Source organism: Heloderma suspectum, chromosome 10, assembly GCF_057233095.1.
Source record: "Heloderma suspectum isolate Gila_16-S chromosome 10, 16-S_ref, whole genome shotgun sequence".
Classification (NCBI taxonomy): domain Eukaryota; kingdom Metazoa; phylum Chordata; class Lepidosauria; order Squamata; family Helodermatidae; genus Heloderma; species Heloderma suspectum.
The window spans coordinates 25,103,582-25,377,740 of NC_139467.1; the positions used below are offsets into that span (position 1 = coordinate 25,103,582).

Below are 274,159 nucleotides of genomic sequence, written 5' to 3' on the forward strand. Positions count from 1 at the left end.
AGAGCAGGCGGGAAGGAGGCTGTGCAGTGCATGGGCAACCTTGTAAAGAGGCTTCCATGGTCTCTTCACTGCCCTTGGGATCACCCCCTTTTGCCCTCTCCATGCTCTATTTCCAGGCGCGAATTTGGGGAAGAACTGCGTCAGCTACGAGGGGGCAGGAAGTGCAGTTTCTGAGAACTGAGGTCAGAGCCCTACGAGGCACCGTGGGGTGTGTGTGTGTGTGTGTGTGTGTGTGAAGGTCAGGAGCATGGGCTCTGAGGTCGGTTCCTGGGAACTGACCCACCCTATGGCCGTCTAGCTGCTGATGCGACCATAGGATTGCACCCTTGGTGTGATTTAAATCTTATGTAGAATTTTTTATTGGAATACTTGTAAACTTTTAAAGACAGTATCATATATTTCCCTTACATTATTTAAATGAAGGGGGGGGGAAGCAAAGGCGTGGAAAACTCTTGACACAAATTAAGCCTTCCCCAACCTGTTGCTCTCCAGCTGGGTTGGACTACAACTCCCAGCATCCTTACTGGAAATGCTGGAAATAGTAGTCCAACACATTGAGAAGGCAACAAGCTGGGAAAGGCTGCGCTAATTCTTTTTTATTTATAGTTATTTACAGTACTTTTAAATCGCCCAGTAACAGAAGTTCTCTGGGCAGTATACAATACATGAAAAGCATAAAATGCAAACAGTAAAACAAAGAAAAATAAAAATCCAAGCATAAAACTAAAAATAAATCCAGCAGCAAAGAATAAAACTCTCTGCCCATAAGACCAAATTAAAATCAGCAGTACAATAAAATATTAAAGGCACTAAAGACAGTTCTTAAAATGCCTGGGAGAATAAAGATGTCTTCATCAAAGAACTGGGCATTAAGTTCTGACAGCCACTCATCTACAACAGATTTCAGCTCTCTTCCAATGAGGCAGTTTGGGGCACCTTATTAGTTTCATCCCACACTGAGACACAGATGTAGTTCAATGACATACATGTACTCTCATGCACTTGCTAGGGATAATCACCTGAAAAGCATTAACTACAAATTTGTACCTCTCAAGCTTGCCCAATACTGTGTTTGCAATGGGAATCTATTCATTGCTACTAATGAACTTGTGAAATGGAAAACCTTCTGCGGAAATCTTCCAGCAATGGAACAATTTTCCATGGAAGATTTCCCACCCCACATCACTGCTAATCACACAGCCTGCCTCCCCCAACCTGGTAACCCTCCAGATGCATTGGTCTACGTGACGTTCCTGCCCTGGGTTTTACCTTCTTCAGCTTCCACCCCAGGAAACTGAGAAGAACCCCCCACCCCGCTGGACATCTGCCTCTGCTGTGTGTGTCAGTTGTCCTCACCGACACAGCTTCAGCCCCTTTTACTCTCTGGGTTAAAGAGACACCCAGTATGCCTAACTGGTTCTCCCTACCCAATACAGGAGAAGAAACACGGAAATCTGTTTTCTAATGGTAGCTCAAGAAGACAAACCAACATGTGGGATTTTATAGTTAAAAACAAACAAAAGTTTACTTAACACAGAGTTATATATTAAAATTAATTATGCTTGGCCCTAACCTACTCTACCTACCTACTCTACCCTTCTAAATCCTATTTCCCAAACCCAGCTTACTAGATGTAGCTTCCTCAGTCCCTAAGGTCACAATCCTATGGCCGCTAGACAGCATCTGGACAGCGATAGGATTTTTCAGTTTTTGGGAAATGAGTTCGGAGCCGGTGCTCTGAGGTCTGTTCCCAGAAACCCCACTCCCTGCCTCCTCCCCCGCCGCCCCATAGGCGGTGTAGTTCGTCCCTGGCTCTGCGCTTGGAAGAGCAGCGTGGAGTGGCTGAAAAGGGGGCATTCCTGGGGGTGGGGCGGGGACCTCGGAAGCACTGTTACAATGCTTCCTATGTGCCATCTGGCCTCCTCACCCCCTGCTTTGAGGTGCCCCGCTTAGCCAAAATTGGCTGTCTAGCTGCAAATGCAGGGCGGCCAGAGCATGGAGGAGAGGATCCCCTCTGTGTTCCAGCCGCCCTGCGTTGGATAGCCAGCAGCCTCCGAGTTTGGAGGTGGCCCACTATTCCCATAGGACTGTGGCTTAAGGCCCTATCCAGCTAACTCTCAGCTCATTCCTTTTAAAACCTCAGAATCTCATGCATGCGCGCACGCGCGCACACACACACGGCCCTCCCACTTTTCACTCACGCCCAAACATTCTTTTAACCCTAACTTACCTCAGTCACATTTAACAATGAAAACACATGCACTGATATAACAGGCATACGTTACAGTCTACAGGTCTCCTAATCCCCAGCCAGCCTTGCCATCTGAAGGGCACCAGGTTGCAGAAAGCTAGATCTATTGCAGCCCTAAGAAAGAGCATGTGCCAGGGGGCTGGTGGCTTTGATTTCGGCGGGGCTGTGAATCCATTCCGGGTTTCCGTCAGAACCGGCCAGAACTCTAAAGGAGCTATCCACAGTGCTGAACCCTGGCCCCACAGTGGCATGTGCTTTGGGGGGGGGTTGGGTTGAGGGGTTTTGGCAGGTGTGTTTGCCATAAAGGCGATCTGAGCTACACACCTGTCAGTCTATCTGGAGTGTTTCTTTAGGTTTTTGAAAATCTTGCCTTACAGTGCCAAGAATGTTCAATGCGGTTTGCAACAATAATTAATTAAAAACACAACGCAGTAAAATCAGCCTTGAAGGACTAAGAGTAATGCTGGGGTCTGTGGGCACTGATGTGCCTGCAGGCACCTCTTTTGGCACCCATCACGCTCCCTGCCCGTCCTGATTATAATTTTATTTTAAAAATATTTTTAAATGGTTTAACTGGGAGAGTGGCATGCATGCTGCAAAGCAAAGTGATGCCCTCCAGCACTACCTTTATTTGGGTTCAAAGGAGTGGTTTGGTGTTTGGGAGCTTGGAGCCCACCTCTGTCTTGTAATTAGGTTCTTGGGGAAGTTACATTTCTTTTAGCCTCACCAGTTTGCCTTCTGGGAAATGAGAATTTTGTGATTGGCCATGCCCACCAAGCAAGCCCCACCCCCGCCATGGCATCCATTTTGTAAGAGTGCCCACAACACTCTCAGAGCCCACCAACTCCAAAAAGGTTGAGGATCACTGGAGTAATGTTTTCCTCCACCACCACCACCTCACCCATGCAGTTTATGAAAACGGCAACTCTGCAATCCATCATTCCAGCTTGGACCACTTGAGGGAGCTGCACCCTATCTCATGCTTCCAGTGGGGGAGCATTTTCCTGTTGCAACAAAGCCCAGAAAAAGAGTCTTGTGGCTCTTTAAGGACTAACACATTTATAAGACCACAAGGTTACATAGGCTAGTGTCCACTTTCTCAGAAGCATGAAGTGACAGAGGGAGGAGATAGATAGACCGATGTCAACTGATCGATAGATAGATGGATATCAATAGAGATAGATAGATGATAGAGATAGACAGACAGACAGACACACAGACAGACAGATACACAGACAGACATCATAGATAGGTACATACATAGACAGATATCAATAGATGGATAGATAGATGGATATCAATAGATAGATTGACAGACAGACAGACAGACATCATAGATAGATAGATAGATACATAGATAGACAGACATATAGATAGATATATTGATGGATGGATGGACGGACGGACAGACGGAGACAGACAGCTTTCCTAAGTGCTGTACAGTGATTAAAATACCAGACAGTATTTGCTTACAGGCTCACAGTCTAACGAGCATGACAGGTGGAATTTCCACAAAATATTGCCGCAAGGAGTGTTCCTGTTGAGGATGCTCATTCCATTCCCCCTTTCTACCTGTTTTCCAGTGCTGCTCCCCCCCCCATAAACAGTCAGTCTGCATTCTGTTGCCACTGAGCACACTTACGTGAAATCCTATGTGACTGCAAATCCTATGTTGTGCCTCCCTTTCCTCCTCTTCAAAAAACAACCCGGCTAGACAGATCTCTGAGCCCATCTAGCTCACTTGCCAGTGGTGGGCAGAGACAGGTAATGGAGAGATCATCTGTGGATCCTGGCCTCTCCCCTCCCTTCCACATCCATCAACCCCCCCCCCCACACACACACACCTTTTCGACCTCTACAAGGTTGTGCAAAAGCAGCTGGCCTGGTTCCTTCTGCAACAGCTGCAAAGGGGCAAGGGAGGGGACGGGGAGGGATATGAAATATCCTATGGCCCCACAATACTCTCACAGGTACTATAGGAGTGATCTGTTATGTTTCCATCCCCTACTCCACAAAGGGTTTTTTTGTACTTCTGCAAACCTTGGATTTTGCCAGACCCAGCTGTTACCTCTTTCTTGAGTGTGAATGGAACGGTTTTCACTACATAAGCAACAGCACTCATCTCTGGACATCACATGGGGAGCCTATACCTGTAGAGAAGGCTCTCTTCTTCAGGCTCCCTCCACCCCCATACACTACTGACATTATGGGGCTAGCAGGGGGCAGACCTGCTCTCCCCTTCAAGTGACTGTAATAATGGAAACTGAGTGTTTCTACACGAAGCATCTGTTGTGCGCTCGTGGTTCCTCACTCACAGTAGTTTGCAGGTGCTTTAGACGATGTCATCATCCTCCAGGATCTCTGCCGTACTTTCCAAGCAGGGGTGGCTTTTTTTTATTAGGGAAAGTCCAATATTTGAGGGAATGGCAGAATGAAATGTTAGTGTAGTTGTGCAATTCTGCTACACCACAGTGCCACCTAGAGGTTATGTAGTGGAACATACAGAAAGGCAGAGAAGGGGAAAAATGGGGGAAAATGTGTGTAGGGATCTGATCTTCATCCCACAAAGAATCCAAAAGCAGAAGCCACAGTAAAGTGGAGGGTTAAACGCCTCATCTAGAAAAGCCCACAATCCCTGAATACAACGATAATTTCAGCAGTATCATCTGATCTGGCAGGCCTCCCTGCCTTCAACACACATGTAGAGATATACAGTCAGGGCCAGAAGTATTGGAACAAAGATAACTGTTTTGGCAGTTGGTCTCTGTACACCACCACATTGAAGTTGAAAGGAAACACACCCAGATGGGAGCGAAGTCAGGACTTTCAGCTATAATTCAAGGGGCTTGACAAAAGTGGGGCACTGACCATTCAGGAAGTACAGCCAGTGGCATACACCCCCCCCCCCATCGTTGGTGGCTCATAAGTAATGGAACAAACCAACATCATTTCAAACTTAAGGATCTTACTGGATGAAAATCCTTTGCAGTCAATGACTGCCTGAAGTCTGGAACCCATGGACATGACCCAATGTTGAGTTTCCTCCCTCGAGATGCTTTGCCAGGCCTTTACTGCAGCTGCCTTCAGCTGCTGCTTGTTTGTGGGTCATTCTGCCTTCAGTCTTGTCTTCAGTAAGTGAAAAGCATGCTCTACTGGGTTGAGATCAGGTGACTAACTTGGCCATTGAAGAACATCCCACTTCTTTGCCTTGAGAAACTCTTGGGTAGCTTTTGCTGTATGTTTTGAGTCATTATCCATCTGCAATATGAAGTGGCGTCCTATCAGTTTGGCAGCATTCGGCTGAATCTGAGCAGAAAGCATAGCCCTATACACTTCAGAATTCATCCTGCTGCTTTGATCAGCAGTCAGGTCATCAATTTGTTCTCATCCATGTGGGAACAAATGATACCGCCAAGCGGAGCTACGAAGAGATCACGTCAGACTTTGAAGCTTTGGGAAGGAAACTCAAGAACTTTGGGGCCCAGATAGTTTTCTCATCCATCCTTCCAGTAGTTAGAAGAGGGATAGAAAGGGAACGAAAAATACTCCGGGTGAATGACTGGCTACGAAGGTGGTGCCGACGAGAGAGATTTGGATTCTGGGTCCACGGGCTATACTTCCTGGAAGATGGGCTGTTGGCTAGGGATGGGTTGCACCTCACAAAGGCTGGGAAGAATGTGTTTGGCCACAGCATGAAGAACTTCATCAGGAGGGCTTTAAACTGAATCCTACGGGGAAGGGAGATGTAATGTTGGGGGTAACAATGGACGTAGGCGCATGCACTGCAGTGGAGAGAACAGCTCTGATAGCGCCCAATAATAGTCTTCAGACACATGTAGGAAGAAAGCCAGACTATGAAGCACATGGTCTTCGATGTCTATATACTAATGCCCAGAGTATGGGAAACAAACAGAACGAACTTGAACTCTTAATACAGGAGGGAAATTATGACTTGATAGGTATAACTGAGACTTGGTGGGATGACTCTCATGACTGGAATACAGCAGTTGAAGGATATAACTTGTTCAAAAAGAACAGGAGGAACAGAAAGGGAGGCGGGGTTGCACTGTATGTGAAAAATACGTATCTCTGCACAGAAATACAGGAGGAGGAGCTTGGTAGCCCCATCGAGAGCATCTGGGTTGAAATAAATGGAGCAAAGAATAAAAGGAACCTGGTGGTCGGAGTCTACTACCGGCCACCCAATCAAGGAGAAGACAAGGATGAAACTTTTGAAAAGCAAATAGCCAATGTTTTAAGGAAGCATGATGTAGTAGTAATGGGGGACTTCAATTTCCCCGATATTTGTTGGGAGACAAATTCTGCAAAACATGGCCCCTCCAGGAAATTCCTGACTTGTGTGGCGGATAACTTCCTCCTACAGAAAGTAGAGGAAGGAACTAGAGGATCGGCTATCCTTGACTTGATCCTAACCAACAGAGATGACTTAGTGGATAAAGTAGCAGTTACAGGAACTCTGGGGGAAAGCGACCATGTTGTACTTGAGTTCTTGGTTCTAAGGGAAGCAAAAGCCGAGTGTACTCAAACGCGTACCCTGGATTTTAGGAAAGCTGATTTTAATAAACTCAGAACAATGATCAGTAAGGTCCCATGGCAAGCAATGCTAGCGAGAAAAGGAGTCCAAGATGGGTGGGAACTTTTAAAAAAGGAAATTCTCAAGGCACAATCACAAACAATTCCAACAAGAAGAAAAGGTGGAAGACAACAGAAGAAGCCAATGTGGCTTCACAAAAAGCTTAGGGATGACCTGAAAACAAAAAAGGACACATATAGGAAGTGGAAAGAAGGCCAAGTAACAAAGGAAGAGTACAGGCAGGTAGCACAGAATTGCAGGGATGGCATCAGGAAGGCTAAAGCGGAGAACGAGCTGAGGTTAGCGAGGGATGCTAAAAACAACAAAAAGGCTTTCTTCAGCTACGTGCATAGTAAAAGGCAGAGGAAAGAAATGGTTGTTCAGCTATTAAATAAGGATGGCAAAATGATAACAGAGGACAAAGAAAAGGCAGAGGTGCTCAATTCCTACTTTGGCTCAGTCCTCTCCCAAAAGAGGGTCTATGACCCCCCTGGCAAAGGCGAAGTACAGGCTGAAGGGGCAGGATTGCAGCTTGAGATCGACAGGCATATGGTCAAGGAACACCTAATTACTTTGAATGAGTTCAAATCTCCAGGGCCAGATGAACTGCATCCTAGAGTCATAAAGGAACTGGCAGAAGAACTCTCAGAACCGCTGTCTATTCTCTTTGAGAAATCATGGAGGACCGGGGAAGTGCCAGATGACTGGAGGAGGGCTAACGTTGTCCCTATCTTCAAAAAGGGTAAAAAGGAGGAACCTGGGAACTACAGACCAGTCAGTCTGACATCAATCCCTGGGAAAATTCTGGAGCAGATCATAAAGCAATCCATCTGGAAGCACCTTGACAACAATGCCGTGATTACTCGAAGCCAACATGGATTTGTCAAAAACAAGTCCTGCCAGACAAATCTGATCTCATTTTTTGATCAAGTCACCTCCCTTGTAGGTGGGAATGCTGTAGACATCATATACCTCGACTTCAGCAAAGCTTTCGACAAAGTGCCCCATGATATCCTGATGAGCAAACTAGCTCGAAGTGGGCTAGATGAAAAAACGATCCGGTGGATCCACAGTTGGCTACAGAATCGGACTCAAAGAGTGCTTATCAATGGGACCTTCTCAAGCTGGGGAGAGGTAACGAGCAGGGTACCGCAGGGCTCAGTCCTGGGCCCAGTGCTCTTCAATATTTTTATTAATGACTTGGAGGAGGAGGTGCAGGGAATGCTGATCAAATTTGCAGATGACACAAAATTGGGAGGGATAGCTAATACTTTGGAAGACAGAAACAAAATTCAAAGTGATCTGGATAGACTGGAGTGCTGGGCAGAAAACAACAGAATGGCATTTAATAGGGACAAATGCCAAGTTCTGCACCTAGGAAAAAGAAACCAAATGCACAGTTACAAGATGGGGGATACGTGGCTCAACCACACTACGAGCGAGAAGGATCTTGGAATTGTCGTCGATCACAAGCTGAATATGAGCCAACAATGTGATGTGGCTGCAAAAAAGGCAAATGCTATTTTGGGCTGTATTCATAGAAGCATCGCTTCCAAATCCCGGGAAGTACTAGTTCCCCTCTACTCAGCACTGGTTAGGCCTCATCTGGAGTACTGTGTCCAGTTCTGGGCACCACACTTGAAGAAGGATGCAGACAAGCTGGAGAGGGTTCAGAGGAGGGCAATAAAGATGATCAGGGGACTGGAAACAAAGTCCTATGAAGAGAGACTGAAAGAACTGGGCATGTTTAGCCTTGAGAAGAGAAGACTGAGGGGAGATATGATAGCGCTCTTCAAGTACTTGAAAGGTTGTCACAGAGAAGAAGGCCAGGATCTCTTCTTGATCATCCCAGAGTGCAGGACACGGAATAATGGGCTCAAGTTACAGGAAGCCAGATTCCGACTGAACATCAGGAAAAACTTCCTGAGTGTCAGAGCAATACGGCAATGGAACCAATTACCTGGGGAGGTGGTGGGCTCTCCCACACTGGAGGCGTTCAAGACGAGGCTGGACAGCCATTTGTCAGGGATGCTCTGACTTGGATTCCTGCATTGAGCAGGGGGTTGGACTCGATGGCCTTGTAGGCCCCTTCCAACCCTACTATTCTATGATTCTATTCTATAAACACCAGTGACCCGGTTCCATTAGCAGCCATACATGCCCATGCCATAACACTGCCTCCACCATGTTTGACAGATGATGTGGCATGCTTTGGATCATGAGCTGTTCCTTTCCTTCTCCATACTTTTCTCTTCCCATCATTCTGGTACAAGTTAATCTTGGTTTCATCAGTCCAAAGAATCTTATTCCAGAACTGGGCAGGGTTTTTAGGTGTTTGCTGGCAAAGGCTAATCTGGCCTTTCAGTTCTTGAGCGTTACCAGTGGTTTGCACCTTGTTGCGAAGCCTCTGTATTTACATTCATGAAGCTGTCTCTTGACTGTAGATGTTGACAATGACATGCCTACCTCCTCAAGAGCATTCTTGACCTGGCGAGATGTTGTGAAAGGGTTCCTCTTCACCATGAGCAGCATTCTGTGGTCATCCACTTTAGTTGTCTTCTGTGGTCTTCCAGGCCTTTTGCTGTTGCTGAGCTTGCCAGTTAATTCCTTCTTGTTCAGGATGTTCCAAACCGTTGTGTTGGCCACTCCCACTGTTTTTGCTATCTCTCTGATGGGTTTATTTTGTTTCCTCAGCCTAATGATGGCCTCCTTCACTCACATGGACACCTCTTTGGACCTCATGTGGGGAGTTCCAGTGAACAGCTACCAAATGCAAATGTAACAATCAGAACCACCTCCAGGCCTTTTATCTGCTTGATTGGTCATGGGGCACCCAGGAAACAGGCCACACCTGGCCATGCAGCTGCTTGTCAGCCATTCATTCCATTACTTATGAGCCACTAATGATGGGTGTGTGTGTATGCCACTGGCCGCACTTTCTGAATGGTTAGTGCTCCAGTTTTGTCACACCCCTTGAATTACAGCTGAAAGTCCTGACTTCGCTCCCATCTGGGTGTGTTTCCTTTCAACTTCAGTGTGGTGGTGTACAGAGGCCAGCTGCCAAAACAGTTATCCTTGTTCCAATATTTCTGGCCCTGACTGTACAACCCAGCAGCCCTTATTCCCTGGGCCAGTGGCTATTAGTGGCAGTAAAGCAGCAATCCAGGCTGCATAGGGGTCACAGGGGGGCGGGGAGGAGGCTTACAGCTCCTTCCCTGCCCCAGCCTGCCCGACTCAATTGCTGATTCACCATCACTGCTATTAGCAGAAAAGCAGTTATCCTGCCAGGACACCATGCTGCCAGTTAGCTGATGTGTGTGTGAGTGTGTGTGTGTGTGTGTGAAAGGGCTACAACAGGCTTGGAGGGGGCTGCTAGACAGGTGTTGGGCAGGGGGGCTGCCTGCAGGCCACACGTTTTGCACCTGGCTCTAATGGGAGCCAGTGTGGTATAGTGGTTAGAGTGTTGGACTGGGACTCAGGAGATCCAGGTTCTAGTCTCCACTCGGCCATGAAGCTCACTGGGTGACTTTGGGCCAGTCACTGACTCTCAGCCTAACCTACGAATCTCACAGGGTTGTTGTGGGGTAAAAGGGATATGAGGAGGGCCATGTAAGGCACCTTGGGTTCCTTGCAAGAGGAAAAAACTTAGGATATAAATGTAATAATAAATGAATCAGTGTGTGTGTGTGTGTGTGTGTGTGTGTGTGTAATTAGGCCAAAAGGTCACAAAATGTAAGAGTTCCACTCTGTGGGGCCCATTTGATTCACCTTTCATTCATTGCAAAACAAATGCAATGCATGGGTACATCATTACTCACATTACTCGCAGCAGACATCATCCCAGGGGTTGCTCCAGAGAGCTACTATTTTATTTCCCCAGAAATAATGTGGCCTGGACACCTTGTCATTTCAGGGCTCTCTGGGAAGTGGGATGGGGGAAGGTGACCTCCAGGAGTAGGCACTCCATGAACTCCAGTCCACAGGAAGTGGCAAGAAAGGAAGGAAGGAAGGAAGGAAGGAAGGAAGGAAGGAAGGAAGGATGGAAGTTAAATGAAAGAAAAGAAAGAAAAGAGACAAATGCAAATAATAAAATGAAAAATGTAAATTAATAAATGATGAAATGCATGTGATTTTTACAGATGGCTAGTGAAACCAATGAGGTTTTTCATGATCAAATGGAGTGGCAAAATGGGGACAGAAAACAAAAAACAAAAAACGAGCATCTTGCACACTCCTACTGCTTGAATTTCGTCATGTTTTGGCCCCCAGTCTTTCCAGTTTTAGTTTTCCTCTGTAACTGAGGAGAACACTTTGTGCATCTGACAAAATAGGCTCCAGTCCATGAACGCTGCTGTCACAATAAATCTGTTAGTATTTAAGGTGCCACAAGACTCTTTCTTGTTTTCTAACCTCTGCTCATCTTCTCCACGGTGCTTGCAAGAAAGCTCTCTGCACAATATCCCCTCTCTGCAAACTAAGCTGAAAAGAATGACCTTGGGCTGAATCCAGACTTTGTCATGCTTGGAGAAGACCAAAGAAATCAACCAGACTTAATTTAGCTATGACTAATATAATACTATTGATTCTAATGGGTCTACTCCAGCCTTCCCCAACCTGGTGCCCTCGAGATGTATTGAACTACAACTCCCAGCACCCCCACATTGGGGAAGTGGATCCAACGTCTTGTCCATAACTGCACAACTAAATGCATACGTATTCTCTCTCTCTCTTCCGCTGCTCCACCTCTCTGGCCAGTGGCCACACTTTCCCCATTACTGATCTGAAGGGTGTATATTCTGCCTTTGAAAACAGTCCGGAAACTTCAAGTAGTCCCAAATAGGGCAGCAAGATTGTTAACAGCGACTGGCCAAAGAGATCACATTATGCCGGTACTTTTCCAGCTGCACTGGCTGCCAGTCCATTTCCAGGCCTGATTCCAAGTGCTGGTATTAACATTCAAAGCCCTAAACAGCTTGGGGCCAAGTAATCTGAAGGATTGCCTCCTTCCATATGTGCCTGCCTGTATCCTAAGATTATTCTCAGGGGTCCTTCTCCAAGAGCCCCCGCCAAAGGAAGTGAGGTGGGTGGCTACCAGGAAGAGGGCCTTTTCTGCTGTTGCCCCTGTGCTGTGGAATGAGCTCCCTAGAGGGGTTCGCCTGGTGCCTACGTTGTACTCCTTCTGGCAGCAGGTGAAGACCTTCTTATTCTCCCAGTATTTTAGCATTTTAGCTTTCTAAACTTTTAGTTCTGGTGTTTTAAATCGGTATTTTAAATCTCTGCATTGCTGCTAGGTTTTATTCTGGTTGTACTGTTATATTGTGGCTTTAAGCTTTCATATTTTATATTTTTTCATGCTGTGCTTTGTGGTTTTAGTTTTTGTGAACCGCCCAGACAGCTTTGGCTATTGGGTGGTATAGAAATAAATACATACATACATACATACATACATAAAATAACAAATCTACATTAAAAACCAGTACAGGAGAACAATCACCAAAGCAGACTAACTGCTGTTAAAAGTTTATGGAAACAGGATGGATTTGGGGGTATCCAAAATACAACAACAATGTCAGGGAACCATGCCTGGGAATAGAGCCCCAGAGTTGGCGTGCCACCACCAAGAAGGCCCTATGCCCAGTACTCATATATCTAATTTCTAAACGTGGGGGTACCTGGAGATGGGGCTCTAAGGAAGAGTTTAGTTGATGGTAGAGATGTACAGATTTTGTTAAATCCATTCCATCTGAGCTTCGCGATTCTCAGGTGTCTTTCATTCCATCATCTGCTCATTGATGGAACTGGGCTTTTTGTACAAGAATTTTGTTCATTTGCAAACGTACACTGGAACTAATGTGCATTAGCGCAAATGCACATTTGCAAACGAAGAAATGGTGCAAATCAGCCCCCAAAGTAAAAACAAACCAAAAAAACCCCTGGTCCACAAGGGTGTGAATCCCTGTGACTTGGAAAAAGCCAGTCTGCTGCAGAATCCATAGGTCAGATTCACAGAAATTCAAACTCATTTGAATCCATTGTAGATTTCTCTGACATCCCAAGCTGATGGACAGTTCATGTGAGAGAAGGCAGCATGGTAGTTATGCACAATGTTGTACATGGCTCAGAGTATACCACAGTGATACCATCAGCCATCAACTTAGATGAACTCTATTTTGTCATACTTGAGGTAGATCAGTGATCTGAGAGGAAACATGGATGATTCTCATCTGGGGGGGGGGCGGTCAAGTCTTGCATAGTGGTAAGTATGTCACCTATGCAACAAGGAATGCTATCCATTACCATGGGCCACAAATACCTCCCAGTGGTACAGGTAAGTGATTTTAGACCCTGGACTTGATAGTCTTGGGGAGGGGGAAGGTTTAGATGGCCTTGTGTATTACTTCAGTTGTGAAGCACACAAGTAACATTTCCTCTCCCCTCCCTGCCAACATCCATGATTTACAATGGCTTCTATATTATGTTCTGCAATAATCAGAACAACACAATTTGATGTTTGCCAACCCCGATTAAAAACAACCACCACCTCTGAGCATGTGCAATTTTACATTTTAAACTCTCTTAAATCATAGCATCATCACGACTACAGGAACAAAATGGATTTTGCTTCAGTTGCCCTCATGCTCTCTCATCAACTGCCACTCTCTGGGTGGTCATTTGGGGTGGGGGGAGCTGGGCTCCGAGGGCCTGGACTTTGGCCCCAAGAACCAGCCCTAGCTTTAACACCCAACACCCTCAACCACATGACATCACAAATAGCTTCAGGAACCCCATGTAGAGCAATAGTTACCAGAGCTCCCAACACAAGGGAGCCAGGGGAAATAGAGTTCATCTAGGCACCCTGGCATCCAAGTATTACCCATGCAAGCCATATGATTCCTGCTCATCATACCTGTTGCATCATAACCAAGCACTGCCTAACAGCCCTCCATCCCCCATGACAACGCATCTCCCCGTGCAACAATGACCAATGTCAACAAATCTATCCCATTCATCCAACACACTTGCACAACATCCCGATGTTGGCAGTCATCACAAAGCTTTCCTAGAGAACAGCGACAAACCCCAGGTCGGACTCCCATTAGTGGCTACTCCACCACACAGCTGTCAGAATGGAGAGGCGAACAGACAGGCCTTCTTCATGAGCCTGGCTCAGAGTAACTGTTGCTGGGCTCCTCCCACAAAGAACAGACACCCTCGATGGCCGCTCCCTATAACAGATATAAGAATGGAATGTACAGAGAGCCGGGCCCTCTCCATGAGCCTGTCTGGGAACAGCCTCCACTGGGCTCCTCCTCCATAGAACGGATTCCATCACTGATTGCTCCACCTCATGGCTACCAGATGGGGATGGACAGAGAACCAGGCCTCCTCCATGAGCCTCTCTGGAACCAACCGCCCCTGAACTCCTCCAAAATAGAACCGATTTCACCAGTGGTCGTTCCTCCGCCCAGGTGTCAGAAGTGGGTCGATAGACCTTTAGGCCCTCTCCATGAGCCTGCCTGGGAGCAACCGCCACTGGGCTCCTCCCTCCTATTGCAAATGCCCCCAGAGCCTATTGAATTTGGCAGCTATCAGAAGGGGAAAGAGAGATTGCAGGACCATCTCCGGTACCCTGGCTTGGACCGACAGCCATTCACTTCCACCTTTCCAGAAGAGAGTCCATCGGTAGCCATTGCACCTGGCAGCTCTAAGAAGGGGACGAAGAGACCGGTAGGCCCACTTCATGAACCTGTCTGGGACCAACCGCCACTTGGCTCCTCTCTCCTGCTGCAGACTCCGCCAGAACCCATTGAGTTTGGCGGCTATCAAAAGGTGAGGGAGAGACCGTTAGACCGTCTCCATGAGCCTGGCTTGGACCAAGAGCCATTAGGCCCAGAACAGACTCCATCTATGGCCACAGCACCCACCGTTGGTCAGAAAGGGAGAGGAAACCTAGGCCCCCTCCATGAGCCTGTCTGGTGCCGTCTGCCATTTATCTCCTACTTCCTGCAACGGGTTCCATCACCATTGGACATTCCACCTGGCAGTTGCCGGAAGGGCATGGAGAGACAGCCAGACCGTCTCCATGCACCTGGTTCTTCCCAACCAGAGCAGATCCAGTCAATGTCCACTGCTGCACCTGGCAACTATCAGAAGCCTCTTTCTGAGCAGTCACCATTGGGCTGCTCCCTCCCAGTGAAGACTCCACCCAAGCCCATTTGTTCTAACACTTATTACAGTGTGGCGAAGAGACGGTCAGAGCCTCTCTATGCACCTGGCTCCTCCCAACCAGAGCTGAACCAGTCAGTGTCCACTGCTGCACCTGACAGCTACCAGAAGCCTTTCTTGGACCAATCACGACTGGGCTCCTCCCCCTCACTGCAGTCTCCACCCAATCCTATACAGCCTAGCATTTATTACAGTGGAACCAAGAGACAGCAAGACCCTCTCTATGAGTCTGGCACCTCCCAACCAGAGCAGACCCAATCAGTGGCCACTGCTGTACCTGGCAGCTATCAGAAGACTCTCTTGGACCAGTCAACATTGGGTTCCACCCTCCCACAGCAGACTCCACCTGAGCCAATTCAGCCTGAGAGTTATTACAATGGGGGAAAGAGATGGCCAGAACCTCTCTATGCTCTTGGCTCTTCCCAACCCCGACAGACCCAATCAGCAGCTGTTTCACATCGGAGCTCTTCCCTAGGCCCTGCCCTTGAACCGGCCTGGTACCGACTCCCATTGGGCTCCTCCTGCCTAGAACGGGTGTCATCAATGGGCGTACTACCTGGCAAAGGTCAGGAGGTAGGGGGGAGAGATTTAGGCCCTCTCCACGAGCCTTTCTATGAGTGACGGCTATTGGGCTCCTCCTTCTTAGAATGGACGCCATCAATGGCCTTCCACTGGGCTCCTCCTTCCTAGAATGGATGCCATCAGTGGCCTTCCTCTGGGCTCCTCCTTCCTAGAGCGGAGTGGCCTTTCTATTGGACAGCTGTCAAAAGGGAGGGAGAGACAGAGAGACCTTCCCCATGAGCCTGGCTGGAACCATTTGCTGTGGGTCTCCTCCCTCCTAGAACCAACTCTGTCAGTGGCCTTTCCACCTGGTCTTTTAAAAAATGAACATACCTGAGCCCTGAATGTGCTGGTTTTCTTCTTTCCTCCATCATCCCTTCTTTTTGTATCATGTTTATTAGATTGTAAGTAACCCATCCCGGCAGAGACTTGTCTGTAATTTAAGCATTTAAAATTCCGTTAAGCGCTGCACAACAGATAGTAGGTTTTCTTAAGTGTAAGATTAACATCAGCAATGAATATTATGATCAGAACTGAACATGAGGCGCATCACCAATGCCTTCCCAAGACATAATGTAGTAGGGTATCATAGGATATTTATTGTCTCCAGCACCCAGGTGGTCTCCCTTACTGCAAACCCTAATGAGGGATGTTGCCCTGGGATCCCACTTGCGGTGCCAAATCCCCAGAGGCAGCCAACGCCTCCCCCCCCCCGCCCAAAGCACCTCAGATAGCTCCATGGTAGCACACCTGCTTTGCATGCAGAAGATCCCAGGTTCAACCCCTGGTATCTCCAAGTATCTCCAACCCCTCGTATCTCCAAGTATCTCCAAGACCCTGCCTGAATCCTTGGGGAAGCCATTGCTAGTTAGCGTAGAGTCTAGTGGAGGTAGTGACAGAGATGTGGGGAGCTGGGACTTGCCTGCATGTGGGGAAGTGCACCCACTCTCCCCAGCATAGGTGAGTCCCAATGCCCAGGCCACCCCACACCTTCGTTACTAACTCCGATCGGAGATAGGAGATAACAGCAGGAGTTTTGCTGCTGCCAGCAAGGGTTATCCCCACTGTCATCTCTGGACAGAGAACCAGGCCTCCTCCATGAGCCTTTCTGGAACCAACCACCCTTGGACTCCTCCAAAATAGAACCGATCCCACCAGTGGTCGTCCCACCCTTTAGGTGCCAGAAGTGGGCTGATAGACCTTTCGTCCCTCCCCATGAGCCTGCCTGGGAACAACCACCACTGGGCTCCTCCCTCCTATTGCAAACGCCCCCAGAACCTAGTGAATTTGGCAGCTATCAGAAGGGGAACTAGAGATCGCAGGACCGTCTCCGTTACCCTGGCTTGGACCGACAGCCATTTGCTTCCTCCTTTGGTCTCAGATCAGAGAGAGCAGCAGGGGATGCCCTCTGAGGGAATTCCTCCAAGGGGCAGGGCTTGGAGCCTAAGCCCCACCCCCAGGAGGAACCTCAGAAGGTTGATTGGGGTGCCCCACAGGCCTTAGGCCCAGGGACCAAAGGTTCTGCACCCCTGTGTAGACAGTACTTGAACTAGGTGGGACTCAGTATAAGGCAGAGCCTTATGTACCTTATCACCCAAGATGTGATTCCCAATAGTGGATTGCTGATGGAATCTGTCATCCTCTCCACCATCTGTCTGTCCTCCTTGCCCCTATTTCACCAAGGTTAATGCCAGGACCAAGCTGGACAAGCTCAAGGAGGACCCAAGGAGAATGAGGAAGGGGGGGACCCTGCAGTGGCCACCGGTACTGATGGACCCCCTGAGGAGCTTATGGTCCAACCCATGCTAGCCACCCTCGATGACACATTCACCTGAAAGGCGGAGGTATTTGTGGCCTTGCACCCTCCATCTGTATCCTTATGCTGGTTCTGAGCTCTCCTGCATCACCCCTCCCGGGATGCCAGGGGCAGAGGCAACGATGAAGGAAATCGGGAGCTGGTGATGCAGCACCCAATCACTTGCTCATGGCCCCACTTCCTATCGTCCTACTCCTGAGGGGGGGAATCAGGCACAGGCTTTTGCCTTGGCTTGAGACCCTCCTGAGAGCCAGGAAGGAGTGAAGCAAGCGGCAGACAGCTATATAAGGACCCTTCCATTTTCTGTCCAATCTCTGCTGGTGCAAAAGCTCCTTAGAGGTGTGCATGGTGCAATTCTTCATACCAAGTCTCCCCAGCCTCAGATGCAAGAGATCTTCCCCAGCTCTATCCTCGTGCAAAGCAGCTTCCCAAGTAATGACCTGGATCAGGGGAAAACAAGCTCAGTAACTGGCCTCAAGGGCAAGCAAACTATACCCCTGCCCCCTGCCCCCTCCTGCTCCCCAGTGTCCGGGTGTCAACCTCAAGCACAGGATAGGGCTGTATAAGCAATTCATTTTGGTTCATTTCCCACCAGAATGTACTCAGTTTGCACCTCCCAGCCCTGAACAGAATCTACAGCTGAAGTGTGTAAATTTCTGAGCTTGCAACGCAATTCATGGAACGAAAAGACAATTGTGTTCAACAAATGCGTGCATTTGGGGTTGGAGCCAGATTTAAGCTGGACCGGCCATGCTGGTGGACTTCCTCATCTCCACCTTCCCATGGCAGGCCCTCCAGCCCCCTGAAAATGCTACACAGTCAGTCAGGAAACCCTGCTGAATGGGGTGAGCTGTGAGGGAAGAGGGATCCCCCCAAATCAGGTGGAGGGACCTTCTGCAAACAGAGCCTTTCCTTTTGAGGAAGACCCCTTCCTTTTGTGGAAGGCAGATCCTGGATCCAGCCCTTGGAAAATGCACAAGAAAAATACATGCAAACACACTTTAATCAATGGGAGAAAAAGGAGTACATTTAGGGCGCAATCCTATGGGGATAGGCGGTCGCCTCCAAATTTGGAGGCAACCGCCTATCCAATGCAGGGCAGAAGAAGCACGGAGGGGATCATTCCCTCTGCGCGTGTCCTGCCCTGCATTTGCGGGAAGGCAGAGTGGGGGAGAAGGCTGCCGGACAACACATAGGATGTGTCATACCGGCATTTCTGCTTTCCCCACCCTGGAATGCCTCCCGGAATGCCCGGTTTTGGCCGCTTCATGCTCCTCTTCCGAACGCAGAGCTCGGGGCCATGCTGTGCTGCCTGAGAGGCAGCACAGAAGGGGGGGAAGGTCAGTTCTCTGGGAACTGACCTTGGAGTGTGGGCTCCAAGGTTGGTTCCTGGAAAAGCACATATCCTATGACCATCTAGCCACTGACTAGTGGACATAGGATTGCTCCCTTAAAAGATGTGCATACGTGATACATTCATCTGGAAAAATGTGCACAAAATACATATGAATTTTCATGTGAAAAGGGGCGTAAAGCTCACAATCTGCTCCAGGCATGAGTCAGCTTCGAGGTGGAATTCGGAGAACCTCAACAGCTTGAGTTTTGCTGATTCACACATCCCTAGCATAGGGCCCTTTGTTCAGACCATGCACTTCCTCCATCTCCTCTGGGGCAGGGATAACAGCTACATTTTATGCCCTTTTCTGTCCTCCTAAGAATATTGATGCATGCATTGTGTAGTGGCAGTCTGTAGGGTAATAGTTATGAACAGGAGCAAAGAAAATGCTCCTTTCCCCAAGCCCCAGCCAAAGGCTACCAGGAAGAGGGACTTTTCTGCTGTGGCTCCCCAGCAGTGGAATGAGCTCCCTAGAGAGGTTTGCCTGGTGCCTATGTTGTACTCTTTCAGGCACCAGGTGAAGACCTTTTTATTTTCCCAGCATTTTAGCATTATAATCTCTTACCTTTGCTGTTTTAAACCGGTTATTGTATTTTAAATCTCTGCATTGCTTCTAGGTTTTATTCTGCTTGTATTTTTATACTGTAGTTCTAAGCTTTTATATTTTATACTGTTTTTATTCTGTACTTTGTGGTTTTAATGTTTGTGAACTGCCCAGAGAGCTTCAGCTGTTGGGTGGTAGAGAAATGTCGTACATAAATAAATAAATGCGTGAACGAGTAGACAATGATCAGGTGTGGGGCTGTTTAACTTAGGGAAAAGGCGAGTGAGGGGAGACATGAGAGAGGCATACAAAATGATGCATAGTGTGGAGAAAGTGGACATTTCTCTCCCTCTCTCATAATACTAGAAGCCAATGGGGTCATCCCATGAAGCTGATTGGTGGGAGATGCATGGCAGACACAAGGAAGAACTCCACACAGTGCATAATTAAACTATGGAATTCACTCCCACAAGATGTAGTGATGGCCACCAATTTGGAAGACTTTAAATGGGGGTTAGACACATTTCTGGAGGAGAAGGCTATCAATGGCTACTAGTCCTGATGGCTATATGCTACCTCCAGTGTCAGATGCAGCATGCCAGTGTACACAAGTTGCTGGAGAACATGGGTGGGAGGGTGCTGTTGCACCATGTCCTGTTTGTGGGTTTCCTGTGGGCAGCTGGTTGGCCACTGTGTGAACAGAATTCTGGACTAGATGGACCCTTGGTCTGATCCAGCCTACCTCTTCTTATGTTCTTAGGTTTTCATATACCTTCTAATATCCTTGGAAGTGAGTATTTTTGCACTGGAAATCCAAATATCTACAAACATTTGACCCAGCACTAAAACTAGACTTCAGACTTAAAATGACCTGAGTTCTGTGACCAGAAACTATACCTCCAAGAAGGAAACAAAAAGGAATTTGTTGCTCCCAAACAAATGCATTCTACCATCTCTCGCTTTCAAGGCTGCTCACTTTGTTGTTGTTCAGTCGTTAAGTCATGTCTGACTCTTCGTGACCCCATGGACCATAGCACGCCAGGTCTTCCTCTCCTCCGATCTCTCCTGGAGTGTGCTCAAGTTCATATTCATTGCATCGGTGATGCTATCTAGCCATCTCATCCTCTGCCATCCCCTTCTCCGTTTGTCTCCGATCTTTCCCAGCATCAGGGTCTTTTCCAGGGAGTTTTCTCTTCGCATTAGGTGGCCAAAATATTTGAGCTTCAGCTTCAGTATCTGTCCTTCCAATGAGCAGTTAGGATCGACTGATTTGACCTCCTTGCAGTCCAGGGGACTTGTAAGAGTCTTCTCCAGCACCACAGTTTGAAGGCATCAATTCTTTGGTGCTCAGCCTTCCTTATAGTCCAGCTCTCACAGCCATATGTTGCTACTGGGAAAACCATAGCTTTGATTATATGAATCTTTGTTGGCAAGGTGATGTCTCTGCTTCTTACTATGCTGTCTAGGTTTGCCATAGCTTTCCTCCCAAGGAGCAAGTGTCTTTTAATTTCATGGCTACAGTCACCATCTGTGGTGATCTTGGAGCCCAAGAAAATAAAACCTGTCACTGCTGCCATTTCTTCCCCTTCTATATGCCAGGAAGTGATGGGGCCAGATGCCATGATCTTCGTTTTTTTAATGTTGAGTTTCAAACCAGCTTTTGCACTCTCCACTTTCACCCTCAACAAGAGGCTCTTGAGATCCTCTTCGCTTTCTGCCATTAGGGTGGTATCATCTGCGTATCTGAGGTTGTTGATAATTCTCCCGGCAATCTTATTTCCAACCTCTGATTCATCCAACCCAGCGTTTCTCATGATGTACTCTGCATATAAATTAAATAAGCAGGGCAGCAATATACAGCCTTGTCGTACTCCTTTCCCAATTTTGAACCAATCGGATGTTCCATGTCTGGTTCTTACTGTTGCTTCTTGTCCCTCGTACAGGTTTCTCAGGAGACAGGTAAGGTGGTCTGGTACTCCCATCACTTTAAGAATTTGCCACAATTTGTTGTGATCCACACAATCAAAGGCTTTAGTGTAGTCAATGAAGCAGAAATAGACGTTTTTCTGGAATTCTCTTGCTTTCTCCATGATGCAGCGAATGTTGGCGATTTGATCTCTAGTTCCTCTGCCTCTTTGAAACCCAGCTTGTACTTCTGGTAGTTCTCGATTCACATACTGCTGAAGCCTAGCTTGTAGGATTTTGAGCATCACCTTGCTGGCATGTGAAATGAGCGCAATTGTGCAGTAGTTTGAACACTCTTTGGCATTGCCCTTCTTTGGAACTGGAATGTAAACTGACCTTTTCCAGTCTTGTGGCCACTGTTGAGTGTTCCAAATGTGTTGGCATACTGAGTGCAGCATGTTAACAGCATCATCTTTTAGGATTTTAAATAGCTCAGCTGGAATACTGTCATCTCCGCTAGCTTTGTTGTTAATAATGCTTCCTAAGGCCCACTTGATTTCACTCCCTAGGATGTCCGGCTCAAGTTCAGTGACTGCACTATCATGGCTATCAGGTACATTAAGGTCTTTCCTGTATAATTCTTCTGTGTATTCTTTCCACCTCTTCTTAATCTCATCTGCTTCCATTCGGTCCCTGCCTTCTTTGTCCTTTATCATCCCCGTCTTTGCACAAAACGTTCCCTTGAGATCTCCCATTTTCTTGACAAGATCTCTAGTCTTTCCCATTCTATTGTTTTCCTCGATTTCTTTGCATTGTTCATTTAAGAAGGCCTTCTTGTCTCTCCTTGCTATTCTCTGGAAATCTGCATTCAGTTGGATATATCTTCCCCTTTCTCCCTTGCTTTTCGCTTCCCTTCTTTCCTCAGCTACTTGTAAAGCCTCATCAGACAGCCACTTGGCTTTCTTGCATTTCTTTTTCTTTGGGATGGATTGAGTTGCTGCCTCCTGAACAATGTTACGGACCTCTGTCCATAGTTCCTCAGGCACTCTGTCTATCAGGTCTAATCCCTTAAATCTATTCATCACCTCCACTGTATATTCATAAGGGATATGATTTAGGTAATACCTGGATGGTTTAGTGGTTTTCCCTACATTCTTCAATTTAAGCCAAAATTTTGTAAGAAGCAGCTCATGATCTGAGCCACAGTCAGCTCCAGGTCTTGTTTTTACTGACTGTGTGGAGCTTCTCCATCTTTGGCTGCAAAGTACATAATCAATCTGATTTCAATATTGACCATCTGGTGATGTCCATGTGTAGAGTCACCTCTTGTGCTGTTGGAAAAGCGTGTTTGCTATGATCAGCGTGTTCTCTTGGCAAAACTCTATTAGCCTTTGTCCTGCTTCATTTTGTACACCAAGGCCATGCCTGCCTGTTATCCCAGTTATTTCTTGACTTCCTACTTTAGCATTCTAATCCCCTATGATGAAGAGGACATCTTTTTTAGGTGTTAGTTCTAGAAGGTGTTGTAGGTCTTCATAGAACCGATCAACCTCAGCTTCTTCGGCATCAGTGGTTGGGGCATAAACTTGAATTACTGTGATGTCGAATGGTTAGCCTTGGATTTGTACTGAGATAATTCTGTCATTTTTGAGATTGTACCCCAGTACTGCTTTTCCCACCCTTTTGTTGACTATGAGTGCTACTCCATTTCTTCTAAGGGATTCTTGCCCACAGTAGTAGATATGATGGTGACCTGAATTAAATTTGCCCATGCTTGTCTATTTTAGTTCGCTGATTCCCAAGATGTCGATGTTCAGTCTTGCCATCTCATGTTTGACCACCTCCAGCTTACCTTGATTCATTGATCTTACATTCCAGGTTACTAAACAATATTGCTCTTTACAGCATCGGACTTTCTTTTCACCACCAGACACATCCACAGCTGAGTGTCCTTTCGGCTTTGGCCCAGCCGCTTCCCTCTTTCTGGCGCTACTTGGAAATTCCCTCTACTCTTCCCCAGTAGTATACTGGACACCTTCCAACCTGAGGGGCTCATCTTCCGGCATCATATCTTTTAGCCTTGTGATACGTTCCATGGGGTTTTCTTGGCAAGAATACTGGAGTGGGTTGCCATTTCCTTCTCCAGTGGACCACATTTTGTCAGAACTCTCCGCCATGACCTGTCCGTCTTGGGTGGCCCTGCACGGCATAGCTTATGGCTTCACTGAGTTATGCAAGCCCCTTCGCCACAACAAGGGAGTGATCCATGAAGGGGAGGCTGCTCACTACAATGGTTCAAAACAATATAAAATTCCACACTAGGAAAAATAACCTAAAATGCAAGACAAGCAGAGGAGTACAACTGCAAGAAGCAGTGTTACACGTTTGTGTGAACAGGATGGATTTCTAGGCACCTGAAAGAGGGCAACAGCAGTGCTGCCTGGCAAATGCATCTGGGAAGAGAGAGTTCCATAATTGGGGGTGCCACCACTGAAAAGGCCCTATGCCTGTTGCCCAACCACTTAAATTCTAAAGATGGGTGAACCTGGAGGACAGACTCTAACGAGGTGGTTAGTTAATGGGTGGGTTCATGTCGGAGAGGTAGCCCCATAGTTTTCCACAATGCTGTGCATAAATTGCGCAAGGTGGACATTGAGAAGCCATTGCTCCTGGCTGTATACATTAGCTGCATACTTGGCTCAGCATATAACACAGCAACATCAAGCAGCCTTCTCCCAACTTGGTGTCCTCAATAGGTTTTGGACTACAACCCCCATCATCCCTGTCCATTGGCCATGCTGGCTGGGGCTGATGGGAGCTGCAGACTAAAACATTTAGAGTGTATCAGGTTGGGGGAGACCTATAGCGGCTCTCTCTTTTGCCAAACCCTAGAGCCCTAATCATGCAGTACTCATATATAGGGCGCTCACCTGATGAAGCAGGAGTGATGCTGCATCCCTAGACTAGCCCTGCCTTCTTACAGCCAGTGGAGGCTGGTGGCTCCGATTTCAGTGGGGCTGTGCATCTACTCTGGGTTTCGGTCAGAACCAGCCAGAACTCTAAAGATGCTATCCAAGGTTCTGAACCTATTTGGGGGCTGGGGTTCAGCTGGTTGGAGCCACCAGCAGCCACTGCTTAGAGCAGTGTGTCGAGTGTGGAAACCTGCAAAGGAACCCCTAGGAGCAATTAGCTGCTTATGCATCTGGGTTCCTTTGCAGATGCTCAGAGTGCAGACATTGTGGGTTGGGCTAGTCAGGTTCCTTGCTTCCCCACAGGAGTGCCCTACACATGAATCTTGGGTGAACAGGGCTTGTACAGACGGGTGATTTGAAGGGAAACACGGAGTACTCTCATCCAGTGTTGTGTTGTTGCATTGCACAGCGGGCCAATATGCCACCTATGCCACAAGACCATTACCACTATATCCATTTCTGCGGGCCACAAATATCCCTCAACCACATGACACCACAAATAGCTTCAGGAACCCCATGTAAAGCAATAGTTACCAGAGCTCTCAACACAAAGGAGCCAGGGGAAATGGAGATCATTCAGGTCCACCGGCATCCAGGCCATATGGCCCCTCTTCATCCTACATGTTGCATCATAACCAAGGGCTGCCCAACACCCTCCATCCACCATGGCGACACATCTCCCCATGCAACAATGACCAATGTCGACAACAAAAAATACCCTACTGATACCCAAGCGCAGCTGTCAGCAAGGGAGGGAGAGGCAGACAGAAGGGCCCTCCTTATGAGCCTAGTGTGTTGAGGGTCATTGGGCTCCTCCCTCCCAGAGTAGACACCCCCGGAGGCTGCTCCCCCTGACAGCTGTCAGAAGGGAATGAACAAAGTGCTGGGCCCTCTCCATGAGCCTGTCTGGGAACAGTCGTCACTGGGCTCCTCCCTGCTACAATGTGTTCCATCAGTGATCGTCCCACCTCACGGTTCTCCACTGGTGGTGGATCGACACCCAGGAGCTCTCCATGAGGCTGCCTGGGAACAACCACCAGTGGACCCCTCCAGGCCAGCACAGAGTCCGCCGGTGGTCACTGCGCAGCACAGGTGTCAGAAGTGGATGGATCGACAGATAAGCCCTCTCCATGAACTTCAGTGGGAGCAACCAACCTTGGGCTCCTTCCCTCCAGAACCAATAATGCCAGTGGTTATTCCACCGTGCAGCTGTCAGAAGGGGTGGGAGAAACAGCGGGATGTTCTCCATGAGCCTGCCTCGGACCAACAGCCCTCGATTTCCTCCCACCGAGGACAGACACTATCCGTGGCCACTGCACCTGGAGACTGTCAGAAGGGGAAGGAGTTAGATCCAGGCCCTCTCCATGAACCAAACTGGGAGCAGCCACCATTGGGCTCCTCTCTCCTCTGGGTGGAGACTCCATTGGTGGCCATGCCACCTGTTGGCCATCAGAAGAACAGGGAGAGGCTGATATATCCTCAGCATGAGACTGGATTGTACCAGCGACCATTACATTCCTCCCAACCAGCACAGACTCCACCCGTGGCCGCTGCACCTGCCAGCTGTCAGGAGGCGAAACTGTTAGGCCCGCTTCATAAGACTGTCTGGGAGGAAATACCAGTGGGCTCGACCCCTCTACTCCAGACGCCCTTGGCGACCATGCCGCCTGGCAGCTGTCAGAAGAGGACGGAGAGGCGGGTCAACCCTCCCCGTGCGACAGGCTCCTCTCAAGCTGAGAATACTCCCTCAGTGATGGCCGTTGTACCTGGCAGCTGTCAGAAAGAGAAGGAGAAAAACCTCGGCCCTCTCCAGGCACCTGTCTGGTACCGACTGAACAGACAGCCAGGCCCTCTCCATGAGCCTGCCTGGGAATAAATGCCATTGGCTTCCTCCCGCCTAGAATGGGCTTCATCCATGGGCATACCACCTGGCAAAGGGCAGGAGGTATGTGGTAGGGAGAGATTTAGGCTCTCTCCATGAGCCTCTCAGTCAATGATGGCCTTTAGGCTCCTCCTTCCTAGAATGGATGCCATCAGTGGCCATTCCATGACACAACTGTCAAAAAGGGAGGGAGAGAGAGAAGGCTTCTTCACACGGAGCTTTGATCCTGCTGTTGAGATTGCTCACTCATGGAAGTTTGTGGGCCCTTTAGATGACGTCGTCAACCTCCAGGGCGTCTCCCGCACTAAATGACCTTTATACCATTTTTAAATAGATCGGCGATAACGAGGTATCAAATTACCCCATGTATGTTCTGCTCAAGTTCACTCCATGAAAAAGGAAAAGGTGCAAGAAGAGAAGTGAGATCCATGAAACATCGGGAAGACTCAGAGAAGGGGGCAAAGGATGAGGAAAGGGGAGGGGGGAAGGGAAGCGTGTGTAAAGGGAGCCCATTGTGATCTTGCATTTGAAACGGAAGCAGAAAGCCCCTTGTTAAATGCGGGATTTTAGCCTGGTGTATTGATGCTCAGGGAGACCTTCCCCATGGGCAAATGGGACCATTTGCTGTGGGTTTCCTCCCTCCATCAGTGGCCTTTCCATCTGGCCTCTCAAAAAATGAACATACCTGAGCCCTGAATGGCTTGTTTTCTTCTTTCCTCCACGGCCCCTTCTTTTTGTGTCATGCAGTGTCGGTTCCAAGCTTTTGTGGGCCCTTTGGCAAGACACCCTCAATGGGACCCCTCCTTTGGTGAGTCAATTTTTCCACCACCATTATCACCAGCTGTTCTTGCTCCTCACCCTCTTTCTCATCCTTGCTACCACTTCTTTGCTTGACAGGCAAGAGAGCCAGTGAGCAAGTAGGCAGTGGCGTCTCCTGCTCCTTCTTCTCATCCCCACCATTATCCAGGCTAGAAAGAGAGGAAGTTGAACAAGAAGATTGCAATAGTGAAGAGAAGGAAAAGCTCCAGGGAGCTCTGGTCAATGGGCCCTGCTGGGGTGTGGGCCCTTGGCAGCTGCCCAGACCTGCCTACCTTTGACGCCATCCCTGGTGTCATGTTCATTAGATTGCAAGTAACCCATTCTGGCAGGCCTTTTTAAAAATTTAAAACATGTTCATACATTTATTTTAAACATGTTTATATCTTCCCTTATCAAAGTTGTCCCAGGAGTTTGGAATATTAACATTCTGCTTAGTACTGTGCAACAGCTAGTAGAACCCTAAATGTTTCCTTAAAAATTGATTTTAATTGTGAAATTTCAACAACAACAATTATAAAACGAAAGAAGAAAATGACAAGAACTCATCATCGGAACCCAACTGTTGTTCCAAAGTGAAAATGGTCTTATCTATCCATGTTCGCCACAAAAACAGTTTCCTACCCATTTTTAGATCTAGATTGCTCCATAAAGTCAATTTAGCATGAGAGAAGGGATCAAAGTGTAACTGACCTGACATTCACTGCACACCTCTAAGTGTAGAATTGTAAATGTAAGGACAAGAATGGATACAGCCTTTAATATTATGACCAGAACAAAGCATGAGTAGCATCATCAGCACCCTCCCAAGACATAATATAGTAAGTCACTGAAGGATGTTTATAGTCTCCAGCACCCAGGTGGGCATATCCAGTGCCCTCACTGGAAAGCCCAATAAGGAATGTTGCCCTTGGATCCCATTTGCAGTGCCAACAAAAGTCTCTCCCAAAGCTACCCCTGGTAGCTCAGTGGTGGAATGCAAGAAATATTTGCATACATAAGATTCCAGGTTCAATCCCTGAGTTAAACTCTCAGCATTCCCGAGCATTAAGAACGTAAGAACTTAAGAAGCACCATGCTGGATTAGACCAAGGATCAGCTAGTCCAGTGTTCTGTTCACACAGTGGCCAACTAGCTGCCCACTGGAAACCCCCAAGCAGGACATGAGTGCAACAGCACCCTCCCACCCATGATCCCCAGCAATTGCCTCTGATACTGGAGGTAGCATAGAGACATCAGGACTAGTAGCCATTGATAGCCTTATCCTCAATTAATTTCTACAGTCCCCTTTTAAAGCCATCCAAACTGGGGGCCATCACTATGTCTAGTGGCGGTGAACTCCATAGTTCAACGATGCTGTGTGTGAAGAAGTCCTTCCTTTGAACTGTCCTGAATCTCCCACCCATCAGCCTCAGGGGATAACCCCCACCGGGTTCTAGGATTATGAGAACGGGGGAGAAAAAATGTCTCCCTATCCACGTTCTCCACACCCTGCAGAATTCTGTACACTTCTCTCATGTCTCCCCTCACTCGCCTTTTTTCTAAGCTAAACAGTCCCAGACCTGATCGTCTTCTACTCGTTCATCCACGGTCTTTTCTCCTGGCAGCGCCAGCTGTGTCAAGCAGCTCCTTCCCACCCCACTGGGGGTTGTAGGGCTTCCCCCCCCCGTCTAAACACGGATAGGATTGCGCCCGAAGTGTGTCTGCGCCTAGGCGCGCTTGCGCCCAGATGTTACCTCTTCTTTCTTTCTTTCTTTCTTTCTTTCTTTCTTTCTTTCTTTCTTTCTTTCTTTCTTTCTTTCTTTCTTTCCTCTGGAGGCCCCTCGGGATCGGAGAAGCCCCCTCCCCACGCGGGACCGGATCCGCGCGCGCTCGCGCCTCCCGGCCCCGGCGCCTCCCTGCTCCGCCGAGCGCACGCTAGAGGGCGTCGCAGCCTCTCCCCGCCCGCTTCTTCCCCCAGGCGCCTCTCGCCCTCCGCCGCCGCCGCCTCCTCGCAGCCATTGCGCGCATGGAAGCGGCTCCAGAGCGCACGTTTCCTGCCCGCGGGAAGGAGCCGAGCGCGCGCCGAGCCTGAGCGTGGCAGTCCGGCGCCGGCGTGCGGTGCGGGGCGGGGGGGAGGAGGAGGAGGAGGAGGCGCTGGGCCGGAGCCGAGGAGGAGGCGCCGCCGCCGCCAGGACGGGCCGAAGGACTCGCGCTGCCCGCAGCCCTGGCCTGGCCTCCGCCCTCGCTGCGCACAGCATCTCTCCGGCCCCGAAGAGGCGTCGTGAGCCGCGCGCGCGGGGGGCGCTCGCTCGCTCGCTCGCTCGCATCCGCCGCCGCCTCCTGCCGCCCAGAAACCGGGCTGGGCTTCTGGCCGCGTCGGGAACAAAGGCAGATCGCCCCGCTCCTTCCTCCCTTCGCCCCCCCTCCCCGTCCCTGTGGACTCCCGACGGGCGTTGCAGCCGCCGCCGCGGCGGGCGCCCCGATCCGCCTCCCCTGCCCAGCCCGGAGACCATGCCCTGGCTGCTGCCGTCGAGGCCCCGCGGCCAGGCGGGGCTGCTGCCGCTCGGGCTGCTCCTGCTGCTGGCTGGCCACGTCGCCCGGGTGAGTAACGTCTGTTCCTCGACAGCGCCCGGACCGCCGTCCCCTGGGCGCGCTGCGCCGCCCGCCTCCAGGCCAGGGCGACGCCGCCCGCCTCCTCCGCCCCGCGGCTCGGCGCGTGGGGTGGAAGCCGGATCGCCTCCCCTCCGCCGCCCGGCCCTCCCGGGGCTCAGACCTGCAGGCTTCCGGGGCCTTCCCGGCCAAGTCCTTGCCTCTGCTTTCGGCCTTCTGTCCTGGGGGGATGCTTAGGGCGGCGCACGCCCCCTTCCTTCCCCGAGCGGCGGTGTGCGCGTTGGGGGTGCGCGCGCGCGCGCGTGTCAGTTAGCAGCTACCGCGGGTTGCATGCATGGGGAACAAGCGGCTTCTCCGATGGGCTTGAAGGATTCGCCTCCCCTCCCCTTTTTTTTTTCCTGGTTTGCCTCAGTCTCCTGCTCCCGAGAGGAGGACGGCTTGCCAGTTGACCAGTCCGATCCTAGGCGGCTTGACTCAGAAGTAAGCCCTCTGTTCCATAGGGCTTGATCCCAGGGAGACATGCCTACGGATTTGCTCGCCTTGCAGCCCGACCCTAGGCGAGGTCCGTTGGAAATCGGGCCCGGTGTGCTCAGTGAGGGGTTTTATTCCCAGGAAAGCGTGTTTAGGATTGCAGCCTTAGTTGGAAACACGCCCATTCGGGCCCACTGTATTCAGCTTTAGGATTGCAGCTTTAGCTGCGAAAGACTGAGGGGGGGGGAGAAGGAGGTGTGATCCCCCCTTCTTTCTATTAATCTTTGCTTTGGTTGCAAAGCTTCAGTCTCAATCGTTCAGCCTCACCGCGATCGCAGTAATGGACAGTTCTTGCGCTCTTACTGGCTACAGATTCCCCTTCTGGGGGGTGGGGGATTTCCGTGCAGCTGAGGCTGGGTGGGTCGGTGGGCGAAAGATGTATTTGGATGTCATTTGAAGGTCGGTGGGGAAGTGGAAGTTGCAAACACTGAGGGTATGTACTCTCCTCTGGCTTTGCAATTCCATGTTCGTGCTGCGTTTTATTTTTTTGAGGGGGGCAGGGAAGGGTTCATTGTTTGGCTCCGCTGTCTGACTTGTTGGCTGGAACCGCAGCGAAATGCCTGGAGGAGGCTGATTCTGTGGGGGTCCCTGCCGCGGCTGCCTTTCCTCCCTTAAGCGGAGTCCCTGCCTTTTTGCATTCTGTGTAGGCTTCTGTGTAGGAGGTCCAAGAGGCGGGGGGGGGGGGAATGCCTTGTGGATAGCATATGAATGCCCCCAAGGGTGAGTTCTCTTCCAGTGCATCCCCCGGATTGCCTGGGGGGAATGGGCGCTGTGTCATGACGGCGAAATGATGGAGATGATGGTTGCTGATTGCTGAAATGGGGGAAAGAAGAGATCTGCCCACTGAGATTCTGCTCATGCGATTAGGTCCTGCGAAGCTAAGGATCCCTCCTGCAAAGCATCGATCTGTCTTTACCAGCAGGGCCTGCTTAATCACCCACAGTATAGGCCGGTTCCCACACACCATTGGGTGTGGGTGAAGATAGGTTAAGAGTGGTTCTCGGTGTCTGATTTCCCCACAATGTATCGCACAGCGTGGAATATTTACAGTATAAAAGAGGTGTCTGCCAACAAGGGGTTTAGGAGCTTCCGTGTCTGGGTTTGTATGATGGTTAGCCTCTGTCCCTGCTCTCCACCCCGACCCCAATTGTTGCCCTGCCCCTATTGATCTGGGAATCAGCGAGGACGACGTCTCAGGTGTTGGTGTGTTGCAGGCGTGGTAACGAAAAGGTTAGGATGTCCAAAGCGGAAAATGATGCCTTACATCTGGACCAGTGCAATGTAACATCATCTCAGCTGTGTGCATTGCCCCCCTGGGAGGGAGCATGATTCAGCGGCTGAGCACATGTTTCCTATGCGCAGAAAAGTCCCAGGTTCGATCTTGGGCATCTCCACTGAAAACGTTCAGGTACTGGCACTAATGTAGTGGTGAATGTTAACATGCAGGAACTCAGAGTGACAATCCCTCTTGCCAGGTCCCCAAGGAGAGTCAGAAAAGGCAGGCAGATGTGTTTCTCTCTCTCTCTCTCTCTCTCTCTCTCTCTCTGTATTATATATGTCTATGTATAGGCCTTTTGTAAAGGTAATGGGTCTTCATTACCCATCCAAGACCAAGCCACCCCAAAGTGCTTTGCATGACAACAGGGAACAATGTATTGTTGCTGGGAAAATTCATTTCCCGCCAGCTACTGTGAGGATTGTAGCTCAGCTCAGAGGGACACAGGGCATCTGGGGGTGGGGAGCGATGAAGCCATCACCCCTGCTAAGCAAAAAGTCCTACTGCTGTGATCCTCTGAGCCCTGGCTCCACGACAGCACTAGACATCAGAGGATGTGAAAGATCTTTTTCTGCCTGTGAACCTGGAAAGCCACTGCCAGTAAGAGCACACACAGTACAGAACAAGATGGGCACAATAGACTCACCTGGTATAAGGCGGCTTCTTAAGTAGCCAGACCCCGCCCCGCCTCACGTCATTGGCTGTTGGTCAAGGCTGTGGGCTGGCATGCTGCCTGGATGACATCATGTCACATGTTGACTTTATGGAGATGCTATGAGGGTTCATGTCGTGGCAGGTGCTCTGTGTCTCCCCTCGCCTCTGTTGAAGCCCTGCCACTTTTAAAAGTCTGATTTGTGCAAGTTGTTAAAAGGTCAGTGAGGTCACCCTGAGAAACTCTGAGGCTTAGGGTGTGAGATCTGATGGCCGGAAGTGCCCCAATTATTTGCACCCAAAATAATGTTTAAAAAATCACCTATGCATTTGGCGGCTCCTCCAAACTTTGTGTTTTCCTTTGAAATCCATCAGTGATGGGAACGTTGCACAAGGTGAGCGGGCTGTATGCCAGCCTTCCCCAACCTGGGGCCCTCCAGATGTGTTTGGATGACAGCCCCATCATGCCTATCCTGGATGATGGGAGTTTTAGTCCAAACACAGCTGGAGGGTGCCAGGTTGGGGGAAGTTGGTGTACATTCTAAAACTCAGTTAGACCTTGCAACATTTCATGGTGGTGATTATTCTTGTGCTAAGTCATTTGCCTGTCAAAATCACAGGTGTGATATGGGAATATTCGGTTGGAGGGGAAGGGGAGACTCTTTTCTCTTATACCCCCTGCCTCTAGCTGAATCCCCCTTTCCCTTCAGTCTTCTTCCTCCAGTTCCTTCCCTTCTGTTGAGGAGAGAAAGCATTGTTTCCACTTCCACTACCTCTTCGTTATCTTCCCATGCCAGTGTTCTCAAACATGGCCGGGAATCATAGACCTGGTTCACATGACACGGCAGCCCATGGGTTAAAGAAACCATGGGCTGTCCGGGATGAGTGGGGAGAGTCCGCCATTTCCACTTTTCATCAGCAACTCACGAGCAGCTCCTTTGTAGGTTGCTGAACATGTCATCTGAACCCACACCACTGGGTTGTTTAGGGGTTAAACAACCCAGCGGTTAACCTATGGTTTGTTGTTGGGTTCGTAGAATTGGACACGGCCTTGTAGGCCAGGGGTGGGCAGAAAGTAGATCTTCAGATATTTTGTACCTCAACTCCCATAAGTCCCTGCCAGCATGGCCAATGGGCAGGAATGCTTGGAATTGAAGTCCCAAACTTCTGGAGATCTACTTTCTGCCCACCCCTGTTGTAGGCTATCTAGTCCACCCCCCTGCTCGATGTAGGAAAGTAGAGCATGTCCAATGTATCCATGCATCCAGTGCATGGCATGGAGGCAATGCCTTTCCCATGCATTGCCCCGCCCCAGGCTAATACCTGAGTTTCTTCACCTACAACTCCTGTCAGCCCGAGCCAAAATGATCAGTGGTCAGGGATGATGGGAGTGGTAGTCCAACAACATCTGGGGACCCTAGGTTTGGAAAGGCTGTGACGAAGAAATCATCAGTTCCCAACATACTATCATAGATCTATATGCCAACTGCCAGGGACCGAAATGATAATCCCATGATACCTTTCCTTTGGGTGAAGGCAGTTTTATGGACTTGATACAGAGATCCTGCCCCAAAGACCTCTGGGAAAATATATTGAGTGAAGAAAATACCCATTTACAGGAAAGAAAAAGCCCCCAGACTAGAGCAGTGCACAAATCAATGTTGTAAGCTGCTCTTTTATTATTTATTTATTTATTTATTATTTATTTATTATTATTATTTATTTATTTCATTTCTATACTGCCCAATAGCCGAAGCTGTCTGGGCGGTTCACAAAAATATGCTCCCCATTAGTTGTGGCAGAAGTACAGCTTCTTTCTTTTTTCCTAAGAGTTTTGATTTGTTGTGCTTTTCTACTTCTGCAAGGGGCAGTGCTGTTTCGCATCCTCTGCAGTGCCTCGGAGCTAGAGTTATTCCAGGCCATTGTGGTATAGTGGCAGGACATGGCAGCCACCACAAAAGGAGGTGGCAAATATTTGGAGAAAATTCTGCAAAGTGGCTTTTTTTCTAGGGGGGTGAGAAAAAGAAAAATGTCAGATTTTTACACACACACACCCTTCCAAAATGTCTTCAGTGAAAGTTGGGCTCAGTTCTACAGTCCCAAACTTAAGACCTGGGCTTCAACAAGAAGCAAGTAGCATTGGTTCCCGGAGAACACTGAGGGTGGTGGTTGGACCTGCAGTTTTCAGAGCCTGCATGGCAACAAAACAGGGGAATTACTGGAAATAAAATTGGTGGAGCAGTGGAAAAAAAAATAAGGTATTTTTAGAGCGGGAATAACCTGTTTACCCCAATGTGGCACCAATATCTAAAAATTCCATTGGATCCACAATCCACTTTAGCTGAGTTAGATTCATATATATATATATATATATGTAGGTATGTGTGTGTGTGTATATATATATATGAGAAAGATAGAAAAACAAACAACAGAGTATTAAAATATATATTTTAAGCTAATGGACTTGTCAGTTCTTGGAGGGGAACCACCTGGGAACCATTTGTAGTCATCTTGAGTTCCACAATGGAAGAAAGGTGGGATAGAAAAGTAATAAATAAAACTAAAACTGGGTGTCAGGAGTGGCAGTTGTGCCACTTTACACCAGCCTCTGTCTCTCTGTCTCTGTCTGTCTCTTTCTCTCTCTCAACACCCTCATAATGTCTACAGGATTTAATCTGCTCAATTTGTTGACCATCAGTATTCCAGGCATGTGTGTGTGTTTTTTTTTATGTTTTCTGCAAAGCAACTATTTTGGTTTTATCATAATGTATAGATTTAAAACAATGTCTTGCGATCGCTTCCCAAAGCTGCTCATCAATTGACTACGCCAGAGTGTATGATGAGAACAAAAGCCACATCATGGGTGTAGAGAAGCGATGACAAGTGTTGAGCAACTGGAAACTGATTCTGAGACAGCCTGGTCTCAGTTTAAGAAGGGCCACTGTGCCCCCCCCCCCACGAGCCTGGCAGCTGTGGAATGACTGGTCCTGATGAATGGAAGGCTTCTCAGAAAGACCGGCAGCTGTGAAAAGTGGGCTTAGTTTAACCAGAAAGATGGGGATAAATTGTCTGCTGTGCAGTGGGTGAGGGGGCTGTGTGTGTGTGTGTGAGAAGTAGTGAGAGTAGGAAATAAGTGAGAGCAGTGGAGGCTGGTGGCTCCGATGTCAGTGAGGTGGTGAATGTGCTCCGGGATTCAGTCAGAACCAGTCAGAACTCTAAAGGAGCTATCCAAAGTGTGGAAGCACCGCCCCACTGACATTGGACTCACCAGCCTCCACAGAGTGAAGGGGAGAAGTAATGGTTCCGTTTGCCTTGAAACAGCCTGATGTTACACTCTTTCTCATGCCCCGACTGCCCCACAACTCTGGGGGGAGAGTGGAGCATTTCTTTTGACTGGGGAAGGGAAAAAGGATGTCTGTCTGTCCGTCCATCTACCTGTCTACCTACCTACCTATACCAGGGGTGGTGAACCTTAAGCCCGTGGGCCAAATCTGCCCCTCTTGGGATCCCAATCTATCCCTGGAGGGTTCCCCAGAAGGCCACGCCCCTTTCTCCTGGCCCCATCTTCTTTTCCCTGACCACCGATGATTTGGTGGTTTCCTGGCTTTTGTGTACAACCCCCCCCCCCACACACACACATTTTAAAAGGTTGGGATGACTCTCCTAGGGATAGTTATGGGCAAGAAGAGCTGTAAACTTAAATATTCTGTTGTTTTTGGCCTCGCACCCTTTGCCTTTGGCCCTGCTGTCTACCACAGGAATGCGGCCCCCGAGAACTTCTCTGCAACTGCATTCAGTTCTCGGGTTGGGAGAGGTTTGACACCTCTGATCTGCATAGACACATGCCAGGACACTGTAGCCATAGGGAAGATGGGAAAGATCATGGGTATTTCTGGCAAGAGGTGTGTGTGTGTGTGTGTGTGTGTGTTAGCAGAAAGCGTCATTTCTTTTAGCACATGCATGTAGTACACATAGAGATGCCCCCATACAAACACAGGATTATTGTCAGTAGTGTCTTGGCCCTCTCCAGTGTGAGCCATACATAGGATGGTTAGTGGGCAGCAACAGCGGGCTGAGCTGCAAGAGGTTAGGAACAGAGGAAGCTGCCTTATACTAGGTTGGACTATTAGTCTGTCTAGCTTGGTTGGTACTTCTATGCTAAGAGTAGCTCTCCAGAGTCTCAGGTGGAGCTTCTATATGATGATGATGATGGAAGCTCTACCTGAGACTCCACCTTTTTTCTTCTTGCAAGGAACCCAAGGGGGCTCACATGGTCCTCCTTCCTCTCCATTTTATCTTCCCAACAACCCTGTGAGGTAGGTTCAGCTGAGAGTCAGTGACTGGCCCAAAGTCACCTAGTGAGCTTCATGGCTGAGTGGGGACTAGAACCTGGATCTCCCGAGTCCCAGCCCAGCACTCTAACCACTACACCACATTGTCTGTGATCCTTTTGAATGAGATCCCAATAATTGAACCTGGGACCTTCTGCATGGAAAACATGTATTCTACCTCTCAGCTACAACCCCTCTGAGATGGTGAGTGGTAGCCGTTAAATGGGAGAAAATAGAGAGACGCCCTTCAGGACATCCCTGCATTGAGGCTAAACCTGCGCCCTGTCCTTGCCAAGTTTCTGGATTGAGAGGGGCAGGCTGAGCACACTTTTGGCGGTGTCCTGGATTGCTGCCCATTGACTTTGTCCCAAAGAACTTTGTGGGTACCACTGAGAAGCAGACCCACTGTTGTGCATAGGAGCCCCACCCTGGGTGGGGTGTCGGGGTGGAGTGAGATAGAACATTGACATATCTCTCTCTACCAAGAGAGTCTAATTGTCCTCTTCTCTCTCAAAGTTTGGAGAGGCCATCCCATTATGAGAAATGCAGGAAGCCCCAGAGAGGCTTGTGATAGGTGTATCTTTCCCCCCACCCTTCTCAGTTAGGGGCTGTGGGGGAACCCTCAGTATTCCCCCCCCCCAAATCAGAAACTTTGGGGAAAATTGGAAGATCTGCAAGAATTAATTAGACAATAGTAATAATTAACAACAACACAACCAAACTGTGGTTTGAAAGCTGTCTTTTTGACCTGATAATCATGGTCCTTCTTTGACTGGTATTTCATCATTTGGGAAGATACGAAACAACAGGGTTACCCAGTAGTTGTTAATGATTATTTCAAAAGAGCAAGATAGAACTCTTTTTCTCTTAATGAGGCTGGAAAGCCAGATATTGAGAAAGCAATTAGGTGTGTAATTTTATTCTCAAGAACAAAAAACACACTCTGCTATATATGCCTAGTGTTTCTGAATGTAATGGATACCTAAATAGCGCTGTTCACTTCTGTCTTGTATTAGGATGTAGTACACTGAGCAAAATATTGTATTTCTCCATTCAACCAAAGGAGATACTGTTAAGCAAAAAACAGGAGTCAAACATTTTGCCTGGAGGCAAGTAGCAAGCATGTTCAGTCTGGCTGCATACATTTTAAGCTAGGGGTTCATTACTACCTCACTTTCTATCCCTGTTACATCTGAATGGCCTTACTTGAAGCGAGTACCTCGTCCAGTCAGTTGGGTGGAAACAATGCACTATCTTCCACAATGTTTCAGAGCCCAAGTTGAACAGGTGAATCATGTGGACCAGTTCCTACTGGGCTGTACTACTTCAGGTGGCCCATGAAGTTGCATATAAATAAAGGCCTGGTAGAGATGTAATCCTTAGTGCTGTGCCAAAAACTTCTCCCATATTTTTTTGGACTGTTCTCATTCAATCTGGTAGAAAAGAAATTTCTTTTGAAAAGAAATTCAGTACTGAAGACATTTCGGAGAAATTCTCAAGGGCTGGGTTTGGGTTTCTTGGGCTTATCTTACTTAGGAGGTGGCCGAGGAACGAGCACAAGTGTCCTGTCTTTCATTGTACAATAGTCTCTTTGGCAGCCTGCAGCCTCCTCAGCTTCCTACACTTCAATTACAGCCCAGTTTAAGGCACTATGAGGTAATAACTCCCATGGGCCTTTTTCAGATCAGGAAGTGCAGGCAGCCCGGGAAGCTAGCAGTGATTAGGTAAGCTCAAAAACACCACCAAAAGAAATTCAACATAAATTATAGACTGTCCCGAGAATGAGGCAGAACAATGGAAGCCCTTTTCATGGGGAAGAAAACTTTCTGGAAATTGGAGGACAGATTTTGACCAAGGGGGCCAGCTTGCCAACACAGTTGATACTGTTGCAGCACGAACCCCCCCCCCCAACCCTTACCCAAAATGAAAGAAGCTGTGCTACAAGCCCTGCTGGTGGGGAGCCCTACCTGGGAATAGGGATGTACGAAATGACTTACCTGTTTTGTTTTGTGACATCTGCAGTGGGGGGGAGGCGCTCCGTACCTCCCCCCGAAATCCTCACTGGCCGGCTCCGCTCCGCAGCGACTCTGCAGAGCCGCTGGCCAGGGCCGCCTGCAGTGACATCTGGCCGCTGCTGGGCTGTGCAGGGACACAAATGGCGGCCACAGTAGCCACCGCCTTTTGCATCCCTTTTTTTTGCCATGATAGGCTACGTAAATATTTACATAGCCTATCACGGCGAAAAAAAGGGAACGCAAATGGCGGTGACTACGGCGGCTGCCATTTGCGTTCCCTTTTTTCCCGTGATAGACTACGTAAATATTTATGTAGCCTATCACGGCCTCCGCAGGGACACAAATGGCATCCCTGCGTTAGCCATTATAGGCTACATAAGTATTTACATAGCCTATCACGGGAAAAATCGTGAAGCGAATGGGGGCCGCAGACACGGCCGCCATTTGCAAAGCAGCGCGAATGGTACGAGGTAGGTGCTCCGTTTCGCGCGCCTTTTGTGGGGTGTTCTGCCATGGATTTCAGGGGGCTGAATGCACTGGCATTCGGCCTCACTGAGATCCATGGCGGAATTCTCCGCCATCCCTACCTGGGAGAGACTGTTGAGAATTTCTCCTTCCCCTGGAGGAATTTGGTGACATGTCCCAAATTTCTCTGCCCACAAATAAGGTGGAGAATTTTTGAGAGGCCATCTGTGCACAGCTCTAGTCATTCTACCAACCTCTTATCCAAAGATATGAGATTGGGAGTGGGGTGTGGGCTCATATTCTTTCTCTTCCTTGGAAGCAGATGCCTTCCTCTTTTCCCTTGTCGGCCATAACTTATAGTTCAGCATTGTGTCTTCCCCAATGCTAGTCATAGCTTCTATCTTGACCTGAGTTTGAAGCTGGTTTGCAAATCTTGATTAAGAGGAAACCTGGTCAGCGCAGATGTAACACTAAATCAAGGTTAAGACCCAAAAGGGAATAGAGGGGGGATTTGTTCGACAGTGTTAGGTAGTGCATGAACTCCTCCCACTCTCTTAACCATGGATAAGAGGACGGCAGTTATGTCTTCGCTGAGCCAGAAAATGACTATTTTGGGAATATATATGGGGGTAGCATTCAGGCAAATGCTCCCCCATCTGCATTGGTACTGTTCAGTGGGAGTTGTAACACTTGATTCTGCCAGCTCTAAGCAGGATGAGAACAGATGCTCTCCATCCATGGTACAGATGCAAGCAACATGACAAGTGTGACACAGTCGATGAAACCCCCCACATACACATAGAGTCTGGGATCTAAAGAACCATGCAAGTAGTTCTGCATACCCAAGGGGCACACCCCTGCCCCCTGCCCGCATGCCAAATAGCAGAGCACTTTTGAAATGTGGGGTTTTCCGACCAATTATTATTTTAATGGTATGGAAGTTTAGATTGTTGTTTGAGGGAGGAATAAAGAAGTTAAACAAAAACTCTTCTGCTCCAATCTCTGGGGCAGGATTTAAGGAGCTCTTTGGATCCCAGCCAAAGTTCTGCAGTTCAGGCTGCAATCCTGTGCACACTTCTTGGGAGTAATCGCCACTGAATTTAATGCACTTCGCTTGTTTCTAAATAAATGTGCGTAGTGTCAAGCTGCACATTACCCAGTGATTATCTAAGAATGTAAGACAAGCCCTACTAGATGACCAAGGCTCCATCCAGTCCAGCTTCTTGTTTCCCAAAGTGGGTAGTTCAAAAGAGCTGTCTGCTACTAGTGATGTGCTTTTTCAGGTCTTGCTGATAGCGCTATGTTTGTGTACCTTTTGGGCGAGAAACAGTTAAGCTCAGAAGCCTAATTGATGCATAAAAGAAAATGTGTAAGACCATGCATGCAGTACTTGGGGCCCCTTTACGTGTTATTTATACCCATGAAAGCTGTTGTGAGTTAGCCTTGGAGGAACCCTTCAGTTGCACAGAATTCTGTCCTGAGGGAGGGGGCTGTGCATCATTTGGAGCAGTCACGAGCTCTGTTAAACTGCTGGTTGAGTCACTTGTCTGTGGGCTTCAGTGTTTGGACTCCTGGGATGCTGAAGAGGTAGCTTTTCTGAGGAAATGACCTCTTTGCCTGTGGCGGAACTAAGTGATAGTTTGTTCCCAGAGTCACAGCCAGGAATCTCAAGCTGGATACTGTTTCACATTTTCTGAGGATCTTGCAGTGTACAGTTTTGGTTTATTGAAACTTACCTTCTAAAGCGCCTCTTGGACAGATATAGGTATACTGGATTAGAATCCCTTATGCTGGATTATCTTCAGATTACCTTTCTCGATTACTAGTTGGAGTACGTGCTAACTCACAGTTGCTCTGCTACAGTGACACAGGCTTGTGTGCAGCCTGGGGAATTGAGTTTGTGAGAATAATACCCATACCATTTAGTAACTTTGACCAGGTTCACACGATCAGTGGGGGAAAAGAAGCCCCCATGGCTTCTTCCCCAGCCCCTGTGCATGCCACTTGCATGTTCGCCATTTGCCTAATTACCTGTGATGAGGCACAGGTTATTGTGTAGTCTGAACTCGGCACAGTGTGCGGTGGGGGTGGCTTCTAAGCCACCCGCACAACCCATGGGTTGTTGTAGGAGTTGTGAGGTAATTTAGAAGCCATGTGTGATTGTGCAAACCTGGTCTTTATTTAGAGCAGGGGTGGGCAACCTATGGCTCTCCAGATGTTTAGGCCTTCAACTCCCATCAGCCTGAGCCGGCACAGCCAATGGTGAGGGATCATGGGAGCTGTAGGCCAAAATATCTGGAGGGCCACAAGTTGCCCACCGCTGGTTTAGAGCCAAGAGTAGTGCTAATCTAAATGATGATTCCAGTTGATAGTTTCTAATTTGTGCTTAAAGTAGTCATACATGTCAATCGGAACTTTAGACCAGGTCAAACTCAGCCCATATATGGAAAACCATCTTCTGGCATAAAGGGTTGCATGTGTGGGGGGAAAAGTATATGTGACATTATAAGTGAATTACAGGGTGTTTTTATTTTATTCACTCTAGCCAGTTCCTCCTCTTCTGGTCCATTCTTCATTTTATACCTCCCTCAGCCTACTATTCTGTCACATTGTAATGCTCCCTCCTTGACTCTATTCCCCACTCCAGCATCTGGTTGCTGGTCCCCCTGGCATCACCCCTTCTCTCTACTACATAATAGGAGTGGGCATCTGATGAGTCAAAAAAAGAAAAGAAGAGAAGAAAGAATAGGTCAGTCAACCAATCAAATGTAATCAAATAATGGCTGAGTATTAAAACATTAACTTTATTAGAACAGCAATAGCAAAAAGATGTTTTATGCATCAGCAGGTTTGATACTTACGCTAATTGTAAAAACAAGTTAACTGTTTCTGTGAAACAATGAAATTAGGGGAAGGGACAGAGGTCAGTGGTAGAGCACATACTTGGCATGCAGAAGGTCCCAGATTCAATCTTCGGCATCTCCAGGTAGGTCTGAAAAAATACTCCCATCTGAAATCCTGGATTGCTGCTGCCAATCGGTGTAGACAACACTGAGTTAGCTGGATCAATGATCTGACTCTGTATAAGGCAGCTTCCTATGTAAAAAATGTAATGAATTATAGCAACTTAGCAACTAATTGGAAGCCCCCAAACTTGGAAGCTTCTGAGATTCCTGTGCCCTGCTGGGCCAAAGCCAGCAGGGCGGGAGGAGCAGGAGAGGTGATCTTTGCCTCCCTATCTCCCAATCTTTGAGTTTTTCACTACATGGGCAGTTTGGAGTGGGAGGGAGGGAGGCTGGAGGAGGCTCAGGATAAATCATATCCTGGCCTCTCTGTCTCCTTCCTTCTCCACCCACCAGAACACCCCTTTCCCCCTCTCTAATGCCAATTTCTCGACTCGGCGAGGCAGCGAACATGTTCTCTCCATGCTGGCTATAAAGAATGGGGGGGGGGGTGGATCTTCAACTCCCCCTTCCAAGCTCAGAGCACTGTATCTGACCTCAGAGGGGGGAATTCAAGCCATCCTATGAACCCTGGTACACTCACCCTGGGACCATAGGATCGCTCTCTTAACAATGTTAGAATTTTTTTTTTTTAATATGCACGAAGTTTTCTATACATGTGAATCATTGGTCAGTTCTTTTTGGCATTTATCATGGGACACCAGGGTCAGGCTACAGTTACACTGAAAAAGGAAAAGGAAAAAAAAAAGGAAACCAAGAGGGAGAAGTAACAGCAACAATTACAAAACAAAAGCCAATTTTTAAAAACATCTGCTCTAGTAGGCAGCAAGCCAATTCTTCAAGCATCATCAGCTTCATGGAATATTTAACTATATTTGATTGTGTTCCAATAATAGATGCTCAATTGACTGATGTACAAAAACAACGGAGAAATGAATTTTCAAAAAGTGCCACATTTTTATTAAAGCCCAATGAGGTTTTAGAAAATTACTTTTCTTCTTCAGAGGCCATCTGGATGCATATGAGCTCTAAGGGGCTTTCTGAGTCAAAATGGCACCATCCATGCAGAAGGCAGGAGATATCAGCAAGCTTGGGGGAACCTTGAGTTTTGCAGAAATACAACAGATATTTGGAGGAGGGGAATCCTCAACAGTCCAGTGAAGACTGAGCATGCTCACCAGTCATGGGATGCTCACTGTCAGGGGGAGAGGAAAACTGGGGTGAGAGTGCAGTGGAATTGGGCATGGCTGGCTGGAACCCTGAACAGGGGCACTCAGTGTTGTGACACTTTGTTGCAGGTCTCATTCTGTAGTCTCTGATTTTTTCTTGTCTTTTTTCTTCGGACTTCTCCAATGTGCCACTTATTCAACGGCCTTAGTTTTCTTTCCTCCAGCTCATCTCTTAATCCCTTACTCATCTGGCTTCTACCCTCTCCACTCCACTGTACCATTTCACTTTTTGGCCCTTAGAAAGGGTGTAAAGGCACATCTTTTCAATTTTGAAAAGTTTTGAATGTTTTAATGTTTTACAGTTTTTAATGTGTGTTTTTTTTTTAATTGTTGCAAGGCTTTATTGTTTTAAATGGTTGTACACCTCCTTGATGACTTATTAGTAGAGAAGGCCGTATATAATGTTAAACATAAATAAATACATTTAAATTACTATAGGTTTTTACTTTATCCTCATGTATCTGCAGCCTTTGGCAGCAATGGAAGCTCCCCAGCCATTTTCCCAGTACCCTTAAGTGATTGGCATGTTTCATTGATGCATATTTAGTAAACAAAATGAAAGAAAATGCCATGTTGACTTTATATTCTATATAAATATCTCAAAAGCCCCCCCCCCCAATAACCCTCAGTAACCAAATATATTTGGACTGAAATATCTGATAAGAAGCAACATTCAGTAAAACACACTAAGATTGCAATCTTATGCACTTTTGCTTGGGAGTATATCATATTGAGCTCAGTGGGACTTACTTCTCAGTAAACATGCATAGGACTGGGCAGGGCTGGCCCTACGCACTTTGCTGCCTGAGGCACAGCAACAAAAGGCACCCCACCCACGTCAAGGTGCACAGTATTCAAAGATGGCCAATTTATTTTGGCATCTGAGACACAGGAACTTCTCATCCCCTCCCTAACAGTAAAGATACGATAATCATAAATTAAAGGCACAATCCTATGGCTGCTAGACAGCGGCTAGATGGCCATAGGATTGGTTGGTTGCTGGGAACTGACCTTGGACCCTGGGCTCTGAGGTCAGTTCCCGGAGAACCACCTCCCCTCCCCCTCCCCCACCTCTTTGTAGGTGGGGAGGATCGTCCCTGGGCTCCATGCTTGGATGAGCAGCGCAGAGCAGGGCAAAAGAGGCTGTTTCTGGGACAGGGAGTGCGGAAGTGCCAGTATGATGCTTCTTATGTATCGTCCAGCCTCCCCACCCTGCACTCCGACATCCCATGCCTAGACAGCTGAAATTGGCCATCTAGCCATGAATGCAGGGTGGCTGGAGTGTGGAGGAGAGGTTCCCCTCTGCGCTCCTTCTTCCGAGCATTGGATAGGCAGTTGCCTCCAAGTTTGGAGGTGGCTGCCTATCCCAATAAGATTGCTCCCTAAATAACTTTGCTGCCCTTCCAAGACAGCCACATTCTGCCGCCTGATGCAGCTGCTTCACTCTGCCTAATGATACGGCTGGCCCTGGGATTGGGCTTTATGTGTGGGTTTAACTGTTACATTCAGACAAATTCAAAGCTTTACTTGGGGATTAATTTTATTGGAATACTTGTAAATCGGGTTAGGCAGTGCAAAAAGCAACTGCGTTGTTGTCTAAACTCCAGCGTGCTACCTCCAGGCACGTGATATCATCTGCCCCTTACAGCTGGGGTGCAGAACCACAGGCCCAGGGGTCAAAGCTGACCCTCTGATATTTCCAATCTGCCTCTCAGGGGTTTCCTAGAAGGCCATGCCCTGTTCCCCTGACTGCTGATCATTTGGTGGCTTCCCAGCTTTTGCACAGTTTCTTCCCCATTCTAAAAGCTTAAAATGCCTCTCCTAAGCCTTAGTTGCTGGCAGTAAGAACTTTAAGCGGAAATATGGTGGTATTTGGGGGTATTTTTTTTAGCCCTGTCCCTTTTGCCTTTGGTCCTGCCCCCTTTGCCTTTGGCCCCACCCACTACTGGAATGCGGCCCCTGAGAGCTTTTCTGAAATGGAATTCGGCCCTCCGGCTGAAAGTGGTTCTGTCCTTCTACACTACAGACTCGGTTCTCTCCTGGGCAGAATGTCCTTTGGTCAGCCTGTCCTCAGCTACTAAGGACAGAAGAACCAGTGTCTTTCTGAGGGACTAACATCAGCAGAAAGGGCTTCTGGGAGCCCTAGTGAGCCACCATTCCCATTGCTCTCAGTCCTGTCTGGCTGAAAACATTTGATCTAGTGCAAGTGTAACACTTTTTTTTTTCAGTGTCTCTAAAGGGACTCACAACAAAACCTTGTACAGAGACAATTAACACATGGTTTTAATTTCTTACTTTAAAACCCCCCAATTATAGTGTACATGTAATAATGCATAACCATACACTTATCACCAAAACAATAAAACAGAGCACAGCCCTCCCAAAGTTCTGTCTTTCAGCTTGAGTCCACAACAAAAATATAAGTAAAACTTCTCTTTGAAGCTTGATTTTTCTGCTGGCCAAAAAAAAGAAACAGTCTCTACTCCATTCACTCCAGCTCTGCAGCAATCTTCTCAAAATGGACCAGGATCCAGCAACACAGGAACAACATAAACAGCTCTTCATTCAATATAAAAGAACATAAAGAAGGAACTCATAGCGTTTGTAAAAAAAAAAATTATGACTCTTTGAAAACATTTCAAAAGGAAATCTCCCTACTAACCTGTCTCAAGGGTTCAGGGTCTTACAGGGAGGAGAAAGCAAGCTTCTTCCACACTGCATTTTGGTACCTGCCTAAAATGGTGGCCACTCCCTATCTCGCTCCTTTACTGAACATGTGCAGGAATATTCCCTCAGAATTCTTAAAGAAAAATATTCCAGTGGGTTACACAAGCAACCATACATCACCCTGGAAGCCAGCCCTGGTTAGGAGGGCCGGCCCAATATATTTTGCTGCCTGAGGTGACGAACAAGGTGGCTTCCCTCCCGTTCCATGTAAAAAAAGCCAATTGGGTTGGCAGATTAATCTGACTTTGATACTGATGATGAGAGAGCATCCTCTACTGCACCTGAAGACAGCAGGCTGACCGGGGGTGGGGGGGGTGGGGGGTACAAAGCAGGCTGTGTGGCGCACTGGTCTTTCCTTCGACACGTTGCTGCTACCTCCCAGCATTTGCTGCCTGAGATGACTGCCTCACTTTGCCTAATGGTAGGGCTGGCCCTGCGGGTTAGGTTTCTGGGCAGTTTCTGGACTTCTTTGTGCATTGGTAGCATAACACAAGCTTTCCTAGGCACACAAAATGAGGAAGGGAAGTAGGTCTTCTAAATATATTTTTCCTAATTCTTATGTTTATTGGAAGTGCAGGCAAAGATTTAGTGAACTGTGATAGGCGCCTCTGCGGGCACTGGTGATAGGGGAACTTCCATAATTTAGCTGCTGAGTACAGTGTATTTGAGTGTCCTGACCTGATGCAACAAAATAAATATGTAGCCTTGCAGTCCAGGACGTGGGTAAATGACCTGTAAAGACTTCCAGCGGTGGGCTGTACATTTTAAGTTTCTCTTTTTTGAGGGGAAGCCTTTGCTGGTAGTTCTCTTTTGCTTAGAATCATGTTGTCCTTCCTTCTTAGCTTAACGGCTGTGGGAAGCAAAAGAAAACTAAATGGATTCTGGCTGCTGCTGTGTTGAGTACTGTGAATGTTTTTAATTTGATTCTATTTCTGAGATACAATGAGGTTGTGACACCATTTAGGGCTACAGGTTGGGCACATGGTTTAATTCCCTGGGCTGTGGTCAAATTTGACCTGCTTAAAAAGAGAGCGAGAGAGCAGACCATGGTTATCCATGCTCTGGTAACAACCCATTTGGATATACTGAAATACATTCCACATGGGGCACCCCTGAGGAAGACTGTTTGGAAATGGCAGCTGTTCCAGCACAGACAAGCTTGATTACTAAGTGGATCATAGTGAAAGGAAAATACTGTACCAATTTTGAGACAGCCATACTGGCTCCTGGCCCTTTTTTGGTCATGACAACAGTGCTGGAATGGGCCTTTAAAGGTCTTAACAGAACCTTCTCCAACTTGGTGCCCTCCAGATAGATTGAACTTCAATTGGCTGGAGACTATGAGTTGTAGTCTTAGGGTATAGTCCCAGGGCATAGACTATGCCCAGGTTCCAGGTCATAGTCTGAAGGCACATGAGGCAGCCACCTTGCTGAAGCTAAGCGGGTTTGGGTCTGGTCATGCTTGGAGGGGAGACTACCTGTAAACCACATGTAGCCACCTTGAGTTCCATGATGGAAGAAAGGTGGGATGTAAATGTAATAAATATAATAAATGTAATAAATAAATAAATGTCTAACACATCTGGAGGGTGCCATCTTGGGGAAGGGCGGCATAACAGGTTAGGACCTAGGTACCTCTGAAACCACCTTCTCCCAAGTTATCCTTCCCTAACCTGGTGATGACTCCCAACATTCCTGGTCACTGGGCATGCTGGTTGTGGCTGATGGGAGTTGAAGTCCAAAATGTCTAGAGGGCACCAGGTTGGGGAAGGCAGTCCCATGTGAACATGCCTAGGTATAAAGATCCATCTTGGAGGCCCTTCTCCAAGTCTCACTGTTGATGGGGCTATCGTTTGTCCACCTACAGTGCAATCTTGTGAATGTTTACTCAGATGCAGTTTCACTAAATTCAGTGGAGCACACTCCAAGGTAAGTGAGTATAGGATTGCACCCTTAGGCTGTAAACATACCTGCTTACTTGGGTGTAAGCTGCACTGAATTCGATGGAACTTACTTCTGACTAAACATTCGTAGAATTGCACTGTTAGATCTCAGCATCTCCAACATGTGTTCTTGGTTTAAAAAAAATGGTCGAGGGAAAGTTTCAGCATCAGTAAACCCAAAACGTGTGGGCTTCAATGAATAAGTGTCTTTGAGCGTTGTGTAAGGTGATTATAGTCATTTCTTTCAGCTGTGAAACCTATGACTCATCTGTTTAACCAGAACCTGGAATTCCTCTTCCATCTTGTTGTGATCTGTAGCTCCACAGTTTAACAGGTGGTTAATGTATTATTTCAAACATTGTTCACCCCACCTTTTCAATGTTATAGATTTCCAAGGTGGCTTTCAATTCAAATACATTACATTAAAAAAAATCAAATCAATGATAAAGCAGCCGAGCATATTAAAATAATAAAGGCAGCAGACAGCATCATCACCATTATCATCATCAAACATTTAAGAAGGCCTGGGTCAGCCTTTCCCAACCTGGTGCCCTCCAGATTTTTTGGACTTCAACTCCCATAAGGCCCAGCCAGCATAGCCAATGGGCAGCGATGCTGGGAGTTGTAGTCCAACACATCTGGAGGGCACCAGGTTAGGGAAGACTGACCTAGGGAAATAAAAAGGTCTTTGCCCAGTGCCTAACGTTCAGTTTTGAGTGCAATCCCATGAATGTTTAGGCAGAAAAAAGACCTGCAGTGTTGTAGGACTTTTTTTTGTCTAAACATGCATAGGGCTGGACCCTTTATTGTTTATAACTCTAGGTCATCACAGTATAACAGAGAGACAATATCCAAAATATTACAAAAATAAAAGTGGTCAAATTAAACTTAGATAAAAATAAATGACTAAAAAATTCAGAGCTAACAGACTGAAGTTAATGCTAAAATTCCATAATACTAATTTCCAACTTTTATAAAAGTGTCTGTTAACAAACCAAGAATGAAACATATGAGGCAAAAAGTAAACATTTTAAGTGATCAAATTTCTCCGGTGCAACTTTTTCCATTTGCTTTATTAAATCTGGCACACACCTTAGCTAATGCCGTTAAGAAAGTGGCAACTATTCTCAGAGGGTTTATGTCCTTATTGTAAATCAAGAAGTCTATCTTCTGGCAAACTGAGCAGTTCGTTCCAAATTTTTGCAAGCCAATGAGATATTTTTCTCTAATATCTTGCATCAAAGAACAATTAAACAAGTAATCGCAGATGAGTTAGATGGTATCCTAAAGGTCATTACGTTTGGCGCCAGGCAAGCCTTCCTGGGAAAAGGGTTCCATAACATATGTCCAGAGGAGGACAAGCAGGAATCGTCGGAAGTCCCAAGTATCTTTAGCTTGGAGAAGAAAAGATTAAGGGCAGACATGATAGCTGTCTTCAAATATTCGAAAGGCTGTCAGACAGAAGTTGGAGCAGACTTGTTCTCTGTTGTTCTAGGGGACAGGACTAGAACCAATTGCAAGGAAGCCGACTTCAGCAAAATATTGGGAGAAACTTTTATATAGTAAGTACTGTTCAACCACAGAGGTGCTTGGCTCTTTCTCACTGGGTTTTTTTTTTTTAGCAGAGGCTTTACAGCCATTTGTCAGGAATGCTGTAGTTGCAAGATTCATGCATTGAGCAGGAGGCCTCAAAGGTCCCTTCCAGCTCTGAAGTTCCATGATTCTATAAATGGCCACAGTTGAAAAGGCTGTTTTCCCATTTACAACCAGCCCAATCTCCAGCAGCAAGACAACCCAGAAGAAAGGCCTCTGAGAATGATCTTAATAATCACATGAGTTTGTGTGGGAGAAGGCAGTTCTTGCGATACCCCAGCTCCAAGCCATATCAGCCTTCACAAAGGTGAATCAACCAGCATTTTGAATTGTGCTCAGAAAATGGACAGAGACTTAGTTTTGGGATGTGTCTCGCCAGTCCTAAGCAATGGCCTAGCAGTTGCATTTTGGACCAAGCATAATTTCTCCATTCTCTTCCAAGGCAGCCCTACTTATAACACACTGGGATTGTCTCATGATGGCATTAGTGATATTGATGCTACAGATGCATGGATTTTGTTACATCCATTCTGTCTGTGTTTTGCAGGTTGTCAGGCATCTTTCGTTCCATTTTCTGCTCACTGATGGAATCAGAATGTTTTTAACCAGAATTTAATTCTACTTAGTGCTAATTAGCCCCAATGTGAATTCACTGGCTTTTTCTCTGGCAGCGGGGGTGTATTTGCACTAATCCGCATTAGCGCTAATGCACATTTGCACAGGTGTGCATTAGCGCTAATGCGAATTAGTGCAAATACCCCCCCCCCCCCAAGAGAAAAGGCCGGTCCACTGTGGAATCCATAAGTCAGGTTCATAAACATCCACACTCATTTGCATCTGTTGCAGATTTCTCCAGCATCCTTAGTTGATGCCATGGGGAGTATGACAGATCCTATTTGGGAGGGTAGGTGTAGCCAGAGTTGGCATCAACAGGCACCTGCCCAGTAAAGGGGCATGCCACCTTCCCCTAGACCCGCTGGCCCTGTTGCTTCTCATCCTTCCTCTAACTGGCTGTTCACCTGCTCTGAGTGAAGCAGCAGGGATACAAAGGAGGTGAAGAAGCTTCAGTTTCTGCTTGCCCTGCCCACTCCCTCTGTGTGGATGAGAGTCCAGAGGAAGAGAGCTTGTGAATGGGCCAGAGAGACATGAGGAAGGGGCCTCACTGGGGGCAACTTGCCCAAGCCCCCTTTAGAACCTAGAACCAGCACTGCTTGTCGCCTCTGGGGTGGGCAGTTCCATGTGGCCTGTGGCCAATTTTGTGCTGGTGGCAAGGAGGGGAATGCTGCCCCTGGCGGCAAAAAAGGTTGCCCACTCCTGCTCTAGCTGGAGTCAGGAAACAGGCTTGGATGAATATCTGAAAACGGGGGTCCCCAATGACTTGGCTGGTTAGAATTGGAAGCAAATTGGGAGACTCTGCTGGTGATGCAGAAGCTACCTGCTGCCTTTACCCGGGGATAGCGGGAACCAGGCATAACAAACCCCTCTCTGTCTCTTTGAGTGATTTTTAAACCAACCTTCCTCAATCACATCCTCCAGATGTGCCGGGCTACAACGTCACATCATCCCCAACCAGCTTGGCCCATGCTGTCTGGGGGTTATGGGAGTTGTAGTTCAACGCATCTGGAGGGCATCAGGTTGGGAAAGGCTGATTTAAATAAAAAATGCTGGACCCAAAGCCTTGGAGTGGCAGCCTCCCCCCTCCCCCCAATCATTTAACAAAGTTTTAAAAGGTACCTTTTTAGAACACACACGCCACACGCGCGTGCGCGCACACACACACACACACACACACGTGCACACAATGCTTATGGAAGGATAGCACTGACTACACATGCTGATAAATTCAATTGAGTGGCCCCTTTTAAAACAAAGAAATGCTAATGCCTTAGAGTCCTTCCCTCCAAGGGGGGCAGAAAAACCCAGACAATTTGGGAACATGGTGCTGTCTTCGAATGCTGACAATTAAATCTGGATCCTTTAAACAAACAAGAGATGCGCAGTCACTCTGTTCTCTCTCTCTCTCTCCCCTCCCCCCCCCGCTCCTGCAAAATAAAATAAAATGGACCATATGGACCAAAACTGTTTTTGGTAACATGACCAGTGTGTGCAAAGAATGGCAGTTTACTGCATGATTTAAACAAACCCAAACTGCTGTTGCTAGCAGTGGCTTAGAGACATGGCATCTATGTGCCATGTACCCCACCAGAAACATTGTGCGGATGGCTGCCTCTCCCTCCCCCAACTCTGAAGATGAAATGAAGATGAAATGACTTCTTGGCGGGGTTTCCTCCCCTTATTTATTTATTTATTTTTAAAATATTTCTTGGCTGCCTTTCAGGGCAGGAGCCCTCCCAAGGCAGCTTACAACAATAAAATACATGAAAACAATTAAAATATTAAAAGGAATGAAATATAAAAGCAACAAAAACAACAATAAAAGCCAACCATAAAACCAACAACAATGTAATCAGCAGCAACAGCAACAATAGCCATCATATCAAGAGAAGGCCAAGGTAAAATAATATTTATTTATTTATTTATTTATTTTCCATGCCACCCAATAGCCGAAGCTCTCTGGGTGGTTCACAAAAATTAAAACCAAACAGCACACAATAAAACAATTTAAAATATATAGAACATTAAAACCACAATATAACAATACAACCACAATAAAACCTAGCAGCGGTGCAGGAGTTTAAAATACAGATTTAAAACAGCAAAGCTAAAAGACTAGAAAGCTAAAATGCTAAAAAGCCTGGGAAAATAAAAAGGTCTTCACCTGGCACTGAAAGGAATACAATGTAGGTGCCAGCGAACCTCACTAGGGAGCTCATTCCAGAGCCGGGGTGCCACAGCAGAAAAAGCCCTCCTCCTAGTAGCCACCCGCCTCACTTCCTTTGGCAGGGGCTCACGGAGAAGGGCTGCGGAGGATGATCTTAAGGTCTGGGCAGGCACATACGGGAGAAGGCGATCCTTCAGGTAACCTGGCCCCAAGCTGTTAAGGGCTTTGAATGTTAACACCAGCACTTTGAATCGGGCCTGGAAATGGACTGGCAGCCAGTGCAGCTGAAAAAGTACTGGTGTAATATGAGCTCGCTGGCCAGTCCCTGTTAACAATCTTGCTGCCCTATTTTGGACCAGCTGAAGTTTCCGGACCGTTTTCAAAGGCAGCCCCATGTGTAACGCATTGCAGTAATCCAGACGAGAAGTTATCAGAGCATGGGTAACTGTAGCTAGGCTATCTCTGTCCAGATAAGGGCGTAGTTGGTATACCAGCCTAAGCTGATAAAAAGTGCTCCATGCCACTGAGTTCCCCTGTGCCTCAAGTGACAGTTCTGGATCCAAGAGCACCCCCAAACTACGAACATGATCCTTTAGGGGGAGTGCAACCCCCTCCAGAACAGGTTGAATATCACCTAGCTGGGCAGACGAACCACCCACTAACAGCACCTCCGTCTTGTCTGGATTGAGTTTCAGTTTATTGGCCCTCATCCAGTCCATTACCATGCCCAGGCACTGATTCAGAACAGACACTGCCTCACCTGGGTTTGATGAGGGAGGTAGAGCTGGGTGTCATCCGCATATTGATGGCACCTCAGCCCACACCTCCGGATAACTTCCCCCAGCGGTTTCACGTAGATGTTAAACAGCATGGGGGATAAAACAGAGCCCTGTGGAACCCCATGGCACAATTGCCATGGCACAGAGCAATAATCCCCCAGCACCACCTTCTGGAATCAGCCATCCAAGCAGGAGTGGAACCACTGCAGTGCAGTGCCTCCAACTCCCAACCCAGACAACCTATCCAGAAGGATACTATGGTCAATGGTATCGAAAGCCGCTGAGAGGTCCAGGAGAATCAACAGGGTCGCGCTCCCCCTGTCCCTCTCCCAGCAGAGGTCATCCCACAGGGCGACCAAGGCAGTTTCCATTCCAAAACGGAACGTTCCAAAATATGTTTTCAAGGCTTTCTTAAAAGTCTGCAATGACGGAGCATGGTGAACCTCCGATTGCAGCTTGCTCCAAAGGTGTGGGGCCACTTGCATATGCACCTTGATTGTCCTCCTGATCCTGTGCATATTTACCCAGAAGTAATTGGATATTTGAAACTGACTCATCACTGGGTGAGACCATTGCTCCATTTGGCTGGATGCTGTCTCCTCAGGCAGTGGCACCCCAATATCTCAAATGGGGGCCTTTTCTGCTCTTGCTCCCTGATATCTTTTAACTAGAGATGCCAGGTATTGAACCTGTGACTTTCTACCTTCAAAGTGTGTGCTGTACTCAATCAGCTGTGCCCTCCCCTTGTCATATGCTTTTGGGGTTGGACTCGATGGTCGTATAGGCCCCTCCCAACCCTACTATTCTATGATTCTGTGATTCTCTTTCAAGTGTTCTGTGTGAAGCAGCCCAGAGCCGCTTGACAGTCTCTGAGGGCAGGGAAAGGGGGGGCAACGGAATATAGGTGCCAGGCATGCCACTCCATTATGGAAAGGGCCGTTCCTGTCCAGCGGTGAGAGTGTTGGTATTTTGCGTCTTGTCTTGTTGCCAGCCAGCCAGCTGAGTGTTCCTGCAATTTCCAAAAGCATTACTCTTTGTAGGCAGCTTTTGAAGCCTCCTCTCCTTAAATGGTTATTTAGAATTAAAATAAACCTGCAGGCTTCAAATGGAGCTAGAAACGAAAGAAAAGCACACGCACACGCTCACCTCTTTCAGTGAGTAGGACTTTGCTCAGTGATGTTATAGAGCAGGCTCATACAACCTGTATCCCACCAGGCCTGTCTGGGGCTGCATAAATTCTGTGTGTGCACGCATGTGCGTGGAGGCTGGTGGCTCCGATGTCAGTGGGGCAGTGAATCCGCTCCGGGTTTCAGTCAGAACTCTAAAGAAGCTATCCAAGGTGCTTCTGCACCTTTTAGAGTTCTGACTGCAACCCGGAATGGATTCACTACTCACTGACATCAGAGTCACCAGCCTCTACTTGTTCGTGGACAGTGAGAGAGAGAGATACATCCATGTTACAGAGCACTGAACACAGGGCTTACTCCTTGATAAGGCCTCTAACCATCACTATATGTCAGAATGTGTGGCAAAAATAAAAATAGAATTCACACTGTGTTTTCGTTTATACAGGCGTCCGAGCAAAGACACGGTAGGAAAAAAAGTAGTTGGTAAACTGGCCATCTGTACTGGGCCTGTGTGTGTGTGTGTGTGTAAGTAATACTTGGCAGGCCTTCTGGAACATTTAACGCTGAATGTGAGGAAACGTAACTGGCTCCCAGTAGATTTCTAAGCCCAATTCAAAGTTTTTTTTTAAAAAAATATTTACTTTAGATATTTATACCTCACCTTTCCACCCCCCCCCCGCAACAACCCACTTTCCCAGGGTAACTTTAAAATAAAGATGGAGTAGAGCAAATGTACTACAAATTTATACAATCAACAGGCATAGAGACAGAGGGATGTGGCTTACACCCACTGTCTGAAACCCTGGAGAGCAGCTTCCAGTCAGCAGGCGTGGTGAACCTTTAGACCTCCAGATGTTGTTGGAGGTCTACAACTCCTATCATCCCTGACCATTGGCCATGCTGGCTGGGGCTGATGGGAGTTGGATTCCAACAACACCTAGAGGGCCACAAGATCCCCACACATTGTTATGGGGGATTCCTTGTGAAAGAAAAATGAGCCCTCTGAGCCAGAGGTTTCCATGGAACAGCCCTCTTCAGGTGCCTCTGGGCAGCTCAAGATGGGCCTGGGACCTCAGAGGAGATGGCTTCAGTTCTTCCCTCTTTAGAGGCAGAGAGCTCACCTTCTGTGGTAGAGGGGGACACTCGGAGCTATCACGTAGTCTCCGAGAATGTTAGTGCCTAAAGATACAGTCTAGGATGGTGGCCTGGCTAAGGAGTGCCCACTTGCAGAGGAGGACTCCTCATGAGTAAGGTCCTTATAAGTAAGACTTCTTCCAGAAGGCCTATAATGATCTGCAGCTGATCCTTAGGTGGAACATTGGGAGTTCAGGCGTATAAGCCTCAGTCTCAGGCAGGGAGAGTTGCTGGAATAATTTCTGCATGCCTTCTTTGTATTCTCCCTGATTCTTTCACCCTTGAGCCACCAGAACGCAAGAGCCCTGCTGGATCAGACCAAGGGTCCATCTAGTCCAGCATTCTGTTCACACAGTGGGCAGCCAGCTGCCCATGGGAAACCCACAAGCAGGACATGAGTGCAACAGCATCCTCCTGCCCATGTTCCCCAGCAACTGGTATACATAAGCATACTGCCTCTGATACTGGAGGTAGCGTATAGCCATCAGGACTAGTGACAAGGACACGGACTCCTTTTGTTGGACATTGTACTGCCTTGTGACTCTCTGTGTGGACTTGGGTTTGCCTGGCTGTTAGCTCTCTGATTGAATCCTGGTGGCTTAGATTGCCTTGTGACACTGCCTGCATTGCCCTTCCTTGGATTGCCTTGTGACAGTGCCGGTGGATTGCCCTTACCTGGATTCTTGCTCTTTGCCTGCACCCAGCTGCCCTAACCTTGGACGGCCTTGTAAACCTGCTTTTGGAACTTACCCCACCTTGGCCTTGCCTGAAGCAGGACCCCCGTGGTATAGGCAATAATGAGCTAGGTGGCCTGACTCGGTATAAGGCACATATTCCTATCACATGGAGAGAGCATGTGCGACTCCACATGCAGCGGAGGCTGGTGGCTCCGATGTCAGTGGGGCGGTGAATCCGCTCCAGGTTTCAGTCAGAACTCTAAAGGAGCTATGCAGGGTACCAAAGCACGTTGGACAGCTTCTTTAGAGTTCTGACTGAAACCCAGAGCAGATTCATCACCCCACTGACATCAGAGCCACCAGCCTCCACTGTGTACATGGGTAGGTTTTTTTTAAAAGTTTAGTCCAATTTTATTTCCATATTATATCATTGGCCATAATGATACATCTTTTTATATCGTACCTTCTAATAATAAATTCACGTGGTTGAGTGCCACTTGGATTGTAAGTAAAACAGGAACACTGAGAAACAAGAGGGAAGTACCAGCATACTCAGGGGAACTGAACCTAAATAAATAAATAAATAAATAAATAAAGGGAGGGAGGGAGGGAGGGAGGGAGGGAGGGGAGGGAAATGGATAAGGGGGCAATTTTTGTTGTTGTTGTTGCCAAAAACAGCTTAGTGATGATGGAGCGTGTTTAGTAGTCATGGAATGTAGAGTGACAATTGGAGAAGAAAAACAGAACACAGCTAGATGGGGGAAGGAGTGTAATGCCCTGTTTGGAGGGAAGAGCTGGCAGGAAGCCTGAACCTAATAGAAAGGAGAATACACCACAACATTTAGTTGCAGATCCTGCTTGTCATATATGATCAAAGCCAGTTTCTCCCTAAGTCCCTGAACCAGTTTCTCCCTACGTTTCTCCCTGCTTTAGCCTATCAGTCTTTTTGTAAAGACACACTTGACTAAATGCATTTTTGTGTTCTTAAACCTTACTGGTTATAAGTTACCAGAATTAACTTTTGTTTCCATTAATCACAGCATACATTTTAATCTCAAAACTGGATGTGACCTCTTCCTGTTAGTTTTACATTGCTCTTTGTTTTTTTTTTGTTTTTTTTTGATAATCGTTTTACCCTGGCATCCCGCTGGGAAAAAATCAGTAAAAAAGCATTCTTATAAAAGGGAATGATTTGTCATTCTAACGGTCATCATAGCAGTTGGTTCTTTTTAGACATTCTGATGAATGTGTAGAAGTTGGGAGAGGGGGCAGACTGAGTCACAAGTTTGGAAATTAGCTTTTTATGGAGACAGGGCTGAAATAGAGGTGGTGTTAGTTGCGTGTAAACAAGTTGAGTTGTATCCCGTTAATGCCTCCTGCTGAAGGAATGGCTTCTGTCCGTGGAATGGTATCTGTGGCAATTCTCCCTGCCCATTCAGCCACCCCACACTCTGTGCCAGAGGGTCAGGGCCCCCTCCAGAACAGATTGTAGGGGTCGGTGCAGGATAGAGCTGTATGGGAATTTCATTTTTGCTTGCAAAACTTGTGAGCATGCCTTGTTCGAAGCTCTGAGCACAAGCGCGAGGACACGTCCACCAAAAATATTTGTAATTTTCTGAGCATGCGCTCACATTTGTCTCATTCCCGATTCCTGGTTCAATTTGCACAAAGTTCCTCTGTAGACTGAATCAGCCTCATTTTAGTCTATGGAAGCAATTTGCACAGCTTAGGAAATTTGTGCAAATTTGGGGAAAGTTGCACAGATCTCCTGTTTGATCGCTGATCAGTTTGTGCAAGTTTCCCGTTTGTGCAGAGTGAGCAGGTGATGTTTGGAGAATCCTGGCAGTACTGAACATTGCTTGTTTGCTCATCCCTAGGGCAGGGCACTGTGCGGAGGAGGAGAGGGAAAAGTCCTGTGGTGCAAGGAAAAGTCTGCTAGGGCAACATTGGATTTCACCCTTAATGTGCACAGTTCTTATTTAAATTGCCACCATGGAGAGGGAACTAAACAGGATTGAGATCATAGTGTGTATGGAGGGGAGGTCATACCAATGGAATGTTCTGTCCCAGGCTTGCTAGCAGCTTCAGGGAGGGGGATGTTGCACCATTTCAGGCTTTGGATCCTGTTGAGTACAGGGGTTAGTCTAGCTGAGGATACCACTCCATCTAGGTTCACAGGGGTGTGATCAAGAAACAAGGGCTCAACTCTAATAGACAAGGTCAGGTGCAGCAGGGGTTGAGTTCCAGGATGGTCGACACAGGGGGGAGTCCAGAAGAAGGTCAAACAAAGCCAAAGTTAGAAGCCAGTTGAGAGAAATTAAAGAATGGGTAGCACCACGGAGAGCTCCAAGTGGGCCTGAGTTGGGGGCTAGACAAGTTCAGGTTGTCTATTGCTCCAACAACTGGCAGACTCAGACCCTACCTTAAATAGAACTTGGGCTTCCTCGAAACTGATAGCTCCTCCCACACACGGCATGAAACCTTGTCTCTTAAAGGGTCATGCTTGCTTTTGAAGCCTTTGGCTGCAACGGCATGGAGGCAACTGGGGTGTGGTGAGGGCTTCAGAACCAGAGTCCACAGAATCTGAGGATGGCAACATGACCTCCTCTGTAAGCAGGGGGGCTGGCCCCAGAGGCTCTTCTGGGCATGAGGGACACTGATGTGTGTTTCCATGGTCACATCTCTGGGTCTGAGAGGTCTGTATCTGATGCTTCTCCTGAGGAGGGAGAATTGAACCCTGGATCATGACAGCTGTGAATTTTGTCAGGACTCCAGCATGGGTTTGACTCTTTCCCTGCTCCCCACACACGGTGGTCCAAATCCTGCTCAGTCTCCACCCACAGTGACTATCTTAAATGTGTAAAACTCCTTGTGCATGTTAATCATTTACATGCAATGAATGTCACGTCCTACAGGCAATTAGATAGTGGCATGTTTCTGTAGAGCTGTGAGACTAAGCCATAGCCACCCTGGGTGATGAGCCTACTGGAGATACATAGCATCATTTACACTAGGTTGGGCTGGAGGGAGTTTCCATTCAATACGCTCGGTGGGAGGTCGGCCTGCCATTTCTCAGATCTTTGCCCAGGAGGCACAGTTTGTGCAGCCTTTTAAATTTGCAGATTGCCCATTATGAAACGTAATGCTTCCTGTCAGATGAGCCTTCCATGAATTTAACAAGAAAGGTCACCGCTTTGCAACCCAGCTGCCCTTGGCTGGTGCAGTCACCAGGACTCTGTCCCCTTGGGGCATATTACCCGGGAATGGTTATCTCGTTAATAGCTTTCCGTCATAGCATGCTTATTCTCTAGGAGAAAATTTAATTAAACCCATCAAATTAGAGCTTCCCTTGAACAAGCTAGCCCAGCTGAGTTTCAAGTAATGCTGTGAAGGATCCAAAGTTGATTGCAAAGCTATCTTAGTTAAATCTAAAGCAGCGGTGGCTGGTGACTCCAATATCAGTGGGGCGGTGGATCTGCTCCGGGTTTCAGTCAGAATCCATTTGGATTCTGGATTCGAAGCACCTTGGATAGCTCCTTCAGAGTTCTGACTGGCTCTGACTGAAAGCCGGAGTGGATTCACTGGCCCCACTGACATCGGCGCCACCAGCCTCCACTGAGGTGATTATCACTACCCGGCATACTTCTTCGACACAAATTTATTGTTCCTGATCCTTTTGATTTTTTTTTTTTTAATTTAATTGAATGGTCACAGAAGTGCCCCTTTAGTTAGGGCAAGCAACATCAAAAGATTTGGCCATTATAACCTTCAAAATTCTTTTGCTCACAACAGTGACCTGGTTCACATGACACGACAGCCCACCATGGGCTAATTTACCTGTGGTGGCTGTTGCATTGTGCTGCAGTGCCTGCAGGTGCCATTTTTGCCATGTGCCCCAGGAGCACTCAGCTTGCCATGGCTTGATGTGTTGTGCAAATCCAGGTGGCAGGGGATGTTTGTGGGTTAGACAATGTTTAAATAACCATAAAACAAGCCATGGGTTATTTGAGGGTTCTCTTGCCCTCAAAGACTCCCTGCTGCCTGGGTTCACATGATACGATAGGCCATGCTGAACTGGGCGCCCACAGGCAGCATGCAAAAATGGTGCCCATGAGTGCCTGGCGCAATGCGGCAGCCCCCATGGGTAAATTAAGCCACAGAGGGCTGTCGTGTCACGCAAACCAGGCCATTGACACATGTTGAGGAAATAACTTGACGCTTGGCTTCTGTGATGATGGATAATGAGTCTACGATTGTGCCAAATAGAGGCATGGGTCAACTTGCAGGAGGATTTGTTAGTAATAGTGTAAGACTCAGATGCCTCATAAGGCAATACAAGACCAGGACGAAATGGGGCATCTTTGCTGGTCCCAGGGAGTTCATCCTCACCATCTGGATTTGGGCCGGAAAGACCCAGGAAAAGTGTCGGTACACGGAGGATAAGTTGTAAGCAAGCACGGTTTTGTAAGCACAACATAATCACTGATCACGGGACTCATCAGTGAAGGTGAGCTTTCAATTTCCTGACTTTGGGCACATGCGCAGATTTGCAGTTGCAAAGATGCACAAATGCCCCCCCCCCCCATGTACATTCTCACACTTCAGCCTATGGGGGAAATTTTTGGCTTGATCCAGCATGAGATAGCCTTAACTCTGGTCTTAAACTGGTGGGTTTTTTTAATCACTGAATGAGAGAATCTATTATTATTATTATTATTATTATTATTATTATTATTTCTACAGTTGTTTGGCTGTAATGAGTTATGTACACCTGTAAAAATCAAAAAGCAACAGTAGCATGATATCTTTATTAGCACCAACTGGAATGTGACGAAGTGGTGAGCAAGCATTCAAGTTTACCAGAACAGGCTGAATGCTAACGATACAAAAGCCCTGTTTATGCCAACATGGGGTAGTGGAGCTGCACAGTTCTCTCCACCCTGACAATGAGTGGCTTCCCCTGATCTTGTCTGATCTCGGAAGCTAAGCCGGGTCAGCCCTGGTTAGTACTTGGATGGGAGACTGCCTGGGAATCAGGCTTCCTGCACTGAGTAGGGGATTGGACTCGATGGCCTTTTAGGCCCCTTCCAGTCCTGTGATTCTATGATACCCCTCCAGTAATTCTGCTTGTCTGATCTTGAAGCTAAGCAGGGTCAGCCCTGGTTAGTACTTGGATGGGAGACCACCTGGGAATCAGGCTTCCTGCACTGAGCAGGGAGTTGGACTCGATGGTCTTGTAGGCCCCTTCCAATGCTATGATTCTATGAGGTTGAGCAAAGGGCTGGATGCACCCAATCTTGTCTGATCTCTGAAACTAAGCAGGGTCAGCCCTGGTTAGTACTTGGATGGGAGACTGCCTGGGAATCAGGCTTCCTGCATTGAGCAGGGGTTGGACTCGGTGGTCTTGTAGGCCCCTTCCAACCCTATGATTCTATGATCTATGCTTAAGAGAGTCATTGAGTAGATGAATCGATTAAAGACACTTTTAATGAACCAAAAATCACGCCTTAATTCAAGCACTTATAAAAGCTGCAGGAGACAAGCAGCATCTTCAAGGAGGCTGAACATCAGGAAAAACTTCCTGACTGTTAAAGCAATACGACAATGGAACCAATGACCTAGGGAGGTGGTGGGCTCTCCCACACTGGAGGCATCCAAGAATAGGCTGGACAGCCATCTGTCAGGGATGCTCTGACTTGGATTCCTGCATTGAGCAGGGGGTTGGAGCAAGGTCTTGTAGGCTCCTTCCAACCCTATGATTCTATGATACTGGACTTTGGGGGTGGGGCAGCTAGGGATGTACCGATTGTGTAAAATGTGTTCCTTCAGTGTTTCACGGATTGTCAGGTGCCTTTCATTCCGTCATCTGCTCATCAGTGGAATCAGATTTTCTTGCGTTTTCAAATTTGCAGAAATTTGCATTTGCAGAAATTTGTGCTTGCGAAAATGCCCAAATCCCCTTAAAATGCGCTTTTCACACTTCAATCTATGGGGGAAATGCACATTTTAGGCTATTAAAAATGTATATTTTTCTATTACTAAATTTGCACAAAATTCCAGAAGGTTAGAAAAATGTTCTGCAATTCCATGGAATCCACCCAATTGGGGAAAAGCCGGTCGGATTCATAAAAATCCAAAGTCATTTGATTCTGTTGTGGATTTCTCCAACATCCCTAGGTCTAGCCTTCCCAAACATCATGCCCTCCAGATGTGTTGGACTATAACTTCCAGCTTTCCTGACCATTGGCCATGTTGGCTGGGGCTAATGGGAGTTGGAGTCCAACAACATCTGGAGGGTCAAAGGCTCCTCACCCCTGCTTTAACAGAACACACTGAGCAAAACAGGGTAGATTGTTTAAAACTGATATTTTTAAAGATTGAATTGTTATGGGATTTTTCATTTAAAGAACCCAATTACATTAAAAGTGTTCTTTAAAAATAAAAATATCTTGTTTTAAAATATAATCCAAATTTCATACAAGCCTGTTAAATTCTCTGTTTTCATCTCTTAAAGCTCGGGTTGTGATTCACTGAATTCACACTTGTCTTTGTAAAAGGCATGTCTGAAGTCAGACATTATGGCCTCCCTCACTTTGAGCAGATCCATCTTTGCATGCAAAAGTCATATGATCTGCAGAGGTTTGGGGGTTATGCTCCTAGGTAGCATAACAGCTTTATTTCATTGCAAACCAATATGCTGAAACTCTTACAGCAACCCATCTGTATGCACCCTCATTCAGGAAAATTATGAATTGCAAAGTGGGGGAACTTGATTTAAATCAATAGTCTTAAATTGGCTTTTTGTGATAGAAATCAATCCACCCATCAGCAAAACAAGCCAGTCTTGGAGCTCACCAATCCGTGTTCCATAGTTCCTGGCTAGGTAAATATATGTTGGCAAAAAGTGAAGATTCCGTCTCCCCTCCCCACTGCATGAGGGATGGGCAGAATTCAGGCTTCCAAGACTGACGTTGTTTGTTCGCTAGCATCCCCATGTCTGCCAAGTGGAGTCAGTTGCAAAATAGTGGCTCAGGACAGACATACTCCTAGGAGGATTAAGGAATGTGGTGCCTCCGAGTATATGGCTTAGGCCAGGGGTGTTGAACGTCAGGTCCAGTGTCCCAGTCTGACCCTCCAAGGGCCCCTTACCTGGATTCTTGCTTTTTGTCTGCACCTAGCTGGCTTAACCTTGGATTGCCTTGTAAACCTGCTTTTGATACTTACCCTGCCTTGGCGTTGTCTGGAGCAGGACACCTGCGGAATAGGCAATAATCAGCTCAGTGGACTGACTCGGTATAAGACACATATTCCTATCGCATGGGGAAAGCATGTGCATGTGAGACATATGCGTGTTCCACCCCTTTTGCCTTTCACCCCACCACACTAGAGTGCAGCCCCTGAAAGCTTTTCCAAAATGGAATTCAGCCCTCAGGCTGCAGAAGGTTCAACACCCCTGATCTAACCTCAGTGTCATCTGATCGGCAGGAGCTCTCCAGGGTCTTGGGCAGAGGTCTTTGGATTTGGCCCCTTGGGCCTGACGTTCTACACCCCTGGTATAGATGGATAAATATAGTGCTGTGCCAAACATTTCTCCCACATTTTTTTCAACCATTCTCATTCAGTTTGATAGAAGAGAAATTGCTTTCGAAAAGAAATCCAAGGAGGAGAAATTTCGGAAAAACTCTCATGGGTTGGATTTGGGGTTCTTGTGCTTACCTTAAGGAGTGTGCGTGAGTGTCCTGTCTGTCATTGTACAGTAATCTCTATGGAAGCCTGTAGCTTCCTGGGCTTCCTGCACTTCCGGTAAAGCCATCATGAGGAAGACCTCGTGAGGCAATTCCTCTCATGGGGCTTTTCCAGTTGAGAAAGTGCAGGTGGCCTGGGAGGCTGCAGAGCAACGAAAAGGTGTGAAATAGAGAGAGGAAACACACACACATCCCCCTTGGCCACCTCACAGTGATTAGGTAAGCTCAAAAATACCACCAAAAGAAATTCAAAATTCTGCCTCAGAGAAGTGGAAACTTCAGCGCAATTGATGCTGTTGCTATCTACAGAAGCAGTGCAATAAACTAAAAACCCTTAGGAAAAAAGAGAGAAGCTGTGCTACAACCCCTGCCTGTGAGAAACTGTTGGAGAATTTCTCCTCTCCTAGGAGAAATTCGGTGAAATTGTCCCCCCTCCAATTTCTGTGCTCACAAATAGGCTGGAGAATTTTGAGAGGCCGTTTGTGCACAGCTCTAGATAAACATAGCACCTTCCTACATTCCTCCCAATGATGGGTAACAAGCCATACAGCCATCAATCAGACATATTGATTGTGTGACCCTAACTCAGAGAGCTAAAGAGGATGTCCCATTTGGGGGGAGGGGTCCTTACTTTCTTCTTGTCATGCAGATCGATTGGTTGTGTCTTGTTAGTTTCTCGGGCCCAAAGCACTTCTTTTTCCTTGTTCTCTGTCATGTCTTCCGGTTTCCCCTTGCGAATGTATTCTTGCTTTTCTTGAAATGTACATATCTTGTTCATGCTCAAGGTGACTGGGTTACCTCCTCCTCCGAAGGACTTTTTCAGGAATAGACTTGAATTAGTAATGAGGAGGCTGAGGGCCTTTGGCGAGACGCGGAATGAGAAGCGACGGACGCGCTTGTACTCGTTTCCCTCCCCACCAAAATGTGCTCACTTACCCTATGTCTTCTTCACGCCCGGTTGGATTTTCCTAGAAACTTTCCCTTGCACTCAGATGGAGAGAGAACCGTTAATAGGGGTCAGTCAGAAACAACCACCCAAAAGATTTTTGTCGTGTTTCTCAAACAGTTCATTGTATCTGATAATCAAGTAGGAGGGTGTTGAGCTTTGTTTTAGTCTGTTCTTGCAGGGGGAAAAATTCTCCTGATCAGCAGAGAAGTAAATGCCAGACGGTTGCAGTACTGTTCTCCCCCTCCCCCATATATTGCTACAGAACTGTGGGCACCTAGCCCCCAGATGAGAAGGCCTTCAGGGGCACGTTTCCCAACAATCTGAAAAAAACACCCCAAGGTCACAGAAGTTCTGTACCCTTCACATCCCAGCCCCGTGATGGAGCCAGATGATCGAACCCTTTGCAGCCTTGATGGATGAATAGGTGACTGCCATACTTCCACTGGTATACGCCTCTGTCCCAGGCCTAAGGCTGAGGTCTTCACTGCTGCTTGCTCTCCGATTCTTTTCAGTGGAGATGCTAGGGATTGAACTGGGGACCTTTTGCATGCAACGCATGTACTCTACCACCCAGCCATGATCTCTCCCCTAAGTAACAGGAAGACATTAGGTTGTTTATATGCCAACAGCTGTGATAGCATTTTGGAGACTGTTAGGAGGGCAGAGCCAAAGGGCTAATACAGCGTGGTGGCTGAGGAGTGAAGAACATTCCAGCAAGTCTAGTGGCTGCTTTTTGGTAGGGATATCAGAGAAATCTGCAACAAAATCAAATGCATTCGGATTTCTCTGAATCTGACCCATGAGTTCTGCAGTGGACTGGCTTTTCCCAAGTCACATTAATTCTGCGGACTTGTGGACCAGGTTTTTTTGTTTGTTTCTGGGACTTGATGCAGATTTAGTCACAGAAAAATATGTAAAATAAAAAATAAAACACCAGCCAAAAATGTGCATTTCCTCTATAGGCTACAGCATGAAAATGCACATTTGGGGGAGGATTTCCACATTGGGGGGGGGGAATCTCCACATGGGGGGGAAATCTATGAATTTGTGCAAATATGAATTTGCCCAAATGTGAATTTGTGCAAATTTGGGAAACTGGAAAAAATCCAATTTCATCCATGAGCAGAAGACAGAATGAAAGGCACCTGACAATCCGCAAAACACAGACGGAAGAGATTTCACTAAATCTGTACATCCCTACTTTTAGGGGAGTGATCGTAATCCAGCCTTCCCCAGCCTGTACCCTTGAAATGCTTTGGACTCCAACTCCCAGGATTCCTGACCCCATGGGGCTGATGGGAGTTGGAGTCCAAAACATCTGGAAGGTACCAGGTCAGGGAAGCCTGGTTTATGGAAACAAACCAACTTCAAACCATGCTTTATGAAGTTGGCTTGCTTCTATAAACTGGGCCTTGGCAACCTCCAGATGTTTTGGGCCACAACTCCCATCAGCCCCAGCCAGCAAGGACAGTGGTCAGGGATTATGGAAGTAGCTGTCCCAAACATCTGGAGGGCACTCTTCCAGATTGCCTGCCACTGCTATAAACTATACACACACCATTAAACGTCCTATAAGTGAAGTGTTCTCAGGTTCTGGATTGGTCTTGCCCACCAAGGATGCCTATTGGGTCAACCCTAGACAGGAAGGGTTATAAAAGGCTTCCTGTTTGGCTGGAAACAGCTCACCATCACAGATTCAATCCTGGACATCTCCAATTTTACAAAAATATCAGGGGACAAGGCTGGGAAAGACCATTTTCTTCCTGAGAGCTTAGGGAGCCACTGCCAGTCTGGGTCAGATGGACCAGTGATCCGACCTAGCGGAAGGCAGCTTTCCTGTGCTCTACGCAGTGGAGCCTGTTGGCTCTGATTTTGGTGGGGCCTCTAATCCATTTTGGATTTCAGTCAGAACCAGCCAGAACACTAAAGGAGCTATCCAAGGTGCTGGACCTAGTTTGGAGATAGGGTTCAGCACCTTGGATAGCTCCTTTAGAGTTCTGGCTGGTTCTGACGGAAAACCAGAATGCATTCACAGCCCCACTGAAATCGGAACCACCAGCCTCCACTATTCCTACCTGCTGGTTGTTCCAGATGAGACCAGTCAGGAGCTTAAGGATCACCTGGTCGCTTTAACCATTAAGACAGATTAGCTGTAACCATTCTGAGCCTCCCTGAAATTTGCTTACACGTGCCCTTTAGACTATTCTGTCGAGGTTGAACAAGTCTGTGCACACCCCGCTGTGACAGATTCAATTACCGTTGGGGCACAGGGCAGAAATGAAGGATTGTGTGTGCACAATGGACTTCCACGATCACTGATGTGATTGATCCCCATTTTCATAGGTGTCTGACCCAGTCTGTCTTAAATCCAGCAGTGATGGATGGGGACAGTTTCTTGTCGTGTATGAGCTATAGCTTCTGAGCGGAGACTGCTGCTCACTCATTTCCCATCCCCACCCCAATAAGTCCTTCAGCTGGTCTGGCATGCCATGTAAGCATGGCCAGCCCTCTCTGCAACAGGAGCAGCTGCCCTAAAGCCAGGGACGAGTATGTTTTGTTCCACTGAAAGAGCTTGCCTTTTGCAGGGAGCAGCTCTTTGCTTCATACGACTCTGCCCAGACGCAAATGAAGCGCACGTCTTTCAGATTGTGCGTTGTTTAGTCACAGGCTTGATTTGGACTCCTTAGCTGCTACTTGCATCTCATGATGTCACCCAAGCTCCCAGTAATCTGGCTCGAGTATGGCCCATTAGGGATGCTTGGATGCAGGGCTAGTGCTAGCAACTTGGATTTCTCAGGCAGTTGCTGGGATTGCTTGTCCAGGCAGGCCACGTCAACAATGGCCTTCCCATCTGTGCATTCCCTGGATGTGGAGTTATCTCAGGGGTGGGGAAGCTCTTACAGCCTGGGGCCTACATTCAATTTTGGGGAAGCTCTCGGGGGGCCATATTCCACTGGTGTGTGGGGCAAAAGGGATGGTGCCAGCGTAGTATAGCTTAAAGCTTTCACTTACCGGCCTCTAAGCCTTAGGAGAGGCAATTCAACCTTTTAAAATGGGGAGAGAACGGGTGCAATCGCGGGGAAAACACCAAACAATTGGCAGATGGTCAGCAGTCATGGGAAAGGGGGAGAGGCTATCTGAGGGACCCCAGAGGGCCAAATTCAGACCTGAAGAAGACCGGATTTGACCCATGGGTCTGAGGTTCCCCATCCCTAGCTTATCTGGTGGCAGCAGCTGTGTCTAGGTTGCCGCCCGTCATGTTAAATTTCCCCAAATGTCCCAGAGCTCCTGAATAAGAGGGTGGCTTCCTTGCCCCAGACACTGTCACCACAAAAGGCCATGTCCGGGGTGGGGGGGACTCTCCTACCACCCTCCTCCTCTCTCAGACCTGGAGCCGGCCTTGCTCAGATGTGTTTCAATTTTGCTATCATTTCCCCAACAACTTCTTCTCTGGCTTAGAATGTAAAATGAGATTCTAGACATGAAAGACAAACAAACAAACAAACAAACAAACAAACAGACTTTTGGCTCAGCTCTGCTCTTTGGGTCATGTGAGCCAGGAGAGCACTCTCAGGAAACACATGCCCTTTTCCAGAGAATTGTCTGTGCTCATAAATAACACATGGAGAGCACACATGGTTCTCACGCAGAAGATCCCTGGATTGAGCCTCATGGCATCTCCAGATAGGGCGGGAAAAAAGTCCCATCTGAAATCCTGAAGAGCCACTGCCAGTCACTGTTGGCAATACTGGACCAATGAATGGGGAAAATATTATGCAAAGGCTGGGGGATCACCAGATGATTGGTGGTTGGGGAAAGGGGGTGGAGCCAGGGGAAGGTGTGTGGCCAACTGGAAAACCCTGGACAGCCAGACTGAGAGCCCCAAAAGGCCAGATTTGGCCCCCAGGCTTGAGGTTCTACACCCCTGGCCTAATCATGGGGGGGGGCAAGGTGAAAATTAGGTATGTGTGTTATTACATTACCTGAAGGACCACCTTCCCCAGTACCGAACAACCCAGGATTTAAGCGTGGCCAGGGAGGCTTTGTTGGTAGTGTCCTTGAGGAATGCATCCTCTGGGTCTCCCACGTGTGGCAGAGCCTTCTTTGTGGTGGCAACCCAACAGTGCATTTCCTTGTGTATTTGCAATTTTCGAGTTCTGATTTTAACAGTGCACCTGCGTTGTGTTGTTTTTATATGGGCTGTTAGCTGTTCTGGGCTCCTTGCGAGGAACAGAGGGGTGTAAATATAAATAAATACATTTGAGAAGCATAGTTCATTTCCACAGCAGAAAAACAAAGCAAAACACCCACCCTGGCCCCTGGCACTGCAGGCAGATATGTCTGCATGTATCTATAGATGCCTGAGCTGCAGAGGCCAGTAGGCCCTGTAGGTGGTGCTGTGTGCACGTAAGGCCTCCCCAAGTTACCACTGTTGGTGCTGGCAAAGAGTGGGAGGAGCTAAATGCTGTCAGTCTGTGGCTGCTAAAAAGGTAAGGGTGTCCCCAACCGGTCGTGTCCAACTCTAGGGTGTGGTGCTCATCTCCATTTCTAAGCCGAAGAGCCAGCGCTGTCTGAAGACGCTTCCATGGTCATGTGGCCGGCATGACTGTACACCGAGGTGCACGGAACGCTGTTACCTTTCCTGCCGAAGCGGTGCATGTTTATCTACTTGCAATTTCTTGCTTTCGAACTGCTAGGTTGGCAGGAGCTGGGACTGAAAACGGGAGCTCACTCCGTCACGCGGCACTCGGGTCTCGAACTGCTGTCCTGCCGACCTTCCGGTCTGCAGTTCAGCGTCTTAACCGCTAAGCCACCATAAACAGTACCTTAAAATTACCACCCCATTAGGAGGCTTTGGATCTGGGAGGGCATTTCAGTGATTTTTGTGGGTGGGATGGGCTTCTTTGTGAGTTTCAGGGTTGGGGCTTTATTCAGTAGTGGTGACATTGCCCTTTCCTTTTCCTTTTTTAAAAGTTGCCCGTGGAATGACACTGGGTCATAGAATCATAGAATAGTAGGGTTGGAAGGGGCCTACAAGACCATCGAGTCCACCCCTCTGCTCAGTGCATGAATCCAAGTCAGAGCATCCCTGACAGATGGCTGTCCAGCCTCCTCTTGAATGCCTCCAGTGTGGGAGAGCCCACTACCTCCCAAGGTCATTGGTTCCATTGTCGTATTGCTCTAACAGTCAGGACATTTCTCTTGATGTTCAGCCAGAATCTGGCTTCCTGTAACTTGAGCCCATTATTCTGTGTCCTGCACTCTGGGATGATGGAGAAGAGATCCTGGCCTTCCTCCCTGTGACAACTTTTCAAGTACTTGAAGAGCGTTATCATATCTCCCCTCAGCCTTTTCTTCTCAGGGCTAAACATGCCCAGTTCTTTCAGTCTTTCTTCATAGGGCTTTGTTTCCAGTCCCCTGATCATATTTGTTGCCCTCCTCTGAACTCTCTCCAGCTTGTCTGCATTCTTCTTAAAGTGTGGGTCATGGATGTAGCATTGCTTTAAAGGGGGGGCATTGTGGTGGCAGGGGGCATGGTAACTTTTCTCATTCTGTACTGTGCTAAGAAAATGTCAGCACTTCATGAGAGTTAAATCTAAAATAGAGGATGCATCTCTGTCTATCCATCTGTCAGCACCATAGCACCAAGACCACAAAAGACCTGAAACTTGGCATGCATACTAAGGGGATGTGCACCTCAGGGTTATTTTGTGTTTAAAACACAATACCTGACAGCATGCCTCTCCTGAAATGAACCGACCCGTACTCTACTTTCAGCATCTAAGGTCCTCCTCCAGGTGCCTCCTCCAAGGGAAGCTCGGAAGGCGGCAACGAGGGAGAGGGCGTTCTCACTGGTGGCACCCCATCTGTGGAATGAGCTCCCCGATGAGGTCCACCTGGTGCCAACATTGTTATCTTTTCGGCGCCAGGTTAAGACCTATCCCTTTTCCCAGGCATTTGGCAGCCCATGATGAGTTTTAATCAGTCCTGGATGTGTCTTTAGTTATGACTGACTGTTTGAAGTTCATTTTAGTTATATGTTGTTTGTGTATATTGTCTCTGGGCTGTTATATAAATGGCTTTTAAATTTTGTATATTGTATTTTAATGTTTTAACTTCTGTAAACCGCCCAGAGAGCTTTGGCTATGGGGTGGTATAGAAATGTAAAATAATAATATTTTTTAAATAATAATAATAATTTTTGAAATGGGCCCATGTGGTTGAATCCTGCAGTAACATCTTTAGCCACTAGGGGCAGACTTCCCTAACCAGCACATAGCTTTGCAGACTTTAGGGATGTCAGAGGATTCTGCCACGGATCTCGGTGAGGCCGAATGCCAGTGCATTTGGCCCCCTGAAATCTGTGGCGGAACAAAGCCCCCCCGCCCCCCCCCCCGAGAAAGGCACGCGAAACAGAGCACTTACCTGGTGCTGTTCGTGCTGCTTTGCAAATGGCGGCTGCATCTGCGGCCGCCATTCGCTTCCCCATTTTTGCCGTGATAGGCTCCGCATGCCTGCGAATGCACCCAGCCGGTGGCTCCGTGGAGTTGCTGCGGAGCGGAGCCGGCTGGGTTAGGATTTTGGGGGGAGGTGTGGAGCGCCTCCCCCCCCACCGCGAATCACCCCTTCGAAAAGGTAAGTGACTTTCGCACATCCCTATTTGCAGTCCAAACAGTTTGAAGCCAGGGGGAGATTAGTAGGTTGAGGAACAGAGTAATATGCCTGTTCTCTCCCCACTGCTGTGGGGCAGCTCCTCTTAGGGGAATGGGGTGGACAGACCCCTCCCTCAGGGGGCTATAAGGCTGCACCATTGCAGGGGTTGTGCCTAGGGGTGTCAGCAGGCATGGCTTTACTCAGATGGGGCAGCTCAATGTGTCCAGCTCGGACAGCTGCCTAAGTTGCTTGAAGACTTTACTGTATCAGACTAAAGGCTATTGCAACCCATGCAAAGACAGATCTATTTGCTAGTAAATAAAATGCCAGTGTCTCCATCTTGATAGCCCCTGCAACTTATTAATAACTTCACCTTCACCCCCAGATTTGCAATATAGGTAGGGGAGGCTCTTTCACCCCAGTGTTTGACTTCAAGTTGGAAGTATTTGTACATGAACCTTTGGTTCGGCATGAATGCCGTCTCCCGTTGCTGCTTAAATTTCTCTTGCAATCATGAGTGGAGGAGGGATAGCCGGCCCCTTTCCTTAGTTTTACAGATGTTTGCTATAAAACAGGAGGGAACCCATGTCACGAAAGATGAGATTGGCTAGCACAAGAGACAGATTCCTTGGCACTGTGCCTTGGCATTTGGAGCAAAAGGAGGCAGACAACGGGTTTCCAGTCACTTCTGTATTACAGCAATTACAGTTCATATTGGAGGAGGTCCAAAATGCGGGACTGGATAAAATGCTGCTATATGTATACATATTCTGTGTGTGTGTGTGTGTGTGTGTGTGTGTTCCAGAGCCTGACACATCTAATGATGCAGAGCACCAGCTTATTGTGTCTAAAGGTTTGGAGGGAAGAGGTTACCCCCAAAAAGAAAACAGAAACTGTCGTTCCACTGAAGTTCTCAGTGATATTGAACCAAATGGAAAGAGCACATATTCCCAATGCAGCATTTCTCTTGGTTAAAGAGAGGGTCCGTCTGTTTCAAATAAAAATGAGCTGTGTGGGCCACCCTGCATTTGTTATTGTGTGGCCAATGGGACTCCTAGGTGGCTGGTAGAGTATAGAAAGTGCAATCCAAGTATTCTTCATCCCAGTTTTCCTGTAATGTACAGAGAGGCTGACAGTGAAACAGTTGGGCTGTGGACTTTTTCACTGTGGAGGGGTCCCCCCCCCTCCACAATTCCCAGTTCAAGAGCAGGGAATTGGTATATTCTGAATGCAAAACGATTCCAGTCTTGGAGAGTAATAGCCAAAGGACGGATCTCTACATCAGCGGCGGGCAGGAGATAGATGGTGATTTCCTGGTATATGGTAGATTACTGGATGGTTTGCAGTAGATTGGGAAGGGTTTTTGATTCCCGTTTGTTTAACAAGAGCAACAACGAACACACTTCTCCTCCCCTTAAATTAGGCTGTTAGAATCCCTGATCGAAGAATGCACGAGCATTAAATGTGGAGACGGGTACAGGATCCCCAACATCCCTGTGTGCACCAGGCCAGCCCCTGCTGCCACTTTTAGCCCTCAAGCATTCTTTGGAACATCTGAAGAGGTCTAGTTAGATCAGGGATTCTCACTGCCTAATTAGAAGGGAAGGGCCTGTGGCTCAGTGGTAGAATACTTGCTTTGCATGCAGAAGGTGTCCGGTTCAATTCCCGGCATCTGTAGGTAGGACTAGGACAGAATCTTGCCAGTCAGTGTCAATACCGGGCTAGATGGATCAGTGTCTGACTCAGTAGAAGGCAGGTTCTTATTCTCCCATAATTCCCCGACCTCACTGAGTGGAGCTGCGATTCTACTCATTCTACCAGGGTGCTAGTTATGTTCAGCTGAACACAAGTAGAATGCTCTGTGTGAGTGAGAACTCTGTTTTATCAGGGTTCCCAATCACCTGGAGTGCTCTACGTACATTCAGCTGGACATGAGTAGCACCAGACCCCCATGCTGAACACAGGGAGGTTGAGAAATGAAGGGATGGAGTCTGGCACACACAGGGACACTGGGGCAGGACCAGTGTGTGAGGCCCCATCCTTGTTCCCAGTTTTTGGTCCTCATGGATTTTGAAGAGGGCTGGTAAGTTAGCTGCAGATTTGTACTACTATATGCAATACGTCCCATTGGGTAGGTAGTGGGAAATTGGCTCCACCCCTGAGCCACTATTTTGCATGTGGCGCCACCCCTCCCAGGCCTGGTTGGTGGACCAGCAAGCCTGAAGTCTGCTCACCCCTGCTCTATATCAGGCACTGGAAGACTTCAGGCTTGATGGGATCTACTGTGTTTTTTACTAATCCACTAGCCAAAGCCAGATGCAAAATGGTGGCTCAGGGGATGACTCCACCCCATGAGCCATACAACGGGATGGCCTGCGTATAAAAGTACAAAGCTACACCTGAGTTGGTTCAGGTCAAGGATTCTAGCAGCCTAATTTGGGGTGGGGTGGGGCATCCATTTTGTTCTTTTTGTTAAATCATCAGGAGTAAAGAAAAAAAATCCTGTTCATCTACTCCAAATCATCCAGAGAGCAGTAGATCTTGGCCTTTCTTCTGCCCAGCACCAGAGCATATCCAGTAAACCCCCGAAGCACCCTGAGCAATGCAACGAGGCTTCTTGTCTCATGCAGGACCAGTGATAATTGAGATATCCTTTGTTTGTCATTAGAAGTAGACCTGGAGATTTTCTTTGACTGGTTCTGTTAGTACCACTCCCTGGGCTGATCCAAGGTGTGGAGAGGAGTAAGAGTGCACCTCCCTGTCTCCAAAATCCCAGCATGTCTACTTGTGGGACATACCGTTTGAACATGGCCTGCATGTATAAAACCTGATACACATAGGTCAAAGTTACACGACCAATTTGTCCAAACTTTAGCTGGGAAGTATACTATACAATTTTGGCCCATGCATAGGATGTCCACTTAAAATAAAAAGTGACAAAAAAGAGGAAATCACCAAAAAAAGATAACACATATTTGCATAAGATTTGCATATTCGTGTGTTTGTGTGCATGCTAATTTAGAAATAATAACTGTAATTTAAATGGAAAAGAATAATATTTTAGAGGACTTCCTCAGGCAGCTCTTCAAAGAGAGTTCTGTCCTCTGTAAAGTAGGACACCTCACCACCCTCCCATGCAGCTTGGATTTTACATTCATTAGAATATATATGAATGTTATGCTCCTGTGGGGATGTTGGAGGTGGGGCAGGCACACAGGGTAGGTGGGGACGGAAGGCACTCTCCGTGCCCTTCATGTGATGGGCTGGATTGGGGGGGGCATATTGTCTGCCCTGGCCTTTTGCATATCCATCTTGTTTATTTTGCTTTCCTAAACTGTCCTTTCCTCCCAGCTATCCAGGTTCAGGAACCGCTGTATGCGACTGAATGTCATTTTGTTGCGCCAAGGAACAAATACATGGTGCATGTATTTCCCCAGACACTCCTCTACACCCCGTCTTCAGATTCCCGTGACGTCTTCATCTTGGCAGCCTCTGTCTTAAACAAAAGGGCTTAGCAAAGATTTCAAAGAACGCTTTCACAAGCAACGACCACCCCTTTTTGTTTGCCTGTTCCAAACGCATGTTTCGTTTGAAGTTAGGAAAGCGACGAACACTGCGCATAACATGGGAAACAGTCACCTTGAATGATAGTTTACAAGATCATCAGCTGGATCTCTGTGAACTAACATTTTCCTCTTCCTGTAAAAAACAAAAACAAAACCGCTGTGGTTGTGAAGATCCATAGTACCTGCAGGTGATCACATTTTGGGGGCTGGGTGGGCATAGATAAAGAGAGCATCTAGGCAGAGCCAGCATCAAGGGTAGGCATGGTCAAGGGAGCATCTAGGCAGAGATAAAGGGAGTATCTAGGAGCATCTAGGCAGAGATAAAGGGAGCATCTAGGCAGAGCCAGCATCAAGGGTAGGCATGGTCAAGCGCCTGCCAAGGGCCCACACCCCAGCAGACAAGAGCCCCCTGGACTTGTTCCTCCTCTTCACCACCACAACCTGCTTGTTCTCCTGCCTCTCGCTCTGTCCCAGACAACAGACATGGTAAGAAGGAGGAGTAGCAGATGCCACGGCCTGCTTGCTCCCTGACTCTCTGCCTGTCAAGCAAGCCAGTGGTAGCAGTGATGAGAAAGACGACAAGGAGCAATAGCAGCTGTTGGCAATGGTGTGAAGGTAGACTCATTTGGAGAGGGGACCCCAATGAGGGTGTCTGGCCCCAGGGCCATGAGAAACCTGCTGTTGGCACCGCATCCCTCCATGAGTCACCTGCCGCTTGATCTTTCATTTGGAGATGTCAAATGCATCTCCAAATGCAAAGCATGTGCTCTACCAGCGAACTCTCATCCCCACTCCTGTGGATAGGGCCTCCCCCCTCAGAAGGAAACAGCAGGGGAGAGTTGTCTGTAAGCATAAATATGTTACTGTTTGAACATGCACAGTGCTGGTCCGTGTGGCGAGCCTGCGGGGAAATTGGGAACGGTGACGTAAGGGTCCCATGTCAAATTGCCCGAAGACTCAAACTGATTTTAGCTGTCACATGTCTGTGCAAACGAACAAATTGGTAAATGGCGTGGGCTAGCTCTTGGCAGAATTAGGAGCAAATCGGCAGCCAAGACAAGCCAGTCTGTTGGGCGATTTCGGCAGCTTTTCAGTGTGGTTGCTACCTGCTGTTGGCAGATGGAGATCGTTTATGACGCTGAGATTATGAGTCTGATATTGTTCTGTAACGTCTTTCCTTTGTTTTGCTGAACCAATGTGGTGAGGTGGTAGGTAGAGCTGAAGGCGGCCTAGAAATGTTTTAAATCAATTAAATTAAATAAATAAAAGCTGAAGGGTGCACAGTGGCCGAGTGTCGGATTAAACTGCAGCCATGAGACCAACAAGATGGCTTTTGCTGATTTATTCAGTCTCACTTGTAGTGGTTGGTGCCACGATGCCCAGCAACCAGATGAATGCAGGAGCCTCCATTTGGTGCAAGCCAGCCTGTCACGTCCCATCCTGTAGTCCCCAGATACACCAGGCAGGGCTGGCAGGCAGGGCTGGCCCCACTATTAGGCAGAGTGAGGCAATTGCCTCAGGAGGCAGATTGTGAGAGGTGGCAGCAAGGTATTGGAGGAGGAAGACAGAAACACAATTCAAAGTGATCTGGATAGACTGGAGCGCTGGTCAGAAAACATCACAGTGACATTTAATAGGGATAAATGCCAAGTTCTGCCCCTAGGAAAAAGAAACCAAATGCCCAGTTACAAGATGGGGGATACTTGGCTCAACGATACTACAAGCAAAAAGGATCTTGGAATTGTTGTTGATCACAAGCTGAATATGAGCCAACAATGTGATGTGGCTGCAAAAAAGGCCAATGCTGTTTTGGGCTGCATTCATAGAAGCATAGCTTCCAAATCCCGGGAACTACTAGTTCCCGTCTACTCAGCACTGGTTAGGCCTCATCTGGAGTACTGTGTCCAGTTCTGGGCACCACACTTGAAGAAGGATGCAGACAAACTGGAGAGGGTTCAGAGGAGGGCAACAAGGATGATCAGGGGACTGGAAACAAAGCCCTATGAAGAGAGACTGAAAGAACTGGGCATGTTTAGCCCTGAGAAGAGAAGACTGAGTAGAGATATGATAGCGCTCTTCAAGTACTTGAAAGGTTGTCACAGAGAGGAAGGCCAGGATCTCTTCTTGATCATCCCAGAATGCAGGACACGGAATAATGGGCTCAAGTTACAGGAAGCCTGATTTCAGCTGAACATCAAGAAAAACTTCCTGACTGTTAGAGCAATACGACAATGGAACCAATGACCTAGGGAGGTAGCGGGCAGTCCCATACTGGAGGCATTCAAGATGAGGCTGGACAGCCATCTGTCAGGGATGCTCTGACTTGGATTCCTGCATTGAGCAGGGGGTTGGACTCGATGGTCTTATAGGCCCCTTCCAACCCTACTGTTCTATGAGTCTATGATTCTATGGTTCAACTACCAGTAGAGTCAACTTTTGTACATGGAATGGGAGGGGGTGTCATCTTGTCTTTTGCCTCAGGAAGCAAAATGACTTGGGCAGGCCCCGCTGGCAGGATGGGATTCGCCTCTTCCTTACCCACTTCTCACCTTCCCAAGCAAAATGCTGGCACTAATGGGCCTCTTCCTTGGACATCTTCTGCCTACATGACTTGATGACCATTGGCAAGTTCAATGGCAGATGTCCATCAAAGTCACCTCCAGCCAAACAGCATAAAACAGGGCCAAAAGTCCATTCTGAGTTGCCCCTTCCTGGCCCGTCTCCATCCACATTGACCAATTCAAGGTGCTCTGAAGCAGGGGTGTAGAACCGCTGGCCTGTAGGCCAAATCCAGCCCACCTGAAGTTCCAATCTGGCCCTCCAGGAGTCCCCAGATGGCCACGCCTCTTCCCCCTGCCCCACTGCCCTTCCCTCCAACCACCAATCATTTGGTGGTTTCCCAAGTTTTACATAGTTTTTCCCCAATTCTAAAAGGTTGAAATGCCTCTCCCAAGACTTAGTTACTGTCAGGAGGAGCTTTATGTTACAATATGCTGGTGTCTTTGGCATTTTGACCACACCCCTTTTGCCTTCTGCCTCAGGCACGTCTGCATTTTAATAGGTGAGTTAATGACTTTTAATGCTATTTTGGAATCTCAGTTATTTGCTTTTAGTGCTATTTTGGAAACTGTTGTTTGCTTTTTTTTTTAACCTGCTGCATTTTAAATTTAATTTGGAGAGCTGCTAGTTTTATTGACTGCGCGTGTTTCATCTGCTGCATTTTGCTCTGTCTGTCGTTACTTTATTGGTGCTTTTTTATTGTACTTTTTATTGGAAAATGCCTTACAGCCTTTGTGAAAAAGGCAGGATAGGAAAAATGCAAGAAAAATAAGCAAATATAAACCACCAACGAAGAATTACAGGTATCAGCAATAAAGGCTTCTCCACACAGAGCTTTTATCCTGCTATTGAGAATGGTTACTCGTGGAAGTTTGCGGGTCCTTTAGATGACATTGTCAACCCCCAGGTCGTCTCTCGCACTCCATTTATTCCATTTTTTTAAAAGATCAGAGATGATGAGCTATCAAGTTACAGTGCTTGAGTTCTGCTTGAGTTCCCTCCATGAAAAGAGGAAAACTCGCAATAAGAGGAGCTGGACCACAGTGCCATCTAGCGGCTGTATAATGAAACATATGGAAGATTCGGATAACGGGGAAAAGGAGGGGGGCAGGGGCAGGGAAGGATGCATGCATAAATTGTTCTGCATTTAAAACGGAAGCAGAAAGCCCTGTTTTAAATGCGGGATTTTAGGTTGGGGTAGAGATGCTCTAAGTTGCACCAGAACAGCTTTTAAAAAAGGCAAGGGTTTAACAGCAGCTAAAAGCAGATCAACATTAATTGCTATTAAAAGCTTGGGTGAACAGGACGGACTTAGCCAGCATAAAACAGGGCCAGAAAGGCAATAGTGATGGTGCCAGGCAAATATTATTGTCCAGAAAGGCAATAGTGATGGTGCCAGGCAAATATGCCGAGGGAAGGAGCAACTACAGAAAAGTCCGTGTCACTGGTACCCAGCTGCCTAATCTCTGAAGGCAGGGGCTCCAGTGAAGATGTTGGCTGGCAAGTGGCTTCGTATGGCTGAAGGCAATCTCCAGCCATTTGTTGACTGAGGAAGCGTAAGGGAATTGCTTCAGCCCTCTGATCATTTTCGTTGCCCTTTTCTGGCAGCTTTTCCAGCTCTGCCAATGTCCTTTTAGAGACGTGGTGACCAGAAAGGATGTTAGGTTTTTGGTCTGATCCTGCCTTCCTCAACCTGTTGTTGGGGAAAGCTGGATCACATATTTGGAACAACATCTGATGTTTGGAACTACAGCTCCCCTGAACCCCACCCTGCATGGCCAAAGGTCAGGGATTATGGGAGTTATAGTCCAAAACATCCAGAGGGCACCAGGCTGGGAAAGGTTAGTCTGATCCAGTTGGGCTTTCCTTGCGTTTCAATACGTGGGCCTCTTCTCACATCACAGGGAAGTGTGAAAGGAAGGACAGGTCTTTTCCGCAGCTTCCTTCATTGCTTCTGCTGGAACATCAAGAAATCAACAGCAAGGAAGATCCACTTACTTGTTCTGTTGTAATTTCTATAAAGGACCTAGGTAACGATTGCTGTGTCCTCTTTTAGGGTGCAGTCCTATGCCTGTTTAGACAGAAAAAAGGACTACAACTCCCAGCATGCCCAGCCAGCCTCCAAAATTGTAAAACAGAAAAAATAATAACCAAATGGCATCCAAAGCAGAAATTTAAAGCCTTAAAAAAAACTTTTTAGTGCTTGAAAACAGATAGCTTGAAAACAAGCTAATTTTGACCATTTTGACATTCAGCGGCTGTCCAGCTCTGTGTGTGTGTGTGTGTGTGTGTGTGTGTGGACATTTTGCCTTCAAGCAGGGTCCAGGGGGTGAAAATGGCCCCCAAACCTCCCGAGGTTGACCACCCTACTTTAAAATAAGTCTCACGGCAATACAAGTCTGCTTCCCAAGAAGGTACGTGCTCCCTGGGTGCTTTGTTTTAAAGGAAACCCATGGCTTTTTTCACTGCCTCTGCAGCAACAACAAATTTGGCAAAAGCAGGGGATGGCAGTGGCTTCAAGAATGGCCGAGGTGGGAGGCATGTGGCCTACAGGCCATGTGTTGCACACCCCTGGCCTAGAGGGACATTGTTGACTTTGTGCTGAAAATAAAGCAAGATTTCCCCTTTAACTCCCCCCATTCACCCAAGCCTGTTTTTTTCTACGTCAATGCAGGATGAAATGTTTAAAGCTCGATTAAAAATCTAAAGTCCACTTTTGCCTAGAGCTTGCAACCACGGACATTTAAATGAATCCAGTGACTGAATAACTAAGTTACTCTTAATCCACGTAGCAAGCAGATGTCGAGATGGGATGATATTATTAATGCAAATGGGTTGTCATAAAAAAGGGGGTGGTGAGAGCCAGCCTATTTCAGTGGGGTTTAGACTGGATGGTCTTATAGGCCCTTCCAACCCTACTATTCTATGATTCTCTGGATAATTCTGCCACGAAGTCTGTTGATGATGATGATGAGTAGGAGGAAATTCCAGTCCTAGGGCTATCCTTCATTCCTCTTTGATGGCATCTATGATTTAAGGGATCAACAAAAAGGCTGCAGACACCTCCCTCTTCATAGAATCATAGAATAGTAGGGTTGGAAGGGGCCTATAAGACCATCCAGTCCAACCCCTTGTGCATGGGTGGTGCTGTTTTGGCTAAATAAGCAATGGTACTCACCGTCTGAACACTGGAACGAGAAGGAATAATGTTGGCTCTTTAATTCCAGAGACAGGTGTTTGAAGGGGAGATCTCCATGAAAAGTCTGGCTCTGGAACCATAAAGAGGCTGAGAGCCAGTTTGTATATTATGAGAGATAGGGAATTAAAGATGGTGCCTTCTGTGAGAGAAAAGAGACCAGATGAGCCAGGTTACAAAGGATGCAAGGGGAGTAGTGCAGTAACTGATGTGTCTGCCTTCCCTGCCATGACAGCCAGTGTGGTGTAGGGCTTAAAGTGTCCGTCTAGGACTGCAGAAACTCTGCTTCAACCCCTACTCAGCCATGAAGCTCTGTCGGTTGCCTTGGGCCAGTAATTATCCCCTTTACCTGCCTCACAGGGTTGTTCTGAGGATAAGACAGGGGAGAAACAAGTACACTTGAGCTCCTTGGAGGAATAAAAATGGAATAATAAATAATTTCTCCAATGTACTAAAACATTTCTTTTTCAGCAGTCATTTTGCCTGCTGAGTGGTTAAATTCAGTCTCCCTGACATGTTAATTGAAATGTTTTATTACCTTCTGTCTCTTCTCTCTTTTATTGTTGGTTATTTTGTATTTTATTGTGGGTTTTCACAGGTCCAAATGCCTTGTGTGTGTGTGCTGGCATGGAGAAGACAAAAGGACAATCTGTATGAGCAGAAAAGCACATCGTATAATCCTCCTGGGACGTGACCATTTCAGAATGTAGGTAGGGATTTATGTGCTTAAGAGGGCAATCCTATGTCCCCTAGACAGTGTCTGGGGGAGATAGGATTTTTTGGTTTCCCAGCTCCAAGCTCATAGACAGTGCTCCAAGCTCGGAGCTGGGAAACTGTGCTCCCCGCCCCCTCCACCTTGTAGCCAGGGTGGAGAGAACCGTGATGGCCGCCCCTCTGTGCCTGTCTGTGCTCATAACATGGAACATGGACAGAGCAAAAGGGGGGCGTTCCCAGGGGCGGGGAGGGGAGAAGACTGTGGAAGCTGCTCTAGACAGCTTCCTGTGCGATCTCCAGCCCTGTTCCTGCCCCCTCCCCAAAGCTGTGCTTGGATGCCTGGAATTATGTGTCTAAGCACTGAGGGCAGCCAGAGCATGGAAAGAATCCTCAGTGCTTCAGCCACCCTGCATTGGATAGGCGGTTGCCTCCGACTTCAGAGGAAGTTGGAGGCAACCGTCTATCTCAATAGGATTGTGCCTTAAATGCTTCTTCGTGTCAAATCCCTCTGCTTGCAGAGATCTAGCCTGTCAGGCAGAAGGGTTCTAGCTTTGACTTTTATTTACATGCACTAAGAACCCAAACAGACATTGTGCCTAGCAGCTTCGCCTTATTTCATTTTTACTCTAGAGTGGGTGAAGGGTTCCTGCTCGAGATCTTAAAAGCCCCTCTGACCTCCTCCCCACTTGGGTTCCAATCCAGATGGAGTCCCTTACACCTACTCTAGAGTAAAAATGAAAGCAAGGAAGGAAGGAAGAAAGGAAGAAAGAAAAGAAAAGACATGGCTGCTAGACACAGATCTAAAGCAATGTCTGTTTTGGTCCTCAAACAGACTGCCCTTTATCTGCATTCTGAAGGATGACCTTATTGATGTTGGCATCAACATCTCAAGTTGAACATGGGAAAACTCTTCCCTTTCCACATTTCCCTTACCATTGGATTTACTGGCTGTGTTCGGATGATCGTATTTTGCTTCAGTAAGTTCTTTTGCTTGTGTGCATGGCCCCTTCACTGCTCCCTTTGCAGCAAGCTGCAATTTAACCAGGAAGCCTTGAATTAACCATAGTTTCCTGTCCTGTCTGAACTGGGAAACCATGGTTCCTAGCTTTGGAGCAAACCAGGATAGTAAGGTAACTTTAAACCTTGGTTTAATATTCTGGCTTGTTCCCAAGCTTCTAACCATAGTTTCCAGGTTTGGGTAACATTGGGACATGATAATTAATTGCAGACTTGAAGGGAGAAGCAGATATGTTGTATGTGAGGGCAAAAGGCTCAGCACAATCATCTGAATGTCTCCATTGTCACACATCCCCAATCCCATTTCTGAAGTTCACAAACTCAGAGTCAACTTTTTGGCTCCTTCTTATTCTCATTCCAAACAAAAGTGTTTGCTGCTTTTCCTTTCCTTTCCTCTCTCGCCCCAACATCTCCAAGAAGTGACCTTTTGTGTCTGCACTGAAAATTTTAGAACATTTTTCTACACTCCAATCACCTCTGAGAGTATGGCAACCTCCTTTCCTGTCATGCTTCTCTTCCCTTCTGCCATATTCTCCAGCCCTGCTCCCGTTGATCCATAATGCATTTTAAAAAACCTCTCCCTCCCACCATGCCACCCTTCTGCAACACCTGTCACCATTCTCCTTCAGGATGGTATCCCCAGTAAGGTGTCTCTGGGCTCTAGTGTGCAGGGACTGGGCCCACAGACACCTCTCTTGGAATCCCCCCCCCCCCGGCTCCCTGCCCCTCCTGATCTTTATTTTATTTCTTAGATATTTTAATTTTAAAAATTAAGTTGGTGACATGCCACTAAATGAAAGGCTGCCCTCCAGCACCATCTTTATTTGGCTTCAAAAGAGTGGTTTTGTGTTTTGGAGCTCAGCCTCGCCCCTCCCCCCTGCCCCCTGCCCCATCTTGTACTTAGATTCTGGGAAAATTACTTTTCTTTTAGTCTCACCAGTTAGCCTTCTAGGAAATGAGTGCTTTTCGACTGTCTGGCTTTGCCCTCCTTGGCAGACATTGTATGAATGGGCGAGCCCCACTTCCCATGACACCCATTTTGTGAGAGTGCCCACAGCCCTCTCACAAAATTACAACTATGCCCACGGATCCTCAGAAGGTTGGCCGTTCCTGCCTCGACGGATCTGTCCTGCTTCTTGTTCCCACTTTAACTCAGTTCCAAGACAAATGTTTTAGTAAGCTGTCTCCAGCTTTGGAGGGGCTTCAGAACTGAACTGAAGCAGAATGTGTACTGTTTGCAAGCGTACTGCTCAGGACTGCACATAGGTTGATCTCTGTGTTTCTGTGGGGGTGGGGGGGGCTGGCGGGTAGACGGTGCTGTTTTCAGGCAAAGGTTTATTCTAGATGACCGTATTTATTTTTTATTTTATTTATTTGTGATATTTAGATACCGCTAATATAATAAAATCCCTAAGTGGCTCACATAGAAGGACCTTCTGGTCCTTTCCCAGTTGTACGGCTTCATGCACTTTGCCACTTTCGTCCAACAACTAAGAATCCCATTTTGCTCCTCCCGCTCTCCTCCGAAGCCACGGCCGGGGGGAAACAGCGATGTGGTTTTGCCAGTGCCAATAACTGCTTGGCAGTGTGCAGGTAATTGAAGGAATGTTAGCAGACTCCCAACGGTGCTGCAAGGGGTATCTGTCCTCTGGCTATAATGAGTTCGCAACTGGAAACCTGCCCCAGTTCCTTTCAGTGACGATTAATCTGAACTGAACAGAACAGAGAGGAAAGGAGGGGATTGGTGACGAATTTGGCAACAATGAATCCTTTGACTCGGGTAGGATTTCAAACAGCCTGTTCATAACCAAAGCAAGAAACAATTAAAAGCAATGAATATCATATGGAGGCTTGGCATGTGCTTGAGATAGAATGTCTGAGAGAGAGGGAGAATGAACCTTTGCCAGCTCATTGAAAGGGATAACCTGCCGTAAGATTCTTTAAATGTAGAGCTTTTTAAAATGTTGAGCTGTGAGCATATAGTATCTTTTAAGACAACTTCTTTCCCCGATCTAGAGGCTCACATACATACCTTAATGTGTGTGCATGGATTTTTTTTCATTCATTAAAAATCAATCAGTCAATCAATAATGTATTTGTGTGCCACTTTTTAGGTGGGTAAAATCCTCCCTTACAGAAATGAATAAGTATCTCAAGCAACGAAACATTAAAAACAAAACTAGTAAACTAACAAAGCAACAGTTAACTAAAACATAGAAACAAACCCATCGATAAAAAGCTGATGGGTTAAAAATAAAAATAAAGATTTTCTGAAATCCACTGAAAAGCTACCAATGAAGCAGGGGCTCTATGCATCTCCTGGGGGAGGAAATTCCAAAGATGTGGGGGCCACCACTGAAAAGGTGCTGTCCCTTAGCAGGGGGCCACAGAGTACAGCTTTTGAGGCTGATTTCAAGGCCATGGCAGGTTCATGTGGGTATAGGTGGACCTGCAAGTAACCTGTCCCAAACCATTTAAAGCAGGGGTGGGCAACTTGTTCAGGTTGGAGGGCTGCATTGGCTCCTGTGGAACCCTACAGATACCTCCCTCTTGTGCACGGGTGGTGCTGTTTTGCTAAATAACCAATGGCACTCACCGCCTGAACATTGGAACTAGAAGGAATGAAGTGACCTCTTTAATTCCACTGGGAAACAGGGTGTGCGTGTAAAGGGAGGAGCAAAGTAGGAGGGAGCAGGCTGCATGTACACTGCTTGTTCACTGTAAGCCTGGATAAGCCAGGAATTATCCACAGTTGCTAGTAAAGAGCAATGGGAGAGTGTTATTGTCCTCATGTCCTGCTTGTGGGCTTTCCAGAAACATCTGGCTGGCCCCTATGGGAACTAGGGTGCTGGACTGAGTGGATTTTGGTCTGATCCAGCAAGGCTGTTCTTGTATTTTGCAGAATAACATAGAATAAAATCTTACGTCGACGTTCCAATGTACCTGGACATTGTTCCAATGTACCTGGACCATATACCTCGACTTCAGCAAAGCTTTCGACAAAGTGCCCCATGATATCCTGATGAGCAAACTAGCTCAAAGTGGGCTAGATGAAACAATGATCCGGTGGATCCACAGTTGGCTACAGAATCGGACTCAAAGAGTGCTTCTCAATGGGACCTTCTCAAACTGGGGAGAGGTAACGAGTGGGGTACCGCAGGGCTCAGTCCTGAGCCCAGTGCTCTTCAAGATTTTTATTAATGACTTGGAGGAGGAGGTGCAGGGAATGCTGATCAGATTTGCAGATGACACAAAATTGGGCGGGATAGCTAATGCTTTGGAAGACAGAAACAAAATTCAAAGTGATCTGGATAGACTGGAGCGCTGGGCAGAAAACAACAGAATGACATTTAATAGGGATAAATGCCAAGTTCTGCACCTAGGAAAAAGAAACCAAATGCACAGTTACAAGATGGGGGATACGTGGCTCAACCACACTACAAGCGAGAAGGATCTTGGAATTGTTGTCGATCACAAGCTGAATATGAGCCAACAATGTGATGTGGCTGCAAAAAAGGCAAACGCTCTTTTGGGCTGCATTCATAGAAGCATCGCTTCCAAATCCCGGGAAGTACTAGTTCCCGTCTACTCAGCACTGGTTAGGCCTCATCTGGAGTACTGTGTCCAGTTCTGGGCACCACACTTGAAGAAGGATGCAGACAAACTGGAGAGGGTTCAGAGGAGGGCAGCAAAGATGATCAGGGGACTGGAAACAAAGCCCTATGAAGAGAGACTGAAAGAACTGGGCATGTTTAGCCTTGAGAAGAGAAGACTGAGGGGAGATATGATAGCACTCTTCAAGTACTTGAAAGGTTGTCACAGAGAAGAAGGCCAGGATCTCTTCTTGATCATCCCAGAGTGCAGGACACGGAATCATGGGCTCAAGTTACAGGAAGCCAGATTCCAGCTGAACATCAGGAAAAAGGTCCTGACTGTTAGAGCAATACGACAATGGAACCAATTACCTGGGGAGGTGGTGGGCTCTCCCACACTGGAGGCCTTCAAGACGAGGCTGGACAGCCATTTGTCAGGGATGCTCTGACTTGGATTCCTGCATTGAGCAGGGGGTTGGACTCGATGGCCTTGTAGGCCCCTTCCAACCCTACTATTCTATGATTCTATGATTCTATGAATGTGAGAAGCATTAAAAATGAAATTTTACCTGCCCATTTGGAAAAAAACAACAACAGAGTCACAGTATGCTCCAACGTTATTTAGTCAAAAAGCCTTGGAAAATCAGAAATCAGGATAAAAACACGACCACCATTGACATATGGTTGCATTGGCACGATGCTACATGAGGAATATGCAATGAATTCAGATAACAGAGGGTTATGTAATGGAGACTTCACAGCATTTAATGCCAGCCAAAGTAGAGATTTTCATCTAGCAAAATAGAATGGTCTCCGGGCTTGAGTTTCATTCATGTCAGACAAGCACAAATGAAGCAGCGAAGCAACTTCTCATCTAAAAACAAAGTATTTTAATAATATAAAGACATAATAATATAAAAATGAAAATGAAAATAAAGCAACATTTAAAATAAAATAAAATAAAATGAGGAACAGACCTGCAACAGTCTTGTGGCTTCAAAGAGTTGATTAAATATAAGATTGTGTTAACTTCTAAAAGCCACGCAAACACAAAGGAGATACAGATCCCAACTGCACAACAAACAATGAATTGGGATGCACCACCAATTAGTGCAATTAAAAACTCTAAAGAATGTTTTTGTTGTTGGTATCTTTATACTAAAATTATTTTCTAGAAAAACACAGATTAAAATGATCAATACAGCCACAATATGAAATAATATAAAATCAAATAAAAGGACCAAACGCGTTTTGACACAGGTCTTCCTCAGTGGTCAAACTAGACTGCAAATGCAGGGAGGGCATACAGGAGAAGGCATTGTTACTGTTAGGGCTGTGCAGGGGCCCCCTGACCCACCTCGGAAGCCTTGGGGCTTCTGAGACAGGCCCAACCTGCTTTGGGCCGCTTTGGATCCAACCTGACTTGCTTCGGATTCTGGGACTGAAGCAGGATTCCGATGGCCGAAGAGGGCTCTCCTCCCACCGCACAAACCCCCTGCTCCTCACCTTGACCCTCAGGACATGCACTGTCAGCCTCTTCAAGGGAGTTGCCACTTTGGCAACTTCCTCTCTTTCTGGAAATTGAATCCTGCACAAATGGTGGCCATAAGGCCATCATATAGGCAACCTTACAGGTGTTTAGGCCTGCAAAGTTGTGTACAGGATGGCTTTCCAGCCGCCACTTGCACAGGATTCAATTTCCAGAAACAGAGGAAGTCGCAATGGCAACTCCTTCAAAGAGGCCGAGGGCTGCTGATGTGCACCCTGAGGGTCCAGGTACGGAGCAGGGGGCTTGCATGGTGTGGTGGCTGGGCGGCTGAGCTTTCGGATCACTCTGAAGCGTGCTGAAGCACTTTGGAGCTACCCAACCCGCTTTGGGTTGCTTCGGGCCAATCCTGACCCACTTCAGGTATGGCCCAAAGCTGCCCAAAGCACCCCATTTTGGCCTGGGATTTGGCTCTGGAGCCGAAGCGGTGCACAGCCCTAGTTAGTATATCAACTGGCAGACATATGAGTTGGAGCCAGTTCTTCTACAACCAAGAATGGTGCTCTTGTTTTTAACCCTTGTTGTGTTTTAAGTGGCTTTAATATTTGTCTTGAACACCACCTTGAGGGCCTTAGGGCTGAAAGATGGTCCATAAATATCTGAATAATAATAATACTATTTACCAATGATTAAGAAAGCTCCATGGAGCCCAAATGAGCAAGAAGTCCTATAAATTTAGGTAACCCATCCTGTGTGCTATCAAGTTCAATCGAGCTTTTGTATGCAGATTATCTTGTTGCCTTCAGGGCTACTTCTTTGCCTGTGGTGCAAACACCATCACCGTCAAAAGCATCTTCTTGCTGGTTGGTGAAGGAATGCGCAGTCCAACGGCACTGCACCCCTGTTTTCAGCCTGAGCAGCTGCCTCTCTCTTCCAAACTGTGAGCAGCAGTCGACCACATGGGACCTCTGCTGAGCTCATCTACCCCGTTGGGGGATAAGCCATCCACTTGCTAACCCTTAGAGATCCTCCTAACCTGGAATTCCCTTTATGGTGCTCAGGAGACTCTTAGCCTAGTTTTTCATTTCCTGGATTCTCCTCCCCCCGCCCCCTTCCCCGGCATTGCATTATCTAGTCTGCTGCACTAGAATACAGGTAATTGACATTCCTCCGCCTCTTTCCCCTCCTTCCACTCCTTTTTCTACCTTACACTTGAGTGCAGTGTGCCAGCCGTTCCCAGCTCTTCTGATGTTGAACCACTGAAGCAGGAGAGATTGGGATTGCACTGGTTTGGAGAGATGAGTCTATTTTCCTGCTGTTGTATTAGAATTACAGAAATTGGGTTAGTAGAGCATCTGCAGCCAGCTCTCTGGAGAATCCATCAAAGAGATTAGTGTTAACCGGCAGTGGCATTTCCCTACCATAGTAGAAGCCCAATTACTTACGACTTGCGGCTTCTAGCTGCAGGTTCCCCTGCATGTGTTTCTCTCTGACCTGCTACTCACTTGCTTTGTTGCCTTTGCCAGATCCCACATGGAGCAGCTGTGCCTCTTGTATTTCTGGTCTGATCATCAGTGGTGTAGAAGTGGGGCTCATTATTGTCCCCACAGATACACCTCCAAGGAGGGCCCAAAAAACAGGCAGTTGTGTTGATCCCCCTGTGTGTGTATTATATGTGTCTCTTGTAGTTTTTTTGTAAAATGAATGGGTCTTAATTACCCATTCAAGACTAAGCCACCCCAAAATAGTTTGCATTACAACAGGGATAGCTAACAATAATACATTGTTGCTGAGAGAATCCATTTCCCTCCAAGCGACTGTGAAGATTGCAGAGGGAACAGGGATGCTGATCCTACCCTGCTGGAAGGATAAATGTTCACCTCCTAGAATGCAATGGATTGAAGATCTAACAGCACTAGCACCATTCAAAAGGGTGATATATAGGTGCCACTCGCAAATGGATACATACATACATACATACATGTATGTATGTATGTGGATATTTGGTCTGCTTTTATTGAAGTTTATGTGTAATCCACTTTTTCTAGAATGCTGTAATAATTGAAACTGAGACTTTTTTAATGCATGTAGTTATACTATACATGTTCCTTTCTTTTGTTCCTTGGGGTGGGGTGGGGGGCTTTTGTTTTGCTTTTGTTGAAATTTACAAGAAAAATAATAAAAAGAGGGAACAAGGATGCTTGAGGTAGGTGGTAGAGGATGCCATTGTTCCTGTTCATCAAAAGGTCCTGGTACATCAACTCTACAGCCCTGGCTCCATTGCACCTCTGCCGATTGTTGCTTGGAAATTAATCCCCCCCAACCCCTGTCCAGTCGTTTTGCAGATAGCCAAGTATCATCAACATCATCTTCTTTTTGGAAACTGGAATACCTCAGGAGCCCCTGTGTCCTGCAAGGTGAATGGATGTTTGTGGCCCCCTGGGGCAGCAGTGAGCTGGGGTACAGCAGTTGGACCCCCTCCTCCTGTTTACCGTAGGGCCAATGTGGAGCAGTCACAGGCCGCCACAGCTGTGTGTGACATCAGCGGGTGAGAGTGGACCAGTCAGGGAGCCAGCAAGAGGGCAAGGTCAGCTGGCAGGAATGGAGTGTGGCAGGTGTGTGTGTGTGTGTGTGTGTGTATGTGTTTAAGACAAGGTTGAGCAGGAGAAGGAGCCTGGGAAAGACCAGGGAGAGACCAGAGAAAGAGAAGGAAAGACAGAGAGGTGGTGGCTGTCAAGGCCCAGCTAGGTGGAAAGAGGAGATGGGAAGCAGAGAGAGGCCAGGGGATAGGGCAGAAAGCCAAGAGGGAAAGAAGCCAGAATGCTTGAAGGAGAAGAGAGGGGTGGGGGTGGGATGGGGGAGATTGGACTTGCAGCTAAGGCAGTTATGCAGTTTCCCTCTTTCCCTGCTGTCCCTCCACAGATGCTACCTCAAACAAAGATCTCCAAGGACAGAGCAACATCCTAAGTCATGGTTTGTTGGTTCAGATGTGACATTTTGCAAACCATGGTCTGTTGATTCAGGCATGTTATATTTTGCTAGTTTGCAAACCTACCCATCTGCTGGGTACTCATAACCCACAGTTTGTGAGCTGGGCTGCACTGAGATGATTCTCCAAGCCATGGTTTGGATTACTGGGAACAAGCCATGAGCTCATGTTCTCCCTCTTCCCCATCCCTCCTTCTGTGGTTCCTGCTGTAATCGAAATATAGTTTGTGCTTACATCCAAACTGGGAAACGATGGCTTGAGCCAGGATTCCAAACTGGGATCAAACTGGATGGCAATCCTAATTACTGCCCAAAATATAATTTCCCAGTTTGAATGTAAGCGCAAAGTATGGTTTGATTAGTACAGGAAGGGATGTATTAAGCTGCAGACATAACGGGTGGGGGGAGGAAGAGGAAGTACTCAAACCCATGAGTTGTTCACAATTCTCCAAACCATTGGTTAGGAAATCGTCTCAATGCAGCCACAGAGTTGGTTTGGACAGGATGTCATACCATGAGCTGGCTTTGCAAACCATACCGTAGCATTTCATCTGAACTGTCTCGCAGATGCCTTCCTTCCTGAAAGGATACTGTGACATTGAGCCTCCTGGGCTAGGAGCTGCACCTTTAATTGTAGGAATAGTCTTGTTCCCCAGCAGAGCGCTTATCACGCCCTGCAGGTAATCTAGCTAGGTAGGGTTAAAGCCAAGCCTCTTGCTTTGCCATGTGGCAGCCAAACCAGCTGCAGACGAAGATGGGATTTGTTTCCAGGGATGCAGAGGCACCGTTCTATCATTCTTCGTTGGCCAGAGTTTGGTGGTTTGGAATCATCGCAGTGCTGCGTTCAGGGTGGATGTGGTTGATGGGATGGTTGTGGGTGGATACATTTGGGCTGTGCCTTTGAGAAAGCTAGAAGGACTCTGCCTCTCTTTTTCTCCCCTTTTTGTGTCTGTGCGTGCTTCCCCTGGATTTTATGCCCACTGAAGTTCCTGATCTTCTTGCGCTTTCAATAGCACGCTGCATCGGTGCCCGATCTCTTTAATTGGTTGTTTTTGTTTTTTGGCGTAGAGCTGAAAGGAGCCCCTGCTTTCCGTTTATCTGAAGATAATTGTTTTGGGTTCAAAGTAGTAATTCAGTTGCTTGCTAAGCAGCAATTAGGAGGCTGGGAGAGGGCTGCACAGAGGCTGGCGATGCAGTCATTATCAGTCGCGCTGACTGCTTAGCATCTCCAGTTAGACTGGCTGCAAGCCAGCCACTCCCCCCACCCCATGCTTAAATTCACCATTACTTGTCAGCAGTGGTGTTACTCAGCCTGGGCTGTTGTTGTTCAGTCGTTCAGTCGTGTCCGACTCTTCGTGACCCCATGGACCATAGCTCGCCAGGCCTTCCTGTCCTGCGCTCTCTCCCGGAGTGTGCTCAAGTTCATATTCATTGCATCGGTGATGCTATCTAGCCATCTCATCCTCTGCCGTCCCCTTCTCCTTTTGCCTTCAGTCTTTCCCAGCATCAGGGTCTTTTCCAGAGAGTTTTCTCTTCGCATTAGGTGGCCAAAATATTGGAGCTTCAGCTTCAGTATCTATCCTTCCAATGAGCAGTCAGGGTTGATTTCCTTTAGGATGGACTGATTTGACCTCCTTGCAGTCCAGGGGACTCGTAAGAGTCTTCTCCAGCACCACAGTTCGAAAGCATCAATTCTTCGGCGCTTGGCCTTCCATATAGTCCAGCTCTCACAGCCATACATTACTACTGGGAAAACCATAGCTTTGATTAGACGGACCTTTGTCAGCAAGGTGATGTCTCTGCTTCTTACTACGCTGTCTAGGTTTGCCATAGCTTTCCTCCCAACGAGCAAGCGTCTTTTAATTTCATGGCTACAGTCACCGTCTGTGGTGATCTTGGAGCCCAAGAAAGTAAAATCTGTCACTGCTTCCATTTCTTCCCCTTCTATATGCCAGGAAGTGATGGGGCCAGATGCCATGATGTTCGTTTTTTTAATGTTGTGAATCTGAAAAAAGTCAGAGGCGGGGATGTGTCTGCATGGAAGGAATTTTGGCTGTTGAGTGCAGAATTCAGTATTTGGAGTGTGTCAGCATCATACTTGCCCCTTCCCATGCAGAACAGATGATAATCCTTTGCCTGAAGGGTTTTACAGAGGACAGTTGCTAGAAGAATGTCTTCTGTTTGAGGGTGTCCTCTATTTGAAGGGCCATCCAGTCCAATTCTGGTTTAAAGATGAAGAAATATCAGAACTGTTGCCCAACAACAATTTGCACCCAAGCAGCAGATTGAACAGGCAGGCACACCGGTCACCTGGACACAGTCTTCTACACTATGAGAAGATGCAGAGTATTTCTACTTGAATAATAATAATAATAATAAACATGCTGAGATTTGCATCTGTACATATACATTAGCATATGCAAAGTTTATGCACATTGCTTTTCTCTTTTGTTCTCTTTTCTGGTGATGCGTTTCCTCTTTTTTGATGACCCATAAATGGCCACCTAGTCACCTCTTTTTCTCTCTCTCCCTGATCCTTCCTGCCCAGTTGGCTGCCAGTGAAGGGATAGATAGTTCTTGGCAGAGATCTGAGACATGTGGAGGGCTGCAGGTCTCCCACCTCTGCCTTAAAGTATTAGTTTCAGAATGGATATAAGATTTTTTTCTTCTTCCCCTTACTGGGCAAGAGCAACCTCTGGACTTCTCTTCCTTAGAGCCAGCCTGTCATTCTGAGTGTCCATTTGCCACGGAGGTGACGGCTTCTTTTGTCCTCCGCTTCCCTTTCTGATCCCGCTTTCTTAGAATGCAGTCCATGGGTTGCCACGGCAACCATTTCCTTGATAACGGGCAATGCTCCGTTGATGCGCTCTGCGTTGCCGCATGAAGCTGGCGTCTCGACATGGGTTGTGAAAGCTGGGTGTTAGCAGGAGCGCATGGGGAGGGGATGAACCTCACCCCTGCTGAGTTAGCTGGCTGGGAACACTCACTTGACTGGTAACTGGAACACGTCAAATGAACGCCATCGTGGGGTTGGGCAAGGCTGTTGTCAGGTGTCCCACTTTCAGAGTGTCTGAGTATCTTGGGAAGGGAGGGCAGGTTGTGGGATGATGGAGATGAGTTAAACGTTTGAATGGCTTTGCATTTGCGTATGCCATATAGTAATGGGACACGGCTGTCCCTGGCTTTGTGGGGACCCTCACTGTACACCGTGTGTAGTTTCATTTTCGGGATTACTGAATTAAGGACCTAGGAAGATGGCTTACTGTAGACTGAGCTGGACTAGTGGCCTATTGAATTCAATATTGTCTACAGCACTGACTTGCAATGGCTCTCCAGGCTTTCAGACAAGAGTCATTCCCTGTCAGGGTGGACACTGAGCCCATAGAATCCCAGAGTAGTTCTGATTCTGAGGAAGAGCAGTCGCTCCTGGGAGAGGAGTGTGCTCCTCTTTCCCAGGGCCCACAGCTGACGGAGATTCCTCCCACCAGCATTCCTAGTTTAGAAAGCAGTCCAGGGAGTGACCGAGCAGAGATAGCAGACTTGGTGGATGTGCGACGCAGACGCAGAGAGCGGCGCCAGATGGAGGGCGCGGAAAGGAGGCGCAGTGCCCGGTTGGCGTGCAAACAACGGCTATGCCCCGAGGATCCAAGGGAAAAGGGGAGGGACTCTCCCTAGTCCTTAAGTTCAGGGGTCTGCCAGTAATTCCCTTTCAAATGGGGACCAACTGTTTCAACTTAGGGCATAGGTACTCTGCTGCTCAGATCTAGTTGCTACCTGTAGAGTTGTTAAGTTGTAAAAGAAGAATAAAGCTTTGAAAGGAATCCCTTTGTCTGTGTCTGGACTTGGCTACTGGATTAGACTGAGAGAGGCCTCCAAGGAGCCCTTGACATTCCCAGCCCTAACTGGAAATGCCCGGGATTGAACCTGAGATCTTCTACTTCCCAAGCATGTGCTCTACCATGCTTGCATACACATACACTTTTCCTTTTTCTTTTTTTAAAAAGCCCAATTTTACCATCAAATCACTTTATGCCTGTCTCTGTTGAATTCCAAAGTGAGACTATCATTAGAAGGCAGGGCTGCAAAATTGGAAGGGCTTGGTCACTCCAGGCCACTGTGTAATTATGCATGGCAAGCAGGAAGGACTGCTCTTTCCTCCCACTCTGGACAAGGAAGGAATAGCACAAAGGCGCTCAAACAGCCGAGCTTCATTGATCGGCTGGGCCTGAGAGTGGTGCTTCATGCAACCCAGCCCACTCCAGTTTGCCTTCGTCAGTGTTTTCACAGAGGGCAATGTCTCCTTACTAGAATCAAGGGGGGATTCAGGGCCAGCCCAAAACTTGGTGCCCCTCCCCTATTCTATGTACAAAAACTAACTGGTGTGGCAGTTGAATTTTTCTTCACTACTGGCTATGGGACAGCATCATCCACTGAACCTGGAGGCAGCTTAGGGGGTACAGGGTAGGCCACATGGGACACCACTCTCTCCTCCAACACCTTGCTGCAGTCACCTCCCAACATCTGCTGCCTGAGATGACTGCCTAATGGTAGGGCCGGCCCTGGAGACACTCCCTATACAGTGCACATTGGTGCTTCCAATGTAAAGTGGAACTGGCTTTCCCCTCCTAATGTCAGGGTGGAAACTGAGCCCATAGAGCCCCAGAGCAGTTCTGGTTCTGAGGAAGAGCAACAACCCGTGGGAGACGAGCTTGGTCATCTCTCACAGGCACAGCAGCAGGGAGAGATTCCTCCTGCCTGCATTCCTGAGAGAGATAATGACCCTGGCAATGAGAGAGTGGGGGATGGGATGCTCGACGCAGACCCAGGGAGTGGCGCCAGATGGAGGGCGCCGAGAGGAGGCGCTCTGCTCGCTTGGTGCTAAAACAACGGTCGCGTCATGAGGACCCAAGGGTAAGTGGGAGGACCTCTCCATAGCCCATAAGTTCAGAGTCTTCGTGCCCTCCTCCTTCAAACGGGGACCAACTGCCTTACCTGGAGCTTAGGCTACTCTGCTAACTACCCCAGTGCAGTTCCTTGCTTAGTCGCTGGTGATTCGCATCTGAAAGAGTCATTAAGTTGTAAAATGAATAAAGGCTTGGAAAGAATCCTTTTCGTCTGTGTCTTGAGTTGGCTATTGGAGGGGACTGTAAAAGGCAGCTAGGGTGCTCCTGACGCTTAATGTCCAATGCAAAGTATAGGAGGAGTTCACCATAGAGATGCCAAAGTCTACAGTGGCATCACTCTGCATCCATAAGGCATTATGTCCAGTGGTCATGTTTGGTTTATAATGAAATTACGGCAGGGGTGGGCTGGGGCGGTGCTAGGGGCTCAGGCCCATAGGACAAAAAACTGCACAAATTTGCATATGCTAATTTACATAAGCAAATATAGGTGCATAATTAGAATGCTATAATTTAAATGTTATAAAAGGGAAGCTAACTAACCTCTTACTTGCTTTCAGGATAGAACTGTGTAATGTCCCAAATTGTGCTTGCTTAAAATTTACCCTCCATGCACCCACACTTTACCTTGGTCTTTCAGACCCAAATCCAGATGGGGAGGATGGAGTGCCTGGGCCCAGCAAAGAGCTGGGTGGCACCTTAAACATTTACCAATTAAATGCAAACTGAATATGGCACACTGGCAAGGGAGAGTGTGGGAATGTGTTGTAGACTATAATAACCCATGTTCTTAGGGTGCAAGCTTACACAATTTTTAGGGAGCAACTGCCATTAAACATAGTGGGATTTACTTCCAAGCAGATCCTCACTCGCTCTGCTCTCCCCTTACTCCCAATCGCCAACAAGCACATCAGCACCAGGCAGGGTCCTCAGGACTGGAGGACATTGCTTTGCTGCTCCTGGTCACTCAGACCAGGTGAGGAGGCAGAAAGAGAGAGAGAGAGAGCTGTCACCAAAGGTGTCTCCTCCTGTTCTTTTAAATACTTTATTTTGGTAGTTTCTGGGATTCTATAACACTTTTTAAAAACTTCTTGGGTTCTAACTTCTTGAAATCCTAAAATCTACACCAAATGTCGCAATATTAAGTTTCTAGTAACCTCATGGTCTTGTGGACCATGGACTCGATGGTCTTGTAGGCCCCTTCCAACCCTACGATTCATCATCATATAACTTTTAAAGTAACAAAACGCATAGTTGGATCCCTTTATTAGGACCAACCAAAATTCCTAATAAAGGTATTGCCCAACTGTGGATTGGGGGGGGGGGGGGTTGTTTCTCATGGACCAGGATGGCTACCTTTGTTTTTCATTGTTCTTTAAATTACCAAAGTTACCAACCTCCAGGTTTCTCTCTGGATCCAGATATTGGAACTATCTTCAGGGTAGATAAGGCAGGTTGCATTTCTGAACATACTAAAGAATAAGACTCCAATCCTACACGCATTTACCTGGGAGTAAATCCCATTGAACTCAGTACAACTTACTTCTGAGTAAACATGTTTAGGATTATACAGTGCATTCTATGTAATCCTGAACATGTTCCCCCATCCACAGTTCTCTCTCTACCCCCAGTTGTTTCCCTCCTCCACATAATTTCCTGTACCATCTCAGCTACTGTTTTCCCACCTCACACGTATCTATAGCTATGTCCAGGGCTGGCCCCAAGATACTTTGCTGCCTGAGGCAGAGCAGCAATCCTACAAGCACTTCTCTCCATCCTGCTGGCAGTGAAAACATAATAATAATTAATAAATTAAATAATGAATAATTTGCTGCTTTTTCATGACATCCCAAATCAGCTGTCTGCGGCAGCTGCCTCAGGCTCTAGAGTAAGTGTGTGTGTGTGTGTGTGTGTGTAATTAAAGGACCCTGTCTCCTAAGGACACCCCTATTTGTAAAAAGGAATGTATGGACAGGGGAGAGGAGAGTGATTTCAGAAAAAAAAACTCAAGCAGAAAGATTCAAATGAGGCAGCAGATGTGGGCAAAAAGCCAGCTAGTCTAGGGGGATTAGATCACTGGGGCTCATGTACCTTTATTTCAGCTAGTGCTATTTTTCTCCACTTACGTGAAAAGCAACATCTTTTAAAATAATCTTCTGAACAATGGACTCCTGTCTGTGAAAGCTTATTATGCCACAGTAAATGTGTGTCTTTATGGTGCCACAAGGCATTGTGGCTTTTGAACACAAAAGAACGAGAAGCCCCTATCCTCCTCCCACATCTATTTACCTTTCTCTAGCGTAGTGCAAACCCTTGATGCCAGGGAGGACCACGCATCCACCAGACTCTGGCCACATAGATGGTGCAAAAAGCAAGTGCGCTCCAGAAAGATGACTACAGAGCCAAGGTGCTCCAGACACACTCAAGCAAGCCAGCAAGCCAGGGCAAGCTGTACACTCATACATTATCTTGCCCCCAGTTCAGACATCGCTGTTCATTCAAACCCTTTTTGCAAGCAAACCCACTTCTGTTTTCCCCAAGGTAAGGGGCCTGGGCCAGCTTGGAGGAAGCAACAGATGAGGAAGGCCTCTGGCACTCCATTTGATGTGTGAGCAGCCAATGCTCCTCTTGTTCCTCTTGCTGCCTACAGTGGCCCAGGGCACAAATGCCGTTGTCTAGTAGCAATTTTCTGGGCAGGTCTCTGCAAAGTCACATGTGCCAAGAAAGCCGGGTGATGGTGCTTTTAGGCAATTTTGGACTTAATGAAAATAATGAGCAGACTGTGGAAGGAAAGGTGGCAGTCTCCCCTCTAGTTTAAAAGGCTGCTGCCTTCATGCTACACTCCCTATTAGTCCGCTAAGGGAGTAAGTTGTAAGGTCTCCTAGTACCTGCAAGGCTACTGAGTTCAGAGGGAAGAAGCAGGCTTGTATTAAGGCAGATGATAACAACTGGAACAGCTCTAAAGATCTGAAGGCACAGCTCTGAAAACCCAGGGCCCATGCCCAGGTGGGTCCTCGTAACACCGCCCATGAGGGTGGGCAACTTGTGGCTCTCCAAATGTTTTGTCTTACAGCTCTCATCACTCCTACCCAGCACAGCCAATGGTGAGGGCTCATGTGAGTTGTAGGCCAAAAAATCTGGAGGGCCACAAGTTGCCCATGCCTGAACTACAGGCTGTATGTGAATCTAGTGTACAGGTACTGATGAGGCATGAGAGGCTCAGGTCTGAAAATAAGCTTTGGGGGCCTGCAGTGCTTGCCTCAGATAAGAGGTGAGCTTTACCAGGACCCCAGGTTCATCTGTGACTGAGTTAAAAACCCCTGCTGCTGGAAAAGAATTTCCGCTGGTGGGCAAAGGCATTTTTGTTCAGGCAGACCTTTGGCTGTTAAGCTGTGTTGTGTGCTGAACTACGTTTTAACTGGTATGTGCTGTTTATTTCTTATTTCCTTTTAACTGATGTGTTTTAGATGTGGGAAGTTTGATTTAGGTTTTATCTGTATTTCATTACTGTTAGCTGCCTGGAGAATTATTTTTAGTGGAAAGGTGGATAGAGATAGATGTATTTATTTCCAGCTTGCCACCCTCCTACCCACCTGTTGTGTGAAGCATGTTGTTGTTGTTTATTTGGTCAGTCGCTTCCGACTCTTCGTGACTTCATGGACCAGCCCACGCCAGAGCTTCCTGTCAGCTGTCGCCACCCCCAGCTCCCCCAAGGTCGAGTCCATCACCTCCAGAATATCATCCATCCATCTTGCCCTTGGTCAGCCCCTCTTCCTTTTGCCTTCCACTTTCCCTAGCATCAGCATCTTCTCCAGGGTATCCTGTCTTCTCATGATGTGGCCAAAGTACTTCAGTTTTGCCTTTAATATCCTTCCTTCAAGTGAGCAGTCTGGCTTTATTTCCTGGAGTATGGACTGGTTTGATCTTCTTGCAGTCCAAGGCACTCTCAGGATTTTCCTCCAGCACCACAGTTCAAAAACATCTATCTTCCTTCACTCAGCCTTCCTTATGGTCCAGCTCTTGCAGCCATAGTTTACTACGGGGAATACCATTGCTATAACTATGCGGACCTTTGTTGTCAGTGTGATGTCTCTGCTCTTCACTATTTTATCAAGATTTGTCATTGCTGTCCTCCCAAGAAGTAAACGTCTTCTGATTTCCTGGCGGCAGTCAGCATCTGCAGTAATCTATGCGCCCAGAAAGACAAAGTCTGTCACTGCCTCCACTTCCTCTGTTTGCCAGTTATCAATCAAGCTGGTTGCCATAATCTTGGTTTTTTTGCAGTTTAACTGCAACCCAGCTTTTGCACTTTCTTCTTTCACCTTCGTCATGAGGTTTCTCAGCTCCTCCTCGCTTTCAGCCATCAAAGTGGTATCATCTGCATATCGGAGATTGTTAATGTTTCTTCCAGCAATTTTAACTCCAGCCTTGGCTTCATCAAGCCCAGCACGTCGTATGATGTGTTCTGCATACAGGTTGAATAGGTAGGGTGAAAGTATACAACCCTGCCGTACTCCTTTCCCAATCTTAAACCAGTCCATTGATCCATGGTCTGTTCTTACCGGTGCTACTTGGTCGTTATACAGATTCCTCAGGAGGCAGACAAGATGACTTGGTATCCCCATACCACCAAGAACTTGCCACAGTTTGTTCTGATCCACACAGTCAAAGGCTTTAGAATAGTCAATAAAACAGAAATAGATGTTTCTCTGAAACTCCCTGGATTTCTCCATTATCCAGCAGATATTGGCAATTTGGTCTCTAGTTCCTCTGCCTTTTCTAAACCCAGCTTGTACATCTTGCAATTCTCGATCCATGAATTGCTGGAGTCTACCTTGCAAGATCTTGAGCATTACCTTACTGGCACGTGAAATAAGTGCCACTGTTCGATAGTTTGAACATTCTTTGGTACTTCCCTTTCTTGGTATGGGGATATAAGTTGATCTTTTCCAACCTGTTGGCCATTCCTGTGTTTTCCAAATTTGCTGGCATATGGCATGCATCACCTTCACAGCATCATCTTGCGAGATTTTAAACAGTTCATCTGGGATACCGTCATCTCCTGCTACCTTGTTATTAGCAATGCTTCTTAAGGCCCATTCAACTTCACTCTTCAGGATGTCTGGCTCTAGCTCACTGACCACACCATCAAATCTATCCCCGAATTTTCTGGAAGAGGTCTCTTGTCCTTCCTATTCTATTATCTTCTTCCACTTCCGCGCACTGCTTGTTTAAAAATAATTCCTTATCTCTTCTGGCTAACCTCTGGAATTTTGTATTTAATTGGGCATGTCCCCCCCTATCACTGTTGCCTTTTGCTTTCCTTCTTTCTCGGGCTGCTTCCAGTGTCTCAGCAGACAGCCATCTTGCCTTCTTGGTTTTCTTTTTCTTTGGGACGTTTTTTGTTGCCGCCTCCTGAACAATGTTGCGAACTTCTGTCCATAGTTCTTCCAGGACCCTATCTACTAAATCTAGTCCCTTAAATCTATTCTTCACCTCCACTGCATATTCATGAGGAATATTAGTGAGCTCATATCTAACTGATCTGTGGGTCTTCCCTATTCTCTTTAGTCTGATTCTAAATTGTGCAATAAGAAGTTCATGATCTGAACTACAATCAGTTCCAGGTCTTGTTTTTACCAACTGCATAGATGTCCACCACCTTTGGCTACAAAGGATGTAGTCAATCTGATTTCGGTGTCGACCGTCTGGTGAAGTCCATGTATAAAGTTGTCTCTAAGGTTGTTGGAAGAGAGTGTTTGTTATGCACAGTGAGTTGTCTTGGCAAAATTCTATCAGCCTATGTCCTGCTCCATTTTGTTCTCCCAGACCATGCTTGCCTGTAATTCCAGGTATTGTTTGACTACCCACCTTAGCATTCCAGTCTCCTGTAATGAAAATAACATCTTTTTTTGGCGTACTATCCAGTGGGTGCTGCAGATCCTCATAGAACTGACCTACTTCTGCTTCTTCAGCATCTGTGGTTGGGGCGTATATTTGGATCACTGTGATGTTAAATGGCTTACCCTGAATTCGAATTGAGATCATTCTGTCATTTTTTGGATTGTATCCAAGCACTGCTTTGAGGAGTACGACAAGGCTGCATATTGTCACCCTGCTTATTTAACTTATATGCAGAGTACATCATGAGAAATGCCGGGTTGGATGAATCAGGTCGGAATTAAGATTGCTGGGAGAATTATCAACAACCTCCGATATGCAGACGATACCACCCTAATGGCAGAAAGCGAAGAGGATCTCAAGAGCCTCTTGTTGAGGGTGAAAGAGGAGAGTGCAAAAGCTGGTTTGAAAGTCAACATTAAAAAAACTAAGATCATGGCATCTGGCCCTATCACTTCCTGGCATATAGAAGGGGAAGAAATGGAAGCAGTGACAGATTTTACTTTCTTGGGCTCCAAGATCACCGCAGACGGTGACTGTAGCCATGAAATTAAAAGACGCTTGCTCCTTGGGAGGAAAGCTATGGCAAACCTAGACAGCATAGTAAGAAGCAGAGACATCACCTTGCCGACAAAGGTCCATCTAATCAAAGCTATGGTTTTCCCAGTAGTAATGTATGGCTGTGAGAGCTGGACTATAAGGAAGGCTGAGCGCCGAAGAATTGATGCTTTCGAACTGTGGTGCTGGAGAAGACTCTTACGAGTCCCGTGGACTGCAAGGAGGTCCAATCAGTCCATCCTAAAGGAAATCAACCCTGACTGCTCATTCGAAGGATAGATACTGAAGCTGAAGTTCCAATATTTTGGCCACCTAATGAGAAGAGAAAACTCCCTGGAAAAGACCCTGATGCTGGGAAAGACTGAAGGCAAAAGCAGAAGGGGACGGCAGAGGATGAGATGGCTAGATAGCATCACGGATGCAATGAATATGAACTTGAGCACACTCCGGGAGAGAGCGCAGGACAGGAAGGCCTGGCGTGCTATGGTCCACGGGGTCACGAAGAGTCGGACACGACTGAACATCAACAACAACAACAACTGCTTTAGCCACTTTATTATTAATTATGAAGGCTACTCCATTTCTTCTGTGGTCCTCTTGTCCACAGTAGTAGATCTGGTGGTCATTTGATGTGAAGTGGCCCATTCCAGTCCATTTGAGTTCACTGACACCCAAAATGTCTATATTTAATCTTGACATCTCCCCAATAACCACATCCAATTTGCCCTGGCTCATAGATCTTACATTCCAGGTTCCTATGGTGTGTTGATCTTTAGAACATCTGATTCGTCGTTCACCACCAGCACCATCGGCTGCTAGCCGTCCTTTCGGTGAATATGTGAAGAAGCATATTTATGTGTGAACCATAGGGGCATGTTAACAGGCTGCCTGCCAAACCTTGGTTGGGGGTCCTGACTGAGTACATTTTTGCTTGTAAGGGTCATCAGCAGGGGGTTCATGGCTTCCCCCATTTAGAGGATCACCAGTGTGCAGCCTACCTTTATCTGCCTATTCAGTCTAATGGGGAATATGCTTTCTATTAGATTGAATGGGGAGAGGAGGCTGCAGCCTAGAGACCCCCCGATCGGTGGACACAAACACATACATCCCTGCTTTGGAGCCTTGGGGCAAGAGGGTCCTCAACAGGGGATGGGCATTCCCCCTACCCTTCCACCAGGGCGTTTCCAGGCTGCACCCTGTTGACTCCCTTCAGCAATATGGGGCATTGTAAAAAGCTTGTGTTTGTGGCCATATGCTAACAAAGTAGTCCTGTGCACCCTACGGAGTCCCTGGCAAGCCTCCACTTGGCTGTGTTGCATTGGTTGCCTTTTGCAGCCCGGGATTGTGAGTGCTTGCAAATGACTGCTCTCCAGCCAAGGAGAGGTTGGTAGTTAAACGCCTCCATAAGGTACCCTGGCTGTTTTGGGATTTAAAAATTGATACCAGCGACTACAAATTGTGCCCAGAAACTAACAGGGTGACAGTATGGTTCTCTCAGCATGGGTGCCATATTCTCCCTTTTGCCAACAGTTGAGTTGTTGCATTTTGGACCAATTGGAAGTTCCTAGTCTCCCCCACCCACCACTGTATACACAAGTAGAGAGCATGTTATAGTAATCCAGGGAGCTGGGCAACCTTTGTCAAGGGCCACTTTGCCTCATGGGTAATCTGTTGTCGGCTACACCTTCGCAGTGGGCAGGGTCAGAGCTAAATGTCGCTGGATCACCCCTTTTCTCTTTGTGGCACTTCCTTTTCCTCTCTCTTTCTGCCACTCTCCTTTCTAAGGGCTGGTTCTCATGATCGCCACAGGCCATTTTGAATATTCAAGCCACAGTGGGTAGGCGCCGTAGCTTATCTGCCATGCAAAGGTGAGGGTTAAACAACCCTCGCATAACCCATGGGCTGTGTAAAGGTTTGAGGCTTACAGGGGCAAGGAAGAAAAAAGGTCAGGCCTAGAGTCCTGGGGATTTTTTTGTTGGGAGGGGGTATCTCGGAGAAGAATAGTTTCATTTCCCTAGTTAAATTTCATTTTCCTGAGTTAGGTTTCATTTCTCCAAGTATGAAATAGTACTTTCGGTTTTGGGGAAGGAGGGGATAAAAAGGGAGAGAGAGCCAGTGAAGGAAAGAGAGAAAGGCTAGAGCAGGAAGAGAGAGCAAGGAAGAAGCAGTCTGGAGAAGTCTAAGGGCAGCTAGGGAAAAGGAACTTCAATTTTTGCAGCTTTTATTTTCTCTTAATGCTTTTTGTATCATTCAGCTCTACTGTGTAAATACCTTTAGTTGTAATGTGCTTGCTTTAATTTACCAGTAAACTGTTGTGGTTAACACCCAAGTGTCTGAAGTTCCAATCACCCCACGTCTACAGCCTGAACCCCAGGAAGGAGGTTCAGGAAGGAGAAGTTTAAAAGAAGGAAGGTGGGACTCTTAAGGAGGCAAGAGATCTAAGGAGAACCCTGACAGGCTGTTTTAGGGTTATGTGAGGGTTGTTTAACCCTCATATAAGCCACCCTCACCAGGTTGGCACAACACAAGAAGCCACAGCGCCCGCCTGCAGTGGCTTGGATAGTCGAAAGGGTGGGCGGCATGCACTGCAACCCACCGTAGCTTAAATAAGCCATGGTGGACAGCTGTGATCCTACAAACCTGGGCTGTGTCTCCTCTTTGTTCTCGCCCGGCAGGCTGCCAGAGAAGGGAAAGATTGCTCTTGCCAGAGGTTTGAACTGTTTGCATGCAGAATTAGTCAGGGCCACATGGGGCCCAAGGGCTGCATGTTGTCCACCTCTGCAGCAGTCTGATCTGGAGGTGATGTTCCACAGAGGCATGACTGCCAGAAGTGCATATTCTGCTGTGGTGTTAAGGCAGAGAGAGAGAGGAGAAAGAGAGGAACAAGAGAGAAGTAATAAGAGGGGGAGGGGGAGGTTGGAAGGAGAGGAAGAATATTGGAAAGTAAAAGAAGAAGAAAGATGAGAAGAACCAATAGAAAAAGAGAGAGAAGGGAGATTGTTAATTAATGATACATTAATGATAGCAAACTCATTCTCTACGTGCCAATCCTTAACGTGGCCAAAACAGCACCATCCACAAACAAGAGGGAGGCATCAGCAGGTTTGGGGGAACCTCAAGGTTTGCAGAAGTGGAAAATCGTATTTAGGGAGGAAAAAAACCCTAAATGTGGGAGGAACTTAAACAGCCTAATGAGGACTGAGCATCCTCAGTGGCCACAGGATGCCGAGTGTCTTTTGGGTTGGGCAGGAAAAGCCAGTGGGGAGAGGAAATGGAATGGAGTATCTTGGAAGAGGGCATGGCTGGCTGATTGGAGCCCTGGGCAGCAGTCTACACTGTAACATTTTGTTGCAGGTCCCATTTGTTATTCATTATGTTTTTATTCCGGCCTTCCTCCAAGGAGCTTATGGTGGAACATTTAGGCCCCTCTTTTATACATGGCCCACCTTTTATCCTTGCAGCAACCCTGTAAGATAGGCCGAAAGAGCGAGTGACTAGATCAAGGTCATTCAGTAAGCTTCATGGAAGATCAGGGATTTGAACCCAGTCCTAGTCCAACATTCTATCCCCTATACCACTTTGGGATAAGAGAGGAAGGAGGGGTCAAGGAAGCAAAATAATTGTATGTGTGTGTGTATGGGTGGGGTGGGTGGGGGTAGTTGAGGCAAGTCAATATAATAAATCTGTTTGGGCCAGGAAGATAGCTCAGTGATAGAGCATCTGCCAGCTTGCTCACTCACCTGCAGAGAATTCTTTGTCGCCTATGGTGATTAGGCAAATTATTAAATGCAAGGTAGTGTTAAAGGAGGAAGGATTGGGTCTAGTCAGTGAATGAATTACAGAGCCTTTGCCTTTCATGATGGCTCCCTTGGCTACTGTTTTTAGAAGAATATGGAGTCATAATAAGGCTAAATTTGGGACATGGTCTGAAAGCAGAGGAGGCAGCCATCTTGCTAAAGCTAAGCAGGTCTGGGTCTGGTCAGTGCTTGGAGGGGAGACCACTTGAGAGCCGCATGTAGCCACCTTGAGTTCCATGATGGAAGAAAGGTGGGATATAAGTGTAATAAATACATAAATACATTTGGATGGGGGATCAGATGATGGGGCTGTGGATTTCATTTAGACCCCCCCCCCCATCCCTCCCCCTGTCAGGAACGCCCTAGCTGCCTCTTTAAGTCCCCTCTATTAGCCAACTCAGACACAGACGAAAGGGATTCTTTCCAAGGCTTTATTCCTTTACAACTTAATGACTCTTTCAGATGTGAATCACCAGGGACTAAGCAAGGAAACATACTGGGGTAGTTAGCAGAGTAGCCTAAGCTCCGGGTAAGGCAGTTGGTCCCCGTTAGAAGGGGAAGAGCGGGAAAACTCTGAACTTATGTGCTATGGAGAGGTCCTCCCTCTTACCCAGGGATCCTTGGGATGCAACCGTTGTTTTAGCGCCAAGCGGGCAGAGCGCCGCATCTCGGCGCCCTCCATCAGGCGCCGCTCCTTCCGTCTCCGCCGAGCATCCGGCAAGATCCCATCCCCCGCTCTCTCACTGCTGGGGTCACTATCCCTCTCAGGAATGCAGGCAGGAGGAATCTCTCCCTGCCGCTGTGCCTGTGAGAGCGGAGTGAGCTCCTCTCCCACGGGTGGTTGGTCCTCCTCAGAATCAGAACTACTCTGGGGCTCTGTGGGCTCAGTATCCACCCTGACACCCCCCAACAATTCAAGCAGCGGGTCTATGGACCTCTCAGTTGTGGCTCCTGGCAACTGCAGCTGGCTTCTAAGGTTTCTGAAAATGTTTGCCAAAATCCAGGATAAATGGATGCAATTAAAAAAACCAACCAACACCTCTTTCAAATAACATTTTAAGAGCTACGTTCTTCTTTGGGCTGTCCTCTCTGTATCAACTCTGCATACAAGGACTTCAGTAGAAGCTCAGTTAGATGTGCTGGCAGACAGTAGCGTCATTTTAGAACATACTGGTTCTTGGTGAATCTCAGTGACCATATTGGTCGACATAGAGGGGTGTGTGACACCATGTTTATTTTTGTTTCCAAAGCTACATTCAGGGCAAGCTGTACAAATATTTATATGTTTGCATAAATTAAAAGAGGAAGACAAGACAGATCCTTTGAATTATGATTTGAATTATGATGTGTATGAAGGAAGAAGGACTGGATCTCAAAGGGGACAACTGTATGTCATGAAAGTGTAGAGTTGGAAGAGACCTTGGAGGTCACCTAATCAAACCTGCTGCTCAATTCAAGATCTGCAATGCAGGATGCAATTGGAGCTTCCCTGACAGATAGTGGTCCAACCTCTGCTTAAATACCTCCAGTGAAGGCTACCACCCCATGAGGCATTCTGTTCCACTGTCAAACAACTCTTACTTTAGGAAGTTTCTCCCAACATTTAGTTGAAATCTCCTTCCCTGCAATTTCCACCCATTGGCTCTAGTCCTGCCCTTGGAGCAACAGAGAGGAATCCTGCGCCATCTTCCACATGGCAGCCTTTCAGCTATCTGAAGACAACAGCTATCATGTCTCCCCTTGTTCTTCTCTTCTCCAGGCAGTGAAACCATGCAAAAGGCTTTACATGTTCCTAAATACCTCTTTGCAAAGCACCCAATCCTATTCTGCCTATTTTACAGCTATCCCATGATTTTGCAACTTAGGGGAGGATAGGAGACACCTCCAACTGGTGGTCATTGGCGTCCTCTGGCCTCTTAGGCAGACTTTATTCTAATGCGAAGCTGGATACGTCAGTTGTAATGAGGTTTTTGTGTAGTTTGATATATGGAGTTTAATAACCAGCTAGGTTGTTCCTTCAACAGAAATAGATGAGGAAGAAAGAAGATACAAAGAAATAGGAAATAAAGATGTATAGTGTTTCCTTTCAGTCTTCATAAATGAATATGTATACCAATATTAGGCTAATAGTATATTGAATGTAAACTAATAGTACATTAATGCCTTCCTTATTCTCCCATTCTTTGCAAAGCCTGCCTGCCTGCCTGCCTGCCTGCCTTCCTTCCATGTTTCTCTTTCTTTTTCTATTCAGAGATTGCTTGTAGGTTGGACAACTGGTGGTGTAATGGAGCCAGGGGCTCACAGGGACAAAGCACCAGGACTTTTTGATTAGCAGGGATGCTGACATCATATGCCACCTGCTCGGGCTTTCCCGTTCCTTTGAGCCTAGTGGCAGTCCTCACACGGCTGAGGGGGAAATGGGCAATTAAGTCCCATTCACTCTACAGAAAGATCTGCTCCTGGTGGGGATGAGGAAAGAGTACCTGTGTAACCCACTCATATATTTTCCCTTTAAGAATTTTGGAGGGGGAATATTCCTGCACATGCTCAGTAAGGGAGTGAGATGGAGAATGGCCACCATTTTAGGCAGTTACCAAAATGCAGCGTGGAAGAAGCTTGCTTTCTCCTCCCTGTAAGACCCTGAGCCCTTGAGACAAGTTAGTAGGGAGGTTTCCTTTTGAATTTTTTTTTTTTAAGGAGTGATGATTATTTTCAGACACTATGAGTTCCTCATTGTCTATGTCCTTTTATATTGCATAAAGGGCTGTTTGCAAAGTTTGTGCCTGAGTTATTGGACTCATCCACCTTGAGAAGATTGCTACGGAGCTGGAGTGAATTGAGTAGAGACTGTTTTCCTTCTTTGGCCAGCAGAAAAATCAAGCTTCGGAGAGAAGTTTTATTTATGTTTTTGTTGTTATGGACTCAAGCTAAAAGACAGAACTTTGGGAGGGCTGTGCTCCATTTTATTGTTTTGGTGATAAGTGTATTCTACATATAAAATTATTGCATGCGCATTATTGTTTTTAATTAAGAATTGTTTTTAATTAATGATATATGTTAATTGTCCCTGTACAAAGCCTTTGCTGTGAGTCCCTTTAGAGACCCTGAAGAAAAGTGTTCACTTCAAAATGTGCCATTACGCCACAGGTGCCAGTTACTTGTGCGGGGGTGAGGGGAGCAGGGCAAAGCTTAGATTAAATGCTGCTCTCAGATCTGCATCCATAGCTTTGCTTCTGGATTTGCAACTGCACACAGCCAGCCAGGCTGCAGCAGTAGGGTGATGCGTTTTTTATAAGCTCCATCTTGTGGGAGAGCTGTGGCCCTCCCCGTCTGATGAGGACCAGTGTGCCATTGTTCATGGTAATCTCACAATTTCATTGTTCCATGGTAATGGCCTTGGTAATCTCAAGGCTTGTCTGCTGTACGGAGCCTCCCCTCTAGTCCCCATGTGCGGAGTGGATATTGTTTGTTTCAGAAATAATCATGGGAAAACGTTCAAACATGGTGCAATCCAGTGTGATACAGTCATAGTTTTTGTCGGGAGGGCATGTTTGGTGCTCATTGCCGCGCTGCCATAGGACTAGCTCAGTTGAACTGTGCCAAGCCATGGTCTGTGTTTTGGCTGAAAGCCATGGTGGCCAGAGTGGAAGGGTTTCAAAGATGCATCCCAGGGAATCTTTCCTTTCTCATCTGCAGTAGTCCTCAAAGGAAAACAAGCAAGCAAGAACAAAAGTAAGGGGAAAAAATGTAGGTGTGATACATACTGCGGCGAGGGGGGAGGGGATAACAAAAGCTTTGTTAATGCCATTTAATATACTGCATGATTCCAGCAATGATGAGATTAAGTTGTCAGTGCTGGTGCTTTACTGCTGCTAATTGGATAAAGGGTGTTTTTTTTTGTTAAATATAGCGATGCTTGGAGAGTGGATGGTGTCAACACAAATAGACTTCTGAGAGGCCATTTGTGCACCGCTCTAAAATTTTTGTGTCATAGAATCATAGAATAGTAGGGTTGGAAGGGGCCTACAAGACCATCGAGTCCAACCCCCTGCTAAATGCAGGAATCCAAGTCAAAACATCCCTGACAGATGGCTGTCCAGCTTCATTTTGAATGCCTCCAGTGTGGGAGAGCCCACTACCTCCCAAGGTCATTGGTTCCATTGTCGTATTGCTCTAACAGTCAGGAAGGTTTTCCTGATGTTCAGCCGGAATCTGGCTTCCTGTCACTTGAGCTCATTATTCCGTGTCCTGCACTCTGGGATGATGGAGAAGAGATCCTGGCCTTCCTCTCTGTGACAACCTTTCAAGTACTTGGAGAGCGCTATCATATCTCCCCTCAGTCTTCTCAAGGCTAAACATGCCCAGTTCTTTCAGTCTCTCCTCACAGGGCTTTGTTTCCAGTCCCCTGATCATCTTCGCTGTATTGCTATGAGTATGTTTTGTGGAGGCAGGATATAAACTGAACACATAAATAATAGAAAGAGCTTCTTTAAGGGCTGTATTGAGGTAGAAGCTCTGCCCCTCTCCCACAAAGACATTAATATCAAAACGTGCTGAAGAGAAATGTATTCTTTATTTGTAAGTTAAGAATCTTAATGCTCTTCACGCCGCCACACTGCAAGTGTAATAAGTAGGACTTATTTTCAGAAGAAGCTCTTCATTCAGAAAACAAGAAGCTACTGCTGCCTTTGACAAAGAGTACAGTATACGCAAAACACTTGGTCTTTTTAGAACCACTGTGGAGATTATTTATTTATTTAAAGCATTTTCACCCCACGCTTCGGCCAAAAAGGCTTCTAGAGCAGGAAAAACGACAACGCTAGCCCTTGCCTTCAGGCTTATGATCTAAAAGACATGACACAAAAGGGAAAAGGGATGAGGAGGGAAGAGGAAAACCAGCAAACCCAGGCAGCAGTTCTTAAAATTACGAAGTTCTTCTAGCAACCAGCTTGAATGGAAACAGTTCAGGGAGAGGAAGAGGAAGCAGGAGCTGGTCTCTGAGTAGAGCTGATGCAGTCAGCCCCACTTCCCATCTCTCCCTCTGCTGCAGCCCAATGGAATGGCTACTGTTATGTTCTTACTCAGTGATAATTGAAGGAGAGCTCAAGGCCGGTCTCCCAGCAGAGCTGATGGAAAAGCTCTGGTTCTCATCTCTCCCTCTGCTGCAGCATGATAATTCAGAATGGAAAGACAGGAAGCACAACTAGCTAATGCTTCCTGTCCATGTATCCCCCCCCCCAGTTTTCATCCAAAGAAGGTCATCTATGGAGAGCTTGCCTTTTCAGATTCTGCATTGAAAATATAGTCCCCTTCTGCTAAAATCACACATGTGGGGTGGTGAAGAGCAAGTCAATGTGACTTCAAAAAAAGCATAGGGATGACCTGAAAACAAAAAAGGACACATATAGGAAGTGGAAAGAAGGCCAAGTAACAAAGGAAGAGTACAGGCAGGTGGCACAGAATTGCAGGGATGGCGTCAGGAAGGCTAAAGCTGAGAATGCGCTGAGGTTAGCGAGGGATGCTAAAAGCAACAAAAAGGCTTTCTTCAGCTACGTGCATAGTAAAAGGCAGAGGAAAGAAATGGTGGTTCAGCTGTTAAATAAGTATGGCAAAATGATAACAGATGACAAAAGAAAAGGCAGAGGTGCTCAATTCCTACTTTGGCTCATTCTTCTCCCAAAAGAGGGTCTATGACCCCCCTGGTAAAGGCGAAGTACAGGCTGAAGGGGCAGGATTGCAGCTTGAGACTGATAGGCATATGATCAAGGAACACCTAATTACTTTGAATGAGGTCAAATCTCCAGGGCCAGATAAACTGCATCCTAGAGTAATAAAGGAACTGGCAGAAGAACTCTCAGAACCGCTGTCTATTCTCTTTGAGAAATCATGGAGGATGGGGGAAGTGCCAGATGACTGGAGGAGGGCTAATGTTGTCCCTATCTTCAAAAAGGGTAAAAAGAAGGAACCTGGGAACTACAGACCAGGCAGTCTGACATCAATCCCTGGAAAAATTCTGGAGCAGATGATAAAGCAATCCATCTGGAAGCACCTTGACAACAATGCCGTGATTACTCGAAGCCAACATGGATTTGTCAACAACAAATCCTGCCAGACAAATCTGATCTCATTTTTTGATCAAATAACCTCCCTTGTAGACCGTGGGAATGCTGTAGACATCATATACCTTGACTTCAGCAAAGCTTTCGACAAAGTGCCCCATGATATCCTGATGAGCAAACTAGCTCAAAGTGGGCTAGATGAAACAACGATCCGGTGGATCCACAGTTGGCTACAGAATCGGACTCAAAGAGTGCTTCTCAATGGGACCTCCTCAAACTGGGGAGAGGTAACGAGTGGGGTACCACAGGGCTCAGTCCTGGACCCAGTGCTCTTCAACATTTTTATGAATGACTTGGAGGAGGAGGTTCAGGGAATGCTGATCAGATTTGCAGATGACACAAAATTGGGCGGGATAGCTAATGCTTTGGAAGACAGAAACAAAATTCAAAGTGATCTGGATAGACTGGAGTGCTGGGCAGAAAACAACAGAATGACATTTAATAGGGATAAATGCCACATTCTGCACCTAGGAAAAAGAAACCAAATGCACAGTTACAAGATGGGGGATACGTGGCTCAACCACGCTACAAGTGAGAAGGATCTCGGAATTGTTGTCGATCACAAGCTGAATATGAGCCAACAATGTGATGTGGCTGCAAAAAAGGCAAATGCTCTTTTGGGCTGCATTAAGAGAAGCATAGCTTCCAAATCCCGGGAAGTACTAGTTCCCGTCTACTCAGCACTGTTAGGCCTCATCTGGAGTACTGTGTGCAGTTCTGGGCACCACACTTTAAGAAGGATGCAGACTGGAGAGGGTTCAGAGGAGGGCAACAAAGATGATCAGGGGACTGGAAACAAAGCCCTATGAAGGGAGACTGAAAGAACTGGGCATGTTTAGCCTTGAGAAGAGAAGACTGAGGGGAGATATGATAGCACTCTTCAAGTACTTGAAAGGTTGTCACAGAGAAGAAGGCCAGGATCTCTTCTTGATCATCCCAGAGTGCAGGTCACGGAATCATGGGCTCAAGTGACAGGAAGCCAGATTCCGGCTGAACATCAGGAAAAACGTCCTGACTATAAGAGCAATACGACAATGGAACCAATGACCTGGGGAGGTGGTGGGCTCTCCCACACTGGAGGCCTTCAAGATGAGGCTGGACAGCCATTTGTCAGGGATGCTCTGACTTGGATTCCTGCATTCAGCAGGGGGTTGGACTCGATGGCCTTGTAGGCCCCTTCCAACCCTAATATTCTATAATTTTATGATTCTATGATTCTTCTATAGAAGCAGAGAGTCAATTTCAAACATGGGGGAGGAGCGCAAACACGTATTTTATTTCTTCGACTTGTGGCAGTGGTTGGTTTTCACCAGGCAGGGCTAAGGTTGGAAGATGGATGTTTTCACTCTTGCTAATTGGTGGAGACATTCAAAATCACAAGAGAATGTGTTCTAGTTTGAGATAAAGCAAATTTTGTTTAAAAAGGGTGTGTTGGAAGTTTTGTGAGGTGGCAGTGCAGAATGGCTCATAATACCCTGTTCCCAGGCTCAATTTGCCTGCTACTTTCTTCTCTGTAAAACCTTTGACTTCAGTTAGGCATACAATAAGACTATGTAAAAGCTGACTTTAGAAAGAAAGGAAGATAGTTTAAGGCTCAATCCTATGCAGGTGTAGACAGAAAAAAAACTCCTACAACTCCCAGCATGCCCCAGCCAGAATGGCTGGCTGGGGCATGCTGGGAGTTGTAGGACTTTTTCTGTCTAAACCTGCATAGGATTGAACCGTTAGTGTATTAGCAATCAGCCATCATACAATTCCAAAAAGAAACAACAGTCAATCTGTTAAATTCCATATGGCAAAATAAATTCAAATAACAATGAAAATACATTCATTTTAGAAAGAAAGAGTAGGATAATAGTATTATGATTCAAGTGTCTTACCGACAGAGGGTCAAAAAAGACATTACTTTAAATCCATATCTAGCAGCTATGTCTCTCCCCCCCCCATTTTTACCTACAGTAGGTGCAGGGTATGTGACCCAGATCTTCAACCTCCCCAGCCCCATGCTACGGTCACAATCCAGATCAGGGCTTTGTGCCTACTTTAGAATAAAAAAAAGTAGCTGCTAGATACAGATTTAAATTAATAGCTGTTTGGTCCAGAGACTGATCTGCAAACAGTGTCCATGCTAGGTGATGTAAACCCATCTTTATAACACACACATCCTTCACCCTAAATAGGATTTACAGTGTCGTAACAGAAGCAAAAATGTCAAGACTTGCTTAAGATCCCCCATGGGAGGAGTAGATGCCAGCTGTACTCCTGCCTGTCTAACCTCCAAATACCAAAATTGCTTTTGTCAGTGTTTGCAACACTCTCTGAGGATGAGTGTTGCGTGATCCGCACTTGCCGCAATGATTAAAAAGTAGAGATTCACCAAAGGGGAGGATGATTTCAAATCGTCCTTGTTGCACAAGACAAATGGAACCCGCTTTCCCCTACATCAGGGGTTTGCTAAAAATGTGGGCAGAACTACACATCACAAAGAAGTTGGGGGCTGCTGCTGAAAAACTGCGTTTCCATAACATGTCGTACAGCGTACCCCTCTGTCACTATAGTGTGCCTTCCCTTTCTCCATCTCCACATTATTGGGTGCCGCTGCCAATTGATGGGATTATTTGGTATTGCTGTCTCCTATTAAAAAGGCAGTTGGAGAAAAACAAAAGGAAGAACTGAATGAGTGTTTACCAGTCCCACATCATGCACACAAGGCAGAAAAAAAGGAGACCACACTCTTCTTTAGTGAAGAAAAGTTAAAGTGGTTTACTCATGGTTTCTTGCATAAACATGCAGGTACAGCATATCGTTTCAGACAAAGTTTGTTCAGTCCATTTCTTCGTGTTCTATAATACTGGCAGGAGAGAGAGCAAACGTGTGCGCTCAGCAATGGGGAAGGTCGGGAGAGCGGCTGGAAGAAGGGGAGGAGCAAAATCACAGGAAGCCACATTGTAGGCTATAGTGATCTTAAGGCTAGCTGTGGTCTACGTTCCCATGCATGAACTAACAGTGACACTTCCTGTGACTTGCAGACGAGCATGCAATATTCCCAACACCAATTCCCATTCGAATGACATCAAGTTACGGGGATTACCCTTTGTGCAATCTCTATCAACCCACTGCTTTTCAAACTTAAGGTGGGTGCACATGACCCCTCCTGGCACGGAAAGAATGCACAGAATGGGCCATTTTAGGATATCACCCCCCCTCTAGCCAACCCACCCCTGGGGCAAAGCCATGCACTGCCTCAAACCTCCCCTGTCATCCTCAGGGCAGGGTCCCTCCTCACTCAGGAGTTCTACACGTGGAGCAACGTACATGGATAAATCTTATTCTGATGTCTGTAGAACACGCAGAAGTTGGGGGAGGGCAGAGGTGCTGCGCAGCTCTGGAGGGGGCAAGAGCTAGTCCACACAGACCCTCAACCCCCTTTGTTTGTTCTTTCAATGCGTGAGCGCATGTGGAGTCATGTGCACCCCTTTCTTTATGTTTGCCTTTTGTTGTGGTGGTGTACATCGCCTTGTTTGGGCAATGTGCTTAAAAAAAAAACCCAGCCTAGAAATACTTTAGACAAGCCCCTATTTTATTTTATTATTCATTTATTTCACTTCTATACCGCCCAATAGCCGAAGCTCTCTGGGTGGCTCACAACAATTAAAACCATAAAATATAACATGACAAAATATGATAGAAAAGTTTAAAACTACAGTATAAAATAAAAACCAGTATAAAACCTAGCAGCAACGCAAAGATTTAAAATACGGCAACAGATTTAAAACAACAGAGACTGAATGATGAGATGTTGTTGTTGTTGTTATTTCCTATTTATTTAATCTCAGGTTTGCAATATCCCTTTCCAACCCCTCTTCCCCTTCTGTAAGATAGAAGACGCTACTTTATATATGATTACAGACGGTGGGCGGGAAGTGGGAGCAGGTTATTGCACAGTTTGCCCATTTCTTGAATGCTGCCTCCGATACATAACACACTATTTGCTGCCTGTGCTTGCTGGATTAATGTGTGCTGTTTTGATAAATTTCCATCCTATGTGGGCACTTGTAGACTTTTACATTCTTCCCTGTGTGGGCAGCTTAATTGTTTGGGACAAAATGGAACCTGATTTGTTTGTCCGAAATTTCAGCTTCCAGACCTGGCTTATTTCTTCAAACCCACCCGTGTATCTTTAAACTAATTTCTGTGCCTAGTAAAGAGATCTCCCTGTCCCCTCAACATGGTGTTGTGAACATTAGACTAGCAGGCTTGCCCTAAGGGGTTGGTTTAGCTATTGTAGTTTCTGGGTGTATGGAACATGGCAATTGGAACTGAGCCACTGACCTAAAAATGGAGTGGAATCTTTTTCTTCTCTTCTTCATGGTTTCTGTGGAGCCCCACATGCCTGCATATAACAGATTTTGGAATATTGCTGAGCTCTAGCCAGGGAACTGGATCTCAGTTGCCCCCTACCCCCAGGCAAACTTATATTCACTTACTGAGAGCCAGTATGGTGCAGTGGTTAGAGCATTGGAGATCTGGGTTCTAGTCCCCACTCAGTCATGAAGCTCCCTGGGTGACTTTGGGCCAGTCACTGACTCTCAGCCTAACCTACCTCACAGGGTTGTTGTGAAAATAAGATGAAGAGGAAGGAGGACCATGTAAGCCCCCTTAGGTTCCTTGCAAGAGGAAAAAAGCAAGGCTGTAGATGATGATGACGACGACGACGACGACGACGATGAAAATATTATATGGGTCAAGCCTGAAGGCATGGGGCATGCACCTTTCTGCTCAGTTTTCTTCCGATCCCAATCACCATTTGCTATCGCTTCCCACTCATGCGTGTGTAAATTAATACAAGCCCCTTTCATAGCACTCATACAACCCTGATGATGGGTGCTACTAATCACGGATGGTGCTATGTTGTAAAGACAAATAGGGAATACATACAGGGGTACCTAGAAACAGGAGTGGGTGCAGGTTTTCCAGCCGCAGGGCAAATTCTGCTACACACCACTTTCACCTTCAAAACCAATACACGAACAGAGTCTGAAATGAATGCCCATGAAGAGGGGCCATAGATCATGCATTTTCCATGCAGGAAGTCCCAGGTTCAATTCCTACCATCTCTAGTTTTTCCCCAAAAATGTATCAGGTAACAGGTCATGCAAAAGACTTCTGCCTGAAACCCTGGACTGACAGTCAGAGTAGACAACGCCGGACTAGATGGACACGTGGTCTGATCTAGTACAAGGTAATCTTCCTCTTTGCTCCTTCCCTGTGCTTCAGGATGGCTGTCTGCACTCCTCCTCCTTCCTCTCATGTACTTCTGCTTTGCTCATTCCCTCTATTTCCAGTGCTCTGGCTGCAAGTGCCAATTCATATGTAGCCAAAATGGCAACGTCTGCACACAAGAGGGGAGACATCAGAAGACTCCAGGGTGCCCCAAGGTTTGCGGAAATACCAAACATCTTTAGAAGAATAAACCCTAAGGGGGGGGGGTGTTCCCAGAACAGCCCAGTGAGGTCCAAGCATGCCCGGTGGGCACTGAATGCTCTCTGTTGAGTAGGGGAAAACCCAGAAAACTGAGTGGGAGGAGAAAGAATTCAGCATTGTGGAACAGGGCATGGATTGACTGAACAGTGAACACGAGCACTGCACACAACATTTGCTGAAGGTCTCACATGCTGCTGTTGTTTAGAAGCGGTAGTAGCATTTTTAACCCTCTTCCTTAAAATTGAAAATCTGTTCAGAGAAGGCGGGGGGGAATAGTAGCTTTCCAATAGACACAAGGACCAGCCAGCCCATACTGTTGCACAGCCCTTTCAAATAGCAACCAAAAGGGAAATCAGTCTCCTGGGGAAGAAGATTGCCATTTACTTACTTACTTACTTACTTATTTGAAGTATTTTTATACTGCTCTTCAGCCAAGGAGTCTTCCAGAGTGGCATACATAGAATCAATTAAACAAGACAATTCCCACCCACAGGCTCACAAGCCATCAAGACACAACACAAAAGGAATGAGGAGGGAAGAGGGGGAAATTTTATTTATTTATTTATTTATTTATTTATTTATATTACATTTCTACACTGTCCAATAGCCAAGTCTTTCTGGGTGGCTCACAGCAATTGAAACCATAAAAGACAAGATGTGAATACACAAAAATAAAAGTTTAAAATAAAAACCAAAATAAAACCTAGAAGCAATGCAAAGATTTAAAATACAGTACCAGATTTAAAACAGAAACTGAACGACTAAGATGTTTGGGAAAACCAAAAGGGTTAGGGTTCAAAAGGTCTTCACCTGGTGCCAAAAGAGCACACCATAGGTGCCAGGCGGGTTTCTCTGGGAAGCACATTCTACTTCCAGGGTGCCATAGCAGAAAAGGCCCTCTTCTTAGTAGCCACCACCTCACTCCCTTTCGCAGGGACACCCAGAGAAGGAGGGCTGAAGATGATCTTAGAGTCTGAGCAGGTGTATATGGGAAGAGATGGTCTTTTTAGGAGTGCTGGTGGAATGGCCCCATTCTCCCTCTTCTCTCCTTCCATACAGCCTGCTGGAATGGCTTCAGCAGGGGCTGGATATGTTTATCCACCAAGCAGCAATTTCACCTCCCCAGTAGGTTCACCACTAATGCTATGCACATTGATCTGTATGACCTTTATACACACGTATGTGCTGGAACCATTTAGTACTATTGCTTTAGGCAGCGATCCAAGGCAGAATGGTGTGGGAGCAAGCCTCATTGGACATAGTACGACTTCATTCTGAGTAAACATGAATAGAATCGCACTTTTAATCTCCCACAGATAAACCCTCTCTTTGCTAAATTCTAAAACTTCAATGGAAAGGGTGATGGGTGGGGAATTCAGAATTTTTTTTATCCCACCTACCTCGCTCCCTGCTCACGATCTGCTTATCTGTGTTGGTAGTGAGGCCAGAGTGTAATCTTTTCCACTACCGCACCGTTAATCCTTGTTCAGCCCTCTGTCTCTTTGGGCCTATAGTAGGCAAAGCAAGCAGAAGAAGGTTTATGTATATAGGCTGATGGTTGTACTTAAGTAATATTTGGTTTTTGAAGGTCAGTCCTTTGGAACAGAGCTTCCTGCACCCAAAACAAAACTCGGCTGTCGGTTTTGCTTGATGCTGGAAGCGTAGAGCTCAACGTGCACAGAATTGCATCCACCATGGTGACATCGGTGTTTGCTTTCTGGAGGTTTGAACTGTGACAGTGGTGGCAGTAACCAGAGGAGAACTGTATTGTGGCCTCTGGACTCAGACTGTTAGGGGAAATCCAAATTAAAAGCAAAGAATTTCACTGTCCCTGAAAGCCCTTAGCTCCTCACAGAACTGGGTCAGTCAAGTTGCTTCTGGTAACAGCTGACAAGGTGGTGTTGGGACATATCTCAGTATTCAGATTTTGCATTTGACCTCTCTCTTACCACTGGCTCGGGGTGATGATGAGTGATTGTCTCCCTCACCACAAATAAGCATTCAAGTGGCAAATAAAACCGCCCCCCACACACACCCATGGCATGCAGACTGCCCCTGGAGAAACACAAATGCTAACTTCCTATTCCTGTACTGTTGTGCAGTAGCACTTGAATGCATTTCTCTTGTTCACTTCTGAAAAGGTCCCAGAATTATGCTTGCCTCTTCCAGAATATTGGTATGAGCTCTCTGCTTCTCTGAACAAGTGACAAGTTCCAGAGGCAACGCTTGCTTACGTTTGGTTTCCTTTGGAAGGAGACATCAGCGGAGACTGATGGTGTTTTGCAATATTTGAGTTTATTTTCAAATACGCAACTTGAATGTTGGTGGAGACAAGCAGCTCAAACACTCCTACAAGCAGCAAAGCCATCGTTCCACATCAGATCCCCAGACAGCCCAATATCCCGATACGTTTTTGCCTTCAGCCCCCTCTTTCACCATCTTTTTCTGTCTCATACTCAGGGCTACACCACCAGCTATGTTAAATAAGTAGCGTGCAGCTGATCCTCAACATTTTGTTTACTTCACTGTAAGTGTGCAGGCCCCCAATCTTGACTGAGGGTTCAACATCCCCACAGAACCACTTCCCCCTTCATCAGATTCTCCCCCCCACCCCCACAATGGAGGGATCCAATAGATCCAATGGAGGGATCTAAACAAACCCTCCATTGACACCAATGGAGCTTTTCTTTCTTTTTAAAAGCCCCTCTCTGTGTGTGTGTCTCTCTGTGTGTGTGTGTATGGGTGGGACATTTTAGGGGGAAAAAGTGGCCTGGATGCGCCTGATCTTGTCTGATCTTGAAAGCTAAGCAGGGTCAGCCCTGGTTAGTACTTGGATGGGAGACCACCTGGGAATCAGGCTTCCTGCACTGAGCAGGGGGTTGGACTCGATGATCTTGTAGGCCCCTTCCAGCCCTATGATTCTATGATTCTACCCATGTACGGTGATCCAGATCTGTTGAGCATACACTTAGGCAAACAAAATGATGAGGATTGGTTTAGCCCCCAAACTGCAGTTTCTCTGTCGCACTGTCCCAAGCTCTCCTTCTCTTGTTCTTACCACATGTGGATCTAGCTTACATTTCATTAGCTGGAGGGTGGGAAGGCATGTCACCCCAGAAAGATCTTTGCATCTCTCCCTTTGAGAAAGCATCAAGCATCTATGCTGGGACATGGTGGGAGATTCAAGACGGATAAAAGGTAGTACCTCTTCACACAGCGCATAATCAGACTATGGAATTGGCTACCACAAGACGTGATGGCCGCCAATTTGGATGGCTTTAAAAGCGGGTTAGACACATTCATGGAGGAGAAAGGCCATCAGTGGCTACAAGTCATGATGGCTCTTTGTACCTCCAGTATCAGAGCCAGTAAGCCCGTGTACACCAATTGCTGGGGAACATAGGCGGGTGGGTGCTGTTGCACTCATGTCCTGCTTTGGGGCTTCTCATGGGCAGCTTATTGGCTGCTATGTGAACAGAATGCTGGACTAGATGGACCCTTGGTCTGATCCAGCAGGGCTCTTCTTACGTTCTTATTAGCCTCCTTTGCTCAAATCCCAGACACTGGCCAGGTATTGCCTGAAGGCAGAACCACAACAGCAGTGCCCTGCCCTGCCCTGCCCTGCCCTGCCCTGCCCTGCCCTGCCCTGCCCCCCGTCCCAGTAATCAGATAGCAAAATCACAAAAAAACTATACAGTAGTATTACCTCTTTCAGGTTGGAAGGGAAGCTGCCTTATACGGAGTCAGACCATTGACTCCGTAGTCAATGGACTAGTCAATGGACTAGTCCACTGTTGTTGACACTGATTGGCAGCAGCTGTCCAATGTAGCCTTTTTGCAGGGACTTGCTTCACACCCCTAGTGCCAGAAAAAAATCCTCCTATTCCAAGTGTTTCTTCTAAGAAAGGAAGCACACAAAGTATGTATGTATGTATGTATTGCGTTTATATCCTGACTTTTTTCCTCTTGCAAGGAATCGAAGCGGCTTTCATTATCCTCCTTCTCTCCATTTTATCCTCACAACAACAACCCTGTGAGGTAGGTTGGGCTCAGAGTCTGTGACGGGCCCAAAGTCACCCAGTGAGCTTCCATGGCCGAGTGGGGACTAGAACCCAGATCTCCCGGTTCCCAGTCCAACACTCGCGCCACTGCACCACACTGCCTCTTTGAATGGTGGAAGATATCTTTTCTCACAGTTCACAAATTGCTGTTAACAGAACAGGGGGAAATCATCGAGACCATGGTGTAAAACTATGTCTGAGAACTGCAGGTTAAGACATGGGATCCAGACTTTCACTCAGATTCCCAGCATTTAAGACACCATCGTAATTGTTCTACAGCACCTTTGTTTAAATGAACAGTCCACAAAATGGACGATACGTTGTTGCGATAGCCTTTGTTTAAATGAACTGGAGTAGGTACTGCTGTTCTACTTTTTAAGGACATTTGTACTGATGGAGCAGGTGTTGCCACTGAACTGAAGAAGCAGAAGAAGGGTGCAGTCACCCACTCACAGCTCCGTCCACCCACATTCTTTTCTTTTTTAACCTTAAAAAGAAGAGAGCGAGAGAACCAAGCCACAAGCCAAGCTGGCTCAGAACTGCTCTGCATTTAATACGGGGCCGGCTGCACGTACAGCTCTGTTGGGAAGAGGCTGTAACTCAAGTGGTAAAGCACATGCTTCGCATGCAGAAGGCCAAGGGTTCCGTTTTCCACATCTCCCCTTAAAACCATCTCTTTGCCAATGGTTTTTAACTTGTTTTTGAACCATTTTACAGTTTTGAATGTCAAAGGGTTTATATTATGTTTTATCATGCTGTGAATGGCCCAGAGAGGTTTGGCGACTGGCCAGTATAGAAATGTAATGAATGAGCAAATTAATGAATGAAGGTAGCATGAACATAAACGTAAGAAGAGCCCTGCTGGCAGCGGTGTAGTGGTCAGTTTCGAAGTGTCATTTCTTGTAATAATAACAAAAATGTCCCCAAAGAGTCTTGTGGCACTTTAATGACAAATAAATATATTATGGCATAAGCTGTCGTGGACTAGAGCCCACTTCATCAGTTGCGTGAACTGTTATCCTGAGCTGCAGGTCTATATACACTTGTTGTGGGGCGGGGGTAAACACTGGCCATTCACAATACTGCTGTTGCTGATAACACAAATAATGTGATGCAATGCACATGTTTTTGTGAATGCCCCTTGTTAATAATGTAATTGTCACTGTCTGTACTTTCTGCTTTTCATTTCCCACTGACCTCACTGTTCATTTCTCCCCACCATCACCACTTGCCTTAGATTGAGTCAGACCCTGGGTCCATCTAGCCCAGTATTGTTGACACTGACTGGCAGCAGTTCTCCAAGGGTTCAGGCAGGAGTTTTTCTAGCCCTACCTAGAGGTGCCAGGAATCGAACCGGAGCCTTTCTGCATGCATAACACGTGCTTTACCATTGAGCCATGCACCTTGGGGGAACATTTCATCCGTCTGAATACGTGAACTCTGGATCATGAAACCTTTGGGCCTAATAAATTTGTTAGTTTTTAGGGTGCCACAAGACTCTTTATTGCTTTTGCTGCAACAGAGTAACATGGTTAATCCTCTGGAAAAACTGTCCCAACATTGGGAGGGGAAAAGCAGACTGCTGTTTGCAAAACTAAGATGAGTGGTTAGAATCCAAAGGATCATCTTCTCCCCAGTGAACATGCCTGGACGTTGAGATATTCTGGAGAGACCCTTCTCTGTATTTCGCTTGCATCTCAAGTTAATTTGGCAGGAACTCAAGAAAGGGCCTTCTCAGTGGTTGCACCCAGATTTTGAAATTCCCTACCTAGAGATGTAAAATTTCTGGAATTTTGAGGCCATGGGGAAAAAAACCACATGGTTGTTTTGGGGGGTGGGGTATGTGTGTGTGGAAAAACTGGAAATCTTGGAAAAATTGAAAAATAAGCAATATTGGTTTTTTAGCATACTTTGCAGATCCAAAGTCACTTTGTTGCTTTAAGACAGCCTTCTCCAACCTGATGTCCTCCAAGTATTTTGGACTTCAGCTTCCATCAGCTTCAGGCAGCTTGGCCAATGGTCAGGAATGCTGGGCACTGCAGTCCAAAACATCTGGAGGGCACCAGGTTGGGGAGGGCTGCTTTAGGAGCATAAAGCAGCCTGTCTGTTCCTAAGGTTATTTTATGTATGACTTAGTTTACTCATAAACTTATCATTAGATTTTAAAACTTTAAAAAGTAAACTCAGTAAATTTGTAATTATTGTCTGACTAGATTAGAGCTACATCAAACGACTGCTACAGCATCCGAAACACAGGACTCTATAGAACAAAACCCAAGCTGTCAAGAATGCACATTTACTGTCAAGAATGCACAGTGGTGACTCTACTCACATGTTGGGAAACTGAGCATAAATGTCTATCAGTAAAATATATTTTAGATCAATAATTTTAATAAGGAATGAACGAACGAACTATGCTGGGAATCTTACAGAGAGGATTAAAAATGTATTTTACCCCATGGCTTCCTTATTCCCAGACATTTTACATCTCTAGTCTGTCTATAAAAGTGTTCTTATTACATAGTTTTTAGAAATCGTTTTGGGGGGGAATAAAGGCTGGTTAACAATATATAAATACTTTGACTTAAATTCTAAAAGAAAATATTTCATAATCCAAAGCTGTTCAATTTTTTGGTAAAAAAACAAAAACCGTCCTCAGAAAAAAATGGGAAAAAAGTCCCCCCCCCCCAATTTTTCCCGTTTTTTCCCCCAGGCCTTCACATCTCTGTCCCTACCAAGGGAGGCAAAACCCTTTTTATTTAAACAGGCATTTGACCTATAGAGCTAATCTGTTTTCCCTGCTGCTGTATGTTTTAACCTGTATTTTAATGTAGATGCTTAACTGGCTACTATTTTTATATGCTCTTGTTTGATTTTTAGATGGCTTTATCGTGTTTGTTATGTTACTTTTTAAATTGTGGGTTTTACTGTTAGTAGCCATCTTGAGCACATTTTAGGGAAAGGTGGGGTGCAAATGTCATCAGCCAACCACTCCATTCAATTTGGCATTCCCGAGGAAGCTTTGGACTCATGGTTCTGGAAAAAACAGTTCCCTCATACCAAATGGTGCGACATTTCAGAAATGGGGGGTTTCAAAAGTGGTTTGGGGATATGGCATGTGGGTCTGCAGTTCAAAGAACACAACAATTCAAAGACTGCGCTGGGCATGTCAGAGCCCTTAGGCATGTCTAAAGCTCTTTGAATCCGTGCCTTTGTCTAAATAGAAGGTTATTGAGCCTGGCAATAGCCTGTAATACTAAAGTCTCTGTTTACAATGGCTTAATTAAGCTGTGCTGCCTTAATTGGATTGCAGCTGTCAGCACCGTAGTGTTCATTTCTGAATCCATAATGTAGATTGATAACCGACAGCTCATATCCCCCTGTGGCTTCCAAGAATTCTTCACCGATAGGGGTGTTTTAAGAGTTAATATGCTGAGGTTCTGGATTTAATGCGCAGAAACTAACAAACTAGATTTGTTAGGAACCAGGGAAACCATGATCCACATTTACACACACGATTTTTAAAATACAACAAGGACAAATTCTGCTTTTAGCCTGGCTCATATCAAAAATGTCCCATGTAAAGTGGCCCTGTTGCTGCAGACTTGGGGAGGAAGTAATATATGAGCAGATGCAATGATGCCTGCTTCCTGGTCATTATTTATAGGAGTACAGCAATATATATTTTAACTTGCCACTAAAAAAAAAAAATGCAACTGGGAAGCAGTGTGATTTTTAAAATTTAAAAAATGCAATTTAAAACATGCAGTTTAAAATTTAAAAAATGCAATTTAAAAAATGCAACTGGGAAGCAGTGTGATTTTTAAAATTTAAAAAATGCAACTGGGAAGCAGTGTGATTTTTAAAATTTAAAAAATGCAATTTAAAAAATGCAACTGGGAAGCAGTGTGATTTTTACCAGCTCATACAGTACTTCCCCCACATGGCTGTGATGGATAGGACAGTTGTGCCTGGAGAAGAACCGGGCCTGAGCTCCGTAATCATCAATAGACATTTCTTTAATTGCAGATGGTATAGGCTACAAATGTAAAAAGTAGTGATCTGCAACAGAACATTGCAGTGTATTTCCAGCCCCCAATAAACCCAGGGGAGAGAGAGAAAAAATAGGGTCTAACAGCACAATTCTGTGCATATTTTTTGGGAATTCTGTCTCACTGTGTTCAGTGGCCCTTCCTCCTTTGTGTGTCGGACTGCATCCTAGAGGAACCGGGGAGTTCCATTTTCAGGCAGTGGGTTGAGGTATTCTAGTATGTCTTATCTCTATAGGCTCAACTGCAATCAACCTTCCATAAGTCCTGAAAACTCTTGGGTTCTTGTCACACCATTTTGTGGTCGAATTTTTTTGCATTTTTTTTAAGTCTTTCATTTTACAAATATACTTCTGCATGCCTAGGGAGTCACCTGAGTAGGTAGAACCCCTCCTCACTCTTATTTTTGCCTAGACGTTTATATCCTCATTTCATGGTGGGGGAAAGCGGCTCACCTCCTGTTCGCCATTTGCTCTTAGCGAAATGAGATCTCTTAGACTGCTGCTTCCTCTAATACCCAACTGATGGTGCTTAGTGATTCGGGTGAAGGGGAGGCCTCTCATGCAGATCCCCAAAGAGAATGCTCTTAGAAGGGGTCACAGCTCAGTGGCTGAGCCAGTGGAGGCTGGTGGCTCCGATTGCGGTCGGGCTGTGAATCCATTCTGGGTTTCAGACAGAACCAGCCAGAACTCCAAAGGAGCTATCCAAGGTGCCGAGCCATAGCCCTAAACTCGGTTCAGTACATTGGATAGCTCTTTTAGCATTCTGGCTGGTTCTGACTGAAACCCAGAATGGATTCACAGCCCCACCGAAATCAGAGCCACCAGGCTCCACTGGGCCAAGCACATGCAGAAAGTCCTGGGTTCAATCCCTGAAACTCCAGATGCAATACTGGGAAAGGCTTCACCCGGAGATCTTGGAGAACTGCTGGCAGTCACAGCAGAGAATACTAGGCTAAATGGAGCAGCAGTCCAACTCGGCCTAAGGCAGCTGTATATGTCTCTATATTTAAAGTCAAAACTTTAAATTAACAGAAGTAAAAAGATGTACGATCACCTACATAATTACAAGCAGACACAGGGGATATCAACTGCTTTGGCGTTTGTGAACCGCCCAGAGAGCTTTGGCTATTGGGTGGTATTGAAATGAAATAAATAAATAAAAATAAAATAAACTGCTACCTTTTTAATACATTAAAATATTTGCTTTAACGAAGTTATAGGAACAGTGCATAAAACTGCACGATGGTAGACCAGTAGCAGAGCTAGGAAAACTGTGTTATCACCAATTCCTGCTGTTGTAAATGGCCACTGTACCTACCTCATACATATTGGAGCTTTGCTTAGAAATGTCAGAGGCTGTAGCTCTTGCATTTCATGGCATGTTTACCCCACTGATTGCTTTCCCCCCCTCTATATACCCTTGTAAGAAAGAGATACATTTAGCGTCTGCAGCAAAATGTTGCAGTGTGGAGTGCTGCTGTTCAGTGTTCCAGCCGGCCCGTCAGTCATGCCTTCTTTCAGGGTACTCCATTCTCTCCCCCGATTTTCTGGGTAGTTCCACCAACAGTCACTCGGCATTCTGTGCCCACTGAGCCTGCTCAGTCCCCATTGAGAGCTTTTTTGTGTGGTCCCTCCCCTTGACCTTGAGGTTTTTTTTCCTAAATATTTTTGTTCTTCTGCAAACCCTTGGGTTCTTCCAAGCCTGTTGATACCTCCCTCCTGCATGTGGATGGTGCCATGTGGATGGCAGGGATGGGGGAGCCATATTGTCGTCCAGAGGCCTGGCCCTGCAGCCACTTCTTACCCATGTTGTCTCTTCACACTAGTAGCACATGACGGCGGCCTTTCTCTTCTCTCTGAAGTGTCCTTTTTTATTATTAAAAGGGGGCATTATTTTCATGCAGGGCCATTTCCAAGCAAACGCCCCTGTGAAAACCCAACCCAACTGGGTACCATCCTCTGAGAAGACTCTATCCCCGCCCCTCAGACAGAGAATGTTTTGAATGGTGTCCGTTTTTGAGACTTTAAAGCGAACTGCCATAAATGTTGTGTCTGGTGTCGTGCCAGCGGCTTTCTTGGTGCCTTAAAAAAAGAGAAAGAAAAACGGAAGGAATTGGGACACAAGGAACAGGGTAATAGATGGCTTAGTGTTCTTTGCTTGTGTCTCCTCACGACCCAGCACAATGGCACCAATGTTTCAGTGCAAATAAATCAAGGGAGGCCTTGCCAGTTTTCCTTTCCTTTCACATGTAATATCTGCCCCACGAAGCCCACCACAGAGAGGGGCCAGTTCCCTCGACTGTGCCCCGTTCTTTTTTTGTGCACAATGGTGGCTGTTTTTCCTGGCTGTTGCCAGCCTTGTTTCCTGGGTTTATCTTAACATTATGCACACGGAGAGAAATGTTTGAGGAGTGTTAGGCTGTGGAGATTAAAGGGCCGAGGCTCCGTGCAACTTGGAACATTGCCACTGTCTGTTTCTGGAGGGAAGCCTCTGATCCTGTCAGGCTCTGAACCACCAGCATAGAGCTTGAGTCTCTACAATTCAGGTCATCCGCACCTGGGGAAAAAAAGGCTGTCGTAAGAGCTGGAAAAGGTACAGGAAGGGACAACTAAAATGATCAAAGGAGTTGGGGCATGTCCCCCATGAAGAAAGGCTAAAGAGCTTGCCTGCCTGCCTGCCTGCCTGCCTGCCTGCCTGCCTGCCTGCCTGCCTGCCTTCCTTCCTTCCTTCCTTCCTTCCTTCCCTCCCTCCCTCCATTTCTATACCACCCAATAGCCAAACTTCTCTGAGCACTTCACAACAATTTCCAAGATAAAGTACAGCATAAAAAACTAAATATACCAAATTGAAAAATAATTTGAATTGCTAAAAGCAATTTCAGTAAAATATGAGACCTCGTCAGACAGCAGGCATAAATGCCCCATCATATGCCATTAAACGCCTTGGAGTTTTAGTTTTGAAAAAAGACAACTGAGGGACAAACTACACATTACGTAAATTGCGTAGTGTGTCATTGAGGCTTAAAGAGAGAGAGAGAATGGCCTCTACTGACACCAATGGAGAGTTTTTCTCTTTTTTCAACCCCCCCTGCACATTTTGGGGGGGATTTTTGGGAAGCAAACAGTGGTGGCATGGTTCCAATCTGAATTGGGGCTATGCACATTTACTCTAGAGTAAAAAAAAGAGAGCTAGAGATAAGCCTCAACTACACGCTACACAATTAATATAACATTTCTCCCTAAGAAGGTGGCATGATGGACATTTGTAAAACTATGCAAAGTATGGAGAAATTCAATAGCATTTTTCCCTTTTCTTGTCCCTTTCACATAACACTCAGGGCTACCTAATAAAACTGATCAGCAGTGGGCAGGCAAAAAGAGATAACTTATTTGTACAGCGACATAATTAATGGGCTGAATTCTCTGCCACAAGAATGTGGTAATGGACACTAGCTGATATAGTTTTAAGGTGTGTGGGGGTAAACAGATTAAGTAGAGGACTTGTCTACCAATGTCTAGCAGCCATGATGGCATGTTCAGAGGCACTATGCCACTGAGCACCAATTGCTAGGTGCCTTTATTTATTTGATTTTATTTATTTAGAATACTTCCATCCTGCTTTCTAGTCCAGAGATGGGGAACTTATTTATTTGTTTGTTTATCTGTTTGTTTATTACATTTCTATACTGCCCAATAGACAGAGCTCTCTGGGTGGTTCATAGCATTTAAAACCATAAAATACAAGATGATAAAATATAGTGTAAAAGTTTAGCAACTACAGTATAAAATAAAAATAAAAACCAAAATAAAACCTAGAAGCAATGCAAAGATTTAAAATACAGTGCTGATTTAAAACAGAAACTGAAAGATTAAAATGCCTGGGAAAATTAAAAAAGAAAAGAAAGGTCTTCACCTGGCTCCAAAAAGAGTACAACGTAGGCGCCAGGCGAGCCTGTCTGGGAAGCTCATTCCACAACTGGGGTGCCACAACAGAAAAGGCCCTGTTCTTAGCGGCTATCCACCTCGCTTCATTTGGCGGGGGCTCCTGGAGAAGGACTGCTGATCTTAGGGTCTGGGCAGATATATATGGCAGGAGATGATCCTTCAGGTAACCTGGCCCCAAGCCATTTGGGGCTTGAACTTTAATATCAGTGCTTTAAATTGGGCCTGGACATGGACTGGCAGCCAGTGCAGATCGAAAAGTACTGGCATAATCTGATCACATTAGCTAGCTCCCGTTAACCATGTTGCTGCCCTGTTTTGGAGCTGCTGAAGTTTCTGGACCGTTTTCAAAGGCAGCCCCCATGACGCATTGCAGCAATCCAGACACGAGGTTATCAAAGCATGGATCACCCTCCAGATGTTGTTGGATGGCAGCTCCCATCAGCCCTAGCCAGCACAGCCTAGATTGAAGAATGCTGGGAGTTAACAGTCCAGCAGCATCTGATGCACCTCACGTTCCTCATCCGTGTTCTAGCACCATGAGCCTCTGAAAGCAAATCACACTCAAATGTACAGGAATGAAGTACAGGAAGCAAAATTACACGAGTTTCTGTACAAGAACCAGGATTATTCAGGCAGCCTTACTTCCTTTCGTCGCTGGAACTCAGCCCATGAGGGAAGCACTTTTCCCTTGCTGATACTGGGCAGTTGCCAGGAAGTAGCTCCCACTGAGGTCCTCTGAGGCCTTTATAACCTGCTTGCAGCCCTCCCCCAAGCATTGGTTAGCCACTCTGGGAAGCAGGATGTTGGATTGCATGGTTCTTTGATCCGATCCAGCAGGGCTCTTTTTCTGTTCTTCTGCCCCAATGGAGACTGGATTCCCTTAGGTGTTGCACGAGCCCTGCACGATAATTGACTCGCGGTGTATCAAACAGTGTTTACATCTCCATTTATGGCTGCAAGAGAGGCCTGTGGAGATGGATTGAATTCTCAGGACTCTACGGCAGTGTCAGAATCTGAGATGGTGCATGGGAGCTCCAGGAGCTGAGGGGTCCAGTGGCGCTAGCTGTTCAGGGCCACAGGAGTGACTACACCTCTACTGGCCACAGACTTTTCCAGCTGAACATCAGGGAAAACTTCCTGACTGTAAGAGCAATACGACAATGGAACCAATTACCTGGGGAGGTGGTGGGCTCTCCCACACTGGAGGCATTCAAGATGAGGCTGGACAGCCACCTGTCAGGGATGCTCTGACTTGGATTTCTGCATTGAGCAGGGGGTTGGACTCGATGGCCTTGTAGGCCCCTTCCAACCCTACTGTTCTATGATTCTATGACTTATGCAACAAGAAGTGGCTGACTGGGTAATGAAGTCCTAGAAGAGGAACCATGCTGGATCAGACAAAGGGTCCATCTGATCCAGCATTCTGTTCACATAGTGGCTAACCAGCTGCCTGTGGGAAACTCACAAGTAGGACATGAGTGCAACAGCACTCTCCACCCATGTTCCCCAGCAACTGGTATACGTAGCCTTACTGCCTCTGATACTGGAGGTAGCACATAGCCATCAGAGCTAGTCACCCTGAATGTGGCCTATGAGTTCAGTTGTTAGGAGTTCAAACCATGGTTCACGATCCTGTTGTTAAACTACAACTCCATGTTACATAAGGTGATGTGTGAAGAAAGGTGGCAAGGGGAGAGGTGAGGTGGGAGCATGCTCTCCCGACTGTGATTCTGAGTTGCTAAACTGTGATTTAGAAAGCTGGGAAATGTACGTCCAAACTGGGACTGAAGCTTGGAAAGCATTGGTTGAGGGCAAGAAATGTTCCTAAGGAATGTCTTTTACCAGTTCATCCGAGAGAGTGTAGGCAGTCTGGTTCTGTCATGGGGATTAGTGATAACTTTAGGTTTTATTGACTCCCCTCCTCTCCCTGGATTTAAAATCATAACAAAACGAAGAGGTGATAACTCTCACCCTCATTGCTCTCTCTTTAAAGACCAAAATGTCTAGGTTTGTTAGTACATAGTAAGAGATTCATGTAAAACTTAATCTGAGCATTACTTTTTTATTTTGTTTGGCTTATCCCAGCTCACAAGGTTAGCTTATGTTTTGACCATCATGCTTACCTAGAAACAGGAATGAATGTGCCTGCACACTTCAGTCTTCAGAGGAGGCTCTGCTCCATGTTCCATTGTTGTCTGAGGTGTAGCTGGAAAGACATGGAAAAGAGCCTTTTCAGTGGTGGCACCCAGGCTGTAGAACTCTCTGCCCCAGGAGAGCAGCTTGACTTTCTCTCTCTCTGGCCACCTTTCTCTCGGTCTGTCCACTTCTCAGTAGCAGAACAACATCCATTTTGTTTAGATGCACACACCTTTCCATAGGGTGCTTTCTGTTTTGGTATGTGTTTGCTGATTTATTCTGCTGCTGTTTATTTGGTTTTGTTTTTATTGTACGTTTATGCTTTAAAAAAACATTGGAAGTGTTTTGTTGATGGTCAACCCCATTAAACTCTTTCCTGAAACTCTGGTGAGCTGGTGCCAGTCAATGTCAACAATACCGAGTTAGATGGTCCAGTGGTCTGAGTCAGTATAAGCTTCCTGTGTACTTAGCTCACAGTACAGTCCTGTACATGTCTACTCAGAAGTAAGTCCCATTGAGCTTACTGGGACCTTGCTTCTAAGAAAGTGGGTCCAGGACTGCAGCAACCATGACTTGACTCAGCCTCCCGCAACCTGTCACCCCCCTGTTGTGTTGGACTACAACTCTCCATCATTCCCAGCTAACATGGCAAATGGTAATGGCAGTTCGGGATGATGGGAGTTGAAGTCCAACACATATGGCGAGCCCCAGGTTGAGGAAGGCGGACTTAACTGATCTTCCCTTACTTATGTTTGCTGACCTTATTCCGCTTGAAATTGCTAGCACAGTGGGTTACTATTCCAATATTCGTGTTGAGGATGGGGCTCCTTTTTGGATAAGCAAGCCTGCCCCACAGATGAAGCCAGCAGGGAGAACTTTCCCAACTCCAGGACCTCTTTTTATTGTCTTGAAAATGCCTTCACTTTGCTGTGCGGTTTAAAAAAACCCAAAAAACGTAGAGGGGAAAAAAGGCTTTAGATTTCCTCTTGGTTGTATTTTTCTCTCATAGCAAAAGGCTGTGTTTGCCCTGGGAGAATACTAATGGACTGTGCTTTGAAAGGAACAGCATATGTTTAAAAGAATGGCAACTTTGTTGTCAAATGGAAAATGTTCCTATTCAAAGCATACGTGTGTGCGTGCAACCCCCCCCCCCCAACCATTCTTCAGTTCTAATGAGGATGGTGTTCCCACTGGCTAAAAACACCTCCCTTTATCGTCTGTTTTTCTTGGGGGGACAGTTTTATTTTGCTCTCTGTATATTATGTGTATCTTTTAACTGGAGACGTCGCATCACTCGGAACCGTCTAGACCAGGGTTTCAAATGGTTACGCATCTTCTCTTCACAAAACGTTTATTTTCACACTGGCATGTGTCTTGTTTTGTCCTGGAATAGAAGTGGCTGCATTTCCCTGAACCCAGAGAGGTCCAGTGTGCCTGAAATGGAAAGGACAGTGGGTGGGCCTGCTGCACAGGATATCTAGAGAACAGGAGGATGCTATTACACTCATGTCCTACTTGTTGGTTTCCGGCGGGTAGCTGGTTGGCCACTGTGTGAACAGAATGCTGGACTAGATGGACCTTTTTCTAATCCAGCATGGCTTGTCTTATGTTCTTATGACTATTTCCCCCAGGTCCGGCCCTACCATTAGGCAAAGTCTGATACAGCATGGCTCTTCTTATGTTACACTTGGTGGCGATTATTACATGGTGGAAATGTTTTCAAGGTTTTTATTTCTTTATATTGTTATTTATTTACCATATTTGTATACTGCTCCATATCTAAAACAGATTTTGGAGCAGTGAACACAAAGATAAAACAGTAAAAGAATAAAAAGATTAAAACGCCATATTACTATTATGGTTTTTTTTAGAAACAGAATGCTAGTAGAAGGCCTCCTGGAACAGTGCTGTTTTCAGGAGGTGCCGGAAACAACACACTGTTGGTGTCTGCCTGACCTCCAGGGACAGGGAGTTCCAAAGAAAGGGGGCTACCACACTGAAGGCTTGTCTCTGGGTGGACTCCAATCGGGCCAAAGGTCCACGTGGAACCACCAGGAGCAAGCCCTCAGTGACTAGGTGGGTTGGTAAGGGAGAAGGCGTTCTCTCAGGTATCCTGGTCCCAAGTTGTTTAGGACTTTGTGCACTAGTACTATAACCTTAAACCTGGCCCAGTAGCAAATAGGCAGCCAGTGTAGTTCCCTCAGCAAAGGAGTTACCTGCTGGAAAAGGGCAGCTCCCGAGAACAGCCGAGCTGCTGTATTCTGCACTAGCTGCAGCTTCTGGTGCAGCCTTAAGGGCAGCCCCACACAGAGCGCATTGCAGTAATCCAGACTTGAGGTTACTACTGCCTGTACCACTGTGGCCAAGCTATTCCTGTTCAGGAGAGGCCTTAGTTGGTGAACCAGCCAAAGCTGGTAAAAGGCACTCTGAGCCACCATGGCCCCTTGGGCCTCTAGCGACAGTGATGGATCTAGGAGTACCCTCAGGCTACGAACCTGATCTTTCAAAGGGAGTGCAACCCCATCCAGAACAGGCAATGATCCTATCTCCTGGACATGGGAACCACTCACCCACAGGGCTTCTGTCTTGCCAGGTTTCAGTTTCATTTTGCTTAGCATAGTTCGGGGCATAGAGTTGGATGGGCCTTTTGAGGCCATCTAATCCAACTTCTGGTCAGTGCAGAGCTAGAGTATCCCCAACAGATGGTTTCAGCCTCTGCTTGAAGACATCCATTGAGGGAGAGACCAACTACCTCTAAACAATTGGTTCCATTGTTGAACTGCTACTACTATCAAGAAGTCTCTCTCAATGTTCAACCAAAATCTACTTGTCTGTATCTTAAACCCATTGAATGCAGCCCTGCCGCTGGGGCAGCAGCTAACACATATTTACCCTCTCCTGTGTGACCGCTAGGGATGTGCGAAACACTTACCCTGTCCCAGCTAGCAGTCCACGGTGTGGGGGGGGAGGCAATCCATTCCTCCCCCCCCCGGAATCCTCCCCGGCTGGTTCCACTCCACAGCAAGGCCGTGGAGCTGCCAGCCAGGGCCGGCTGCAGCTGGACTTCCGGCGGCTGCCAGGCTGCAGCTGCAAATGGCGGCTGCTAACGCTGGCTGCCATTTGCGTCCCTGCCAAGCCGTGATGGGCTACATAAGTATCTACGTAGTCTATCATGGCAAAGAGCAGGGGCGCAAATGGCATAGCGGCCACTATTTGCATCCCTGCTCTTTGCCATAATAGGCTACGTAGACTTGGGGTGGACGCAGATGGTGTAGTGGCTGCCATTTGCGTCCCTGCCTTTTGCCATGATAAGCTACGTAGATACTTACGTAGCCTATCACGGCTTGGCAGGGATGCAAATGGCGGCTGGCGTAGCGGCCGCCATTTGCAGCTGCAGCCCAACAGTGGCCGGAAGACAACTCGGAGCTGCCGCTGGACTGCCGCCACTGCCAGGTAGGTCCATTCCAGGGGGGATTTCGGGGGGTGGCGGGGAGGTAGTCTGTTCCGCCATGGACTCCGGGGGGCCGGATTCTAAAGGATCCGGCCTCACTGGAGTCCATGGCGGAATTCTCCAACATCCCTAGTGACTGCCTTTCAGGTATTTGAAGAGTGCTATAATATTCCATTCCTGCCACCCCCGCAAGTCTTTTCTTTTCCAAGCCAAACATACACAGCTCCTTCAACCTCTCCTCATAGAACTTCTTTTCCATACTGTTCTCCATCTTTGTCATAAATCCTCATGATAATAAAACCTAAAAAGAGTTACAACAATAACCCTGTAAGGTAGATCAGTGCAATCTCTGTTTTGCAAATATGGGCTGAGAGATAGTGAGGCCATCAGGTAACTTCATGGCTGAGGTAAACAACTGAACTGAGGACTTGTAGCGTAGGGCGCAATCCTTTGCATGTTTAGACAGAAAAGAAGCCTACAACTTCCAACATGCCCCAGGTTGGGGAATGCTCAGATTTGTAGGTCTTTTTTTTCTGTCTAAACATGAATAGGATTGCGCCCTTTCTCTTTTAGCCATTGTATCTTAAGCATCCTCAAGTTAGAGAGTCGGGCAGTTCTATTTAATCATATTTATGTTGTGCATGTTGTGATTTTGAGATTCAGATTATTCAGGACTAGACTGCTGGCACTGAAGAGGTGGTAGGAAGGTTCTCTTCTGGGTTGGTAATTTAAATGGTCAAAACAAACTAAGAAAGTAATACTTAGATACTGTCAAACAGCACTTTAAATGAATGCATGTAGGCTGCCCTCTTATGGTCCTTGGGCCAGCATCAAATCTCAGGTCCCCTCTCCCTGCCCCTGTGGAAAGTTCAGCACCCTTCACCTCCCCAGCGTGGAAGCTCTGAGGTCAGACAGGGGATAAAGGGGGATGATTGAGGGCATGGTGTGAGTGGAGTCGGGGAGGCTCTGGATCCACAGGAGACATTTTTCTCCCTCTCTCAATATTAGAACTGAATGCAGGACAGATAAAAACAAAGCACTTCTTTACAAAGCGCATAGCTAGCCTATGGAATTCACTTCCAGGAGACATATTGATGGCCACCAGTTTGGATGGAGGAGAAGGCTTCAATTCCTGGAGGAGAAGGCTATCAGTGGCTACTAGTTCTGATGGCTACATGACACCTCCAGTATCAGAGGCAGAATGCCTGTGTACAGCAGCTGCTGGGGAACATGGGCAGGAGGGTGCTGTTGTGCTTATGCCCTGCTTGAGGGTTCCTGGTCGACAGCTGGTTGGCCACTGTGTGAACAGAATGCTGGACTAGATGGACCCTTGGTTTGATCCGGCAGGGCTCTTCTTATGTTCTTATGACTTACGATGATGTCTTCCAGGTCCGTCCCTACCATTAGCCAGTGAGGCAAGTGCCTCAGGTGGCAGATGGGGGCGGGGGTTAGCAGTGGCAGCCCTCTGGCCATTTCTCTCGAGCCCCGTTACTATTCCCTTCTGTTGGAGGACAGAGCTGTGTGTGCCTCGCGGAGCGCCCCACGCCTCCTCAACACCCCTCAAGTGCAGTGGTGGACACTGTCCTGTCACCAGCATTGAAGTAAAATTCAATTGCCAGTCTGGTTTGCAGAATGAGCGTGGGAACATCTTATCCTTTGCTTCAGGCAGCAAGATGTTGCCCCTAACTGGGTTGAAAATTTAGGCCAGCCCTGGAGCTGGTCTGCATCCATTCCCTCCTGTTGCACACGATGGAAGAGAAATTGCTTTGAAGAACAACCAGGCAATGGGAGGAAGAGCCTGCCAGGAGCCTGGCAGTTGCATCGGGCGGTTTGACCTTGGAGCACTCTGACGCCAGCAGGGTTGTCCTACCCGAATGCTATAATTTAGTAGAGCTATAACAATGAGAGCGCGACCTGTGTTAATTGCAAATCCCCGAGTTAGGGCCAAATCACACGTAGCGTTAAAAGTATGGTCTTTATCATATCTGTTTTAACATGTCAGATAAATATGACATGTAAATAGCCATAGGGGGATCATGATTGAGAATGTGACACATGGGGAGAGGGCATTTAACCCCCCCGCCGCACGACAGTCCTGATTCAAATCCCCCCCCTTTGCAACTGCTAAGCTGGTATTGGCATCAGTAGCAGCTCCCACCCAACTCCAAATAGCAAATCCAGTATGGCACTTTTTGTCAGAGCCATGACTAGGGATGTCAGAGAAATCGAACCCATGGATTCCACAGTAGACTAGCTTTTCCTGAGTTACATGGAATCAATGGACTTGCGGACCATTAAAAAAAAAAAAAATTCCGGAATTTGATGCGAATGTAATCGTAGAAAAATACGTAAAATTAAAAAAACAAACCACGAGTGGCTGAAAATGCACATTTCCCCATAGGCTAAAGCATGAAAGTGTGCCGGGGGGGGATTTTCACATTTTTGCATGTGCAAATTTGTGAAATGTGCATTTGCGCAACTGCAAATTTGGGAAATTGGGAAAAATCTGATTCCATCAATAAGTGGATGATAGAATGAAAGGTACCTAACAATCCGCAAAACGCAGCTGGAATGGATTTTACAAAATCGATACAGCCCTAGACATGACATGGGAGTGAAGCATTATACCCAGCCTACACATCATGGTGCTGATTCTGATTGGGACACACACACCTCCGCGCATGGCTGATATTTAAAAAATATACAGACAGCTAACGTGAAATGCAGGCATGCATGCAACATGTAGTTTGGCCCTTCCTTTAACAGCTGTGAAATTAAGTCCCATACTGTTGCAATCAATTACTTCTAGCAAATGGTGTTATAGCTAATAAATCGTGTAATCAAAAATAAATGTATGAACAGTATGCATAAGGCTGAGCAGTTCTGACTGGCTTTCATCCTGGAACCCCAGAGAGCATAACCCAAGGAGTTGCAACTGTTATTTAATATCAAATGTAAATAAATCATACACACACAAACTATAAAACAACTATCCGTTTTTAAGTATTGGGTTATAGGTGTATTATGTGTATAAATTACAGAACCAGTGGTATAGCAGTTAGAATGCTGGAATGAGCCCTCACTCGGCCTTGAAGCTTACTGGGTGATTTTGGGCAAGTCTCTCTCTCTCTCTCTCTCTCTCACACACACACACACAGCCTAACCTACCTCACAGGGTTGTTGTGAGTATAAAATGGAGGGTGCAGGGGAAGAGAACTTTGTAAGCCACCCTAAGCTCCTTGGAAAAAGGGCAGGATAACCATGTAATAAATTAATAAATAACAAGTAATAAATAATAAATGGAATAAATGAATAATTAATACAGTCATAAATAACAAGAAATAATAAATGAAGCCTGCAGTCTAATAATATACACATTTCTAGATGCTAGTGGAAGGACTGTAGCTCAGGGGCAGAGGACATACTTTGCATGGAGACGGTCCAAGGTTCAGTCCTGGCATCATCAGGTGTGGCTAAGAAAGATCCCTGGGGAGCTGCCGCCAATCGGCCTCGATAGTACTGAGCTGAATAGACCAGTGGCCTGATTTCATAGAATCATAGAATAGTAGGGCTAGAGGGGGCCTATAAGGCCATCAAGTCCAACCCCCTGCTCAATGCAGGAATCCAAGTCAGAGCATCCCCGACAGATGGCTGTCCAGCCTCGTCTTGAATGACTCGAGTGTGGGAGAGCCCACCACCTCCCTAGGTAATTGGTTCCATTGTCACACTGCTCTAACAGTCAGGAAGTTTTTCCTGATGTTCAGCTGGAATCTGGCTTCCTGTCACTTGAGCCCATTGTTCCGTGTCCTGCACTCTGGGATGATCGAGAAGAGATCCTGGCCTTCTTCTCTGTGACAACCTTTCAAGTACCTCAGTCTTCTCTTCTCAATGCTAAACATGCCCAATTCTTTCAGTCTCTCTTCATAGGGCTTTGTTTCTAGTCCCCTGATAATCTTTGTTGCCCTCCTCTGAACCCTCTCCAGTTTGTCTGCATCCTTCTTAAAGTGTGGTGCCCAGAACTGGACACAGTACTCCAGATGAGGCCTAACCAGTGCTGAGTAGAGGGGAACTTGTACTTCCCGGGATTTGGAAGCTATGCTTCTATTAATGCAGCCCAAAAGAGCATTTGCCTTTTTTGCAGCCACATCACATTGTTGGCTCATATTCAGCTTGTGATCGACAACAATTCCAAGATCCTTCTCGCTTGTAGTGTTGTTGAGCCACGTATCCCCCATCTTGTAACTGTGCATTTGGTTTCTTTTTCCTAGGTGCAGAATGTGGCATTTATCCCTGTTAAATGTCATTCTGTTGTTTTCTGCCCAGCACTCCAGTCTATCCAGATCACTTTGAATTTTGTTTCTGTCTTCCAAAGTATTAGCTATCCCGCCCAATTTTGTGTAATCTGCTAATTTGATCAGCATTCCCTGCACCTCCTCCTCCAAGTCATTAATAAAAATGTTGAAGAGCTCTGGGCCCAGGACTGAGCCCTGCGGTACCCCACTCGTTACTTCTCCCCAGTTTGAGAAGGTCCCATTGAGTCCGATTCTGTAGCCAACTGTGGATCCACCGGATTGTTGTTTCATCTAACCCACTTTCAGCTAGTTTGAAGGATATCATGGGGCACTTTGTCGAAAGGTTTGCTGAAGTCGAGGTATATGATGTCTACAGCATTCCCACAAGGAGGTTATTTGATCAAAAGGGTTATCAAAAGTAACCTCCCTTGTGATCAAAAGATCACAAGGGAGGTTACTTGATCAAAAAATGAGATCAGATTCGTCTGGCAGGACTTGTTTTTGACAAATCTATGTTGGCTTCGAGTAATCACGGCATTGTTTTCAAGGTGCTTCCAGATGGATTGCTTTATCATCTCCTCCAGAATTTTCCCAGGGACTGATGTCAGACTGACTGGTCTGTAGTTCCCAGGTTCCTCCTTTTTACCCTTTTTGAAGATAGGGACAACATTAGCCCTCCTCCAGTCATCTGGCACTTCACCCGTCCTCCATGATTTCTCAAAGAGAATGGACAGCGGTTCTGAAAGTTCTTCTGCCAGTTCCTTTATTACTCTAGGGTGCAGTTCATCTGGCCCTGGAGATTTGACCTCATTCAAAGTAATTAGGTGTTCCTTGACCATATGCCTATCGATCTCAAGCTGCAGTCCTGCCCCTTCAGCCTGTACTTCGCCTTTGCCAGGGGGGTCATAGACCCTCTTTTGGGAGAAGACTGAGCCAAAGTAGGAATGGAGCACTTCTGCCTTTTCTTTGTCATCTGTTATCATTTTGCCATCCTTATTTAATAGCTGAATCACCATTTCTTTCCTCTGCCTTTTACTATGCACGTAGCAGAAGAAAGCCTTTTTGTTGTTTTTAGCATCCCTCGCTAACCTCAGCTCGTTCTCAGCTTTAGCCTTCCTGACACCATCCCTGCAATTCTGTGCTACCTGCCTGTACTCTTCCTTTGTTACTTGGCCTTCTTTCCACTTCCTATATGTGTCCTTTTTTGTTTTCAGGTCATCCCTAAGCTTTTTGTGAAGCTACTTTGGCTTCTTCTGTTGTCTTCCACCTTTTCTTCTTGTTGGAATTGTTTGTCATTGTGCCTTGAGAATTTCCTTTTTTAAAAGCTCCCACCCATCTTGGACTCCTTTTCTCGTTAGCGTCGCCTGCCATGGGACCTTACTGGTCATTGTTCTGAGTTTATTAAAATCAGCTTTTCTAAAATCCAGGGTACGCATTTGACTACACTCGGCTTTTGCTTCCCTTAGAACCAAGAACTCAAGTACAACATGGTCGCTTTCCCCCAGAGTTCCTGTAACTGCTACTTTATCCACTAAGTCATCCCACCAAGATGAGAGTCATCCCACCAAGTCTCAGATTTGGTATTAGGTAGCTTCCCAAATCCATGTGTGAAATGCCACAGAATTTTCACAGTCCTGTCCCACATGCGGCTTCCCAGAATCCATCTGTTCTGGAATTCTAACCTCTGTTATGAGTAAGGATGTCGGCGAAATCCACAATGCAACCAAGTGAGTTCGGATTTTTATGAATCTGACCCGTGGGTTCTGTAGCAGACCCACTTTTCCCCTGTCAGGTGAATTCCATGGAGTTGTGGACCGTTTTTCTAACCTTTGGGAATTTTGCACCAATTTCAGCATAGAAAAATATGCAAAAATTTAAAGAACCCAGCCAAAAATGCACATTTTCCCCATAGGCTATAATGTGAAAATGCACATTTGGGGGGATTTGCGCATTTTTTGCATGTGCAAATCTGCGCAAACTCAGAAACTAAAAAAAATTCATTTGATGGGCAGACAACAGAATGAAAGGTGCCTGACAACTCCCAAAACACAGATGGAATGAATTTTACACAATCTGTACATCCATAGTAATGAGAGAGGATGTACAAATCAGCAAACCTCAAACTCGCCAAAGTTCCCTGAAGTCCATCTCAAAGCTCATTCTGACTCAGATCCATATCAGATTGTGAGCTTTGTTGGGTTTTTCCCCTATGAAAATCTGTGCGTATTTTCGTGCATATTTTCCCAAATGTACGCATCAATTGTACACATCTTTGAAATGTACACATTCTCCTCCCACTGATGAAAGAAAGTGTATTTGTGTGCATTTATCAAAAATATGGTTTTTCATGCGCACTTTTCAAATGTACACATACTGTTGAGCTCATTGAGGGGAGGGTCTGCGAATCACATTGCAAACTCAGAAATGTACAGACTTTGACACAGATTGCATCCAAATCTGTGTTACGTCCAGAAGGTACGAACCGTATAAAACCTTCTCAAAAATGAGCTGAAATAAATTTCTCAGGCGTCTCTAGTTGTGAGGGAACCATCGTGCCCCAGGTTAGGACTGCTGGATGTAAAACCTAAATAAAAGTTGCAGTAATCATTGTCCCTAGTCATTAGTGTGCCTTGTGCAACGTGTGTGCCAAAGTTTGGCTTTCTGAGCTGTCTGCAAGTAGGTATTGCCCATTTCCAGGGGGAGGCATAGAAAAGTCTGAAGGGAGACATTTGTAAATAATTGGGCCATGTGTGTATGCGTGTGCATGCGTGCCAATACTTCATCTCTCTTGCTCGCTTTGAATTGCCTGTTTTGAAAAGAGAGATGTGTAAATGTTCCTTTTCCAGCTTTCTTTATTTTTCCGAGTGGCTGTGGTGGTTTGAAATACACACATCTGCCAGTTTTCAGGACTTGAGGTTATGAGGAAGTCCTCTTAATTATTTTGATAATGTAAGTGTGATGGTCAGTTGGTGATTGAGGCATGAGCCTCTTTTATGTATATTCTACATTGGGTTTGCTTTCTGCAGGAACAGATATCGATACCAAAGGCCTGGTCTGAGGTCACGGGATGCAGAAGCCTTGCTGAAGCTAAGCAGATCTGTGTCTGCTCAGTGCCTGGATGGGAGAAGCCATGAGAAATCCCATGTACTTTGAGCACATGGTTAAATGCAATGGTCCAGGAATTTTAGCTGGCCTTGGTAGCTGGCCAGATTTGTAATCTGCCATGTCCCTGTTCACATCTGTGGAGGAAGGAGCAGATTGTTCTCTCTTGCTCCACAGAGGGTAGGACTATGCTGCAGTTGCATCCTGCATTGCAGATCCTCCACTGAGCAGGGGCTTAGAATCATAGAATAGTAGGGTTGGAAGGGACCTACAAGGCCATCGAGTCCAACCCCCTGTTCAATACAGGAATCCAGGTCAGATAGAATCATAGAATAGTAGGGTTGGAAGGGGCCTACAAGGTTGGAAGGGGCTTACAAGACTAGACTAGATAACCTCTAAGGTACCTCCCTGCTCTGTGATTCTTTGATGGGGAGCTTCTGCCCTCCTCTCCATCTCTGAGCTCTTGCTCTTGCCTGTTGAGCTCAGCCTCAGGGATACTGGCAAAGCAGTGAGATGTCTTGCTGCATTCTAAGCGTATCCAAGACACGCTGCTGGGGATGCGCCCCACGCTTTGTCAGGCTCAGGAGAAGTATGGAAATTCTCCCTGATGCTCCCCTCATTTAGTTAAAAGATGTGCTTCCTAGTGGCAAGCTGGTGAGAGTATTTGTGGAGCCTTGGTTAAATAAATTTAATATTGTGTACGTTGCGAACAGTAAATAATGAGACCGTACTGTTCACGCTTTGTAAAATATAATAATGGAAAAGCAATTTCTTTGTTGCTGCTAAGAAGATTGGTGTCATTCCGACACGCTGGGTATTACTCATATGCACATTAAAGAAATGGATCTCCAGTGTTTCTTTGTCTGAAACCTTTGATATATTTCACTGAAGTGTGGTGAAATCTATGGCATTGTGCTGTCGGTTCAAAGAGACTCTTTGTACACAAAGGTAGCAGTGTATGGTGGCAGAAGTAGCCTTTTCTCCTGGACAAGGATTCTGATTGTCTGAGACGAACATGCTCTGCCAAGGGCATCAGATGGCTGGCCTCAAGCAAACACATCATCCCTGAGGTCAATGCCTGCCCAGTTAAGTGCTTGCCCTTGCAAGTTTGTTAACAGTCACGGCATAGGCTAATTTCAAAAGCAGTTGGCAGCACAGGATCACAATACTTGATATGCCTGATTTAAATCTGAAACAAATGTGGTGGCAGTGTGTGTGTCAAAATCATGTCACTGTTGTTTTCCTCTGGAAGTCTTCCATCCATCAGGAAGTGATGGGTTGGATAGCTAATCCTCTTCAGTTTACCCATTTGGGTTCTCTATTAAAATGAAGATAGCTCCACTTTTCAATATAAGCAGAGAACATAAAGGCACAAAAGGAGCCCTGCTGGTTGAGAAAAGGGTCCATCTACAGCAGCCTCCTCCAACCTGGTGTCCTCCAGATGTTGCTGGACTACAACTTCCAGCATTCCTGACCATATGGCAAGCTGGCTTGGGCTGATGGGAGCTGGAATTCAAGATGTATGGCCTAGGGGTTGGGAACCTGTGGTCCTCCAGATGTTGCTGGACTACAACTTCCATCATCCCTGGCTGTTGGTCACATGGGCTGGGGCTGATGGAAGTTGGAATCCAAAATGTTTGATCTAGAGTGGGGAATCTGTGGCCTTCCAGATGTTGCTGGATTACAACTCCCATCATCCCTGAACTTTGGCCACACAGGCTGGGGCTGATGGGAGCTGGCTGCTTCTGGGGAGCTTACACCAGACCTTGAGGGCAATAGCCTCCCTACCCAGCAATTGGTATTGTGGGTTATACTGCCTTTGAACCTAGAGGTTCTATTTAGATACCATGATGGATAGCCACTGGTAGACCCATTCTCTATCCATTTGTCAAATCCAGTTCTAAAGAGGGTGGCCAAGAACTCCAGGCTTTACATCTTGTTTTCATCGAAGCAAATAAATAATAGGTGGCCAATTGGCAATAATTGACTGGTCAAATGGTGCACCAACTATATTCCCCCTCACTCCTGTTATAGAAAACCAGGCAGCTGGGTGACTGTTTAACTGTGTGAAAAATTATTTTGCTTTGCACATTGTGCCAGTAAGAGAAGCAAGCTTATTTTGGTACCTTTTAATTATTCAAGGAATTTCTGTCATCTGAAGGATTGCCTTCTCCTGTATGAGTCTGTCCTTGGACTAAGATTGCCAGCTGCCAGGACTTAGCTAGGCTCATTGAAAGGTCATGAGGTCCAGCGCTGTCTGATGTCAGGTTCTGGCACAGGCAGGCAAGGATCCAAGGATCCAAGGATCCTTGCCTGCTTGTGCCAGAACCTGACATCAGACAGCGCTGGACCTCATGACCTTTCAATGAGCTTAGCTAAGGCCTGGCAGCTGGCAATCTTAGTCCAAGGACAGACTCATACAGGAGAAGGCAATCCTGATATTACTGTAGGCAAGTGACGTTATTGTAGATGAGAGAAGAGGTCAGGTTCTGGAGTAAGCAGATAAGGAGGCAAAGCAAAGGGGGAGCCTGTTCAGCAGCTTCTCTCAGGGACGAATTGCTCAGACTGAGGAGCCAAGCCTCGAGCAACGCTTATATGGGGCCAGCTAGGCCCCTATTGGTTCGTCACATCACCTGGTTTGGCTGTGCTGAAAAGCTGCAGTACTCTCCCTGTCCATGACATGGGTGGTACTGCAGTGCAGCAGAGATCAGATTGGAAGCTTCTTCTGCCAGGCAGTAAGTCAGGGGTGAGCAACTTGTTGCCCTCTGGATACTTTGGCCTACAACTCCCATCGTCCCTCACTCATTGCCTATACTATGGCTGATGGGAGTTGTAGGGCAAAACATCTAGAGGGCCAGAAGTTGTCCACTTTTGGAATAAGGCATCTGGGTCTTGCTACAGTCTGTGGTTCAAGAGACCCATAGCACCTTATCTCAGTTGTCTCTACTCTGGGTGCTCCCTCTGTCAGAACCTACATGGATGGCTGTCAGAGAACAGGGCCTTTCTGTGGTGGCACCCTGACTGTGATCACTTTACTTTCTTTTAGATGCCAGGCAGGTAAAAACTGTTTTCTTTGCTCAAGCCTTTCACACAGGAGTGGGGAACCTGTGGCCCTCCAGATTTTGTTGGACTCCCACCAGCCCCAGCCAGCATGGCCAATGGTCAGGGATGATGGGAGTTGTAATCCAACAACATCTGGAGAGCCACAAGTTTCCCACCTCTGCTTTAACAGAACATAGTGTATTATACAGCTGTTGTCCTGCTACTGATCCCTCTTACCTTAATTGCTTTGCATTTTATTCTCAGATTGTATTCATCTGTTGTGATATGCCATGGGGATCACTTTGATTAAAAGAAACATCTTTAAGATAAAATAAATAACTCAGTTTTCCCATACAAGCACATACCTGAAAGTAGCACAACTGTGCATTTTAAAGCTGCATCCTTACTGTAAAGATGTGCAGGGAAATTTAAAAACACACGCAGAACACTGGATCCTTGGGGAAACGAATTGCTCATGGCAGTCTCACATTGCAGCCTCAGAGCTGAGAATAAATCTCAGAGATGGTCTGATGCAATTTGTGCCAACAGGCAGGTTGCTCATTTGTCATTCCTCATCAAGCTTTAACACCGGAGGTGTGGGGGGCAGTGGATGGCTTCTTCACATCTCTTCCCAGGAGAGGGAACAGAGCAGGTTTGGAAATAATGTGGTGTTAACAGCATGTGGCCAGCATTCTATAGTGTGTGTGTGTGTGTGTGTGTGTGTGTGTATCCTGACAGGTTTGGGACCGCGTAAGCCAATTTAGTCCATCTGTATCCATTTTATTTATATATCAATTTAGAGCTGCTTTTGTAACAAGTATTTATTCAAAACAATATATATCTCAACACTTATTGCACACATAATTTTTTACCATATAGGTGTGTGTTTTCCAGCTGATTTTCATGATTTGTACCTGAAAATACTTCTAATAGCTTGTACAGTCTACAGTCACCCAGTGTCCTGTCCCAATTAGCAATCTGCTTCTGGATCTCTTATTGTGTGAGTTAGAACCTCGCCAGGAAGGCATATTAGTTGTTGGTCCAAGTTTAATCTAACCGATTTCTCTATTCAGTATCAAAGCCATATATCGGGTCATCTCACTTACTCTATAATGACATCTATATTCTTTGATTTTAGTCCTGGCCTGTGTTCAATGGCCTTTCAGTAGAAGTGCAATGGGCAAGCTCCCTAGGGCACACTTTGACGACTCCATATTTACACATGTCTGTCCGTTAGACACACTTCTGTGTTGGGTGTAACGTGTGGTCAGGGAGGCCTGATTTCAATTCCCCTTTTCTCCAGATGTCTGGTAAGAAGTACAGGGAAAGACCTCTGCCTAAGAGCCAGGAGAAACGCTGCCATCAGAGTAGACCAGCCTTCCCCAACCTGGTGCTCTCCAAATGGTTTAGACGACAACTCCAAGCTTTCTGGACCATTGGTAATGCAGGCAGGGGCTGACAGGAGTTGAAATCCAAAACATCTGAAGGGCACCAGGTTGGGGGATGCTCGAGTAGACAATGCTGAGATAGGTGAACCAATGCTCCGACTCGGGGTTATATCCAGTGTTAGTCCTACATAGAGTAGACGCATTGAAATGAAGAGGACACAAGTTAGCCTTCCATTGCATACAACCCAATAGACACAATGCTCAGTATGAGTTAGCTTCATATAACTATGATACACATGGCCCAGATGAAGTAAAGCGCCAGTGTGGACAGATCCGGCTTTTTCTCTTATCTTGTTCGAAAGACAACAGTGACAGTCTCATGTATTGTGCCCAGTTCTGGGTGCCACACTTGAAGAAGGATGCAGACAAACTGGAGAGGGTCCAGAGGAGGGCAACAAAGATGATCAGGGGACTGGAAACAAAGCCCTATGAAGAGAGACTGAAAGAACTGGGCATGTTTACCCTTGAGAAGAGAAGACTGAGGGGAGATAGGATAGCGCTCTTCAAGTACTTGAAAGGCTGTCACAGAGAGGAAGGCCAGGATCTCTTCTTGATCATCCGAGAATGCAGGACACGGAATCATGGGCTCAAGTGACAGGAAGCCAGATTCCGGCTGAACATCAGGAAAAACTTCCTGACTGTTAGAGCAATACGACAATGGAACCAATGACCTGGGGAGGTGGGGGGCTCTCCCACACTGGAGGCCTTCAAGACGAGGCTGGACAGCCATCTGTCAGGGATGCTTTGACTGGGATTCCTGCATTGAACAGGGACTCAATGGTCTTGTAGGCCCATTCCAGCCCTACTATTCTACGATTCTCTGATTCTAACAAAGGTGATCAGGGAACTGGAAACAAAGCCCTATGAAGAGAGACTGAAAGAACTAGGCATGTTTAGCCTTGAGAAGAGAAGACTGAGGGTAGATAGGATAGCGCTCTTCAAGTACTTGAAAGGTTGTCACAGAGAGGAAGGCCAGGATCTCTCCCCAATCATCCCAGAATGCAGGACACGGAATCATGGGCTCAAGTTACAGGAAGCCAGATTCCAGCTGAACATCAGGAAAAACTTCCTGACTGTTAGAGCAGTACGACAATGGAACCAACTACCTAGGGAGGTGGTGGGCTGTCCCACACTAGAGTCATTCAAGACGAGGCTGGACAACCATCTGTCAGGGATGCTTTGACTGGGATTCCTGCATTGAGCAGGGAGTTAGACTTGATGGTCTTATAGGCCCCTTCCAACCCTACTGTTCTATGACTGTGATTCTGTGTAGCACTCAGCTGCCTGCGTCTCCCATTGTGTTACATCTCTCATGGTCTCTTATCTGTGAGATGTTTTGCTCAGAACGAAGCTGCCGGACTGATGGAAACGCTGTCCAAATGTTGATGGTTTCCATTCTGTTCTGAGTGCATAATGAGATGGTGTGAGATGCCCCCATTCTTCACAGTGTAAAGGTGTGGGCACCACTTGTGGCTGTCATGTTGAACCTATCTGTTTGCACTGGTATTTTTAGCCCCAGCCCTGCCAAGAACCGGAGTGCGCTTTGGAACTGGCAGTAACTTTGCATCGCAGAGCACCATCTGGTGCGGTGTTGAGGGGTTCTTTCTAATAAAACACTACCCAAATCCTTGCTCTACCCAGCCTAGTACCATACTAGGCTTGAGTTTTGCTGATTTGCACATCCCTAGCTGAGGGAGATGGGAAGGGAAGCAGGGCTGTTCCATCGGCCCTGCTGAAAGTCCATTTTTCCCCCCTTCTTCCCTCCTCATTCCTTTTTCCTTGTGTACCGTGTCTGTTAGATTGGAAGCCTGCGGGCAGGGACTATCTTCCTTCATTGATAATTTGAAGGCCGCCACAGGAACCTTTGTGGCTGAGGAGCAGGATACAAATACTCTAAATAAATAAATAGATAGATAGCTAGATAGACCTAAATCTGAATAGGACTTGTACATGGGCCAGTCCCAAAATTATCAAAATAATGGAGTACCACAAATGCACTGGCACCACTCTTGGAAACAATATCAGGTAAATCAGAACTCCAAATTCTGGGGGAAATTTCGGTGGGGGAAATTTCATGCACATCCCTAGTATATTTGTAGCAAAATAGACATTTGAACCATTTTTGCAAATGGTGCAGCCCCCTCTCCCCTTAAATGGAGATGGTTCCTCTGTAGGAAAGAAGTAACATATGTGAAGTAACCCTGAATCGGACCACAAAAATGGAATACTATGGCAGGGGGGTGCTTAGGTCAAAGAATGCTGTGAGTACAAGGGGGAAATGGCTACCAAAAATGACTGCAAATTAGGCCATCAACAATTCAGCTGGAAAGTCAGAGCATGCAGGATTCTCTGGATATTCATGCTAATGCTTCAGAAGTCAAGAATACCATTATTTTTTTTAACTTGCCAGAGGCTGGGAATGAATAACAAGGAACAGTTTGCACTCTTCATGAGTGCCTTCTGCTGTTAAAATGTTCCCAAGCATCTAGATCTGTTCTCAGTCAAGAATTAATTGTTAGGCTAGACGGACCACCAGACTTTGGTTGTTGTTTTTAATGTTAATTAGACTGTATTATCGCTATTAATACTCAGTCCACACTCCATCAGAGACATTTATGGGTTTGCTTTGCATTAAACAAAGTCAGCTTGAATTGACTACCCAGAGAAGCTATAAGCAGGATGGCCAAGGTCATATTGCTGACATGTGAACAAAGAGCCAGACATCAAAGTGCTCAAGAATATATCTTGACTTCAAAATGATATTCTTTCTCTTGGCTTTCTCTGAAGCCTGGAAAGGAGAGGAGAGCACAGCTATTAGGATGGAAGAAACAGTTACTATGGTTACTGTTGTCATGTCAGTGACTATTAGGTGAGTATCCCAGCAGGATGCCTCTGTCCATCTAGCTGTGTTTTTAAAGTCTGATTTTATTGATATGCGCTGATCAGGCTTCTGGTGCTGTGCTACCTCTGCACGCTTTTTATCCCTGCGAGGATGAGTTTTGTTTCTTATCACATTTGCAAGGGAGGCTTAGAGTAGAACCGTTGAAATCGATTCACGTAGTCATGACTGTTGATTTCAGCGGGTCTACTCTACGCGTGATAAGTCATATGACTTAAGTTTGGTTCCAACCACAGAGGAAATTATTGAGAACCACACCAGAACTTTTATGGTGATGAAGGGGAGAGTGTGGGAGAAATGTTAAGACGCCTCATATATTCTGAGACTGAAATATTCAGCGATCCTGCAGTGGTCCTGATTGTCTGTCCCTTATGCCTGCAATTTGGAATGGGAGGGAAGTTCTCATTGTGGGGGAGCAGCGGAGGGTGGGACAGATAATGATAGGGAGGGAAGACAGTGGGCAAATGCAGTTACATATATTTAGAGCTCGGTTGCGGTTGGGAAAAGACTGGCTGATGTTGCTGTAATAGAAAGTGTTGATCTTCCGTCCGGCTGCATGATATCATCAGGAAGCAGCAGCTTTCATGAGGTTCTGGCAGTAAAGCACTTGGAAAAGCCGGCTCTGTCTCAGTTGTGTTGATAATTCAGTTACAACCACTATGGTAGAGCCTCACTTAGCCAGCCTCATAGGTAAATGTTACTACAGTGTCGTTTGTAGTCCAGATTGGGCTTGCCTAATGAAGCTAGGGCTCCAGTGGAGTCCAGGCAGCACTGACCTAGTCATCCAAGTTCCCTGGCATCAGATGTTAGCTCAGGATGTCAAACCTCTTTCATCCAGAGGGCTAAATTCAATTTTGGAGAAGCTCTCAGGGGCCACATTCCAGTGGTGGATGGGGCCGAAGGCAAAAGGGGCAGGGCCTAAATACAGGGCAAGCCCTACCATTAGGCAGAGTGAGGCAGTTGTCTCAGGCGGCAGATGCTGAGAGGTGGCAGCAAGGTGTTGGAGGAGAGAGCTGAGTGCCACACAGCCTTCCCTGTGCCCCCTAAGCTAGTCTGCTGCCTTCAGGTGTTGTAGAGGATGTTGTCCCATCACCAGTGTTGAAGAAAGCTTTAATTGTCAGTGTGGTCAGTTTTCATACTTGGAATGGGAGAGGGCGCCATCTTGTTCTTTGTTTCAGGAAGCAAAATATCTTGGGCTGGCCTAGCCTAAATACCGCAAATACTGGCATATTTTTGCTTAAAGCCCTTAATGCCAGTAACTAGGTCTTAGGCGAGGCATTCGACATTTTGGAGTGGGGGAATACTACGCAAAAGTTAGGACATCACCAAACGATTGGTGTTTGGGAGGAAGTGTATGGTGCCAGGGGAGGGGTGTGTGGCCATCTGGGGAACTCGAGGGGGCTGGCTTTGGCCCATGGGCCTGATGTTCAACACCCCTGCATTAGGTGGTAAGATATAATTGTATAAACAGAAGCCCACATACAGACACATGGCGGGGACCAGTTGAGTCTTGTACAGGAAAGCAACTAGGTTGCCTTCCTCATGGAAAGATTGCAATGAAGCTGGATTAGCGGTGATCAAGAGGGAGTCAAAACACACAAAGAGTAAGAAGCTACTCTTGGTTATAAAAATTTGCATTTTGCCTGCATCCAGATGTTTGGAAGGGTAAAGCTTTAATGTCCCCTCCTAACAGCCACCATGTTAGAGAAGAGCAGACATGGAGCTTAGCAGGCTTTTTCCCCATCTTGGGGGAATGACTTGCTGCTGTCCCATCTTCTGCACATCTCAGGGGTGTGCAAATCAATAAAAAGAACAGTCAGTACGTTTTCACTTGGTGAGCTTGTAATCCACTAAATGGCATCTTGGTGCACCCAAGTGGAGCAGGAAACTGTGCATTGCACGCAGACTCAAGGGATTCTCTACAAAGAGCAAGTCCTCCCCTGTCCCAGAGAAGTCCCATGTCTTTCCTCATCTGCGAACAGTGCAAATGTTCCATCTTCCAGTTCACCTGTTTCCAGGCCATGAATATTTTAGCACGACTGCACTGCAGTGTCTGCCAGCTCTGCTGGTTTTCCTGGTTAGTGGCCAGGTTAGTATATTAGAAGGATGTGTAGTGGGCTGATCTCTTGGCACCGGTAGACTGTAGTTATTTATTTCCCCTTTTTTATTATTCAATGGCAACCCCCACAATACCATTAAAGTTTAAGTAAGGACAATTCAAATATCCAACTCTAGCAATTCTGGCATTGGATGGCTACCCTGGTAAACCAAAATTAATGTCTTTCTTGCCATTAAATTACTCTGTTTTTGAAAGGTGAGGTATTAATGAAAGACGCGCATGCTGCAGACGAGTAGTTCTAGGTGATGCACACCACACATTTACCCAGTTTTGTTCTACATAGCGGCAGGTTCTGTTTTTAAGGATACTCTTTCATTTGTGCACTCCCACCCTTTCTGCAGGGACCCTTTCCCTTCCCCTGCTACAGCTTTGTGCCTTGCGTTGTTTACTCCTCTCCTTTTTGTTTGAGGCCCTAGGGCAATGTGGCTCAGTGGTAAGGGCACATGCTTTGCTTGCAGAAGGTCCCAGGTCAGATCTGTGGCATCTCCAGGTATGGCTAGGAAAGCATTCTGCCTGAAACCCTGAAGAGCCGCTGCCAGTCAGTATCGACAGTACTGAACTGGATGGACGAACGGTCCGACTCAATATAACGCAGCTTCCTATGTTCCGTAATGAGATTCTTTCCAGATGGGTTGGACTGCTATTCTCAGCAGCCCTAGCTGGCATGGCCAGTGGTCACAGATGATGGGAGTTGTAGTCCATGCTGGCTGGGGGAAGCTGGGAGTTATTGTCCAACACATCTGGAGGGCACCAGGTTGGGGAAGGCTGCCCTATGCACACGTTTGCCCTGTGTAGATGGCTAGCATGTGGTTGGGGAGCAGGATTGCATCTCCTGGCCCTGCCCCCCAATGTTGCCACACCCACAATCCTGTCCAGCTCCGCCCCTGTGGCTCTGTGCATTCAGAAAACATGTGAAGGCCCAGCTGGCGGTATTTGCATAGGATTCTCCACGCAATTGGATCCCCTGCTTGTGCAGGGCTCCAATCGCATGTAGGAGCCTTTCCGAGCACATTCGGCTCCTCCTTCAGTCCTTCGCCAAGCACATAGAGGCCAGAGGGATGGAGCTGGCTGGGGTCGTGACACTGGGGGCCAGTGCCAGGAGACAAGGGCCTGTTCCCACACCACATGTTCGTCCTTTGGTGGAGGGCTAGCACGTGACTAGGGCTAGAATGAGGTGGTACCACACTGGACGGTGGGAGGAAAGATGCCACTGTTGGATGCCACCCTACATTTAAAAATCTCTAAGCAAGCAAAAAGCAAGCAAAGCAAGGAGGACAATTCTAGCCTAGCCCCCTAGCCTAGATTCTGGCCTAGCCCCCTTACCTAGCCCCCTTACGTAGCCCCCTTACCTAACCTCATTACTTAGCCCCCTTACCTAGCTCCCTTACCTAGCCCCCTTACCTAACCTCATTGCCTAGCCCCCTTACCTAGCCCCCTTACCTAATCTCTCACCTAGCCCCCTTACCTGACCCCCTTACCTAACCCTCTTTTCTAGCCTCCTTACCTAACTGCATTACCTAACCCCCTTTCCTAACCCCCTTACCTAGCCCCCTTACCTAACCACATTACCTAACCCCCTTTCCTAACCCCCTTTCCTAACCCCCTTACCTAGCCCCCTTACCTAACCACATTACCTAACCCCCTTTCCTAACCCCCTTACCTAGCCACCTTACCTAACCTCATTACCTAGCCCCCTTACCTAACCGCATTACCTAACCCCCTTTCCTAACCCCCTTACCTAGCCCCCTTACCTAACCGCATTACCTAACCCCCTTTCCTAACCCCCTTACCTAGCCCCCTTACCTAACCACATTACCTAACCCCCTTTCCTAGCCCCCTTACCTAGCCCCCTTACCTAGCCCCCTTACCTAACCTCATTACCTAGCCCCCTTACCTAACCCCTTACCTAGCCCCCTTACTGAACCTCATTACCTAGCCCCCTTTCCTACCCCCCTTACCTACCCCCCTTACCTAACCCCCTTTCCTAGCTCCCTTTCCTAGCCCCTTTACCTGCTATGCTGTTTTTTGTTTTTAATTTTGTTTGCAGGAAGGTTTTGATATAGGGACCCTTCAAAAAAGAGACTGAGCTTTCTTCCACTTGCAGTCTGAAGCAGTGCGGCCCATTCGACCACATCGTTCTGTTGTGTGCGTGTAGACCAGACATCAATTTGGGGCATGTAGAACTTGTGTGATTTCAGCATTTAAAAACAAAGCAAAACGAAGTTTAGTCCTCACAGGTGTGTGTGTACGTGTGTGTGTGTGTGTGTGTGTGTGCACGCGCGTGCATGCGCGCATCTGCAGGAACTTGTGCCCTTTTTAGTTGACTGTTGTCAGCCCCTGTTCCCACCAGTTTTCTATCTTTTAATGGCCATTCCACCCCACCTTTAGCTACGATTGTCCTTCAGATCAACAATAATACGTTTTGGATCGACTCAGAGTCATCTCTCTGTCTCTCTGTCTCTCTAGCCCTATTCAGTTGTTCCTCAACCAGGGAGGCTAAACACACAAAGAGAGAGGGAGCACGCTAGCCCCATTCCCTCCATCACCGCTTTTGTTGCCTGCTACTCATGAAAGGCAACTTTCTGAAGAGAAGACCCTCCGGTATCCCTGAGGCTCTGCACATGATCAGTACACTGAATTTCCAGCGTTCTCAATTGCATGGAGAGCTTCCATGGACAGAGAAGGCTCTCCCCTTCAGAAAGCCACCTTTCACAAGTAGAAAACAATGAAAAGGATGGCAGAGAGGGGCAGGACTATTGCCTTCTCTCTCTTCGTGTACTTAGACTTCCAGATTGAGGAATGACAGAACAGGGCTTCTCTCTCTCTCTGCCTGGGCCTATTCAGATGTCACACTAAGCCATGGTGGTTGGGGAATTTCTGGTAACCACCGTTGCTTACCATGTTGTGTGGGGGAGAAAATCACATTCCATGTGATTACGAAACCACCCTGGGTAACCACCCCCTGCAAAGGGGTTAAGGGCCCCCAGAGAGGCTTACTGTGTCATCTGGTGGGTTCCCTGGTGGCTTAAATGGGCTCCAGAGGACTTCCAGACTGTGACCATAGAGTCTGCTGGCTAGTGTGTCTGCCAGGAGCTTGTTCATGCCACAGGGGATGCCGGGATGTGCGCTAAGCACTAAGGTAAGCTCACCTGGTAGGGGTGTGTGTGTGTAGCGGAACCATGTGATGCCACGTGGTTCCTGGTCATGTGATGGACCTGCATGTCATGGATTTGCTACCCCCGCCTCGGTAGTTACCCTAACCACCCTCCCTGTGAAAAGCCCCCCACATACCCCTCTGCCATCTTCTTTTTAGGGCCCTTGGATTCTTTCCCCAAAAAGTCTAAGGGTTAAGATATGAGACCTTCTCTGCTAAAATATCAGAGAATAAAGGCACAATCCTATAAATTTTTAGACAGAAAAAGTCCATGCTGGCTGGGGAATGCTGGGAGTTGTAGGACTTGTTTCTATCCAAACATTCATAGGATTGTGCCCTAAACTGATATCAAATAGACACCCTTTCTTCTCTTACACCCTTTTCAAGGCTGAAGATGTATGATAGACCAGTCAAACCTGGACTCTTCTTTCTTCCTGCTCCTTTTGGACATGCTTCGTGCTCGCTTTCTTTGCTGACCCACTTTTTGTGCGTCCCTCCCTTTCCCGCAGCCACTGCCTCCATTGCCGCTCATTTTAAAGGTGTTTTAAAACAACAACAACAGTGTGTAGGCGGGAGAAGAGATACAAAATTGGAACAGTCAAATGTTTCACGCATCAGAGGATCTCATTCACAGGATTGTTGAGAATAATCATGGGACAAAGTCACAAAATGTCCATATGGAAAACTCTGGGGAATTTCATTCCTGTGAAGTCAGAATTAGGTCTGAGGGTCCAGAAAATGTCTTGCGGACCAAGCCAATGGGTGGCTGCTCTGTGGATGGTTAGAGCTGCTCCTTGTAGGTCCAATGGTTATTTGGCAGGAACCACATTCAGGGTGCAATCCTATGCATGTTTAGACAGAAAAAATCCATGCTGGCTGGGGAATGCTGGGAGTTGTAGGGGTTTTTTTTCTGACTAAACATGTGTAGGATTGCACCCTTAACCAGGGATTCTTCATATGGACATTTAAGATTAAAACAAACAAAACACTCCGTATCATGATTATTCTCAACACCCCTGTGTGGTCCATCTGTACTGTAAGCCTTTTCATAGAATCCTAGAATAGTAGCATTGGAAGGGGCCTACAAGACCATTGAGTCCAACCCCCTGCTCAATGCAGGAATCCAAGTCAGAGTACCCCTGACAGGTGGCTGTCCAGCCTCGTTTTGAATGCTTCCAGTGTGGGAGAACCCACTACCTCCCTAGGTACTTGGTTCCATTGTCATATTGCTCTAACAGTCAGGACCTTTTTCCTGATGTTCAGCTGGAAGCTGGCTTCCTGTCACTTGAGCCCATTATTCCGTGTCCTGCACTCTGGGGTGATCGAGAAGAGATCCCGGCCTTCTTCTCTGTGACAACCTTTCAAGTACTTGAGGAGCGCTATCATATCTCCTCTCAGTCTTCTCAAGGCTAAACATGCCTAGTTCTTTCAGTCTCTCTTCATAGGGCTTTGTTTCCAGTCCCCTGATCATCTTTGTTGCCCTCCTCTGAACCCTCTCCAGCTTGTCTGCATCCTTCTTAGAGCATGGTGCCCAGAACTGGACACAGTAGTCCAGATGAGGCCTAACCAGTGCTGAGTAGATGGGAACTAGTACTTCCTGGGATTTGGAAGCTATGCTTCTATTAATGCAGCCCAAAAGAGCATTGGCCTTTTTTGCAGCCACATCACATTGTTGGCTCATATTCAGTTTGTGATCTCCAACAATTCCAAGATCCCTCTCGCTTGTAGTGTTATTGAGCCATGGATCCCCCATCTTGTAACTGTGCATTTGGTTTCTTTTTCTTAGATGCAGAATGTGGCATTTATCCCTATTAAATTTCATTCTGTTGTTTTCTGCCCAGTGCTCCAGTCTATCCAGATCACTTTGAATTTTGTTTCTGTCTTCCAAAGTATTAGCTATCCTGCCCAATTTGGTGTCATTTGCAGATTTGATCAGCATTCCCTGTACCTCCTCCTCCAAGTCATTAATAAAAATGTTGAAGAGCACTTGGCCCAGGACTGTGCCCTGTGGTACCCCGTTGGTTACCTCTCCCCAGTTGGAGAAGATCCCACTGATAAGCACTCTTTGAGTCCGATTCTGTAGCCAACTGTGGATCCACCGGATCGTTGTTTCATTTAACCCACTTTGAGCTATTTTGCTCATTGGGAGATCATGGGGCACTTTGTTGAAAGCTTTGCTGAAGTCGAGCTAACCTCAGCTTGTTCTCAGCTTTAGCCTTCCTGACGCCATCCCTGCAATTCTGTGCTACCTGCCTGTACTCTTCCTTTGTAGCTTGGCCTTCCTTCCACTTCCTGTATGTGTCCTTTTTTGTTTTCAGGTTATCTCTGAGCTTTTTGTGAGGCCACTTTGGCTTCGTCTGTTGTCTTCTACCTTTTTTCCTTGTTGGAATTGTTTGTAATTGTGCCTTTAGAATTTCCTTTTTTAAAAACTCCCACCCATCTTGGACCTTTTCTCATTAGAGTCGCTTGCCGAGTTTATTAAAATTGGCTTTCCTAAAATCCAGGGTACGTGTTTGGCTACACTCGGCTTCTGCTTCCCTTAGAACCAAGAACTGAAGTATAACATGGTCACTTTCCACCAGTGTTCCCGTGACTGCTACTTTATCCACTAAGTCATCTCTGTTGGTAAGGATCAAGTCAAGGATAGCCGACCCTCTAGTTTCTTCCTCTACTTTCTGTAGGAAATTATCAGCAACACAAGTCAGGAATCTCTTGGATGGCCATGCTTTTCAGAATTTGTCTCCCAACAAATATCAGGGAAATTAAAGCCTTTTACTGTCCCAGTTGTGTATCTCACAAATATATTTTAATTCCAAAAATACCCTTCCCTTTTCGGTGAGATTTAGTTCTTGTGAAACAGCCGTCTTCTTTTTTCATGTTATGTTCATCCCCTTTTATGAGGGAGAAGAATACCAGAGGGCATGCCCAGGACTATTATCCCTGCTATTTTATTTTATTTCATTTTATTTTGTGATATTTTATTTTAAATAATTAAAATTCTTTATATCCCGCTTTTCAAACAGTTTTCAGAAAGGATTACAGGAAAGGAAAGGAAAGGAAAGGAAAGGAAAGGAAAGGAAAGAAAACATAATAGGTATGGGTTGTATCCAGTGGTCACTGTGCACTGGCAGAGAGTACTTCTCCATTCACAGAATGGGGCACCTGATTTTCACCAATGTTCCTTATGTATATATGCATTTGATTTATCTCCCACCCTTCCTCACAGAGGGCTCAGATCCACCCTATCCACCCTGATCCATCCTATCTAGGTTGCTGGGCTCCCCAAAATGGTTTGTGATGGCTGGGGGCCCCCTCTGTACAATTTAGGATATGGCAAGGAGGACTGCAATAAGTAGAGGGAGAATCGGCAAACATTGGGTGCCTTGGCTTTCATGAGCAGAAGCAGTTTTCAGTAACACAAAGCCATCATTGGATACAACCCAATAAAAACAGTTTTAAAAATATCACGTCTAAGAACATCAGAAGAGCCATGCTGGATCAAACCAAAGACTTATCTAGTCTAGCATTCTGCTCCCACAGTGACAAACCAGATGCCTATGGGAAGCCCACAAGCCAGACATGAGTGCAATGACACCGTCCTTCTCATATTCCCCAGCAAGTGGTATGGGGAGGCATTGATAGCCTAATTTTCCATGAATTTGCTTGATCCCCTTGTAAGGCTGTCCATGTTGGCAGCCATCGCTATATCCTGTGATAGTGAACTGCATAGTCTTGCAGATCTACTTTATCTTTTACTAGAATGCTGAGATCTACGGGGGGGTGGGTGGGTGGGTGGGTTACAAGACATCCATCAACCTGCAAAATGGGCAAACAGACATTAAGGAACAGGGTGCCTCTGAGCACATGCTTGGCCAGGAAGTGTGTGATTAGTACCAAAACTGAGTACACCAATCCTTTCACACAAAAATCCACTCCTGGTGTTCCCCCAGTCATCCTTTTTCAGCAACCTGATTTAGAGGGGAAAGGCCTTTTTAGTTGCTGCTGTTGTTGAATAACTGGGAATTAGAAATCCTGTTCTGAAACACAGTGGCATTAATCCAGCAACACACAATTTAAAACAGCAAAAATCAGTTCTAAAAGGCCTTTCAAAATTTAAACAAACACAAAATTTCAACACAGGCCTAAGAACAGGAAGGGAGGAAGGCTGACACATCTAAACTGCCAATATCTTCCCCATTTTCCCCATTTAGTTTTCTCCCAAGTGCAAAATCCAAATATACTTTCTGTAGAAGCTGAGAAACAGAGCAGATCCTCTTTAAATGTTTTTTTCACTTGGAGGAAGTGTTAGTTCCTGGTTTCATGAAATTCGCACTCAAGATAAAGTTATCCTGCCTGGCCTTGCAGAGCTGCTTGAAACATTCAGCGGGGTGGTGACAACTGAGGCCAGAACATTTGGAGGGGACCGAAGCTCAGTGACAGAACACATGCTTTGCATGCGGAAGGTCCTAGGTTCAATCCCAAGTGATTGAAGTCTCAGGGAGACTTGAGAGTACCCCTGCCAGTTCGGGTAAATATTGGGCTTTGTGATCAAATAGTCTCACGTAGGGCAAATAGCGTTGCCCTTATTTTCGCCGTAGTCTACGTAAACATTTACATAGACTACAGCGACCAAATAAGGAACGAGAGTGGCGGCTCCCTATGGGGGCCGCCATTATCCGTACGCGCTTTTTTTTTTTAAAGTCACCCGTGATAGGCTACGTGACGATTGACGTAGCCTATCACGGCTGACTTTGCAAATCTAGCCGTGATAGGCTACGTTAATCGTCACGTAGCCTATCAGGGGGCGTTTTTTTTCTTTCTTTTATTGCAATGGCGGCGGCGGCAGCCGGTCGAAAGACCGGCTGCCGCTCCCGCCCTGTTCGAACACCCGCCGAACCGCCGGCCGGACCCGCCGCTGGGAGGGACATTCGGCGAAGGTAAGTCCCGTCCCGGGGGGGGGGGTGCGGGGGGCGGGGGGGGTTCGGAGGATTTCTCCCTGAAACTTGTTTGGGGGGCCGAACACGTTGGTGCTCGGCCCCCCGAAGTTTCGGGGAGAAATTCTCCGCCATCCCTACATATAATGTTGCAGCTTCCTTAACCCAACCTCCTGCCATTCTGGTGTTTCATTCTGCCATGGCAGACTTCTTTCTTGCAATTATTTTACTGTTTTGCTGTTGTGCTTGTGTTGTGGCTAGGGGTGCAGGAGAAATCTGCCATGGACTCAAACAAGGCTGGATTCCAAAGAAGCTGCCCTCCAGAGTCTGCAGTGGACCAGCTGCACTCACCTCCAGGTCTGGAGGAGTTCCCACGAGGCAGCTCTCTGGCTTCCTATAAAACACAATACTCTAATGGCAGCTGGTGTTACCTTATTGCAGGAAAGTTACAGCTGTAAATGGCATATTGTACTCCATTTGCAGCTGTAAAGCACTTTTACTTAAATGCAGCCATAAAAAGCTGCAATTTAGGTAAAAGTAAGTGCTTTACGGCTGCAAATGGTGTAAAAAAAACCCATTTGCAGCTGTAATTTTCTTGTGATAGGCTAATGGCAGTCACCATTAGCGTATCATGGCTACCCAGGGTTTCTGGATGCGCCTGATCTCAGAAGCTAAGCAGGGTCAGCCCTGGTTAGTACTTGAATGGGAGACCGCCTGGGAATCAGGCTTCCTGCACTGAGTAGGGGGTTGGACTTGATGGTCTTGTAGGCCCCTTCCAACCCTATGATTCTATGTTTTATAGGCAGCCAGAGAACCATTCCGCCAACTCTGGCAGATGCTGCAGGGCTCTGGAGGACTCCGCAGGGCCCCAAGCAGCCCAGATTGCCCTGCAACGCCCCCTCCCAGATCAGACAGCGGCGGGTTCATACATCCCTAGGCGTGGCATTCTTTTTTTATACCTCAGTGGTTTTTCAACTCCTTCATATTTTTTAATGTGCTGATGTTGCATTCATGAGCCATCTTGAACACTGGCTAGGGATGGATGGAGTCACTTGCTCCGTCCCTGCTTGCCGGGTGCTCTCTGAACCTTTGCTGTTGCCCATCCCCGCTTGCTGCACTGCGCGAACCCCTGGGCAGCCCAGGGAGAGCCCGGCAACCTCTGTGCGCCATTCTCAGGTTTAAATTCTCAGAATTCTCAGGTTTAATGTTTTTCTTTCACAAAATACACACTTTCATACGAATGTTATTCTGAAATACCTTTTTAAGTATGCATTTTATCCTAAAATATAATTTATGTTTGCATTTTAACCTAAAATATGCATTTTATACACACACAAACATTTGGCTGATAACTATATCTCAAAATTCGACATGTAAATACTGAAGGATCACACTGCGTTCAGTCTGTGAGAAGTTGTGAATCAGATCAGTGTGCTTAAAAATGCAGACCAAGCAAAATCCTCATACGTCCATAGTAAAGAGCCAGTCTTATGTTGTGGTTAGAGTGTCAGACTAATGCCATGGATTTGTTGTTGTTCAGTCGTTCAGTCGTGTCCGACTCTTCGTGACCCCATGGACCATAGCACGCCAGGCCTTCCTGTCCTGCGCTCTCTCCCGGAGCGTGCTCAAGTTCATATTCATTGCATCCGTGATGCTATCTAGCCATCTCATCCTCTGCCGTCCCCTTCTCCTTTTGCCTTCAGTCTTTCCCAGCATCAGGGTCTTTTCCAGAGAGTTTTCTCTTCGCATTAGGTGGCCAAAATATTTGAGGTCCAGTTTCAGTATCTGTCCTTCCAATGAGCAGTCAGGGTTGATTTCCTTTAGGATGGACTGATTTGACCTCCTTGCAGTCCAGGGGACTCGTAAGAGTCTTCTCCAGCACCACAGTTCGAAAGCATCAGTTCTTCGGCGTTCAGCCTTCCTTATAGTCCAGCTCTCACAGCCATACATTACTACTGGGAAAACCATAGCTTTGATTAGATGGACCTTTGTCAGCAAGGTGATGTCTCTGCTTCTTACTATGCTGTCTAGGTTTGCCATAGCTTTCCTACCAAGGAGCAAGCGTCTTTTAATTTCATGGCTACAGTCACCGTCTGCGGTGATCTTGGAGCCCAAGAAAGTAAAATCTGTCACTGCTTCCATTTCTTCCCCTTCTATATGCCAGGAAGTGATAGGGCCAGATGCCATGATCTTAGTTTTTTTAATGTTGAGTTTCAAACCAGCTTTCGCACTCTCCTCTTTCACCCTCAACAAGAGGCTCTTGAGATCCTCTTCGCTTTTTGCCATTAGGGTGGTATCGTCTGCATATCGGAGGTTGTTGATAATTCTCCCAGCAATCTTAATTCCGACCTCTGATTCATCCAACCCGGCATTTCTCATGATGTACTCTGCATATAAGTTAAATAAGCAGGGTGACAATATGCAGCCTTGTCGTACTCCTCAAAGCAGTGCTTGGATACAATCCAAAAAATGACAGAATGATCTCAATTCGAATTCAGGGTAAGCCATTTAACATCACAGTGATCCAAATATACGCCCCAACTACAGATGCTGAAGAAGCAGAAGTAGGTCAGTTCTATGAGGATCTGCATATGAGGATCAATCATATTGATCCTCATATGAGGATCAATCTTAATTCTGACCTGTGATTCATCCAACCGGGCGTTTCTCATGATGTACTCTGCATATAAATTAAATAAGCAGGGCAGCAATATACAGCCTTGTCGTACTCCTTTCCCAATTTTGAACCACTCGGTTGTTCCATGTCTGGTTCTTACTGTTGCTTCTTGACCCTCGTACAGGTTTCTCAGGAGACAGGTAAGGTGGTCTGGTACTCCCATCACTTTAAGAATTTGCCACAGTTTGTTGTGATCCACACAATCACAGGCTTTTGCGTAGTCAATGAAGCAGAAATATACATTTTTCTGGAATTCTCTTGCTTTCTCCATGATGCAGCGAATGTTGGCGATTTGATCTCTAGTTCCTCTGCCTCTTTGAAACCCAGCTTGTACTTCCGGTAGTTCTCGGTTCGCATACTGCTGAAGCCTAGCTTGTAGGATTTTGAGCATCACCTTGCTGGCATGTGAAATGAGCGCAATTGTGCGGTAGTTTGAACACTCTTTGGCGTTGCCCTTCTTTGGAATTGGAATGTAAACTGACCTTTTCCAGTCTTGCGGCCATTGTTGAGTGTTCCAAATTTGTTGGCATATTGAATGCAGCACTTTAACAGCATCATCTTTTAGGATTTTAAATAGCTCAGCTGGAATACTGTCATCTCCGCTAGCTTTGTTGTCATGCCATGGAGACCTGGGTTCAAATGCCTACTCAGCCATGAAGCTTACCGGGTGACCTTGGGCTAGTCACTGTTGCTCACTCTAAACCACCTCACAGGTTTGTTGTGAGGATAAAATGACAGGGGGATCTTGTATGCCTCCCTGAGGTCCTTGTAGAACAAGGGGCATAAAAATTGGTAGTGTGATACCATATATGTTTGAAATGTCCCTCATGTTAACATCTCCTTGCATATATGAAGCTAAACTAGTCTTTGGTCCAGATTTGCTAGATTTACACACACCAAGAGATTTTATTTATTTATTGCATTTATATCCTGCTTTTCCTCCAAGGAGGTCAAGGTATCATACATGATTTCCCCCCCTCCATTTTATCCTCAGGACAGCCCTGAGATTGATGGGCCCTACATCAACCACTGAGCTTCATGTCTGAGTGGGGATTTGAACCTGGGTCTCTCCGGTCCCAGTCTGAAACTCCAGCCATTACACTTCACCTGCTCTCATTGCGACATGAGGTGCTTTCAGCTGAATGCTTCTGTAGTTGAGGTGCAGTTGGGAAGGCATGATAGCAGCCCCCTTGAAATTTTCCTCCTTGCTTGCAGAAATGTAAGTTGCTGACTTTTTGCCTGTGTCTTGGGGTCTGACGTTTGCTCTGTGCACAAAGTGCCACTCTGATGTCCACAGAAATAGTAAGCCTGTTTCTCTGAATGTTTGATCCTAGGCTCAACACTGGCGAAATGAAAATTTTGAGCGGCCCATTGACCTGGAAGGCTCTGGAGACGATGACCCCTTCGAAGATGAAGAGATTGAAGAAACCGAGGAACTCTTCTCGGGCTCAGGATCAGGGGGTGAGTATATATCTAAGACCCTAAAATAGAAGGGGTTCATTGTACTGAATGTGGCTGGATAGGAAACATCCCTCTGGATCCTACGTTCCTAATAGTTGTGCTGTTATTCCAGCTAATGAAATTGTGTGTGGGGGGGAGGGGGCTTTTGGATGGCCCAAAGGTAGGGTGTAAGTAACGTAGTAATTTAGAAGCTTGTGGCTAGGGATGGACAACTCCGTCAATTTCAGTTTATCACAGTTTCTCATTATTCCAACTTCATTTTGTCCTTTTTCCGTATAGGTTGCAGGGTTGTTGTTTTTTTAAAAGTATGTCTGACGTACTTCTTGGGGACACACATCTTGGGGTGCATGTTTGTACGCATGTTTTCCTAATGTACACATTGTAAGTGAGCAGTTTCCCCTGATGGGAATGCTCTGTCGCATGTTATTTTCGCGACATATGCATTTGGGTGTGCACTTTTCGCTAACATATGCATTTTTGTACGCTTTTTTAAATTGGAGAACTGCATTGCAAAATTTGGAGAAGTGTGTATAGCGAAGGATAGCTGTGTCTCAGTTCACATTTTGGTTTGCGGAATGCAAACGTTTGCATTAAAATGTGAACCGAAGAATTTTGCCCTACTCGGGGGACACAGACAGAGCTTAATGCTACTGGAATCTTGTAGGTCCCCTCCCCATCTTGGGGCAGAGGAGATGTTAAGGGCGCTTTGTTAGGGGAGTGTGTGCTTTAAAAAAAGAATTGCAGCAACCAGGGTTTATGGCTGAAAGATTTACTTGGACCCACTTCTGGGAGAATTAGAGATTAGGCCTACAGCAGGATGTACAATGCCACAAGCAGCTGGAGACTTCTAGCTCCCTAAAATACCCTCCAAATTCCCCCCAAAAGACAATGCTGTTGCTAGAACCAGAATCGTACAAATTAAAGAATATTGACTAGTGCCTTATGATTTGCACATTTTGGATGTCTTCAGAGAATTTTTGAGATTCCAGTCCTATACCTGTTTACCCAGAGTTCAGCCCTATTGAACCCTATAGGATTTACATCTGAGTAAACATATAGAGAAGTGCACTGTAACAAGATCGTACTGTGCAGACTGTAACATGCAAGGATGGAAGTTGGCACTTGGACACAAAATGTTAGTATTCTGAGAACCTGAGTTCTCATATTGTGGGATGTGGGGGGGAATAAATGTGGATTTCTAGTTCTACATTTCTAAGTAAGGTAGAAGGGAACACCATCAACCACCTGAAAGAGCAGAACTCAAGCTTCAAATTGATATGTCAGATGTGGAATTTCCATTTGATTCAAGAGGCACCATTTCTATTCATTCTTACGCTGTAATTATTTCAAGAGAGATTGAGTTTTCTACAGAAGCAAATCCCAATGCAAAAGCAAAAACCTGTGCCATCAAAAGGGGTCGAAGACATTTCTTACAGAAAAAGATTTTGGGAGATATTTTTTGCACCTGAGTAGAGCACATCTCCAGTGCACTTTGCTGTGAGGAAGCCGTCACCAATCAGGTGCCCCCAGATGTGGCCATGCTGTCTGGAGACAATGGGAGTTGGAGTCTGCACATCTGGAGAGCACTTGGTTGAGGATGGCCCATGTAAGAGATGCTTCTGTTGCAGTGTGTTTGAGGGAGGCAGATTAGCTAGTGTAGCGTGCTGAGGATGACCTTCAGATCATCCTCAGCAGCCCTTCTCCGTGAGCCCCTGCCAAAGGAAGTGAGGCGGGTGGCTACTAGGAGGAGGGCCTTTCCGGCTGTGGAATGAGCTCCCTAGTGAGGTTCGCCTGGCACCTACATTGTATTCCTTCCGGCACCAGGTGAAGACCTTTTTATTTTCCCAGGCATTTTAGCTTTCTAGACCTTTAGTTTTGCTGTTTTAAATCTGTATTTTAAATTCCTGCACTGCTGCTAGGTTTTATTGTGGTTGCATTGTTATATTGTGGTTTTAACGTTCTACATATTTTCTATTGTTTTATTGTGTGCTCTTTGGTTTTAATTTTTGTGAACCGCCCAGAGAGCTTCGGCTATTGGACGGTATAGAAATGAAATAGATAGATAGATAGATAGATAGATAGATAGATAGATAGATAGCGTTCCTGGTCATTTCCCCTGCAATAGAGTAACACTGAGTACAGTCACTTCACGATTGGTGCCCTTGCTTCTCTTGCAGATCTTGAGCAGGAGCCTGCGATCCAGACGGTGGTGCGGCTCACCACAGATACCCCCGTCGTCCTGGCTACAACTTCAGCCATGTTGCCCGTCACATCAGTGCAGCCCGTAGCCACCCCCTTCGCACCATTCCCAACAGAGGAAGCCACCTCCAATCTGGTGACAGGCAGCCCCTACATCTCCAGAATGTCTGAGGCACTGACGGTCACTGTCCGGAAAGCAGTCGGCCCCGCCGCTGCCGTCACCATCCATGACGTCTCTGCTACCGCCATGACCGTCACTGCTGCCGCCACCGCCTCCGCTGCCACTGCCACTGCCACGTCCAAGCCAACGATGCCCCTGAGAGCTTTGCCTCCCTTTATTACCACTGTAGCCACGACTCAGTCCGTCACCCTTGAACCGCCAGCTGCTGCCACCGTAGCCAGAACGGAAGTGACTGCATCTCCCCTGGTGACCACCAGCATGGCAAAAACCAGAGCTGTGCCAAAGCCCAGCACTTCGCAGGAGCCGGACCTCTGTGAGGGAAGCACCGTGCTGCTCCAGCCTGCAAGCCCCACGGCACCCACCCAATCAGCCCAGGTATGGGAATGTATTTATTTATTATTACATTTCTACCCTGCCTTATTTTCCTTTTGCAAGGAACCCAAGGCGGCTTACATGATCCTCCTCCTCTCCATTGTATCCTCACAACAACCCTGTGAGGTAGGTTAGGCTGAGAGTCAGTGACTGGCCCAGAGTCACCCTGTGAGTTTAATGGCCGAGTGGGGACTAGAACTGGTCGCCTGAGTCCCAGTCTAGCACTCTACCTACTATACCACACTGGCTGTCTCTGGTATTGAGGGAGAAGCTTTATTTAGCCATTCCAAAAAGCCCCTGGCAGGCGGCAGCAAGCCCCCTCCCCCAGTGAGCTGTCTCAGTGGTGAAGTTAGGTATTCTTTTACTCTGGACCTAATGGTCTTAACCTGCCCCCCACCCGCACCCCCTTCTTAAGACGGCACAACGTATGTCTTCCATCCCAAATATGTCAAGCCAGTCTTTCTGCATTTGGGGGCCCTCCTACCCATCCTGTTGAGTGGGGCCCTGTACACCTGCCCCAAATTCAGGCCCTGATAGCACCACTGGCCTGCATGGGGGGAGAAGGTGATCCTTCTTGAATCAACTAAGCGTTTGGGACTGTAGCACACTTACTGGAGGAAGAGAGAGGAAAAAATACTACCCCACCCCCCGCCCCATGGATGTGGCTGATTCTCATATGAACTGTCTGGATCAAAGCCATCCCTACATGAAGTGTGTTGGCTTTTTAACAATCTGGTGGTTGAAGACAGAACAGGTGCTGCCAAGAAACCTGATCCCTCTCTCTGTCTCTGTTCCTCATTTGTAAAATAGGGATGACGCCATTTCTTTGCCATTGTTAAGTATGAAAAAGAGGTTATTGCATGGGGGTGGGTGGAGTATACTGTAGTGAAAGGGATAACAGGGCCTGGATAGAAAAGTGATGGATCAGCCGGACTATGAGTCATTCATTGTTCTTTCATGTGTTATATTTTTATCTTACCTTTCCTCCAAGTTGCTCAAGGGGGTGTACATTTCTCTTCCTGCCCCCATTTTATCCTCATGACAACCCTGTGAGGTAGGTTAGGCTGAAAAAGAGGGACTGGACCCAGATCATCCAGTGAACCTTGTGGTTGAGTGAGGATTTGAACTCGGGCCTCTCCAGACCTAACCCAACCCTTCTGTAACACCATTTTGGCTCTCCAGTCTTGACACCAACCTGACTCTCCCGTCCACCTGGCTCTGATTCCAGGGGGGGATTTTTTTCCTTCCACCCATGTACCCAACATGCTTATGCATTTAAGGGTGCGATCCTATGCATGTTTAGGCAGAAAAAAAGTCCTACAACTCCCAGCATTCCCCAGCAAGCTTTTTTTCCCCCCTGATCTGGAAAAATTAGTATTTTTCAAACAAGAAAAAATGTGCATTTTAAAAAATGCTCACTTTTTCCCAACTGAAAAAAAATGTGCATTTTTAAAAATGTGCATGTTTCCTGACCAAAAATGTAGACTTCCCCCCATAGGCTAAAGTGTGAAAATGCAGATTTGGGGGATTTGCACACATGTGCATATGTGTATTTTTGGAAGTGCACACTTGCAAAGTGTGCACTTTTGAACATGAACACAAGTTTGGGAAATTGTGAACATTTCCTGCGAATTGTGTTCCTACTTACATTTCCGTTTGGGGCATGTTCGCATGATTTCTGAACAGGAACAAAATTCTAGTGCATCCTTAGGGTTTTTCTATCCCTAGTTTGGAAGTTTGATTTACAGCAGTCTCAGCATACCAATTCTGTCTGTCTGTCTGCCTGCCTGCCTGCCTGCCTTCACGTGCATACCCCTACCGCTCCCTTAACCATATCCTGTGCTTTTTCACCAACTGCTCATATTGATGCCTGCATCGGTACTGTGCTGAAGCCGTGATACATCTCAGCTCATGGCTGATGCTAGGAAAGTGGGCAGATGCTAGGACATTTTGCAGCATGATATCATCTGAAAACAGCTTATTACACCATATATTTTCACTCCCCCTTGCACTCAGAACACAGTTTTTTCAGCAAGTTTTGAGACGGTATATGGCAAAATTTCACTCTTTGTGTATAATATCCCTTCTCTTGCGCCTCTCTTTCCAGCTGCTTTCTTCAGAATAAAATTTCCCCAGGGTGTATAGTATGTTCCTCTTCTGGACTTCTCAGTCTGCCGATGTTGGGGTCCTCCCCTGTGCTCCCACACAAACTCCCAGGCTGACTTCCTTTCGCATCTGGAGCCTCGGACTCCTGACAGGCAAGGCCTGATTTGGAATTGGTGGCAGCTGGTGTTCAACAGTGATTAGTCTCTACCTCCCCCTCCTGGTCACTGTGCCTAACAGGCAGCAGAACGATGCAATTCAGGAAACGTTCCGTGTAGATGATGGTCACCTCCACAGCCACACATCTCCTTACTTGCTCAGGAGAAGGAACCAGAAGAGAAGGAGAGAGGCCATGAAAGAGGAACCCAACCGGTTTTCTCAGCAAGTCTGACCCAGAAAAAGCAATGTTGATGTGCAATCATCTTACATGAGAGAGCCATGGACAGAGCAGTCTTATGGGGAGCGGGGCCGGGGAGGCAGAATCTCTGATGGAAGAACCACCAAATCCAAAGTAGAAGGTGGTGGAGTGCTTTTTCTCTTTTAACCCTTTTTGTCACCCATGGCCAACCTTTTCCATTCTCCTTCCTTTTCATTGCTTCCTTTTCATTGCTTCCAATAAGGGGGAAAATAACCAGGGGAGCTCCAGGGCAGGCATAATTCCCAGCCTGCTTGTCAAAGGGTCATTGGGGGAATGGGAAGGCCTACCATACACCTTTTTAGTCCCTATCGCTATATGAGCCCTAATGGCAGAGGAGCTTTCTGCTGCCTGAACAAGATGGCTTCCAGCAGGGTAGCACCTCTGCCCACCTCATATGGCTTGCTTATTAATGTATTATTTGTTTATTTACTTATATCCTGCATTTTGGATTCCTCACCAAGGATGACAAAATGCTAATGCCATCATTTGATTTAGAGAAATCATGCAGTAGTAGTATGAGTTTTAATCGATCAGTTGATTCCAGGGCATGGTCCCAGGGCATAGTCTGAAGTCACATGAGGCAGCCACCATGCTGAAGCTAAGCAGGTCTGGGTCTGGTCAGTGCTTGGAGGGGAGACCACCTGGGAACCACATGTAGCCACCTTGAGTTCATTGATGGAAGAAAGGTGGGATATAAACGTAATAAAATAAAAATAAAAAATGATGACATCTGTATAAATTTTCATCGAGCTGTCCACCACAACACCAAGATCTCTTTCTTGGTCGGTCACCACTAGCTCAGATCCCATTGGGTTATATTTAAAGCTGGGATTTTTTGCCCCAACATGCATCACTTTACACTTGCTTACACTGAACTGCATTTGCCAGAGAGATTATGCTGATACCAACTAACTGAAATAAGGACATGTGACCAGGGCATGGTCTGAAGGTACATGTGGCAGCCATCTTGCTGAAGCTAAGCATTCTTAGTCTGGTTGGTGAGTGGAGAACCACATATAGCCACCTTGAGTTCCATGATGGAAGAAAGGTAGGATATAAATGTAATAATAAAAAAATTAAATCTGTATAAATTTGAAGGGATGTCATGAAAGCTGGAGGAGCAAATCTATTTTCTGTTGCTCCAGAGGACATGAAAAATGGGTTCAAATGACAAGAAAGGGGATTCAACTGAACATGAGGAAGAACTTCCTGATGGTATAAGCTGTAGTGCTTTGGAAGGTGGTGGAATCTCCTTCGTTAGACGCTTTTAAGTCGAGGCTGGGCGGCCAGCTATCCGGGATGCTGTGGAGAACGAGGCTATCAATGCCTACTAGTCGTGATAGTTACACGCTAACTCCAGCACCAGAGGCAATAAGCCTCTGTGTACCAGTTGTTGGGGAACACAAGTGGGAAGATGCTATTGCACTCTTGTCCTACTTGTGGGTTTTTCCACTGGCAGTTGACTGGCCACTGTGTGAACAGAATGCTGGTCTAGATGGACTTTTATTCGATCCAGCATTTTTAGCTTGAAACTCTTAATGCCAGCAATTAAGCCTTAGGAGAGGCATTTTAGTCTTTTAGAATGGGGAAAAACTGCACAAAACCCAGGAAACCACCAAATGATTGGTGATTCAGAGAAAGGCATTGGGACCAGGGATAGGGATCATGGTCACCTGGGGAACCCTGGAGGGCTGGATTGGGACCCTAAGCCAGGTAGATTTGGCTCCTGGGCCTGAGATTCTGCACCTTTGTTTTAGAGCTTCCTGTGTGCTTGAATCACAGCAGTTATGTAGATTGCTGCCTTGGGTAGGTGGGTGGGTGCCATGATTCACACAGACTCATGTGAATCTGCTGCATAATATGCTTTTTTCAGATGGGATGAACAGAACATCTCATGGTGTTTTAAAGCTCATGGTGTGGGATGTCCCCACATCTGTGGGGACATCCCCACAGATATTTAGGTGGCTCTCTGCTGGGACCAAAGCAAAATCAGGCCTGAGAATCGATGTTCAGAGTCCAGCAACATTCTGGCAATGCTGGGGAAGTGAGATCAGGACTGGGTTAATGTATTGGCCCCAGGAGCATAACCAAGTCACCTGTAGTGTTAGAGGGGCCTAGAGATCCATAATGCTTGCTTAAGTTTATTATTGGCGCAATTCCTTTGGTAGTAGGCCTCTGAGCATGTTGAGATGAGTCAAAGGCCAATATCAAGATGTGCCTGGGAAGCGAAATTTGTTTGTCTTAAAGCTGCAGGTGGCTGTGCTGAGAACTAAACATTTCTGGTCTATGTTGGGAATGAACATTAGGTGGCGCTTGCTGCTGTTATGCTGCCTCACTGCTAACATGTATGGTATAAGACCCATTGTACTCCGTGGCTCTGGGTTCAGAGAAGCTGGGTACACCTATTGAGTACTTTATTGAGTAAGTTACTCAATAAAGTACTCCTTGTAAGTAGACCTGGATCTGATCTATCACTATCCTGGCACCTCTAAATTAAGAGTTCGAAGCCTACTGCAGGGGCAACACAGTTGGGACAGCAGCAAGGGAGGGGACGGATGGGCAGACATTCATTTAGTTTGCATTTCAATGAGAACATTAATTTCGCAGTTTTGAAGTGATATGCAAACCGAAATTCAGTTATTCTGAAAAATACGCATTCCCATCAAAAAAAATGCAGGCAAAAATGCATCTATTCAGGGAAAGTGCACACCCAAAATGTCTATATTAGTGAGAATAACTTTCACAAATGTACTGCAAGAAAACTGGTTGCAAATATGGATGTCAGAGGAATCCAGTTGCGGGGTGGAGCTCGATGAGCTTTTGTTGGCTCAGCCCCCCAGACTTGGACTCATCTTCCACTAGCTGGCCTGACTTGGTCTACAGCAAGTTGGACCAGCAAGCAGATTTTCCATTTTTGATTTGCACAAATACAGATTTACGCAAATTTTGTCCAAAACTTGCATATTCTGTACAAATCATGCAAATTGTGGCCAAATTTGTGCAAATTATAGCTGCAATTTTCGCCAATCGCTATTTGCACAAATTTTAAAACAAACAAATACGTTCCTGGATTTTGGGAAAAGACCTGTGGCTTGGCCCACAAATGTGAGTCGAGTCGGGCGTGCCGTGGAACTCTGGTTGGCCCCAAAAGGGCTGGATTTTCCCATGATGGACATCCCTAGTTGCAAAACAAATGTGTGCTTCCAGTAAAATTGTGCACAAAAATGCATGCATTAGGACAAATGCACATCAAAATGCTTAGGAATTTTCATGTGGACGTAAAAAAAAAAAAGCAGGATGAACTGAATGTAAGGTTGGAAAAAGGAGAAACGGAGAGAAACTGAAAGTGACAGATTCTTCCATCCCTAGCTGAGAGGGTAGGGAACAATATAAAATAGGTCAAGTCCCAGGGAGAAGCACTATGAAGGGAAAAGAACATTCTTCCTTCCTCCCACTCTCTCTGAGTTCTTCTTGTTCTCTCTCCCAGGCAGAGCCTGTGAACGTGACCCTTTCCACGACAACCAACAACGAACTGGAAGTCCCCATCAGTGGGGACTTTGAAATCCGTGAGGAGGACGACACGACTCGGACAGAGCTCGGTAATGAAGTCGTAGCCCTGGTCACCCCGGCAGCTGGGCCAGTGCTGAGGAAGAATGCCGAGCCCGGGCTCATAGATAATACGATAGAGTCTGGAAACTCAGCTGCGCAGCTTCCCCAGAAAAATATCCTGGAAAGAAAAGAAGTGCTCATAGGTAAGACATGTGCAGGGCGTGTGTGCATGTCTGTGTGTGGATGTGCAGTTGATAGAAAAATTGTGTGTGTGTGTGTGTGTATGTGTGTGTGTGTATTTATTAGAGCTGTGCACAAATGGCCTTTTGAAATTCACCTTACTTTTGGGCAGAGAAATTTGGGAGACAATTTCACTGAATTTCTCCAAGGGGAGAACAGTTTCTCCCAGGTCGGGCTCTCCATTGGCAGGGTTTGTAGCACAGCTTCTTTCTTTTTTGGTAAGTTGTTGGGGGGGGGGGTTGTGCTGCAGCAGCATCAACTGTCACTCTGTCAAAATTTGTCCTCCAATTTTCTGAAAGTTTTCTCTTCCCATGAAAGAGGCCTTCATTGTTCTGCCTCATTCAGGATGTTTTATAATTTATTTTTGTGGTGTTTTTGAGCTTACCTAATCACAGCTAGCCCCCTGGGCTGCCTGCACGTCCTGATCTGAAAAAGCCCCATGGGAGGAATTACCTCATGGTGTCTTAAACTGGGCTTTAATTGACGTGTAGGAAGCTGAGGAGGCCTCAGGCTTCTGGAGAGATGATTGTACAATGAAAAATAGGACACTTGTGCTCACACCTCAGCCACCTCCTAAGTAAGGTAATCCCAAGAAACCCAAACCCAACCCATGAGAATTTCCCCAAAATTTCTTCAGTATTGAATTTCTTTTCAAAAGCAATTTCTCATCTATCAAATTGAATGAGAAGGGTCGAAAAACATGTGGCAGAAAGTTCCGGCACAAGATATATAGATATAGATATAGATATAGACATACATCTGAAAATATCAATAGAAATATAATGCAGTGTTTGCGTGCAACCTCTATATATTAAATACATCATTTTGCAGTAATCCCATAATGTGAATGTAGAAAGCTGCAGATTACAATCGAAAACCAGTGATTCAAGAAGACGTCTTTTAGATGTGTATCCAGTATGCTCCTGTTTTGAATACATGAACCCCACCTTTCATCTGAAGTTGTGCCACACACTGTTACAAGCTGAGAAGGAGAAGGAACTGGGTAGCCCAGTGATAGAGAATATGCTTGGCACGTACAATGTCCTAGGTTCAATCCCTGCCAGCTTTATGTTCAAAAGAATCAGGGCTAAGCTACATGCTGTGTTAAATGCATAGCGTGTGGCTGATCCCACCTACTTCTTTTTAAAAACTTTAATGTAAGCATGTTGATCAGGGAGACCACGTGCAGGTAGGAGGATTTAAACCTACCCACTCAGCCACTCCACACCCTGCCTAAATTTCCCTAAAGAAAAGGGAAACAACCCTCTGTTTCTGCTAATTGAGAGGTGGGGCTGTAGAACCTTAGGCCCAGGGGCCAAATCCAGCTCTTGGGAGATTACAATATGGCCCTCTGGGGTTTCCCATATGGCCAGACTCCCTCCCCCTGACCACCGATTGATTGATCGTTTCCTGGGTTTTGTGCAGCTTTTGTGCAAATGTTGAAATGCCTCTCCTATAGCTTAGTTTTTGGCAGGCAGAGCTTTAAAGTAAAATATGCTCAGGGTGGGGGTTGTATTTTTGATCCCATCCCTTTTGCCTTTGGCCCCTCCCACTACTGGAATGTGGCCCCTGAGAGGGAGGGTGGCATCTGTGTGTGGGGAAGCGGCTGGGTGGGAAAACTTAATTCCCCACTGCCACAATACCTCAGACGGTGGTCCCAATCCAAATTGGTGACCCGCTCACTTACATTATTTTTTTTAAAAAAGTTAGGATTGGGTACACACTATGCCAGGCATTTCCAACGGACCTGTGATCACATTTGGGAATTTGAGAAAGTGCCGTGGGCACCACCACAAAATGGTGGATCAATGGATCACCACTTTGGCATCTACCTGTAGCATCTGTGGATCTCAGGCTGCATCTTATTCGGCAAAAACTTTTGTTTCATGTCTATTAGACAACACAATGTCTCTTTAATAAGGGATTGTCTAATTCAGCTAATTGCTGGTGGTGCAATACAGCTGATGCTCCTTTTAAACATATGTTTTGGCAATGTCCAGTAGTTGCAGCGCTTTTGAGGAGAAGGTTCTTACACAGATAAATATTCCCTGATATACACGCTCTTTTAAAGTATTTATCCACTTCATGGAAATTAACAAATGGTCAGCGTAAATGGATTCTCTGTGCCCTTTTGACAGCTATACGACTGATATTACAACATTGGAAGGATAAACACACATTTCCTATAATGCAGTGGATTGGGGACCTTACAACACTTTCAATATTTGAACGGGTGGCATATGGACAGTGCCTTCAAATGGATACTTATTTGGATATTTGGTCCGCTTTTGTTGAAGCCTATGTATAATTGCTAGAAAGTTGTATGCATTTCATATATATTCATTGCTATGGAGATATACAAATCCATGTACGTATATTTTTAAAAAATGGGTGTGGGGAGGAGTTTTGCAGATGCCCGTGGTGCCACATTGGGGACCCCCTTCATGGGTGCCATTGGAGGTGCCCATGGGCATCATGGCACCTATTGGCCCTGCTTTGGGGACGCTGCGCTGTGCATTTAGTGTAGTGTGTGGTGTAGCTCTCAAATGGGAGGTGATGGGAAAGACGTCTGTCCAAGCCCGAGGAGAGCTACTGCCAGTCAAAGTAGATAACACTGGGCTAGTTTGACCCCACTGGGCTAGTTGGACTACTGTCAGTCAGAGTAGGGAACAGTAGGCTATTCTTTATTTATTTAAAGTATCTTTATCATCCCCCTCAGCCAAAAAGGCTTCCAGAGCAGCTTACAAATGATCAGTCAAACAAGAGGGTTCCTGCCTACAGGCTTATAATTTAAAAAGACATGTTGCCTAAGGAAAAAAGGGATGGGTAGGGAAAAGGAAAAAAAAAAGTGGTCTTTCAGCAGGGCTGGCGGAATGGCCCTGCTTCCCTTCTCATCTCCCTCAACTCGGCCTGCTGGAATGGCTGCCTAGGTGACAGTTGTGGGAGAAGGAGCCTTCAGGAGGGAGATCTTCAGCACAGCTGGCAGAACCGCCTTACTTCCCCTGCTCATCTCCCTCTGTTACTGCCAGCTGAAATGGCTGCTGGTTGGACCCATCATCTACTGTTGTATAAGGCAGCTTCCAAAGTTCCTGGGATCAAACCATCTCCTCCTCCTCCATGTGTAGCCTAGGCCAAACCCCCTTTGAAAGCCATCTAAAGTAGCATCCATCCCCATGTCCTGCAGTGGTGGAGCCTCCTTTCAACACACCCCTAACTCTTTTCCTTTTGCTGTCTGTTTCCAGCTGTGATTGTGGGCGGAGTCGTCGGGGCTCTGTTTGCGGCCTTTCTGGTGATGCTGCTGATCTACCGGATGAAAAAGAAAGACGAGGGGAGCTACACATTGGAGGAGCCCAAACAGGCGAGTGTCACGTACCAAAAACCCGACAAGCAGGAGGAATTCTATGCATAAAACAACCGCAAGTGCCTCGCGATCTCTTCCTGTCCTGATGCTGTCCCTTTTTTTAAAGAAACAAAACAACTCTCTGTTATTCACCTGGCCTCTTTCTCTCTTTCTAACCGAGTCTGTGAATTTTAACAAGAAGGATTGAAGAAACCGACAGTTCTACAAAGTACCGCACGTTTTTTTAAAAAGGAAAATAAGATAAGAAAAAGAAAAGTCGAACCTGGTCCCAGCGCAGAGAGCATTTAACGGAACACTGCTGCGTGGAGCAAACAGGTAGCAATTTCAGCACCCTCGTGGCTGTCTCTTTTGGACGAATGCTTGAGTTAGCAGCTTTGCCAGGAATGTCCTGGATTCACACCTCCCTCAGGACTAGAGCCTTGACTTAAGAAGAATGAGGTGGACAGTTTGGGTCTCTGGCACTTTGCAATACACTTCAAGACAAGGGACTGGCTACACTGACTTCAGGCGCCAGGAGATGCAACATCTGATCATCCTGTCTGCTCACAGCCAAATCCATCAATTGCGCTAGAGCAGGCCTTGTGGATTGCTTCACTGGAGATCTCCCGTGGTCTGCGGAGAGCACCTTTCACGACTGTGCATCGCTTCCTTTCTGAGAGCACCTCCCTTCATCCCATTACCATTCACAACCAGACACTTTAATGCTATGTGCCTGCAGCAGGATAATTCTAAGCTTGCAGAGGTTTCCGGTTTAGCCTTTTTCCCAGATTTCTTCAGCTGGGTTTCACTGTGACATTAAAAACTCGACTTGCACAGTATTGCAAGCTTAGGCAGATGACCGAGGAACACTTTTAAGGGTGTTATTCATGGGGAAATGGAGATATGTGTGTGCGTGTCTGGAGGGGTGGGGGGAAGGCAAGCTATCTTCTAAGTCTGTAGGAAATAGATCATGTTTCACACATCTCAACAAGCGGTGTGGTCATTTCCTTCTTTGACAGGCTGATGGGGGAATATGGGGGAAGGGAAGAACAGAACAATATGAGTCCATTATGCACTAAAGCAAATCTTTGGTCCTCTATGACTCTGTAAATAAGTAGAAGTGCAGGAAAAAAGATCATAAAAGTACTTATATAATTGATGGGGGGTGGGGGAATCCCCCAAAGCAGTAATTCCTAGGTCATGCCAAGCAGGCAAGAATAACATTTCACACAAATCTTCCCTGTTAATCAAATTAACATTTTTCACTGACAACTTGGGTGAAGGAAGGGCACCTCCTCACAGATTTGCAGACGATACACATCTGAATGTTGCAGAGGGCCAGGAGGAAAAGTTCTGGTTGGCCCAGATACATTGGAGCACTGGATTGTATGCAATAAAATAAAGCAAAGCAAAGACAAAAGTTAACTATTACTGATCAGAAAATAAAGCCCAGTGTACAGAGAAAAAAAATGCAGTGTGGGTGGGAAAAAAAATACTGTTGAAAATCTATGAATGCGAAGCGTGGTTTAATTATGCGCCACTAACAGGATGCTGTCACAAGATGCCAATTGCTACTGGCAAATGCCAATTCATGTTGCATTAAGTGAGCACTGTATGCGCACGTCTTGACTTGAGCACTGTGACCGGATTTGGTCAAATTTAAGAGGTCCAAAAACAAATGGGAGAAGATTGAAAGCTGAACAACAAAGGTGATAATGAACTTGGCACATGAAGAAAAGCTGGGCACTCTGTTTCACTTTGAAAAAGAAAATAAAAAAGATAAAGGGTGCAGACTGGGTGCAGGTCAGATCTACTTTGTTTTTTTAATTAGAACCCCGAGATCCACCAACCAGAGCCAGGTACAAAAGACAGAATTAAAGAACAGGGAGCCTGAGCACATTCTGAGCACAGGAATTTGTTTTTAGCATCAGAACTGAACTGAGCTCACAGTCCTTTCACACAAATGTACGTTCCTGATTACCCCATGCTTTCTGCATCTCAGCAACCTACTTTAGGTCGGGGGGAGGGGGAACACATTGTTGCTGTTCTTAAAACAGTTGAGAAGCAGACGCTCTTGCCGATCTAGTGCAAATCACCCAGAGGTCTACCGGTAGATCTGTGCCTACCCCAGATTTAAGAGACTGGCAAAGACACTGAAGGAAGAAGGAGAATGAGCTTGTAGCAATGAAATTAGCCCCCACTGTCTCTGCATCCTTGTTGCCTGTCTCCACAGCTCTCCACATACTGGGGTTTGAATATCTGCAGTGGGAAGCCATCTCTGCTAGGGATGTACAGTTTTTGTTAAATCCATTCCAACTGTGTTTTGCAGATTGTCAGGCGTCTTTTATTCCATCATTTGCTCATTGACAGAATTGGATTCTTTTGACGAGAATTTCATCCTACTTTTGCTAATGCACATTAGTGTGAATTCAGACTGGCACTAATGCGCATTTGCACAAATACACTGATGTGAATTAGCGCTAATCCCCCCAAAAGTAAAAAATGCATATGACTTGGAGAAATCCAGTCCACTGCAGAATCTGCAAGTCAGATTCATAGAAATCCAAACTCATCTGGATCCATTGCATCCCTAGTCTCTACTCATGTAGCGCCCCCCCCCCGCATGCGATTGAGATGTGGAAAATCAGGGTTCTAAACTGTGCAAGGACCTTCCATGAGTACAGAATGTGCCCCACTGTGGAAGTTACCTCTCCAACCCAAAGAGGCCTGTGGGGACAGGTGACCAGGACACAACAGAAGGGAGCAGGTCCAACAGGCTCATCCCTCCCCTCCCCCTCATATGCAGCAAAAGGGCTATGGCTCAGTGGTAAGAGCACCGATCCCAACTTTCGTCCCCGGTGTCTCCAGGTTAGGGCTGGAAAAATTCCTGCCTGCAACCCTAGAGAACTGCTGCCAATTAGTGTCAACAATACTGGGCTAAATGGACCCATGGTCTGACTCAGCGTGGGTTGGGGGGTGAACGTCTGAACAGGGCTTTGCAGTGTCTTGTGCTACGCTTGTTTGCTTCAGTCAATAGGACTTACTCTTAATGAGTTCAATGGGACGTACTCCCAAGTAAGTGTGCCTGCGATCACAGCCATAAATGCTAGGAAGTAACAGTCGTAGTTGTAAAAACAGTTAGCATCAGGGCATGAGTAGCCATGGGGATTTCAGGCAGGAATTCATGGGAAAGCGTGCCTGAAACTGCGGGAGAGTCATTGGTGCCAGTCAGGGCCAACAATACTGGACTAGGTGGACCAGTGTGTGACTCAGTATAAGGCTGCTTCTGATGTTCCTATGTTGAGCCCCTTATGTGCATCTGTTAACAATGGATTAACACAGAAGCCACACAATTTTGTCATAACAATCACGGTGAGAGCAGATTTAACTTAATATTTGTATTCTCAATATGAAAGTGAGCTTATCTGTTGGGGATGGGGGGAGCAGAAAGCAAGAATAATGTGAGCCCTTCCTGCCCAATTATGTAGTTAAAAGTAACCAAAGGAGGTGACCCTAAAAAAGGACAGAGACATCAACACAACCCACCCTAAATCAAACCAGCTATTGCTGTTATGCGAATCGACAATGGGAGGGAGTATGAGGTTGCCAGTTTGTTTTCTGACTCGTTTACAACTAATGGAATTGGTTTGAAGAAGCAGATTTGCTTCTGTTATGGAGCAATGCTGCCATACTTTCTTGATGGGAGAGCAGGGGTGTCTGGACTCGCTTTGACAACTTTGAAAAGGTTGCCCGTGAGCTGTAGGAACTGGTGTCATGCTAGATTAGCCTTTCCAAATCCAGTAACTCCAGATGTGTTGGACTACAGCTCCAATCATCCCCAGCCAACCCACCCATGCTGGGGGTGATGGGGCTTGTAGCTCTACACAGCTGGAGGGCACTAGTTTGTGGAAGACTGTGCTACATTTCCAAGTGGTGCTCTGAATAACTGTGATTGTTGGCTGAGATCAGCTAAGACCTAGCCGGTCCTGGAAATAACCTTCCAATACTGCTGTTGAGAATGCTGTTGAGGGGAACGTGGGTCAGGGTGTGCTGTTAGGGATGCTGGAGAAATTCAAGATAGACTAAAATGAGCTTGGATTTCTAAGAATCCGACCTGCAGAATCTAGTGTGGAGCGACTCCCGCAGGCCACGCAGAGTCCATGGACTTTCGGATGTTTTCTTTACTTTGCCTAAATTTACGCATATTTATTCATAGGAAAATATGCAAGTTTCTGCTGAGGAAACGAATGAAATGCGGGACAATACGCTAAATGTTATGTATTAAGGTAAATTATGCACATTGTTACAAAACCTCTTATGTCATTATTTGCATATTTTTCCTCATGACGGAAAAAAAAATCGCATTCATCTGTGAATGGACGACGGAACAAAAGGTGCCTGACAATCCTCAAAACACCGATGGAGCGGATTTTACACAGTCTGTACATCCCTAGGTGCCGTTGCACTCATGTCCTGCTTGTGGGTTTCTCGTGTGCAGCTGGTTGGACACTGTGTGAACAGAATGCTGGACTAGATGGACCCATGGTCAGATCCACCATGGATCTTCTTATGAGACAAACCCATTTTTTCCCCCTTCACTGTTTTCAGTTGGGTTATTGGATGTTTCTTCATTAGAAATTCAAGCAGAGTCACTGAGCACTGTGATAGAAACTACCTGCTCAGCTTAGTTCCAAAACACAATGAAATCCATCCATTCCCCCCACCTTCCATAATTCTGTAGCTATTGATCTTGTGGCTTTTCTTTTGGACTCCTGGGTATCTATTAATTTATTCCAGTTCTACACAAATCATCCTTGTGCATGCAAACTAGAAACTCGTGAGAAGTAGCCGTGTGTCTGGTTTATTTGTTTTTAATCATCTACAGACAGTGACTTCCCCTGCAATACTGTGCATATTTACTCAGACATATGCCCCGCTACATTCAGTGGGACTTCCTCCTAGACAGGGATGCATAGGACTGCTGCCTCAGGAACATATCCGAAGCCCAGCGGAAGTATCTTTGGATCTTGCTCACACTAGTGCAGAAAAATGAAGCAATAGCTTATGTATTTGGTAGGAATAAAACTGAACTCTTATGAACATGAGTGAAAAAATGGGGGTGCTAATTATAGCCACACCTCCAAGAGTTCTCTTTAAGATCTTTTCTTTTTATAAATGCAGAAGACTGTTGTGGCACCCACAGTGACACTGTGAAATTAAGGATCAGCAACTGATCTGAGTTTAATTTTTTTTAAATGTGAGTTTGGATTATTGGTATTCACATCCATGAAAATACCTCCTACCAAGTCTGGAGTAGCTATTCTCAGTGGTGACCACTCTCAGTCTGATGTGGCTTCTCCGTGTGGTTGCTTGTTGGTATGAAATAAATCCAGTCAGGTCTCTCAGAACTGAAGAGGTTTGTCGTGTCCTAACCTCCAATGAAGCAGCAGCTGTTTTCAAGGTATTTCTCTTCATCCTAAGAGCGAATGTTTGCATCCTGCTATTAAGGCTCCTCTATAGTGCTGTTTTCCTAAGAAGTGATGGCCAATGCCAAGCCAACTATAGCAAGTCCTAGTGACAGAATGCAAGCATTAACAAGCACAGCATACAATCTGAAAAGGACAGGAGAGTTGCGCCTAAGGGGTTTGTTCCAGAGATGATGCATGTTTAAAAAGAATGCTACCCCAGGTAATAATTGTAGACTATGATACACTTCAATCATGGTCACCAGCCCTTGCTCTGTCATCCTAGTCTGGCAACATGGTGGCCCTCTTTGATTTGACATAGTTAAATGGTCCAGTACGAGGTTTGAAATGCAGTCCTTTGCAGGTGTTAATTTCTTTGTGTGTGTGTGTGCATGCATGGGGTGGGGGGCATCTCTGTGAATGTAGAATCAGGGCTGAACAGCTTGGAGGAAATATATAATGCTCTGTAAGTCTTGGTGGTGGTGGTAGTGTGTGTGTGTGTGGGGGGGGGGAAGGGGCTTCTTCACATGGAGCTTTTATCCTGCTATTGAGATTGGTTACTCACGGAAGTTTGCTGGTCCTTTAGATGACGTTGTCAACCCCCAGGGTATCTCCTGCACTAAATGACCTTTACTTCATTTTTTTAAAGATCGGATATGAGCTATCAAATTACCACTCTTGAGTTCCACTTGAGTTCCCTCATGAAAAAGGAAAAGCTGTAATAACAGGAGCTAGACCACAGTGCCACCTAGTGGATATATAATGAAACATATGGTTGACTCATATTAGGGGGGAAAGGAGTGGAGAAAGTGGGGGGAGAAGCACGTGTAAAAGGAGTTCATTGCGATCCTGCATTTAAAACGGAAGCAGAAAGCCCCATTTTAAATACTGGAGTTTAGGCTGGTGTAGAGATGCTCAGAGAGAGGATTCTGTGTTTTCTCCACAGCACAGTGAATGTTCAGCTAAGGGAACCAGGAAAGAATGGAAACAAAAGTGGGAAAAGTGCCATTTTGTGTGAGCTTCATCCTCTAACCTGTGGCTGATTTGAGAGCGTGGGGTTGTATAGTTGAATCAGTTACTTGAGTGAGGAGAACAGGCTCAGCAAACTGATATGGTCCAGATGTGTGCTGTAAAAACCCCATGGTCATGCTGGCTGGGAATGGTCAGAGTTGTAGTCTGACACATCTGGAGGGCATCAGGCAGGACAAAGGTGAGCTATGATTTGTGCTCCCCTTCCTGTCAAAGTTTGTTTCCATGTGAGGAAATGTCTTCCTAACAAACATTCTATGGTGACCGTTCCTGAAATGGGTACTATGAGACATTGGAATGAGATAAATCCCAGTTAGTGAGCAGAAACAGGCATCGGAGCTATTCCTCAAAAACTGTTTATACAATGTATATCCAGTTTTCATGCCCAAGTATACACAGTAGATCAAACTCCTCTCTAAACCCTGGTCTGTCTTGGGGCTTCCAAAAATTTTTGGTAGCTTTTAAAAAAAAATTTGAGGGCTGAATATTCAAAAGGAAATGGGAATTAAACCAACATTTTGAATTGAGAGCTTCTTCTGGATTTGAAATCATGGGCGGCAGCATTTGGGTGAGTGTGCAAAAAGTGGAGATAACTTTCTTTTCAAAGTGTTGAAGTTTGGTATTTCACTTCCCTCTTAGACACCAGGTAAACGTTAAATTCCAACATTTGTTTATATCCTTTACTGAGAATCTGCCATGAGCTGGAAGGCTTTGCCTTTCAGTGTCGGCACAGATGTTCCTGCACTATCACCGCCTATAGGGTAAGAAGTGAAGGAGTTATAATTCTGTGACTCTGGAAAGACTTTATGTAAGTGTGGTAGGCAAGAAGGAACAGTCATATATAGTAGCCCCCAAGACTTCAGCATTCATCTAAAACCCCTCTAGAGGCTGACAGCACACAGCCCTATGCATGTCTAGTTGGAGGTAAGTCCCACTGAGTTCAGTGGGGCTGACTCCCAGGTGAATGTGTATAGGGTTGCAGCTTGAAAGACTTTTCCTGATGAAGTCACAGTTGCTGTTTTGTCTCACTACTGTTTCTCAAACCATGGTTGCATTTTCCCAGCAATCAACTTCTAAATCAGGCTTTCTTCAGCTTGGTGCCCTCCAGATGTATTGTACTACAATCCCCACAGTCCTCAGCCAGAACACTGATTGAGGCTGATGGGAGTTTTAGTCCAAAGCATCTGAAGGGCACCAGGTTGGGGATGGCTGCTCTAAATCTTTTGTTGCTGGGAATATACTATGTATTCTTTCTCTGCAAATCCATTGCAGCTCTGTGAAGAGATTTGATGCCGTGTGACCATTGTGTTGTCAACTCTTGATGGCACACTTTTCATTTTCCTCTTCCCCTGCAGGATTCTTGATCCCACAGATACTGGCATAAGTTGCTCCATTCAAATCTGACCTCTGCAACGAAGCGTGGTCCCCTTTCATCCCACCAGCAAAACTTAACTGGCAGTTTTGCCCCATTGAAAGATTAATGTGATTCTCTTTTCTCCTAGCTTTGAGACTTCAAAGAGCTTTGGGTTTTGAGAGAGGATTGCTTGAGTTTCTGTTATGTCACATTTTGCTAGAGACCCATCAAGTGGCTAGCCGCAGCCTACTGAAGGAAGGAAGGAAGGAAGGAAGGAAGGAAGGAAGGAAAACTAGCTCCAGTGGGCGGAATTCCGATCACACAGATTGTATACGTGATGGGGTGTGTGTGTGTGTGTGTGTGTGTGTGTGTAGTTAATGGGTTGGATCCAGATTTAGTCAGACTTAAAAATGACTAACGTAAGTCCCATTGATTTCAGTGGGTCTGCGCCAAGTATGATTACGTCTGGCGCCAACCTAATGTGTATATATGCCTATATATGTGTACGTGTTATCAGACGTATGTCTGTCATACAAGATTAATTTAAAACATGTACATAAGTAATGGAGAAGGTCTTCATTGGGGGGCATCATGAAATCTAAACTTTTCAGAGTCCTCGGGCTGAGAATATGGCTGAAGCTTGAGTTTCCGCTCATTATCTGCCTCGCTTGCCCTAAGACTGAAGCCACCGTTAAGATCTACAAGTGGGACCAGCAACAACATGTTGCAGTGTGAAGTGCTCCTGTTCAGGGTGCCAGCTAGCCAGCCAGCCATACCCTCTTCCAAAATATTCCATTCCCCCCGATTCACCCCCCGCCCTCAACAGTCAGTAATTCTGTGGTGGCTGAGCATGTTCGGTCCTCTTTGGGCTGTTCTGCTTTTCTGTCCCTCCAAATAATTCTTGTACTTCTGCAAACTTTGGGCCGCCTCCAAGCCTGCTGCTACCTCCCTCTTGTGTGTGAATGGTGCCATTTTGGCTACATAAGGATCGACACTTGGAGAATGAGTTTGCTATTGGCATATAGGATTTATAATGACATCCCAGCTTCCCCTTCTCCTCTAGATTTCCTCAAATACAGATGGAAAAGAAAAACAAGCCTGGGTAAGAACGCTTAGAAATAAAGCATCTCCTCTTTGCCACTGGCTTCTGAGAAGGGACCATAGAGCCATCTGGGAGCATTTGCCATGCATACAGACAGTTGCAGTTTCTACCTCTGGTATCTCCAGCTAAAGGGGTCCCAGAAAAAAGGGTCAGGAAAGTCCTCTGCCCCAGAAAGTCCTCTGCCTCGGAGTAGCAGTGGTTCCTCTGGAACCACTGCTACTCAGAGTAGACCTGCCTTCACCAGTCAGGCACCCTCCAGATGATATTGGCTATGATTCCCAACACTGCTGCTCCTGTTAGCTGTGGCTGATGGGAGTTGTAGTCCAAACATCTGGAGGATGCCACATTGGGAGAGGCTAGACAGACCAATGATCTGACTCAGTTAATGCTCTTCTTGGGTCCCCAGGGCTAAGCCAAGATATTTTGGAACCTGAAACAAAACACCCAAATAAAACATAGGAAGATGCCTTATACTGAGTTGGACTGTTGCCCCATCTAGCCCAGTATTGTCTCCACTGACTGGCAGCAGCTCTCCAGGGTTTCAGGCAGGATTCTTTCCTCGTCCTACCTGGAGAAGCTGGGGATTGAACCTGGGACTTCCTGCATGCCAAGCATGTGCTCTATCACACTGAGCTATGGCCACTCCCAGGAAAGGAGTGGCCATAGCACCTCATTGGTACCCCTGTGCAGAAAACCTGGCCTTTAATGTTGTATAAATCTCAGTGATGTGGTTAGGTAATTTTAGACACAAGACTTAATGGTCTTATGGGGTAGACAGTTACATGTGTGCAAGTGGTTGTGCAAGCAATTGTGCAACCACTTACAGGAGTGTGGGCCATCAGATACCAATGTATTCCACTAGTGCAGTGCATAAGTGCTTGCACAACTGAATGATTCGGTGGAGCTCTGGAAGTGCCATTTGAGTTCGTGGAACGACACTGTTGGATACTGCCCCATGTGTAAGTCCCATTGAGTTCAGTGGAACTTACTTCCAGGTGAATAGCTCTACGGTTGCAGCCTAAATCTGCCTCGTGACAGGACCAGCACAATGAACATGCCGTCGATCTGGAGACATTCACCTGGAGATGAACCCTTGTTAGGTTTGAACTGGGAACGAATAGCCACTGGCTCATTTTTGCATTGCCCTCAAGTTTCATGAGTTCTGTGACTTTGCTCAATTCTTCCTTTTTCAGGGCCTCCACCATGCTAGTGCCATCGATGCCGTAGGTGCATATCTGGGATCAAAAACCATATATTTACAACTGACAATCAAATGAGACAAAAAGCAAAAAAAAACAAACCAATCCCGCCCCACAATCTATATACACTGTTTTATATAAATCTTTTTTTAAACACTTGCCAACAATCAGTCTGCTTGATAGAATCACTGTTATTTGTATCTCCAAGACAAAATCCATCCCGCTTATTGTTTTGTAAATAGGAATACGTGTATAGAATTTCAGACATAAAGCATTGCTATCGATCTCGAAAACTGCCTCCCAGAATATTTGGGGAAACAAAAGTACCGCTACACATTTGCTGTGGAAGCTATTGGAAGAACCAACAGGATAATGGAAAATTGCAATATTGGATACCACATCAAGTGGTGTATTATTCTACTAACACTGGGAAGCAATGCATGTAAATATTTTAATAGTAAACATGTCTTAAAACAAGTTTCTTTTTGTATGTACATAACTCTTCTAGAGATTAGTGCTGAAATTGCTATTTAGTGTCTGTTTAAAACTCAAGGGCAAAACAAGCACCACATGCTTAATTGTTTTTGTCCAGAATCAATGGCCAAAACCTTTAAAAATTATATATATATATATATAATATTTGCCAATGTAGCGCTGTAATGGTAATGTCTATTTTTTTTATTACTCCTGTGTTGTGCTCATTTATAAAATGAACAAAAAATAAACACCAACGTTGACATCGGAGCCTTTGCTTGAGTATTTGTGTAACCCTTGAGGGAGCGGTAAAAATGAGTTCTTTCTCCACTAGGCTCCCCCACCTTGTTGAGTAGTTGGCTATTCCAGCTCCACCCCTCTGAAATCAGATTGTTCCAACAGCTACATCTGGAAAGACCAGAAACAAATGGCACCCTGCAACAAAAGCCCTATTTGAGTGCTTACCCTCATGCAAGTACAATTGCTTGAGGAGGAGAATGGGCTGTGTTCACTGCCCCCACCATCCTGTCCTCACTCCCCCTGCCCCCATCTGCCATCCCATGCATTGAGTGAAATATAAGAAGACCAAAGGCCAATCCAGTTCAGCTTTCTGTTCACACAGTGGCCCAACCAGATGCCTATGGGAAGCCCACAAGTAAGACATGAGTGCAGTAGCACTTCTCCTGTTTATGTTCCCCAGCAGTTGGTGTACATAGGCATACTGCCTCTGATACTGGAGATAGCATATCTCAGGATCAGGATCTCAGGATCAGGGCAAAGCTTAGAGTCAGAAATAGGAAAAGTGCAGCTCGGGTTCATGGGTTCATATGCAGCTCGCTGAATATGAAACAGCAGTGCAATGCAGATGCTAAAAAATCTAATGCCATTTTGAGCTGCATTAACAGAAACATAGTGTCCAGGTCATGGGAAGTAATAGTTCAGCTTTATTCTGCACTGATGAGGCCACATTTGGAGTACGGTGCCCCATTCTGGGTCTCACACTGGAAGAAGGACATTGACAAATTGAAGCATGTCCAAAGACAGATGACCAGGATGGTGAGAGGTCTGGAGACCAAGTCCTATGAGGAATAGTTGGAACCAGAGCTGGGTATGTTTATCTTGAAGAAAAGAAGATGAAGAGACATGACGATGCTCTTAGAATACCTGAAGGGCTGCCATGCAGAAGATGGACCGTGCATGTTTTCTGTTGTGGTCAGGGAATTTCAAGAAAATGGATTTGGATAGTTTTGAAGGGGATTGGACAAATTCGTAAGGCTATCAGTGGCTACTAGTTATGATTAGGGATGTTGGAGAAATCCACAAAGGATTAAAATGAGTTCAGTTTTCTATGAATCTGACTTGCAGATTCCGCAGCAGACCAGCTTTTTCTGAGTAACATAGATTCTGTGGACTCATGAACCAGTGTTTCACCGGGGTGGGGGGATTTGCACTAATGTGCATTATTGCTAATGTTCGTTAGTGCATTTGCACATTTGCTCAAGTATGCATTTGTGCATTTGCTCAAGTGCGCATTTGCACAAATGCAAATGAGTCCTTATGTGAATCAGTGCAAGTAGAATGAAATTCTGGTTAAAAAAATCCAATTCTGTCAATGAGCGGATGACAGAACAAAAGATGCCTGACAATTTGCAAAATAAAGATGGAATGGATTTTAACATACTCCTTTCATCCCTGGTTATGATAGGTATACATTACATCCAATGTCAGAGATGGTGGATTCTCACCAGTTTCTGGGGAACATGTGTGGGAGGGTGCTATTGCACATCCGAATTGTGGGGTTCCCACTGGTATCTAGTTGGCTGCTGTGGGAATAAAATGTTGGATTGGAGAGGCCTTTGATCTGATGTAGCATAGCTCTTTTTATGTCCAGCTAAATGTTAGGAGTAACGTCCTAATGGCCAGAGCTGTTTGACAGTGGAGTAGACTGCCTCAAGAAGCAGTTGGCCTTCCTTCAGTGGAAGTATTTAAGCAGAGGCTGAGTGGTCATCTGTCAGAGATGCTGTGGTTTGAAGATCCTGCAGTGAACAAGGGTTGGACTAGATGACCTCCAAGAATCCTTCCCAGAGCTTAGAAAAAAGCTTGGGAAAAAGACAAGTAAGGGAAGACATGATAGAGGTGTACAAAATTATGCATGGTGTGGAGAAAGTGGATAGGGAGATGTTTTTCTCCCTCTCTCAAAATACTAGAACCCATTGGGGTCATCCCATGAAGCTGATTGGTGGGAGATTCAGGATGGATAAAAGGAAGGTCTTCTTCACCCAGCACAGAGTTAAACTATGGAATCCACTACCACAGGATGTAGTGATGGTCACCACTTTGGATGGCTTTAAAAGAGGTTTAGACAAATCCTTGGAGGAAAAGGCTATCAGTGGCTACCAGTGCTGATGGCTATATGCTGCCTGCAGTAGCAGAGGCAGTGAGCCTAGGTAAACCAGTTGCTGGGGAACATGGGTGGGAGGGTGCAGTTGCACTCATATCCTGCTTGTGGGGTTCCTGTGGGCAGCTGGTTGGCCACTGTGTGAACAGAGTGCTGGACTAGGTGGTCCGTGGTCTGATCTTCTTACCTTCTTATGCTGCAACTCTAGAATTCTCTGAATTGAATGGAATAAATGTGAAATGTGACTGTCTTTATGATCTCTACTTTGACCCTAAGTAAATATCTACAGACATTCCAGACAGGAAACATGAAATGAGAGAATCCTCTCCCTTCTTTTTGCATCAAATTTCCCTTGTTTTGTATCAAGTACAAATGTGAAGTATTTGCTCGCTGCTTCCACCATACGAGCTTTTCAAAGAGCACTGGTCCCTGGGATAGATCCATCTGAAACACCTTGTATCACTTCTCCCAAATCCATAGCTGTAGCTCAGTGGTAGAGCACCTCCTTTGCATGAAGAAGGTCTCAGGTTCAATCCCTGACATCTCCAGGTAGGGTCGGAAAACTTCCTGCCTGAAACCCCGGAGAGCTGCTGCCAGTCAGTATCGACAATACTGGGCTAGATGGAACAAGAGTACGACTCCGTCTAAGGCAGCATCCTATTTTCCTATGTAAGCTCAGCCATTATTCTTTGGGGGCTGATCAGCTGTTGCTTGGTTCAGTCAGCAGAGGGAACAGTTTAGCCAGCTATAGTAAGCAATGGACAGACAAACCTTTGAAAGGAAAGTTTACAAAGGCTGGTGAAGAAGAAGAAGAAGAAGAAGAAGAAGAAGAAGAAGAAGAAGAAGAAGAAGAAGAAGAAGAAGAAGAGGGGGGGAGAAGAATAAAAAGCTGGCAAAAACAAGCATGGTGTGGGGAAAATTAGGGCTGATATGTTCAGGATTCCTACTGAATTTCTGAAGCCTCTCCTACTAAATTTTCCATTGCATTCTAGAGCAAAGCTAAAATTTCTCAGAAGGCCTAACATTTCCCAGAACCAGCCAGAACTCTGAAGGAGCTATCTAAGGTGCTTCACACCTTATTCTGCTGACTGGGTCCCTGGACTTCTGCCTAAGGTCAGTGGGAGATGAACGAGGGAGGTGAAAGCAAAAGTAGGGCCATTCTACCAACCTTGCTGAAAAGGCTACTTGACTTTCTCCTCCTCCATGCCCATAGTCCACACATACTCCTTTTATGCATCTTTTTGTAGGATTAGGGATGTATAGATTTTGTTAAATCCATTCTGTCTGTGTTTCCTGGTTGCCCGGTATCTCTCTTTCCATCATCCGTTCATTAATGGAATTGGGGCTTTTTAAAACTAGAATCTCAGTCTACTTAGCGCTAATTCATATTAGCTCTAATTTTCATTAGTGCAAGTGTGCATTAGGGCTAATGCTCACTTGCACAAGTGCAAATTAGTTAATGTGCATTAATACTAATGTGCATTAGTGCAAATCCCCTCCAAAAGTGAAAAACTGGCCTGCAAGTCTGCAGAGTTTGCATGACTTAGAAAAAGCTGGCCTGCCACGGAATCTGCAGGTTGGAGTCATAGAAACCTGAACTCATTTGCATCTGTTGCAGATGTCTCCGACGTCCCTAGATAGGACTATGACCTTTGCCTGGATTGGAGCAAATACTTTTAAGCTTGTACAGACACACCCAATCCCAAATCCACTAATTCTAAAAGCCTCCATCACTGTGAAGGAAACTATGAATTTTTGCAAACAAATTCCACCAAAACAATTTTTGTGAGGAATTTTCCTGAAATTAATTTGGGCCTGAACTAGAGCTGAGGTGGCAAATTTGCAGGGGGATTTCTCAGAGTTGATTGGGGATGGGGGGGGGGATCAGTTAGGCTGAAACCAGACTTAGTCATATTGATTTAATTGATTAATTTCTATCCTGCCTTTCTGCCAAAGAGTGGCACTCAAGGCACCTAACAGTAAAAAGCGAATTAAAACAAAATCTTAATTAAAAAGCAGCATAAAAAACAAATAAATGAAAACACAATTAAAACAAATCAAAGACATAAGCAGCACCAGTCAATTAAAAAAAAAAACCTTCAAAAGTAGAACACCTTATATGCTTGCCTGAATTAAAAAAAAAATAAAATTGTGTGCTGGCAGAAAGAAAACAGAGAGGGAGCCAACCCAGTTTCCCTTGGCAAAGCCTGGGAGCAGCCACAGAGAAGGCCCTCTCTCATGTCCCGACTAAATGTACCTCGAGAGTGGTGGTACTGAGAGAAGGGCCTCCCCTGATGATCTGAATACCTGGGCATGTTCATATGGGAGAAGGTAGGCTTTCAGGTAGCCTGGTCCCAAGCCATAGAGGGCTTTGTCGGTCATAACCAGCTGTGAAGGTTACAGAAGCAAAGGGGGAAAAGGGGTCAGGCTTAGGAGTCTGGAGTTTTCTGTTGGGAGGGGGTAACCCTGAGAGGAATCGTTTCGTTTTTCCAGCTAAATGTCAGTTTCATTTCTCCACAGGTTTGAAGCAGGTTTGATCCCCCCCCCATCCCCAATCAACTCTGAGAAATCCCCCTGCAAATTTGCCACCTCAGCTCTAGTTCAGGCCCAAATTAATTTCAGGAAAATTCCTCACAAAAATTGTTTTGGTGGAATTTGTTTGCAAAAATTCATAGTTTCCTTCACAGTGATGGAGGCTTTTAGAATTAGTGGATTTGGGATTGGGTGTGTCTGTACAAGCTTAAAAGTATTTGCTCCAATCCAGGCAAAGGTCATAGTCCTATCTAGGGACGTCGGAGACATCTGCAACAGATGCAAATGAGTTCAGGTTTCTATGACTCCAACCTGCAGATTCCGTGGCAGGCCAGCTTTTTCTAAGTCATGCAAACTCTGCAGACTTGCAGGCCAGTTTTTCACTTTTGGAGGGGATTTGCACTAATGCACATTAGTATTAATGCACATTAACTAATTTGCACTTGTGCAAGTGAGCATTAGCCCTAATGCACACTTGCACTAATGAAAATTAGAGCTAATATGAATTAGCGCTAAGTAGACTGAGATTCTAGTTTTAAAAAGCCCCAATTCCATTAATGAGCGGATGATGGAAAGAGAGATACCGGGCAACCAGGAAACACAGACACAATGGATTTAACAAAATCTATACATCCCTAATCCTACAAAAAGATGCATAAAAGGAGTATGTGTGGACTATGGGCATGGAGGAGGAGAAAGTCAAGTAGCCTTTTCAGCAAGGTTGGTAGAATGGCCCTACTTTTGCTTTCACCTCCCTCGTTCATCTCCCACTGACCTTAGGCAGAAGTCCAGGGACCCAGTCAGCAGAATAAGGTGTGAAGCACCTTAGATAGCTCCTTCAGAGTTCTGGCTGGTTCTGGGAAATGTTAGGCCTTCTGAGAAATTTTAGCTTTGTTCTAGAATGCAATGGAAAATTTAGTAGGAGAGGCTTCAGAAATTCAGTAGGAATCCTGAACATATCAGCCCTAATTTTCCCCACACCATGCTTGTTTTTGCCAGCTTTTCATTCTTCTCAGCTGTGCAAATGCACTCCTGGCCACTGTTGAAACCTGGCCATCCAGGTTCAGTGGGTCCACTTAGAGGTAGACCTAATGAAATGAATGGGATTTGAGTCACAACTAACTGAAGTCCCATTGAACTTAATGGGTCTACTCTAAGTATGACAGACTCAACCCATTGTCTTCTCCTCCAGTCCCTGATCACAGTCAGGGACAGAGACTACAGTATCCCATTTGTCCCTGATCCAAATCTTCCATCCCCACACACAGCTGCTTCTTGCCAAAATGTCAAGAGACATGAGATCTGATCACGAATTGTTGTTATCTTGTCCAGCTGGGTCTTCTGTTTCAATGGGGATTGTGCCAAAGGCTTCATGGAAAAGGTGACTTTTTATACATTCTGTGTTGAGAACAACCTCCCCTCCTTTGTTTCACACCTTTTTGCCCCATACCCCATCTTAATGAAAGCATCCTGTGAGAGAGACCCACACCTTGAGGTGTCCTGCCACAATTCTGCCTCCCTAACATGCTGTTTTATTCATGAAAAATCCAGATTACTGTTTACTCTCTTGATTAGAATCCAGGTGCCCTTATTTACATTTTGTCTGAAATTAATTCAGTCGATTCTTTGAAATGCAAATGCTTGGGAGCACTATCACTGAAGGAAAAGTGGAGATGTTGTCCTTTAAGGAATGGCGCATCTATTTATACATAAGCGGCAGTTCATTTACTTGTGAGGTTTCACATTTAGAATTGCTTTAAAGTCTTCAAGAGAGAGAGAGAAAAGAACAGTATGGTGTCAACCATGGGTCCAAATGTTCCCATTACAAACTAGAAATTGCCAGTAGTGGTGGGTTCTTTCTCCTCTCCTCCTACTCCCAGATCCAATTTGCTGAAATAAACAAGCATAGGGAAATGTATGTTTGAATCTCCCGACACGCCATCATCAGTGGGCTGTCATACATTCTCAAAATAGAACACTCCACCTGAATAATATTTGCTCCCTATAACCTCCTGCTACCTCTTTCCGTTTTGCTTCTGTCTTGCAGTCTAAATGTAGAAGGGTCAGATTCCAGAGGACTGAAGAACATACGAAGAGCTCAGCTTCTCTGAGATTGACGGTCCAATCTTGTCCAGCATCCAGTTTTCCACAGGGGCCTTTGGGAAGTTCACAAGGAGAGCATAAAGACAATAGTTCTCTTGCATTGTTGCAACTGGAATTCAGAGGCATACTGCCTCTGAATCAGGATGTTGTGTTTAGCCTCCATTCTCTCCATTTCCAATGTTCAGGCAGTGAGTGTCGTTGCTTATGTTCCCAAAATGGCATCACTCCCACACAAGGGGTATCAACTAGGGTGCTGGAGAAATTCAGGACGGACTAAAACAGCTCAGATTTCTATGAATGCAACCTGTGGAATCCTCTGAGGACTGACCTCCTCAGGCCATGTGGAATCCGTGGTCTTCCAGATCTTTTAAAAAAACTTTCCCAACATTTATGGAAATTTATTTGTAGGGAAATATGCATGTTTCTTCATCCCAGAGTGCAGGACACAGAATAATGGGCTCAAGTTACAGGAAGCAAGATTCTGGCTGAACATCAGGAAAAGCTTCCTGACTGTTAGAGCAATACGACAATGGAACCAATGACCTCGGGAGGTGGTGGGCTCTCCCACACTGGAGGCACTCAAGATGAGGTTGGACAGCCATCTGTCAGGGATGCTCTGACTTGGATTCCTGCATTGAATGGGGGTTGGACTCAATGGCCTTGTAGGCCCCTTCCAACCCTACTATTCTATGATTCTATGGTTCTATGATTCTATATAAATTTTTGCGTACCCTCTTATGGAATTATTTGCGTATTTTTCTGCATAATGAAAAAAATTTGAATCCATCTGTGAACGGTTGATGGAGCAAAAGGCACCAGACAGTCCATGCTGGAAAAGATTTTACACAATCCATACATCCCTAATATGATCAGGCTTGGAGTGAATGGAGGCTTTTTTTTCTCTCCTCCCCCCCCCCTCACTCTGTGTGTGGGTGTGTGTGTGTAATTTTGGGGGAAAATGGGTGTGGGTGGGGGAAGCTGTAATCCTCCCCTCTGGAGTGCGCTGCTCCTGATCTGAATTGGGACAGCATGCAGTTACACTGAGATAAAACCATCCAGAGACCTGTGTGTGCAACTAAGTAGTCCCTGGATCTCTGGGGCATGTTGACTTGCCCATTCATTTCAATTTTCCTCAAATTGATAGGGTACTGGTGTAGGCAGGGAAGCTGCTTCTGATGCAGTATGTATGTATGTATGCATGTATGTATGTATTTGATTTATTAGCCGCCCATCTGGCCAGCTACCCAGCCACTCTAGGTGGCGTACAATACTTATAACAAATTTGCATAATCAGCTGAACAACAACAACAACAAAAACCAACACTGCTCTAAAAAATCCCTAACCCACCCCAAATGCCCACCTGAACAGCCACATTTTTAAAGCCTGGCGGAAGCTCATCAAAGAGGGGGAATGGCAGAGGTCACTAGGGAGGGAATTCCACAGAGTCGGGGCCACCACAGATAAGGCTGTCTCCCTAGTCCTCACCAGCCTAGCTGTCCTGGCTGATGGGACAGACAGAAGGCCTACTGAGGCCGATCTCGTTGAGCAGTGTCCCTGGTGTATTGGAGGCACTCCTTAAGATAGACTGGGCCAGGACCATATAGAGTTTTAAAGGTCAATGCCAACACCTTGAATTGGGCCCGAAAAACAACCAGTGCAACTCCTTCAGCACTGGAGTGATGTGGTCTCACCTATGGCTGCCTTTAATCAGGTGGGCCGCAACATTCTGCACCAGCTGCAACTTCCGAACTGTCTTCAAGGGTAACCCCACATACAGCGCATTACAGTAGTCTAGGCGAGAGGAGACCAGGGCATGAACTATAGATGGGAACAGATGGTTAGGGAGATAGGGGCACAGCCGCCGTCTCAGATGGAGTTGGTACAGTGCTGCCTGGCTCACAGCTGACACCTGAGCCTCCATGGACAGCTAGGAGTGTAAAATGACCCCCAGAGTGCGGACCTGGTCCTTCAGGAGTAGCCGCACCCCATTAAACACCAGGTCAACATCACCCAACCTCCTCTTGTCCCACAAAAAGTACTTCAGTTTTGTCGGGGTTCAGTTTCAGCTTAGTCCTTTCTATCCAGCCACTCACTGACTCCAGACACTTGGACAAGGTTCCTACAGCCAACCTTGGCGAGGATTTAAATGAGAAGTAGAGTTGAGTGCGATCCGCATATTGGTGACATTGCACCCCAAACCTCCTGATGATAGCAGCTGAGAAGTTCAAGCCATCCCTTCAAAGTCTGATCTTTCAAGTTGTGGGTTTGTACATGCCACCCTGAAGCCCTATAAAATAGTAGTATCAGCTACTGCAATTTGAGCACTGGATCTCATTCTTTTTTCTGAGGGCTAAACTACATGCTACATAAAAAAGTTAGTGTGCCATTGATCCTCACAATTTCCTCTACCTTAGTGGAAGCATGGGGGTGGGGGATCTGGAGTGGGATCCCCCCCCCCAGTTTGCATCATCCCACCATCACAGGGACAAAAAAAGGGAAAGAAACTCCATTGGAGCCAATGGAAGATTCTCCCCTTTTTAGTCTCCACAAGGAGGAATTGGGTGGTGGTGGTAAAATGGCTGGATGAGAAGGTTTAAACATTCCCAACCCATGTGCAGGGGTTCTGATCCAGGTTGTGGCTCCAACATCAGGGCTGACGTCAAGGCTAGGCATGGTTGGGCTCTCGCAGAGGGCCCACATAGAATCATAGAGTTGGAAGGGGCCTACAAGACTATCAAGTCCAACCCCCTGCTCATTGCAGGAAGCCTGATTCTCAGGTGGTCTCCCATCCAAGTACTAACCAGGGCTGACCCGGCTTAGCTCAGACGAGATCAGACGAGATCAGGGGCATCTAGCCCTTTGCTCAGCCCCCTGGAGTTGTTGCTCCTCTTCACCACTCCAAGCTGATTGTTCTGTCTCTTACTCTGGCCCAGACAATGGTGGTGGTGAGGAGGGGAAGCAACAGATTCCACTGCTCACTGGCTGTCTGATTATGAAGCAAGCAAGTGGTAGCAATGATTAGAAAGAGGAGAGGGGCAACAGAAACGGATAACAATGGTGAGAAGTTAGACTCATTGAAGGAGGGGGCCCACTGAAGGTGTTTTGCCCATGGGTGCTCAAGAACCCAGAGCTGGTATAACCTCTACTTGTGTGGGTCCTGTGGGGATGAATCAGAATAAAACTTGAAAAAGATATAACTGAACAAACGTGTCTTTTGTTGTTGTTCAGTCGTTCAGTCGTGTTCGACTCTTCGTGACCCCATGGACCATAGCACGCCAGGACTTCCTGTCCTCTGCTCTCTCTCAGAGTGTGCTCTAGTCCATATTCATTGCATTGGTGATGCTATCTAGCCCTCTCATACTCTGCCGTCCCCTTCTCCTTTTGCATTCAATCTTTCCCAGCATCAGGGTCTTTTCCAGGGAGTTTTCTCTTCGCATTAGGTGGCCAAAATATTGGAGCTTCAGCTTCAAGATCTGTCCTTCCAGTGAGCAGTCAGGGTTGATTTCCTTTAGGATTGACTGATTTGACCTCCTTGCAGTCCAGGGGACTCGTAAGAGTCTTCTTCAGCACCACAGTTTGAAAGCATCAATTCTTCAGCGCTCAGCCTTCCTTATAGTCCAGCTCCCACAGCCATACGTTGCTACTGGGAAAACCATAGCTTTGATTAGATGGACCTTTGTTGGCAAGGTGATGTCTCTGCTTCTTACTATGCTGTCTAGGTTTGCCATAGCTTTCCTCCCAAGGAGCAAGCGTCTTTTAATTTCATGGCTACAGTCACCGTCTGCGGTGATCTTGGAGCCGAAGAAAATAAAATCTGTCACTGCTTCCATTTCTTCCCCTTCTATATGCCAGGAAGTGATGGGGCCAGATGCCACAATCTTCATTTTTTTAATGTTGAGTTTCAAACCAGCTTTCGCACTCTCCACTTTCACCCTCAACAAGAGGCTCTTTAGATCCTCTTTGCTTTCTGCCATTAGGGTGGTATCGTCTGTGTATCTGAGGTCGTTTCTCCCGGCAATCTTAATTCCGACCCGTGATTCATCCAACCCAGCATTTCTCATGATGTACTCTGCATATAAGTTAAATAAGCAGGGTGACAATACGCAGCCTTGTCGTACTCCTTTCCCAATTTTGAACCAATCGGTTGTTCCATGTCCGGTTCTTACTTTTGCTTCTTGACCCTCGTACAGGTTTCTCAGGAGACAGGTAAGGTGGTCTGGTACTCCCATCTCTTTAAGAATTTGCCACAGTTTGTTGTTGTGATCCACACAATCAAAGGCTTTAGTGTAGTCAATGAAGCAGAAATAGACGTTTTTCTGGAATTCTCTTGCTTTCTCCATGATCCAGTGAATGTTGGTGGTTTGATTTCTAGTTCCTCTGCCTCTTCGCAACCCAGCTTGTACTTCCGGTAGTTCTCGGTTCACATGCTGCTGAAGCCTAGCTTGTAGGATTTTGAGCATCACCTTGCTGGCATGTGAAATAAGCGCAATTGTACGGTAGTTTGAACACTCTTTGGCATTGCCCTTCTTTGGAATTGGAATGTAAATTGACCTTTTCCAGACTTGTGGCCATTGTTGAATGTTCCAAATTTGTTGGCATATTGAGTGCAGCACTTTAACAGCATCATCTTTTAGGATCTTAAATAGCTCAGCTGGAATACTGTCATCTCCGCTAGCTTTGTTGTTAGTAATGCTTCCTAAGGCCCACTTGACTTCACTCTCAAGGATGTCTGGCTCAAGTTCAGCGACCGCACTATCATGGCTATCAGGGACATTCAGATCTTTCCTGTATAGTTCTTCTGTGTATTCTTTCCACCTCTTCTTAATCTCATCTGCTTCTGTGAGGTCCCTGCCTTCTTTGTCCTTTATCATGCCCGTCTTTGCACAAAACATTCCCTTGATATCTCCGATTTTCTTGAAGAGATCTCTAGTCTTTCCCATTCTATTGTTTTCTTCAATTTCTTTGCATTGTTCATTTAAGAAGGCCTTCTTGTCTCTCCTTGCTATTCTCTGGAAATCTGCATTCAGTTGGGTATAACTTCCCCTTTCTCCCTTGCTTTTCGCTTCCCTTCTTTCCTCAGCTATTTGGAAAGCCTCATCAGACAGCCACTTGGCTTTCTTGCATTTCTTTTTCTTTGGGATGGATTGAGTTGCTGCCTCCTGAACAATGTTACGGACCTCCGACCATAGTTCCTCAGGCACTCTGTCTATCAGGTCTAATCCCTTAAATCTATTCCTCACCTCCACTGTATATTCATAAGGGATATGATTTAGGTCATACCTGAATGGTTTAGTGGTTTTCCCTACGTTCTTCAATTTAAGCTGAAATTTTGTGATAAGAAGCTCATGATCTGAGCCACAGTCAGCTCCAGGTCTTGTTTTGACTGACTGTATGGAGCTTCTCCATCTTTGGCTGCAAAGGACATAATCAATCCAATTTCGATATTGACCATCTGGTGATGTCCATGTGTAGAGTCGTCTCTTGTGCTGTTGGAAAAGAGTGTTTGCTATGATCAGCGTGTTCTCTTGGCAAAACTCTATTAGCCTTTGTCCTGCTTCATTTTGTACACCAAGGCCATGCTTGCCTGTTATCCCGGTGATTTCTTGACTTCTGGCTTCACTGAGTTATGCAAGCCCCTTCGCCACAACAAGGCAGTGATCCATGAAGGGGAAAAGTGTCTTTAGTAAGAAGCAAATTATGCAAACACATGCATCTTTTCCCCAGTACAAATAAATGCACAATTAATCTCTGGATTTCTTACTTGCAACTTTGCCGAAGGCCAGTCTCAAAGTGTTTGGTTTCTCAAGGTGCTGGATACTTCACTAGTCCCTTCTGTAGATTCCTTAACTTTAGTCCACAGGACAATCCGCAATTAGTAACTCAAACATCGTAGTTTGCAGTATTAACCCTGCAGTAATAATGCAATGATAACAAATATCAAAGATACAAAAATGATTCCCCATCCTCTTGCAATTCTGCTTTATACAATATCAGTTGAGTTGACCTTATACAAGGTGATAAGAGCCCATAATCATAAATCTACGATTTATGGAACTCTACCATTCCGCTTCCCAGCAAAACCAACTGGCTCTTTTTTGTTGTTTCTTCTCTTAGCCCTTCCTCTGAGTGAGGACTGTGCAAGGGACTAAACCAACTAATCTATACAGGTTACATTGGCACTGCCCTGCATGCTTACAATAAAGTAAAGAAACAGATTAACATAGCTTGTAGTTTAGCCCTAAGGATACAAAGGGTTGGGAGTTCTCTGAGCTTGCCACATATTAGTCCCTGGTCAAAAATGGCAGCTACTTTTTTGTTTGTTTGTTTTTGTTTTGGTAGCTACTTTGAAAGATCCCAAATCATGCTTTGCCACAGGAGAAGGCACAGATTAGGTTTTGCCTTTGGGGCAAACACATGGCTTGGTTGGGCATCAACACGGCATTATTATCAGTCTTGCAAAGTAGCAGGTACAGGCTGACCTTGTACCAGGGATGTCTTACAATTTGTTTTACGTAATGTTGTGCAATGTATTTATTTAGCTGCATTGGGGAGAGGAAAGCAGCCTCTGACAGCTGTTGCATTGAGACATCCCCCAAATTTATTATATGCTGAGAAAAAAAAAGTGGGGGCACTTCCTATGGAACACTTGGCAGAACACACTGTATGAATACCTGACTGAGCTTTCAAATATTTATATGTGTATGAAGTCTTGTCTAATGGCTACTCTCTGGCTGTTTTGCTCAGATGCAAACGTCCAAGCCAGAAGTGATATATTCCTGTAAAGACAGTACCCACCCCTCTCTTTTTCAATAGGTTTGGCACTGCCAAGAACAATATGAGGGTAAAAAGATGCAAGAACATTCGTGCTCAAGTGTAGCATGATGTACTCAGTAGATGTTGGCCAGGGAGCTTGGTTCACTGTTTACAATGGTGGCATGGTTGTGGGAAGATAGGGGACTCAGACTGGACCACTTGCTAAAACCTGCTTATGGCCAGGTTGGTGGTGTTTGAAGGGGAGCGAAGAGATCACTGTAGCACAAAGCTGTAGTCATTCTATCATTTATTTATTTATTTATTTATTTATTTATTTATTTATTTATTTGAATTGCCCTTCAACCTTGCGGAAAACAGGCTGGTACAGAAGAATATGATTAAAGTCACACAAATTGCAGTAAAAGCATGAAACAAACAGAGGGCAGTATCCAATTTGGCATGAGTGCTAATGTAAATAATGTTGCATTAAAGTAAGCAACCTCTAGCACAATGCCAATAGCATTTGCTGGTGTCACGGGGAAGCTCATCATGCCAACAAACATGACTGGCATTGCACTAGATGCTGCGTATGCTAGCAGAACTTAATTTACATTAGCAGTAGTGCCGAACTGGATACTGCCCATATCCTAATCCAACAAAAGAAGGCATCAAATTCAACTGAACAGATATATCCTATCAACCAAGTAACATTAAAATGCCTGGGCGAACAAATGCAAATTTGAGCTGGTGGCCTTTCCATTCAACCTTTGGATGAGCTGTAATTTTCATTTCCATCCTGATGTACCTGCTTCTGCTCACCACAAATGTCTTCCTGTTTATTCAGTGTTTAGTATTTAAGCGTTTAATGTCTCATCATGGAATTTGGTACCAAATTCTGCATCCTCCATTATTCTTAAAAAAAAATTAAAACAAGTTTCTAGTCCTTAAGGCTACAAGTATGTAATAAAGCTGGAGGAAGGCTTGGGCAATATTTCCAATGGTCAAATGACTAGTAAACTATCCAGGCTTCATTTATGCACTGATCTCTCTCTGTCTCTCTGTGTCTCTGTCTCTGTGTGTGTGTGTGTGTCTCTCTCTCTCAGGGTGCATGTGTGTGATTTGGGTCACCTAATCTAGGGCTAAACCATATACCATGTATGAGATCCATGATCCAATTTCCTGATGCTCTGATGTTGCTGTGTTTAAAAAAAATGTAAAGCTAGCATGTAGTGGAGGGGAGGAGCTCTGATTTTGCTTGGAGCTTCAGTGCTGGAAAGAGGCTTTGTTCAACTGCTACCCTCTGTCTGTTTCCCAGATCTAAATTGCTCCTTCCCACTGCTATTAGCCCTTTAGCAGGAAAAGTACCTGTGATATGCCTAGGCTTCCTGCACTGCGCAGGGGTTGGACCTGATGGTCTTGTAGGCCCCTTCCAACCCTATGAGTCTATGAGATCTATATTTTTCCACTTCGGGGGTGGGGTGGGGATTCGGATGCAGAAAATGGCACAGGGGAAAGGATTAAACACCCCAACTGCTTGCCCCGCTACTCTGATTAAAATTAGAGCACCCCACAGCTGCTTTAAAGGAAAACAGGGTGTTGAATTCAGCCTGAGGGCTAAATTCAGTTTCAGATAAGGTCTTGGGGGCTACCTTCCAGTGGTGTGTGGGGCCAAAGGCAAAATGGGGTGGAGCAAATCTACCAAAACTACCAGCATATGTTAGCTTAAAGCTCTTACTGCCGGTAACCAAGCCTTCGGAGGGGCATTTTGGACCTTTCAGAACGGGGAAAGAAACTGTGCAAAAGCTGGGAAACCACCAAACAATTGGCGATTGGGGGAAAGGGGGTGGGCCAGGGGAAGGGCGTGGCCTTCTGGGGAACCTCAGAGTGCCAGATTGGGGACCCAGCTGGGCTAGATTTGGTCTGAAAGACTGTGGCTGCCTTTACATTAAAGGAAGAACCCACAGTTCTTCCGTTGTGGAGCCTTGCCTTGTTTACAGCAGGCGCCCAGACAGTGACCACATGATTGCTGAGAGGGGAAGCTTTTAAATTTCAAGGTTCCACAGAGATCAATGAAACAAAGCCATCTAGTGACTGTTTTAATAGCGTAACAATCTGACTTAAATAGATAGTTCATTATTTCTGGATCTTTTTGAGAGGGAATAACCAGGAAAATACCTCCGGATGTGCCCTGGAGGTCGATGATGTCATGAAAAGGACCCACAAACTTCCATGAGTGAGCAAGCTCAATAGCAGGATAAAAGCTCCGTGTGAAGAAGCCCTGAAAGTTCAACACCCTTGATGTAAAAGAACAACAAAAAATAACAACAACAGTACATAGTTAAAAGTATGGAATTTGCTGCCACAAGATGGAGTGATGGCTGCCAACTTGGAAGACTTTAAAAGGAGATTAGGCATACTCATGAAGGATGAGGCTGTCAGTTGCTACTAGTCGTGATGGCTATGTATCTTACCTCTGAATACCAGTTGCTGGGAAACATGAGCAGGGGGGTATGGCTGCATTTGTGTCCTGCTTGTGAGCTTCCCATTGAGGGCATTTGGTTGGGCATGGTGGGAACAGAATGCTGGACTAGACAGACCTTGGTCTGATCCAACCCAACATTTCTTATGTTCTTATAGGGATGTCCAATCACAAATCTGTTTCCTTTGTGGTTCAGCCCCTGGCATAACATTTTCATTGCTCTCTCTTTTCAGTAGAGTACACACAATGTCCTCAGTTCAGCTCTTAGGCTGAGGGCCAACTCTGGTTATGGAACAACAGTCAACCTCTGCCCCTGACCTGAGCCTGTGGGCATTGTCTTCTCCAGAATCTTTAAAAACAACAACTCCAAAATCCCGCCCTCTGCCCTCCGCTTCTATTCATGTGTGAGCATCCAACAAATGAGTAGGACAGTTTCCGCCCCCCCCCAACTCGAATACAACTGCCTAAAGCTAGCTTCCAGTCCTAGAACCTGGAATGGTAATAGCTTTGGAGATGGCAGTATTTCATCATAAAACAGAGAGAAAATATTCTCAGGTGCCCAGACAAACATTTATTATGCCCAACATGTTTCGGAAAGGACATTCCTTCCTCGGGGACCGCTTATCTTGCCATATTTCCAGTGCTTCTTCCAATGCTTGAGCATTTTGAGACAGAAGAAGCATTGGGAAGACTTTTTGCAATACATTTGAAGAAAGAGGAGTGGCTCCCGAAGAAGGAAAGTCCTCTCCAAAAAGCACTGGGCATAATAAAGGGCTTTTTTTTCAGGTACCAGAGAATATTTTATCTTCTGCTTTGGGACACATACGTGCCTCCCCGTCTTTCTGTTTCCATTATTCCATTATTCTGTCATAGCCTCATATGCAAATCAGAGAGCTTTGGTTATTGGGCAGTATAGAAATGAAATAAATATATAAATAAATAAAATCATACCCCCTTGCCTGTGTTGGCCCAAATAAACCATCTCATGGAAATGGTCATGTGAAATAAGATTCTGACCTGGTGACCAGCATGGAAAGTCCACAGGAGTCTAATGAGAAGGGTTTGTGATAGTCTCTAATTGATATTCTTGCTAGTTTGTAAAGTTTCTGTGGGACTCTAGAACCCACTTGAGGAGATTGCACCATCTGCACCACCAGCTGTGATGGACCATTTCTCAGTGGCAGTTTCAAGGTCTCAGATGCAATCACTGGCATCTCCAAGTAGGGCTGAGAAAGGCTGCCTGTCCGCAGGCTTGGCATTAGCACTAGGGATAGGAAAGGAAGTCAGATAAATCTGCAACGGATTCAAATGAATTTGGATTTCTGTGAATACGACCTGTGCATTTATGGATAGCTTTTTCTGAGTCAAGCAGATTTTGCAGACTTGCAGACTAGGGATTTTTGTTTTTGTTTAACTTCAGTGGGGGATTTGCACAAATGCACAGCCATGCTAATGAATTAGCACTACTTCTCATTAATGTGCATTAGAACATTTGTGTTAGTGTGCATTAGCACCAATATGAATTAGTATAAGTAGAAGGAAATGCTTAGAAAAAATCTGATTCTGCCAATGAGCAGATGACAGAATGAAAGACACCTGACAATCTGTGAAACACAGATAGAATGGATTTAACAAAACCTGTCCATCCATGGGGAGAGGGGGAGAAATGTGTTTGTTTCATGTTTTTATGTGAATGTGCCTAATTCCACACTTTTGAACCAATACTGTATGCTAATGTTGGATAAAAAGTTCTTGCTTTCGGTTTAGAAGAAAAGGATGCCAGGCAGGCAGCAGTGGATCCAACACTATTTTATTGAACGTTTTGCAAAACGGGTGCAGAGCAGTCTGGACCCCGAGACATGTGTGCAAAAACCTTTTATATCATATCACTTCTATTGTTCTTGCCAGTAACCAATGAAACAGTTAGTATCAGCTTACCAAGTCAATAGCCAATAAACAGTCAGTATCAGCTTACCAAGCCATTAGTCATGAGCGCGTCATTATGGTTCTCCTTTTGGCTTCGCCCACATTTTTCCCGCCACTCGGGCTCCTACGTAACTGAGGCGCCAACGGTTATGGAGTCTCTTTTTTTCTAACAATTCCCTCCTTTAAGTCTTTACTCACATCTTAAAGCATTTAAAACGGAGCCTCTTTATTGGTACAATAAAGCAAGAGCATCTGTTTTGACAGAGCGGTTTCTATCAAACGCTGGGATAAGCCTCTAACACAGGGGATAATGCAACAACCAAATAATACCAGAACTCCTACTACCACTACAAGCGAGATAAGGATTGAGGCTGCTAGGTGTTTCCATTTTCCAAACCACTTTTCTAACCAGGCGGTCACGGGGTTGTTAATCCCCGAATTCTCGGCTAATTCTTCAGACAAGGCGTTGAGGCCCTGCAAAGCCCTTGTTACCGTGCCATCTGGGGCAGTGTTGTTAGGGATGAAGGTGCAACACCGTCCACCTAGCATGACACAACCCCCCCCTTTTTCTGCTAACATCATATCAAGAACACGCCGATTTTCCCAAGCCATTTGGCTGGTGGCATCTAGCTGCTCAGCCAATCCTTTTACAGCATCTCGAGTATAGTTTATAAATCTCTGTTGATTATAATAAACGTAATTGATCCAATCTACATTTTTGTTAATGGTCACCCACCAAAACAGGGTAGATTCAAATCCTGCAGCAATTTGATTTCTTCCTTTGAACTCATCTGGCACTCCCCTTGGTACTCCTATGGAGTCAATGTATATTTGATCATCAAAAGGGGTTACTGATCGTTTCTGCCGGGGTTGGCTAGTCTTCTCTGCTGGATGATATGCAATTGAAAAGGGGACTGCCAACTGAACTAACCCACAAGCTCCGGACCAATTGGAGGGCAATACCTCATACAACTCTAGACCACTACAATACCACCAGAGATCAGCCCGTGGGACTGAAAGGGAATTATTCCTAAAGCGGGTTGAATTAACACATCTTATTTTACTCGTCAGGTTCCCTATATGCCCCTCTGTGTCTGCAAGGTTTCGGTGTATGCATCCGGTATGGTTTCTTCTTTGCAAGAAGACTGTGGAAGGTCTGACGCGATCCTTTAATTTGAGTGGGGGGTATAATTTATTGAGGGTTTGGCATTCCTCCTCTCCCCATGCATCAGGGTGTTGGAACAAACGGATCATGCAGGTGAGGAGGGAAGGAGTGTCCCACCCCAGAGGAAAAGGCAGCACCTTTGCTACTGATCTTCCTGTGGCACAAACAAAACAGTCAGACTTATTTAAGGACTTGGCTGTATACTTTATCCACTCTAACCACACATTATCAGTTTCCTCTGTTATTGGGATTCCTAACCTGGTTCTCCAGGGACGCCTCTCTTTCTCGGGAATCTGTACCAGAAGTGGTTTGAGGGGTGTAGGTATGACATTTCGGGGTTTTATCTTAAAGCTGTCAAGCTTTAATACCTGTCCTTGAGGTATCACCATCCATGTTAATATTTCTTTGACTAACATTACCAACACCACCCACAATACTTGCTTCATATTACAAGTTTTTTGTAATTCGAACCCGAGCTTTTCCCAGATGTTGTGACTTGTATATTACAGGTGATTGTGGCTCCTGGATGGCTTCTTCGCCTGTGTCCCTGGCAGCTTCTGAAGGGGTGCCAGGGAGCAAAGGACTGTTGCCCGTGTCCTTCTGTTCTTTCCAGGTGACAGAAGGAAGCAAGGGTCGCCTAAATGGCTTTATCCGGCTGCAATGTGTCCATTTGCTAGAACCCACAAGCTTTACACATGAGTGGCTGGTTGGTCCCACCAAATAAGGCCCCTCCCACCCTTCCTTTAAAGCTTCTTTATTCCACTTTTTCAGCAACACCTCGTCTCCCGTCTGGAAGGGATGGATAGGTGCATCTAATGGCAATCTCTGGAACGGAACGGAATAAGCTCGTAGCTGTGAAAGAACAGACTGTAGAGAAGTCAACTGATCCCTTAGCATCTGATCACCCATCTCCCACTTGACTTCCTCCCTCCTTCCGCAGTGTACCTGAGGCGGGAACCCAAACATCAGTTCGAAGGGGGACAATTTTATGTCCTTTCTTGGCATCCTTCGAAGCTTCGTTAAAGCTATTGGCAAAGCCTCAATCCAAGTGAGCTTCACCCCTCGTTGGAGTTTGGTTAAAGTCTGCTTGAGGCTCCGATTGATTCTTTCAACTTGTCCACTTGCCTGGGGCCTCCAGGGGCAATGTAAATGCCACTCTACTCCCAGAGCCTGTGCCAGTCCCCGTGTAATAACTGAGGTGAAGTGTGAGCCCTGATCGGACTCTATAACTTCGGGCAGGGAGAACCGGGGCACCACCTCCTGTAACAATTTAGCAACAACAGTTTTAGCTTGGCAGTTCCTACATGGAAACGCCTCTACCCACCCTGTCATTTGACACACTGTTACAAGCAAATACCTGTAACCCCTACATGGTGGCATTTCAGCAAAATCAATCTGCACCCTCTGGAAAGGATAGTAGGCCCATGGTCGCCCTCTTTTTGGAGGAGGGGGTGCCCTGGGAGGGTTGGTTTTCTGGCAGACTTCACAGGTTGCGGCCAGTCGGTGGGCGCATACAGTTATGCCAGGGGAGACAAACAGCCTGTTGCAATAGTCAATCATGGCTGATGCCCCAGGGTGTCCAAGAGAATGGTGAACTTGTTCTAGAACAACCCTCTGCAGGGTCTGTGGAAGAAGCAGTCTTCCATCTGTCATCTGGATCCATCCGTCGTTGCAGGGACTTATTCCGTGTTCTTGTGCCATCTGTAACTCAGCAGGGGAGTATGTGGAGCGCTCTTTTCTTTTGGGTAGAATGAGGAATGTTCCTTGGATTCCCTCTCTGGCTGCTCTTTTTGCGGCCTCATCTGCCTTCTGGTTTCCCTGTCTCCATTTTTCCTCTTTTTCTTTCCCATGGGCTCAGACGTGGACAACAGCCACTTGTGAGGGTCGCTGGAGGGCATCCAGAAGATCCACTATTAGGCCGCCATTAGCCACTGGAGATCCGTTTGCTGTAAGGAATCCCCTCTCTTTCCACAGTTGCCCATGAGCATGCACAACGGCGAAGGCATTTTTGCTATCGGTATAGATATTTACTCGCTTTCCCTTGCTGGCTTGCAGGGCTCTTGTCCGGGCTACCAGTTCAGTGGATTGGGCGGAGAAATGAGAAGGCAACCTTTCCTCGTGCACATTCTCGTCTAGAGTAACGACGGCCGCTCCTGTGTAGCGCCTTCCATCCAGCATATAGCTAGACCCATCTACAAACAGGTCTCTGGCTCCTTCTATTGGTTCATCCTCAAGGTCCGGTCGGCCTTTGGTGTCTAGGTCTAATACTTCAAGGCAGTCATGATCTGGGAGTCCCGATCCGTTTGTGCCCAGTAATGTTGGCAGTAGTGTGGCGATATTAAAGCTAGAGCAAGCCTTAAAAGTGAGGTTTTCGTTTGTCAGTAAACCTATTTCATATTGGGAATGCCGGGCTGGGTTGAGAAATTTGCTTCCTCCTCCTGATCCCAAAATTTGTGGCACCCCATGCGGCACCCAAACTTCAATGGGTCCTCCCATCGTCATTTTCTCGGCCTCAGTACAGATCAGAGCTGTTGCCGCCACTGCTCTCAGGCAACTTGGCCATCCTCGTGCTACGACATCTAGGACCTTGGAATAATATCCCACTGGTCTCCAAGAGGGCCCTTTTCGCTGGCAAAGCACTCCCGAAGCTATGCCCTTATTTTCATGCACATAAAGTCTAAATGGCTGGCTGGGATTTGGTATGGCCAGTGCGGGTGGTGACACAAGAGCAGCTTTAAGGCTGAGGAAAGACTTATTCATTTCCTTAGTCCATTTCCATTTATCCAGTCTATCTTTCTGCAGCGCCTCATACAGCGGCCGCGCTGTCTCCCCATAGTTTGCTATCCATAGTCGGCAGAATCCGGTCAGCCCCAGGGAGGCCCTCAATTCGCGGGGGACTTAGGGACAGGAGTGTCACGGATGACTTCGACTCTTTCTTGCCCTAGGCTCCGAGTCCCTTTAGTTAAGTGGTAGCCTAGGAATTTTACAGTTGGTTGGGCCAACTGTACTTTTTCTTTTGACACTTTATAACCCCCCCCCACTAGATGGTTGAGGAGAGAAACCGTCCCATTCAGGCACGCATTCTTGGCCTTGGCTGAAATCAAGAGGTTGTTAGGGTTGGCGGAGAATTTCTCCCTGAAACTTCGGGGGGCCAAGTGTTCGTGCCCCCGAAGAAGTTTCGGGGAGAAATTCTCCGCATCCCCCCGCCCCCTGCACCCCCCCCCGGGACGGGACTTACCTTTCCCGAATGTCCCTCCCGGCGGCGGGTCCCGGCGGTGGTTCGTCGGGTCTTTGTCAGGGGTGGGGGCGGCAGCTGATCTTTCGACTGGCTGCCGCCGCCGCCATTCCAATAAAAGTAAAAAAAAACAACAAACGCCCCCGTGATAGGCTACATGACGATTAACGTAGCCTATCACGGCTAGATTTGCAAAGTCAGCCGTGATAGGCTACGTAAATCGTCATGTAGCCTATCACGGGTGACTTTAAAAAAAAAAAAGCGCGTACGGCTAATGGCGGCCCCCATAGGGAGCCGCCATTCACGTTCCTTATTTGGTCACTGTAGTCTACGTAAAGATTACGTAGACTATGGCGAAAATAAGGGCAACGCTATTTGCGTTGCCCTTATTTTCGCCGTAGTCTACGTAAAGATTTACGTAGACTACAGCGACCAAATAAGGAACGTGAATGGCGGCTCCCTATGGGGGCCGCCATTTGCGTATGCACTTTTTTTTTTTTTTAAAGTCACCCGTGATAGGCTACGTGACGATTTACGTAGCCTATCATGGCTGTCTTTGCAGATCTAGCCGTGATAGGCTACGTTAATCATCACGTAGCCGATCACGGGGGCGTTTTTTTTTTAAACTTTTTATTTCGCGGCCGGGCGAGGCGAGGCGCCTCCTCCCCGGCCTGAATTTCGGCCGGGCGAGGCGGGAGGCCTCCCCCCCAGCCTGAATTTCGGCTGGGCGAGGCGGGAAGCCTCCCCCCTGGCCTGAACTTCGGGGGGAGAGCAGCGAAGCACCTCCCCCCCACCGCGAAAAGCTGCGAGACCAGGTAAGTGGCTTTCGTGCACTCCTAGAGGTCGTCACAGTACTGGAGGAGATGCACCTCTGAGTGCTGCTGGACCCAGGGTTCGAGATCCTTTTGGAGCTGCTGGCCAAAGACTACCGGTGAGAGATTCAGCCCCTGAGGGATTACTGTCCATGTTAATTGAACTTTGGACCCCCCCCCCCTCTGGGCTCTCCCATTCAAAGGCGAACAAAGGCCTTGAATCAGGGTGGAGGGGGATGCTGAAAAAGGCGTCTTTTAGGTCTATGACAGTGAACCAGGCGTGCTCTTCCGGAATTCCTACAAGGAGGGTGTGTGGGTTGGGGACCACAGGATGGGGGGCCTCAATTTGCTGATTAATGAGCCGGAGGTCTTGCACTAAGCGAAAGCCCTTGCCCCCCCTTTTGACACAGCCAGGATGGGCATGTTATAAGGGGACATTATCTCAATAAGCCAGCCTTCTTCTCGGAGCTTTGTTATTACTGGTTGTAGGCCCTCCTTTCCTTGATGGGAAAGGGGATACTGTTTCACATGAACAGGCCTTGCTCCCTCCTTGAGGGGAATTTTGTATGGTGCTGCCGACTTCACACGAGAGGCCCCTCCAATCCTGGCCCAAGCTAGAGGGTTGACTCTGTTCTCTATTAGGCTCCAGTCCTCGGTGGCCTCTGGGGTGGATTCTTCTGCAACCTTCAAAAGGGCCATTTGGTAGTTACTACTCTGCTGTTTAGGGAGCCGTATCTCCATCCTTCCATCAGGAGTAAAAGCAATCTCAATTTGGAATTTAGTCAATAAGTCCCTTCCTAGCAATGCCACCGGACAGGAGGGGGTACAGACAAATGCATGTTCTAGGTGTGTTTTCCCAACCTTGGTGAACAGGGGACGAGAGAGGGGCACTTGGGTTGCCCTTCCCTTGACCCCCATTATGGTGGTGAACCCCCCACCTCCCGTTGGGGGCTCACTGAGGGGGAGGACGGACAGGGCGGCCCCTGTGTCCACAAGGGCTTTGTAGGAGCAGCCCCCAACCTTTATTTTGACCATGGGATCCTGTCTTGCCTCAGAGACGGCTAAGAGGGGGCCGGGCCCCTGTCTGTCCTAATCTCTTTCTTGTTCATACAGAACTCTCTCTGCTCCTCCTGTATTTTCCCCTCTCTCTTTCTGCTTCAAAGCCTCACAATCACGCTTCCAGTGCCCCATTTTCTTACAGAAGGCACATTGATCTTTCCCCAGGGGAGATCCCTTCCTTCCCCCTTTCCTCCCCTTTCTAGCTCCCTCTTTGTTGGGTCTAAGAACCACAGCAAGGAGTTTGGCCTGCCTCTTGTCTTTTTCTTTTCCTTCTACCTCTTCTCACCTCTCATAAACCTTTTGAGCTACCTCAACTAAAACTCCTAGGTCAGCTGCCAACCCTCCTTCAACTTTTTGCAACTTCTTTCTGATGTCCTGGCAGCTATTTCCCACGAACTGAGTCATGAGGATCCTTAAATTATTTGGATCATTCAAGTCAATGTCAGTATATTTAGCGAAGGCTTCCCTCAGCCTTTGGAGGAACACGGCAGGAGGTTCGTTTTTGTCTTGCTTTAGAGTCAGGACTTTTTGCAAATTGGGGGCCCTTCTTGCGGCTTGCTTCATGCCTGCTAAAATGAGCTGAAAATAGTCAGCATGTAAGCGTCTATGTGCCGCTGTGGCCACCCCCCAATTGGGTCGCCCTGTGGGCAGAACGCTGTCTCCTCCTCAGTTGCCTGGGGATTTTCCTCCCTATACTTGGCTCGTGCCCCCGCAAGGATGGTTGGCTTTTGGCTGAGGAAACAGGTGTTCAATAGCATTTGTGTATCGTCCCATGTGGGGTTGTGAGTAAGCCTCACATTCTCCATCAGAGACAGGAGTGGCCCAGGATCCTCTTCAAAGGAGGGGTTAAATTGTTTCTAATTATACAAATCAGATGTCGTGAATGGGACATAAACAAACATCGTCCCTTGAGGATATTGGGCGGTAGGGTCGGGGACTTCTCTGATGGGGAAGGTGAACTTCACTGGTGGTTGGAGGTCCTTTCGCAGGTTATAGTTAGGTCCCCCTTTTGCTTCTCTTTGTAGGACCTCCAATCTTTCCTCTAGGGAATGTAGACGATCTTGGAGAGCGTCCCGGCATTCAACTAGAGGGGTGGGGTCCTCTGCTACTATTTCATGAGAGGGGTCCTTCTCGGGGGCATCTAACCGCTGGGCGGGCCCCTCAGGAGAAGGTGGTGGTTGCAACGGGCGTGGTCGCCCTGCGACGGCTGTCCCGTAGGGAGGAGGAAGCAATAGGTCCTCCGGTGCCGTGGCCACGACCCTAGGTGGTTCTTCTTTTGGTGGTTTCCTTTTGACCACCATGGGAAGGGCAAGGGACATGCATTCAACAACCCATGGAGCGGGCCTGCCGCCAAGGGGCACACAAGTTGCCCACGAATCAATATAAGGGAACTGGTCCCAACTTCCCCTCTGTGCTACTGTTGTTCACACATCAGATACCAAGGTTGGGTCAAAAGACCCCTCGGGTGGCCATTTGGGTTCTAATATTGGCCTTTCCCAGGTGCAAAAAAAGACAAGACGATCCTTTGTCATCTTAGTTCCATAATCCTGCTTAAAACATGACCAATTGCGCAAACAACACTCCAAGGGCGTATGGGACTTCTTCGCAGACTTAGATGGGGACCCGCCCATGACGGTGGGAATTTCAATCAGCAATTCTTGTGCTTCGCCCTCCTTTGACCTAGCCCGTCTCCGGGGTAGAGAAATGCAGATCGGGGCTCCCCACTTGCTTCGCCCGTAGGCGTCTCACACAATCACAAACACACCACCGTCCCGCGTTTATCCCCTAATGTAAGCTGTTTCACTTACCCCCAAAGCCTCTTCTGTCCTCTCCGCAGCTGCATCCAGCTGCTTATTGATCCATTGCCGGTGCCTAAAAGGAGTGATCATGTCTCCCTCTTCCTCTGGCGTTGGTCCCCAAGCGCCTCCGCCGCCGCCGTCGTGAGGAGAAGGCAGTGTAAAACAACCGCCTGTGGCCACTTCTCCTCCATGGCCCCTCGGCTCAGCGCGAAGGGGATGCGCCCCGAAGCAGGATCCGAGTCACAGCACCAAATTGTTAGATAAAAAGTTCTTGCTTTCGGTTTAGAAGAAAAGGATGCCAGGCAGGCAGCAGTGGATCCAACACTATTTTATTGAACGTTTTGCAAAACGGGTGCAGAGCAGTCTGGACCCTGAGACACGTGTGCAAAAACCTTTTATACCATATCACTTCTATTGTTCTTGCCAGTCAGTAACCAATGAAACAGTCAGTATCAGCTTACCAAGTCAATAGCCAATAAACAGTCAGTATCAGCTTACCAAGCCGTTAGTCATGAGCGCGTCATTATGGTTCTCCTTTTGGCTTCGCCCACATTTTTCCCGCCACTCGGGCTCCTACATAACTGAGGTGCCAACGGTTATGGAGTCTCTTTTTTTCTAACACTAAGGGTTGGGAGCTGCTTTCAGCCTGAGGCCTGAATTCCATTTCAGAAAAGTTCTTAGGGGAGTATTCCAGTGGTGGGCAGGCCTGAAGGCAAAATGGGTAGGGCTCCCTGAAAAAATGCCTGCATATTTTAGCTTAAAGCTCTTACTGACAGCAACTAAGCTTTTGTCCTGTTCTAGACCGAGTCCTGGCTTTTTGCAAGCAAATACAAGGATCAATGCAACAGAATAGTCAATTTGGCAAGCAAAAAGCACACAGATTTCAGTTCAAGGAGGTTTAGGCTAAGGCAAGAGGGGTTAAAATCCAGGCAGAAGTCAGAACACAGGCAGGCAGGCAGGCAGGCAGACAACAAGGAACAGGAAAAATGCGTGAAAGCCTGTAAAGCACTAAATGATTGGTGGTTGCAGAAAGGAGGTGGGGCCAAGGGAAGAGCGTGTGGCTTTCTGGAGAACCTCGGAGGGCCGGACTGGAACCCCAGGAGGGCCAGCTTTGGCCCCAGGGTCTGAGGTTCTCCACTCTTACAATATGCAAAGCTAGACTCAGTTATCCTTCAAAATTCACATTTCTATGAATTTTTCAATGGAATTCTTCAATCAAAGATGTGTCTATTAGGGAAGAGTGCAAACAAAGATGTATACATTTGGGGAAAATAATATTGAAAAATGCAGCGTATTAGGAAAATTGCTTGCAAAAATGTGTATATTAGGCAAAATTGCATACAGAAATGCATATAACAGGAGAAATTTGCACTAAAAATGTGAATGAGTTTTATGCGACAAAAATTCTCAAGCTTTGGGATGAACTGAACATAAGATAAGAATAATCTTAACACTAAGGCGAAAGGAACCCAAGATTCACTCACCTCTTCTGTTGAAGGCATGAACTGGCTCGTCTCAAAATCTATATTGGTGGGAGCATTTTGCATTTCAAACCCTTTCCCACAACTTGACAGAGGCACATGCAACCAATGCAGTTTCTTCCTGTTGCTTTGGGGGATATTGTAACTGCTCATTAACTTATACACAGTTTGGAGACTTTTGTCTTTGCTTTTGTGATAATGGATTTTGATCAGGGAATCTATGAGAACACAATCTCATTGAGTTCATTCTCTCTCTGCAGTCTTCCACTTCCAGTAGAAACCATTTTTTAAAACACCCTGCTTCACAGCAGTACGAATGTCGAGACCCACGTTTCCAGAGTACTCTAAATTCAGAACGTGTGCTTTCTTTAAAACAGAATGATTTCTCTCAGACATGTCTCTGAGAGGAATCCCCCCTGGGTCCCGTAATATAGTCTGGGTGTTCTGATATATAGTATTCTGAGAATTTGCTGCAGACTCCCTGGTGACCGCTTCCTCATCCAAATCTGATTCCTTTCTCCCCCACCATCCTTTTCATATAAAGACATCCTTATACAACATTTGCGGGTGTTGCTGGCTTTCATGGCTTCTTGTTCAGCTTCCCTCCCCCACCCTCCGCCCTTGCCCAGCCAGCAAGGAGCTGGTTACAGCAAGGAGCAGTGAATACTGGCTCCAGGCTTGGGTGGGTGCTTGGGGAAGTTCTTTTTAGTGGGACACCCTTTCCTCCGTCTCCTCCTCCTCCTCCCTGTTGTTGTCACTGTCCATTTGCTTGCCTTCTTCCTCTTGGCCTAATTCACACCTCCCACCCCAAGGGAAAAAGGCAAGACAAGTGGGAAAAGTTGCTCTTCTGGTTGTTGTCTCACTCACTCAGAGCAAGGAGGAGGAGCAGAAGGGCCCCCTTCTTGGGCCATGGGCCTCAGCAGTTGCCCTATGATGCCAGCCCAGATGCCAAGGACGATTGGATTGCACAGGAAGCCATGTCGGTCCATCAGGAAAAACAAAAATCCACAGTTGGTCAATAACTTCATTAGGGCCAACTACAATTTTTGCAAAGTTGTGAGCAAGCTTTCAGATTCTCCAGAACCCTTCATCGGGCTAGGTGTTAAGCAAGACTGGGGGTAGGGTGAGGGGTGGTGAAGCTGGCTTTATGTTGAAGCCCCCAAATCCACATTTGCTCAGAATTTTAAAATGGGTTGTAGGAGGAGATTGCAGACTGAATTGGATTAGGCATTACTAGGTGTGATGCAAATTTCAGGTAGTACCTCTGGCTGCTGGGACAAAGAAACAAAGAATGGCTGATGCAGTTTCCCATCTGCTCAACAGGCAAAGCAGGTCAAAGCGTTTCTTATATGTGTCAGCTGGACCAGCTTGATCTGACATAGGTGATTTCTACACAGGAACTGCCATTCTTTGTTCATTCATTTTCACAATTAAAAAAGAGAAGTAAAAATAATGAGAAGAAAACTGTAATGAATCTCCCACAGGTAACAGGAACTGAGCAAACAAGGCTATTCATCAGTAATGCTGCTGCCTTTCTGAACAGAAAGTAACAAAAGGGGCAAAAAGTTGCAAGATGGAATCTGCTAATTAATGTTGCAGGGGACCTTTGCAGAACAGGACTTGATCCTGAATAAACATTGTAGAAGAAGATAAGTCATCAGCATGGGTGTTGCTGGATATGTCACTATATTTAGTGCCATGTGGAACCACCATCTAAAGTCTGCTTCCAGTTGATCGTGAGAAAGCAATGCCTCAGTAATGCTAAAAGGCCCAGGTGTGCAAGCAACTATGGCTTGAAAATGGGTTGCTTTATATCTTGCAATATAGACTCCATGATACAATTGAAAGGAAGTCTTGGCAGCACGGGGTATGGTCAAGAGTACCACCTTTTGTAACCTCCCAGCCCTGCTTGTACCATAATTTCTCCCAACCTAGAGCAGTGGATAGGTGAACCCTGCCTGCCCACCTGGAACAGAGACGTAAGGGTTGTATTTCCAGAAGGAGTGATTTGACAGCATTGACAGCAATGATATTGACAGCATTGACAGTAAGGATGTCAGAGAAACCTGCAATGGATTCAAATGAGTTGAGATTTCTATTAATCCAATGCACAGATCATAGCATCATAGAATAGTAGGGTTGGAAGGGGCCTACAAGGCCATCGAGTCCAACCCCCTGCTCAGTGCAGGAATCCAAGTCACAGCATCCCTGACAGATGGCTGTCCAGCCTCGTCCTGAATGCCTCCAGTGTGGGAGAGCCCACCACCTCCCGAGGTCATTGGTTCCATTGTCGTATTGCTCTAACAGTTAGGGTGTTTCTCCTGATGTTCAGCCAGAATCTGGCTTCCTGTAACTTGAGCCCATTATTCCGTGTCCTGCACTCTGGGATGATCGAGAAGATCCTGCAGCAGACTGGCTTTTTCCAAGTCACATGGATTCTTTGGTCGTGCAGACTGTTTTTTGTTGTTTTTCTACTTTTCAGAATTGTACGCACATTTAGTCATGCAAAACCCCCAAAAATTACAGTGGCGGTGGGGGAATCACCAACTGAAAATGTGCATTTCCCTCCATAGGTTAAAGTGTGAAAATGCGGATTTGGGGGAAATTTACACATTTCTGCAAATGAGTGCTTTTGGACATACACATTTGTGCATGTGCACACTTTCCAGTGTGAACGCAAGTTCGGGAAATTGAGAAAAACCAGATTTTGTCAATGAGTGGATGATGGAACCAAAGGCGCCTGACAATCCGCGAAACACAGAATGGATTTAACAAAATCCGTACATCCCTAATCGATAGCAACAACGAGAAGCCCATGGGAGCACAGATGATGATGGCGTCTTGGCAGCAATATTAGGGTATTTCTCCTAAAGTTTAGCTGAAATCTGCTTCCCTGCAACGTAGGAACACAGGTTCTAGACCTGTCCTCTGGACCAACAGAGAACAAGTGTGCTCCATCTTCTGAATGGCAGTCTTTCAGATATTTGAAGATGGCGATCACCTCTCCCCTTAATCTTCTCTTCTCCAGGCTAAACATATCCAAGCAAGCATCTTATGGCTGATTGGTTTGGTAGACTTTTCTGGGTATACAGTGCAGTTCCTCTTTTCTCATTTGTTGCATATCAGCATCATATCAGTTATATACCAGAGGACTGAGCTGAAAGGGCAAGAGGGCAAAGTTGTAAGTAGCTAGGAGAATCTGTGAGAATGTAGAATGTTTTTACTGCTTATATGGTGCAGGAGTTAAATGTAGGTGCCTCTGGGTAGTTTATTTTGAGATTAGCCCAGTTTCTGCAGAGGGCCACCTATGCATGCCACCCCATTTCACCTGTCCTGGGTATACTACTGATGGATCACAGCACTCTGTCAGAGACAGAGAGAGAGACAGAGAGAGAGAACATGCTGGAGACATAACTGGCTTTTAGGTATCTGCAAACCTGCCTTGTAGGAACAATCATCAGAAGGCCCATCTCTAGTGGAATGCAGGACTGCAATCTCTCCCATGTGTTTTAGACACGGCGGTCTGAAAACAGGTCAAGGAACTCTGGTCTTTTCCACCTGCACCCTATTTTTTCTGCCATCACAACTTTGCACAAGCATAAAGAGGCATTCTTGCTGGTGGTTCAGAATTTTAATTCTGCTTCCAGCTGATTGTGGAAAAGCAATGCACCAGCAGCACTCAAGAGCCATAGTGTGCAAGCAACCTTCTCCAACCAAGCATCATCCAGACATTTTACTGCAACTCCCACAATCCCTGATGATTGGCTATGTTGTCTGGGGCTGATGGGATCCCAGCTGTAGTCCAAAACATCTGTAAGGTGCGAGGTTCAGGAATTCTGACCTATGGGAACCTTACAGTGTGAAAACTGTATTTATTTATTTATTCATTTGATTTGTACCCTGCCTCTTTCTCCCAAAAAATGGTGCTCACGGTGGCTTACATTCACTGCTAAAAAACAATATGCAAATACATTCAAACACAATTAAAAGCAATTAAAAACACAACAACAACAGAGTAAAAACAGTATCCAGCTCAGCAGAGCCACCTACACACCAAAGGCCCACTTGAATAAAATGGTCTTTGCTGCCAGTGGGATGAAAGCAGTTAGAGAGTGAACCTAGCCTCCCTCAGCATGGAGTTCCACAGTTCCACAGCCAGGGAGTGGCCACAGAGAAGTCCCTGTGTAGTGTAGTTCTGCCAGATCAGGCTTCCCCAACCTTGTCCCCTCCAGACCTGGTGTTTTGGACTACAACTCCCAACATTCCTCACTATTGGCCATGCTGGCTGGGGCTGATGGGAGCTGTAGTCCAAAAATCTGGAGGGTGCCATAGACTCTTCACTAATTCTTTCATGCTTGACCACACCCCCCGTGGCCAAGCATAACACTTTTTTTAACCCTCCCTGCATAAACTGGGATTCCTCCCAACCATATTGTTGTCACTGCCAATTCAAGTCTCTCCCCCCCACACACACACACCATCCCCACTTCACCATGCCATTCTTCTCCTGTTTCTCCAGACAACTGGAAACAGTCAAATGTGCAACAAGGGGCAAGTCCAACTGCCAGGTTCAATGTTATTTTAATCCTGAGCATGAAGAAATGCCAGGAAATGCTAAGACCCCCAGGGTGTGTGTGTTCATTTCATTGCTACCTGTCTTAATAACAAGAATGGCCTACATATAGTAACTTTGGTGCACACCATTCCTTCTAGTGAGGAATTTGAATAGTGGAGTTTAGAAGTGAAATGGGGCCAAGATAGTGGTTTCTACTGCTGGGGGCTGGCGGCTTGTATTTCAGTGGGGCTCTGAATCTGCTCTGGGTTTCAGTCAGAAGCAGTCAGAACTCTAAAGAAGCTATCCAGAGTGCTGATCCCAATCCCCCCAAATGGGTTCAGCACCTTGGATAGCTTCTTTAGAGTTCTGGCAGCTTCTGACTAAAACCCAGAGTGGATGCACAGCCCCACTGAAATAGGAGACACTAGCCTCTACTCGGGGGGCTCTCTAGGTATACAGAAGTATATCCATTTGTAAACTAAAAGAAAAAGAAACTGCGTGAGTCTAGCAATTAATTCTACAGCTGAGGGCAGTTGAGCTTGGTGTGTTACATGTGCCAGTGACGAGGGGAGGGAAGAAAATGGAAGCGGAGTGGGCAACCCCTGCTTGAGGATTTAATGATCTATAGCAGCCTCTCCCAACCACATGTCCTCCAGATGCTTTGGACTTCAACTCCCATCAGACCCAGCCAGCGTGGCTAATGGTCAGGAATGCTGGGAGTTGTAGTCCAAAACAACTGGAAGACACGCAGTTGGGGGAGGCTGTCTTATCCTGGAGGTAAGTATTACAGTCAGAGGGATGCTCGTAATGAGGTTAAGACTTCCTTCTCCCTGTGCTATCATTCCGGACTTCCAGCTATATAGCAATAAAATGCTCCATTTCCCTTCAGTTCTATATAGCATAGCAGGGGAAAGTTTCAGGGTAAGGGTTAGCTGAAATAGCCTTCCACATTCACCACCCTAGTCGTGGGCAGAGAAATGAGCTGGCTGTTTCGCCCACTGTTTGGGGTGGGGTAAATATCCACCAAATGGGTTTTTGGGGGGAGGGGGTTACTTTGTTTTCTTGCCTGCTGTGCCTAAAACCCCCCCCTAAGGACCAAAGTCTCCATATTTTGGGTGGAGAAATGGCAGCTACAAGAGAGAGAGAGAGAACGAGAGACCACACGAGTGAGTTTTTAAAACAGGCACGGCAGGTAACAGAACACTATAATGCCCCATTTTTTTGGGGGGGTATTTTATGATCATACCTCCCTCCCAATTCTGGTGGGATGTTGGTACTGAAATGGTTCACTCTGCACAGTTTTGGCCCACCCAGGGGCAGTTTGTTTATTGTTTTTGTCAAAATATGGTTTCACCTTTCCTATCCCCTGACTCACATTTATTTAAGATTTCCTGTAAAAGAGATCCTAATTCACTTGCAGAAGCACTGCCTACAGAAACACCTCTTGTGGAGTTGGGAGGAGAGGGAGAAATGTGGTATGCTTTAAATATTTCCACCTAGCATGTGGTTGAGGCTGTAAGGTAGGCCGGGACTGTAGCTTTCACACCCCCTGGGACTGGGTGTCTAACTTCACTAACACTCAGGCATGAAAATAGGCCTTGAGGTTTGGCTCAGCTCCAAACAGTTGCTTACCCTGTTCATGAAGCCAAGGCAGAGATCTGCTGCAGCTTGTGAGGGGTACCTGGGGGCATTACTGATAAAGAAATAGGCACGTTATGAGAGAGGTTCCTTAGCAAATGATGAGAGTGACCTACTGAGGAGAAATGTGATTTCAAAGACGTCTAGGCCCAGGCATAGGGTGTCAAACGAGGAAGTGAATCCCAGGGGTATTGAACCTCAGGCTTGCATGGGGTCCTCCAGGGTTCCCCATATGGCCATACCCCTTTCTCCAAGCCAAATGCACTTCTCCAACTGTTGGTTGTTTGGTGGCTTCCCAGCTTTCACATGTTTTCTGCCAGCCCCTCACCGTTCTAAAACATTGAAATTAGTGCTGTGCCGAAAATTTCTCCCACATCTTTTTCAAAGATTCTCATTCAATGGATTCCTGCGTTGAGCAGGGGGTTGGACTCGATGGCCTTGTAGGCCCCTTCCAACCATCCTATTCTATGATTCTGTGATTCAATTTGATAGAAGAGAAATTGCTTTCAAAAAGAAATTCAATGGTAAAGAAATTTCAGAGAAATTCTCATGGGTTGAGTTTGGGTTTCTTGGGCTTACCTTACTTAGGAGGTGGCCGAGGAAAGAGCAGAAGTGTCCTCTCTTTCATTGTACAATTTTCTCTCTGGCAGCCTGTAGCCTCCTCAGCTCCCTTCACTTCAGCTGAAGCTAGGGGTGGAAGAAAGTCACTTAACTGTCCTTGAAGGACGTTCGCGGTGGGGGGGAGGCGCTTCGCTGGCCCCCCCGCGAAGTTCCGGCCGGGGGGGGAGGCTTCCCGCCTCGGCCCGGCCGAAATTCAGGCCGGGGGGAGGCTTCCCGCCTCGCCCCGGCCGCGAACGCGAAAGTTAAAAAAAAAGAAAAACGCCCCCTGATAGGCTACGTGACGATTCACGTAGCCTATCACGGCTAGATCTGCAAAGTCAGCCGTGATAGGCTACGTCAATCGTCACGTAGCCTATCACGGGTGACTTTAAAAAAAAAAAAAAGCGCGTACGCTAATGGCGGCCCCCATAGGGAGCCGCCATTCGCGTTCCTTATTTAGTCGCTGTAGTCTACGTAAAGATTTACGTAGACTACGGCGAAAATAAGGGCAACGCAAATAGCGTTGCCCTTATTTTCGCCGTATCTACGTAAATCTTTACATAGACTACAGCGACCAAATAAGGAACGGGAATGGCGGCTCCCTATGGGGGGCGCAATTTTCCGTACACACTTTTTTTTTTTTTAAAGTCACCCGTGATAGGCTACGTGACGATTGACGTAGCCTATCATGGCTGACTTTGCAAATCTAGCCGTGATAGGCTACGTGAATCGTCACGTAGCCTATCAGGGGGCGTTTTTTTTTTTTCTTTCATTGCAATGGCGGCGGCGGCAGCCGGTCGAAAGACCGGCTGCCGCTCCCGCCCTGCTCGAACACCCGCCGAACCGCCGGCCGGACCCGCCGCCGGGAGGGACATTCGGCGAAGGTAAGTCCCGTCCCAGGGGGGGTGCGGGGTGCGGAGGATTTCTCCCCGAAACTTGTTCGGGGGGCCGAACATGTTGGCGCTCGGCCCCCCGAAATTTCGGGGAGAAATTCTCCGCCAGCCTGAACCCCAGGGGAAGGCATCATGAGCTAATTCCTCACTTAGGGCTTTTTCTGGTCAGGAACTGCAGGCAGCCTGGCTGCCATCAGGTAAACTCATAAACACCACCAAAAGAAATTCAGCATAAATTATAGACTATCCTGAGAATGAGGCAGAACAATGGATGCCCCTTTCATGGGGGAAGAAATTGGAGGACAGATTTTGGCAAAGCACACTCCACTTCATCCCTGGAGCTTGACACAACACTGCCCCCCACATACACCTGCATTGTGGTGGAATACTGCCCTCCCCCCACACACCTGCATTGAGGTGGATGCAAAATGGGGGCCAGCCTGCCAATGCAGTTGATGCTGTTGAACCACAAAAAACCACAAAGCCCTTACCAAAACCGAAAGAAGCTGTGCTACAAGCCCTGCCAATGGGGAGCCCTAACTGTGAGAAACGGTTGAGAATTTCACCTTCCCCTGGAGAAATTTGGTGAAATTATCTCCCAAATTTCTCTGCTCACAAAGAAGGTGGATAATGTTGAGAGGCCATCTGCACAGAGCTCTAAGTGAAATATCTCTATAAGGCTTCGTTATTGGCAGTAAGAATCTTAACATAATTTGGGGGGATTTGGTTTGGTATTTTGGCCGTAACCCTTTTGCCTTTAGCCCCACTCACCACTGGAATCTCCCCCCCCCCCGCCCAAGCTCCTCTGAAATTGAATTTGGCCCTCAAGCTGGAAGAAGTTGACACCCTTGCTTTAGGGACTGGTAAGTCTAAAAATGTTCAGGGCTGGGCCAAGACATTTTGCTGTCTGAGGCAGAGCAGCAAATAGTTCCCCTACCCACCCATCATCAAGCTGTGTAGTATTCAAAACCAGCCAAATTATTTTAGCCCATGATTCAGAGACCTCTCCCCATCCCTGTCAGTAAAATTACAGGAACAACAAATTAAATAAGGAACCATTGAATGCCCTTTCATGACATTCCAAGTCAGCTGCCCCACTCTGCCCAATAGTAGGGCTGGCCCTGAAAAAACTGCCTGACAAAAATCAACAGGTGAATCTTTTTCTGGCATGGAGATGCAGTAATGATCTTGGTGCCTCCACTGAGCAAGACCTGGCGGACAAGCATTAGGAGCAGGAACTTTTCAGTTGTGGTTCTGAACACCCCCACTGAGATTGCTTCAAGTCTGAAGTGAACCCTGGATATTCCAGATAGCCATGTGGCCAGACGGAGTTTAAAATGTTCGTTTTGGGTTTGTTCTCCTTTTCTGTGTTTTGTGTGATGATGAACTGCTAGGATTTTTATGGGTCTCTCTGGTTTTTGCTTGTACTGTTTTCCCCCCTGCTGTGCATATTTGTGTATCGATCATTTGATTGATACGTTATTGATTTTAATTGATATGTTAGGGTAGCCACTTACACATCACCAAAAAAGAGGACAAAAGAGGGCCATAATTTACATAACATTTCATATGCTCATTTATACATAGAGATGCATATTTAGAAAGAATAACAATAATTTAAATAGAGATACAATACATCTCCCCATAGCAGGGAAGACTGAGCAGGTGACCTGGTTTCCTCTTCCATCTGCTGTCTAGATGTTAAGTACTGATGGACAACTTCAAGGCCCCCTGCTGCTTTTCCTTCTTATAGTTCTTTATCTTTAAACCGGATTTGGACTGGAGAACCCTTCAAATAGAGGACACCTTCAAAATAGAAGACTGTCCTATGGCAGTCCTTCAAATATAGGACAGTTTTCTGTAAAGTAGGACACCTTCAAAATAGAAGACTGTCCTATGGCAGCCCTTCAAATATAGGACAGTTTTCTGTAAAGTAGGACACCCTGGGCATCTTGGGTTATTTTATAAGTAAGGCAGGAAATACATTTTGAAAATAAAAATAAGAATAAGACAATAAGAATAAGAAACAATAAGCAAATAAAAATAGCATGCAATTCTATGCATATTTAGGCAGGAAAAAGGCCTAAAACCCCCAGCATTCCCCAGCCAGCAGGCTGGCTGGGGAATGCTGGGAGTTGTAGGGTTTTTTTCTGCCTAAACATGCATAGGATTGCACCCTAAATCAGTGAATGGAAAGAATTTAAGCCGTCAGTTTTTGTCTATCACACATCCGTTAAAAGATCAGCATCCCTGTTCTTAAAAAGGCTGGAACCTTCCACAAGGGAATAGCGCCTCTCATTTTGTACTATCATTCTTTCTTTTGGGGCCAGTTAAACGAATAAATTCTTATAAATCTACTGAATTCAAGTTGGGATTCTGCAACCGCCATATACTAACTGGAATATAGGCTCTGGGCTTGCGCCACCACCTGAGGAATTAAGTTGGGGAAACCTGGCCATGAGCCAGCATCTGTTCCTCCCATGAGCATCCAGGCAGACTGCTGGAAGCGTTGTTCTAGCTAAGGACGGACAAACCCTGCTGTGCCCAGCCATTGTCCATCTGTCTGAGGTCAGCAAACGTTTTTGAGATTGAATATGGCAGTGGAAGGCGATTGTGGGAGTGGCGGATGAGAAGCAAAATAATGCGGCACAAAAATCTCAAACAGAGTTGGATAGCGCCCTGGGGGTCCTACGAGGTTTCTTTATTTAAACTAAGAGCCAGCGTGGAGTAGTGGCTAGAGTGTTGGACTGGGAGTTAGGAGATCCGGGTTCTAGTCCCCACTCGGCCATGGAAGCTCACTGGGTGACTTTGGGCCAGTCACAGACTCTCAGCCCAACCCGCCTCACAGGGTTGTTGTTGTGAGGATAAAATGGAGGAGGACAATGTAAGCTGCCTTGGGTTCCTCAAGGAGGAAAAAAGGCGGGATATAAATGTAATAAACAAACAAACAAACAAACAAAGTAGATACGATGTTATTCATGACTTGAGTCTTTGTGTGGCTTTTCTCTCTCTCTCTCAAAAAACCCCAGACTGTGTGTGTGTGTGTGTGTGTGTGTGCGCGCATGACAGATGGGGACTGTGTTGTGAGGAGAGTGGCTGTTAACTTTCCCTCAGTCGTGGTGGCAATCTTAAATGGTCCTGTCCACATCCCCAATCCACAATGGGAGAAACGCTTCAGTTTCTGAAGCCACATCCATTACCACATCCATTGGCATCCTTTGAAGGGCAGTGATTAAAGCCCCCTCCTCTCACCAAGCCATGGCCCTGAGCCAGCATGGGGAAACCCACAGCAGCTATTTGTTGGCTTGGATCCAGATTTACTCATACTTAAGAGTAGACCCATTGGAATCAATAAGTTAGTCATGACCAAATTCAAAGCGCTGGTTATAACCTATAAAGCCCTATATGACTCAGAACCACAATACTTCAAGGACCGCCTCTCCCAGTATGAACCCACCAGATCCCTGAGAACAGCTTCAGAGGCCCTTCTCTGTGTGTGTGTGTGTGCGTGCGCATGTGTCCCCCCACAGAGAAGCTCGAGGGGTGGTAGTTTGGGAACGGGCCTTTCCTGTGATAGCCCTGTGCTTATAGAACATTCTTCCCAAGGAAGCTCATCTAGCATCAACACGGTCAACTTTTTTTTTTAAATTAAATTTCTTAATCGCCCATCTGGTCGGTCACCCGGCCACTCTGGGCGATTTACAGCAGTACAATTTAAAACAGTAAAATTACACATTAAACATTATTTAAAAATACCCTAAGCCACCCCAAATGCCTGCCTGAATAACCAAGTTTTCAGTGCGTGACAGAAGCTCATTAAAGAGGGGGCATGGTGGAGTTCCCTAGGGAGGGAGTTCCACAGAGTGGGGGCCACCACAGAGAAGGCCCTCTCCCTCGTCCTCACCAGCCTAGCTGTCCTGGCTGATGGGACAGAGAGAAGGCCATCCAAGGCTGATATTGTTGAGTGGCCTCTCTGGTGTTGCTGGAGGCATTCCTTGAGATAGGCTGGGCCAGAACCGTGTAGGGTTTAAAGGTCAAAGCCAACACCTTGAATTTGGCCCAGAAAACAACTGGTAGCCGGTGCAACTCCTTCAGCATTGGAGTGATGTGATCACGCCAGCAGCTGCCTTTAGTCAGGCAAGCCGTTGTGTTCTGCACCAGTTGCAGCTTCCGAACTGTCTTCAAGGGTAACCCCACGTAGAGCACATTACAGTAGTCTAGACGAGAGGAGACCAGGGCATGTACTACCGATGGGAGCAGATGGTCGGGAAGGTAGGGGTGCAGCTGCTGTATCAGATGGAGTTGATACAATGCTGTCCGGCTCACGGCTGACACTTGAGCCTCCATGGACAGCTGGGAGTCCAAAATGACCCCCAGGCTGCGGACCTGGTCTTTCAAGGGTAGCTGTACCCCATTCAACACCTGGTCAACATCCCCCAACCTCCTCTTGTCTCCCACCAAAAGTACCTTGGTCTTGTCAGGGTTCAGCTTCAGCTTATTCCTCCCCATCCAGCCACTCACTGTCTCCAGACACTTGGACAGGGATTCTATGGCCAACCCTGGTGAAGATTTGAACGAGAGGTAGAGCTGCATGTCATCCGCATATTGATGACACCACACCCCAAACCTCCTGATGATAGCCCTCAGCAGCTTGACATAGATGTTAAATAGCATCGGGGAGAGGATGGAACCCTGTGGCACTCCACACGTGAGTGGCCACGGATCCAACACCTCCTCTCCCAGTGCTACCCCCTGGTACCTGCTGGAGAGGAAGGACCGGAACCACTGTAAAACAGTGTCTCCAATGCCCAACCCCTCCAGGCGGTCCAGGAGGATACCGTGGTCAACGGTATCAAAAGCCACTGAGAGGTCAAGGAGAACAAGGAAGGAGCATTCGCCCCTATCCAGAGCCCTCCTCATTTTTGGTGCCAGGCAAAGACACAATTATTTTCTCAGGCATTTGGACATTTGTTATGGCCTAGTTGTGGTTTGCTGCTTTTGTGGTGATCATTCTAGGCTGTGAGTGGGGGTAGATTTTGTGTATTTGTAGATGAACACTTTTCATATTGTATTGTTTTTAGATTATGTTTTTATGGCCTTTATTTTCATTTGTATTATTGTGCTGTTTATTATTTATATTCATTTATCCCCCCGATATATTAATTATGGATTTCTGTATTCTGTACGGGAGGGAGCAATCCCATGGCCCCTAGACATTGTGGGGATTCATTCCCCCATAGTGGGGATTCCCCCCTCCATGGTCGGAGACAGTGCTCCGACCTCAGAAGGGGGAGTTGGAGATCCGAACCCCCTCCCCCACCCCCTTGCAGCTGGTGCGGAAAGAGGGTTACTTTGACAGTAACAACCAATCGGGTTCCCTTGATGAATGAAGAGTTAATTAACGTGTAATTTAGCTGATGTTTCTGGACCATTTTCAAACACAGCCCCGTGGATAGCACATTAAACGAATCCCACTCACATTTCCCAGCAACCGGTATACAGAGGCATACTGCCTCTGATACTGGAGGTAATCTAAAGCCATCATGACTAGTAGCCTTTGATAGCCGTATCCTCCATTAATTTGTCTAATCTCCTTTTAAAGCTGTCCCAGTCAGTGAGCCATGCTAAATCCGGCGGGAGGGGGTGTCTTTGGGCAAGATACTCTCAGTGGGGCCCCTTGTTTGAATGGACCCACTGCCTCTTCACCCTCACTATTGCTTCCTCACTGGGGGGCCAGGGGAGACATACCCTGCTTCTGATTGATAGATGGATAAATCCACACAAGATGTAGTTCTCAAGTGATGGAACCATGCAAGCAAATCATTGATCTCTCCTGAAGGTCTAGAAGTCTGTTTCTGTACTCCATATTTCAGCATTAAGGGAAGGACCATAACTCAGTGATGGAGCACATATTTTGTGTGCAGGATGTCCCAGGTTCCATCCCTGGTATCTCCAGTTAAAAGAAGTGGGTAGCTGGTAATGGGAAAGGCTTCTGACTGAGTTTCAGGCAGTGGAGGCCGGTGGCTCCATTTTCGGTGGGGCTGTGAATAAATTCTGGGTTTCAGTCAGAACCAGGCAGAATTCTAAAGGAGCTATCCAAGCTGAACCTTTTTATGGGAGGATAGGGTTCAGCACCTTGGATAGCTCCTTTCGAGTTCTGGATGGTTCTGACTGAAACCCAGAATGGAATCACAGCCCCACTGAAATTGGAGCCACCAGCTTCCACTGGTCCCAGGAGAGTGGGACCAGTGCTAGTCAGAAGAGGTGTTGAATCTCTATGAGCCCGAGGGCGAAATTCAATTTTTGAGATGCTCTTAGGGGCTCCATTCCAGGGGCAAAAGGGAGTGGGCCCAATATATCCCAAACATCAATAATACCAGAATATTGTAACTTAAAGCTCTTACTGACAGTGTCTAAACCTCAGGAGAGGCATTTCAACCTTTTAGAATGGGGGAAAAATCTGCACAAAAGCCAGGAAACCACAAAATAATTAGTGGTCAGGGAAAGGGGTGGGGCCATGAGAAGGGGGCGGGGCCTTCTGGGGAACCCCAGAGCACTAGAGTTGGCCTACAGGCCTGAGGCTCAACATCCCTGGAGTAGACAATACTTGGCTAGATAGAGCATTAGTCTGGCCTGATAGAAGGCGTCTTCTTACATTCCTCTGACAAAACAGAAGGAAAGGGAATTGATCTCTCACAACTCATTCATCTAATGAACTCCTTGGCAAGTTCCTTCACTTCTGTTTATTTTCACCACTGTTCATCAGTGTGACACAACCTCATGTTACTTCAACACTATTTGAGATGTGCTAATATTTATTCAGTGCTGTTTTTCTGTGGTTGGCAGGAGGGCAAGACACATCAAATCCAGTTAAACTTGCAAGGAATGTTTGGTCTGGCCCTGGGCTTTCAAAGGCTCGGCTCTTCTCTGCAAGTTTCGGCACTCATTTGCATACATATGTGATTGCATGCCCGGTTGAGGCAAGGACAAGACAGTCACCAGCCAAATGTCATTTCCTGGTGGATAAAAGGGGGGCTCAGACAGCACCATCGGTACACAGCACCATCTCAAAATGTTGCAGGCAAGTGTGTTTTCAGAGCAGGTTGCTCAACATGTCCACAGAGCTTAATGCTCCATAAGAAGAGCCGTGCTGGAGCAGATCAGTGACTCAGCCTCCCATTTTCCACTGTAGCCAACCAGCTGCTTCTGGGAAGCCGACAAGCAGGACTCTTCAGATGGTATCCAGAGAGCCACACTACCTTCTCAAGCTGGAAGCTGCAGGAAGCAATCATGACTAATAGTAGACATTTCTTCCATGAATTTGTTTGATCCCTCTTTTAATGCCATCTAAGCTGGTGGCCATCTAAAGGACAGCACACTCTGGCCTCATCCATCGGCTGGGAAACCAAAGGCCTCTTGGAGGCTGCACCCACTGCCTCCAAGGAAGAACATAATGGCGAGGTGGGAGACCAACCTCGCTCCATCCATCAGCCAGAGAAGGAGGTGCTGCTTTCCTCTTCCCTCCCCCTTCCTTTTTCTTTTTGTATTGTGCCTCTTAGATTGTGAGCCTATGCCTATCATTCAATATACATACGTTGCTTAGAAAATTTTAGCTGCTTTATGAAATAACAACAACAACAATAATAAATGTGGGCTCTTTGAAATCAATGGGACAAGTCGGGGCAAAAAATCCCAACTTTAAGTATAAGCTGATAGGATCTGAGTGTCATGTTTCCCTTGGTTCCCCTCTTTCCTTATGCACTCACACACACAAATAGAGAGGCTTCAGTCTCACGCCTTTAATTCATTATCAACAGGTTCGTTACAGATAGGGATGGGTGGATTCCCTACCTGCTGGTTCGTGGGGAATCCGCCCGTGGGGGGGAGGCGATCCATTCCCCCCCCCCCGGAATCCTCTTCGGCTGGCTCCACTCCACGTCATTTCTGTGGAGCTGCCAGCCGGCTCCGAATTGTCAGCGATACGGCCGCCATGCTGTATCGCTGGCTGAAGGGGACTGGCTGCAGATGCAAATGGCGTCCTGGATGCCATTTGCGTCTGCAGTCAGTTCCCTTCAGCCAGCGATACGGCATGGCGGCCATATCACTGGCAATCCGGAGCTGGAGGATCCGGCCGAAGAGGATTCTGCGGGGAGGCAGAGGTAAGTGTTCCATTCCGCCATGGACTCTTCATTGGAGTCCATGGCGGAATTCTCTGCCATCCCTAATTACAGATGCAAATCCTCGAAGACTCTCAGGCTACAAAGGAATGCCTCCAGGGGATTCAAATGGGAACACCAACGTTGCCTGCAGTTTGAAGTGAGGCTGGCTGGCTAGACTAACTTAGGGAGGGATATCCCACTCTTCCAGTGATGCTTCCCTATGTCATCTCTCACGCATCGCTAACCGGGTCGACCATCTGAGCTCCGCCCCTGACATTCCCTCTTAGTTCTGTGCAGCTGTCTAGCATCTCTTAGGTCACAGCCCCCACTCTCTTCCTCCTCCTCCTGGCTTCTCACAGAAGAGGGAAGGGGGGGTCTTCAGGCCTGGCCATCTGGGAGTTAGTAACCTCAGAAGCACACCTACCCATATCTGAACTGGCTTGGGAAAATACATCCCCTGGTTCTGGCTGTTCCTCTTCTGAATATGAGCTGCTAACTATCTCCCTGCGCTCAGAATCAATCCTGACACTGAGCTAGCAGTGACCAACCAAGAAAGAGATCTTGGGGGAGTGGTGAACAGCTCAGTGAAAATGTCAACCCAGCGTGCAGCTGCTATGAAAAAGGCAAAACCCATTTTAGGCATAATTATGAAAGGAATTGAAAATAAACCTGTCAAGATCATAGTGCCCTTATACCAATCTATGATGTAACCACACTTAGGATATTGTGTACAGTTCTGGTCACTGCACCTAAAAAAAGATATTGTAGAGCTGGAAGAAGTGCAGAAAAGGGCAACTAAAATGATCAAGGGGCTGGAGCAACTTCCCTATGAGGAAAGGTTGCAGCATCTGGCGAGTAAGGGGAGACATGATAGAGGTGTACAAAATTATGCATGGTGTGGACAAAGTGGATAGGGAGATATTTTGCTCCCCCTGTCATAATACTAGAACCTGGGATCATCCTATGAAGCTGATTGGTGGGAGATTCAGGACAGATAAAAGGAAGGACTTCTTCACATAGCGCATAGTTAAAGTATAAAATTCACTTACGCAAGATGTAGTGATGGCCACCACTTTGGATGACTTTAAATGGGGGTGGACAAATTCATGGAGGAGAAGGCTAGCAATGGTATGAATGCACATTTTTTCCCAAATGTATGCATCAATTCTGCACATCTTTGTAATGTATGCATTCTTTTCCCATTGATTAAAGCAGGTTTGTATGCATTTTTCACATTTTTCCCACACCTTTTACAAATATACATATGCTGTTGAACATCTCTCTTTTTTTTTTAATGTTTTGGTCCATGAATCACATTTCAAGCTCGGAAATGCATGGACTTTGACTGCAGATTGCATCTGAGTCTGTGTTCAGTCCGGAAGGTGTGAACTGAAATGAATTTCTCATACTTCCCTACCTACAAGAGATGCAGTACCCATCAGGTAGTCCGAGACAATCCCAGCTCCCACTCAAGGGCTGCCTCCAGGTTAGCTCTCACAGTCTGGCATGCTGATCCACTGTTCTTTCCATTTGCAAAACTGGCACCATCCAGCTAAAGCTGGTCAAGAGTAACTTACATCGGTTTCACTGGGACCTACATCACAATGAATTTGTTCCATTGGGACTTAGTCAGAGGAACAGAGGAATATCCTTCTATCAAGTCAGACAATTTGTCCCTCTAGGTCAGTGCTATCCACCCTGGCTGGCAGCAGCTCTCCAGGAACAGAAGCAGAAAGAGGTATTATTGGGGGTTGGACTCGATGGCCTTGTAAGCCCCTTCCAACCCTACTATTCTTTGACTCTATGATTCATCAATACCAGAGTGCAAACTATACCCATAAAACATGCTACCTCCAGTATCAGAGGCAGTATGCTTATAGAATCATAGAATAGTAGGGTTGGAAGGGGCCTACAAGACCATCGAGTCCAACCCCCTGCTCAATGCAGGAATCCTGCATGTACACCAGTTGCTGGGGAACATGGGTGGGGGGGTGCTGTTGCACTCATGTCCTGCTTGTGGGTTTCCCATGGGCAGATGGATGGCCACTGTGCGAACAGAATGCTGGACTAGCTAGACTCTTGGTCTGATCTGGCATGGCTCTTCTTATGTTCTTAAGTTAGAGAGGACTAACTTTAATCCTACTGATTTCAGTGGGTGAACTCTAAGCATGTGTATTTTGTGAGTATAGTTTGCACTCTGGTATTGATATGCAAGTACAAAAGGTGCAGTGAGAAGTAAGCCTTCAGGTCCTTGAAGGTGAAGGGTCAGATGATTCAGCTAAAGTTAGCCATGACCATGGCCAGGGGAAGGCCCATGGCATAGGGTTAGAGCACATATTTTGCATGCAGAAAGCCCCAGGTTCGATTCTTGCATCAGGTAGCAGGTGATCAGAAAGACCTCTTTCTGCTTCTGTTCCTGGAGAGCTGCTGCCAGCCAGGGTGGATAGCACTGACCTAGAGGGACAAATTGTCTGACTTGGTAGAAGGATATTCCTCTGTTCCTCTGACTAAGTCCCAATGGAACAAATTCATTGTGATGTAGGTCCCAGTGAAACCGATGTAAGTTACTCTTGACCAGCTTTAGCTGGATGGTGCCAGTTTTGCAAATGGAAAGAACAGTGGATCAGCATGCCAGACTGTGAGAGCTAACCTGGAGGCAGCCCTTGAGTGGGAGCTGGGATTGTCTCGGACTACCTGATGGGTACTGCATCTCTTGTAGGTAGGGAAGTATGAGAAATTCATTTCAGTTCACACCTTCCGGACTGAACACAGACTCAGATGCAATCTGCAGTCAAAGTCCATGCATTTCCGAGCTTGAAATGTGATTCATGGACCAAAACATTAAAAAAAAAAAAAGGTGTTCAACAGCATGTGTATATTTGTAAAAGGTGTGGGAAAAATGTGAAAAATGCATACAAACCTGCTTTAATCAATGGGAAAAGAATGCATACATTACAAAGATGTGCAGAATTGATGCATACATTTGGGAAAAAATATGCATAGAAATAATGCATGGATTTTTATGCAAAAAGAAAAAAAAGCAATGCTTGCAATATGATATGGACTCAAGTCAGAATGAGCTTCAAGATGGATGGCTTTAAAAGGGGGTTGGACAAATTCCTGGATGAAAAGGCTATCAATGGCTACTAGTCCTGATGGGTGTATGCCATCTCCAGTACCAGAGGCAGTGAGCCTATGTACACAAGTTGCTGGGGACAGGGGTAGGAGGGTGCTGTTACGCTCATGCCCTGCTTGTGGGTTCCTGGTTGACAGCTGGTGGGCCACTGTGTGAACAGAGTGCTGGACTAGATGGACCCTTGGTCTGATCCAGCAGGGCTCTTCATATGTTCATATGAGTTGCAATTTGGAGAATGTCAGCAAACTCGACTTTTGCTGATTTGCACAACTTTAATCTCTGCTGCATTGGAACATTGGTCTAAAATAAGTATCATTGTTGCTTTTGCCCTTTCAGGCTGGTGATGAAAAAGGATCCTTAGCAGGGGTGGGAGTCCCAAGAGTGGGTGATGGGTCCCTCAGCCTCCTGAAATAGGGTGTCATCTTGGGGAGAAGGCCTGAAGCTAACCTTTGAATGGTATTAACTGCCGTTGGTCACAGTTTGGGGTGTAGTAAGGTCCTGCTCCTCTTCTTCAGGTTCAGGATGTGAGTCTGACATAAAGAAATAAGAACAAAAACTATGTATATATGCAGATGATGCAGTACTAATGTAACATTGCCAGTGCTGTCATTAAGCACTTTCAAGGATGTTATCAGCATATATGGAAAACTTTTGGGGTACATTCAGATGAATGATCTTTCGAGCATCAAGGTTTATGCACATATGTCTATTCCAAAAGAACTCTGTTGGCTTCCTGTTCACTTCCAGGCCCAATTCAAGGTGCTGGCAGTTAACTTGAAAGCCCTAAAAGGTAGGGATGCTTGCGGAATTCAAGATGGACTAAAATGAGCTCAGATTTCTAAGAATCCGACCTGTGGAATCCAATGTGGAGCGACCCCCTCAGGCCATATGGAGTCTGTGGACTTTTGGATCTTTTTTCTTACTTTCCTGAAATGTATGCATATTTATTCATAGGAAAATATGCAAGTTTCTGCTGCGACTGGTAAATTTTGTTGTTGTTCAGTCGCGTCTGACTCTTTGTGACCCAATGGACCATAGCACACCAGGCCTTCCTGTCCTGCGCTCTCTCCCGGAGCGTGCTCAAGTCCATATTCATTGCATCAGTGATGCTATCTAGCCATCTCATCCTCTGCCGTCCCCTTCCCCTTTTGCCTTCAGTCTTTCCCAGCATCAGGGTCTTTTCCAGGGAGTTTTCTCTTCGCATTAGGTGGCCAAAATATTTGAGCTTCAGCTTCAGTATCTGTCCTTCCAATGAGCACTCAGGGTTGATTTCCTTTAAGATTGACTGATTTGACCTCCTTGCAGTCCAGGGGACTCATAAGAGTCTTCTCCAGCACCACAGTTCGAAAGCATCAATTCTTCGGCACTCAGCCTTCCTTATAGTCCAGCTCTCACAGCCATACATTACTACTGGGAAAACCATAGCTTTGATTATACGGACCTTTGTCAGCAAGGTGATGTCTCTGCTTCTTATTATGCTGTCTAGGTTTGCAATAGCTTTCCTCCCAAGGAGCAAACGTCTTTTAATTTCATGGCTACAGTCACTGTCTGCGGTGATCTTGGAGCCCTATAAAGTAAAATCTGTCACTGCTGCCATTTCTTCCCCTTCTATAAGCCAGGAAGTGATGGGGCCAGATGCCATGATCTTCATTTTTTTTAATGTTGAGTTTCAAACCAGCTTTTGCACTCTCACCCTCAACAAGAGGCTCTTTAGATCCTCTTCGCTTTCTGCCATTGGGGTGGTATCGTCTGCGTATCTGAGGTTGTTGATAACTCTCCTGACAATCTTAATTCCGACCTGTGATTCATCCAGTCTGGCATTTCTCATGATGTACTCTGCATATAAGTTAAATAAGCAGGGCGACAATATGCAGCCTTGTCGTACTCCTTTCCCAATTTTGAACACACAGGGAAAAGCTGAATGGAATGAGGGACAGTACACTAAATGTTACACACTAAGGTAAATTATGCAAATTGTTGCAAACCTTGTTACGAAATTATTTGTGTATTTTTCTACATGATGAAAAAAAATTGAATCCCTCTGTCAATGAATGACAGAACAAAAAGTGCCTGACAATCTGCAAAACACAGAGCAGATCTGACACAACCCATACATCCCTGCTAAAGGGATTGGGATCCAATTACTTGAAGAAGTGCCTGTTCCCATACCAAACTCCCCATGCATCAAGCTCTCCTGTTCCCATACCAAACTCCCCATGCATCAAGCTCTTCTGTCCCCATACCAAACTCCCCATGCATCAAGCTCTTCTGTCCCCATACCAAACTCCCCATGCATCAAGCTCTTCTGTCCCCATACCAAACTCCCCATGCATCAAGCTCTTCTGTCCCCATACCAAACTCCCCATGCATCAAGCTCTTCTGTTCCCATACCAAACTCCCCATGCATCAAGCTCTTCTGTTCCCATACCAAACTCCCCATGCATCAAGCTCTTCTGTTCCCATACCAAACTCCCCATGCATCAAGCTCTTCTGTTCCGTTCCCATACCAAACTCCCCATGCATCAAGCTCTTCTGTCCCCATACCAAACTCTCCATGCATCAAGCTCTTCTGTCCCCATACCAAACTCCCCATGCATCAAGCTCTTCTGTCCCCATACCAAACTCCCCATGCATCAAGCTCTTCTGTTCCCACACCAAACTCCCCATGCATCAAGCTCTTCTGTTCCCATACCAAACTCCCCATGCATCAAGCTCTTCTGTTCCCATACCAAACTCCCCATGCATCAAGCTCTTCTGTTCCGTTCCCATACCAAACTCCCCTTGCATTAAGCTCTTCTGTTCCCATACCAAACTCCCCATGCATTAAGCTCTTCTGCTGCAGCCCTTCTCCAGGTGCCCCCATTATCAGAGCTATGTTACTTAACTACAAAGGAAAGGTCTTTTCAGTGGTGGCATACAGATTGTGGGATGCTCTCCCCTAAGAAGGTTTGCTTGGCCCCTAACGTGCAGTCTGTCTAGCACCAGGCAAAATCATTTGATTTACTCAGGCATTTTGAATTGTTGTCATTTTCAGCTATGCTTTTAAATACTGTATTTGTTATTTTATTATTGCATTTTATATGATAATATACATTTTGACTGTGCTGCTCTGAAATCCAAACAGGATAAAGGGTAGTATATAAATGCTCAGGAGTAAAGAAATAAAGAAAGGTTGTCACAGAGAGGAAGGCCAGGATCTCTTCTCAATCATCTCTTCTCAATCTCTTCTTGATCAGAGTGCAGGACACAGAATAATGGGCTCAAGTTACAGGAAGCCAGATTCTGGCTGAACATCAGGAAAACACTTCCTGACTGTTAGAACAATACGACAATGGAACCAATTCCCTAGGGAGGTGGTGGGCTCTCCCACACTGGAGGCATTGAAGATGAGGCTGGACAGCCATCTGTCAGGGATGCTTTGATTTGGATTCCTGCACTGAGGGGTTGGACTTGATGGTCTTATAGGCCCCTTCCAACCCTACTATTCTACAATTCTATGAAATGATTATTTATTATTTTATTTAATCAGTACAAAGATCTAAAGAAATAAAGAAAGGATGGCAAGATACATCGGTAAGTAGATAACGGTCCACAACCTTTTTGGGCTGGTCAGCATATTTGGAATTTTGAGAGCACAAAATGGCTGCCATGAAGGGGGCTTCCCATTCATGAAATGGCTGCTATGGTAGGCTTGGCCAGCCACAAAACACCCATTTCCCAGACATCAAGCTGGTGAGGCTAAAAGAAAATGGGGAGAGCAATCCTATGGACCCTAGACAGTATCAGGTGAGGGGCGTGGCATGGGATAGTTCGGATTCCTGGATCCAAGGTTGGAGACAGCGCTCTGACCTTGGAGCCAAGAGTCTGAACTTCCCTCCCCCTCCCTCTCTCAGCCAGCATGCAAAGAACCATGCCAGCTGCTTCTCCAAGTTCACAAAAATGACCTCAGAGAGGATGGAAGGCGGGTGGTTCTGTGGGCGAGCAGGGGAGGGGACAGGGGAAGCGAAGATATGAGCTATTCCCAGTCTTCCACAACCTCCTTCCCTCCCCCTCTGCAGAGCCCTACCTTTTGTTGTTTATTCGGTCAGTCATTTCCGACTCTTCGTGACTTCATGGACCAGCCCACACCAGAGCTTCCTGTCGGCCGTCGCCACCCTCAGCTCCCCCAAGGTCGAGTCCGTCACCTCCAGAATATCATCCATCTACCTTGCCCTTGGTCGGCCCCTCTTCCTTTTGCCTTCCACGTTCTCTAGCATCAGCATCTTCTCCAGGGTATCCTGTCTTCTCATTTTGTGGCCAAAGTACTTTAGTTTTGCCTTTCATATCATTCCCTCAAGTGAGCAGTCTGGCTCGATTTCCTGGAGTATGGACTGGTTTGATCTTCTTGCAGTCCAAGGCACTCTCAGAATTTTCCTCCAGCACCACAGTTCAAAAGCATCTATCTTCTTTCGCTCAGCCTTCCTTATGGTCCAGCTCTTGCAGCCATAGGTTACTATGGAGAATACCATTGCTTTAACTATGCAGACCTTTGTTGTCAGTGTGATGTCTCTGCTGTTCACTATTTTATCAAGATTTGTCATTGCTGTCCTCCCAAGAAGTAAACGTCTTCTGATTTCCTGGCTGCAGTCAGCGACTGCAGTCATCTTTGCGCCTAGAAAGACAAAGTCTGTCACTGCCTCCACGTTTTCTCCCTCTATTTGCCAGTTATCAGTCAAGCTGGTTGCCATAATCTTGGTTTTTTGAGGTTTAACTGCAAGCCAGCTTTTGCACTTTCTTCTTTCACCTTCGTCAGAAAGTTCCTCAGCTCCTCCTCACTTTCAGCCATCAAAGTGGTATCATCTGCATATCGGAGATTGTTAATGTTTCTTCCTACGATTTTAACTCCAGCCTTGGCTTTATCAAGCCCAGCATGTCGCATGATGTGTTCTGCGTACAGGTTGAATAGGTAGGGTGAGAGTATACAACCCTGCCATACCCCTTTCCCAATCTTAAACCAGTCCGTTGTGCCGTGGTCTGTTCTTACCATTGATACTTGGTGGTTATACAGATTCCTCAGGAGGCAGACAAGATGACTTGGTATCCCCATCCGACCAAGAACTTGCCACAATTTGTTATGATCCACACAGTCAAAGGCTTTAGAATAGTCAATAAAACAGAAATAGATGTTTTTCTGAAACTTCCTGGCTTTCTCCATTATCCAGTGGATATTGGCAATTTGGTCTCTAGTTCCTCTGCCTTTTCTAAACCCAGCTTGTACATCTGGCAATTCTCGTTCCATGAATTGCTGGAGTCTACCTTGCAAGATCTTGAGCATTACCTTACTGGCATGTGAAATAAGTGCCACTGTTCGATAGTTTGAACATTCTTTGGTGCTTCCCTTTTTTGGTATGGGGATATAAGTTGATCTTTTCCAATCTGTTGGCCATTCTTGTGTTTTCCAAATTTGCTGGCATATGGCATGCATCACTTTGACAGCATCATCTTGCAAGATTTTAAACTTCAGCTGGGATACCGTCATCTCCTGCTGCCTTGTTATTAGCAATGCTTCTTAAGGCCCATTCAACCTCACTCTTCAGGATGTCTGGCTCTAGCTCACTGACCACACCATCAAATCTATCCCCAATATTATTATGCTTCCTATACAGATCTTCCGTATATTCTTGCCACCTTTTCTTGATCTCTTCTGCTTCTGTTAGGTCCTTGCCATCTTTGTTTTTGATCATACCCATTTTTGCCTGGAATTTACCTCCGATGTTTCTAATTTTCTGGAAGAGGTCTTTTGTCCTTCCTATTCTGTTATCTTCTTCTGCTTCCGCGCATTGCTTGTTTAAAAATAATTCCTTATCTCTTCTGGCTAACCTCTGGAATTTTGCATTTAATTGGGCATATATCCCTTATCACTGTTGCCTTTTGCTTTCCTTCTTTCTTGAGCTTCTTCCAGTGTCTCAGCAGACAGCCATCTTGCCTTCTTGGTTTTCTTTTTCTTTGGGACGTTTTTTGCTGCCGCCTCCTGAACAATGTTGCAAACTTCTGTCCATAGTTCTTCCGGGACCCTATCTACTAAATCTAGTCCCTTAAATCTATTCTTCACCTCCACTGCATATTCATGAGGAATATTAGTGAGCTCATATCTAACTGCTCTGTGGGTCTTCCCTATTCTCTTTAGTCTGATTCTAAATTGTGCAATCAGAAGTTCGTGATCTGAACTACAATCAGCTCCAGGTCTTGTTTTTACCAACTGCATAGATGTCCACCACCTTTGGCTACAAAGGATGTAGTCAATCTGATGTCGGTGTCGACCGTCTGGTGAAGTCCATGTATAAAGTCATCTCTTAGGTTGTTGGAAGAAAGTGTTTGTTATGCACAGTGAGTTGTCTTGGCAAAATTCTATCAGCCTATGTCCTGCTTCATTTTGTTCTCCCAGACCATGCTTGCCTGTAATTCCAGGTGTCGTTTGACTACCCACCTTAGCATTCCAGTCTCCTGTAATGAAAATAATGTCTTTTTTTGGTGTACTATCCAGTAGGTGCTGCAGATCCTCATAGAACTGATCTACTTCTGCTTCTTCAGCAGCTGTGGTTGGGGCGTATATTTGGATCACTGTGATGTTAAATGGCTTAACCTGAATTCGAATTGAGATCATTCTGTCATTTTTTGGATTGTATCCAAACACTGACACCCAAAATGTCTATATTTAATCTTGACATCTCCCCAATAACCACATCCAATTTGCCCTGGCTCATAGAACTTAAATTCCAGGATCCTATGGTGTGTTGATCTTTAGAACATCGGATTCGTCGTTCACCACCAGCACCATCGGCTGCTAGCCGTCCTTTCGGCTTTGAGCTAGCTGCATCATCACATCTGGGGCTAGTTGAATTTATCCTCTGTTCCTCCCCAGTAGCATTTTGACCATCTTCCGACCTGGGAGTCCCATCTTCCGATGGTATACCGACATATCTCTGGTTGTACTGATCCATTTAGTTTTCATGGCAAGAATACTGGGGTGGGTTGCCGTTTCCTTCCCCAGGGATCGTATTTAGTCTGACCTCTCTGCCATGACCTTCCCGTCTTGGGTGTCCCTTCACGGTTTAGCTCATGACATCACTGAGGTGCTCAAGCTCCAGCACCACGACAAGGTAACGATCTCCTTTGCTGGAGGAGCCCTACCTAGATGGGCAAAAATGCCCATCCAGCAAAAATTCAGATTGGGAGAAGCACGCAGGCAAAGATTGCCTCCGTGCTCTTCCGGCTCTGCACAGGATGTCTGTCAGCCTCCAAGTTCCTAAGTACCTAAGCACAAGGCAGAAGTAAGCTCTGTGTCTCAAAACACAAAACCATTCTTTGGAACCCACAGGTTTGTGCTGCTAGACCTATTTCATGGAAGGCAAATTTCCAAACAAAGCATGGGACTGCAGCCACACTCCAACTTTATTTACACAGAATGCCTCCAGGGGCCTTTCTTCTCAGAAATAAAGAAGAAGCAGCTCTGGAGGACCGCACCCTACGTTGCAGCATTCTGGCCTCCCAGTTAATTTTCTTTTAATTCAAAAAACCTTTAAAAGTTTAAAAATATCAGGAGGGGCAGGGAGCCTGGTGGGCTCTGAGGGAGAAGTCCGCAGGCACATGGGTGTCTATGAACACCATGTTGGGGACCCCAGAGATAGATTGTTGAAAAGATAAAACTAATCACATATCTTGATAGCATACAAAAGCAGTCTTGTGCCAGGTGAGCAACAGTCTAAATGTAGGGTGGCCATGTGTCCTTTTTTACAGACAGTAGTCCTCTGTTTGAAGGGCTGCCAATGGACTGTCCTCTATTTTGAAGGCAACTTCTACTTGAAGGGCTGTCCAGTCCAAGTTTGGTATAAAGATAAAAAGCCATCTGAAGGAAGAGCTGGGCCTTGAAGTTGTTCATCCACAGCCCCTGGACAACAGACTGAGCAAGGCATGTGATGCACCCGGTCACATCTTCGCACTAGGGTGAGATGTACTTTATTTCTAATTTAATTGTAGTCATTCTTCCTAAATTTGCTTCTCTCTATACATTAGCATAGGCAATTTTTATACAAATTGGTGTCCTCTTTTGTGCTTTTTTGGGGTGATGCATTCCTCTTCTTTGTCGATTTATACGTGGCCATCCTTTCTAACTGAAATGCATACAAGGAATGATGATCCAATGAAAGAAAACTTTAGTCCTATTCAAGAGTTCAGCCTGAACACATGAATGCACAAAGTGCATAGGGGACTGAGGGGCGTGCTTGGCAGTCCCACCTCCAATGTCTCTACAAACAGTGGTCCTACCCCTCCACTCCTGTCCTTCAGCTGAATGCTCTTAGAATCTCCCTTCAGATCTTGGCACTGAATGTGCAAAGGTTGGTTGTGGAGGGGCAAGGGCAGTGTGCATGGGGACATTGGGAACAGGAGTGGTGCGTGCATCCCAGGCTCCCTACATGCATTATGTCCTTGAGTTTTCAGGCTGAATGTCTGAATAGGGCTATTAAGAAAGATATGGAACATTGGTCTAAACTTGGTGTCCTCCAGGTGGTTTGGACTACAACACAAACCCTGACCATTGGTCATGCTGGCTGGGGCTTATGAGAGCTGTAGTCAAAAACATCTAGAGGTCACAGGGTTGCCTACCCCAGTCTGAAAGAAGAGTGTTCTTTTTTTTTTTTTTAAGAAAGAAGTGAGAGGGGTTTGGTAAAAATATAGCCAGAGGATATGTCCATGTGAGGAGAAGATGGATCATAGCCTCTACAGGGATATTGGAATACCCTCCCCAAGGAGGAAGAGGAGGAGGAGGAGGAGGAGGAGATATCATCATCATTATCATAAATATTTATATGTTGCTTCTCATTGAATAAATCCCAAAGTGGTTTACAAAGAAATACAAAAAACAAAACAAAAACAAAACACAATATGTATATTCTCCATTTTTTGTTGTTTTTTATGAGATCTCTAAAGATGGCATTATTCTGGTCTGCATTTGGATAATTTTATGGAGCTCTATTTTGGCAAATAATTATCCACTATCATTATATTTAATGCTGGTATGTTATGCCATTTCAATTTAATAATGTGATTTTTAAAATTAATGTTGCATTTTTTTATTGTGTATGTAAGATGCCTTGTGATGTTTTATAAAGGCAGGGTTAAAAAAATATATTCTGGGTAGAATCTTATGCATGTTTAGTCAGAAAGACTTTTTTTCTGTCTAAACATGCATAGGATTGTTCCCTAAAAATAAATAAATTATGGAGCAAAGGATTTGATTTTAGAGGTTTATATGATGGAAGTTTTCTCTCTCTCTCTCTCTCTCTCTCTCTCTCTCTCTCTCTCTCTCTCCTGCTCTTCTAAATTTACTACTCTTTAACTAAAACAAACAAGAAACTACCAAGCTTCTTTCATTTTAATTTTCAGTGAACAACAAAGACATTGGGATAGATTACCGAAGGATGAAACTTCACTTATTCGACTTGATTTGAAGAGGCTCCTAGGACCAAGCAACTTCTCGTTAAATTCCTTCTAGGGAGGAATCAGAATTAAGGATCTGGAAGAATACATAAAATGTATGCCCAGCTACAAAAACAGAGCGGCATTTCCTCTGTGTGGCCTGACTTCTTGCCACAGTGGTTGTTCAAGAACAGGGCTTCTATTTGGGCATATGGGTGTCTGAAGGCCCTGGAATGTCGATCACTGAAAGGGACCACTCAGGATTCCATTGCCGCTTCTCCCAATCTGTAGTCCAAACACTCCATGGCTTTGAGGCAGCGTTGGAAGCAACAGCCCAGTTTGGACCACACTATTTATTTGTTTTTACACATTGTGAACTAACGTTGGTTACAGTATGTACAAGCTTGATCAGAGAGCACAAGCGGCCTTCTGTCTGGGGATGGGATAAGAGGATTTTGAAATGAAAATATGCTTGTCAAGGGAAGGTCTCTCTCCCCTGCCACTGCTCCCATGTGCCTGGAGGGAACGATTTGCTGCAGTGTGAGCTGGAAAGCGGGGGATAGTTTTGTTTGAGTTGGACAGGAGATTCAAAGCTCGTGCTGCCCTCCAACTGGCTGCTAAGGCTCGCTAGCAGCCAATGAGGATTCAGGTGGGTGGAATTATGGCAGAGGGATTACAGTCTGGCAGCTGATCCCCAGGCAAAAAGAAAGTACAGAAACAAATGAGGGCTTAAGTGAAAGGTGAAGTTATCTATAGGGATGTAGAACAGTTTTGTTTCATTTCAGAAAACATCTGAATGCATGCCTTTTGCAAGCCCAAATATGAATGCAAACGCATTTTGCAAAAAAAAACACCCCTGCATGTTCCCAAACTTGCAATCATTTAACTTTGGCGCTACAGAACTGAATGTGGATGTTTATGCAGTATAATAAGCTCTTGTATTCTTTCGTTAAAAGTGTTGTTTATCTGTTTAATGGAATTTTTTTTTTTTTAAATGTGCAATTTGAAATGCACATCTCCCTAAAAAATGCATTTTCGCACTTCAGGCAATGGGGAGAAACTGTGCACAGAAATGTGTACTTTTCCCATTCAAATGAACTGAAAAACAGGTCAGAAACAAAAATGGAAGTGAGCCGAACCGAGCTTCGGAGTACAGTTCGGAGACTTTTGATGAGCTTCAACATCCCTGGTTGTCCCATCTTTAGTTATGTATGATAACTTACCAAGATCTGCAGAAATTTCAAGCGTCCCACGTAGGGTGGCCACTTACACATCACTCAAAAAGAGGAAATGCATCACCCAAAGAGGGGACAGAAGAGGACACTTTGCACTTTGCTGATGTATATGTATGGAGGCAAATTAAGAAATAACAATACAATCCATTTCACCATAGTGTAGAATGTTGTGGCCAGGTGGCCTACGTGGCTGCCTGTTCAGTCAACTGCCAAGGCGCTCATGTTCTTAATGGTTCTTTCAACCAGAATTGGACAGGACAGCCTTTCAGACAGAGGATGGTCCTTTGGCAGCCCTTCAAACAGAGAGAAACACTTAAGAGAGAAAGGTAAAATTTGATGTGTAAAATAATAACTATTTTATTTCAAGTACTTTACAAAATCTCTATAAAGTTCAGTCATAAAAGAAAAGAGAAAAAAATGACAGTTCATTATGACTAATATTATGGCGATGATTTATATTTATTATTGAGCAGTATTAAACAGCTACTGAATCTGCCCTTGAAATCACTGTTTCTATATCCATCTCTTTTTATCAGCCCTTGCTGAGGGGATCACTGCATGCTCTTACATATTTTAAGCTGTGCTTATGACATGGGCAAAGTCCTGTACCACAAGGACACCGCTTTGACATCTAATCTTGCACTGATGCCTGATGACAGGGCCACCACCAGGTTTGGGGTGGGGTGGGGGGCTTCAGCTGGTGCACCCATGCAAGGGCACCCATTTTGGTGGGCAGACAGACTTCCTTCTCCTCCTATTTATTTCTGCCCGAGTCGTGTTCTCTGGCCCTGTTCCTGAGTAGGACACAGAGGGCATCTCTATACCAGCCTAAAATCCTGCATTTAAAATGGGGCTTTCTGCTTCTGTTTTAAATGCAGGATCACAACGACTCCCTTTTTCATGTGCTTCCTTTCCCCCCTTCCCTTTTCCCCTCCTTCTCCCCGTATCTGAGTCTTCCATATCTTTCATTGATCTCGCTCCTCTTCTTGCCACTTTTCCTCTTTTCATGGAGGGAATGCAAATGGAACACAATGGGGTAATTTGATAGCTCATTCTCTGCGATCTATTTAAAACAGAGCAAAGGGCATTTAGTGCAGGAAGCACATCGGAGGCTCACGGCATCATCTAAAGAGCCTGCAAACTTCTGTGATTGAGCCATCTCAATAGCAGGATAAAAGCTTGGTGTGAAGGAGCCCAGAGGTGGAGACAGCATCATCCAGTGAGCCATCCAGGACTTTCCAGGCCAGATGATGTGGATGTATCAGACTCCTTGGACTCAGTTGAGTTTCTAGGGATAGGCGACTCTGTCCGTTTCATTTTCTCCCGCATTCAAATTGGTAAAATCTGACATTCTTTCTCTCCTGAATATGAAGAACTTTGCAAACTTTGGTAAATTCTTATAGAAAATGAACTGGAAAAAATCCTCACCCATACCAGCCAAATTCAATAGGTACTGCTATTCCCAGCATGGAGAGGATCATGATAAGGGATGCTGGAGAAATCCACAATGGATTAGGGATGTTAGAGAATTCTGCCACGGACTCCAGTGAGGCTGGACTCTTTAGAATCCAGCCCCCCGGAGTCCGTGGCGGAACGGAGCAATTCCCCCCCCCACCCTGTGAAATTGTCCTGGGATGGACCCTACCTGGTGTGGCCATCTGGTCCATCCGCTGCCCCTGGTCTGAGGCCGCGAATGGCTGCCCTGGTCTGCAGCCACCATTTGCGTCCCTGCATTAGCTGTGATAGGCTATGTAAGTATTTACGTAGACTATCATGGCTAACGCAGGGACGCAAATGGCGGGCGCTATGGCGGCCTGGCCGGTGGCTTTGCAGACTTGCTGTGGAGCAGAGCCGGCCAGGGAGGATTCTGGGGGGAGGGACGGATTGCCTCCCCCCCCCCCGCAGATGCCCCGGACGGAACGGGGTAAGTAATTCGTACACCTCTACAATGGATTCAAATGAGTTTGGATTTCTATGAATTTGACCTGTGGATTGACTTTTTCTGAATCACATGGATTCTGTGGACTGTGCTTTTTAAAAAAAAACTTTTTGGGGGATTCGCTCAAATTCACACTTGCTCCAAAAATACGCACTTGTGCTAATGTGCACTTGCACAAGCAGAACAAATTTTTTGTACATCCCCCCCCCCCAAATCTGATTCCATCAATGAGAGGATGATGGCATGAAAGACGCCTTGCCAGTCTGAAAAACACAGGTGGAATGGATTTAACAAAATACGTACATCCCTGATCATGATGGATCTGCCTGCTATATAGCTGTTAAAGATGAGAAGCCTGTCAGAAAAAAAGAGGTGGCAAGCCTGATCCAGCACTAAGATGATGGGTTATGCAGGGTTCAAGCCCAGACTTTTAAGAGTTAAGTACTCAAGGCCCTTGGCCTGGATGGACAACCCTGTCCCTTTTGGTTTCTCCCACATTTAAATGTTTCAGTCTCAAGTTTGGAACCAATTACCTCGGGAGGTGGTGGGCTCTCCCACACTGGAGGCATTCAAGGCGAGGCTGGACAGCTATCTGTCAGGGATGCTCTGACCTGGATTCCTGCACTGAGCAGGGGGTTGGACTCGATGGCCTTGTAGGCCCCTTCCAACCCTACTATCCTATGATTCTATGATTCTAAGTTCTTTTTGTCCTGAATATGGAAAATTCTCACCCATCCTTTGTCTCACTCTTCCCCTTCTGCCCCAAAGCTGTAGGAGCCATCAGTTGTGGAATCAGCAGATGGCCCATTAATAGACAAGACAGCTCTGCTTGAGTGAGTTCCAGGCAGCATTGATCTGTCCAAGGACCTGCGAGACTCTTCCTGGCCTGGCCCATTGTGATCCTGCATAGCCAAACATGACACGGCTCCGTTGGACATGGTGCTGCTCCGTCAGACATGACACTAATACATGAGATGTGACACTGCTCCAGTGGATGTGTCCCTGTGCTTCCAGTACATGCCGCTGTTTTGGATTGGCCTCTCCTGGGAACCTTGAGCAGCGCTAGGACAGGGCAATCTGGACATATGGGCCAGCTGGCTGGGGACTGCTGGTGGCAATGACAACGGCGGAAGCGGAAGGAGGAGGAAAATCCGGTGGTGGCATAGAAGGATAAGGAAGGCCATGTCAATATTTATTTATTTATTTCATTTCTATACCGCCCAATAGCCGAAGCTCTCTGGGCGGTTCACAATAGCGGTTCCCTTCCAGTGAGTGTTAAGCAACTGCCTGGTTAGCTTTGGAGCACTAGAAAAGTGGACACAGGCAGCTGAATCAGTGGTGGAGGGCCCTGGGCAATTGCCCAAGACTGCCGCTGGTTGATGCCACACCTGCCTAATGACAGAGAATATGACCAGAGATGGGTGTCTTACGGGACATAACAAGAACAAACCCATGGCTTTCAATTGTCCAGTCCCACTCCTTCAGATTTAGTCTATGTAATTCAGGAGTGGGGAACCTCAGGCCTCAGGGCCAAATCTGGCCCTCCTGGGGTTCCAGTCTAGCCCTTTAGGCTTCCCCTGATACTCATGCCCCTTTCCCTTGGCTCCATCCCCTTTCCACCCAACACCAATTGTTTGGTGGTTTCCTGGCTTTTGTGCAGTCCCACCCCCCCTGCTCTAAAACACTGAAACACCTCCCCTAAGGCTTAGTTACAGGCAATGAGAGCTTTAAGGTGCAATCCTATGCATGCTTAGCATGGCTGGCTGGGGCATGCTGGGAGTTATAGGACTTTCTTCTGCCTAAACATACATAGGATTGTGCCCTTAAGCTACAATAGGTTGGGGTGTTTTGTGGTGGGTTTTTTTTTTTTTGCATTTTTGGCCCTTCCCCTTTGCCTTTGACTCCATCCCATTTGCCTATGCCCCTGCCCACCCACCCCCAAAGCTTTTCTGAAATTGAATTTGGCCCTCAGGCTAAAAGAGAGTTCCCCCCCCCCAATGTAGTTCAAGAGTCTGCCATAAAACGTATCTGGAGGTAGATGGTAAAAAATATGTGGCTCTTTCTGTTGGTGAGGGTTATTGCAGCTAAGCTACTACACCTGGACCTCCATTGCAGTTGTCCAGAGATCTGAAATGCCACCATAGTCTCCAGTAGTCTCCAGTTTCCATTGCAAACCTAATCTTGTTATTGGGAGAGTTCGAGGTTGCCTTTGGATTTTGGATGAGGATTTTAATGTAATGGAAGGGCTGGGGTTTGGGGAAAAGGGTGTCTCAGAATGCAACACACACACACACACACACTTTTTGAAAAGGCATGCCCCATTTTGAGTTGACCCCAGACCCCATCAAGCCTGGAGCCATATCAGCCATATAAGATCATCCTCAGCAGTCCTCCTCCATGAGCCCCTGCCAAAGGAAGTGAGGTGGGTGGCTACTAGGAGGAAGGCCTTTTCTGCTGTGGCACCCTGGCTGTGGAATGAGCTCCCTAGTGAGCTTCACCTGGCACCAGACTGTATTCTTTCCGGCGCCAGATGAAGCCCTTTTATTTTCCCAGGCATTATAGCATTTTAGCTTTCTAGACTTTTAGCTTTGCTGTTTTAAATCTGTATTTTAAACCCCTGCATTGCTGCTAGGTTTTATTCTGGTTTTATTCTGGTTGTATTGTTATACTGTGGTTTTAATGTTTTATATATCTTATATTGTTTTATTGTGCGCTCTTTGGTTTTAATTTTTGTGAACCGTCCAGAGAGCTTCGGCTATTGGGCAGTATAGAAATGAAATGAATGAATGAATGAATGAATAAATAAATAAATATCAAAATGAGGTTTGCTGACAGTCTCAGATGCTCAGAACTCTTCTTTGCCATTTCACCACTCTCACCAGCAGAAAGCAACAACAACTCAAAACCCCTTTCTAAAGGGGAGGAAGTAACCTGTCTGACTGTAAGGTAGGGATGTTTGAGGAAATTGTCCTTAGGGAATTCCTATATGAAATGATAAGATCTGTGCCTCGGCTTAATCAAAGCTTAGCTATCCACCAAATTTTGCACTTTTCCAAACGTTGCAACGCACATTTTTGGCAGTTTGACAGCACAATCACATACATGTCTATTCAGCTTTAAATCCCATTGAGGTCAATGAAGCTTACTCCTAGGTGAGTGGGTTCAGGATTGCAGCCCCACTGCTCCGAAGCTTCCAAACTCAGAGTCTTCCAAGATTCCTATGTCCTGCCAGGCTGAAACCGGCAGAGCGGGAGTAGCAGCGGAGGCTGTCTTTGCCTCCCCGTCCTCCAGTCTTTGGAGGGTGCATCAGAGCAGGAGGGAGGGAGGCTGGAGGAAGTTCAGGATGAATTGTATGCTAGCCTTTTCAGTCTCCTCCCTTCGCCGCCCATTGGAACACCCCCTTTCCCCTCTCTCTGAGGTTGATTTTCTGACCTAGGAGAGGAAGCTGGTAGGGTTCTCTCCATGCCAGCTGCGGGGGGTGTCCAGGTGTCAGATCTCTGACTCCCCCTTCTGAGGTCAGAGCACTGTATCTGACCTCAGATGTAGGAGGGGGGGAATCAGAACCATCCTATGGTCTCTGGAACGCTCACCAAGGGACCATAGGATTGCTCTCTAAATGTATCAAAATAAACATTTAGAGAATAATTTGAGTGAAAATACCCATTTAACTATGCATTGAGGCAAGGCAAAGCCTGAAAACTTTGGCCCAGCTCTACTTAATATACAAAAACTTGAGAAAAAGCATTAATACAAAATAAATACAAATCTATGGTATGGTCACACTTGGAATACTGTGTACAGTTCTGGTCACTACACCTAAAAAAAAGATATTGTAGAGCTGGAAAAAGTGCAGAAAAGGGCATGATCAAATTAAAATGATCAAAGGGCTGGAGTATCTCCCCTATGAGGGGAGGTTACAGCAGCTGGGATTGCTTAGCTTGGAAACCATGAGGGTAAGGGAAGACACGATAATGGTGTACAATACTATGCATGGTGTGGAGAATGTGGGTAAGGAGAAATTTTTCTCCCTCTCTCAAAATACTAGAACCCATTGTGGTCATCCCATGAAGCTGATGGGTGGGAGATTCAGGACAGATAAAAGGAAGGACTTCTTCACACAGCGCATAGCTAAACTATGGAATTCGTTACCACAGGATGTAGTTATGGCCACCAATTTGGGTGGCTTTAAAAGGGTGTTGGACAAATTCCAGGAGAAAAAGGTGCTCAATGGCTACTAGCCCTGATGGCTGTGTGCTCCCTCCAGTACCAGAGGCAGTGAGCCTATGTACATCAGTTGCTGGGGAACATGGGTGGGAGGGTGCTGTTGCACTCATGTCCTGCTTGTGGGTTCCTGGCCAACAGCTGGTTGGCCACTGTGTGATCAGAATGCTGGACTAGATGGACCCTTGGTCTGATCCAGCATGGGTTTTCTTATGTTCTTATGTTCTAACCATTTGGGAACAATGAAGTTCAAAGTGATATCAGGCCATCTGCATTCATCTATTTATCTGATGTTACTTTTTTCTTTTTGAAGTTCTCCTTTTATTTTAATTCTACTTACAGATTTTCTTATTTCCTTAAGGACAATGTTAATTGTGAAAACATAGGAGTGAATCCAAAGTTAGTCAGGCTTAGAATAGTTCCATTGAAATCAGTGAGTCAAGTCAGTCCTGACCATCCTAGGTCCCATTGATTTCAATGTGACTACTCTAAGTATGACTAAATCTAGATCCAGCCCAGTATAAACTGTGTCACAATTGACTGAGGACAGTTTTGTTGATCAAAAAGTTTTTAAGTGCTTAATCTAACCTTTTAATTGACTGAATAGTGTAATCCAATGGATGTCTACTCAGAAGTAAGTCCCATGAAATTAACTGTCAATTACTCCCAAGTAAGTGTGTGCAGCCCCTTCATGGATCACTGCCTTGTTGTGGTGAAGGGGCTTGCATAACTCAGTGAAGCCATAAGCTATGCCGTGCAGGGCCACCCAAGACGGACATGTCATGGCAGAGAGTTCTGACAAAATGTGGTCCACTGGAGAAGGAAATGGCAACCCACTCCAGTATTCTTGCCATGGAACGTATCACAAGGCCAAAAGATATGACGCTGGAAGATGAGCCCCTCAGGTCGGAAGGTGTCCAATATACTACTGGGGAAGAGCAGAGGGAATTTCAGAGCTGGTTTGAAACTCAACATTACAAAAACTAAGATCATGGCATCTGGCCCCATCATTTCCTGGCATATAGAAGGGGAAGAAATGGAAGCAGTGACAGATTTTATTTTCTTCGGCTCCAAGATCACTGCAGACGGTGACTGTAACCATGAAATTAAAAGACACTTGCTCCTTGGGAGGGAAACTATGGCAAACTTAGACAGCATAGTAAGAAGTAGAGACATCACCTTGCCAACAAAGGTCCACATAATCAAAGCTATGGTTTTCCCAGTAGTAACGTATGGCTGTGAGAGCTTGACTATAAGGAAGGCTGAGCGCTGAAGAATTGATGCTTCCATTCTGTGGTGCTGGAGAAGACTCTTACGAGTCCCCTGGACTGCAAGGAGCTTAAATCAGTCAATCCTAAAGGAAATCAACCCTGACTGCTCATTGGAAGGACAGATACTGAAGCTGAAGCTCAGATATTTTGGCTACCAAATGTGAAGAGAAAAGTCACTGGAAAAGTCACTGTTGCTGGGAAAGACTGAAGGCAAAAGGAGAAGGGGACGGCAGAGGATGAGATGGCTAGATAGCATCACTGATACAATGAATATGAACTTGAGCACGCTCCGGGAGAGAGTGGAGGACAGGAAGGGCTGGCGTGCTATGGTCCATGGGGTTACGAAGAGTCGGACACGACTTAACGACTGAACAACAACGAACAACAAAGTGTGTGCAGGATTGCAACCTAAATGTTGCAGTCTGATTTTTTTAATAGCTCCATGCTGGTGGCAGTAGGGGTGGGGGAAGAACCCTCCACATTCAACAGCCACAATGAAACATGAGGAATGGTGTAAAATCCCTTGGCACCTGATCTTCTGCTCTGCTCAGTATAACCCATACACACACACACACATCACTGCAACCCTGAAGGAACAGATTTTCCAAAATGAAATGTGTTGATCCCAGGAAAGAAGAGATACTCTCACTTCCAGAGAGCAAATCAGACATGAATCCTCATGGCAGTAAAACAACTTCCTTCCTGAAGAGCTAAGGTAAATAGGACAAGACTCTCTAGGAGAAAAAAAAGTTGAGTGGGCGACTGTGATTCAGGATTATCCTTAAACTAAGTCCACACTTCTGAACATTGTTTCAGATCAGTTTTTAAAATAAAAGAGTAAAAAAAAAAAAAAAGGCAGATAAAATAGATGGATGCAGGTGGCCTGATATCATCTTGGACTGTATTGTTTCAACATATTTAAAACATAATTATTGTTATGGAAGTATTCCATGTTCCATACACATTTATTTTGTATTAGTAAGAAGGAGAGACATCACCTTGCCGACAAAGGTTCGTATAATCAAAGCTATGGTTTTCCCAATAGTAACGTATGGCTGTGAGAGCAGGACTATACGGAAGGCTGAGTGCTGAAGAACTGATGCTTTCGAACTGTGATCCTGGAGAAGACTCTTACGAGTCCCCTGGACTGCAAGGAGGTCAAATCAGTCAATCCCAAAGGAAATCAACCCTGACTGCTCATTGGAAGGACAGATACTGAAGCTGAAGCTCAACTATTTTGGCCACCTAATGCGAAGAGAAAACTCCCTGGAAAAGACCCTGATGCTGGGAAAGATTGAAGGCAAAAGGAGAAGGGGACGGCAGAGGATGAGATGGCCAGATAGCATCACGGATGCAATGAATATGAACTTGAGCACACTCTGGGAGAGAGCGCAGGACAGGAAGGGCTGGCGTGCTATGGTCCATGGGGTCACGAAGAGTCGGACACAACTTAATGACTGAACAACAACAATGGTTTTTCATAACATCAACAGCCCAATGTGATAAAGAACTTTTTAAAGAAAGTGTTGAACCAATGGATTTGAGCAGATAAAAATGAATAGTCAGCCCATCTGAAGCTGTGTGTGGGGTGTTGGGAGCAAAGAGGACATTTGATCCAGTGGCTGTTCATGGGTCCATTGAGAAGCAGAGGTGGAGAGAAGCAGAGATCCCCCAGCAGTAGATAACCTGCACATCTGTTCTGGTTTTCCCCAGGTACATCTGTATGCAGCCTTTCTTTATCCAGGATTTCTCTCACTGATCTTCTCATTTGTCTTCAATATCCACTAAAATGGGAGAGTCTCGGTTTCTGGGTTGGATTACCTTGCTTTTGAGATTGCTCACTGAAGTTGTTTTAGATATATGTTCTTGTATCTTGTTCTGTTTTTTTAATAATGGAATTGGCTTTTAAAATCTGTATATTGTATCATTAAATGTTTTAATCTTTGTAAACTGCCCAGAGAGCTTTGGCTATTGGCTGTATAGAAATGAAACAAACAAACAAACAAACAAATAAGTATCTTCACTGCATTGTGGGGTTGTTGGAGAAATCTTCAACAAAATCAAATGAGCCTGGATTTCTATGAATCTGACCCATGGATTCCACAGCAGATTGGCTTTTCCTGAGTCACATGGATCCCACAAACTTGTGGACTGTTTTTTGTTTTTTTAAACTTTCTGGATTTTTTTGTTGTTGCAAATTTAGTCATAGAAAAATACATAAAATTAAAAAATACAGCTGAAATGCACTCGCTCCCCCCACACACATAGGCTAAAGCATGAAAATGCACACAGTGGGGGATTTGCACATTTTGGGGAGAATTTGCACATGGGGGTGCCCATTTTCACAAGTGCAAATTTGTGCAAATGCGAATTTGCACACATTTGGGAAATCGGGACAAAATCTGATTCCGCCAGTGAGCAGATGCCGGAATGAAAAGTACTTAACAGTCTGTGAAACATGGACAGAATGGATTTTACAAAATCTGTACATCTCTACTGCATTGCCCTTGTGGCAGTGAAGCCTCTGACACTGATTGGCTGAGCTGGTGTTAGTGGAATGTCCAAATATTCAGGGATCAAAAGCTGCCAGAATGTTCACAGCCAAACATTTGTGAGTGAAAGGTTAACGTTAAATTTGGTTGGGATTAAAATCCTCACACAGGCCTTAGGGACAGGAGTAGTTTTATGGAACAGGCTGTGAAGAGGCCACAGGGAACACAGAAGCACGAATACCGGTTGTCTGAAGAAAGAATGAAGAGTAGGAAATAGAACCTAAGAAAGGGGTGGTGGAAAGGAAAGATGCTTGAGAGAAAGGCAAAGGAGTCCAAAGACTGAGTTAAGAACTATTGAGAAACGTTGCTCTGAAGAAATGTTACAAAATCATTGCGACCTTGCAAACTTATGGAGGCAATAAAGACCAAGAAATGGTGGGAAATGTATGCTGAAATTCACATATTCATTTGAGCTAGCTCTTTGTCTGCAGGCTTCAAATCATTTATAAAATTGATGTGCCATGCAGAATCAACAGGCACATTGTCAAGACCGGCCCTACCACTAGGCAGAGTGAAGCAGTTGCCTCAGGCGGTAGATGCTGGGAGGTAGCAAGGTGTTGGAGGAGAGAGCTGTGCATCATGTGGCCTGCTTTGCACCCACCTAAGTTAGCTTGCTACCTTCAGGTGTAGTAGAGGATGGTGTCCCTTCATCATTGTTGAGGACAGATTTATCTCCCAGTCCAGCTGGCTTTTTTACATGGAATGGGAGCGGGCGCCATCATGTTCTTTTCCTCAGGCAGCAAAACGTCTTGGGCTGGCCCTCCACACTCTGCATAAAGATGCATTTTGGGTTTTTTTTTTTTTTAGTTTTTTTGAGCCCCAAATGACTCCAGAGTTCAGCTCTGTGTACTTGGCTTTATAAATGGACTTCATGTTCTATGGACTTACAAAACCAGGTGATTGCTTTGCTCTTGATATTATTTTAGACCCAGGACTGAAAATAGTCCTTCATACAAAGCTGTCTCAAAAGGGTCTTGCAAAATCTGATAAAAAATGTATGGATGTATTGTGAGTTTTCCAGTCAGGTCAGAGGCTGGATGCTAGACAGGAAATGATTTTGGTTTCACGAAAGGGTTAGATGTTTTGGCCAACGCAAACTAAATGCAAGCTGACACGAATCGGCTAATAATAAGTCAAACTGTGGGAGTGTCAATGCTCTATTTGAGCCCGATAAAAAGGTCTCTTTCGAGAGTGCTGCAGTTATAGTGTTTTGCCTTCTGATCTGATTTATTGAAATGACAACTGGAAATAGAGCTTGGGAACTCAGTTTGTGAAATAAGAACGGGGGAAAAAAGTGTGTGTGGTGGTGGTGGTGGTGGTTAATAACCTGCTGAAGGATATCATTGCAACTTTGCTTCCAGAATAAAATTAAAAAACAACAACAAAGCAAGTCATACAGCTGCTTCTCTGACCAACTGTGGATTTCAGTGAAAAGTGACTTGAAGCGACAAAGAAAACATAATCTGCCTGAATGAGCATATTCTCTTGCTTCAGCACTGAGGCTGCCTGTTCTTGATGGCACTAGGGACCCTTAAGTGATCTTGGGGAATCATGTGGTAAATCAGATCTGCTGTGTTAATTTAAAAAGCCTAACAATAATGTATTCTTTTGACCCAAAGGGGAAAAAATAGTACCACGGAGGTTTTAAATGTGTGTGTTTTATATATATTATTGTTGGGGTAAGGTGGGGGAAGAAGTTTACAGGACTCCATGGTTTCGAATCTGTTACCTCAGATGGAACACTGCCCTGTGTGGAAGGTGGTAAACTGAGCGTGAGGGGTGTCTTTTCAATGCAGATGGCACCCCGCTATGCGTGTGCTCTGCGATGTCTCCCTAGATAGAGCCAGAGGGAACACTAGAAGGGTTCAGGTGATCCCCCACCCTTCACATACGCACAGACCAAAATTACATATGTTCTGGCATATGTGTCTACAGTTCCCATGATGCTTTGTAAATAAATACTTGACCCAGAGGCAAAAAGGAAGCCAAAAAGGGGAAGTGACTAGTACAAATCAACCGAAACTATGCGATATCAAAGCCAGGTATGGAACCCCAGAATATTGACAGATTATCCACTTCAACACACTTGACAAGCATCATCATCATCAAGATTTCTTAGATGCCTTTCTGAAAAAAAGACCCAGGGTGAATTACAACAAACCTAAAACATACCAAATTTAAAGCATAGAATCATAGAATACTAGGGTTGGAAGGGGCCTATAAGACCATTGAGTCCAACCTCCTGCTTTCCAGATGAGGCCTAACCAGTGCTGAGTAGAGGGGAACTAGTACTTCCTGGGATTTGGAAGCTATGCTTCTATTAATGCAGCCCAAAAGAGCATTTGCCTTTTCTGCAGCCACATCACATTATTGGCTCATATTCAGCTTGTGATTGATAACAGTTCCAAGATCCTTCTCTCTTGTAGTATTGTTGAGCCCATCTTGTAACTGTGCATTTGGTTTCTTTTTCCTAGGTGCAGAACTTGGCATTTATCCCTATTAAATGTCATTCTGTTGTTTTCTGCCCAGCGCTCCAGTCTATCAAGATCACTTTGAATTGTGTTTCTGTCTTCCAAGATATTCACTATCCTGCTCAGTTTTGTGTCATCTGAAAATTCGATAATCATCCCAGCACCTTCTTATCCAAATCATTAATAAAAATGTTGAAGAGCATTGGGCCCAGGACTGAGCCCTGCCATACATCGCCCCAGTTTGAGAAGATCCCATTGATAAGCACTTTTTGATTCCGATTCTGTAGCCAACTGTGGCTCCACCTGGTAGTTGTTTCATCTAGCCCACTTTAAGCTAGTTTGCTCATCAGGAGATCATGGGGCACTTTGTCGAAAGCTTTGCTGAAGTCGAGGTATATTATGTCCACAGCATTCCCATGGTCCACAAGGGAGGTTACCTGATCAAAAAACGAGATCAGATTCATCTGGCAGGATTTGTTCTTGACAAATCCATGTTGGCTTCCAGTAATCACTGCATTGTTTTTAAGATGCTTACATGCTGATCGCTTTATAATCTGCTCCAGACTTTTCCCAGGGATTGATGTCATACTGACTGGTCTGTAGTTCCCAGGTTCCTCCTTTTTGCCCTTTTTGAAGATAGGGACAACACTAGCCCTCCTCCAATCATCTGGCATTTCACCTGCCCTTCATGATTTCTCAAAGAGAATAGACAGTGGTTCTGAGAGCTCTTCTGCCAGTTCCTTTATTACTCTAGTTCATCTGGCCCTGGAGATTTGAACTCATTCAAACTAATTAGGTGTTCCTTGGCCATGTGCCTAGGGGGCCGCGGTGGCTTAGTGGTTAAGATGCTGAACTGCAGACTGGAAGGTCGGCAGGACAGCAGTTCGAGACACGAGTGCTGCGTGACGGAGTGAGCTCCCATCTTCAGTCCCAGCTTCTGCCAACCTACCAGTTCGAAAGCAAGAAATTGCAAGTAGATAAATAGGTACCGCCTCGGCGGGAAAGGTAACAGCATTCCATGCACCTTGGTGTTCAGTCATGCCAGCCACATGACCACGGAAGTGTCTTCGGACAGCGCTGGCTCTTCGGCTTAGAAACGGGGATGAGCAGCGCACCCTAGAGTCGGACACGACTGGTTGGGGACACCTTTACCTTTTTTTTGACCATGTGCCTATCGATCTCAAGCTGCAATCCTGACCCTTCAGCCTGTACTTCGCCTTTGCCAGGGGGGTCATAGACCCTCTTTTGGGAGAAGACTGAGCCAAATTAGGAATTGAGCACCTCTGCCTTTTCTTTGTCGTCTGTTATCATTTTGCCATCCTTATTTAATAGCTGAACCACCATTTCTTTCCTCTGCCTTTTATTATGCATGTAGCTGAAGAAAGTCTTTTTGTTGCTTTTAGCATCCCTCACTAACCTCAGCTCGTTCTCAGCTTTAGCCTTTCTGATGCCATCCCTGCAATTCTGTGCTACCTGCCTGTACTCTTCCTTTGTGACATGGCCTTCCTTCTATTTCCTATATGTGTCCTTTTTTTTGTTTTCAAGTCATATCTAAGCTTTTTGTGAAGCCACATTGGCTTCTTCTGTTGTCTTCCCCCTTTTTTTCTTGTTGGAATTATTTGTAATTGTGCCTTTAGAGTTTCCTTTTTCAAAAACTCACACCCATCTTGGACTCCTTTTCTCGTTAGAAAAACAATTCTCCACTAAAATACCACCACTCCATAAAGCAACTAAAATATCAGTGACATCCATAAACAATTCAACAGATGCATTGAAGAGCCCATCATACGCCATCAAATGCTTGGGGACAGATTAAAGTCTTAAGCTGGCACTGAAGTGATAACAACGTTGGTGCCAGACAGCCCTTACTGGGGAGAGCATTACAAAATCAGTGTTCAGGGGAGTGCTACCAAAAAGTCCCTGTCCCATGTTGCGATCTTCTGAACCTCCTTCTCAGAGGGCCTCAGCTGTTGATCATAGTGTACAGGTAGGTTAGTAGTGGGAGAGGGGCTCCATCAATTCTTGCAGTTCCAAGCCATGTCAGGCTTTATAGGTTCAAACCTGCAGTTTGACCTGGGTTCAGAAACATGTAGCCAGTCAGTGCAAGCAGGTCAGAATTTTATTTATGCATTTATTTATTGCATTTATATCCCACCTTTTTTCCTCTAATGAACTCAAGGCAGCGTACATTCTCCTCCTCCTCCTCCTCCATTTTATCCTCACAACAACAACCCTATAAGGTAGGATGGGCTGAGAGTCTGTGACTGGCCCAAAGTCACCCAGTGAGCTTCCATGGCCGAGTGGGGACTAGAACCCAGATCTCCTGACTCCCACTCCAACACTCTAGCCATTACACCACGCTGAATTGGTGTTATATGCTCCAATCTTCTGGTCTCCGTTATCAATCTGTCCCCCTTATTTTGCACAAGCTGCAGTTTCCGAACCATGTTCAAAGGCAGCCTCACGCAGAGTGCATTGTGGTAGTCTAACACACCCACACGCCCTGCCCTTTTCACCTGATCTGACAAGTATGGCACAAACAAGGCATTCACAGCTTCTTTTTCAGACCCAGGCTGTGGAGGAAGAACTCCTGATTCTCAAGAAAATGTGTGAAAACAAACTGAGCCAGGTACCTAAAATAAGGTCCGACAGCCAGCAGTTTCTTTTGCCATGGGATTAAGGAACACATTCTTGGCTATGTGAAAGTCCTTTGAGAGCACAGGTTACTGGGAACAAGCAGTCAGTGAGCAAATTGGGGGAGGCAGGGAAACATAACTCGGGGAAAAACACCAGCCAAAGAACTGAACGTCTCCTAGATAAAACATAGCAATCATCGAGATTTGCTGATGCATGGGCACTCCTCTCTCCACCTCCTAGAAGCCTCCCCTGATCCGCCTCCTCTCCTCTCCTCACCAGAATTATTGCTGGCTATATTCTCCTTGGCTTTTGCACAGCCCACACATAAATCTGTGGATACACGATAAAGAAATCCAGCAGGTCCGGACACAGGAAGCTGCCTTCTACTGAATCAGAGCATTGAACTATCTAGCCCACTATTGTACTCAGTGACTGGAGGTGGCTGTCCAGGAGTACAGGCATGGGTCTTTCCTAGCCCTCCCTGGAGATGCCACAGATGGTACCTGGGACGTTCTGTGTGCAACTCACATGCTCTGTCACTGCGTCCCCAGTGCTCCCTCGCAAAATTGCCTTCTCACATGCCTATTAAAGGCATGATCCTCTCTGGATGGGCAAGTGATAACCTTGGGGCAGGGCCATAGCTCAGTGGCAGAGCACATGCTTTGCTTTGCATGCACAAGGTCCCAGATTCAATCCCCAGCATCTCCAGGTAAGGTTGGGAAAGACTTCTGCCTGAAACCGCAGAGGGCTACAGCCAGTCAGTGTGGAGTGTAGGCAATACTGAATCAAGGGTTTCAATACCCTTGAAAGACCAGGTCCGCAGCCTGGGGGTCATTTTGGACTCCCAGCTGTCCATGGAGGCTCAGGTGTCAGCTGTGAGCCGGACAGCGCTGTATCAACTCCATCTGATATGGTGGCTGCACCCCTTCCTTCCCGACCATCTGCTCCCATCGGTAGTACATGCCCTGGTCTCCTCTCGTTTAGATTACTGTAATGCGCTCTACATGGGGTTACCCTTGAAGATGGTTCGGAAACTGTAGCTGGTACAGAACGCGGCGGCTCACCTGATTAAAGGCAGCCACCGGCGAGATCACATCACTCCAGTGCTGAAGGAGTTGCACTGGTTACCAGTTGTTTTCCAGGCCAAATTCAAGGCGTTGGTTTTGACCTTTAAAACCCTATATGGTTCCGGCCCAGCCTATCTTAAGGAGCGCCTCCAGCAGCACCAGACAGGCCACTTAACAAGATCAGCCTCGGATGGCCTCCTCTCTGTCCCATCAGCCAGGACAGCTAGACTGGTGGGGACGAGGGAGAGGGCCTTTTCTGTGGCGGCCCCCACTCTGTGGAACTCCCTCCCTAGGGAACTCCGTCATGCCCCCTCTTTAATGAGCTTCCGTCGTGCATTAAAAACGTGGTTGTTCAGGCAGGCATTTGGGGTGGGTTAGGGTATTTTAGAAAATGTTTTTATGGTAGAATTTTATTGTTTTAAACTGTTTTATTGTATGTTGTACATCGCCCAGAGTGGCTGGGTGACCAGCCAGATGGGCGATTAATAAATTTAATCATCATCATCATCATCAGATGGACCAATGGTATGACTTGGCTTAATGTGGCACGCAGTTGGAGTTTCTCCGCAAAGAGATGTCGCCACTGAGTTTGACACAAAGCAGCCTTCTGCTGTTCCCAATGGGTATAGCTCAGTGTAGATCTGAGTTCTCATTCCCAGAATACTTCGCTAGACAGGGAGAAGTTATATATATATATCAATCAAAATATTTGTAAGCTGTCTTTCTTTTAAAAAGATGCCCAAAGTGTCTAACAGGAATGAAATTGAAACAAATAAACAATCAGAAAAATAAACCCAAATAAAAACCCATTAAAAATGAAAGCAGAGAGCAAGCGAGAGAGAGCGAGACAGCGCGCAAGAGCGAGACAAAGAGAGAGAGCAATAAAGGCCACTCAGAATCAAGTTGCTAGCTCCCCACAGGCCTTCCCAAAGAGCCACCTTTTCACGTGGTGGCAAAGAAGAAACACTGAAGATGCTAGGGAGGGCATTCCAAAGCACAGGTGCTTGAGAAGGCCCTATCGCTTTCCCCCACCTGGTGGGGAACAGGACTTTTGATGCTGATCTGAGTGTGTGCCTATGGGAGGAGATGGTCCTTCGGGCCAGGCCAGTGCTGGGTCCAGGTTTTTGAGGCCCCTTGGGCAAAACACCCTGGATGGGCCCCCTTCATCAGTGAGCCTATCTTCTCACTGCCATCATCACCAGCTGCTGTTGGTGATGGCTTCCTCATAATTCCTCAGCTTCCTCATAATTGCTACCACTTGCTTGCTTCAGAGGCAGAGAGCCACTGAGCAAGCAGGCCATGGCATCTCCTGCTCCTCCTTCTCACCACCACTGTTGTCTGGGCCAGAGTGAGAGGCAGGTGAACAAGCAGGTTGCAATGCTGAACAGGAGGAGCAGCTCCAGGGGGTTCTTGTCAGTGAGACCCTGCTGGAGTGTGAGCCCTTGGCAGATGCTCGACCGTGGCTACCCTTGATGCTGTCCCTGTCCCAGGCTGTTCTCCTCCCTTGGTCTCTTTTAGCAAATAAGGGCAGAAGTAAATACTTGCAGTTACACACAAGGCTGTTTCTTTGCCTGCTGAGTGCAGGGAGTCACTTTTGTTCTCACATCTGAATGAGGTGTTGGTTAAAGCTGGGCTCAGAGCTTGGCTTGGGGCTCAGGCCTCACGCAACCCACCTAATAAGGTCTTCTCGTGGTTGCAGTTACCTAAGGCTGCCATCCCCACCCCAGCACAGCATTCTGTGGTGGCTTTAGTTCTAGTCAGTTGTTCACAAAGCAGTTAAAATCTATGTGTGAGGAGAAGGAGTGCTGCACGCCCACTCCTTCATTGTGTTTGTCACCCTCAACTTGGGGAGGGTGACCGCCTGAATAGGAGAGCCTCCTGTATCTGTGGAGGCTCTCGACCTGAACCAGAATGTGGAAAAATCCTCATTCTAACGGAATATCGCCATGAGATACCCTGATGGTGGGCCTTCCCAGTAGCGGGAAACCCTCCCTTGTGCAGTTCTGGAGGAAGAAAATGTGGCATCTTTCAAAGACCTCCTGAAAACACCCTTGTTCACCCAGGCTTTCCCTGGGCTGTAATGGAATTAATCATGCTGCTCCCGCTTGCTGCGCCTTGTATTGTTTTTATTGTAACTGGAATTGTTTTTAATGTTGTGTTTCTAATATTGTACTTTAAGTGTGATTTTAATATTTATAGGTAAAATGCTTAGAGATTTCATTATATTTAAATTACTTTAAATTTAAAGTATGTAAATATTACAAATAAATAAATAAATAACTTCTGGCTCATGTGGAGAGCCTCCACGAGTTGAGGGCGGCAAATGCGATGAGGGAGAGGGGCAGGGCCGGAGCCCTCCTTCTCCTCACGCAATGCTTTTAACCCCTTTGTGAATACCTGAATAGGGCTTTTGGCAGCCCTCCTCCATTGTACTACCTAGTGGAGGATCAGCTGCTTGTAGGGTGGCCATGTGTCCTCTTTTACAGAGGACTGTCCTCTATGTTGAAGGTGTGCTCTCTCTGAAGGACTATGCAGTTTAAATGACAACTAGCTCTACCTCTCTTTCTCATCAAACCCAGGTGAGGCAGTGGCTGTTCTGAATCAGTGCCTGGGCACGGTAATGGACTGGATGAGGGCCAATAAACTGAAGCTCAATCCAGACAAGAGGGAGGCACTGTTAGTGGGTAGTTTGTCTGCCCGGCTAGATGATATTCAACCTGTTCTGGAGGGGGTTGCACTCCCCCTAAAGGATCAGGTTCGTAGTTTGCAGGTGCTCTTAGATCCAGAACTGTCACTTGAGGCACAGGTGAACTCAGTGGCACGGTGCACTTTCTATCAGCTTAGGGTGGTATACCAACTACGCCCTTATCTGGACAGAGATAGCCTAGCTACAGTTATCCATGCGCTGACAACTTCTCGTCTGGATTACTGCAATGCGTTATAGGTGGGGCTGCATTGAAAACGGTCCAGAAACTTCAGCTGGTCCAAAATAGGGCAGCAAGATTGTTAACAGGGCCTGGCCAGCGAGCTCATATTATGCCAGTACTTTCCCATCTGCACTGGTTGCCAGTCCATTTCCGGGCCCAATTCAAAGTGCTGGTGTTAACATTCAAAGCCCTTAACGGCTTGGGGCCAGGTTATCTGAAGGATCACCTCCTCCCATATGTGCCTGCCCAGACCTTAAGATCATCATCAGTGGCCCTTCTCCATGAGCCCCTGCCAAAGGAAGTGAGGTGGGTGGCTACTAGGAGGAGGGCTTTTTCTGCTGTGGCACCCCGGCTGTGGAATGAGCTCCCTAGTGAGGTTCACTCGGCACCTACATTGTATTTCTTCCGGCGCCAGGTGAAGACTTTTTTTATTTTCCCAGGCATTTTAGCATTTTAGCTTTCTAGACTTTTAGCTTTGTTGTTTTAGATCTGTATTTTAAATCCCTGCACTTCTGCTAGGTTTTATTCTGGTTTTATTCTGGTTGTATTGTTATACTGTGGTTTTAATGTTTTATATATGTTCGATTGTTTTATTGTGTGCTCGTTGGTTTTAATTTTTGTGAACCACCCGGAGAGCTTCGGCTATTGGGCAGTATAGAAATGAAATGAAATGAAACAAACAAATAAATAAACAAAATTAAAGAAACAGAACCATCAGAAGGAGGAGCTGGGCCTTGACGTTACCCATCAACAGCACCTGAGCAGCAAACCAAGCAGCAGGGCACACAGGTCACCTGGCCACCATCTTCTGCACTAGGGTGAGATGTACTGTATTTCTATTTACATTATAATAATTATTTCTAAATTTGCATCTAGAGCAATGATGGTCTTGTAGGCCCCTTCCAACTCTACGATTCTATGAGTCTATGATCTATACCTCTAAATTAGCACATGCAAATCTTATGCAAATCACTCTCCTCTTTTGTCCTCTTTTTGTGATGCATTTCCTCTGTTTTGGTGATTCATAAGTGCCCCCCCCCCCAGCTGCTTGCCTAGCGCGGGCCAAATAGGAATTTCCTAGCTCTCATTCCCTAATTGGGCTTAGGAGGGGAGCTCACCACTGCGGTGTTTTTGCCCTGCTCTGCACTGTCAGGTAGGGTGGAGGTCATATCTGGAACTGGATCTGATTGGCTTTATGAGGTCATAATGGGCAGGCTCCGTGGAGGATGGGGAGACAGAAAGAGTTGAGTAATGCTGGTTGGAACCTTTGAAGCATGTGAGTGCTGACGGATGGCTTATCTAAACCAACCTCTCACAGCTTACCAGCCTGAGAGGATCTGGCATGAGACCTTTCCCTGAGTAATGATGGACTCATTTACTCGCATCCCCCAAAGCTTACCTCATATGGGCTGGCTTACGCTAGCTGAGCTTCCTTGGCACATCTTTAAAGTATATCGGCAGGGAAGGGGAAGAAACAGTTAGTTTAATTCATCCGATGCTTGTAGCCAAGACAGAATTGCTTGACCAAGGTAGGCAACAGGGGGCACTCTCTCCCAGCTCCTGCCTTGTTCGATAGTTTACTAGCACAGAGGGGAAATGGCATTTAAATAGCAACTTAGGTTGCAGATCAGTCTTTTGGAATTAATAAAGTTGTGACCCTAAGTTAGTTCATGTCTTAGGGTGTCACAAAAATGCCTCCATACATCTGGAGTAGAATTTCCCAGTTCTTGTTTAAGTATCATTGAGCTAGATATTTTAAAAAAGCACATCTTCTCCATTATAAATATTAGAGAAAATGCTATGTATCCTGCCAAATTGTGAGCGATTTGGGGTGGCTTGCGGGAAAGGAAGTTATGCTTATTTATTTAGGTTGAAATTTAAAAAATCAACAGCCAGTGATCCTCTGCTGACTTGGCTAGGGAAAACTGACCATTCTTTTTCTTCCATCTTGGTGGCCAATTAGCATGACTTAGCCACATCTCTGCATTCCTCCTCAAAGGTATTTATCTTGGTACACTGAAAACACAAGCACTGGTATGTCCTGCTGGAGTTGAGTTGGGGCCAAAAAGTTAGCAGATTTAAAGATCACTGCTCATTCCCATCTCCAGTGGAGACACTTCTTTAAAAAGTCAAGTATGGAAAGGTAGAGTAAAGCCGCTTTGATCTATGAAAGGCTCTCGTGTTACCTGTATATTTCTCTACACACCACACATCTTTGAAGAAGGACAGTGTTGCAACGATTTCATTGTTTAGAAGTTGACAGGACAGATGGTTTAGGGATGGATGATGACTGAAATGCTGATAGACGGATCCAGGGTCCAGTGGAAGATGTAGGATGCACAGCCTACATATGCTTGCTCAGAGATAGAGACAGACAAGTCAGTTTTGGTTTCTCTCCGTTTTTCGTTTTTCTGATCTTAGGCTGGCATTGTCCCAAACATTGTATGAAAAATTTGTTCATATTTATGTGTGTATTTCTCCTAATATAGACATTTTGTTTTCAATTTTGCCCCAAATTCATAGTTTTTGCAAGCCATTGTCCTAACACAATGCTCCCCGCTCCCTGGAGTGATTCTACCTTCCCACCACCTTGTCACAAGCTGCTATTGCTCCTCATTCTCTTTCTCCTCATTGCTCCAAGTCCAACTTGACTGCTTGACAGAGCCAGGGAGCAAGCAGGCTGCTCCTTCTCACCCCCACTGTTGTTTGGGCAGAAGAGAAGGCTGGTGAACAAGCAGGTTGTAATGGTGGAGAGGAGGAGAAACTCCAGGGGGCTCTTGTCAGTGAGTCCCAACTACGCCTACCTTTGATGCCAGCCCTGATCACAACAAATAGGACCAGCAGATCAAAGATCTAGGTAAACCTTCAGAATAAAATTGCAAAGTGGCCTTTAAAAGGTTTTCAGATGCTTTTAAAAAGGCATAAAATGAGGACAAGAGTTTGTCTGGCACCTAAAAGATAACAGAGGAGATGTCTACAGGGAGGGAGTTGTACGATTTGCATGTCACTAGGGATGCTGGAGAATTTTGTTTGGTCTGCATTTTTAAGCAAACTGACTGAATTTGCACTTCCCAAACTAATATGCGTATTGGAACACAGCTATCCTTCAGGTTCTGAGCTTTTCCAAATTTTGTTATGCTGTTCTCAACTCCAACAGCGCACACAAAATAGGGGTAGTAGGGAAAGTTGCATACAAAAATGCATATGTTAGGGAAGGTTGCATAGGCAAATGTGTTTATTAGAGAAAGACGCATACAAAAATAAATGCAAGAATAAATGCAAATTTTCATTTTTTTCTGGTAAAAACACCAGAATGATGTTGGACAGAATGGATTTATGACTGAGTACACGTGGAGCTGACCTGGACTGGATATAGACTGATTCATAAATACCTGGTGTCACCACAAAAGACCCCTTCTTCAGTAGACATTTGCCTAACCCCAGAAAGCAGGGACGTATCAAGAAGGGTCTGTGAAGCAAATCTCAATGAGCATGCAAGATTACGACACTAACTGAATTCAGACTGGTGCAAATGCTACGGCAGCTGAAGACTTAGGGTGCAGTCCTATCAATTATGCCCTCAATGATTGTAAGCCCCCAAACTTAGAGGTTTACGGTCATCCAATGCAAGGTGGGAGGAGTGGTGGTGGTGATCTTTTCTTGCTAGATGGGCTTCTTTGCCCATAGCTTGTATTCTGGCCTCTCCTGTCTCCTCTCCTCCCCTGCTTCAGGAGAAGTGAAGTAGCAAGGCCCCCTGCATCAACCTGGCTGTGACCACCGACTATTTGGCTCCTCCCATCCCAGAACTGTTTCCATCGGAGTCCATTCCACCTGGCTCCATCAGAGGGAGAGTTGAGACACTGAGGCTCCATCTATTGGCTCAAATGGGATCATCTGCCATTTGGGCTCCTCCCTTCCCCAGAATTGTTTCCATGAGTGGACGTTACACTTGGCTGCCACAGCTGAAGAGCTGAGTCACCAAAGCCCTCTCCATCAGACTGGGTGGGTCCATCTACCATATGGATCCAGTTTTAAGCTCCATTGAGTTTAATTCATTAGAATAATTATGTAACAGCATGTAAGCATTTGTACCTAAATTTTCTCCCCCGCCCCCTTCCTTCTTCTCCAAGGTCAGGTTCTGAACCTCAGAGGCCAGCCAGCACAGTTCTTTCAGTGCCAGCTGCAAGGGGGAGCAGGAGGGAGGTCGGATCTCCAATTTTCCCCCTCCCCAAGGTCAGACCACTGTCTCCAACCTTGGATTGGGGAATTTGAATTATCCTATGACCCCTCAGATGCTGTCTAGGGGCCATAGGATTGCTTCATCCCAGGATATAGAACATCCTCTTAGCATTTTACAGCAGGGTTGCAGAACCACTTCCAGCCCAAGGGGCAAATTCTATTTTGGCAAAACTCTTGGGGGGGGCACATTCCAGTGGCAGATGGGACTGAAGGCCAAAGGAGTGGGGATACACACACACACAAACACACACACACCAGCATATTTCAGCTTAAAGCTCTTACTCCCAGTAAAAAAGCCTTAGGAGAGACATTTCAATCTTTTTAGGGCACAATCCTATGCATGTTTAGGTGGAAAAATTTCTACTACTCCCAGCATGTTCCAACCAGCATGACTAGCTGGGGCATGCTGGGAATTGTAGGACTCTTTTCTATTTAAACATGCATAGGATCGTGTCCTTAGCATGGGGAAAAACTACACAAAAGCCAGGAAACCACCAAAGAATTGGTGGTTGGGGGAAAGGGGTGGGGTCAGGGAAAGGGGTTGTGGCCTTCTGGGGACTTCCAGAGGGCCAGATTCAGATCCACAGTGGGGCCCCATGTATGCCTAAGGTTCTGCATTCCTGCTTTACAGAATGGTGGGGCTTGATAACCCCAGTATACATTTATGTTACAGGTGGACTTGGCAAGAGTCCACAAATGCACATTTTCCTTTAAGTGAATTAGATATAATATTCTTGCCCTTTGAAGCCTGGGGGGAAATTATGTTTCATATTTTGATACCAAACATGCTTTCCCCCTCTCCGCACATCTATAAATACAAAAATTGGGCCCGTATCGCTCCTTCTCTCCTCCGGCCTTACTTTGTTTTTAAAGCTTTAATGTTCCTTATAGACCACAAACTGGGGTAGTGAAAACACACACACAAAAACCCATTCCCACTCCCAGCTATGTATTTATCTTTCTTTGCTCATTTGCAGAAAAATGAACAGAAACCTCAGATATATATATATATATATATATATATATATATATATATATATATAAATTCACAGTAAGAACAGCCATAGAGACTTCATTTATAGAAGGATGTGAATGAGCCCTATTCATAAAGCATTTGTACTGTCTATACCAAAAGGGCTTTGTATGCATGGCAGTGGGTGAATACAAAAAAATGCATATCGTTCTGAAAGAAGAGTACTTGATCTGAACATTTAGAGTTCACTTTGTTCCCTGTTCATGTGGGAGGAGTTTTTACTTCTGGTGAATGCATGCTATATTGAAAGGTTTGGAATAAGCACCTTACATCCCACACCAAAGTATCCAAGCACACTTTTTCATATGCTAATGTGAAGCATTAACTTATGTATGCATAGAATATACATATAGCTTGGTGTCTGTTATAGATTCTAGACCAGGGATATTGAACTTCAGACCTGCAGGCCAAATTTGGCCCACCTGGGCCTTCTGGGATTCCCCAGAATCTCTCTTTCCTTGACCCCACCCCATTCCCCCAACGACCAAATATTTGGTGGTTTTCCTGGCTTTTGTGTGGTTTCTTCCCATTCTAAAAGGTCAAAATGCCTTTCCTAAGGCTCAATTATTGGCAATAAGAGCTTTAAGCCAAAATATGCTGGCATTTTGGTCCCACCCACCAGTGGAATGCGTCCCTCAAGAACTTCTCCAAAATTAAATCCACCCCTTGGGCTGAAAGTCGTCCGACACCCCTGTTCTAGACAAAGGTCTCTGTACATGCATAGGATTGCATTTCATATTGTCTTATGATTTCCACCTATGTGCCAAATTAGGATTGAGAAGGGCGCTCACAAAGGCCATACGCAGTGGCTGTCCCTCAGTGCTCGCCTTTCCCCCTGAGAGCTACCAAAGCCCGCATCTGAGGACTAGTTATTGTCTTATGGGAGCCACATGGTTGATTTTCCCCATGGGTTCATCCTATAGCACTCCAGTGATTTAGGAAGAGTGGACTGATGTGGAGGAGGGCAGGACCATGTGGGGAAAACCTCATAAACATTGCTCCTTTTGATCTGGCCTCTGATATTAGTTATTTACTTACTTAAAACCTTTATAAAAAGGTAAAGGTGTCTCCAACCAGTCGTGTCCGACTCTAGGGTGTGGTGCTCATCTCTGTTTCTAAGCCGAAGAGCCAGCGCTGTCCGAAGACGCTTCCGTGGTCATGTGGCCGGCATGACTGAACACCGAGGTGCACAGAACGCTGTTACCTTTCCCGCCGAAGCGGTACCTATTTATCTACTTGCAATTTCTTGCTTTCGAACTGCTAGGTTGGCAGGAGCTGGGACTGAAGACAGGAGCTCACTCCATCACGCAGCGCTCGGGTCTCGAACTGCTGTCCTGCCGACCTTCCGGTCTGCAGTTCAGCATCTTAACCACTAAGCCACCGCGACCCCCTATAAAACCTTTATATCCCACCCTATATCATTAGGAACTCAGGGCGGCGTATGGATAGAATCAATTTAGACAGTATAAAACAATAAATAATTGAAATAGCTAAAAACATATTAAACCATTAAGCAAGCTAATACCAATTTAAAATCTAAAACAATAAACAGTTAAAGTAGTGTGCTACTTTAGGAAATGCATTTAGCCCTCAAAGGCTTTGATAAAAAGCCATGTTTTAACTGGGTGCCAAAATGAAACCAATGTCTGTGCCAATCGGGCCTCCAAGGGGAAGGCTTTCCACAATCAAGGTGCCATAGCAGAGAAGGCCCTCTCCCACATCCCACTGTAGTGTATGTCTTTCATTGGTGGGACACAAAGGAGGGTTCCTCTGAAAGATTTCAATCCTTGGGCAGGCATATATAGGGGGAGGCGCTCCCTCAAATATCGAGGTCCCAAGCTGGTCTCTGATGCTAATGTGATTCTCCAAGTTTGAAAGCATGGTGGTGTTCTCAAAAACAAAGCACATTTCCACAGAGGGAAAGGTGAAGTAGCAACACCCCCTATATTGGCCTGGCTGTGACTAGTGACTATTTGGCTCCTCCCATCCCAGAACTGTTTTCATTGCAGTCCATTCCACCTGGCTCCATCAGAGGGAGAGTCGAGACAGCAAAGCTCCATCTATTGGCTCACCTGGGATCATCTGCCATTTGGGCTCCTCCCTTCCCCAGAATTGCTTCCATGAATGGGCATTACATTTGGCTGCCTCAGCTGGAGAGCTGAGTCACCAAAGCCCTCTCCATCAGCCTGGGTGGGCCCATCTGCCGTATGGATCCTCACCTCCCAGACCTGTCTCTATTCCACCTGATCATTTGAACAATGATGTAACATCATGAAAGCATTTGAACCTGAATTTGCTGCCCCCCTTCTCCACACTCTTCCCCCATCATATCCTTTTGTATTCTGTCTATTAGATTGTATGTCATTATTTTAAATTTTAAGCTCCATTGAGTTTAATTGGACTTGCTCCCAGGTAAGTGTGTATAGGATTGCAGCCTTAATTTCATAAGATAGCAGATGTTAAGGCAATAAGGGTTCATGTCAGATAACCAGCATGGTGTAGTGGTTAGAGTGTTGGACTGGGAGTGGGGAAATCCTGGTTCTAGTCCCCACTTGGCCATGGAAGCTCACTGGGTGACTTTGGGCCAGTCACGGACTCTCAGCTCAACCTACCTCACAGGGTTGTTGTTGTGAGGATAAAATTGAGGAGGAGGAGGATTATGTATGCCGCCTTGGGTTTCTTACCAAAGGAAAAATGGCCGGGTATAAATGTAATAAATAAATAAAAATAAAAAACATGACTTGATGTGCTCTCATTTAGAGTCTACTAATTGAAGCATTGTTCCCATGTATTTTTCACAGGGCAAACATTAAAAAATATGATCTCCTACCCATTGCCAGCCCAAGACAATGTATGCTCTGCAGTGGAGACCAACTGTCTCCCACCCACCCCCTGCCAGTAGGGCAAATACTTGAAAAAGACTTGCTACACCAGTCAGACACCAAATCCTGCAGGGCCAGCCCTACCATCAGGCAGAGTGAGGTGCCTGCCTCAGGTGGCAGATGCTGAGGGGGAGCATCAAGGTGCTGGAGGAAAGACCTGTGTGTTAAGTGGCTTGCCCTGAGCCCCCCTCAATTAGCCTGCTGCCTTCAAGTAGGCAACAAGTTTGGATTTCAATGAATTCGACCCACAGATTCCACAGTGGATCGGCATTTCCAGACTTGCGCAGATTCCGTGGACTTGTGTAGCATTTTTTAATTTTCTGGAAGTGTATGCAAATCTAGTTGCATGAAAATATGGGGGGAAAACCCAACCCAAAATGTGCATTTCCCTCTTTATGCTAAAGCATGAAAATGCGGAGGGGGGGGGAGATTTGCGCATTTTTCACTTTTAGGGAGATTTGCACAAATTTGCAGTAACTAAAAAGCACATTGGCCCAATGTGAATTAGCACAAGTAGAATGAAATCCTGGTTTTAAAACATCCGGTTCCGTCAATGAGCGGATGATGGAATGAAAGATGCCTGACAATCTGTGAAAAGCAGAGGGATAGGATTTAACAAAATCCTTACACCCCTACCTTCAAGTGTTGTGTACTGAAAGGCAAAAGAAGGCCTGGAGTGTTTGGAGAGCTGGATGATGCTGAGAGCTGCATGGAATTAGGGACCAGCCCTACCATTAGGAGTGGGCAGAAGGTAGATTGAAATATACTGGTAGATCTCTGGGTGACATGTCAGAGTTGGAGCATGATCACAAGTCTAAGCACTCCTAGAACAATGATTTTTCTTCTCAGCAGCATTTCCCATTCCTGCTGTCACATCCCTGAATAAGGAGTCTTGGGCAAGAGTTTCCTGTGTGTCAGCTTATTCTGATTCTATCTATGTGCCAGTATGGTGAGCAGGTTAGAATGCTGGACTTAAATTGGAGTCAAATCCATGCTAGGCCACAAAGCTTACTGGGTGGCCCTAGATCAGTCATTCCCTCTCAGACTGGCCTACCTGATAAGGATGTTGTGAGGACAAAGTGGGTGAAGACAACATGCATTGCCCTGTGTTCTTTGGAGGAAGGATGGGGTCAAAGTAAAATAAATAGATTTTACCCCTCCAATCCAGGCATGTTATAGGAGAGGGGCAGAACTCAGTCTTTCATTGCTGTGATACCACACAAACTAGAAATGGCCAAAATGGTATGGCTGCATTCAAAGTTAAAGGATTATTATGCAGGGCCCAAACATCACATGGGGGGGGGAGTACAAACATGTAACATGGGCCCTCTCCTGCATATGTATCATAATCTTATTCCAAATCCCTTTTATCAGCTGTCCTGCCCATTCCCAAGGCACTCTGGGACTAGTAGTTCTTGAGAGAGCATCTCAGATAGGGACACACAAATCTCTCCAACTGCACACGCACCCCCTTTCTGTTCTTTCTCTGTTCAGAATGTTGCTTGTCCTTCTTGAACACTGTTTCTGAGTCTCAAAGTATACATTATGTTAATTACGTAGTGTGTAGGTGAGACTTTTTTTTTTACTTGCGAGTAAGTGTGCAGAGCTTCCATTTGGATCAGGACCAACACACACCAGGAGAGGAGGGTTAAACTTCCCCCCCAAGCCATTTGCTTCCTGATGTGTGTGTGTGTGTGTGTGTGTCCCACTGTCCTCAGGCAGGGGTGAAAAAAGGGGGAGAAGGGATAGACATGACCAGGGTTGCACTGTTAAATACCATAAAATAATACTTAATAATGAATTAAAGAGACATAAGAAGCAGATCCAAGACTTCAAAGTAAACTAACAGCTTGGGAGATTAAAACCAGCAGCTGGAGAGGCCAAACACCAACAAGGAAGGAGCCCAAAGCCACCCGCAAGGGCCAAGTTGAGCATCTCTTGGTGGAGCTTTCTAGAGTCAAGGAACAACTATGGAAAAGGTTCTCTGATGTGTCCTAATGCAAAACATGAAGATCGAGCCTCTGTAGAAGATCTGAAATGGTGAGCAGATTGTATAGGATGTCAGTCACAGTGGCAGTATCCTGGTCTCAAGCCATGTAGGGTTTTAAAGGTCATAACCAGCATTTTGAATTTGGCCCAGAAAGAGACTGGAAGCCAACGAAGCCATTAAAATAAAGGAGGAACATGCTGCCATTACTCAGCCCAGTATAAAAACCTGGCCGCGGCACTCTGGACCAATTGAGGTTTCCAGACCGCTTTCTGGAGGCAGCCCCATGTAGAGTGCATGGCAATAATCCAGTTGTGAGGTAACTAACTCACCCGCGTGTCCCCATAATTGTAACATCCCCCATGGTTTTCAGTGGAAGTGTTTTAAAACTAAAAGTGGTGTTTTCATGAACTGAGTTTTAACTGGAAAATTAATCTCACTCTCTCTCTCACACACACACACACACACACACAGAGTTTTGTTAATGAGCAGTGGGTTTGTTTGTTTTTCTTCTGGGCCCATATATTCTGTGCCTTTTGTTGTACAGAAGCTATTGGAAGGTTATCTTTTGTTATCTTTCATGTCTCAAACATGTTGAAGAATTGAGTGAAGGTGCAGATTTCCAGCCAACACAAATACACTCTACCCTCCCCGCTCCCCCCATTTCTTCACAATGCATTAAGATAAACGTTTTGATGCAGACAAGCATCATGAGA

At 46.2% G+C, this 274,159-nt stretch overlaps 1 protein-coding gene across 1 annotated transcript; it reads left to right on the forward strand.

Moving 5' to 3' along the window:
- Nucleotides 1-28,770: 28,770 nt before the first annotated feature.
- On the forward strand, nucleotides 28,771-177,974 carry SDC3 (syndecan 3). Its single transcript, XM_084815601.1, has 5 exons — nucleotides 28,771-29,546; nucleotides 163,651-163,777; nucleotides 165,955-166,532; nucleotides 172,538-172,802; nucleotides 176,082-177,974. The coding sequence occupies exons 1-5, from the start codon at nucleotides 29,457-29,459 to the stop codon at nucleotides 176,246-176,248; spliced, it is 1,227 nt and encodes a 408-aa protein (XP_084671727.1). The 5' UTR covers nucleotides 28,771-29,456; the 3' UTR covers nucleotides 176,249-177,974.
- Nucleotides 177,975-274,159: the final 96,185 nt, after the last annotated feature.

Bases quoted from the DNA above. Each gene is read 5' to 3' on its own strand.
- SDC3 (XM_084815601.1), top strand. From the start codon at position 29,457: ATGCCCTGGCTGCTGCCGTCGAGGCCCCGCGGCCAGGCGGGGCTGCTG. The intron at 163,778-165,954 runs GTGAGTATATAT...CTTCTCTTGCAG, and splicing joins CTCGGGCTCAGGATCAGGGG to ATCTTGAGCAGGAGCCTGCG. The intron at 166,533-172,537 runs GTATGGGAATGT...TCTCTCTCCCAG, and splicing joins CACCCACCCAATCAGCCCAG to GCAGAGCCTGTGAACGTGAC.